The sequence below is a fragment of the Fundulus heteroclitus genome, chromosome 4 (assembly GCF_011125445.2).
Source record: "Fundulus heteroclitus isolate FHET01 chromosome 4, MU-UCD_Fhet_4.1, whole genome shotgun sequence".
Taxonomy (NCBI): domain Eukaryota; kingdom Metazoa; phylum Chordata; class Actinopteri; order Cyprinodontiformes; family Fundulidae; genus Fundulus; species Fundulus heteroclitus.
Window position 1 is genome coordinate 2,397,863 of NC_046364.1, and position 288,358 is coordinate 2,686,220.

Here is a 288,358-nt window from a genome sequence, read left to right on the forward strand (position 1 = left end):
CAACTGAAAGTGTCCCAGCGTGACATGTTTGATTCTCCCACTCCGACACACACACACACACACACACACACACCTCCCACAGTGACGCAACAAGGATTCTCCACACAACCCATGAAATTACCAGGAGAAATGTTCTGGAGACGTTTTATGGATTCCTTCAGAGTTCTGCATCTCTGGAGGTTTCGGAATATTTTAGTTTCCACCATATTTTGGGTTATTTATAGAGTTCCGGGGAAAAAAAAAAAAAAGAGTGGCAGACTTTCATATCCCGCTGTCACCCCCGACCCGAATCCAATCAGGAAAAAAAGAGAGCTACGAAGTGCGCATGCGCGTTATCTAATTAAAGCTACTGCGTCAAGCTGCACTGGAGGCGGAAATCAGTCCAACAGACTTTCACAATGGAACCAAATTTATTAAACAGTCAATTAAAAAAGAACGAGACACACGTGTAACTCGTTTTGGCATGAAATGAACAGAATTAGAACATGACTTGAGGATTTTAAATAAAGTTATGGAGATAATAATTCAGACCATTTCCATTTAAGTATAACTAACTATATTAGTTGCTTATTGTTGCACCAATGTGTCGTTTACAGTTACTTGATTTGTTAAATGAATTCGTTAAAATGTTTTGATCGTTTATTTCAAACATTTTGTGATATTTATAGGAATGACTGTTTTTTTATTGAGTTAGGATAAATTGCTCTAAAAAAGCTTGTGAAATTTATAAGTTATGTTTTACAGAAGAAACTGTGCAGAATTATTTCTACAGCAACTAAATTTTTTTATTTTTTTCCATATTTTTAAATTTAGTGGGAGGGATCATTAATATATTTTTTTAAACAGCCATAAGCAAAATAGTCAGCTATTAGATCTTTTGTTTAGATATTACGTTTCTTAGCTCATACATGCTGTAATCAATTAAACATTGGGGTTAACTAAGAGATAAAACAAGTAGAATATTGAAAGCTGTAGTAATAATAAAAATAATATTAATAGTAAAACAAGAATGTAATCATTATAACTCAACATTATACACTATTGAATAGATTTAATGTTAAACATTAAATTGAAATATTCAATTAAGGTTTAATAATATTCAAATAGTAATAATTGATATTACTAAAATTGGTAGTTGTGATAAAATAAATAGATCAAATATTTGCCACTGATTAATATTAAACAGGATTTCATGTAGACATAATTTATTATTATTTTTATTTACTTTTGATCTTATGTACAAATTGATGTCATTCTTTTCTAGATGTTGGGTTATATCTTGTAACAGAAAAAATATATTAAAAAAATAAAATAAAACTACATTTTGCTTCAGACATCTTTCACCAGTGGCTTTTATCGTCAATAAAGACAGGCGGATCTGTGCGAGGTGGCTTTACTTTGAAAGGCTTCCCGGAAGTGACCGTAATTAGTGACGTGGAGCTGTTGGAGGCAGCTGGACCGGCGGCAGCAGTAGATGCTGTCCCATCATCAGATCACACCCAACCGGGCTGCCGCGCACCGCTCCTCCGGCCGAACACCATGACACCCGGATTCGGGACCGCAGCCTGAGCCGAACCGAGGACCAAACCCGCCCCCCCGCAGGACCGCGAGCACACGCGCACAGTCACGCGTACACGCACGTTCCACGCGCGGGTCACCCGACGCCGAGGATCGCAAGCGACCCAGCGGCAGATCCACGCGCGGACGGACGGACGGGAGGGAAGCGAACTCCGGCCGCGCCGCAGAGACGCGTCCCACCAGAGAACCGAGTCCGTGCGGGTCGTTTCACGCCCACGCAGATTTCACAACATGTCATCCACGGGCAAGGACGCCAACAGCGGGCATTACGCCAACTATGTGGGACCGTACCGGCTGGAGAAGACGCTGGGGAAAGGACAGACAGGTTAGTGAACACCGCCCCATCACCGCACCTGCTCCGCGCACAGTTTGGCGCTGCGCGTCCTGAGTGCGCCGATGGATGCGGGAGATGCGGGAGGCGGAGACATGCCTCCTGAATGCGGGTGCAGACTGCAGAGAACGGAGCTGCGCTCATCATAATGCTGCTGATGGCGATGATGTGCCTTTAATGCTTGTTGTCAGGCAGACGGAGCTGGGCGATAATGGGCCCTGGTGAGGTTCGCCTGCCTTTTAGTGTCATCCATCTGTCACCGGGGCCTCTGCAGAAGAGGCAGAGCAGAGATGCTGCACCCTCCAGACCTGCAGCTCTGGGAAATGCTGCAGCTTTGGCTCCAATGCAGCACAGTTCTGCTTCAGACTGGAACAGCAAGTCAGATGTTCTGATTCTGGTCCAGGCCCACTCAAGTCTGGTGACGGTAGCAGAAGTCAAAGTGTCATTAGTGCTCAGTGACACCATCGTCTCATCAGAGGAAATCCTTTTTTTTTATTTTGTTGCAGTGGTTTAAGTTGTTTAATTAGCAATCTCTGTGTAGCGTCTAGTAAAAAGCTGAGTCAGCACAGGTGAAGGACATCAAACTCAGAAGGTGCAGAGCTTAGAGCCTGGTGGGCCGCTGTCATGCAAACCTCATGTGAGCGTGTGCTTTCACAGCATTTAAACAGGTAATCATAAACCATGTGCAGCAGGAGCACAGGAGTCTTTGGAGACCTGATGGAATGAATCTACACGCCAGATAACGAGTTCCTCTCGGTCCTTTTGAGTCAGTCGGTGAAACATTCTGACCCGTCAACCAGCTGAGAAACTGACTCACTGATATAAATCATACCTAGGGTGGGAGATGTTGTCTGGGGCGACTGCCAGTAGTTATTTTGCGATCCGAAAGTTGTTGGTTCGATTCTAGCTTCCTCCTGTTACACGTTGATGTTCCCCTTGGCAAGACAAGGAACTGAGACGCTAGTTGCTTACTGGTCTGCATGTCGGTGCACGTTTTCCTGTGTGATTCAGGGAATGTGGCTCTGGTGCAAAGTGCTTTGAGAGGTCAGTGTGCGTAGAGAAGCTCCATCATTTCACTGCATTTATCGTTTAAACCGTAAATTAAAGGGGCCCAAGAGTGGAGCCTTGAGGAACCCCACCTGTGATCTTGGCTTGGTGGGATCTTTAGCTGTAGTCCTGGTCTGAATCAGTACCAGACGCCGCCGACCCGTCGTATCAATTAATACCGCCGTAGAAGTTTCAGACGCATCTGAGACGTTAGAACGTCAGTCCGGCTAAAACGTAAACTGCAGAAGCTGGAAACTGATCAGTGACGCTCGTCACTTAGTGCCGTATTCTTTACCCCCTAACAGATGGAAACTGACCATAAAAGCCCAGCTGGGTAATAAACTACAGATTTCCACTGCAGCATTTCACAAGGTACCCTTTTCTTTTCTTAAAAGTTCACTGGAGGATTTAAAAAAACAGAACAAGGCAGATCTTCTTTTTTGGGGATTCTCTGGGAGTCCAACAGCAGCTCGGCCGTTCTGTTTACGGCTCGGTCGGTTGAGTCCAGGTTCCCTGTTTTGGATGCTCGGCCATCTGTGATCGCACACGGCCAAGAATAATCCGGTCCAGCAGGTAAAAGTGATTCGCAGCTCTCTTCCTCTGCGGGGTGAATAATTCATAGCCAGCCAATTAGCCCGTCTGTAGACTCGGAGTTGGATCTTCCAGACGGTGTTGTCTCCATATTAATCACACAGTTTTTCTCTTACTTCTTTGTTCTTCAGCAGAGAGACTGAACACGACTAAAGGTTCATTTATTTTTAAACCATCTCTGTGTAATCTGGCTGAAGTTTCTGATCTGTTTCTTTTTAAAAAAAAAACAGATCCAGTTTTAGCCGTTCAGGCCTGTAGTCGTCCTCGTGTTCTGCTGTGGGAAGGAATGTGCATGTTTCATTTCAGAGAAATACAATAATATGAAGAAAGAAGAACATCTGGAGCTACGTTGCAGATGTTCTTCACCACTGTAGGTTGTTGCAGCTGTGATTTTAACTCTAAAGCTGGTTGTTATGAGGTTGAAGAAATGCAGAAGTGCAGATCATAAAATATAAATTCCTGCACCTCAAACGATGAAAAGGTTAAAGTATGAAACAGGAACTGTTGTGTGACTATTGACATCTTGAAGTGTAATTTCTCCTGCAGTAAAAAGATTATTTGTGGCTTTTCAGGTTGTAGTGAATGCATTCACATCAGTAAAAACTCTTTAATCCACACATCTTCAAATGACTCTGCAGGCTGTTTCTAGAAGCTCATGCCTCAGCAGAAAGTGACGTCAGCCGAGGGTTGCATCAGCTCCATGTTGGAGAGAATAATGAAGAGAAAATAGTTTTCCTGCAGCTCTGTTCTTCTGATCTAAATTAATCTCGCAGTTGTTTCTTTGGCTTTATGTTTCCTGCTCTGAATGAGACGCCGCACTACTACAGACCAAATGAGCACAGCATATTATTTCCTCACTTTAATGCCGCAGTTTCTTTTCCTCCCTCTGGGCGAAGGTGTGATTATGGAGGTATAGAAAGTGCGTTGACCCAGAAGAGCTTAGAGAAGATGCAAACATGTGCTTTAGTGTTGGTGATGAAGCAGCTGCAGTTCATGCTGCAGACTGAGGGAGGACGGTTTGCTGGCTGCTGGTTTTCGGTGTGAACCCGGATCCCTGGTGCTGAGCTGTCAGACTGGGAACTCCGGATATCGCTGAACCTCCTACACGAGTGCAGGCCGAGCTCTCGCTGGCTCTTACTGTGTGTTACTGTTTGTGGCAAACACTGGTCGTCTCTGTTAGCCAGCTTCTTCATCCGGATTTTACATTCCCTGCATTCTTGGGAGATGAGAGGAAAGAAACGCTGCAAACTAACAGCTCTCTCCAACTGATATTATCGTCCTTTTTATATTCTCAGGTGCTTATCCTTAAAATTTTACAATCTCCTAAAAATCTATATTTTTTGTGAATGAACTTGAAATGAATTGCATTGCTTTTGTGATATACATTTTTTAATGTGGACCTTTTTTAGATCTAAAAACATTCATCATTAAGAAAAATTTCTGATTCTCTGAATCTGCTCGTGTTGCTGTTCTGTGCTCCGTATTTGGGGTTTGTAATTCTTTTATAAAACCACAAGAAGCTGTAAAATGATCTTCTTCAAAGACCAATGGCGCTATCCCAGTTTTAAATGAAGACATTATTAAAATTGAAGTTGCTTGTAAAACGTTAAGCATCAGGATATGCCATTATTGTAGGATGATAAGCAGACCCGGGCATTTCGGGTCTTGGGTGTCTGTGTTTGTAATACTTGGATACAGAAAATAATGGCTCAAGGCAATTTTATATAAAATAAGTTATTTTCAGTTCCACCATAAAGACAGATTTAAAGTCAATTAGATCTATTTAATGTGTTTTAAAGGGTATAGGTAGTTCCTTAAGGGTGGTTTGGCCAGGTTTGACAGTGCCTAGAATTGATTTCAGGACAATTTCTAACAGTTTGAATCAGATATGCAGCAGTCATCATGCTTGTCCTGAGCAATACCACATAAAATATTCTCCCCATATAAACATTTATGAATATCTATGAATCAAAGCACAGCACCTGTTTGATTCTGTAAGGGTGGTTTAAGCTGCATTACAAACGGTGAGACATCTTGATTTAGAACTTATATTTTAATTTTTGGACAAAATAAAGATTGTACATTTTGTGTACAAGTATCGAGCATTCTTTGAAATCATCTGCGTCAGATTTGTGTGCTACTTAAAGCAGAAACTGTTGTTTTAAGTCTGAAAACTGCAATAATTAGCTGTAGATGTTAACAATAGCGCTACCATGCTTGGTTATCTCAGGCTGCAATGTATAATAATCTGATTTAGTCTCTGTGAAAGTAAAAATTATTTAAATTGTTGATTAAACTTACTCTAGTACCACTAGTATTTCTGTATCACAATTTTCTTGTGCACTAAAAAAAGGAAAATTACAGTTGGAGATTTTTACCAACCCTAAATCACAATAATTTGCCGTAAAAGCTAATGTTAACAAGCTAATAATATATTAGCACATAAAAACATTAGCTACATCACAGTTACCATCTATAAAATCAATTCACAGTTTTTATTGTGAAGGTAATGTACACTGTAGAGGGCATAAAATAATACAATTAGGCTTTTCTGCTTTTCAGTATCATTAGCATGCTAACATTAGCATTAGCTTGCTGACACAGTATGTTATGCCCTGATCTGTTGCACAAACTGTACGACTTGTATTCTATAATTTTTTTGTTGTTGAACTTCTTGTGTGTGCTACTGATTTTTAGCTTTATTGAATTTAATCAAGGGGAAAATAGCAGATTATTAATAAAGTTTTACAGTTTGCCTGACCGATCATATCTGGCTGATTGACTTCAAGTTCAAAATGCTTTATAAATTTGAATTTTTTTTAGGATTCATACTTTGTGTTAATATTTTTTCACATAGAGTTGTCTGTTGGTCTTGCTAGCCATATAAGGATTAAATGTAGCCTACTGTAATGGAGAAGCTATTTTTCCTCTTTTTTTTTTTTTTGTTTTGTTTTAATGCTATAATCGTTTCTACCAAAGGAGTCTAAAATGATGCAGTAAAGAAATCCCAACAGTAAACTGCTCGTTTCAACTCAGTTGAGTTATAATTAATAGGTAGCTTTTTAAAAAAACTGCCTCCTCTGATGTTATTCTTCCATGTGGAACAATGGCTCCATGTTTGTCCTGCGGAGTGGTGAGAGGCTGTGCTGACTCTAAACAATTAGTTTGTGTTCATGTCTGTAGAGGAGGGGGCGGGGGACTTGTGGTAAAGAAGTCCTTTTTAAAAACAGCGGTTAGTAGACTCCATTCAGCGTTCGTTCTCTAAATGTTGGCCGACAGTGTGGATGGTTTCAGCTCTCCTCCAATCAGAGCCTCTGATCTTTTTCTGGTCTTTACCGTAAGGATGCCGACTGCTAATATTTTTCTCTTTTTGTTGTCGCGTCCCAGGTTTTCTGATCTGCTTTTTGACCGGCTCTGAATGGCCTGTTGACGTACTGAACTGTTGTTTTTCTCTGGTGCAGCTGAACAATATGAGCATTACACGCCTACATGTGGCTATGGATATATAACTGTGTACTTTAACTGCTTCAGCCTTTTAGGCAGACCTATTAGGCATCAAGATGGGAAATTAGGGATAAAAAATATTAACAACCAGCTTTTAGTCTTTTTCTTTCTTTCTTTCTTTCTTTCTTTCTTTCTTTCTTTCTTTCTTTCTTTCTTTCTTTCTTTCTTTCTTTCTTTCTTTCTTTCTTTCTTTCTTTCTTTCTTTCTTTCTTTTTTTTGGCTGTGATTGCATCATTGCCTCTTAAACATAAATACTGCTCTGAAAAAATAACCATTTTTAAAATAGGCTTCTTCAAGACACCAGTTACATAAAGTATTAAAAAAAATTTTAATCGCTTGACTGCACACAATAACTGCATCTAATCATATTTTTTAATTTATTGTTTGTTGATGTTTTACTGGAACAAACGGTGAGGAAAATTGTTATTAAGGTATTCAGACATCTGTAATTGGAATGTACTGTTGTCACAATAGATCCAAATTCTTATTTTTATAGGATTTCTTTTCTTAATAACCAAAAATTATCAACAAATAGTAATAGTAATATCGTCTTTTTTGTAATTGAAACATACATTACAATGAAATTTGCTTTCTCCATCTTAACCCATCCCCTTGGAGAGCAGTGGGCCATGTGCGGTGCCCGGGAGCAATGCCTGCTCAAATGCCCGCTTTATGGGAAGTTATTCACAAGATTCCCCTTTTTTTTGGTAACTGTTGGATGCATCGTCCCCATGATCATTACTTTCTGGTTACTCTCATACTTATTTTATAAGATTTTTTTTTTTATTACCTCTTTGATAATTCCCTGTCGATGCAAATTTGGTTTTGTAGACGGTACACGTTCGCCCCCTGAGTGTAGAAGCTTTTAAATTCCCAGCTGAATGACGGTTCAGAGCAGTGGTTCCCAGCCCTGGTCCTCAGGAGCTGCTGTCCTACATGTTTTAGATGCGTCTCTTTTCAAGCTCGCATGATTCAAATGATTGCATGACCTCCTCTGCAGCCATCAAACGCTGCAGAAGCCTCTTAATCATCCATGCATTTAATTGAGATGACACCTAATGCATGCAGGACAAGGGTCCACTGGTTTAGTCTGTGACTTTACTAAGAAAAGAAAACATTAACAGTAACTATAACATTTGGACTATTCCAAAAGAATAGCATAACGCTGCGGTGCAGCTAAATACCATTAATTTTTTTTAACCCAGACCTTCATCTTTTCCTCTGAAAGTTGCTGTATCTCTGTTGAAATTTCCAGGGTTATTATTAAATGTTGGAGATGAATTTTAGAAGATAATTATCATAATCTCTGTGTTTGACATCTTTAGCCTGTCATTTTAGGAGTGATGGACACTGGATATAACACAAATAAACAGCCGGAGTCCACAAGGAATCTGGAAGACCTCCAGAAAGCCTGGAGACCACTTTAATAGACTCCTATGTATTCTGGCTAAAGGAAAGGAAGATTATAAAACCAAAAAAAAAGCTTGCTGGATGAGGATGTTGGGAAATGTGGTGAGTCATAATAATCGGGTCGCTCTTTGTTTAAAAGGAAAAACCTGAATGTGCTCATCTAGCCGTAAACCTTCGGCTCTGCATCCAGACAACTGCTGAGCCTCCTGCCACTCTGAGGATAATGACGGCGGAGACACGAGAGCGTTTAGTTTTATTTGTCAGTGAGCCGTCATCAGAACAGGTCTGTGTCCCAGCGTGCGTCCTAATGAAAGTGTCACGTTACTGACGGGACCGTCCTAAAGACCGCGCTCCCTCGGCCCTTGTAGCAGGAGTGTTTGTGCGTGATGATGGAGGAGGATGCGAGCTGCAGGGAGGGCCCCAGCGCAGATGGCTGACTGCCTGCCTTCAGGTGGCTGAAACACAGCTTCATTATCAGCAGGTAGCAGGTGGGAAGGCTCCCTGCCCATGTATTCATGTGCGTTAGAGAGATGCTGAGGTGTTGGCTGCTGGCTCGCCGCCGTGTTTTATTAGACTTGCAGGCTTTGCTTCATTATGCTGCATTAAATGTAAAGCAGCTCATATTAAATTTACGCCGCTTCATTTGCATTCGGAGGGCGATAAAACCACGCAAACACATTACCAGCGGGGTTCAGGCCACCTTAAAGGCTCCTTTAAATGACAAACTGAAAAACTGTTTCAAATGTTGATATTAAAAAATCATAAGCAGTTCTGTTTTTTATTGCTTTGCTGTAACAGTATAACAATAAACACACTTTATTAGTCCTCAGGGTGAAATTATTTGCTAAGATTTGACTGAATAGATTTGAGCTGGGAATTAATTTCCAGGTTCCTTATTGGTCTGATGTTTTCAGGATCCGTCCAGTCACACATGTCCAAATATGCTGTTATCACATTAAAGGTGCACAAATTATAGCTCACATATTTCAGATTAAGATAATTCCTTTACTGTCCTGCAGTTGGGACATTTGGGTGTGACGGTGGCAAACACACAGACAATTAAACACAATTATTACTACTTATTATAAAGCTTATTGAAGTTGTAATACGTCAGAATAATGGCACCATGAACAGGTTAGTTCTTTAATAGTTCCTGGAAATCTCATCAGATCCTTACTTCTAGCTAAACATTTCTTCTGCGGTTACATTTTCAAGATAATAAATAAGAGCATGTAAAATCCAAAAGCTGCGTAACATCCTGCACACCTGGATTCTAGGCATAAGCCTTAATTACAGTTTACAACTGATGAAAACTCAGACTTCAGGCTCTCAGAATATATTATTATTTTAAATATAATAAAACCAGCAAGGATTTGTACAGAGAAATGTGGGCCTAATAAAAAGTCCATGTTCTGTACAGTGGCTCCATGTGATACTTGGTCTGGGCTCCTTTTGCATGAATTACTGCATCAATGCGATGTGCCATGGAGGAGATCAGCCTGTAGTTCTGCTGAGATAATCCGGGTGCCCGCCTCGCTTTTAATGCCGTCCTTCAGCCAGTCTGCATTGTTGGTTCTGGTCTCATCTTGTTGACAACTTCTCACAGATTCTTTTTGTGGTTCAGTTTGTTGGACAGTCTCCCAAAAAATCACTCAAAGTTGCTTTGCCTCACAATCCACCTCTCATGCTCCTTATGCACCTTCCATGACTGTGTAGACTATAATATGGTCATAAAGAAGCATTTCTGTACTAAAATCCTGTTGGTCTTAGATAACATCATGGTCTTAGAAACTCAAGTTTGTGATTTTCAGTAGCTGTAAGTAGGGTTTTCATGATGCTTGATACCAATACTAAGAAAAATACTCAATACCATTGTTGATACCAGGGCAGGAACAAAAAATGTGATTCATTACAATGTGACAAGTTTAAATTTAACTTTCTTAATTAGGGCTAAACCGATAAGTAGAGGACATTTCAGCCCTCATTTAGAAAAACATATAGTTTAGGCATCCCTAAAAACAGTAGAACAGATAACACTGATGGTGTTAATAACTTGTATGGAAGTATGTGGCTTTGAATCACTCATGCAATTAATCTATTATAATTGCTTCATCAAAATCAGCTTTATTTCCCAGATATGTGTACACATATGAGGAATTTAACCCTGGATTGTAAAATGCTTACAAGGTGTGTACTTGTATAATAATACAATAACACAGTAATGCACCAATACAAATCAGTGTCCATTATAAAGAACACATTGTAAACAAGCAGACAGGTTAAGACAATAATGCAATGGTTATTTTGCAATAATACACATTATTGTTATTATGTACATGTGGGAGATGGAAGTTATGTACAGGTGCACCTACACATACAAACATACATGTCCAAAGTGTGATGAGTGGAGAGAATGCTGGAATAAATGAGCATTATATGTTATGTACATGAGATAGGTGGATTTGATATATAGTTTATACAATATGAACAGTATGAAATGGAGAATAATGGATTAATAACTGATAAGGGGAGTCGTGGCCTAGTGGTTAGAGCACAGAGCTTCAGTCCCAGAGGTTCTGAGTTCAGCTCCCACAAGCTGCCATTCTGGGTCCCTGAGCAAGACCCTTAACCCCCAATTGCTCCCCAGGCGCCGCACAGTGGCAGCCCACTGCTCCCCAAGGGGATGGGTTAAGATGCAGAAGTGAATTTCTCCATTGTGAGATCAATAAAGTTCTATTATTATTATTATTATTATTATTATTATTATTATTATTATTATTAAGTGGTAGCCAGTAAACAGGTAGAAGTAGAGTTACTGGGTTTATTGCACAGGAGTATTTAGTATTTTCTTTTTTGACACTGTAAAGACTCCCACATACTCGGGCGTACTGTGCGCTTACTGTGCTGGGGGTGTTGCTGGTGTGTTGTTTCAGTATTTCATTATGCGTTCCTGCAGTGGAGTGTTGTGTTGTGCAGCTTGAAGGGGGAGCCCAGACATATCCCCATCATTGGGCTTCTCTTCAAGCTAACGTTAGCATTAGCTTATGTTGTCTGCGAGGTTTACAACTTCGCTGATGCGCGTTCAAGAGCTTTCCTGACATTTCTGTGTTGCTCTCAAATATCTGTGTCATACTGTTACCTTAGCACGTAGCACTATTACGCTAACGGTCTAATTTAATCAATATAATATTGACAACTTTTAATGTAACGGCCAGTTACGCTGAAATGCGCCGGTAAGAACCCTGCTGTGTCTGTGAAGCTAATATTTAAGCAGATAGTGTCAGCTTATGTTGTAGAGGAGGTTTACTACTGCACTGTTGCAGAAAACTGTGCTTTACGGACCTTTTATGTTGTTTTGAGACATCAAGATAGTAGCGTTAGCTTGTAGCATTAGCATAGCAGGCAGCATTTTTTCCTGTCCCTCTGTCTTATAGGGAAATTTCCTTCTAACAACACATTTGTGTTTGTCTTGTTGACAAAGAGTCTTGTGTGTTTTTCTGGCTGAACTCGACATGTTATGTGAGCAGCTGCAGGAAGGTTGTGTGTCAAAAGAAATGCAAATGAGTTTTTCATTGTACTGAAATAAATTAACTTTGCTCTGATATATTAATCTGAGATGGAGGTATCCATCATTACTTCCCAATGTCATTTGCTATGGATAAGGTTCTAAATCGAATGTATGAATTTTAATTTCTGTTTCATTCAAGTTTAACAGATTATAGATGTGCACCAGGGAGCAGGAGGAAGTGAACTTGAGGTGCAGCTATCTACAGGAAGGATGATGGTTATAGTTCTAAGATCTCATTTGGTGCTCCCAAATTGTCGTAAGAGTAATGTGTGCAATATCGCAACATCATAGCCCTGCTATGATTCAATATTTGGTTGACTGTTACATTTCAGGTATAATTACACACTGCATGCCTTAATTATACTTTGGACTTTTGCTGCCATGATGTCTATAGATGCATCAGCAACAGAACGTAGAACAGCAGTGTAGTTATAGAAGTAGTTGTTGTATTGGGATGGTGAACGAGAAATATATATGTATATACAACCACATCATCTGCATACATTTCAACATGTTACATTATTTGGAAAACATCAAGAAAAAACATTACTTTTTGTTTTTAAACTCTTATCAAATGTTTTATTGTTTTTGCTGTGCACCACTTTGGTGCAGCTTGTTTGTTGGAAAATAGACATTGCCAGCTAAATAGCAGAAGACCAAATGTATAACCCTGAGGTACACCAATGTTAAGATTAGCCATTTTGGAAAGTTTGTCTCCCTTTCAATTTTTTTTCTTTCACTTTGCAATCATTTTATCCAAAATACATGTTTAAAACTTTGTGGTTAGAACTTCCTGGTTAACAGTATGCAATGTTTTCTTAAAGTCAGGATAGATGCGAAAACATTATAGATGCTAACCTGTTTCCAATCTTCTCATTAGTTTTATTATTTGAAATAATCTGGCTAAGGGTCTTCAGGCGCGGCGCCCTTGTTCTGGGCCCTCAGTCCTAAACACGGGCGTCCCGGGTTCAAGTCCGGGCTTGTGGATCTTAGCCGCATGTCTTTCCCCTCTTGCTCAATCCCATTTTCTGTCAGTGAACTGTCAATTAAAGGCCAATAGTACCAATAAATAAAGAAATAAAATAAATCTAGCTGTTTAGGCTGTGTACCGTAACGAGTTTTACTCAGTTGATCTGTTTGGTTCTTCGTTTGCTTTCTACTCTGCATCTCTGCGGCTTTCACTCATCTTTTTGGGCATAATAATGATAAAAGCAGAATTTTGAGTGTGCTGCATAATGCAGCGAGGTGGGGGAGGAATGTTGCTGGTGGACAAAAAGCCTGTTGGGCAGGATTTCACTCATTGGTGTGTGGTGGTGGTGGGGGGTATTAAAATTATGGCTGGTGTCAAACAACCTCGTTCTCCTCCTCCTCTGGTGTCTCTTTCCTCTCCTTCTTTATCGGCTTCTTCCCTTTGGTTTGTCTCCCTTTGCCGCCCCCCCCCCCCTCCATGCAGAGGGTCTCTGTTACCACAGTAACCGGCTGGTTGGAGGTATCCTCGCTCTTCATCATCCACCAGTCCCAGAAGGGGGGAGGTGGGTCTTTTGCTCGAGCCATTAAACAACGACTGAGAAAGTACTCCCCCATCGCTTCCTCTCTGTCTCTGCTTCTGCTTCCTCACATCGCTCACATACTCCATATAACCCCCCCCCCCCCCCCCCCTGCCGACATCATCCTCATCCTCCTAGTACGCTTCCCGGGCTCCTTTCTGAGCTCGTCAGGCTGAGGCTCGGCTCAGTTTCTGAATGCCTGCCACTTCAATGAATCAGGACGGGGAGGCAGCGGGATTCTTGTCTTCTAATGGCGCTCCGTCCACCACATTATCCACAGCTTCATCTCACCGGACACATGCGGCAGCCTCATACCTCCCCCAAAACAGACTCAAGTAATTAAGAATGAGAAGCAGAAACAAAGCCGTGGCTGGAGTGGGAAGTTGTTGAAGTTTGTGAAAGGATTCACGCAGTGAATCAGGCAAACGTCTGTCTCCAATCTGCTTCTGTCTCTGTTGGAAGTTAATGTTTGTTTTCATGTCGCCATGCAGGGAGTTAGGAGGATAAAAAAAAATCACGGATCGCTGCTTTCAGAAGTTCTCACTGAATTAATGATGCAAGAAAAGAAAAAGTGAGAAGCAGCTTTCGGATGAGTTGAAACAGAAACGTTGATAGCGTGGGAAACGGGAGGAACAAACGCTGTTTACGGTGTCCGTGTGATTGGATTAGCTGGAGTCATGCTTGTCTCTGGCTCTCAGTCTAACACACATCAGGACGCCATCCTCATTTGTTCCTGAACGTGCAGACACCTTGTGTCAAACTAGTTTAGCTGGCTGTCATCCTGCCTGTTGGCTGTTGCTGAAGCTGAGTTTGCATGGAGGAGGGGGGGCGGGTTGGTGATTTCTGTTTCTGGTGTTATAATTAGATTCTGTGCAATGAAAATGTTGCCACATTTATTGCCGGCACTGCAAATTTATTTTTCGCTGCACAAACATAATCTCACTTTGTACATTTCTGAAAAATCCACCTTTAAATTTGGGAACATTTATTCAGTGGGTATACATTCTCATTAGTAATTCATGGTACCAAGGCCTAGTGGTTAGAGCAGGGAGCTTTTTTTTTTTTATTATTATAATAACTACTATTTATGTTAAATATCTAGTACAAACCGGCTGTACAGTGGCGCAGTGGGTAGCGCTGTTGCCTTGCAGCAAGAAGGTTCTGGGTTCGAGTACACCCCTGGGTCTTTCTGCATGGAGTTTGCATGTTCTCCCTGTGCATGCGTGGGTTCTCTCCGGGTACTCCGGCTTCCTCCCACAGACCAAAAACATGACTGTTAGGTTAATTGGCTCTCCAAATTGTCCTTAGGTGTGAGTGTGTGTGTGAATGGTTGTTTGTCCTGTTTGTCTCTCTGTGTTGCCCTGCGACAGACTGGCGACCTGTCCAGGGTGTACCCCGCCTCTCGCCCAGTGAACGCTGGAGATAGGCACCAGCACCCCCCGCGACCCCATGAGGGAGAAGCGGTTTGGAAAATGGATGGATGGATGGATCTAGTACAAACCTATTGGCTATCTATTGTTGTTTTCTTGAACACCTGCAGAATAGTGCTACTTCAGAGGAAAAGCCGAGTGAAGCATAAATGCTGCAGACATTGTGTCTGAACATCTTATGTGCGTCAAGCATAAACCAGCCTTAAGGTCTCTGTGCAGCTACAATAGAGAGATAAAGATGGACCAAAGCAGAGCTTTATGTCAGCGTGCACATATTTCAGGTACAAAGCAGCCTTGCAATTAATTAAATTACTCTCCTGAAACAGCCTCAGGATAAATGTAAACAGCGCTTCAGCTGAAGTCCAAATCCAGGTGCCTGCAGCATTCTACCAGTCCGACATGCTGCATGGTATAGAAAATGCAACAACATACTGGTACCGTCTGACCAGCGAGGCTCTCCCAGCAGCTGTGCTTTTGTGATGCTTTCAATTACATCTGGTATACTGGATTGCCTAAATATCAAAACAATTCAAAGCAGCACTGTGTAACCTTTAGCCACTAGGGGGCACTAGACCTGTAACTTTCAGACTACACTGTTGCAGTGTTTTGGAATCTGACAGCAGACCACTTTGGACCAGCAGAGTGAGAAGTCATGGATTACTCATACAAGAAAGGTCACATTCACCCATCTAGATTATCCGCAGTTTCCCATTCAAATGGAAGGGGAGAGGAAGAGGCAGAGCCAGGAGGAGAGGGAGAGGGAGGGGGAGCTCCAGCAGCCATGGGCGAGAAGGAGGGAGCAAACAAGCAGGAACATCAACAAAGGAGAAGCGCTTCCATCCAGGTTTTTGAAGTATGTTTACTGTATTTTGTAATAATAACCATGACCATGACAAACTTTGACTAGAGGATGAGAAAAGTATAAGCATGTAAGGTTAGCTTTCGTGTTTAAGGGGATCTCAGACTGCAGTAAAGTGGCGCTCTAGGTCACATGACCCATTTAGAGGCGGATCATAGTTACATAGACCAAGTGCTGTACATTTACCTGAACAATCATTCAATATATCTAACAAAAGCCAAGACTTGGGTCAAAACTTGCACAGAGCTACCAGTTTATTCTCAAATGTCTGAACAATATTATTAAAAAAATCCCTAAACAAAAACATTTATCAAATGGTTTTATTGTTATACCGTCCATCCTTTAAAACATCAAACTAAATCTTCTGTCAGTTTTCTGGCTTCGCTTTTGTACCTTTTTTAATCTTGACCAAAGTGAACAGAAATTAGACCCAACCATGACTTTTTGTTTTTGTGCTGTTACACCTCTACTCGTAACTGATTGCTTGCTTTTATTCATCTGGATAATTTTTTTTTGTTTTTAGTGATCTACTACCGAATTAGGGACTATGTAAAGATAAGAGTCACAATTGTTGCATTTTGTTGGAGGTCAGTAAAAGCTGTAAAAAGGTGCTTGTTGTCACGCAGGTGAGTCTCGAGTGCTGCTTATATTTTAAGTTAAATAAAACGCTCCTGTTTTATTGCACAATGGGTGATAATGTTAGAAAACATCCAGTAAATCGTCTATCAGTGAGAGCAGTTGTCTGAGGCGCCTTCTATCCACTGCTGTTCTACCTTCTGTTGCAGATGCATCTTTTAAACAAGCTGAGGGCGAGTAAAGCACATTTGATTGCTTTGTATGGTGCTATGTGAATAAACTTTCCTGGCTAATTTTGCTAAATTCTTTCCGTCATGTTCTCCCTGTGCTTGGATGTCCTGTTAATGTTACGGCAGGATCAAATGCAGCCTGGAGAAGGAAGGTTTGTTCCCTCTTTACAGACCGAGGAGTGATTGCTGCCGTCTCTGGGGGCTCCTCCACGTCCCTCTCAAAGCTCCATTACCTCTGCTGTATGTACAGACTCGTGTCCTGAATTTGTCTCCAGTCAATTATGTTTATAATGTGGAGTTTTAATGAACTCCTGCAGCCTGTGTGCAGCTTTGCTGTATTAGCTGCAGCTGATTGTTGTAATGCTGGGGAAGTGGTGTGCATGTGTCTGCGTTAGACCATGTGTCCTCCTGCTGGGACTGCTCTGCTGCTGAGGGTGGTTATCGCAGTGTTGAAGCGTCTGTGTGTATCAGCCGCAGGGAAATGGGGTCTGGAGGTCCTGCTGGGCAGCGGCGCAGCCACCAAACTCCATCAGTCCCAATCACAAACACCGTACGATGGCTGCAACACCTGCAGACGCTGGAGACACCTGTGCAGAAAGGAAAGTGGAGCAGCAGAAGTTCTGGAAGACGTCCACTCTGTCAGTAAAAGGTGAAATTAAAATAAAACTTGTATTTAACCCAAAAGCGCTGAACTCGTTCACCAGCGCTGTTCAGAATCTGGAGCTCCGTTATCATTTCTTCTAATCTTCTTAATTGGTCTAAACGAGTTTGTATATGAACTCAGTTATTGGCCAGAGTTTTATTTTATATTTCTGGTAGCTTTACAATCCGCTACGAAGAAATCGAAAATAAGAACCTTCTTTGGGGAGATGATAATTAATGACTGCCCCACCGCAGTTTGCTGGATGATGAAGTCTTTGTGCTGGTTTTCACCAAACGTCATCAGGACGCTGAGCTATGATGTGTTCACTGATGGGGTAAAAAGATCAGATTTTTGTGTGTCCGGTCAGGAATCATCAAGTTTAAAATCAGATTCTGGCAATCAGATGATCTTATTTGGGCATCTCTCTCATAGCCTGCAGATTCTGGTCAGACAATGCAAACACATTTATGGTTTAATATAAAATGTTTCTGTGGACTTTCAGCTGGACTCCTCACTGAGTTATCTGAACCGCTCATCACATCTTTTAGAAGAAATGGATTTGCCTGATCAGCTCTTTAAAATCTATCCAGGCTCCACAGACATACCTGCTCTGCTGTGGTCCGTCCTGCCGTTTTATGGTCACCTTCACATCCTGCCGTCTTAATCAGACACCAGTTTGGAGGCTCAATCAGTGGCTGGTAACTGGACAGGGACGGGTTCTGGTGCCAGATAAGCCCGTCGTGAAGCTGCAGGCTTCCTCCTGCAGCCAAAAACTTAATGAAATTGAGCATAAATCCTCCTCCTTTTGCTCTCTCTCTCTCTGTAAAAGTCACTTTCATCCTTTTGCAAAAGCAATCTGGACTTTTCCCCTGAGTCAGCACTCGGTGCGTCCAGCAGTGAAGCCGGGGGAAATTATCCATTCAAGAAACGCTCTCTGATCCGGACTCTTGCCCACGCTCCAACCTCGCTTCGTTTCGGACCAAAATGAGGTTTGAGGTATCTAATATGAGATAAATAAATTCTCCTCCTTTTGTCCCCTAAAACCCCTGACGGCTGCATGTTGGAAGCGTTCGCAGAGAACTGGACACGGTCACGGATGGGAAGTCCAGTCAAGGGCAGCAACCCCAAGCGGAGTAAACCTTTTCCTGCTCATTAGCACACGGGTAATTCACTGTGTGGACCAAAAGCCGCATGGCTGCAGCCGCAACAGCACAAAGAAAAACTCAGAAAACAGGGCAGAGGATTTCTGAATGTTTGCATTTTCTCTGCCTCTTCCTGACGGAGAGCAGCAGCTGAAACCTGTTGGTCAGATTATATCGAGTCTAGACCCTTTTGTTGGGTTCTGCCCACCTTTGATCCAGCTGCTGGGCAGATGCTGCAGCCTCTACATGATCTCCAACCTGCATCAGAAGAATCCTCTGCTCTAACCAGATGTCCCATCAGCACCGGCGTATGTGTTTGTGTCGCCTCGGGCCACAGCCGCAGTGAAACGTCCAATCATGTGGCATAATCAGATTAAGGGGCGGGGGAGTCAGCGGGGGCCGTGAGAAACACCATTAAACTCATTTTACTGGTATCACTGGCAGGTATCTCTGCTCTCAGGCCTGTGAATGTGTCAGGGTTATAAATGTCTCCAGGCGCCCTGAATGCACGAGTGGAACAAACACATTTCACCACAGGATGCAGAGGCGTGCGTGTCGTTCTGCAGGCTGTCCAAGGTGTGCTCATGTGTCTCTGGAACATTTAGGAAAGCTGTAGTGCTGCAGTACAGCAGCGACCGGCCGCAGCCTCTGCAGTAAACACACCTGTGCAGTCACAGGTAGCTGAAGGGCTTTAAATCTGACGTTCCTGCTGCAGTACGCTGCGTGAAGGCATCTTCGCATGTGTTGACCTTTTCTCTATTAGCTGAATATTAGTTACAGTTGAGAAAATGAGGGATGGTTGTCTTAGTGAAGTAAAGGTCAGGATCCATCCGTCCAAATCAGGAGAGATTTTCCTTAACACATTATGTTGGACTTTATAGAACAATAGGCATGTCCAAAATCAAACACACATCTAATTTTCCCACTTCCCAAGATGTAAACATTCAACTTTATGAGCAGACTTGTGGAGGGAGTTTGTTCCATAATTATGAAAAAAAAAACTGGCCTTTCCATCTCAAACAGCTGGTTGGAAGTGGGAGAAGCAGATGGTGATCTGACCTCAGGCCTCCTGGGGGACTGTAAGGACGGATAAAAGGTCAGTAATAACATGGTCTTAGAGGAAAACAGTATAAAAGCTGGACTAATGTGAGAGGATTCTGACCCAGCTGTAGAAGAGGCAGTGCAGTCCGCCTAACCCAAAAAGTGTGCTATAGCAGACAAAGGTGCCATAAAAGTCTTAGTAAAATATTATGTTTGGCCTTACTTAGGATGCTGTTTTTACATTTTTTTAAATCTAATAAAAAGTCTCTTGTTTTCAGTTTGCCAGTTGCCCAAAAACTGTGATCTTCTGAAATTGCAGCATCAGGTATGAGTGGTTCTGTTTTGCTCCCATTTAAGAGGTTTGTTACCATGCGCTTTCAGGTTAATTCCCACAGACAGGCCAGTGCTGCAGTGGACCTATAAAACCAGATTTTAACTGGAGGTAGAGCTGTGTGTCATCTGCATAGCGGTGGTAGGTAACCCTGTGAGCTGGACTTGGTTCTTTGTTTCAGGATATCAGTGATCTGGTTTTGGTACCAGACCTTTCTGAGGTCTGAGCAACCGCACGTCAGACTTGTCTTAAATGTTGGGATATCGTAGTTTTATCCAAAGTTACTCAGCGTTACTTTCCAACTCAGTTAAAATTATCCGGTTTAATTAAAGACACATTTTGGGAATCAGCTAAGCGAAGCAAAACTCAGACTAAAACTGGCTGCAACTATGAGGAAAACACCCGCCTCAAAGTATATAGTTATGAAAATATAACCCATTGTGTGAACTTCTGAAATTTGCTTATTTGTTTCAATATGTTCGTCATAATATGACATGTTTTGAGTTACAGTATAACCACACATTAACAAGCATTGATTGCTTTCTAAAATGCCATGATTTTAACAGATTCCCATGATCTACAGGTCTAAAGTCTGGCCCTGCTTGGTGTACCCCAGGGTTATGTCTGGGGGCCACTATTATATTTTTGTACCCAAGTTTTACTTTGGATAATCATATCAAGTCTCTGATTTGATCCTGTCTTTATCTTCTGACAAATACTGGCAAACCATGCTCTATTTTCTCACATCCTGACCTGGGAATGATTATTTAAGCATCTCTGGATTAGTGTAATGTGTTTTTCACCTGCAACTTAGACCGGTTGTTCTGGGCTTCTGACAAAATTATTGAAATTCTCACGTGTGGCTCTGCTGCTAATACAGCTAAAGTAGTTCCTGGTGTATTATTTCTTTATTGGCGTTGGGTTATATCAGATCAGAGGACTATTGGGTCCATACTTCCCCAGCAGGTCCCTGCGGTCCTGTTATCAGGGCCTGCTGATACTACTTCATGCTAAGTGAACCTTCTTCCTTGGGAGATGAGATCAGCAGATTTGGCGTCATCCTTTATAAAGCCGGTAAAAATAGTTTTCTGTTTTTTGTTAACACATTTTAGTTTAACGTTAATTGTGAAGCACTCAAATGTACTATAAAAATCAAGAAGAGAAATTATTATACCTTCTCTAATCTACTTACTGTAGGTTATTTTTATAAAATATACCTGGTCTGTTTTATTGGCAGCAAAACATGAAGAAATAAGAACAAGTGGTAACAAATTTCTCCTTTAAGTGCCAGATTTTCCCTGCTAGTTGTGCAGCTTTTCATCATTACAGTTACTAAAAATCGGTTAAGTTGTTTTAATTGGTTTCTCTGTTGAAGGTTCAGGTGGTCGGTTGCTGGTTGAGATTCTGCAGAAACATCTCTATGGGATTAAATCGGCCGGTAATCTGACCGTCCAGATCTGTATAAAGATCTTGCCTGTTAATGAGGTTTTATTGTGTAAAGGGGGAAAAAAAAACAGAAAAATGGAAGTCTTGTTAAATAATGCTGATAAATAATAAAACTTTTCAGCAAATCCTGTTGATAATGTACCGCCCTGCTTCCGCATAGAGCCCCTCTTGTTTTTGTTCTCTGACAGAACAAAGCTCCAATCGCTGCTCTTGTTAAAATGTCAGCTACGTAACGAGAAGGAGGGGGTGACAGGAGGTCACGACCCTCATTATACCCCCTGACAGATGGCGTAAGACCACGCTGTGTGTGTGTGTGTGTGTGTGTGTGTGTGTGTGTGTTGTTGGCATGGATGAGCTTTCACATGAACACAGATGAGGTGATGACACAGTAGAAACCCTCCAACAATGAGGAAAAGCACACAAAGGCGTTATCTAGAGGGGTTTCAATTCAGCAGCTAGTTAGTGATTGGTTTTACTGGTTTGTCTTGATAAGAGGCAAAAGTTTCGGGTGAGTGAATTTGATATTTGATCATAATAAAACTCTGATTTACTGGATTTAGTTTGTCACACGGTTGTTTGATGGCGAGTGGTGAAAAAAAAGTCAGTGTTTTAGCAGCAGGAGCTGTTTCTCAGCTTTCAGTTTTATACTTATTAAATAAAACAGAAACACATATTGTCTTCCTGCCCCACAGCCCACTCTATGTCCTCTCTGTCCTCTGGTCCTTAGGGACAGAAACATGAGCACTGGGGCGGGTAATGGGGGTGGGACAGAGGTGGACTCATAAAGCAGAGTCAAGTTGCCACAGTTGACCCTGATGACGGGGGCTTAGAACACGAGTTCTGGGTGAGCTGCATCATGAAAGGGATACATCTCTGTCAACACCCAGAGAGCACAACTGGCGTCCTGCAGAGAATGTCTGGTTACCTCAAGTCCTGGTGCCTCAGAGCAGAAAGAACTCGCTGGTCTAACGTGTATTTATGTTCATTTCTCTGGTTTTTACCAGTCAGGCAGCAGTGAAGGCGAAGCAAACCTTCTGCCGTTGGTTTCCGCTGGAGCAGAACAACCGCTTTGTCTAAACACTAAATGTTTGTGTAGAAAAAGATCAGGCTTGTTAGTGACAACTTGGTGCATTACTGCCACCTTGTGGTAGGCTTGTTAGAAAAGTGCTGGTCGCAAAATAATCACGTGCAATCTTTAACATTTCAAACTAGTCCTGGGCAATAAACTGAAATAACAATAACTGACGTCATTTTGCCCATGTCGGTATTTTCAGTTTATAGAAAAATCGTTTTATCTTTTTTTGGCTGTGTATAGGTTGGCTATGGTCATGTCCCTTTAAGGCGCTATGCGTACGGTCTGTAGTCACGTGACTCCACCCCAACCAATCTGTAACAAGAAGGGAAAGAGGCGGTGAAGCTGAGAAAATGGATGAAATTTCAAATGTTGAAGTGGTGGCGGTACAGCTGGTGGAAGAGGAAGATGAGCAGATGTTAAGTTCTTTGCGGCCACATCTGGTCTCTGGTCCAGTCACACGATGGACCCGTTCAAACGTCTGACTGTAGATTACATCCATGACGAATGGACACTGTGCACCAGAGTGGCCGAGATGGCACGATACCGGTGAGACGGTTGGACAAGATTGAAGCGTCATGCTGTCTGCATGGGGAATCAACAATAATAATAATTTTTATAGTCATTGCAACATGCATTTCAATAAAATTTGTTCTCTGCATTTAACCCATTCCCTTGGGGAGCAGTGGGCTTCCACTAGGCGGCGCCCGGGGAGCAATCAGTTATGTTGTGCCAGTTCAGACGTGACAGAAAGCGGTAACGGACTACGTTACCCATGATGCAATGTGGTCAAAATGGCCACCAACTCATGTGGTCAAAATGGCCACCAACTCCCATCACGCAACACAGCAAAATGGCCGCCGATCAAGGAAACAGCATCAATTCGGGACGTAACGGACTGCGTTACCCATGATGCAATGTGGTCAAAATGGCCACCAACTCCCATCACGCAACACGGCAAAATGGCCGCCGATCAAGATAAGGTTGCTATAGTGATGGCTATAAAAGCCGATCACACACGATGAGCTTCCTTCTTCCCTGGCTTTTAGCCAACCCGAGAAGACACGCACAGCTGATTCCCACGCCACGTGTTCGATTGCTCGCTGGACCGAGATTTTTCGACGCAACGGTTATTCCCTGCTTTATAACAGGAGGTCGACTTAAATAAGTACTTTTTAAATTCCCTCTGATCAAAAGACTGAGAGACGCCGCATCTCCCACTGATCGAAGAGGACCCCGCTTTTGTCTGGCCAACAAAGCGACTGTTGAACCCGGAGGAAGAAACGAAGCAGCTTCTCCCCCGTGCCGCTGCAGCCTGTGGACAACTGCGCTCGTCGAAGCGCGTCCAGAAAGCCACACTCGGAGCGTTCCGGACCAGCCCCGAGGCAACTCAAAGTAACGGGGTTTTTCCCCCTTTCATTTCTGTCTCACCAACAGGGTGTTTAGAAGTGCCTGGGCAGGCGGTAGAACTTTGTAGGTGTTGGTTAATGCTTTTATTCCACGACGAAGTTGGAATTATTTTGCTGAACATTTTCTTTATATGTGCATGCATTTTACAATTGATTTGCTGTGTTGATTTGTGATCCATCAAGAACCCCGCCGTGGGTTACCGATTTATCTCTTTTCATCTTCTTCCCTGCTTCCCCCCCCTCTCTCTCTTTTCGCTCCTTATCAGTTTAATTTCTTTGTCCGAGCTCAAGTCGCGGGCTTTGCTTTAAACTCCTAGTTAGCCCCCCCTCTCGAAACGAGGCATTGTCCCATCAGCGTAAGCGTGGTTACGTTATTAGGACCTCCCCTCATACGTCATCGTAGCAGCCATCTTGGGAGGGTCACGTGTATCTGGACTGTAGGTAGCTTAGCTGAACTAGCTTTGTGTAAGACATCAAAGCGTCCAGTGAGATTCCCGAAGCTGTTCTGTCTATCAATGCTGATACGTGAAATGCCGGTGTTTCGCGGGCGGTGTTAAACAACTTTGAGTTAAGTTAAGATCTGCTAACCGCTCATTTTAATCCATTGTTTATTTTGTTTTATTCTTTATTTCCACATATATATTTTGCATGTTTTAGTTTAGTAATGAGTAAGAATTCCAAAGTTGTTTGAATCAGAGAATTACTGTAACAGGGAATTGCTTTTGGTTCAATAAAACCAACCACTGCGGAATAGACATTGTTTTGTGTTCAGTCCAATTCACAGTTGCCTGGGTATTCAGAAATCAGAGCTAACCTCCTTTGGAGTTAACATCTGACATTAATACAGAGACAATATCATTGGATGGTGATAAGGAATAAGGATTTAAACTCTAATTGCAGTTACATTGGGGTTCTCACAGCCTGCTGGATAAACCTGGTCGGTTAACAGTCCGACCTGATCATTTATTCCAGCATAAATTGAGTTCATAACAGCAAATTAACTAATGCATTAGTGGTATAAATACTTACAAGCTTATAGCTAACATCACCACCATTTGAACTATATTTGTTATAGCGGAAATTTGAGTTGAATGATTCATTATTTAAATTATAATACCAAATTATAATTAATAATAATAATAAGCATATTCAACCAGCTTATGGCATAGCATAAATTGGCTTTTCCCGGTGTGGGCTGGAGTCTACTTATTGGCGTTCCTTTAGACTAAATCGAATAACCAGCAACTTATGAATTGAATGAACACAATCCATATTCCAGCATTTTGACTGCTCACCTTGCCAAAAGGGCTATTCAGTCATAATTGATTAAGGAGGTATCATTACTAAATATATACGTGTTTGTGGTGGTTTGAGGTTGTTAACCTGAGGTTTGAATATTGATTTCTGGACTGGAAGTCAGCTAGATTGAAATACACAGCAGCCAGCGTCTGCTACTTGTCAATCAGAGTCTGTGTCGTGTTCTGCTTTGAAAAGAGAGACCCTGCCTCCATCTGGTGGCCGGGATAGGTAATTGCAGTCACGGTCTTAAAGACAGCTTAGATCGCTCAGTGTCCCGGAGGGACAGTTTTGAAAGTCAGTTTCTTTAAACTTACCTTACGGTTACGCCCTTTTGTCTTTTTTTTTTAATTTTATTTTATTCATTTTTTTTCCTCCTTTATCCCCTTCTGCTCATCATAAGTGGTCAAAATTGAGCTGTGATTTTGAAACTAAGGTTGCAATTTAGCGGTTTTTAACTGTCATTCTTTGCCACCTCTGAAGCTCCAAAACACTTTGCTATTTTCCACACATGTGTAGAGCACCTGTTCTGAAATAACTTACGTCACAAACAAAGCCACAGCTTTATCACTTAATTACTGGCCGGAAGGTTAGTGGTCCATGTCACTCAAAGTTAATATTCTCAAAGTTAAACAAGCATATTAACCGTTCCTAAAACAAAGGAGTTGTAAGTCGCAGGGTTGATTTTCCCCTGCGCAGCCTAATTAAACGCACGTATTTGAACCCACTTACTGCAGTAAAGTGAGTCATAGTGCGTGTTTGCTGTTAACAGTTAAAGTGAAGCCACTTAACAGTTGTGTTAGCAGTTGTTGTTTAGCGCTGAGCTAAACTAAAGTGTATGCGTTGTTGCTTAGTGCTAAGCTAGAATACAGCGTTGTTATTTGTTGTCTGTCATTTAGCGCTCTGCTAAACTACAGTGTTACTTGTTGTGTTGTTATCCATAGCTGACAAAGAATGGATAGTAGCGGTTCTTCAGTCAAAGGAGCTGAAGGTCCAAACCATTCCATTGGAATGGAGGCCCAGGATGTCATTAGCTCACTGCTTAAAATGACACCGGACGAACAAACTCGTCTGAATCAGTTTAGCATACAAGACTGTGAGAGGAGAATTCAGGAATTGGTGGAGGAGGTCCAGAGCAAACCTAAACATAGATTGATAGCAGATGTTTTGGGTGAATTAACTGCGTTATACCACCGAAGGTTAACGCTAGAGACCAATCTGCGTAACAGAGAGGTTGAGAGGCGTGCTTTAGCTGAGGAAAGAATTAGGGAGCTAGAACAGACAAGTGTTCAGGGCAGCTGTCATCTCACAGAGGAGCGAGAGGAGGATCGCATTAGCTTGCAGACAGAAGGATCTGAGTGTGAGAACTCCAAAGGAAAACATGGAGATCACACCTGGAGGACATTGGATGAACTGGGCCCTCAGACACCTTCTGAGCGAAAGGTAAGCAAAGGTCAGGACAGATATAGCAGTGTGATACGGAAAGAAATGCCTAAACAACTTAGGGTGGCAATCAGGACTGATCCACATGATGTAAATCATGGGAAAACACCTGCTTCCCACCTGACCCCTGACACGGTCCGCTGTGATCTTTTCCCCCCGCCAGGGCGACGGGAGCACCGTTCCTGGGACACAGGTGAACCCCACTCCTCTGAACTGCGTCCACAGACAAGAGTTCATGACAGGGGGGGTCCCCCTGCGTCCCACGAACGGCCGCCGATGCCAGGTGGGTGGTCAGAACTGGAGCCTCCCTCCGATCGTGGTTACCACAGACAGGAGTCGTCAGGAGAGGACTCAGATGGACCAGCTCCGATCCCTGAACAGGGACTGCGGATGCGTCAACTTGAGTCCCTGGCCCGAGACATAGAGCGTTTTGATCCTAGCAATACAGAATCCACCATTGATGACTATCTCAGAGAGGTAGAGCGCTGTCTGCTAGACTTATATAGCCCCTCAGCTCGAGAAAAGTTGAAGCTTATCTGGAAAACCACGTCCAGAAGTGTCCATGTTTTCATAGAAAGCCTCCCCCCAGCTACACGTGACCGTTACTCAGCTCTTTGTCAGGCTTTAAGAGAAGAATATTCTGTGTTTACAGACCCAGCTTCTGCAACTCTTGGAGCTTTTGCAATTCAGCAAAAGAGAACTGAAGCACCAAAAGAGTACTACCGTCGCTTGCGGGCTGCTTACTTTCAGGGACGAAATGCTCCCGGCTTGGAGGAAGACCACACTTTCAAATCTTTGTTCCTCCATAATCTTCATGAAAGCGTGCGTTATGAGGTTACCATGCATTGTAGAACCAAGAAACTTACCATGCAGGAAATCAGGAAATATGCGCAGGTGGCATGGGAAACACGTGTCCGGCCCAACAAAGGAGCCGATAGTGATAAAAAGGTTCTGCAGATTCAAGCCGAACCAGAAAAGAGTTTAGGTCTGGAGGGACATGAGATGCCTCCCTTCAAACCTAAAACTAGATTTGGTCCTAAGAAGCAACATGGTTTTGAGCCGCAGCAGAAGAAAGCTTCCCAGGATAGGAGAGGTCAGCATGGCAGCATGGAAGGTGAGAGGTTTCAAAAATGGCACAGGCCGGATCCAGCCCGAGACGGTAAGCAAACTGACTGGCCAGAAAGGTCGAAAAGCACACATGACAACAAAGGCTGGAACCTGCGCATGGAGGAGTCAATGAGAAAGGAGATAGAGGAGACTTTTCGCAGGTTGCTAGCCGAAACAGTGCGTCAGATCGCGCCGCAGCCGTCCCAGCCATCATCCAATCCTGTCGACCCTCCAGGTAAGCCAGGCCCAAAACCCCAGCCAGCATGACTAGGCGTGGAACAGGCTTCCCCTTCTAACAGAGTTTATCTGATTAAGGGGGGGGACCAACCGAAAAATCACCAACAACCTTCTAAGATCCCATCAGCAGGTGATCAGAAAGCCCCTTTTCTAAGGTTTCTAGGTGAGCTAAACCATCATGAAAATGCACACCGCTTATACTGCTCGACAGTTATCGGAGGATGTGTAACTGCAAATGCTCTTTTAGACACGGGTTCCGAGATCAGTCTAATGTGCTCAGATTTGTTTGATGAGGTGACCAGAGCTATGGTGTCTCTTGGGAAACCGTTCCAGGTGGAGACCTGTAACGTGGGCATCACCAGCTACACTCAGGATCAGTCATGCATCACCAAACGGGCGTGGTTAGACATCACTTTCCGTGACATGACCCTGGTGCACCCCATCTACATATGTACTTTGGACACAGAACCTTTTCTTGTGGGTCAGGACCTGTTGAACAGGTTAGCCCCACTCATTGACTGCTATCATGGTCATCTTTGGGCCCAAGTGGGGACTCCCAAGCCCCTCACTTCTGGAAGTGGACTGCCCGTCCCCATCAACCAGGTGACATGCTCCGAGGAGCCCAAAGAACTCCTAGCACCATTTCTGCCTTCAACAGAGCCGATTTCCGATCAGAGAACTTCTCTCTGCAGCCACACACCTTTCCTCTGCTCACTTAAACACTCTGGAGTTGAACCCTATAACCCCAGAGTGGCTGAAGGTGTGCACCTGGAAAACACACTCATGCCAGATGTGCTGCTGGCTCTTTGGTCAGAGAATTCTGCGATCAGCAGAGATCTGTACAGCTCTCTGTGCCGTGAAAAGCCCCATCTGGCTGAAACAAAACACAGCCACTACCTGCTCTCAGCAGACTGGCCTCGCCGGCTTCTGAAAGCAACGGGGGTGTGCATACTTTATGCACAGATTGGCACAAGACAGGACTCTCCAGACACCGTGTTTACTTTTCCTTCCAGCATGATCCAAATCAGGCGACATGAAGCTCGGCCTGCTGGATCTATTTGTGGTGCAACGCTTGAAGCTGAAGGAAATCTGTTGGTGTATGCGACAGCAACCGACCCAACAGAACCAGCACCAAATCAACCAGGAGACCGGGACTCACCCACTGAGCCCTACCCTGGTTTCGAAACAGAAATTATGCAACAGCTGGAAAAAGCTGATGCACTGACCACTGAAACAGAGGAAATGGCACTTAAGGAGCTGTTTTATGAGTTTCAGCCCATTCAGCCCAAAGATTCAAACGAACTTGGGATCACACTGACACACGTCCATGACTCACCAGTAGGAGAACACAGAAGCTGCAAAGCTAATCTGACAACTCTCCCACAGGTGACGTCCCGGCCTTCAACGGTCCAGGACACCCAGGAGTATGTACAAGGCTGCTTAACCTGCAGCCAGTTACAACCCACACGACCACTAGACCAAGCCCTGCTTCAGCGAAGGGGGGTTATATTTCCATGGTCACATTTGCAGACTGACTGGATCGGTCCAGTCCCCAAATCGTCAAGAAATAACCAATATCTTTTGACAATAACAGGCAGTTTCACAGAATGGGTCGAATGTTTGCCGGCACCGAATGACACCGCTGTCACCACAGCAGCCCTGCTGCTAAATCACGTTTTCAGCCGGTGGGGCCTTCCCCTGTCCATCGACTCGGACAGAGGAACGTCAAACATTATGACCGTGCTTTTCAACATGTTGGGCGTGGAAGTTAAATTCCACATCACCTACCGCCCACAGTCATCCGGACAGGTGGAGCGAATGAACTGCACCGTGGTCAGCATGTCAAAGGAACATGCCAGCAGCCATGACAGGGACCGGGATACAAAGCTTCCCCTGGTCCTAATGCTAGTCCGCTCTACCTCACCATGCTCCACAGGGGTGACACTTTTCCAGATGATGACAGGAAGGCAAAGGACACTTCCCCTGAATCTCATCTACCAGCCCGAAGACGTCAGTGTGACAACCGTCTACACGGCACACCAGTGCGTCACTGACTTAAAAGACCGTCTCCGAACGACTTTCGCGTGGCCTCGAAAGAACCTAGAAGCCAGCGTGCAAAGTCCAGAGTACAAATGGGTTCATGCGAACCAAATTAAATCGTCCACCAAACTCTCCTCGCAGGGAAGGGAGCCTAACTCCGCCCCCGCCGAAGAGAACAATGCATAGCATTAAATAGGACAAGTGCATGTTCAATTAGGACACTTTAAACATGCACTAATAAAGCAAATGTCCATACATAACTTCACGTCCATAATTTCACACTCAGCCATAACACCATGCATTGCTTTGGAAACGCTCACAGAAGTGGTAAAGAATGACATGATGTATACTCAGGTTGTTAGAGATTTAATGCAGGACCTCACTCGAGAGGTTAGTTCATCCATAAATAGCCTTGCTGAAGGACGGATTCCTCCGTACCTGGTACCAGTAGATTTGGTTGAAAAGGTTCTCAAATCTGCCTCTAGTGAAACACTACAACCACCACAAATACACCTGGCGTACAGCCTAGGTAGTGCAATTCCAATATTTGTAAATCCTGACAACTTGGAGATAGGATTTATGCTAAACCTTCCCATCATTGAAAGGGCTAATGTGTATAGGCTTAAATCAGTATTGAATGTCGGTTTTTGGCAAGGTGAGACCCACGTACACCTACAAACTCCCTCAATATTGGCCTATCATGATGCTGACCCCAAGCTTTATTTAGTCCCTAATTTGGATTTGTGTACCAAAACCAAAGACATCCACTGGGTATGCCCAAGCAACCCATTTATCAGAGATTGAAATAATAGATGTCTTTAAGGGATACAATTTCAGCATTGATGTCGGCATTGAAAGACAGCTTTTACTCGCAGGCACGCAGCTGATTAAATTCAGTCTCACTCCATCAGAGTTGAGCTCGGTCCCTCTGCTTCGCTTCCCCAGAGCTACAGAGTCGACCGACACTCACATTATGACCATTATTGTGGTTCTCCTTGTATTTGGATGGGCCATCACTACTGCGATGGCGTATGCAGCATACAAGCAGATCAAACAGTTGCAAACCAGGGTTGACGCCCTCACCTTTGTCGCTCCCAGGTTCGTAGCACCAGCTCCTTGAAGGCCATAAGCTGATTAGACTACGAACCGCTGTCTCTTTCCTTTCCCCTTTTCCCTCTCTCCCTTTTTTTGGTTCAAAGTTCAAACCTGATGACCAATGAATGTATTGACGATGGTGATTGTGAAGTTTGCATTTCTTTTTTTTTTTATTACTTTATTGTTGCCTTATTAGCCAATAGAAATGACTAGCTATAGCTTAGTCCTGCCCAGGCTAGGTCACTGACCCAGGCACAATGAATGCTTCGTTTTTCCTCCTCTTGGATGATGAACTGAACTGCATGAATCCCAATGGACTACTAGAAAGACTATTAGGTTGTTCCACTCATGCACAACGGATTTTCGTCACGCCAGAATGGACTTGGTTGTAGCTTTAAAGACTGTGACCAGCATCCCACTCTTCAAAGCTAAAGGGGGGTATGTTGTGCCAGTTCAGACGTGACAGAAAGCGGTAACGGACTACGTTACCCATGATGCAATGTGGTCAAAATGGCCACCAACTCATGTGGTCAAAATGGCCACCAACTCCCATCACGCAACACAGCAAAATGGCCGCCGATCAAGGAAACAGCATCAATTCGGGACGTAACGGACTGCGTTACCCATGATGCAATGTGGTCAAAATGGCCACCAACTCCCATCACGCAACACGGCAAAATGGCCGCCGATCAAGATAAGGTTGCTATAGTGATGGCTATAAAAGCCGATCACACACGATGAGCTTCCTTCTTCCCTGGCTTTTAGCCAACCCGAGAAGACACGCACAGCTGATTCCCACGCCACGTGTTCGATTGCTCGCTGGACCGAGATTTTTCGACGCAACGGTTATTCCCTGCTTTATAACAGGAGGTCGACTTAAATAAGTACTTTTTAAATTCCCTCTGATCAAAAGACTGAGAGACGCCGCATCTCCCACTGATCGAAGAGGACCCCGCTTTTGTCTGGCCAACAAAGCGACTGTTGAACCCGGAGGAAGAAACGAAGCAGCTTCTCCCCCGTGCCGCTGCAGCCTGTGGACAACTGCGCTCGTCGAAGCGCGTCCAGAAAGCCACACTCGGAGCGTTCCGGACCAGCCCCGAGGCAACTCAAAGTAACGGGGTTTTTCCCCCTTTCATTTCTGTCTCACCAACAGGGTGTTTAGAAGTGCCTGGGCAGGCGGTAGAACTTTGTAGGTGTTGGTTAATGCTTTTATTCCACGACGAAGTTGGAATTATTTTGCTGAACATTTTCTTTATATGTGCATGCATTTTACAATTGATTTGCTGTGTTGATTTGTGATCCATCAAGAACCCCGCCGTGGGTTACCGATTTATCTCTTTTCATCTTCTTCCCTGCTTCCCCCCCCTCTCTCTCTTTTCGCTCCTTATCAGTTTAATTTCTTTGTCCGAGCTCAAGTCGCGGGCTTTGCTTTAAACTCCTAGTTAGCCCCCCCTCTCGAAACGAGGCATTGTCCCATCAGCGTAAGCGTGGTTACGTTATTAGGACCTCCCCTCATACGTCATCGTAGCAGCCATCTTGGGAGGGTCACGTGTATCTGGACTGTAGGTAGCTTAGCTGAACTAGCTTTGTGTAAGACATCAAAGCGTCCAGTGAGATTCCCGAAGCTGTTCTGTCTATCAATGCTGATACGTGAAATGCCGGTGTTTCGCGGGCGGTGTTAAACAACTTTGAGTTAAGTTAAGATCTGCTAACCGCTCATTTTAATCCATTGTTTATTTTGTTTTATTCTTTATTTCCACATATATATTTTGCATGTTTTAGTTTAGTAATGAGTAAGAATTCCAAAGTTGTTTGAATCAGAGAATTACTGTAACAGGGAATTGCTTTTGGTTCAATAAAACCAACCACTGCGGAATAGACATTGTTTTGTGTTCAGTCCAATTCACAGTTGCCTGGGTATTCAGAAATCAGAGCTAACCTCCTTTGGAGTTAACATCTGACATTAATACAGAGACAATATCATTGGATGGTGATAAGGAATAAGGATTTAAACTCTAATTGCAGTTACATTGGGGTTCTCACAGCCTGCTGGATAAACCTGGTCGGTTAACAGTCCGACCTGATCATTTATTCCAGCATAAATTGAGTTCATAACAGCAAATTAACTAATGCATTAGTGGTATAAATACTTACAAGCTTATAGCTAACATCACCACCATTTGAACTATATTTGTTATAGCGGAAATTTGAGTTGAATGATTCATTATTTAAATTATAATACCAAATTATAATTAATAATAATAATAAGCATATTCAACCAGCTTATGGCATAGCAGTTATGAAGGGTCTTGTTCAGGGACCTAGAGTGAGAGTCTGTGGGAGTTGAACCCAGAACCTCCGGGACAAAAGAGCAATGCTCTAACCACTAGGCCACTGCTCCCCACTTAAGGTACAAACATAGTTAAAGCTGCTCAGCTCAATAGATGGGTGTGAGAGCAGTGTTTTGGGTACAGGCTGCACATCCTACTGTAGTTGTCTTTGAATAATGTTGATCAGGCGCATCCGCTCCATAGGGGTCATTGTTATCATTTTATTTTTAATCTATATGTCCTGTAAGGGAAATTTGGGTGGTGCATCTATTGAAATAATTTAGCTTTGATTGTCCAGAGGAATCATACTATCAGTATAATTGGGGGCGTTAGTTATTTGATGCATTTATCACTATCGAGGTGAACTGCTCAATATATCGTCATATTAATTGTAGGCCATATCGCCCAGCCCTACTTCAAATAATGTTTGACTATTAAAGAATCAAGCCCATACCGACAGCTACACCCCAAATTATTCATACAGCTGACAGATTCATGCTTGCAATTATTTTCCCTCTGATGGGAAATGAGACGGCCATCAATCGGATAATATCAATAATCAATGGAAAAAGCCCTTGTTATATTTACTGACCAGCCTTTTTAAATGTCTCCTCTGGTATTTTGATTACTTCACCCAAATTCCCTATTTCAATGAGCCGCTTCAAAATTTTTCATTACTTCCAGACCAACTAAGTATGTTGGTATAAATAAACAATCACTTTAAATTGAGATTTGCCAGAAGTGTAAATACTTTTGGGATTAACTGTAGTTGTAAGCTAATACGTTTTAGCATAGCATGTTGTAGCATAGCATGTTGTAGCATAGCATTGCCTTTTAGCATAGCATTATTGTAGCATAGCGATTTTGTAGCCATATATACTATACTATATATGCTATATAGACACCATATATACTGCAAATATGCAGCCGAGTACTCCAGATATGTTGCTACAATAATATATTGATACTGTCGGGCCGGGTCATTTCATGATAAGATCTGTGAACACTCCATCTGTACTGAAAATTTACTGACCTCTGGATGAGGATTGCTTGGAGTGGCGGACCTGATGCAGCATTTGGCCTCATTTTATAATTAATTTAGCTCATTATTTGATGTTTTGGGGGAGCTGAAAGACAAAGACTCAGTGTACAGAGCAATTTTCAGCCCAATATTGTTAGATGTTTATTTATTATGGAATAGGAAAGAAATAAACTACACAACAATACAACTGTGAGTAATTTAGTTGTAACACAGCAGCACACTGTGCTGTTTACATGTCTAACCCAAATAAATATGCAATATAGCCGAATATTACAGAAATATTCTTCTGACTTTATATGACTTTCCAAACAAAGTGTCACAGTTTTCCAGCTTTCTTAGAGACTCTGGAGATGGCCTTCTGTTCTAGCTTCTAGAAATGTACTCCAAACCCAGTGCAGATGGCACCAGATCTGAAAAGCTCAGGCTCTGAATCCTCGCCGTAAAGCTGCCTCAGAGCTAATGGTGTTTAAAGTCACGCCTTCAGATGCAGATGGGTGTTCAGCAACCACGGCTTCTAGTTTTTACATATAAGGTCTGCAAAAGGCTCTTAATGTGGAACGGGTGATGTTGGGGAGTAATTTAGAGAACAAGTTGCAATAAGAGAGTATTTGTTGTAAGGAAAGCTGAGCTAATAGGTCTGAAATCTGTAATCCATTAGATCAGGGGTCTGAAAAAGCTGCACGGCGCTCTGACTAACTTTGGCCAACAATTAGGTTATTTTTTCTAAAAGTTGGACGTTCCAGTGAAGAAAATTACGGTTTATAGTAAAAACGGTTTGTTAGATCCTAAAAACAAAAATTAAATTATTTAACCTAAAAGCAAAAAAAATTACCCTGAGTACATATTGTAAAATATTTGTTCTCATGAAGCTTTCATGGCTCTAAAGAAATTTCATCTGATTGTATCGACGGAAAAACTTCAAGGGTCGTAAAGGTGGCCGATCCCTGCATCAGGTAGTACAATTAATGTATCAATGATGCAAAAAGATGTAAATGGCTCCACAGTTATTTAGAAATATCATAGAGAGTAAAATCAAATTTAAAATTTAAACTAAGACAGTTTTTATTTCCGTTTGGATCAGTGTGATTGAATCAATGCGCACAGCAGCTGAGCTCATTGATTCACAGGTACTGAACCTGTGTCAGTGGATAAATTGGACCGACTGAACATTTCCCAGTGGTGCTTGTTTTCTCACCAGTGGCTGTGCTGGTGGTGTTGGGGGGGGGGGGGGGTGCCTGTGCTGTGGGGGAGGTTTGCAGGAGCAGGTCAGTCCTCTGGACCCACCGAGGAGGAAGCCGGAGAGCCCGGCTAAAAATACCAAGCAAGCATTTTTGAGAGAGACGTTAAAGGCTTCTTCAGCTCTGGCCTCCTGCCAGCCGAGCTCCTCACGCACGCACAAGCACAGACACACGGGACGCAGACAAAGACAGCGCTGCGAGCGAATCTGGAAGTAGAGAGGCAGGTGGGCGGAGCGCAGGAGTGGATGGAGTGAAAGCGAGGGAGAGGGGGAGAAGCAAATGTGCCGGAGGATGAATAAAAGCCTGCTGGGGGGGAGGAGATAGAGAGGAAAGAAGGGATGGAGGAGGGGAATAAAACATGCAGCTTTCAGGGAAAAAAAGCAACAAAAAAAACAAGCAGGAGCAAATCTGAGGAGGTGGATAATAAAAGCAGGGTTTGTTTAAATGACGGATGAAATGGAAGAGGAGACGCAGGAACGGCGAGTTTGGGATGAACTGTGTGAATCCTGGCTGCCATCCAACTCTCAAACATCATCCAGCCCATGATGTCATCATTTCTAATTGGTCACAATTGCTCATTACAGCTTGATTGGCGCTGTGGCGCAGCCAATTAGACAGCAGGACGTGACAAAGGCGCTGCGCTGCACGTCGTAGCCGTCCTGTCAGGGACCGCTGGAGAAAAAGGCCGGCGTACGTCAGCCGGTTAAACAGCGTCCGCTCCTGTAGCCTCACAAATGCAGCTGCACTGGAAAAAGGTCGCCGTATGCAACAAGAAGGGTCATGTTTGCCTCAAGGAATACCAAGTGTCTACGGCTAAAATCTACAATATTTGCACTACTTTAGAATCAGAACATTTAGGACATGTGTCCATGTAAGTTTTTCTTATGGTCTGAGAATTAAACAGAAACAAGCCGTCAAAACTAATAGTCTGAAAATGCTTATGTCGGCAGAAGCTCTTCAGCGACCCAAATCCACATTCAGCACATTGAACAATTTCTGCTCTGCTGAACATTTAAATGAGTCCTATTGACTTATTTTTCTTCATTTTTCCTAATAAAATGTCTGTTGGGCTGATAAGTCGCTTTAGAAAGATGTCCAGGTGTCCAGACAGGACGGGATAGGGTGGTCCTCATGTTAAAAATCTTAAATATGTTGTTTTGTTCTGGATATTTTTAGTAAAAGAGACCAAACTTAATTCCCAGAAAAGCCGCCTGAATGTCCCCCGGGCTGCAGGGCCCCCTGACGTCTGAACGCCCTGCTCCTGGTGATGAAGGGCAGATGCATGTGTTAACTAATGCCTGTTGGTTTTGTTAACTGTAATTGAGTAAACGTAATGGTGCCTGATGACGGGGTGGCAGCGATCATTTAAAGAGACCCTTGAATGTTCACTGGTGTGTTTGCTGCCCATCTGTCATCAGACTCAGTGTCTCTGCCGGCTGCCGCGTCCGTTCATTTCACCGCTGATGCTCTCCGCCTGAAGAGAGGCTTCTTGGTGGTTCTTGTTGCTCCTCAGCATCAGGGCAGCTCTAATTGGCCTGGATCCCTCAGAACAGGAAACCTGGGATTATAAACTGTGGTTTTTATTGATAACCCTCTTCAAATGCTCCAAGTAGCTCTAATTGAGACCGTCTCTGTGTCCTTGTTTTGTGTCGTGTTGGTCAGTCTCTACAGCAGCCCGTTTTACTTATGAGTGTAAATGCACTGCTGAAAAATATTAAGGAAAGCTTTAAAAAACAAACCGGATATCAATTGGACACAAAATGCTGCTGGACAGGTGTGTGCGTTAGGTTTAGGGTTCAGCTTCACTGACCCACCACCAAACCGAGCTTCCTGAATGTTGCAGGTGGTAAAACGATCGCCACAGCCTCTCCAGAATTTTTCACGTCCGTCACATGAGCTCAGAGGGAACCTGCTCTCATCTGTGAGCAGAACCAGGTGCTGCCACCAAACCTGCCGGTTCCCCTGTTCTCTTGTTAAGGCGGCGGTTCCCAAACAGCGTCAGACACTGGTGACCCCTCCTAATATTACGACTTTAATATCGAAATGTTATTTATTCTTGTACACCTAATAATATGACTTTATTCTTGTCATTTCCCTTCCTAAAAATTATATTAGGGCCTTTTGTAGAATAACGAAAATGAATTAGTGGCCACGGAGGTATACATTTCCTCAACTAACCTAGACATTTAGAAATGTATTTCACAAATGGGCGAGAAAGAGACGTGGATGTTGTCTGAAGTCAAAACGTCGTACATTTTCAAGAAAAAATATTTTCCACAATTAAAGGTATAAACTTCCCATATTAAAACATGTATATCTCTGACATTGTGAAGTCAGAAATGTTAATCATCATTTGGATCGTCTCCTGACCTTAGTGTCACCGCTGGTACCATGAAGCGATACCTGGACCCTGCAGAGAAAGTCCAACTCCTCCAGGATCGCTACGTCCCAGAAGTTTCCAGAAAGTCTGCTGTCTCCCAGTACAGGCAGTTACTCTGAGTCTGGTTACACATAAAATGATGTTTGTGGTCTCCAGCTGCAGAACCGGTCCTGTTTTATCAGGTCGTCTCATTGTTGCTCCTTTAGTTGTTGTTAATGTGATGAACACCGGAAAAGACCCCCGAAAGTTTAACGAAGGGCCTTTTTGTTAATTTAGTTCAGGTGAACTGGAGCGTTACTTCATGGTCTGATTTTGATTTTATTGTTTCCTGTCTGGATAATTCTGAGGAAATCTAAATTTAGCATAGAAAATAAACGTTTTAATTACCAGACTTCCTTAATGAAGTGTCTAAAATATTAAAATCAGAATTTCTAGAATACATCAATTTCTACATTGATCTATTTGTAGATATCATCCTTTATCTTTAATTTCTTAGACCACAACTTCAATTTTAGTCAAACTCATTGATTTTGGCTCCTGTTGCCTTTTAATTAAAAAACAAAATAAAAAAACAGCCAATTTTTACACTCTTTGGGGCCACAGGCGCTCTCAGATCCAGGATATGTAGTTCTAAGACCAGGTCTCAATCTGATGGTAGATTTGTGGAATATTTTCAAAGTAAAGTTGCCAAAGACTCCAATCTGAAGATTAAGGAATGTATTTTTAATTTGGGATTAACCTGTCCAGATGTAAAAATCTAACTTTTATACATTTTAAACCAGGCACCAGAAAAGCAATGCGTGTTGAAACGGACAAACATAAATTCCAACTTGATAATAGTGACAGAATATGAATAAAAACTGTTGTATGTTTGAATCTGGATAGATTCGGGATAGAAACGTTGGAGAACCCAAAAGGTTTTAACAGCGGTGCAGACGTCTGCCTCTTCACGGCTTCTTCCTCTCTGAGCTGACTGTCACTTTAAGAGCAGAAGCAGGATATTTATGGGGGAAAAATATAAAATATATGAATATGTTGCATCATTAAAATTAACAAATTGACCTCAGGCTGAGACTGTTATGATGGACCGGGATGATGCCGGGCAGACTTCTAGGGGTGGTCCTGCTGCAGCCCCTCCGCTCACACTTTCTCACCGATACTTTGTGCTGAACAAAGATGTTGGGTTAGAGAGCGACGTGATGGAGAGAGACAGCGAGTTAAAAATGGAGGCATTTCTCCAGACTCGCTGATTTGTCAGAGCGGCATCGGGACAAGAGGGCGATGGATGGGACGAGGAGACGGCGGCGAGATCTGAGGGATGAGGGCCGCCAGCCTCGCCGTCGCTGTCCCTCCGTCGCTTCTGTCATTCTGATGAAGGACTCAGCCTGCAGGAGATGGAAAAGGACCGCCTCGGAAACGGACCACAGATTTGTCACCGAGCTCCAGATATGAAACGCAGAGAGCGACTTGGGAGGTAACTAACCTGCAGGTGGACATGTGAGTGACCGCCGGCTCTGAAGAACCGCATTAGATGAGGAAAGCTGCTCGTCTCAGTTGCTTTTGTCACTTTTATGGTTTGTTGCAACTTGTTGCTCTGATATTTTGGGAACCTTTGTGGTTTGCGGGCATCGTACCAGCAAAGATCTGCATCAAGAGTTCAGAGTGTTCTGCATTTTACCCTCACATCTTTGTTAGAAAATAATAAAAGTCTCTTCTATTATAAATAAAATTATATAAAAATGAAAAACTCATGCAGGAAACAGGACATCCTATCACCGGCTGTGTTTTCTGACGTATTTGGCCATAAGGGATTAAAACGGAAGAAAAAGACCCTTTAGAAATTTTTGTAAATTAGAATTTTAACCTAAAATCTATCATTTCACCGTATGGATAATATTCAGCAAAGTGAGAATGTAACAAAACATCTGCCAACATGCCCAGGTGTGGCTGTTTACCCTGAAAGCAGACCGCAAGATGCTAAACGGAGCTTCCAAAACTCCTGAAATGCCATCATGGCGCTTAGAGCAGGTTCTTCCTGCTTCTGCTGATGGGAGGGTTCATGTCCGGCCTGAGCAATGTTCTCTGGACTGATTGGTGTGAATCGTTAGGACTCCATGCTGTTTCACAGGCTGGTTTTAGATAAACGTCTAAACAAAAATATGGAAGTAGAACTAGACCCTGCAACATAACATTAGCTATGTTTGCATGCACAAAATTTCACGATCGGATTAAAATGTGTTCGGACTAAATAATCGGATTGTACCGTTTACATGGGCACGCAATCAATTAGGGCTGTACGATAATTCAATAAAAATATTTATCGATTGACAGACTTATATCGATGATACAAAAAAACGTAAATAAGTTCAATGAAATACATTTTTCTTCCTTTTGCATTCTAGCCCATCATGTACGTTAATATTTACAGTCATTATATCCTCCCAACCAATCACAACGCAGACCCAGGAATCAAGCTCCGCCTCCTTCAAAGAGTTCGGCACATTTTCTTTTTTAAAAACTTACAGTTTTGGTGAAAAGTTGGTTGAATAAAGGGCTGAGTTTGAATTCAGTGTTTTTGTCTGTATCTAAACATATATTTTAAGTGCGGGGCTGCACTTAAAATATATGTTTAGAATTTGTTGATAATTATTGATATCGATCAATATGATTTCTATTTTATCGATATGCTTTTTTTCTATATTGTCCAGCCCTACAATTAATTAATCCGATCATAATGGGCGTGTTTATGTATGATCGGATATCTATTCTTTATTCAGAATAGAAACACTCTGACATGTGCAGTTATCAAATTCCCCTAAAAAAAAACACAGAAGAACTTCCGTCAATGCTAAACTAAAAATAGCAAACAAAGCGGTATTATACGTGTTTGTTTGTCTTCTGGGGCGCCCAGGCTGGACTTGTACGATGTTCTAATTACGGTTGAAACGTCACTGAGTAAGCCAGAGTTTTTAGCTCTTTTATTTTTTCGAGTGCCTCTCACCAATGTGGAAACATGTCACATTTACGTCGGGCGCACATGTGTACTGTGGTCAGTTTGCCACATAAGGGATAACTTAATTCTGATTGATCTTAATCCGATCACTATATTCCAATTGGCTCGTTTATATGATGCATTTTTATTCTGATTGGCTGTTTATTCTGATTACTGTTGTCCATGTAGAAGTAGCTGTCGTACCTCCCCCGCTGGACGTGCCTTCGTGTTGTTAGTCAGTCTGCAGTCGCAGAGAAACACGAGCCGGGAACCAGGAAGTTTTGGCGTGTGTACCGACAGAAAGCGTCTGCAGAGCGTCAGCAGAAAGCGGCGCTCCCTCCCCCCCACACACGCCCGTCTAATAGGATTTCTCCGTCTCATTCAGGCTTACCGCGCTCTGCCACTCACTCTCTGTCCCAGTAAGAGGATCTGGATTTGGCAGCGCGGCAGAACCGGCGAGGCCGAGGCACAAATATGTGTCGTTGTTTACAGTTCCAGGTTGATAATCGTGCTCTGAATGCCGAGCGGCCTGCAGCTGTCTCATCAGGCAGATACCCGGAGATTTCTGGACCTCCAGCTGCTGTAAGCCGTGTTTACCCTCAATCACTGACAGGCCCGACTTTTACTCTGCGTCTGTTCATCCGCGGCTTATTTTCCAGCTACATGAACGCAACATGAAACCGGTTCTATGTATCAGGATAAATCAGAAGAAGCAGAGGTGGCGCGTGGAAAAGTGAAGTTTCTCTGGGGAGTTTTTAGGAGTTTGCACAATGGGACCCAGATGGGTTTATGGATTTATCCCAGTTAGATGATGCTGATATTTAAAAATGTAACATCTCTGCCTAACAGCTTCTTTCTCCTGCTGCTCATCTGGAGATCTGGTGGTTAAAATGTTTCTGTGGACTCACCTGCACCGTGTTTACAGATCTGCTCAGCCTCACGTAAAGCAGCGGAGATGTATGTAACACCAGAGAAACGCAATATGTTTAACATGAACATTCCAGATATAATTATTAGGTGTGAAGGAGAGAAAGTTCCTGTCTCTCCTCCACACCCTAGGAAGAAGTTAGAGACATTTTACAGGAAATGCTAACAGCCACATTAGAGTTGGAACCTAAGTTTCTTTTTATAATGGACTTATATCCTGAAAAAATTTATGTCCCCCACTTTAACATTTTTTTTTTTATAAATCACCAACAGGGTGATTGCTGTCATGGAAGGAAATAAGTAAACCAAGTATTACATTGTGGCTAAAAGAGTTATCTACATGTTGACCACTGGAAAAAATAACATATACACTAAAAGATAAACTGGACATCTTCGAAAGGATTTGGGAGCATTTAATTAATTATATTAAGAACAAGGACATGACAATGTTTTACTTGATGCAGTTCCACAACCTTCTGCTGCGTTTATTTAATTTTACCAAACATCTGAGAGAACTCCCATAAACCCAAAACCTGCTTTGTAATGTACCTTGTTTTATGTTAGTTAAAGTGTTTGTGCTTGTGTATATATTCAAACATTTTTTAATAAACATAGTTTGGAAAAAGAGGAAAAAAGCAACAGAGAGTGGTTCTCCAGCACAGATGATTGGGGAACTTTGGAGCTCCTTGCTCTGAGTCCTGCACAAACACCCAGTAACATCTGTGCAGTAACAGCTGTGCAGTAACATCTGTGCAGCACGGCGGTGCAGGGCTGATGCTCTGGGCTTGTTTAGCGAGCGTCTGCATCACGAGTTTCCTGCATCAACGTTGGACTTCAACCTGAGCGAACCGCTGGGAATCCCTCCACAGGGTCCCCACTGACAACTATTGTAGCTGCATGTTCTGCCTCAGACACATCTCCATGTGCATGAGGTGGTGCTCCGGTGTTCAGGACCCGATCGTCCCCTGTGGTTCAGCTCTGTCTGATGGCAGTGATTTAGGAGCAGCCATTAGGGGCAAAGTGGCGTTAATCCATCCACCAGAGCAGACTGCTAAGAGTCTCATTAAACCATCAATCAGTCGCTTCAGTGGCTGGATGAGGGGGCCGGTGGTGGCGGAGGAGGGACGCCTGGCTAGTTTACACACCACAGACATGGTGGGAGTATCGGTTTTATCCTCAGCAACAACTTTTCACCCGTTGTTTCTGGATCTATGAAAATCTGATGAATTTTGTTGTTAACTGACTGATTTGGAGATGTTGATCATTTCCTGGATCTTTTGAGGGTTTTGGGTCGAACATTTTTGGTCTTAGTGGCTGAAATTGAAGTTCATTTTTTTGTCAGTTATCTGATACTTCATACCACAGTTAATAATCATTAACCACAGCATAAAGGTGCGGTCAAACTGTTTAGTACGTACATTTGTTTGTTGGTAGCATTATATGTTCAACAAGGATTGATGACCAACTCAATCAAAAGCTGTTCTCTTGAATAATAATATTCTAATTAATAAAAAGGGTTAAATTTCATGTTTTAAATAGTCCTGGTTTACAAACATCTTAATCTACAGGCCATTTTTGTTGCATGTGGTTAATGCAGAGAAAAGTTAAAATCAAATTGCAAATCTGGTTTAAATATATCGCAATTTTAATATATATATCTATATATATAGATATATATAGATAGATATATCTGTTTTCAGCTGTTGCTCAGATTGTGACAAGTTGCACCTTTTGATGATTTCTCAATAAAACCAAGTCAGTTAATCAAGGAAATGAGCTTTAAATTATTCAGCATTGAAGAATAATAATTGTCTGCCCTCAAGTGCCAATAAATCATCATCATTTATTTATTCTCCACATTTCTCCATGTTTTCAATCCTCCTCCATGTTGCTTTTGTCACAAACACCTGATGGTTCCTGGATCTGTGCTCTGCTGAAGCCGTAAACTGAGCAGCTCGGTAGATTTACGGCCGCCGGCGTTCGTCTGTGAAGGTCAGCGAAGCCGTTGCGGCCGGCAGCAAAGTGCTGACGGAGCGCGTCCATGTTGGAGCGTCCTAATAGGCGTTTATCCGCCTGCAGGCTGCCGGGTGGACGAGGCGGCCTCCCCGTCGACTTTCTTCATCTCCTCACAGCTGGATGCTCTCAAAGCAAATATCTCAGCACCTCGTGGAAGGCCCGGTGCTGGTTCTGCTCACATGAGTAGAGATCATAACAGATGCTTTATCAGCCAATCAGAGGAGAGGCAGAGCTGAATTCAGTGAATTTAGCAAACATGATCTAAGCTCTTTAGAAGTTTGACATGAAATAATGGATTTATTGGTGTTTTTTGGGTCTTTTTCTCAGAAAAGGTAAAGTTATTTAAAGTCTTTTAAAGACATAAGAAACACTAGTGTAGGTGTTGGTGGATGTTTATTTAACGATATGATTTGTGATCCATTAAGAGCAGAGGTGGGTAGTAACTACTTAAATTTACTCAGTTACATTTTGAACAAAACATGCTTTTAGGAGTAATTTTACTGCACTGTACTACTTTTACTTGAGTAATATTATTAAAAAGTATCACTATTGAGTAAATTGTCTTTCTACTGAGAGCAGCAGATATTTGAGCTGATTTTCCTCTTGGAAACATTATTTATTTTAATTACATAAAGTATGTATTTCACTTATTTAGAAAATCACTAAAGTACTTTTTTCATTAAACACAAAAGTGAAACTTTAAATATAATATTTAGCACATGCAGTCATGTTTTCTACACGTTTGTCTGCAGAGGTGGTTAGTAGCTAGTTCCATTTAACGCAGTAACTCTTCAAACAAAATGTACTTTTAGGAGTATTTTACTGCACTGTATTTTTTTATTTGAGTAAAAATATGAAGTATCGCTACTCCTGAGTAAAGTTTCTGGCTGCTCTACCCACCATCAGTAACTTCATGAATAAAGAACAAACTTGTTTTAACCAAAGATGCACCAGAGCGACACAATTTATGTTAAAGTGAGACTTCTTGTTTATACACCAGCTTTGTTTTGATGTTATTTCAAGTGAACACACAGTAAACAGTAGATATTATCTGAAACACTTTATTGCTTTCATATGTTTTATGTTGAAACACATATCAATGTTTCTTCTGCCTGAATTTGTCATTTTTTTATTATTTTTGTGTATTTTACTCTTTTAAATACAGTAATTTGTATATGACTTTGGTTTTCTCTGCCTGATTACATTTAATTTAATATGAATATTGAAGGTATACTATGCAACCGGGGTTGATTTTCCAGTGAGGCTCCCCCCAGAGGGTGAAAGTAAAAGTGCACTGTCATAAAGATGCTCAGCTGTTCTGGTTTCTCCATCAAGCCAGGCGCGGTTGTTTTGAGCTTAGCAGACAGGCGAACACAACGAAAAGTGGAAAAAATGGCAGTACAAACAATGACTAACACAGTGAAGGTATGAAGATCAAGCTTCCCGCAGAACTATCTTGGTGAGGCGGCCTCGCCAGGCCGCCGCCTTGGCCACCTTGCCAAGCCGCCGCCGCTGCGGTAGCGTCTCGCCAACATAAAAAAATAAAAAAATAAAACTCTATATGCTTGCATGTTTATTTGACGTTAACACGCGGTTCTTTGTTGTTGCTTTTGCGCGTGCATATAGTGAATGGCAGGGAAAAAACACATGGAGTTCTCGCCGTAAAGCAAGACCGACTCTCGCGGTTTTGCACCAGACTTCTGAGCCTGTGGGTGCGGGCCGAGGGCTCCTGCAATTGCAAATGCGGTATTTCCCCCACAGACCACCAGGGCGGCCGAGAAAACCTTCGTTCGACCTGAAATGACTCATTTAATCATCCAAAACCGTATGGAACACATTAATTAACTGAAAAATGTTGCATAGTATGCCTTTAAATCAGATAGTATGATTTGTTATTCACTTCTTGAGCACCTTTCTGTTTTTACTCTACATGTAATTTCTATACTGGCTCCTTTTCACTTTTATTTGAGTAAAACATGTTCAGGTAGTACTACTTTTGGCCACTCTACTCTACCCACCACTGCCTTTAACCAAACAGTGTCCTTCTGCTTTGGGTTCATTGCAAACATAATAAATGAACAAAATAAGTGAAAGTTATTGTTTTCATTCATGTATGAAACAACTTTTAGCAACAATATGAATAAAGTTTCTCTTAAAGATTGTATCAGAACAACTTAGTGCAGCACCACTGAGTTTGTTACTGGTTGTAGAGCATTAATATCATTTTAAAGTAGCTGATATTTAGTCCAGTCAGGCAGCTCTTTGGGATATAAATGTTTGATGCAATGATCCAGGTTCTGTGCAAAGGTTCTGAGACGCGGCTTTCTTTTGGTTTCAGCCGGACGTGGGGCTGCAGTCTGACGGGTGAAACTCTGAGGTTTGCTTTCTTTGCTGACCTACATTCAGGATACGGTTAATCAAAGGTTTAAAGTCTGATTCTGGTCACTAATTAAACCCAGTAAAACGGGTTAGTTTGAGTTTTAGTCTCGAGGCGCTTGACGAGGCTGGGTGTTGCTGCTCTCGTGGCTGACTGGATGCAGACCGGCGGTGAAATAAAAGTCTGAATCACCGTGACGTGCGGCAGCGTCAGAACCGCTTTCTGCTCCTGATCCGAGCTGAACTGCAGTGAGATTGAGTTTTATGCCGTTTTCTCTGATCTAAATTTACTTCTAACTTTGAACGGTCTCGTTTCACGAAGTTTAGCAATCCTTCTTCCTTTGTCATTTATCAGATCGCACTGCAGTGTTATTAAAATCCTCCGGCCCTCGTCATTATCATAGACGCCCTGCGGGCCCAGCAGCCGCCCTGCAGTCACACGTCTCTGATGAATAAATAATATCTTATTCTCAGTTGGAGCGTCTCCCCCGGAGCTGCTGCTGCCTCCTGCATGTGCTCCACATCCAGGTTCCCGGCTGCTGCTGCTGCACATAAAGCCACTTTATATCGCTGTCCTGTTTACTGATGCTTTAATCTCTAATCCGCTCAAAACACGGGAAAAACGAGCCAACTGGACCAAATCAGGGCAGATTCTCGTCTCACCAGCGAGACCCGAGCGCTTCAGGCAGCAATAAAGACAATTTCCACCTGAGATGCTGAATAAAATGAGATTAGGACTCGGGTTAAAATGAGAGCAAAAAATGACCGTTTCATTATGAGGCCGGGTTAACCTGGGCGGCAGCCAGTCGGGGATCTGAAAGTCATTTGAATGTTTATGAAATAAATGCATTAGTGGTTTTCTTTTCATCAAGAGATCTGTTTCCAGCCGAGACCAATTCAGAAATATCTTCCCAGGTGTAAAAGATATAAAAAAAAGTCAGTTTATTAGAGTAAAAACAAGTTTTACACATGACATTTTAAATAAACAGGTATCTTGGACAATAATTTAGCAAAAATTAAAACGACACCATTGACCAATGCTGGCGCAAAACAGATCCAGATCCTCACGTTTGCCCCTGCCTTAGAAATCTTGCCTTATGGTTAGGATGGGCTGATTGAGGGAAGGAGAAAGCCTTATCTCTCTAAGAACATGACGTCTGAAGCCGGCGGTGGAGGGCTGATGATTGGGGCTTGCTTTGGAAAAACTTCCCAAACACATCAGCAGCTCACAACAGAATGTGTGAAAAAGAGAAGAACCAAGGTGCTGCAACGGCCTAGTCAAAGCCCAGCCCTCACCCTGACATATAAATGCTGTTGGGTGGCTCCTGTGTGAATGACGTCTTTCAGAAGACAGAAATCCTCCCGCTGGAGTCCAAAGCTGCATCCTAACATCCTCCGTGTCGTAACGCAGCCCCGGCTGATGAACGCTGGGACGTCGGCGCTGCGTGATGGAGCGAGCCGGTCGGACTTGTGAAGCAGCAGCTGTGTTTTTAGCCGGCGGAGCGTGTTAGCATGAAGTGTGGCTGCGGGCTGTTGGCTCGCGCAGCAGGAGGGGGACCGCAGCGGTCTGCAGCTGGGTGTGCGGAGGAGGCCGCGTAGCCTCCAGCCTGCGCTCACCCCTCCATCACACCCCGCAGAGTTAAAACGGCTGCCAGAGAGGAACACCGATGCTGCTGTGCTTCTCGTTTTTTATTATTAAATGTGCTTTCCTTCAAGCTGTTGCTGTTCCACTCTGGGATGTTGTTTTGACGTCAGCATCGCGTCTAATGCAGTCTGAGATGAGGGAGCTGGAAGCTCGGGATCTGTCATTTCATGTCGGCTGAAAAAGCCGCGTGCAGACTCGTTAATGTCCGTATGACTGGCACTGCAGTCATCAGACAAACCACAGAGGAGGTTTGCCTTTTTCCACCACAGCTTCAGTCACACAGACCTAAAAAGATCCCCTGAAATAGACACAAAGCCCGGCTCACTAACATCTGAACATTACAGACCCAGTTGAACTCCTCTGAGGCCGCTCGTTTTGGCTCGAGTTTTACTTTTTGAAGTCCATCTTGATTTAATCTGGTAATTTAGTCGATCACGGGGCGACACAGATGGACCTGAGGGCAGCTTGGAGAGACCAGTGACCCTAACAGTGGGAGGACCCATGCATCAGAAAGACCCCTGGCCTGGGTTCAAACCCGGGACCTTCTTCCCTCAGTGCTACCAGCGTTGCCAGCGTGTAGCATAAATTATGCATTTATTTTAGTCCATATATATATATATATATATATATATATATATATATATATATATATATATATATATATATATATATATATATATATATATCCTGTCTAATTTTAGGCTTTTCTTTTAATATTTTATGATCTTTTTAATATGTATGGCCCTTTGGTCTTGTATGGTGTTTTATAAATAAAGCTGGATCGGATTAACAAAATAAAAAAAAAACATTTTAAAGAAAGAAAATAAAGAAGAGCAACTGTTTTAACCGAGCTGATTTATTTTGAAGGCGTTGTCAGTTATAAAACCGTATATTCTGGTCATGTACAGAAACGTTATATAGTCGATTGTGATGGGAATTGAATTCTCAGACCTCAGTTACAATAAAAACCCAATTTGATCCTAGTAGAACTGAGTTTTCCATCTTCTCCATTTGTATTAAGTTTGGGTTTTCGTTGCAGAAGCAGTAGAAATAAACAGAGACAGCCCTACAGAGTGAGAGGAATCATTATCTCACACCCAGGTTGGGAAAAAGGAAATTTCCTTGCTGTGATATCGGACATTTCCCCGCAGACATCTCAGACGGCTCAACCCCAGAATCGTCTTCTCCGCGTTCTGCTCGGCTTTTCAGGGATTACCCAGAGCAGGATCCCACTTTGAGGAGGGAAGGGGGGCGGGGGGGGGGGGGGGCGGGTCTGTTTGTGGAAAACTGCAGTCGTGTGCGGGGGGTGGGGGTTATAAATAAAGAGGCCAGTGTGGAGGACCTTTGTTTTTATAGGGATTTGTTTTCAACCTTTACACAAAGAGGGATTGTATCTGGATCAAGCCCCCTCTATAACCTTCGTCCTGCTCCTCTTTGCCATCCACCCGTTTGTTCCAGGACTTTTGGGATGTGGAGCAATGACAGCTTAACCCCCACCCCCCACCCACTCAGCGGCCACCGCGTGCACAGACGCATCTGCAGCGTTTGCAGCAGCTCGGAAAAGCTCCCTAAACCCCCTTTCTCATAAACCCGCTCATCACGCTGTGAATGAACTCGTGCTCCACTTTTCCATCAGTTCCTGCTCAGGCTTTAGGGAATCTCTTTGTCTCCTCTGGAAGTGGATTTTATTGAATTATGGAGAAACAAGTCGACAGATCTGCATCTTGTCAGACATAAAGCAAACTGCACTTTCGGAAGCTTGGAGGGGAAAGAGAAGACTGTTAGCTCTTCATGTATTAAACCGGTGATAATAAAGTGTTATGGAACAGTAACGTCGTGCAGATTAGCAGCGCTTGGTGTCCCAGTTTTTATTCCAGCTGAATATCACACTCGTCAGTAGAAACCCAGTTATGTCAGCAGAGGAACTGACGATCGGTGTGACTGGCTGCTGAAATTCCTTCAGTGCTGCCCAACCTGCATCCATCCAGTCGTCAGACAGGTTTGCGGCGGTGCGTCTTTTGGAGAGCTTGTGTTGGCGAGCTTCTCGCCGTCAGTCAGCCGCTGCGTGTCGAGTCCTTTGATTGCAACTCGGCGCCGTGCCGCAGTCCAAGGTCTTTCCACAGAGAAGCACGCCCTGGCTCCTCTGCTCATATATCGACTCACACAGAGATGGGTTGGATGGATAAATCTCTCCTTCTGTTGCTTTTAAATACTAATAAAGGTGCAGAAAACAGCACGAGCCCTTCTGTATGTTACACTATATAAATGGAACACTAAATACCAGAGTAGGGGTAATGCTGGTGACAGATTTACTCACGTTTCTATTGATAATTCAATAAAATTAGTTGCCCGAATGATCTTTAAAATTTTTATTTTAGAATTGGCAATAGTGGAGGCTAATGATAAAAAAATGTTTTGTGGGGGGCACCCTAGAGGTCAGGGATTACGCAACGATAAACTGTGCTTAACATTAATCTGTCTACCCTCTTTTGCCTGAGGCTGGAAGTCTGATCGGTTCTGTCCAAATTCCTTTATAGGTTGTTTTTCCTCCAGTGAAAACCTTGTTAAATTATTTAGTAAATAGTGTTATATACTAAATATTATTTAGTGTTTCCGCTGCACCGCTCTCTGCTGTCTTTTTGTTGTTGTTGTCGTCACTCTTCCAGTTGCACCATGTTTGAGGCACATTGTACCTGAGCATCTGAGCTGAAAGTGGTGAGACTGTAAATGGATAAAAAAAAATAAAAAAAATAAAAAAAACGCTAATTGACCTGAGGGCTGCGTCCTGAAGAGACTCTTTTAGGAGAATCCAATTAGAGATCAGCATGAAGCCAAAAGTTTCAAAACATACATACACACTCGTCTGTCCAGCACCCTTCGCCACTTTAACATCTAAACTAGGCCTACACACACGGCAACATTAAAATAACTAAATAAATGCAAAATGGAACGGGAATGCTGAATGATCCAAAGTCCAATACATGTTATGGGTAAACAGATTTAATCAAATTTAGTTTCATAATTTATGTGTACTTTGTGGACGCTTTTCTCTCCTCTAACTGATTTAGGCCACTGATCAACACTTCGGCTGCAGTAGTAAAAGCTTTAAATGTAAACTTGCATCTAAAACTTCACAGGAAATTAAAGGGTAAAATTTACTCAAATTGAAGAAAATGCTATCATTTGGCCCCTCTCTAATATTCATCTTCAGTTTGAGTAAATTTTACTCAAACACTTCCTGTGTTCTCCCTCGCCATTATTGACACAGTTGTTCATAACACAACTGACTGATAAAAGTGGGTGATATTGCTTAGTAACGCCCCAGATTTGGTTATCTCCTACTTGGCAAACTGGGACTACTGCCATGTAGGAATTATAAATCTAGGCCTACAAAAAAATTAAATGTGGGATTCCTCAAAGTTTCATTCTCGGGTTACTACAAATGGAACAATAGAAAGTTGCCTTATTAGAGAAATTTTACAAAAAAAGTATGTCAATAGGCTGGAACTGTGTCTGAGCCTCGTCAGTTGGACTGGAAGAGATAAACGGTTCAGATTCAACACCTGATGTAGGATCAGCAGCAGACGTAGCTGTTAATACTGTATAAACTATCATTGGAAACATTAAAGTGATGCAGAGTGTAGCCGTGTGTCGAGTTGGAGCCTTCCTCCAGATCAGCACCATGGACAGCCGGAGCTGTCCCTGGTGCTGAAGGAGCACCATCTGCAGGAACTGCTGCGTATTCCCACTCCTTATCCAACCTGCAGCTTTCACTGAGACAACAGCAGCTCCTAAAATAAATGGCTGGACAGATATGAGTTGAAATAAGGACGAATCATCCGCATCATGCCCAGCCGCGCCGGCGGGATTTCTTTGATCCCTGAATGCAAATGGTTGCGCCTGGAAACGTCACACAGACATTCATGTGGTCCGCCTCAGCCTTGGGGATGTAATTTGTCTTCTGCCGATCCTGTCCTTGGAGATTGTGGAGTATTTATGTAGATTATTGCTGTAAAGTAGGTTAAGATGAATGTGGTGGAGCTCCATTAGCTGCCTCTGAGTTGAATGAGCGCCTTGAAAACCAATCAGTGCAGGGAGGCTGGATACAAACAGGACCCTGCAGAGTGTGTGTGTGTGTGTGTGTGTGTGTGGTTTAACTGGTGTTTATCTGGGGGGATGGGATGTTTCCTGGTTCCCATCTGTCCTTCATTCACTGCTCTGCCTCTCCTCCTGGATTCGTTGAGCTTTTGTTTGTTTTTTCCCTTCTGATGAGAGCAAAAAGAAACAAAAACTTCATCTCCCAGAATCCCTTTGCTCTCCCATCCTTTGTTTTTGGAGCCAGTGTTAACACTCATCAGTTGGCTTTTCCTTGTGTTCGTTCTGTGTATTTGCTGATTTCTGTCCAATAAAGCTCCTCTGAAGCTCACCAAGCTGCTTGGCTTTAAATGTCAGCGTCGGCAGCGTCTTGAGATTCTGTTTGATTGAGACATTTAATAGAAAAGAAAAATAGCTCAGTGACCTTTGGATAACTTCTCTCCCAAATCAATTGAAGTGTTACAAGAGGACAAACACATAAAATCCAATATGGGTTACCGGCTTTTATTTCTCTAAATGTCATTTTGTTGGTAAACTAAAACCTCTGCTCCTTTTAGGCTCTAAGTTTATTACAGTTTAACACAAGTTTTTGGTTACTAGATTAAATAACCACGGCTGCAGCTCAGCTGTACGGCAGATCCTTCTAAACGCTTTGTCCCCTTTCTGCACAAAGCGTTTCTTTAACCCTTCCCTGATATTTACCAAAGTAGAGCATCAGTGTGGATGATGTGTGTCGGTCCTTTTATAGACACAAAGAAGTGAGTTTTCAGTATTGATGCATTGAAAGAACAGGAAACAAAATCAGCCTTTTTTTGTATCTGAACTGCAGATCAGTGATTAGGGGCCAGTTTCCCAGCTTTCATGGTAGACATTTCTCCAATCTAAAAGACATAATGAACAGATTTTAATCAATATATAATATTTTGGATAATCCTGTTTTTCTGCCTTTATGAAAACAAAGCAGCAAATTTATTCAGGTTACTTTCAGTTTTGCAAAAGCATCTTGAGTTTGTGGTTTTGCAAATGATCGTGCCGAGGACTCCTGAATTATCCGTGACAAACAGCCTCTGGAAGAGGATAGTGCATCCAGCAGCCGGATCACAATGTGATCATTTGTTCCTGTTCTAAGCGGCGAGCCTCCTGTCGGGCTGAAAGGCAGCGCACCGTGTCCTAAACGCTGTTAATGGCCGTATTTGTTGAGTAGAGGCGGTGGGGGGTTTCTTTTTTTAGGCCCGGATGATAAAGGTGGAAGCAGGAGGAGGAGGGATGAGCTCATCGCTGCTGAAGTCGTCAGGCTTTGTTTCTCAGCTGGAGGCAGAGTTGACACTTTAAAGAGAGCCGCTGCGGTCACATTGCTTCTGTCTGCCGCAGGTTTCTGTTTCAGGTTCTGACTTTTTGTTTAATCAGAAGTCTCTGGTGTCAAATCTGTTGTTTTGACTGAAAAAGAGACAACAGACCTCTGGGTATGATAATGTGCTCCAAGTCGAGGACAGACGAAGACGGGAATGTGCCGCCGCAGCCCGTCGCCCGGCTGTGAGGACACTTTGATGTCTGGCCTTAGAGTCGGCATTTCAGCGCGCCCAGACATGAAAGCAGCCTCAGCGTATTTAATGTTTGCTGTCGACAACAAATGATGAAAATGTTTCTCCATCTTCAAGTACTGTAGGTTCCTGCTGAGAGCAACGCTTTGTTAGCTTTTCTAAAACCAGGACGTATTTGTATGAAGAGAAAGCTGCATTTTGTTTTAGTTGTGGAGAAATCCACATTTAGGGATTTATCAGAGTCTGGTCTGCGATAAATCCCACAAACTGATGCATTTCTGTGTTTCAACAAAACATATTTTCACCAGGCTTATGGTGTCATTTTGTAGGGAATTCACTTTAAAGAAGCAGCAAATTTTCTCTGTGAATCAGTTGGAAGAACTTAAATAACCTGAAGTTTATTGAACATAAAATACAGGAGAAGTTAATGAATTAGTAAAAGTGAGACATTAGTTATTTTACAGTTTTATCAAACTTACTGGATCAGTTTGGCATAAAGAAAGAATCACAGCAAACAAAAACAACAAGAATGAAGATTATGAACCAAATTCACACATTTACTCAAATTTGTGTTACTAATTGAATTTAATGACTTTTTGCAGACTTTCATTTTATAAATTTAACGTTTGTTGTTTAAATCCACTTATGTTGCATGAATGTCATTAATTTTTGGCCTTAAATTTAAACAGCTCTTCTTTCCAGGGTGGATGATTCTGCAGGGATTTTGTTTTTACCCACTGAGAGGGTAACTTTAATCCACACAGGCCGAAATATGAACATCTAACCTCACTGATCTGTGCTAAATGTCTGTTCATACGCTGCACTTCAGCGTCGGGCTTCTCATGCCATCAGAGCATAATCCATACACATCAACACAATTTCCATCCTTAATAATGATCAAGCATATCAACAGGTATGTTTAAGAAATGACAATAAACCGTAATACGTTATAAAGGCCAGTTAAGAGCTTTAGCTGCACTTTGTACAGAATAATATTGGTACCGATTGCACCTTGTAGTTGGAACCCTGGACCTTGGTCCGGAGGGGGGGGGGGGGTTGTCTGACATCCCGTATGACCCTTCATGGCAGAGTTGGTAAAGTTTATCATTGATGGTTGTTTTCCCAGGACACACCTGGTTTGTGAGCTTAGAGATCAGAGCTTTGGTATGGCTATTCCAGGTGTGGACGTGTGTTTGGATCATTGTGCTGTTGGACACACCCAGCTGCACTTTTATCCATGGCGCTGCTGGTTTGAGCAGAGGTTAAAGGATGTGGAGGTACAGTTTGATCAGTACAGCATGATGCTGCCGCCACCGTGCGTGGTCAGCACCCTCTCCGGCTGAGGCGGCGTGAAACTGGCTTCACTCTGGACAGCCACACTGGTGCTCCTGCAGCTTCTAAACTCTCGCCATGATCTGCAGGTTAGAAAAGGCTCCAGAAAACGTGAGTTCTCTAAATACTCATGCAGTTCTTCTACTCAGATCTTGGTTGAGTTCTGTAGATGTTCTCCAACAGTTCTTCGCTGCAGGGAAACTTCCCACTGCACTTATTCCTCCTCGTCTTCTGTTCTCCTTCCAGCTCCCCTGAGACGGGCTGATCCCTGAGACTCATCAGGCTTTATTCCTATCATCACTTGTATGGATTAAATAAAATAAAAAGATGTTCCTTTCCTTCCGTCTTTATCCTCTTCTCCTTGTTTCTATCACTGTAATCTTCCTCTGCTTCCCCTCCTGGGGGAGCAGATAGGAAATTGGGCGATGAGGTAATTAATCTGCGTTCAGCGGTCAAGGAGGGAGTTTGGAGGCGGTAGGTGGCGACAGGAAAGCTGCTTTTCCTTCATGTTTTCTGTTTGGAGGAGATTCTGCTGGTTCAGGGTTTTTTTTTTTTTTTTTTACACATACTGAATTATTATTATTCTCAATCATCAGCTGCTGAATCATTTAACACAAGTCATGTTTTATTTCCTAAACCTGCAACAAAACAAATCTTTAATTATAAGAATGAAAACAGAAAAATTCAACAACTCCTTTTTTTTTTAAAAAAAGAAATAAAATGAGAGACGCTGAAAAAAGTATTTAGCAGACATTGCACCAGTGCATAAAAACATTAAAGGACCTATTTTGTTTGACTTTTGTGGATGAATTTGCTGATTTTCTTCATCAGTTTAGCAGTTTGTATTTTTATCAGGTATATAAATTCAGTCTATCAGAGATGGAGAAGAAGCTGGGTGCAGGCAGCTGGCGGACTTCTTTGTCATGTTGTGGAAACGTTCATCTCATCCTGAATGTGAATCAAAGAAGGAGGACGACTGTAGATCTCAGGGGTCAAACATTATTACCACCATGGCAGACGAAGTGGATTAATGGCTGTTTAATAAAATGTGTGACCGGCTGGACCTTCAGCTAAATGTGACGCGGCCCATTTAAAACACATTTGTTTCACTTTTCATTTAGGTGAAGCATGTCTGCCATGAACTGGAGATGATTATTAGCTACCAGCACTTAAACTCCAACCATAACCTCAAACGTCTTTAAATTCTGGTTACGGTCATAACCTGAAGAACGTAGACATGTTTCCTTTGCACAAGCAGTAAGACGAAGAATCAGAAGCTGCTTTAGTGCAACTTGTGCTCCGTTGTTTTTGTGGTGTGAAAGTGGGCTGGTTCTGATGGGTTCTATCAACGTAAAGTGACGGCGCCTGGCCCAACGAGCTCACAGGGTTCCAACAGCTTTTCTCTCAGATAATCTCATCTCTCAAATAATGATGAGATGGGATTTAATGAGGATGGAGAGCAGGAAGCAGGAGGAGAAGTTGGAGAAGATGTCTATTTGGTTAATTTTAATGCCTCTGATGTGGATCATCATTCATCACCAGCCCTCCGTGTCATTATCTGATTTTCTCTCTCTAGCTTCTTCTGATTCTCCCTCATTTCTTTCTTATCCTCTGTTGTTTTTCTCCATCCTTCCTCTCCTCGTTTGTGTTCGGACTCGTTGTGTCGGATCTTGCGGTGGGAAAACTCGACCCAGTGTGAGTCATAGCTCTGTAGCCCCGCCCCCTCGGGAACCTCCCGTCCACCAATCAGGCGCAGAGACCAGCTCCCTCACATGTTGCAGCAGCGCAGCCTCCCGTTCAAAGCGATGGAGTCGGAGCTGCATGTGAGACACCATCATCATCATCATCATCATCATTACTGGCCCGCCGCCTCCTTCTGCACCTCCCTGCTCCATCCGTCTCTGTTATGTGTGGTTATTGAGTTAAAGTGACAGCGCCTCGCTCCTTTCCTCATTCACCGCTGCGGAGAAGGCTCCACCAATCAGATAACCATTGATCGGACATTCCCAGAGATGAGGAAGTGAGAAAAGGTCCTCATCTGGACTGTCCCCCCTCTCTGTTCTGAACATTTGTCTCTCCCTCCTCCTCCTCCTCCTCCTCCAGCCCCCCGGATGCTCGCTGAGTGGAATTGAAATCAAGCCAGTACATTTTTAGCTCTCTGTGGTTTGCGTTAAAGGCGAACATCAGCCGTCCGCTGGCCATGGAGCAACTGGAAGAAGCTCAGATAGCAGATCATCTGCTGGACTCACAGTTAAAATCAGTCTGACGCACCCTGCGGTCCACAGGTTCTCCCTTTTTAATTCTTTATGTGCTTTAATTATCATTTTCTCCTGATGATGGAGTTGCATTCCTTTAATATTTAATGTGTAAAACTGTTGAAAACAGAAGGGAAAAAAATTACTATTTCTAATTCATCTCTTGGAGAGAATAGAAACTTAATTTCTTTTTTCCCTTTAGTTTGTTTTGATAATTTCCAATGCATTAAAAGTTAATTGTATTTAATAAATATTTCTGAAGAGTTTCATTTAGCACATAAAAGTCGCAGGTTATATTTTCCAGGCTTATTTTAAACCAGTTTTTAGACTTGGACAACTTTATTTTCATGTTGTATGTACAGAGAGCATACAGCTAACAGGAGTACAGTGAGATTCCAGGTGGAATAAGGCAACATTACAATATAAAGTGCAGCAGTGTTCAAACAATGTAAACAATGCAGGAGAAAAACAGTGTGCTATCGTAGTATGCAGGAGAATGTTCAAAACGTTTTTATGTGCAAAAATAATGGTGCAAAAAAAGGCATTTACGTTGAGTTGTGAATAATTAAAAAGTAATTTAGAAAAATATATGTCAGGTTCAAACACCTAAAACATTCATTAACAACACAAGAAGGAGAGACAACAATGAGGTTAGTTTTCAAATAATCTTGCAAGGAGATCGAACGAAGATGCTTAATACAGCTCTCCAAATCCGATCTGAAGTAAATCCGTCGCCTCCTCTCTATTTATTAGGAAAAGGAATCCCTGGTTCCATTGTGAATCTAAGGGGTAGGGATAAGCAAAACAACTGTGAGCTTCCAGATAAAACCAAGCAGTTCACACAGTGCAGCACTCCAGATGGCTGAATACAGTTCATAAAAACACAACACAACATATTTCTCTGCTTTCTGCAGGCCTTCTGCAACAATAAGAGAGATCTAAAACCTTAAAACTTCTTAGTAGTGAAGTGTAAATATATATGATAAATGAAATGAAAATAGTAAATAACATAAAATATGTAGACATAGTAATAATAATTCTATCAATATATTATTAAAAAATAATTGTAAACCATGGAGACCAGCTGCTCTCATGTCTCCACCTCATGGCGGCACGCTCTCGCTTCTTCTTCGTCACAAATCCGCTGACCTTTGCAGCAGCTCGTTGCTCTCCGCTCAGCGTCTGCCGTTGGTGACCCGCCGGTGAGTCCGGGCGACAGACGCAGGCCTCGCCTTCAAGTTTTCATCCCGCAGCAAACAGTTTCCAGCCGCGATGCTGAGAATGTGTTTGTTATTAAACGGAACGCCGATGAACAAAGCAGGCTGTCTGAGTGGCAGTTTATGGTCTGTGTTGCTTTATTCTCAGGCTATAATAACAGAGACACGTCTGCTGGTTTCTGCTGACTCTGAAGAAGACGAGAAAAAATGTTGATGCTTCTTTTATAGCAGGGGCTTGAAACTCAAATCCTCCAGGGCCGGTTCCTGCAGGATTTTGACATGTCCCTCATCCTACATAACTGAACCAAACCAGCACACAGCCCAGCTCTGCTGATGAGCTCATATGGGAGTCAGGTGTGTTGAAGCAGAGCTGCGTCTAAAAGTAGCAGGACTGGAGTGTCCACTGTTTTAAAGCAAAACCTACATTTGATATAGTCACTTCCACACAAAAATACATGCAAAAGCAGAAAGGCTGAATAAGAGTTGATTTATTTATCTCATTTATTTATATAGCACCAATTCATACATGTCATCTCAAGGCTCTTTCTAAAGTCAGACTCCATCAGATCCTCCAGGTTGGTGAGAAAGTTTCCTCTCTAAGGAAACCCAGCAGGTTGCATCAAGTCTCTCCAAGCAGCATTCACTCCTCCTGAAAGAGCGTAGAGCCACAGTGGACAGTCGTCTGCATTGTTGATGGCTTTGCAGCAATCCCTCATACTGAGCATGCATGAAGCGACAGTGGAGAGGAAAACTCCCCTTTAACAGGGAGGAGAACCTCCAGCAGAACCAGAACCAGGCTCGGTGTGAACGCTCATCTGCCTCCACCCACTGGGGCTTAGAGAAGACAGAGCAGAGACACAGAAAGCTCAGAAGCTCACATTGACCCAGGGGTACTTTCTATGTTAGATGGTAATAGTGGATGATCTGCCTCCCCTGATGATGTCACAGCTAACAGAACGCCAGACCAGGTGTACCTTCTATGAAGAGAAAAATAACAGAACAAAAAGCTGAAATAACAACGAACAATTCAGATTGGAGAGCAGTAGGAGAACTCAGCAGAGAGAGAGAAATAGACCCTGATGCCCTCCAGCAGCCTAAGCCTATAGCAGCATAACTATAGAGGTAGCTCAGGGTAACATGAGCCACTCTGACTATAAGCTTTGTCACAAAGGAAAGTTTTAAGATTAGTCTTAAAAGTAGACGGGGTGTCTGCCTCACGGACCAAAACTGGGAGTTGGTTCCACAGGAGAGGAGCCTGATAGCTAAAGGATCTGCCTCCCATTCTACTTTTAGAGACTCTAGGAACCACCAGCAGACCTGCAGTCTGAGAGCGAAGTGCTCTGTTAGGAACATACGGGGTAATCAGAGCTCTGATATATGATGGAGCTTGATTACTTTATTGTTGATTTATGATCAACAATAAAGGGAGGAAATAATTTTTTTTGTAGATTGATGTAGATTATATTTGTGTTTTGAGCTTATGAGCATGAACAGAAATTTTCTGTCTTTTCATTACATATTTCCTGCCCGAGCAACAGTTGTGATTAAGGTTCACAGGTTAGCATTTAGCAGATGGTTTAAGGTATCATGTCTGTTTCTGTTGTTAAATCTGTTTAGAGTCTAATTTTTTTTAATTTATCTCAAGTTTTATCATCATTTGAACATTCAGCAACTTTATGGTCTCCTCATATTTTGGAGCTCTATGAGATGTGAAACCAGCCAAGCCCGGAGCCCTGATGGATCCCTCAGGGCGACCGTAACCCTAAACCTCTCCGCACGGAGCCGGGGCCTGAAGACGTCACAATTTTAGGGTTTCTGTGAACAATGCTGAGCTTGTGTAGCAGCTGCCTGCGTTTCTGACCTTTGTTATTCTTACTGCTAATTTGTATCTGGAATATTTGCAAAATGCATAAATTGAGTTAAAAAAACATTGCCTCTCCCAAACTATATTTAAGTGTCAGTAACCTGGACTTCTGCAGAAAATGCATTCAATCAGGAGAAGCAAAACATGACTAAATCGGGGTTTCTTGGTGAAATTGTCCGCTGGAGAAGAACAGCAGAGGAAAGATGCTTAAAGGAATGTGACGAAGGAGAAGAGCGTGCCTTCAGCCGAGCTTTGGGCAGGCATCTGAAAGGGAGATCCGTCAGGAGGGCGGAGAGTGTGCATGAAAGAGGGAGCTAAAAATAGTGGAGGGTCTCTGAAGACGTGGTGGGAGAAGAGGAATCACCTCTGCAGCCTGCGGCACAGAGACTAATGGAGGAACAGGAAGTCACGTTTGCTGCTGAATGGGAAGTGCTCTGCTGTCAGGCGTTGTGTATCATCTGCTCCTACATGCAGCCTGATGTGTGTGTGTGCATGTTCCTGGTTTCCGCTGGTGCTCCCTTAATGCACTCACAGTCTAATGTTAGAAAAAGCAGAGATGTCTTTAGTTATTAAGTGGAATGCAGGGTTGCATTTCTGTACTGAATCCAGAATAAAAAACTGTTTTATATGATGAGAATTGCTTAAAACCTAAAACTTAGACAGAACATCCAGCTTTAGGTGCATCTCAGGTTTTAGGAGTATTGTCTGTCCCGCTGTGCGTGAGCGTCGTCAGCGAGGCCATCGATATAAAGAAGAAAGCTTCGACTCGGGTTATATAAAACTGCTGCGGCTGCTGTCCCTGTTCCCTGAAAGGTCAGAGCTGTCGGCTCAGTTTGCACCAGATAAATGGCATCTGTTGATAATTTACACAACGCGTGTCTGCTCCACTCAGAACCGATGCAGAGAAACCAATCTGGAAAGTTATTACGTAACAAGCGTAGCCAAACGTGTTGAGAAAACCCTCCAGTTAGAGTACAAAACATTAACTCTAGAGTCTGTGCTCTGTTTCACCTCCTAAATAACAAAGATGTTGGTTCTGTTAACAGTGGAGACGATGCAAAGTTTCAAGTTTCTAAGGATAGCAAAGAAGTTTAAGACGTGCGGTGGATCATTAGAAAAGAAAAGCAGCTCTTCTCTGCCCGTCTCACCATCTGCATGATAAATATCTATCGTTATAAACTATAAGCAATTATATCCCAGTGACGTCCATCCATCCAGTTTCAGCAGTTACTACCTTGGAGTCTGTGGTAATCAGTGGCTTTGACGTAGGAGAGCTACTTTAGAGGCCAATCAGGTGTCTTCTTGCTTTTGTCCCGCCCCTGGCTCTGCGTTCTGGGGGTGGATGTGATTATTAACTGACTTGTGTTTCATATTGATTGAGCTGTGTGTGCTGCTTGTTTGGGTTTCGACCCAACACGCCGTCAGTGTGTGAGTGTGTGTTGTTTGAAGAGCTGCAGCGGTGTCGGCTGTCGTTGCACCGTGGCGTGCAGAGAAGTGCACACAAACAGGGACGTGTTCGCTGGCTGGTGTGGTGTGAGCGCCGGACTCTGAACAGATGTTGGACTCAGCGGGTCTGTGGCCTCGGGGAGCTGCTGAGTGTCAACACAAACTCCACGCCTTTAATGGCCGTCTGAGGCGTGTTTGCGTTTCCCTGCTGGCCGGCCTGCTGAAGGCAGGGCTGAGGTGACCGGATAAACGGCAGAGAGGTGGACGCTCTCTGATGCAAATGGAGAAACCAGCAAACCAAACCGTGGCTCTGTAGAGCTAAAAAAAAAAAACATGCCGATCTTTAGTGGGTTCTCAGTCCTGGAGAGCGTTTACTTCTGTCCAAATTCATGTATGAGTTATTGTGGTGGTTCTTAGACTTAGACCTAGACAAGTGTATTGTCATTTTGTATGTACAGAGTGCATACAGAATGAAATTTCGTAAAACAGAGTAATGGGATTTCAGGTGGAATAAGGCAACATTACAATATAAAGTGCAGCAGTGATCAGATGTAACAATACAGGAGAAAAACAGTGTGCAGAGAATGTTCAACCATTATTTATGTGCAAAAATAATGGTGCACAAAGGCATTTGTATGCAAAAATTTACACATTTAAAGGTGTAAATAATCACGTAATATGCTTAGAGAAAAGACCAAAAACGGTTTGATCATGATAAAATAAGGTTATGTATACCAAGCCTCCATCTTGATAATGTTTTGATGGTCCCTTTTGAGACGAAAAAGAATTCATTCTCTGCCACGATTAACAAATATAAATGGATGTGGCGCCATCTAGTGGCAGTATCGCAGAACTACCATAAAGCCAGTTTGCTTAGTTAATAAATCAGTATTAAATAATGCAGACCAAGCCTGACCCTCTGCAATGCCTCTTAGTAAAGCAGCAGCTCAACGTGATGAAGACCATTATTAATTAAATAAAACGATCTAGAGCAACTTTTAGAGCCTCATTGCAGAACATTTACTCACGCCAGTCAACTCTGCGTCACATCTGAGCCTCGGCAGGTTTAGCGTCTGCTTCAGTAAACACCAACATTTAGACTGGATTCCCAGAGATATTCCAGGCTTTTCCCTCTTGGAATCTTATATTTTGCACTTTTTTCACTGGTTCTTGGACCTTTCTAAATTGTTTCACTGGAAGATGCTAATAGCCGTTAGCCGCTTCCTTGTTTTAACCCCTGCTGCGCATGTGTTAAAATGGTCAATAAACACGAAAGGCTTCATTTACTAACAAATTGAACAAAAACAAAGCATAAAATACCAAAATAACAACTAATACACCATCAGGATGTGATAATCTTTCTTAAAAACTTTGTAAGCAACCAGGTTGAGCTACTGACATATACATTTTAAAAAGTCAAATAATGTGGCTATGCATCTTTAAGAGAAATGTTTGCATTCTCTGCTTTCCTGACTTTACTTCATGCAATGTGGCTAGAAAACGAGCCCAAATCATCACTCCTCCACCACCGTGCTTGATAGTTCTGTTTGATTTGATTTAATTTGACTGTTTAGAGAGCCTTGAGATGACATGTATTGAGAATTGGTGCTATATAAATAAAATTGAAATAAATTAAATTCATTCTGTTTGTCTCTGTGCGTAGTTGTTCCACCTCCCCCTATATGTCCTGTAACTGTGTTAACACTAAATGCTTCAGTGCAGGAGCAGTTTCTCTGTTTTTGTAGAGATGCTGGTTTGGCTCCAGTTCTTTGATGGATCTGAGTTCACCCGTCCTGAAATTAAAAACTTGCTTTTTGCCAGAAACTGTTGAGGGTTTTACTAACTTCAGCGAGATTCACTACCAGAGTTAAGAGATTTGCTGAAGACCAGGATAAATGAGTCCCTCTGCTCTTCCACTTTGCCCCAAAAGCTGTTGGATTAGAATATAAATTAACTTCCCGCAGTGTTGCGGTAATTTGGTTAAAGGTAGAAGAGCGTCCCAGCTTCCCATCCCTCTGGTGCAACACGTGAATCTGTAGGATATTCATGAAAGCCGATGAGGGAACAACATTTCAGGTTCCTTAATGATTTACTATTTTAGGTTTAAAGAAATTATAAAATGTTGAAGATAAACTCAGATCCAGTTATGAATGATGTGGCAGTTACTGTATATGGAGCTGATCTTCTCATCATATATGTAATAATGATGATGATTTTCTTTAATAAAGGAGTTAAAGTACCGTTGGCTAATTTATTGACAGATTTCTAAAGATCAGTAGTAAGTTTTCTGGCTCTAGAAGGAGTTTTGATTTTACCAACTTTTGATTTATTGATGAGTTTAAACAGAGATGCACCAAAAAAAATCAACCAGTCTTCATCTTGATCGGCTCAGTGTCGCCAGTCAGAAACTGAAAAATCAAACTATTCTTTCCAATCAGCCAATACAACGTAGCTAGACTAGATTTTATTCACAATTACACTCTTCAGTGGAGAAGTTGTTACTGAGGTGGGAAGATTTAAAGCTAGCTCTTCAGTGAGGTGTTTACATAAAGTCACAGGAAGCGCAGAGATGTAATAAGTTATATAAAAGGAGCGTTTATTTTCTACAACGTCGAGACGTGATGTTCCTTCGTACCCTGAGAGAGTGCAAGACTTTGGTCAGATAACAGGAAGGCTGAGAAGAGGATGGAAGAGTTGTTCTTGTTTATCCTTTTGAACATTCGACCTCCGTCTTTTAGGAAATGTTGACAGCTCTAGAATATAATCTTCATCCTCTGCTGTTTTATTCATTCTAGCTGGGTTGGGCTCACTAATCGGTTGGATAAGATGCTAAAATTTGAGCTCTGGAATCATTTAGTCTGGGTTTTAATCTAGAAAAACCCTGTTTTACAACAACTTTTCTTCTCACTGGTAATTCGAGTTCAGCCACTGAATTCTGATCGGTGCCTTTAGGTTCTGTCAGTTCATTCATTTGAAACCTGTGTTGTTGATTCAGCACCGTTTGAAGACACAAAGTCAGGCGCTGTCAGCAGGATAAGTTCCTCCAACCGTGCAGCTTTGGTTCTGCAAGCGGCCGCTTCTTCTTCTGGACTTTTCTCGTCACAACCGTTGACCAATAAACAAGCAGACCTGATGTCTAGGTCCTCTGAAGCACGGTTCTGAATACGTTGGCACATGTTGTGAAGTTGCTCTTTTCCTCAGGATGAAAGCAGACACCCTCCATCCGTTGCCTCCTTCGCTTTCATGTCGTCCTGCAGCCAATCAGAGAGGCAGGAGGTTTGTATTTGGGTCACAACAGCAGGATGCATGCTGAGCCCAGTCAGCCTCACAGCTGCTTGTGAAGATGCAGACGTCGAGTCTTCTCGCCGAGACCCATCTGCAAAGATCTTGTTCATTTAGGAGAATCTGAAACTCGTTCTCCAGATATTATGGTTCAGTATAAACTGACGGCGCGTCGTGACTTACCTGAAGATGTATTTTAAGAATATAACGTCCTCTCTCACACTCTTCTTTGGGACTATTTTCTACTTTTCTACACAATCAGAATTAGGAAAACGTCCAGTTTGGTGCTTGAACCAGTTTTTGCATCTTTATGTATGAAATCTGGGACCAGCCTTTGTTGCATGTCTGTGTGCAGATGGCTCATAGGGGGTAAAATATATTAAAGCTTGAGGTTTTAGACCAGCCCTTTGATCCAAAGTGTTCAGTCTAAGAATCAGTAGAGCAGACACATGGGTTCCTCCTGGGTGTGGAGAATTTTGGACCACAAACCTTTCACTCTTATAAGCCGTCTACTGGGACGCCTTCTACAGTTAGTCGATAGTTAGTTAATATTTAAGAAGATGACATTAATTCTTATTGGCTGTCAGGAAGATCAAGTCTATACAGGTTGCTCAGCATCTGTCATTAAAGTTGCCACTAGGTCTGCAATTAACGATAATTTTAAAAATCGATTAATCGGTCGATTATTCTTTGCCAATGGTTTTAATTGTTGATTTTTATTGATTTTATCGATTTGTTAATGCAGCCCAACTGGAAACGTCTTCCAGGTATTCAGCAGGTTGACTTTTCAGCAGCCAGCCCAGCGCAGGAAGTTTTCAGGAAAGTTTTGTTCTTCCCTTGTTTTCTCTTGAATTCCTGCTCACTTGGTGCCGTTTTGCTGGGCTGGTGTAAATCCTCTTGAAGTCTAGTCTACCACCCAACCCTCACCTTTGGTAAGGTGGCATGGATCATGACCAAAGAACCAGATCCTGATACAATGAGGGCAAATGAGCTTCTTCCAGTGTCTGAAAAGATCCCTGAGTCGAGCTTCTGCTCTAAACCATCTAATTAGGTTTCCTCCAGGGCGCTTTCCTTTGGAAGTTTTCCACTGGCGTCCCACAGGGAGGATGCCGTGGACCCAGAACATGCTGGAGCAACTATTCTTCCTCATCTTGGAACCTCCATCCTCCAGAATAAGTGTGATTCTTGTACTTAAAGGGGAAGTGAAATGTAGAAATTATTGACAAGTTGTGATCTGCACGCCCCCCTGGTGGAGACCAGTGGTAGTGCAGGACACTCCACCTCTTCTTACAATCTGGGATGTTGATTATTTTCCTGACATGTTTAATGTATTTTGAAGGCTTCAGAAACAAATGAGCCTCATTTACGTATTTCTGCTGCAAACATGCAATGATGGAGGCGTTCTCTGCACAGCCGTTGTAAGGAGCGCCTGACGGGAGGCTGGATGAAGCAGAGCTCCCATCGACCCTGGATGCACAGCTTTCTACATCACTCTTTATGTGTGCTGTTGAAGATTCTCAGTCATAAAGAGTGATTTTTTTTTTTTTGGAATCACTCTTTATGTGGTCTCTTTAACCGGCCATTCATTCAGGCTGGTTGTAGCTGCATTACGTATCCGTGAGCTTTCTGTTCTTAGAGAACGACATCAGGGCTCATTAGCAGCCGGCGTCAGACAGGCAGCATGTCAGGTTGGAGCATTGTTGGAAATTAATTTACTCTGGGAACGTTGACGTATCTCGGAGGGATTCAGGAAGTCAGACATGGAACCGAGGAGGGAGCAGAGCTTTCTGCAGAAGGTGACGGTGCATTCAGGGACTAATTAGGAAGCTCTGGCTGAAACTACCTGCCGGCCAAAGGGTACGGATCACATTTAAGTGCAGATGATCACATTTACTGTTAGCGTTCCCCTATATTCAACTTTCCAGACCCATCAGCGATTTCAATTAGCTTTAGCTGCAGTTTCTCCATGAATTTAAACCTGAAATTAAAACCTGGAATAGGATACAAAGCAGCAAAAGCTGTCATGATGTTTTCAGTGTTAAGAAGTCCTTTGTTTGTGGGGAAGCGAGCGGGTTTGTGTTGTCTGCCAGTGACTGCTGTCTCAGATCGTCAGAGGTGGTCCAAGCTTTTAGAAAGCAGGGAGCTTAATGTTCAGGTAGCAGGAAGATTCTTCACCCTTACAGCCGGATTATTTGTCTGGGTTCACCGCCGTCCTAACCAGATAGGACCTAAAAATCTGTTTTCTGCTTACATTTAGCTTTTGGATCAGTGTAAATGCTAATATTTGGTTTAGTGTGACAGAAATGATGGCCTAATGATGCACTAAATTAAAACACTTTGGTGAAACTGGGCAGCTGGCAGCCCTGAAACTACCGTTAAATTCCTGGATGGGTTTTTATTATCAGGAGAAAACAGCTTGTTTCCTTTTTGCACTCAGACAAAAACACGTCAGGATGGAAATTAGGACGTTCATTTTATTGTTTTTTTTAGCAGGACTGACTATGACGGCAGATAAAAACGTAAATGGCTCCAGGTGTTTGCGCACGTATAGAAAGAGTCTAAATCGCAGCTTTGTGAATGGATGCCGCTCGGGGAGGTCTGGGGAACTTCTAAATGAGAAAACAGCAACTCGTTAGTATCGTGGAGTTCAAAGGGGCTTCACGCTGAGCTCCAGAATTAATTACTCTTTTATTTTAGGTTCTGAACGTGCAGGCGAAGCCAGCTCCTCCTGTCTGAGCAGCAGGTTGAGTGTGAACATGTTGCCTGGCCACACAGGAGCTCCCGTCACAGACGGCTCGGCGAGATTTCTGCAGAGTCTGGTGTCCCAGCAGCTCCAGCAGAGAACCGGCTCAGATGATCAGAGGCAAAGTTCAGATTGTTGAGCAGCTAAGAGGTTTTAAGCTGTTACTTTGATGGGACCGATGATTGGGCTTAAATAAAAGCATCAGGTTGTTGCTTCTTCAGACACAAGGCAAGACAAATTTATTTCTATAGCACATTTCAGTACAGAGACAATGCAAAGTGCTTTACTTGAATAAACTATAGGGGGAAAAAACAGAATAAAAGCAAGTAGGAATAAAATGTAGAAACAGAATAGAACTTGGAAAAATAGAAACTAAAAGCAAACATTAAAAACAGTTGGACTACAAAGTTGAACTAATGTTTCAGTAAAACAGTTTAACTAGAACAGTCGAAGGCAATCCTGAATATATGTGTTTTTAATCTTGATTTAAAGGAACTGATGTTTCCGTAAGCACACCCTGCTGTGGATTTACTGAAACACTGAATCAAAGCAGGCAAACGGTGAAAGGGCTTCCTTGCAGACTGCTGCCCATCATGGGACGGTCACTAAACGGCTCTCTGTGTAGGCTGAGGCTGTAGTAAGGTGCTTAACTCGCTTTATTCTGGGTTTTTATTGGTTTTAACATCCAGGAGATGAAAGAGTTTCACATTTTTACAGGCAAACCCATCATTGTATCAGTAAGACGTGAGTGAACTGGAGTAAAAGCGCGATAGACGAGCCGGTTTTACTCTGAGCAGTTAGGAGGCCGTTGCATCAGAGCACTGGGAGTCAGGTCGGACCTGTCGGCATCAGAACATCTCGGTACTATTCAGAGTGTCTGTCTTCCTCCTCTGCTTTCCTCCACTTTCATCATGTGGCCGCTTCTTCTTCTCATCCCACTCAGATCTGGATCTGTCCCACGTTCAGTCGCTGCTTTTCTCCAGCGGGTTAATTACTGTACGCTGCCGCTTCCCCCTCACTGCCGCGTCTTACGTAAAGCAGAGCTCATTAAAGTGCAGCGCAGGAAGTTTGGTCCGTCTCGACTCCGCCGTGCTGGAGCTGGAAACGTCCTCTGCAGCTTCTCTGCTCTGGAGTTTTACACGCAACTCCGCTAATCTGTTCTTCACCACTAGTCGAGTTTCTAAGAAAGACCACACACCACTTTTTGTGCATCTCTTTGTTTGACGGATAGGAAAAGGAGCTGAACGCTGCAGAAAGCAAAGAGGTGGTCATTGATTTGAGGAGGCAGAGCATGGAGCCCAGGTGGAGAAGGTCCTCACCTGGACTGCTAGCATCTCAGCTCTGCTCAAACAAGCACAGCAGAGACTTCACTTCCTGTGTTTATTACGATGGACGCTCCAGGAGGAGAACCTGCTGGTGTCCACCATGTAGTCCATGCTGATGTGCAGCGTCTCCTCGTGGTTCTCCGCCTGCTCTACCGCTGACAGGACGGCTCTGCAGAGGCTCACCTGATCTGCAGAAAGGACAAAAGGTGTCCCTCTACCCTGGCTGGAGGACCTGGCCAGCTCCCGCTGCCCCAGCAGACCTCCCCCAGGGGTCTGCTGGGGCCTGCAAACCTGCAGCTCCAACCAGCAGGTTTTATCCAGCACATTTCATCTTAACAGACCTTTAGTGCTACGTGCTAAGCTAACAGTACGACACGGATGTTACAGAGCAACATAAAGCTCACCTCCATCAGTGAAGCTGTAACCTGCCCAGACAACAGAGCTGTAAGCTAGCGCTAGCTGCTACTAGCTTCACATACAGCCCAGACAACAGAGCTGTAAGCTAGTGCTAGCTGCTATTAGCTTCACATACAGCCCAGTAACAGGTTCTGTCTCAGTCTGGGTCCTTAGAGCTGCACCACGCAACGCTCCGCTGCGTTAATGCAGACTGAGACAGTGAAACAACAAACATGTCAGTCTTTGTTGTCTATGAGTTCATGTTTCAGTCAATTTTAAGTGATATAGGAGCAGCATGTAGTTGTCACAGGCCTAGAGCGCCTTCTTGTGGCTATGAGATGGTAATGTTTGCTCCTTGGTTCATGTTGGTCAGTATGAATTAGCATTTAAATTTGATAAATAGGTTGCACCAGAATATATATCGCAGGGTCAGCCAACTATGAATAAAAGTGTGACTTATAGTCTAAAAAATAGATATATATTTTTATTATGATTATTTATATATATACATATATATATATATATATATATATATATATATATATATATATATATATATATATATATATATATATATATATATATATATATTCCTGTGTAATGTGAGATGTTTGCTCTTTACAAAATTAAAGCATTTATGTTAATTTGTGCCTGCAGGCTCGGTTCTGTGTGCTGAATGGTCAGAAACTAGCACCAGTTCATCTTTACATACCACACGTGGCATCCTTTATTTAATGTAGTGTTTTAAAGTCTGTGTGAAAAGTATTTCAGTTGTTTCAGGCAAAAGATGAGGGACGGGTTGTCCTTTTTGGATTATAGCTGCAGGCCTGCAGTGGTGTGGAGGTCTGTTTTCAGGCTGACCTTCATCTGTTAATAGTTTTCTCTGCAGGGAAACGGTCGTTAGAGCTTCGCACTCGGCTTCCCCTGTGCAGCGCAGATAAACGGCACAACTGTGGCTCGCTCAGAGCGGCACACTGAGAAGAAACGGTCCAGTTTGGACTTTAATTTGCAGCACATGCAGGACGGTGATGGTCCGCCCTGAATGCCGTGTCATCTCAGGATGTGCTGTTGTCGGCATCTTGTAGAAGCGCATTGGATTGTAATTTATTCTGCGGGTCTTTGGGGGTTTGTCTCTTTCAGTTTTTTATATTTATACCCTGATATTGAGCTGGAGTTCAGTCGGATTGGATGGAGGACCTCTGTGAACATCAGCTTTTAAGTTTTGCCTCAGTTTCTCAGACTGATTTATGTCTGGACTTTGACTAGGCCGTTCTAACTAATGAATCCATTTTGATCTGGACCACTCAGTGTCTCTGGCTGCGTGTTTAGGGTGTTTGTCTGACCACAAGGTGAACCTCCACCTGGTCTTCTGCAGCCTCTAACAAGTTTCCTCCACCCCACAGCATGGTGCTGCCACCACCATGTTTCATGATGCTGTGTTCATGTTGACGTGCCTAGTTGCTCATATCTGAAAATCTGGGGAACAATAAAAATTTTTATTGAGATTTCTGTTGAAATTAAACAACAAAACCAGACAGATTAAGAAAGAAAAGTGAATTATTTGCAGTGAATTCATGCAGATGTTTACCATTTAATCAAGTTGTCAGTCGGTGGAAAGTGTGTCAGCTCATCCTTGTGTTCAAGCCTCCGCGTTCAGTTCTGCTGTTAGTTTTCATCATGGTTGTCTTCCCTCATCACAGCCAGAAAACGCAGCACGAAACCTTTAACTCTGCGCCTCTCCGTCCGCCTCTGGAGGCCTGACCTGCTTTCTTGGCCTTCCCCGTCTTCCTCTCCTCCCCCTCCGTCTACCACCAGAGAAGAGACAGAAAACCATGCAGCTGGTTTATTAATCACCTCATTAATGGAGGAAGGAGAGCTGGTTTTGTCAGAATCTGGAGGAAGAGGGATGGAGGGAAAGATCACAGTCAATAAATTCAATGGGATTCCTATCGTCAGCGGAGGATGGAGGCGGGGGAGGCTAACCTTGACACAGATATCCTCAGAACAACTGGAAGGATGCGTGTGTTTATATGTGGGTCAGGATCAGATTGATTCAGATGTAAAAATAGGCAGAATTTATCATAATTAAAGCAAAAAACAACCTGCAGCTGAGGGTCAGTCATCTATTACCAGGTAGATTTCTCTATCCAAAACTAACCATTGGGTTCCGCTTCTCTGCTCTCTGCTGATTGGACGGCTGCTTTCTGCACACTAAATCCTGATTTGACAGCAGGTATAAAAACAACTGGTCCGAATTCCTTCTTTTTTTGTTTTTTTTATACTTTTAGATAAAATATGAGTTGGAAAACCATGAAATAATTAGGATTTTATTGCTTTGTTGGAACCAGAGACTGAATTATCTGCGTCTGATGGAGCCAGGTCAGTGTGCAGAAAGACCTGAACAGGAGGAGGAAACCTGAAGCTGCTGCACGTCTTAGCTTTGATGACCAAAATGATCTTTAGACCTTTAGAAAAATGCAGCATTCAGAGAATTAATCAAAACAGATGTGGAACATGATCTAATTTTACTGACACCAATTATTACTTACTTATAGAATCATTTATCTAAGACATTTATTTATTGCTCTTTTGACACAGAGGTTGGCAAAAAAATATTGAATAAATAGTTATAGGAAAGAGTTTAAATGTGAAATAAGTAGTGTAATAAATTTATTGTATCTCAAAAAGATTAAAATTTTGTGAAAAAGAAAATATTGTGTCACTCATTTCAGAAAGTGAAACTCACATAAATATAAACATTTCAAACCTTTATTTTATGTAATTTGGTGATTATGAGAATGAAGACACAGAGATCAACTAGAATATTACGTCAGATCAACAAAAAAATGCTATTCTGAACAGAAATGTCTGCCTTTATGTTCCCTGCTATGCGCTCAGAACCGGGTCTGGGCTCGTTTAGCATGAATTACTGCATCAGTGCGGCGTGGCATGGAGGCGACCAGCCTCTGGATCTGCTGAGGTGTTCAGGAAGCCCAGCATGCTCTGATAGCCGCCTTCAGCTCATCTGCATCGTTGGTTCTGGTGTCTCATCTTCCTCTGGACAGTACCCCATAGATTCTGTACGGGGTTCTGGTCAGGCCCGTTTGCTGGCCAATCACAATGAGTATATAGTTACCTAAAAGAGCGCTGGGCCTGTGATGGGGCCTTCAGGTACACTAGATAGCTGGGAAATCTCTGATCCAAAGTGTTTAGGTCAGGTTTCCATCCAAGCAGCACCAGAACCTCAAAACTCCCAGACTCCGCTGTCAGTAGGAGTTCCCCTGCAGAGACTCATTTCTGACCTGGACGGAGCAGCCCACCTATGTCCTGCCCCAGACTTGGAGGAGCTGACTCCATTTTCAAAAAAAAAAAAAACAATATCTGTTGTTAAAAACGCTCTTTTAATCTCAACTTAAAGCCTGTGAGACAACCTAAGCTGCAACCGTCGATGTTTAATAAAGTTTTCAACATATTAAAGCTCGATGCTGGGAGGCACCAGATTGCCTAGAGCCGGCTTTGACTGGTACATGGAGATGTTTAACCCTGGAAAAGGGCAACAGGACCGCAGCGTGTGCAGAAAGCAAAGACACAGCCCAGGTCTGGTGACGCAGGGACCAGCTAGCCCTGGGACTATAAACACAAAGGTTAAGTAAAAACGCTGCAGTGCCATGCTGCGGTGGAAAATATGGCAGGAACCAGCATGTAACTGCCTGAGAGGTTAAATTTAATGTTGAATTTGGTTCATCATTTACATCCTGAAGAAAAGACCAAGAGGCCAAGCAGCCTCTGGCCATTTATGTTCTCCTCCTCATGCACAAATACATTCATCTGCTCAGACTCAATATTTCTTCACTGATGTGGAACACCAACCTGGCCACCTGGACTGGGTTCGATGCTCGATTCTTGGTATGAAATCCATTTTTCTGGCCCGTTTCTGGATGATCTAATTAAGTCTGCTCGGCGGCCTCCGTGTGGGAGCGGGCGACCGCCTTTCAGCCTCGGCGGCAAACCTGCAGCAGCAGATAATCGATGTTCCAGAACATCAGGGTCTCCTGATTCAGATTTTCTTGGGCTGTAACAAATGAACGGATGGCATCAGATGACTGACAGCGAAGTGGTCAATTATGGCACAGAAATGAGGGAGAAAATCAATGTTTCTGCTTGATATGAGGGCAGGAGAACGAACAAGTATTGATTTGTCTGTTTGCTTTCCTGTACAGTGTGTAGACAAAGACGTAATAAGATGTAAATGGGCCAGAGCTCAGTTCTGGTGGTGTGAAGGTCCAACTCATCAGTCTCCTCGGACAGATGCAGATGGTTCCCCGACAGCTCCGTCAAAGTCCCGCTGAGCTGCACGTGTGCAGGTCTGCTGCTGGATCACAGCTCGTAATGATCCGCTTCATGCTGAGACACAGAACCTTTGAGAAAAAGCTGGTTTCCTCATCGGTGTGGGAGGGAGAGACCATATCTGCGGGTTCACCAAAGCATCTATTTATACAAGTCAGTGTTATATTTTACTGACTGCATGAAGAACATCATCAGACAACCTGAAAATGCCCAGAGGACCATTTTGATGACGAAACACAATCAAACATGTCTGGAGCGATGCTGAAAGGGAACGAAAAGTAGGTAAAATCTTCTTGAAATGAGTGTATTTGTCCTTGATATAAGCGGTAAATAAGATTATCTGCCAATGGAATAAGGTTGTTTGACTTAAAATAGGAACAACTCATCTCCATCATCTTATTTCAAATGCAGTGTATCTAATTATCTTATTTAAAGGGTAAAAATATTAATTCCATTGACAGATAATCTTATTTATCTGCTCAAATCAAGGACAAATAACCTCATTTCAAGAAGATTCTACTTACTTTTCGTTCCCTTTTTGCAGTGAGGTGGTATAATAAACACCTGTTTTTAGCTTAAATCAAACTTGTGTGCTAAAAAGTTTAATTCCCTACAATCCAGAAACATGCAAAAAGAGATCTTTACATAAAAGCAGGTCCATGTATGGTTCTGATCAGACATTTGCTCATCTCGGCTGTGACTCTAATCAAGTTTAGGCTTTTTTTTCATTTATTTCTCCTCCTCTATTTCCAGGATGAGATTATTTATACAGTTTACATCTGCAACGAGTTTAAAAACAATAAATGGGTGCGCAGGCTTGACTGTGTTCTCGATTATCTCTAATTATCTGGGCATCAACAATGTTCTAGCATCGTTCTTCTGGCTGATATTGGACCACTCATCCAGGAGGAATTGGTAGGGTTCATTTAAGCGGGAGTTCATCAGGGCTGCACTGCAAAAATGATCTAAAAGGATGTAAAATTTATTGGAAATGAGTGTTTTTGCCTTTGATTTGAGCAGGTAATTCTGCCAATGCAACAGGATTTTTGCACTTAAAATAGGTACATGTCCATCTTATTTCAAGTTATTTCAGTGTATCTAGTTATATTATTTTAAGAGTAAAAAAATACTCAGATGATCTTATATATCTGCTCAAGTCAAGGACAAATACACTCATTTTAAGAAAATGTTCCTTTTCGTTCCCTGTTTGCAGTGTGGGGTGGAAGCTGTGTGATGGTTGGCCTGCTTGATCCATTTCACAAACAGTTGGGTTCTGGGTTTGGGATTGTCGTCCTGTTGGAACAACCAACTGGGTCCATCTGATGCTATCAACCATCCAACACTAGTGTGTTGGATGATTGATAAACGGTTTTATTTGAAAGCCTCACGTTGACGACACCAAACCCATCTTTCACCATCAAGGTTTCCTCCTGATGAGGAATCTGAAGGGTGTGAACTGTGGGTGAGGAGCTTCGTTCCCGGTCTGCACCGTTAGCCCGTGGTGACGTAACGCTGGTTCACCTGCGGCGGTGACGCCGGTGTGTTCCCGTTAATGGATTACAGACGCAGAGAGCAGCGCGTCGTGGGAGTCGGGCAGCCGGGATATTTTTGTCTTCTCCCAGCCGACACACTCACTACGTCTGTGATGAGCTAACGACGGCCGACACGCGATGGGGTCGTCTCACACTTATGAGGCAAACATTGTGACACTTCATGGTGCGGTTCTCACCTCTGCATGATGCACGCATGAAGCTGTGGGTGAATGTGTGGCTGCTGAAGGTCAGCAGACAAACACTGATCACAGCAGACTGTGAAGATGTTGGAATATTTAGATTTCTCACACCACAGGCGGCAGGTGGCGCCTCCTTCTGGTTAGTCCTGAGCTTGTCGTTAAAGTGTAATGTCTTCCTCCGAGATTCATTCATTCATTCATTTATTCATGAAGCTTTACAAACCAAAGAGAACTAAAGTGCTGTACAGGTGAATAACAAGTAGAACAGAAAATAAAAATAACGAATAAAGGCAATAAATGCAATGTTGAAAATATAAATAATACGATCAAGAATAAGATGTGTAGAAGAAACAGGGACTGGCCTCATGGTCATGATCTCTGGAATATAAACCATCTCTCCAAAAGATGATTTTGTAAAAGATTTAAATGATGTAAAGTTCTTGCAGACGTCGCAGAAAGAGGAAGGCAGTACCAGAGCCTAGGAGCTACGGCTGGAAAAGCTCCGTCTCCACGGTAAAGAAGAGGCTGGTCAATCCTACTGCTAGGGTTGGCAGTCGTTAGAAGCAGTTCAGAATCATGTCGTCTTGTCCCCGTTAGCAAACCAGCAGCTGAATGTTGAACCAACAGAAGACGGTAAAGAAGAAGCTGGTCAAACCTACTAAAGGAGGAGTTGCTTTAGTCCAGTTTAGAACAAAAGCATAAATAAACCTTTCAAGGGCGTCATGAGGACGATAATCATTGACTTTACTAGATGATAAAAGCCAGACTGGCCTACTGCACTGAACTGTTATATTTAAAAGTCAAAAACCTTCCCAAGATTCCTGACAGACACACAGCAGGTCAGACTTACCACATAAATTCTATCGTTTTATTATCTAAATAAAGAAAGTTAGGCTGTATCCATGCGCTCACATCCACCAAAAACTGGAGCAGACTCTGAATTTTACTAGAAGATAAACCTGATTGTCATCTGCATAAAAATGCAACGACACATTATAATTTATGGAAAATGGACTCCGAAGGGACCAAGAGAATGAAATAAGACTTAACTTGGATCCTTGTGGTACTCCGTTTCTAAGAGGATCATTAGATGATTAAAAAAAGGGCAAAAAAAAAAACATCTGTTGGATAAGTAGTAATTAAACCTTTTTATATCTGTGGTGTTAATACTAACAGATTTCCCATAATCCACTGTTTTGGTTAAGGACAAAACGCCTTCAATGGTTTACATTCATGGTGTCCTTCTACATACGGCTTCTAGCTACCGGCTAATTTGGTTAAGCTTTTCTGTTCAAAAAGAAAATCTACTAAACTCTTTAAGATGCTAATTTAAAAGACTTAATATCTAAAACAGACAAAAGGGTAAGAAATAAACTTTAAAAATTGTTTACATTCAATTCAGTTGATATAACTTAGGTTCTGAAAATATCTCAAAACACTGTAATAAAAATAAAGAATGCAGATTGCAGAAACTGACGGATTTGAAGTCAGTTGCATTACTTCCCTTTCAGTTCTAGTTATAGAACATTACAGTTAAGTCCAGATGATTATTCCAGTTGGTAAAAAAACTTGTATTTATTAAGAAAAGATCAGAAGTAAAAGTGGTTTCTTTGCAAGAGATTAATGAGGGGGACACGTGCAAATGGTTGAATCTGTCTAAGAACCTCCTTGTTTAACTTAAATTACTTTTATATTGCAGCAACATTTCCACCATTTATTTCACTTAAAGAGTTATTGCTCTGATTTAGAGGCCGCCTTTTACCTAATAACGCAGCCTAGGCTGTTCCTTCCAGCAGGATGGATAAATCCATTCAATCTGCTTAGTGAACTGGGCCGTAATTCAGCCCTTCAACATATTTACCAAATCGTATTAGAAAACAATGTATCTGGGTTAAAAGATAGAAATTTAATGCTAGAAAATGTTTACTGATAAAGAAAGTTTTCACAATAAAAGCGGGAAGAAATAACAGGAATTAGACAGCTGGTACTCCGGCTTCCTCCCACAGACCAAAAACATGACTGTTAGGTTAATTGGCTTCTCCAAATTGTCCTTAGGTGTGTGTGTGAATGGTTGTTTGTCTCTCTGTGTTGCCCTGCGACAGACTGGCGACCTGTCCAGGGTGTACCCCGCCTCTCGCCCAGTGAACGCTGGAGATAGGCACCAGCACCCTCCGCGACCCCATGAGGGAGAAGCGGTTTGGAAAATGGATGGATGGATGGATGGATAGACAGCTGGTATCTGAGATTGATTAAGAGGTCAATCTGTGCTTTATAGATCAACATCAGCAGGTAAAAATCTCTCCTCTTGCAACCAGGGGGCCAGTGCAGAGATTCAAACACTGCGGTGTAATTATCCATTTTGCTCATGTTGGTCTGGACTCTGACAGCAGTTTTTTTGTTTTATCCATTTATTTAGTGCCACCTGTGATGGCTTCATGATAATAACCCACCCTGATGAAAGTTATAGCATCTCCCTGATATCTTGAGAGATTCTAACATTGTTTTTAAGATGCCAGTATGCTGGTTTAAAAAATAGCCTTTACGAGTTTGGTAAGATCTAAGTCTAGGTCCATATTTACCCCTAGATTTATAGCATGCTTTGTAGTTTGTTGAGTGCTGAGCTCTTTTTGGGGAGCCAGAATAAATAGAGAAATATTTAAATACCTTGATAAAGCAGTTACTGTGGCAACAACTGCATGAAAAATACAGTGGTATTCAATAAATTAGAATATGATCAAAAAGTCACATTGTTTCAGTAACCCTATTAATTAAGGTAAACACATTATATATTCTTATTACCCACAGACTGACATTTTAAAGCCCTTGTTTCTCTTGATGATGTTTTTTTTTTTTTTTTTGCTTACATGTAATGGAAAATTCAGCTAGTCATGGCGATAACAGATTAGATATTAGAGGACCGAAAACACAACCTTGGTGAACTCCAGATATGATCTCTAATGCCTTAAATACACAAACCCCTTAAAACACAAAGTAAAAGCGATAAAGGCTTAGTTTTTTTATAGAAAGGTTTCATTTCTTGTAAACTATGGTAAAAATCAAGCACCGCATAAAGTTTAAATGACAATAAAGCTTAACTTTTTTAACATTCTGTGGTGATTACAGACAAAACAATCATACCTTTCATAAATGAACACCTCTAAAGATTTAACATTACCAGAGTCCTTTCCATCTGTTTTTCTTTGTCAGAATTTGCTGCCACATATTGTACAAACCAGGACCATGTCTGTTGCTGAGTCCATAAAATATATTTCTGTTGATTCTGAAAAACTTAAAAGTATATAACCACGTTATATGCTTATAAAAAAAGACTAAAAACTATTTGATCATGATAAAAGAAAGTTATATACACCAAGCCTCCATCCTGATAAGGTTTTGATGGTCCTTTTTGTGGATTAATAGCCCCAGCACCAGGTGTGATGAGCAGATATAAACAGATGTGGTGCCATCTAGTGACAGTATTACAGAACCATCATAATACCGGTTTGCTTAATTAATAATTTAAATAAATTGTAAATAATGGCGGACCAAACCTAACCCTCTGCAATGCCTCTCAGTAAAGCGGCAGCTCGCCGTCATTGAAGACCAACCGTTATTTATTAACTAAACCGATCTACAGCAACTTTAAGAACATTTACTCCCGTCAATCAACTCTGAGCCTTGGCAGGTTTAGCGTCCGCTTCCGTGAACACCAACATTCAGACTGGATTCCCAGAGACACTCCAGGCTTTTCTCTCTTAGAATCATTTTTATTGGTGCTTTGTTGACTGGGTCTTAGACCTTTCGTCATTGTTTTACAGGGAGATGCTAATAGCTGTTAGCCACTTCCTGGTTTTAACCCCTGCTGCACATGAGCAGTACATACTTCCATTGTTATTAAAAATAAGCATGAAAAGCTATAATTACAAACAAACTGAGAAAAAAAATAATCATAAAACACCTGAATAACAACAGGACGTGAGAATCTTTCATAAAAACTTTGTATGCAACCAGAGTGAGCTGCTGATTAATAAATAAAGAGTGAAATAAAGTGGCTATGCACCTTTAAAGGGGTCTAATCACATACTATAACTTTACGGATTTCTACACTAGTATCTCACTCTGATTGCATACAAAGGTTTCTAATTAAATGATCATGCCCTGTTGGCTCATTATATTTTAGTAAACCAGACCAGGATGAACTCTTGGCAAAAATTGTTTTACTTCAAGATGAATATTTGTTTTATTGTGTTTTCTTTTTATTTGTCAAAATAGGCCCCTTTAACCTCCCAGTTACAGATAAAAAGAGCTCCAGAGGATTTAAATTGATTTTAAAAAATCCTGTGGTGTTTTTTCTTGTTCTTGAAAGCCTCGCTCCATCGGATGTGGCGTTGAATTATGTTGCATTACGTCCACAGTGTTTCTGGCCAACTTTTAGTCAACTGTATTCATTAAAGGAGATTAATGGACACTTTAAAAATAATTTATTTTATCTTCAGGCTCAGAGCAGAGAGGAAACACCTGGGAATTGATGAGGAATGACTTCAGTCGGCAGAGTTCAAAGGTGGTAGAGATATTGATCTGATTAGCGGAGAGGATTGATTTGATTTAGGGCAGAAACATCAATAGTTCCCCAGTGTGACTTCAGCTGCAATCATACATGAATTTCTTCTGCTTGCGTTAAATTGCGATGCAGCTCTGATATTTAAGACGTCTAAATCAATATCATCCTCTAATCTAGTTAGTTTTTAAATCATCCTTTCGTATTTGTAATCGTGCTATTATCTCATAATGTGACATCATGTGGTTCGATGTGATGACTTCAAGGTGGAACCAATTACTGCAAAAAAAAAAAAAAAAGGGTTCTGGGGCCCAAATCATCAACCCTCCACCGCCGTGCTTAACAGCTGGTAGGAAATGTTTGAGCTGATCTGCTGCCTTGTTTTCTGGAAACATGGTGCTGGGCATTGTGGGTAAAAATGTCTCTACTTTGGCCTCATATGTCCAAATGACATCATTCTAGAAGACCTTGGGCTGAATTTCCTCTGACGAAAAGTTGTTTTAAATGTTTTCCAGTTGAAAATAATGGACTTCAACTTGTTTGGAAATGGTTTTACAGCCTTTCCCCATATTCATGGCCAACAAGGCACTAACCTGTGGTGATGTGGCTGCACCTTAAAATTCAACTTACTCCTTTTGGGAATTGGGGAAAGTATGCAAATGATCCATGGACTGGGGCATTGCTTATACTGTATATTGCTTAATAGGCATTTTGATTCCACATCTGCATCTGCCAGGTGTTTGTTTGGGTTTTTTCCAGCCACTTTTCATGGTTTACATCCTTTGTTCTTTTGTCTAGCTGAAGCACAATCCACCAAACTAGAGCAAACGACTGAAAAGTTGCTCCAAACAGCAAATGTCAGAGCTGAACAACGATGCAGGGAGACGCTAAGTAGATGTTTCATGATGTGAAAATGTCAGGGAATATTACTTTGGGGCCCAGATTGGAGCTTTGTGTTTGCAATAACTGGGAGGATGGATGGAAAATGTCAAACCACAACTGATTTTTATGGGTCTCGTTCTGCATGGGATCGCAGCCGTATGGGTTGTCTTCAGAGACAAAACCACGCATTTACTTGTCATGGGAGTAATTATGGGAGAAGGAAGAGCTCTGCCGATAAGCATGAGGTCATAAATGTGTTTTAACCAGAGATAAGTCATGCTTACAGCTCTCAGTGGGCCCATGTGACTTCCAACCTAAATACCTTCTTTTGCGTCTGTGTGTAAAAATATACCCACACGTAATCCTCTGTCTATTTATGTCTTAAATTTGAAATTGTATCTCTCTTAATTTAGTCAAATGTGTCTTTCAGTTTTAGTTTGGGCTCTGAATGATAGCAAAGCAGTGTATGGATCAGATAACCTATGTCACCATTGGCCACATTTCCTTTTTCATGTATGCAGTTAATGGAAAATGTAAAATTATACTTTTATAGTGTTTGCAAACGTAGATGGTGATCATGTTAAATGATGATGGTTTCAGTATTAACCAAAATAGTTATAATAATGTCTTTTTATAAGTCTAGCAGACCTATGGGGGTGATCTGATAATATCAGCAGAGGGATTGTGGATTCATTTCATTTTAATCCTTTACTTTCAGCTTTGAGGAGCGAAACTGTCACCAGCCGTAAAGATTAGCCGGATAAAATTCAGTGTTAGTGTCTATTAAGGTCTTTTAAATGAAATTAGCATTAAAGCTACATTCAGTTAGAGCACTGTAAAAGACGTAGTGGAGCTGATGCCTTTCTCCACCGGTCATTGGGCTCTGGACAGACACCAACAACCAGGCACACACTCACACCAGGTGTACTTCACCTAGCAGTCGTGTTTTTTGGACTGTAGGAGAACGCCAGAGCACCTGGAGAGGGGACAACCTGCAAAGTCTGTGTAGAAAGCGCCCAGGCTGGGATTCCAACCCGGGATCTCCCTGCTGCTGTGGAGCCCGTGCTCCTTCTGCTCCTCAGACGCTCCTCGCTGTGGTCTGGACCGGATGAGTCCGGATAGGCAACCTTTACACTCATGACCGATGGCACGCAGATGAAGCCGTCCTCTGTCGTTCTCTGACGCGCAGATCAATGGGACCCGACCATCATCGTTCCAGATGCCATTTCAGATCTAACTGCCGACATAAAAGAGCCCCCAGGCGGCCGTGCTGGTCATTGTTCCCGGCTCTGCTCATTCCCCAGCGAGGCGCCTGCAGGGAAAGCACCTTTCAAACTGATCTCCTGTGAAATCTACACGCGGCGCGAGGTAATGAAGAGATGCATATGCGCAGTGGCATTTCCTCCGCAGACCTTCACTACAAAGTGAGAGGCGCAGCCCCCGGTGTCAGCGCTTTGATAGAGACGGATGGAGCCGCTGTGGCTGCGCTAAGATAAAGGGATTGCTTGTTGACATTTGTGTTACGCTACAGCGGTTGTATCAGGTGAGCTCTCATAGGTGCACAACGAAACGGAGACCTGGGAGTTAAAGGATGCAGATCCATTACATTTTATGTCTGCCTGGTGGCTCCAACAGCCCAACTCATCTATTCTGATCATGAACGGTAACGTCCAGGCGTCTTCGTGGATGCACTTGTCTCATCTTTGTGTTTTATGGTACTGAGTAAAAGAGGCTCCACTCTATATGTCTTTTTAGTCATGCAGACTTTATTTTACTCATAAAATACACTTTTAAGATAATACTTTTTTATATAAAGATCTACAGTCATGGCCAACACACGTGTTGATGCGTTGGGGGAAGAGGAAGCCAGAAAAGTCTGTTGCCACCGGTGCAGAGCTTGCTCAACATCAGCAGCCAGCAGTGCCAGGTGTAAAATAGTCAGAACAGTGGAAAAAAAACTACAAGAATCTATCAAGACCTGAAGGAAAACCAGCTGGAAGTACCAGGAAGTGCTGCAAACTCGCCTTCTGATAAATCCTCATTTTTAGTGTTTGTTGCTGAAGCATAAGATGGAAATATTAAAGCTGCAATCATACATTTTATGAAAGAGTCATATGCAAAAGTGATAGCTGAATGGTCCTTTAGATGTGGGGACATTGGTCCCGTGACTGTTGATTATTTTGGCTCTTAATTTTAGGAATATTTATTGGTTTTATGTGATGGATTTGTGTGTGAAAAGCCCTTAAATAAACTTTATTACACGCTAACTTACTTTACTTATTGGATGGATGGACGGTTGGGTGGATAATTAGTTTGTTGGCCTGGTGGCTGATTGGGTGTTTGGTCTTTTACTGCTAAGAGCTCCTATCTTAGCCTTAAATACCCAGACAGTTTTTAGCTGCTGAGAGCGACTCTGAGGGAAAGACAAACAATTTTTACCTGAGTAAGGAGGCGTGGTCGCTGCTAGGTGTGACGCTGTCTTTTACGAGCTGTGATTGGTTGATAGTACAAGAGAGAAATGGACCCATTGGACTGAATTAAGAAACGTGACATGATGATGAAACCTAGCAAAATTAAATAACTGCCACACATTAAAGTGTTTGAACGCACCTTATTTACATCTTCGTCATTATTTCAAAAGCAAGTGTGCATCAGAATTGACAAAGACTCCTGGATAGGTGTTGAAACGTGCTCAGAAAGATTTAAGCCTGTTTGCTCTCTCAGTAAAATCACGGTAGTAGAGTCTAAGACCTGTTGGGCTGCTGAAACGATGAATTTACCGCTGTTGGGGATGATGAAGTTTTTATTATCTACATATTAATAATTGATTGTTAAATAAGTTTATGTGCTCATCTCCTCCACTGTTCAGGTGGTGGATCAGCCAATCAGATCTCTCTGTTTCCACCATCTTCCTGCTTCAGACTCTGAGGCTCTAAAAGTCCTCCCCACTCCTGACATTTTCCACTTTAGGAGCTCTCTGAAGGCCTGAGATGCTTAGTGAATAACTTTTATCTCATCGAGGTGAACTTCTAAGAAAAATCTTACACTTTATTCCTAGACTGACATCACTAAGAGCTGCTTTCAGTCTGAGGATTCTTGGTGAATACGGATCGTCAGCATAGCTGCAACATCTAATCAGGACTTTTGACTGAATTTTTAAAGAGTTTTTTTCTTTCCAAATCTGTGAATATCAGGAGTCCGTCCTGATTGGCTCTGATGTGGTTTAATGTGTGTGTTTCAGGTCTGGTGAAGCTGGGCATCCACTGTGTGACGGGTCAGAAGGTCGCCATAAAGATCGTCAACAGAGAAAAGCTCAGCGAGTCCGTTCTTATGAAGGTAAGACCGTTTGAGGAAAATGACATTACTCCACTGACGCTGTTACGCTGGTGACTTCTGATGCCTTCATGGTGATAATTTAAGGATTCTCTAAAGTACTTCTACTGTTCTGGTTGGATTAAACTGTCTATGGTTGATTCTGCAGCTTTTCTGAAGCTCTTATCTGATGTTTCTCTCTGGTAGAGTACTTACAGGCTAATCTGATCCACAACACAGTGAGACAAAGTCATTCAGTCAGTTTTCTTTAGCAGGAAATTGTCCTGGGAGTTTTAAGCTTGTTGAACGGCGGTTTTTGCAGAGACGTCCGCGTTTCACTCCCACAGGAGCCAGAAATAGCGCAGAAAGTGATGCAGGTGCGCTTTAAAGCTGTCACCGTGTCACCCACACGTATTGACCCGGCTGCAGTCTGGAAGAGAGCAGGTGTTGGGGCTCACGCAGCGGACAGGCGCCGGCTCTTTGTGTTACCGCCGTCCCTCCTACGCGGTGAACAAACAGGTGGAGGCAGCTAAATGGACGGCGGCGTGAGTCACGTGTGCCATGTGACGGCGGACAGCGTCTCCGGCCGTGTGTGACGCGCTTTTTCCCCTTTCTCCTTGTTTGGTCGTTTCTCAGAGAAAAGTTACGTCTCTATAGGATCAGAAATGCAGAGATGCATCAGTCAGATTATTTCTGCACTGATAAAACTAACTAGTAACAATTTGCACTCACCTTTTTTAACTAAATATATTATATATATTTAAATATACCTCAATTACAATTATCTAGTAAATTATACAAACACAAACATCAAGTGCAAAGCTTGACGTTTGTGAATAGATTAAGTAAATTTTCCTTAACGTTTTCTAGTTAAACTACGTGAATTTAATAGATTTTTTGCACAAACACAAATCATAATTACATGAAGATATTAATATTAAGTAAATATTTCTAACTTTTTCTCAGTTAAAAATACTTTTTTACGTATTGCTCTTTAAAAAATTGGTAAATAATAGTCATTCTTCTTCTGATAAATACAACCAGATGATGCTTGTGAAGATTCTCAGTCATCCAGGACATGGCAAATCCAGATACCAGGTACACTTATGAGAAAAATCACTTTCCAAATATGTTAGAATTAATTTTATTTCATCTTTTTACAAAATGTTACAGTAAATTAGCATGCACATTCAAATAATTCATAACTAAATCCCGATTTTTACTATTTTATCCCAACAAAATACACAAAAAAATGTAATTTTTTTAAATAAAATATTACAATTCCTGTACTACATTATAAATAAGATATAAAACCACATTTTCCTCTCGGTTCTGACTTGTTGGCGTTTATTCAGATTTCTTGCATTTAAAACAACATTTTTACTTTTTTGTTTTAATTAATTAAAAATGACCAGCGTTTAGCTTGAAATAAAAAAAAAATAAAAAAATGCTGCAAGATCCTGAATGCAAGTTGCACATTTAACCAAACAGAAAAAGGAGCAATAACAAGATTTTTCTCACATTTGGATCTAAGCATACGTCTCTGACCTTTTATTTGATATGTTTCTGACCTGAGAAGTTGGGAATAAAACAAAATGCTCCTCATTAATGAATTTAAACCTTGAAAAATAGCATTTATTGATTGATTTAACCATCTTCCGATCAGAGGGTTAATGAATTAGAGTAATTCAGATTAATCCAGCTCCATCTAATACCGACGGCTGCTGATGGCCCTCTCTGCTGCTCGGTGCAGCGCTTTGCTAAAGTATTCAACCTTTTCTCATTTGCTCAAACTTCAATATATTTTGGGGGATTTTATGTGATCAAACCAGAAGATTTACAGAATAAGTGGTGAAAGGATTAATGTTTTTAATTTATTTACTGAATAATATTCTGAAACTCTTTTGACTGATCTTGTTTTTAGCTCAACACTTTGTAGATCCACCTCTCACTGCGCTTGCAGCTTTAAACAACGGTTTACCCATCAGCTGACGTCTGAAGCTAATTGGTTGCTCTGGATAAATGCAAATGACCCAAACAATAAATCCTTGCATCATTTTCTGTCCTCATTAAAACAAAGTTTGTGGTTTTAAAGCAACAAACTGTGAAAAGCTGCTGTAGTTCAGCTTTAAAGATGAGAATCAGGGGATCGTACGTCCGTCTTGCACATTTCGATTTCTTTACCGACATGTTGAAGCTAGATGTAATTTTAAATTAAAAACATTTAATTAAACCTATTCTGCCAAACTTAGCTTTGCTGCAGAGTAAAGTACAGTCAATGCCTGGTCGAGGTTTTTTTTTTTTTCATAACGTCAGAATAGAGTTCTGTGTGCCAATTTGACGGCCTTTTTTCTTTTTTTTACAGCTCTCAGCCTTAATATATTCTCTTAGTCACACTCAGGGATTTTAAAATGTCAGTTTTTGTCAGCATTTACAGAGTTTTAGTCTGCGCTGCTGTCACGTAAAGACAGGCCGGCTGCAGCTGCAGATAGACTGAGTCAGTGTGAGAGTCACACAGAGACTGGATGGTCTGTTAATCATCAGCAGAGGCCAATTTTCTGCTAAAAAAAGACTCTTTTCACCTCTTTCTTCGCCTCTGTTCCAGCATGAAGTGCATCGTTATGAAACTGTGCGGCAGTTTGATGGGAGATGAGCTGGTGGAGGTCATGTGACCTTGCCGCTTTTATCTTAATGGGCGGCGCGGGGAACTCTGCCTCGCTATTCGGTTAATTGGCTGTTAACGCGGACGCTCCTGCGAAGTCTGTCGCTGAGTGAAGGAACATTTAATAAACGTTGCCAGGATGGCTTTAACAGAGAGTTTAGGGTGAAATGAATCGGTGATATGTGGAGGTCAGGGTGGGGAGCTCGCTGCTGAGCGGCTCCTGGCTGCTGGAGGTCGTGGTGTGAATCTCAGTGGAAGGAGGTTCATATTTTCTCTGAACTGAACGCGTCTCTCACATTAAACAGCATCCACTCCTAAAGGGAAACGCTCCTGATTCTTAGGACCAGCCTTACCTGCTTCATGCAGAAGGAGAGGTGCCAGTATTTCCTCTTTAACCATTTAATTTTCATTTTAGATTAGAGTTCCACATTTAAATGTTTTATTCATGACTAGTGAAGAGGAGCAGCAGCCTTAAATGAAACTTTACAGGCATGATATATGGTAAAAATCCCATAAATTGGGACCAATTCATACAAATTCAATTTACACTTAATATAATTATAAATTACAGACAGCGCTGTTGGAAATTTATGAAGCAGTGCATAAGTAAAGCAGCTGTTTTGTTTCCGCACTGGATTCACAAAGCAGATTGCACTAAATGCACGCTGGAGCAGTAACACCCATAACGCCCAGCAGGGGGAGCTAACTGCACAGAAGGCAAGGCAAGGCAAATTTATTTTTATAGCACATTTCAGTACAGAGACAATGCAAAGTGCGTTACATGATTAAAATATAGGAAAATAAGACAGAATAAAAGCAAGTAGGAATAAAATGTAGAAACAAAATAAAACATGGAAAAATAGAAGGCAATCCTGAACAAATGTGTTTTTAATCTTGAATTAAAGGAACTCAGGCTTTCCGCACTTTTACAGTTTTCTGGGAGTTTGTTCCAGATCAGTGGAGCATAGAAACTAAATGCTGCTTCTCCATGTCTGGTTCTGGTTCTGGTTCTGCAGAGCAGGCTGGAGCCAGAAGACCTGAGCCTTTTACATTTTTTTTTAGCAATCTGCACAACACAAACTTTAAGAATAATTAGTTATTTGATCTGGCTGTGTTTGAATCAAATAAATCAATTTGGGCTTTTTCCTTAAATGCATCCATAAAACCTCAATTAACCAATGTCAGTCCAGAGAGGTGGGTTTCCCTCGGTGGGTTTCCCTCGGTGGGTTTCCCTCGGTGGATTTCCCTCGGTGGGTTTCCCTCGGTGGATTTCCCTCGGTGGGTTTCCCTCGGTGGGTCTCCCTCCGTGGGTTTCCCTGTGGATCTGCTCTCAGACTTAGAAGCAAACTCAGGTTTGATCGTATTTGATGCTCAGAGATGTCTCAGTGATCATGTCCCAGACTTTATTCTGTCTAATGAAGGACAGAGTGGAGTTATACGTCTTTTATAGCAAGCCGTCAGTCAGGAATTAAACACTTAATGTAACCACAGTCCACATTTCTTCACCTATTAACCTTTAAGTAAGTAAAACAGCTTAAAATTGAAGGTCTTCTGCGGGGTTAGGGATCGGTTAGCAGTCTCGGTGTGAGAAATGTGGCGCTGCCTGTGTGAACCACGACGGGCCTGAGGAGGACGCTGGCAGTCAGCGACTTCATCTGAGAAGAAGATGAAGATGTTGGAGCTGAAGTTTGTTAATCTTTAGGTCAGTCCCGTTGCATGTAATGCTGAAATATAATTTCAATTATCTGAATTTGTTGAAATATTAAACTCTCATGGGATGAATGAATTCATCCCTAAAGAGAGATGATGATATTTCCTTCATGATTCCCTTTAAAAACCTGAGCTAGGAGGAGGCAGTCAGATGCTTTCGTGCTCGGTAACAGCCCAGCACACATTGTGCACCGTTAGCTTTGCACCTTTGTGTCTGTCAGGTAATCATCCAGCAGCTCGTTCTGCTTCCCTCAGAGATGCATAACTGGGCCGAAGGAAGCAGACGCTGCACTTCTCTGCAGAGTTTGTGCTTTTTCCTGCTCCTCTGAGCTCTGCTGACGTGTTTCTGTTGATGGAATCACAGCCTTAGAGCTCAGAATGAGGCTGAGAACGTGCGTCCATGTTTAAACATCTGCCCGTTTCGCTCCATCTTGTTTGACATTTAAAGATGTTGCTGCGGCTCGGTCGTTGCTTTTTTCCTGCTGCCTTTATGATGAACTTTGTGGAGGTTTGCGTTTTGAGTTTTAGCTTTGTTCACAGTGCAGCACACACTGACATTCCCCAGCAGAACCTCACACACCAGAGGAAGTCCAACTGCTTATTCTCTCTGTTTTCATACATCCCTCAACAATGTGCTTCTTATGTAATCATTAACTCATTTTAATGATGGAGAAATTATTTTGTCTCACTAATAAAAAAAATTATTAAAATACATCCCCATAAGTCCATCCATCCATTTTCCGAACCGCTTTATCCCTCATGGGGTCGCGGGGGGTGCTGGTTCCTATCTCCAGCGTTCACTGGGCGAGAGGCGGGGTACATCCTGGACAGGTCGCCAGTCTGTCGCATAAGTGTTGGAAAAAATGGTACATTTTTAAATGTGGTCCATATTCTTTTATCTGCGGTTAATAGATAACCGTAACGTCTGATTGGTTAGCCTGCAAAGCAGCTTAGCTGCAGACCAACCACCTTGTCTATAGTTAGTCAGAATCAGAATCAAGTTTATTGGCAAGCAGGTTTGCACTTACAAGAAATTTGACTTGGTGTTGATGGCGCAGACAATATATATATATATATTGTCTATATATATATATATAGACAATATATATAATATATTGTCTATATATTATGTCTATATATCTATATACAATATATATATATATATATATATATATATATATATATATATATATATATATATATATATATATATATATATATATATATATATATATATACACAGAATCTAGGGCTATATACACGGTAGACTGTGAGTTAATGTAACGCAGGTGGTCTGGAGATTCTACGTTGGTGTAGCTTGTTTCATTAGTCCTGCTGGGTGAGCTTGGATTATGAGGTTATAAGAGAAAACAATAAATATGGTGTCTGCAGTACATGACCATGAAGCAAAACTATATATGGAATCATAACAATTTGAAGATAATAATGATCCATATATTAATTTTGTCAAAGATAAGGGCAGATTCATTAAACTGTCATAAGGTCAACGTGGAGGAGCGCAGTCTCCAACGTTCACAAGCCTCCTAACGTTACCTATGGATATTTAACTTTCACCAGCAAAGCTGCAAAGCTGCAAAGCATTATGACAGAAACTGCGGCGTTGGCAGGATGAGAGGTCCAGCTGTGGTCTGTTGGAGATGTTGCTTAGAAAGGGAACTAAAGGTAGGTTCTTTCTGCGGTGTGTCTGTCAGAGGGACAGACTGGATATTTTCCTCTCTCTGCCCGTAGAGCAACAAGTTCTTATAGTTTCCTGGAGAGGATTAATGAAGGATTAATAGATTTAAAGGGACGGCACCAAAACGAGTTGTTTTAAGACGCGCCTCAGAACAAGAGTAAAAGACTGTGGGGCCACAAAGACGAGGAATTCAGACCAAAGCGTTGCAGTTTCACTTTATACAGACCACAGCTGGATGAGTTGTGAAACAGAAGGATGTGTAAGCATGATGTGGCCCGTTTATTGTTCCGAGTACAGAAACAAGTGTCCCCTGCCTGCACCCACACAGCTGCGGTGGTTTTTAGAGCTGAAGGTTGTCGCTGCTAACAGGAAATCCAGTTAGAGGAACTACAGATGGAGGAATCGACTGGAAACCAGGAGTCTTTATCAGGAGTGTTTGTGCTGCTTCTCTGTTGTCCGGCTCAAAGTAACCGAAGTTTTCTCTGGTTTTGTTGTTGAACGTCGAGGAACTCCGTGATCCGTCACTGAAGAGAGCATCCGACCTTCTGTGATTCACCGCTGACCCTAATCCGATGCTCTGTGCGTGGATGATTGCTGTAGGTGGATGTTGTCTGATGGTTTTGCACAGAGAAGAGGCGGTGAAGGCTGCTGACTTCATCTCACTCATCAGACGTCTGTGTGAACAAAAAAACAACAAAAAAACAAAACTGGGCTCCCTGCCCAGCGTTTCCCCATCAGGGAGGTTCTCTCTGCTCATGATGACGTCTCCTCTGCTGTTTTCTCTGGACCTTTTCTTCGTTTCCTTTCCTTCCTCTTACTTTACTCTTCTTTTAATTTCACAGTTGATCTTTCTGGAAATAGTTTGTGCAGCAACAAAAAAGACCGGAAGGATCACTGCAATACATTAAAATGTAATCTAAACGTTTGTTTCAGTTCTATTCAAAATAATTATTCTGTTTGACAGTGGATGGATTAAAAACCCCAAATTCTGTTTCATAGAGAGGTTTTTAATCGATAAAAATGGGCCTATTTAAAAGTATGTCCATGTCGTTTAGAGTATCTGCACTCAGAACCGGGTCTGGACTCCTTTTGTATGAATTTCTGCACTAATGCGACATGGCATGAAGGCGATGAGCCACACTTTAAATACATAAATCTTTGAAATTGATGTATTTAAAGCTTCGCATTTTCAATTGAATTACTGAAATAAATGATTTTCTTTGGTGATATTTTATTGAATTTAGATGTACCTGTAGTTTAGTTCAGTTTAATTTATATTTTATACTGTATTTCAAAGTCTTCCTTTTTTAATTTGCTTATCTTTTTTCTGTAATTATTACTCTTGGAGGATGTTCAGTCTGTTGTTTTACTCTGATTGAAGTCACGTGACAGAAACTTGTTTTAACACACAACAAAGCATTCTTACTTTTTAAATAACACGTCAGAAGAATCAAACATAGTTGTTATTATTATAATATATGGAATCACTTAGCATTCAGGAAAACAGTGTTAAAAATGTCAGTTTCTAAAACAAAAACCTGCCCAGATCTAATCAGTTTGCAGTTACTGCAGAGCCTGCAGACCGTAGCGAGCTGCTGCAGCTGACTGAAAAAAAAATCCGTCTGGAGACAAATTCTGGTTGTTCCCAGTCAGCTGGGTCCAAATAAAACCTCCAGGTTGACTAAAGGGGATATCAAAGTTAACGGGCAGAGATCTCACAGCATTTTAGCTGCAAATGGAAAATAAAGAAAAGCAGAACTGGCAGAAACAGTGGAGAATGTTTGTGGTTGAACTCTAAGAAATCAGCTGGAAGCTTAACCCGAACATCAACATACAAGCCAGAGTCTTCATGGTACGTCTGCAAGGTCCACTTTAAGATTAGATTAAGATTACAGAAGTCCTGAAAAAAAGCTTTAGACCTTCCCAGAGAGACAAAAGTATTAATCTTTAGTGTGATATGAAATGTATTCATATGTTTAAATCAAGAGAACATGGTTCTTCCAAGTTGTGAAATAATCAGTTTGTCTCTGAACAGAACCCAACCAAAGGATTATAAATCACAACAAGTATTTGAAGGCGTTAAGAACTACGCAGATCTGGTGAAGCTTTGTACTTCAACATATACCAGTGAATTTGTTAAAAAAATGTAAAGAGTAACGGCTCATAACGCGCATAGTCAGAAGGTTAAGGCCGGCCCGTTGTCTATGATAAAGTCCTAGTCTGACCTTTAATTTACTTTAATACCTTTACCTTTGATTTTAAGTTTTCTTTTTCTTTTTTGGCCAATATTGACTCTGGCTAACCTGTAGCTAACTACACACATATTGAAGTTTAAATAGAAGTACATTTTTGTTTCTAGATTCGATAGTTGTTTTTGGAAAGCAATGTTAATTTAGTTTAATTGAAATTAAAGACCAACTTCAAGCTGTGCAGCGATGCCTTTTGCTGCTGAAAAGTTTGTCATTGGTTTAGAACTGAGTAAAACATAATCTGCATAGAACTGTACTTCAGTCAAAGCCATATTCTTCTCAGTGTTATTTAAAAACATGGAGCCTCAAATAGAGCCTTGGGTTTCTCCTTTTATAATATTACACAAAACTAGACTTGTTTTCACCCAACAAAAAAAACATCTCTTCAGGAAAAAGACAATCAATTTAACAAGCCAACTGTTGGAATTAATATTGGCTCCGTCAGATCGGATCTTTCAGCCAGAACCTGATTGATGGAGAATATTATTTCTACATCAGCAGAGGTGAGGAAAACCAGAGGAGCAGCAACAGAGGGCTCACTGATGTTTTTGGTTCATGATTCTGTAATTTCCTCCTCCACTGGATCTGAAGACCTAAAAAAGAAGAAGAAAATTGCAAATAATTTCAACAATTGCATTGCTTTTTTTTTTTTTTTTTTTTTTTTAGATGTTTTCACAAATCCTGAAGGTTAATCTGTAAATCAGCTGACTGAGCATCTTCAATGATCCCATGTTTGTTTCCTCATGTTTCCACTTTTTATTTTTTACCCCAGTCTCTTCTTTTTAACCGTCTTTAATGTCTTTCCTTCTGCCCTTTTAATTGTTTTTGTCTTCCTGTCCTATTTTCTTGATTTTTCCTCTCCTGGTTTATTAGCGTATCAACGCGCAGACCCGCTGAATGGATTTGTGTCGCCACATAAAGCGCCCAGACGCTCTTCTGTCTGTCGAACCCCTCGTCACGGTGCTGATTGGACCGCAGAGCGAGCCGGGCTCTCCGCTCACTTCCCAGAACGTCTGGACGTCACGGCAACAGATGGCGGTTTGATTACCGAGCGGATGTTCCAATTTATGGCCCCCGGTGCCCCTCGGCCCTGCATCGTGTTTCAATTAAAGAGAGATTTGGAAGAGGCGCGCCGTAGCTGGAGTCAATCCTCATAATTCATTAAGAGGAGCTCTGACGCGAGGAGGCGTTGATCGGAGGAGTTTGCTGGCATTAGACGTGGCTCGGAGGAAAATGCGTGTTGGCAGGTTTTGAACATGAAACCAGGAGAGGGACGATGTTGATAAAATTAGACCGTTAACTTTAGAGATGCTGGAATGTTGAACTTTCTTAATATCCTAAACTTACATTTAGCTGTCTGACGGTTAGGGTAACTTTAGTTCTTTTTTTTCTTCTTGGAGTTCTTTGAGCAGGAATAAGAAGAAAGTGTAAATGTCTGAAATAAATAGAGGTTTTGCGCTTTTGGTTAGAAATTACAGTTTCCTTGCTGTTCTTTTATTCAAATGATAAACTTGCATTAACATATTTTTTTATAACTGATCTTTTTTCTTGAGGTAGACCAAACCATATGTGACAAATTAATAAACTTTTAGCTTGTCTTGAAACGTTCACCACACACATGCTTATTGCATTTGTCCCTATATAAAGACAAATGACGTTACAGTTACTGTTAATATTTTCTATTTTTAACAGTGCAAATTGAGCGGTTGAACATGTGCGTTAACGATTATGTATGCCTTCTAGGAGGTCGGCATAAATGATGACTAGTTGGAGCTAAAACAAACACGTTATTTTGGTTCTGGCAGACTATTTAAAGGAGCAATAAGTAGTACTGACACCTAGTGTTAGAAATCGGAACAACAAATACACAACGCCTTCAGCCATTTCTCAACGGTGTTTTACTTCCACAGGAAATGTCTATGATGATGTATTCTGTTCTGGTTCTGGTCCGCTTCTCTTACTGGCTTCCATGTTTGCAGGCTGCTGCTCTTTTACCAACATAAAATACCAAATGCTGCGCTCTGTTTTGAGAACCCTGGGAACTCTCATATGATTGGCTGAGGAACCAGGAAGTAAATACGGGCTGCACTCTGAACCGAAGTAGTTCCGGACCGTACCTCTAAGTTTGAAAGGAGAAAAACGTGACTAAGACAGGATTGACTAACATCCTGGGTGACAAATGAGATTTAAAGGCATATAAAGTAAATTCCTTAGATAGAATAATAATCTGCTTTATTTGTCATTGCAACATACACTCACCGGCCACTTTATTAGGTATTAGGTGCTTTATAACATGGAGCATTATCCTGACGTAAGTAGTCATCAGAAGATGGCTCACTGGTCATAAAGGGATGGACATGATCAGCAATCCTCAGGTAGGCTGTGGCGTTTGCTCTGTTGGTACTAAGGGGCCCAAAGTGGGCCTAGAAAACCATCACACCTCCACCAGCAGCCTGAACCGTTGATACCAGGCAGGATGGATCCATGCTTTCATGTTGATGCCAGATTCTGACCCTAACATCTGAACGTTGCAGCAGAAATGGAGACTCATCAGATCAGGAAACGTTTTCCAATCTTCTATTCTCCAGTTTTGGTGACCCTGTGTGAATTATAGCCTCAGTTTCCTGTTCTTGGCTGACAGCAGTGGTACCCGGTGTGGTCTTCTGCTGCTGTAGCCCATCAGCCTCAAGGTTCCACCTGCTGTACCTTCAGAGATGTTCTCCTGCAAACCTTGGTTGGAATGAGTGGTTAATTTAGTTACTGCTGCCTTCCTATCCGCTCCAACCAGTCTGGCCGTTCTCCTCTGACCTCTGGCACCAACAACCAAGTCACATTCAGAGTCACTGAAATCAGCTTTCTTCCTCGTTCAGCAGCAGATTGTCTTGACGACTAAATGCATCTAGTTGCTGCCATGTGATTGGCTGATTAGACATTTGCGTCAACGAGCAGTTGGACAGGTGTACCTAATAAAGTGGCCGGTGAGTGTACATTCCAGTGAAACGTGTTCTCTGCTTTTAGCCCATTTTAGCTGCCCAGAGACCCAGAGTGGCAGTCTGTGGGGTTCAAAACTTGGATCCATCGCCCTAATCTGAACACTGAACAGATAATCTCAATAAACTGATTTACTGGATTAGATCAGCAAAGATCCAAACAGGACAAAAGTAAGAAGTGCTGGTACCTCTTCAGTTGGACCTTAGAGGCTGTGACTTGGTTGAAGATGGCAAAAGTTTCATCTGAGGCGCAGCAAAGCATCCTGGGAGGCAGAGAAGGTTCTGCTGAGGAGGAAACGAATAAAAAAGGCAGCAGAGGTTGAACTCTGGATGACCATGACGTCCCCACGCTGACTTCTCGTCTCACGTTCTGAGGAACGCAGAGCGTTGGCACATGTAATGAGGTTTCTCAGTATGGAGAGACTTGGCTGTGAAATGTCACACATATATTTCCATTTCTCCCACAACACATGAATAGAACCAGCGCTAATTGCTTTGTATAAATATCTCAGACATCCTGGAAGTAATTAAATTCAAAGCGGCTCTTTTTTTTTTTTTTTTTTTTTGTCTGCGTCCGGCATAACATGACTTATTAGAGGCTTAAACATAATAATAATCACCTTTTTATTCACTTGGATTGTAATAAGAGACACATTTGTGCCGTCTTTGCTCAACGGTGAACGATGAGTAAGCCTGCGTTTTCACCTGCAACCTTCCACCACCCATCGCAGCACGCGTTATTACGGCACATTAAAAAAACCATATGGGACATAATGGAGTGTAATGAGCATGAGTGTCGCAGCCTCCTCATGGGGGCGCCGGGTTCAGAGCCCGCTTACCTGGTACGTGTCTTTAATTAGCCTCTGCCTGGCTGCACAGTGAGAGCCTGGCAGAGGAGGGATGAGAACAGAGCTGATTACATCTGATGGCGTCTCAGGCTGATGTGTGAAGGTGGAGACGATGGCGATGCGTGCGGACTGTGACGGAAAATACAGAAGAATCACATCCTGGAAGTGAAGCTGGAATATCGGAACGTTTGGGATTGATGAGGCCTGATTTCCAGCTGGATAACGAGGAAAGAGGAAGACCTCGGTGAAGAGTCATGGACATGATGAAGTAGGGCTGGACGATATTTCAATAACGATATATATCAATCGCTAGACGTATATCGATGATAGATTAAAAAGTTCAATAGAATAAGAGTTTTCCTTTTTTTTGCATTCTAGCCTATAATGTATACATATTCAATTCAATTTTATTTATATAGCGCCAATTCATGAAACATGTCATCTCAAGGCACTTTACAAAGTCAAATTCAATCAGATTATATTGATAGGGTCAGATTATACAGATTGGTCAAAAATGTCCTGTATAAGGAAACCAGTTGATTGCATCAAAGTCCCGACAAGCAGCATTCACTCCTGGAGAAGCGTAGAGCTACAGGGAGATATCATATACATTATAGGCTAGAATGCAACATATAATGTATATACAATGTAAGTTAATATTACAGTCATTATCCTCCCAACCAATCACAAATACAGAACCAGGAACCAAGCTCCGCCCCCTTCAAAGAGTTCAGAGAGCACACATTCTTTTTTAAAAACTTGCAGTTTTGGTAAAAAAGTTGGTTGAATAAAGGGTTGAGCTTGAATTCAGTGTTTGTGTCTGTGTCTAAAAATGAGTTGCTAAACAGCAGCATAAATGGTCAGGGCTGCACTTAAAATATGTGTTTTGAATTTGTTGATAATTAATGACTGTCAATATCGATCAATATAGTTTCTATTTTATCAATATGCTTTTGTTTTATGCCGTCCAGCCCTGTGGGGAAGGCAGTCAGGGCTCACCTGTAAACACAACAATTAAGATACTAACAATGATGAGAGAAAATAAACTGGTTTATGAATTAGTTTTCTGTGTGATTTCAACAAAATCTGAAGCCAACCATCAGTTTGTGACCTTAAGCAGGACGATGATCCTAATCAAACCAGCAGGCTCACGTCTAAAAAAGCACTGATGAGGGGTTTGGGATGGCCTAGTTAAAGTCTGGAGTTAGAACAAAAAAATTGTAATGCAGCTGAATTGAAAGGATTCTGCAGAGAAGATCAAGCCAGAAGTTTGCAGGAGGAAAAAGAAAAATCACAAAAACTTTATGCCAGCTGTTGCTCCCAAAGGTGGAGCAACCAGGTATCAGATTTAGGAAGAAATGGCTTTTCTCACATCGGCCCAGGTGGGTTTGGAGAATTGTTTCCCTTCCCAGCGATGTAACGTTGTGTGCTCGTGTTCCCAAATAATCCTAAAGCTAAAAGTAGCTCTTAGTGGCGTCACATTGATATCAAATAGATGAAGGAGTAAAATTACCAGCATGGTGAGTAAACATAAGAAGCAAACCAAAATAAGGATGAGAATGTAAATAAGGTGCGTTCAAACATTTTAATGCTCTGTGACAGTTATTCAATAAATGATGTGGTTATTTAAGTTTCATCATCATGTCACTCGTTAATCTAATTAGTCAAATCGGTTCGTTTATCTCCACTGACTACTAGGAGCTCATTTGTGTTGTTTTTTTGTTGTTGTTTTTGTTTGGTTCTTGAATCAACCAATCACAGCTCTGAGAACACAGCATCACACTCTTCCTCACTTAGATAACAGTGAGGAAGAAATTCACCCTTCAGCACATTCAGCATTAACTCTTCTATTTACCTTCAAACAGCCCCAAAGATTAGAGCAAAGTAGAACCAAGATGATGCATTTAAATAAAAAAACAATTTTTAAAACCACAATAATATTCATGCATCGATCGCCGCGTCGGTTAGTTTTGGCCTGAAGTATCAGGGGTTTGTAGAGTTTCTTCCTCCTCCACTTATTTACTTGCTGCTTCACTGATAAGAAGTTGATGTGTTTAGGTCTGAGTTGGTTGAGGATTTTCAACTCATTCTAACCGGCGCTGCGGGAGCAGATCAGACTAGATGAGGAAGTCTCCTTCATCGGGCCTTTAAATCCTCCTAATCTACTGGAATCTGACAGCCTGAGTCAATATTAATTCATTAAGGTCTCATTTCCAAAAAGGCCGGGGGAGAGCGGCGCTGCTGCTGGGTGGGACCGCAGTCAGAACCCGCCCTGCTGCCAGCCGGAGCCACACAGGGCGACCTGGACATGCTCAGCTGGGATGTTGTGATTATCCCCTCATCCAGCCTACACCTTCCTGCCTCCACTGATTAACATCAGCTTCATTACATTTCCTTCTGCCCTTCTCTTGTCAGCTCATCCTTTCACACGATTGATCTGCATTTTTTTTTTATATCCTCATTGGATCACCCATGATTCCCGTGGTTCTGTTTAAACATAAGTAAAGGAAATTAATTCCCTCTTGAAGCGAAGCAGGAGTGCTTAAAGAGGCACTTCTGCATTTTTCTGGCCCTTTTTACTCCACCTCACTGCTGCGGTTTGGATATGATTCATTCAGCGCTCTGCATCTGCAGACAGGCCCAGAAAAAGCAAAAACGCCTGCAGGGGATTCTGCCTTAATAAAAAATCCCTCCATCGACGGTTTTTATATTCATTTCCATTTCCATGTTGATTCATTTGCTCACCGCGTCCTTCTGTTATCAATGCTTGACAATACGGACGATTTTATAGTGATGAGAAATAGAATATTAACAGAAAATGTGACAGTTTGCAGGTCTTTGAAATGATGATGGTGGTAATAAAGTTGTTGTAGCATTAATTATGTATTCAATCCAAAAAATACTTTATTAATCCCAAAGGGAAATGAAATCTAAATGCTAATAAATATTAGGTTTTATCTAAGTGTTGTCAAAGAGGTGTAGAATCCGCCCTGTCAGCTCGGCCATCGGCCCGCTCAGGTGTGTCTACGGCTGCTCATTTAATCACACTCAGGTGAGGCTCCTGCTAGAGAGAAGGAAAAAATACTCTGAGGCACAATTTACACAAAAATAACCCTTAAAGTTCCCTTTTTGCAGTGCATGGCCCTTTAAAACCATGCAGCTAATTGTTTCTATAAATAACAACTCTACAAATGGGTTAGTTTAATGGTTAAAATAAAGAACTATCATTTTATTTCTATTAGTGGGGTGTTGGTGAAAAAGTGACCTTTTTAAAAAAAAATTAAAAATACATGGAACAGGCACTGCAAAAAGTGAACTAAAAGTACTGTAAGTAACAAGCTTTTTTGTGTTTAAGTACTAAAATACTTGGAAAATTAGTTGTGAGATATCTAAGACCTTTTTGAGGAAGCAAAATCCTTATTAAGGCTCAATAGTAATAGTAAGTAACACTATAGTCATTAACCAAAGAACAGTAAAGAAACATGTCAAGTGAAAGAATGTGTTCATTTCCTTGAATAAAAAAATAAATAGAAATTCTTGAAGAATGTGTTTGAAACCAATTGTTCTCCACCATTACTTGTAAAAGGCGCAGGATGATGGGCGGCAGTGTTTCTAGGGTCATTGCTGTTGTCTTTCCAGCCTGGTGTGGTGCTAACCCACGCCTGCCTGAACCCGAGCAGCAAACTGACAGAACTACAGGCTTTTCTCTGAAGCTGATCTGCATATTTATCCATAAAGCAACACTATATTTATGTTTCTTGCTCTGTTTCAGTCTTGATTTCTCCCTTTTCTCTGTTAATTTGGGGAATTTTAGCTATTTAACCACACAAGCCGGTTCCGTCTTGTCATTCTTTCCCCTCCGGCCTGAAGGAGATGACGTGAGAACAGAAATCATTTCCATTTTCTGTCGCTGCAGCAAGCAGGTTTTCTTGTTTCTGATTATCCAAGCGTGACCGGCCGGTTGCTCTAACACATTGGTGTTAAACTAAAAGTGTCAGACTTTAAACACAACAACGTCGCAGATCATTCAGGGCTACAAGTGAACCGATTAGGTGGAGTTAAAGTGTGAATTTCTGCTTCAGCTGCCTCCAAACAACCCGGGTGTGAAACCCGTCCACAGCCACTTTCTCTGATTGATACGGCGTGACTGAAAGATGCTGCGTGCGTCCGTTTTCATCAGATGTTCTGGCAGCAGGTCCACGATGTTTCCAGTCCCAGTCTGAGTCCGATTAGTGGTTTGTGGCTGATGGTGTTTGTGTTTTTTCCCTGCAGGTGGAGCGGGAGATCGCCATTCTGAAACTCATCGAGCATCCTCACGTTCTGAAGCTGCACGACGTCTATGAAAACAAGAAATACCTGTAAGTTCATTTTCCAAGGGTTTATCTGTCTTTTTTATGTGATTTTTCTTTTCTATGAAGTCTGAGATCGCTGAACAAAAAAATGCAAAAGTCCAAATTTCTGGTCAGGGATGAGCCATTATTACCTGATTGGGCTGATTGAGCAGCACTCAATCATCAGTTAAATTATGTCCTCCACATTGACTCATAAACCACCAAAAATGATAAAGAATAGTGCTTTTTGCTGTGTTTCTTAACATATAAATGTGACAACAGTAACCTACACACTAGCAGTTTTTGTCCTCACACAGCAAAAAGGGAACTAAAAGTAAGTAAAATCTGCTTAAAATTTGTGTATTTTTCTTTGATTTGAGCAGCTAAATAAGACTCTTTGCCAGTGGAATAAGATTGTTATACTTAAAATAAGAGATATTCATCTCCATCATTTCACTTCAAGTGCAGTATATCTAATTATCTTATTTTAGGGATAACAATACTAATTCCATTGGCAAACAGTCTTATTTAGCTGCTCAAATCAAGGAAAATATACTCATTTCAAGAAAATGTTACTTACAGTACTTTTAGTTCCCTTTAGCATGAATTTTTTTTTAAAAAAAGGTAACCTTTTTCCCAAAACCGAAATAATAAAAACAAAATTATAGTTCTTTATTAATTTTGCAATGCATGCTCCATGTATTTATTTTTTTTAAAAAGGTCACTTTTGTCCCAAAACCCCAATAATATCAAATAAAATAGTTCTTTATTTTAACCATTACACTAACCCATCTGTAGAGTTGCTATTTATAGAATCAATTAGCTACATGGTTTTAAAGGGTCATGCACTGCAAAAAGGGAACTAATAGTAAATAACATTTTCTTGAAATGAGTGTATTTGCCCTTGATTTAAGGAGGTAAAAAAGATTATCAGCCATTGGAATAAGATTTTTACACTTAAAATAGCAACAACTCATCTCCATCATCTTATTTCATTTTCGGGGTAAAAATATTCATTCAGTTGGCAAATAATTTTATTTACCTGCTCAAATCAAGGAAAATGCACTCATTTCAGGAAGATTGTACTTATTTTTAGTTCCCTATTTGCAGTGTGCAGCTTCTGGGGGTCTAGATAAATGATTTTAAGCAGACTACTTGTAGCTGAAGCAGCTGTCAGGCAGCGGTAGCATCATGGTGTGGTTCTGTTTCACTGCTAGTTTTACCAGTGAGAAACAAACTCATTCAAACTCCTGCACCTCAAACTTGCTTTTCAGAATCGTTGCAGTTGTGAGCTATAAAAACTTTGCTGTTTGCAAAAAGGAGCGGTTCAGATAAAGATCAGCGTTTACAGGCCGACGATCAGTTAAACGTTAAGCAGCAAAGTAATTGTGCAGATCAAATCTACGTTCTGTGTGCGGAGCGTTGAAGACAAACATGACGAGCTGTTTGTTCTCTTGTATTCTCATTAAAGCGTGAATTGTTGCCCGTTCCCCCATCAGCCCGACCTGCCGCCTGCAGCAGCGGCTTTCCTGCAGGTCCTTCTTTTATTGTGCACATCAATCTGGCGCATGCTGCAGCCGCGCTCCAGCGGCAACGCTTAATGCGCTGCTCAATAATTGATAAAGCCGGCGCCGTCACATGGAAGTGGAGTTTGTTTTCTTAATGTTGCGAGGACAGCGACGGATGGTCATCACGCATGCAAACAGAAATTCTCTCGCTCACAAATCACAGCCGGCCGCGTTTCTAATTTAAAGCGCGCTGACAGGTAAACGCTCGAGCGGGTTCTCTTAATCTGCTAATAAATCAGGCGGCGCGGACGTGGAGGCCGCGGGACGACTGGCTGGAAGCAGGAGGAGGGATCAGAGATGTTCCTGAGATAAATCAGCGCCGGAGATGGATGAAACGTTTCAGACCACAAACACCCACAGCTGCACGAGTCGGGGATTTTCTCAGGGATTTACTTTCTGCATCAATTCCTCGGTAGAGCCAAATTCTCTGGAGTTTTTGAATGAATTATTTGATTAATGACTCCTTCAGATGGATGGAAGGTAAAACAAAAGATTTCTGTTAAATCTGAGCTGAGCCTTTTCTCTTTGTTGCAAGAAAAGTGTTAAAATAAAATTCCTTAGAGTTCAGATAATAATAAAGCTCACATTTTCATGCTTTTTAGCAGATTCTGTCCTAAACTGAATATTTTATTAACATATAAAACCAAAAACATTAAATGTACAAGAGAAATCCAGCTTAGATGAATTATGCACGTCTGTTAATGTCAGTTTATGCAACACTTAATAAACAAAGTTGCCTCAGAGTTTTGCACCATTAACGTCTCACAACAACCAAAGACGACTAGTAATGGCGAAAAGAGCAGTTGATGCAAATAAGAAAAAGAAAAACACACCAAGAAGTGAAAGAATAATAAAAGAGTGAATAAGACCACGTTGTTTTGTCCTGGATTTAGAAAATTATCTAGAAAGTCTCTGCTGCTCGTATTTGTTTCCAGAAAGGTGAATAATTCAGCAGTTTAGGTGCAGAGTGACTCTCTCCGACAGGTGAGGGAAACCTCAGTGTCAGGGTGGAAAGACGTCAGCAATGACCTTCATTAAGCAAATGCTGCTGCTCTTCAGCCTGGAAAGGGTTATACGGCGGTTTATATGAAGTCCTTCATTCTACAGAAAAATATTATAAAACGTGAAAATATTTTAAGGGGTCTGCCAACCTTCTCAGGTGTGGGCGTCCCAGCAGATTCAGCCAAAAAAACAAAACTGTACCAAGAGTCCGTCTGAGACCCTACAGGCCTCCGCAGGACAAAGATTAAGGTTCATGACTCTGAACCAGTCTGGCTCTTCTCTCTAAAGTCCAAATAAAGTCAATCTGCCTTACAGATTGACTTTATTTGCTGTAGAACCATGGTCCTGGGCCGAGGTAGAGATGCAGGGCGGTAATGCTCCATTTGGGGCAGCAGATCAACTCCAACACCAGCTGTGGAGCGCCGCGGCGGAGGAATTATGATTTTACAGCCATAAGACTTAGAAACTTAGACTTAGACAACTTTATTTGTCATTTTGTATGCACAGAGTGCGTACAGAACGAAATTTCGTTTGCATACAGCTTGAAACATTACAGTAAATTGCAGTAAATTACAGGATATGGTGCAGCAGTGATTTATGTAAACAATTGAAATGTAAACAATGTAAACAATGCAGGGGAAATAAGAACTTTTAGTCATGGACTCCTGCGTTTCCCAAAGCATCTTAGAGTCAAATGTGAGTCCATGTGTCCAAAGAAATGATCAAGGTGCTACAACGGCCCAGTCAAAGTCCAGACCTCAGCCTGGGCCAGTGGTCTGGATGCTCTGGTTGTTGCAGCCTTTAGGGTAGATTTAAACACTGTTGGATCATTGTTTTAGTCTCATGATGAATGAAATGCTAGATTTACCTGAATACCCCTGATTCCTGTTCTAATGAGGAGGTTCTATGTCCCTGACCTGGTTCTGCGCAGGTACCTGGTGCTAGAACACGTGTCCGGAGGCGAGCTGTTCGACTACCTGGTGAAGAAAGGCCGGCTCACCCCCAAAGAAGCCAGAAAGTTCTTCAGACAGATCATCTCAGCGCTGGACTTCTGCCACAGCCACTCCATATGGTTGGTAGTCACAGACTCTGACGTTTTACTCCAGTTTTTTTTATCATGTTTCTGTTTTACCTGCTAAATTCAGCACCGACGTCTGATAGACGACATGAAACAAGCCGGCAGAGTCTGCTGGATTGTCCAGAGCCGTACGCTTCCTGCTCGGCTCCAGAGGTGCATGAAAAGACGCTGCTAGGTCTGATTTATCACCGCTGACCGGCCGCTGCAGACCATCTGTTTGAGTCAGACTCCCGGGAGGGTCTACAAACGGCTCTCTCTGTTCCCTGCTGCGTGGCTGGCTGACGCAGATCTCTGGGTTCAGTGGATGGTGCATACATTAACAGAGAATCTGATGGAAATGCACAAACAGTCGGAGAACACTCGGCTGTTGAGATGATCCCGGCGAGCCGTGAAGTGTTTGCTCCGTTTTGCTGGTTTGCTCTCCTCGTCAGCTGATGCCGGGGGCGACTTTACAGGCAGCGGCTCCTCTTGATCTCCTCTCATCTGGCTGAAACCTTTAGTTCCTCCACTCGTGGCTGCAGCTCTCTCTATCTGACTGCAATTGCACATCAAAGTTGCTCCGTGCCCGACTCCCGGCATTAGACGTCAAGTGTTTGGCTTTGAAGGACTCCATTTATTCGCCACTGTGTGTTTTCTATGGATGAACCACAGAGGAGCTCCTCAGCTGCAGGTTTTAATGCCCACACAGTTTCTGAGTAAATGGTGAGTTGTTTGTGATCAAAAGCAGAAGTTTATTGAGACGTTTCTTTGCAAAGAAAGAGTTGCTGCTTTAGGAACGCGGCTCTTTGGGCTGATTTACTGCAAGCAGAGACTGGTTCCCTGCAGCTTTCAGTCTGATCTGATCTTTACTTCGTCTGAAGCTGCAAGACCAGAGATGAGATGTTTGCACACTGCAAAAACGGAACTAAAAATACGTAAAATGTTCTTAAAGTTAGTGTATTTGTCCTTGATTTGAGCAGGTAAATAAGACTATTTGCCAATGGAATGAGATTTTTGCACTTAAAATGAGAACAATTCATCTCCATAATCTTATTTCAAGTGCAGGATATCTAATTATCTTATTTTAGGGGTCAAAATACTCATTCCAATGGCAGATAATCCTGTTTACCTGTCCAAATCAAGGATAAATACACTAACTTCAAGAACATTTTACTTATTTTCAGATCAGTTTTTGCAGTGCACTTTTCAAGAGCTTCACAGTGGATAAGGAACCTGCTACGCTTCAGGATCTACATGTATGTAGAGTGCATACTAAACGAAATTTTGTTGCATACATTTTACGACCGTGCAATAAAAAATTACAATATAGAAAATTACAATATATATATAAAATTACAATATAGAGTGCAGCAGTGATAAGAATGTAACAGTGCAGGAGAAAAAAACTGTTTTTAAAAAAGTGTGCAGAAGAATATTCAACCTTTTTTATAGTGCAAAGATAATGGTGCAAAAATGCATTAATTTGAAAAGTTAAATGTTGGCAGTGCAAAACAATAATGGTGCAAAAATGCAGTAAATGTTCGGTTGTGTACTTTTAAATTTAAACTGATAATAAAAGTTCAGCAACGTTGGCAGTGCAACATGATGATGCAAAATGGCCTTAAAGTTCAGTTCTGTGCATGTGTGATGCAGAGTCCAGTTTACAGTTCATCAGTCTACATGATTTATTAACATTTTTGGCAAATTATAAAATGGTGTAGCAGTTTGAAAGCATCATAATGATGCTCTCAGCAGTCACTGAACTGGGTTTCACCACCAGTCTCTGCATCCTGCAGACATGCTGAACATCAGGACCCAGATTAACACAGAATGCTCAGAATAAAAGCAGCTCTTAGTGAAATTTTAAGAGATTTCTTATAATTTTTCCTCACTAAGATAAAAGTTATTCACAAAGCATCTTAGGCCTTCACAGAGCTCCTAAAGCGACAAATGTTAGGAGTAGAGAGGACTTTTAGAGCCTCAGAGTGTCTGAAGCAGGAAGATGGAGGAAACAGAGAGCTGATTGGCTGATCCACCACCTGAACAGAGGAAGAAATGAGGACATAAACGTCTTTTACAATCATACAATTATTATTATTATGTAGATAAGGTAAAGTTTATCATCACCACAGAGGGAAATTAATTAGTTTCAGATGAGCTGAAGATGCAGCTCTTTTATCGAGGATTAAGAAATAATGGGAAAAATACAAATAATCATGAATGAAAATTGGAGAAATGTATAGAGAATATAGTAGAGAGGAATTATTTATATCATTTGTAGAAATATTCTCAATAATAAACATTTTTGAAGAATTGGAAACATTTGCAGAAACATTTGTTTGTGAATGAACTCCTGCAAGACAAGTTAGGGGAGAACGTATTTTCTGTTTTAAAGGCATACTATGCAACATTTTTCAGTTAATTAATGTGTTCCATACCGTTTTGGATGATTAAATGAGTCATTTCAGGTCGAACAAAGGTTTTCTCAGCCGCCCTGGGGGTCTGTGGGGGAAATACCGCACTTGCAATTGCAGGAGCAGTCGGCCCGCAGTCACAGTCGGTCTCGCTTTACGGCGAGAACTCCATGTGTTTTTGCCCTGCTATTCACTATATGCACGCGCGAAAGCAACAACAAAGAACCGCGTGTTAACGTCAAATAAACATGCAAGCATATCGAGTTTTATTATTATTATTATTATTATTATTTTATTTATTTTTATTTTTTTTATGTTGGCGAGACGCTACTGCGGCGGCGGCGAGGCGGCGGCGGCTGCGGCTTGGCGAGGCGGTGGCGGTAGCGTCTCGCCAACATAAAAAATAAAAAATAAAAAAAAAATACAAATAATAATAATAATAATAATAATAAAACTGGCGAGGCGGCGGCGGCGGCGGCGCCGGCCGCAGCCGCGGCTTGGCGAGGCGGCGCCGGCCGCAGCCGCGGCTTGGCAAGATAGCGCTGCGGGAAGCTTGATGTTCATACCTTCAGTGTTAGTCATTGTTTGTACTGCCGTTTTTTCCACTTTTTGTTGCGTTCGCCTGTCTGCTAAGCTCAAAACAACCGCGCCTGGTTTGACGGAGAAACCAGAACAGCTGAGCATCTTTATGACAGTGCACTTTTACTTTCGCCCTCTGGGGGGAGCCTCGCTGGAAAATCAACCCCGGTTGCATAGTATACCTTTAATGGTGTCATGCGGGGTAAATAATCAAAGAAAAAATAAAAAAGGCATTTCAGAGTATGCATCTTCGCGACGTCACCCAAGGACCAATTTACCTTTCAACACTCCTCTGTTCTCCTCCCACAGCCGAGCGGACACGCCTCCTCTCCTCTGTCCGGTTTGGGTCTCTCCACCTTTTCTCTTTTTTCTGTCGGTCGTTTTGCCAAAGACAAAATGTGGTCATGACGGAGTCGCGGCTCGATCTCAAGGCCGAGACAACCCCGACCCAGTTCTGCTCAAATCACCAAGCCTTGCCCACATAATCGATATGTTGTCCTGCACACGGCGGTGCGGCCAGGACACGCCATCCCACCACCACAATAATACACCATACCCCCCCACCACCCACCCCCGCTGTTATAGCTTCCTGCAGTAATGAAAGCCACCCTGTCTCGTGTTCCTGTCGTCCTGCAGCCACAGAGATTTGAAGCCGGAGAACTTGTTGCTAGACGAGAAGAACAACATCAGAATAGCGGATTTTGGCATGGCGTCTCTGCAGGTCGGGGACAGCCTGCTGGAGACCAGCTGTGGGTGAGTACCATCCCCCCTCCCGCTTTTTTCTGATTCATTTCTGTCTTTTACTGTCAAATGATTTTGTCCGTTGTTGTTTTTAAACCAAACTCTCATGTATTTGTTTTATTTTATGCTTATTCTTTGTTTTTAAAGACGAGGATTAGCTGCATGAGGTTGAATTTATCCTCATGTGTATTTCACCAGCATTGCTGGCAGTGAAGCCTTCCCACAGCATGACGCTGCCAGCGCCGTGCTGTTTTCTTAGGTGTGAAAGCCTGACCTTGACCCACCTGAGCATCGTTCCCGCTCTCCGTCCGTCTATCAAAGTTCTCCAGAACGTCTCTGAAGGATCCAGTTTCCCGTCGATACGCTCCTTGCTGAACTTCCTACCAGGTTTCCTTCCACCTGAGGGAGACAGTTCGGTTCAGATGATTGAAACTTGGACACCATTGGGTGTTTTAACAGAAAATTATGCTAATCACACGTCCACATCGGTGCAGGAATGGATAAATCAGAAACAGACACACCCACTGATGCTCTTTACAGGAAGGGTCAGAAAAAAACAGAATTTTTTTGTTCTGAACATTAAACCTCTGGAGTGACCTTTCTAAAACCACGACCTCGCTTTACTGGATCCTTCTGGACTTTGCTGGAAAGCTGAGTTGATCCCAAGAAAAAACAAACAAACAGATTTATATTTAAGCTCCTAAACTGCCAATATTGGTGGAGAAATATCAGCCGGGATGATGGCTATAAAGTGTTTCTGCTTTAGGCACAACTTTTAATTAAATGTATAGTGGAGGCATATTTAAATAGTTTACCCCTTAAGAGAAGAAGAATTAAATTTAAAATAAAACAAAGTTGTTTTAAATATAATTGCAGTTATATTTATAACCCTGGTTTAAATGAGCAAAAAAAAAATGAACCTGACCTGCATGGCTGCGATGAGTGAATGAAACTGTGTTTGTTGGGGGGTGGGGGGGTTCTGGAAGCCCTGCAGGATGTTGGCAGGTCCAGCCCGTTAAGCTCTGCAGCGTTAGCCGCAGGCAGAGTCAGGCATGCGGAACGGCTAAAGCCCCGGTACTCAGAAACGCCTCACAGAGCACCGCAGATTACGGCGTGGAGGCGGCGAGCAAAAATCCTCATTATCATTCAAACAACAGCGTTGGACACGCGGCTCCAAACAAAGCAGGTCCTTCTTTTATCAGCCGTTTGCATGTGTTTCTTATCTGATTGCATGGGTTCCTGCGACCTGAGGAACACACGGGAACCCCTGACCGGGTTCTAAAGGCTCTTCATGAGGGCCAGAAAGTGACCAGCGTCCATTTTAACAAGTTAAACTTAAAGTTGGCTGAGCAGAGAAGATTTAAACATCCCATAACGAGCATCACGATTACAGTTAGACCTTAATTTCATGCAGCTTTGTTCCTCATAGGAATAAACATCTAAATATGTAATTTTAGCTTTTCAGACTGGACATCTGTCTGTGTTTTTTGTTTTTTGTAAGATTTGCCTGATAAATTGTCAGAGGAGGATTTAAAGCGGCTGAAGCAGTAGCCTGAGAGACCTATCAGACTAGCACTCCACACGGGGATTTAAAAGCTCTCTTTAGTGAGTCCATCCAATCACTGCTTATTACTCTGATTACATATTCGGTAACACTTTATTTGAAGGGTTGTACATAAGACTGACATTACACTGTCATAAACATGACATAACACCTGTTATGAACATAAATGACTCTTTATGAATGTTTAGGACTGTTGTCATTAATTGTCATTCAGTAAATTATGAAACTATTAAAGCAAAGTTGACATTGTTTAAAATGTCTTTGTTATGACAAGCCCTTAACTTAACAAAACCTAAGCCCTTAAATTAACCTAATCCCAAGTCGAGCCCTAAGCTTAACCTTGTCTCTGTTAATGTCAAGTTGTCATAACAAAGACACTCTAATGCTCATCGCTTCTCTGTTCTCCAAACTTCATGCAAAAGAAAGCAGCGGTGAAGGGAAGCAGCTGGAAGTCTCAATTTTCTTTACAAAATGATTCATTTGCAGACAAAAAGCTCTGCATTCAGTCCTGGTAGCGCGGTGTTTGGCCCCTAAACAACATTTTATTGTCAAAATGCAGATGTTCATTCAGACTGCAGCTGCAGCAAAAATGCTCGTTCCATCCTTTTGGCTCCTGCACAGATCGATCTGCGGGGAAAGTAAGAGGGATCGCTCCTTTTACCGGGTTGCAGATAAACGACTACATGCACTGTTTTACAACAAGACTATCAGATTTCTCTAAGTTGTCTAAGAAAACTGATGGGTCCTCTGCTTTTGTTGGTTCCCAGAGGATTGTAACCTGAGTTTGGTTCCCTGGTGTTCTCTGTTAAAAAATGTGAATTTTAGGTCATGTATCTGCTTTGGAACCATGAAAAAAGGCAGGTTGGGTTTTATTTGAGTTCTATTAAGATTCCTTATTTTTTTGCTGCTGAAAAGGAGATGAAAACAGAATAGATCAAGCGTGTCCCCCCCCCCCCCCCCCCCCCCCCCCCCCCATTGGAAAGCTGGTCCTCGGCGCTCAGAAAGGTGGAGCTCATATGAGCTTTGTCGTGTGACGTTAATGAATTTTCCCTAAACAAACAAGTGGAGTCGACTCTGGCAGGAAGGAGGGAAGTTTGCTCGGCTCTAATTAGATTGCAGTTAGTGTATTGTGACGCGTGCGTGTTTGAGCGCTTCCAGTCGACCCGCTCCACATCCATTTGCATAATTAGGAATGTCATCAGCGAAGATGAAGCGCGTGTTTACTCTGAGCGTTTCGACGACTCGTCGTTCTCTGCGCTTCATTCGTCCTGATGAGGACCGGGCCGAGGTTCTGTCATCCTGCAGACGGTCGCTGGAAGGAGGCGAAGTCAAACTCTTCCTAATGCCTGCAGAGCATTAGGAAGTCCCCTTTATTTTCTTAGCAATTTGTGAAATTGAAATAAAAATAAGAATATTGTTGTTTGTTGGGGAATAAATAGTTCTTCAAATACAGGCTGCAGGATCTATTACATGTTATTTGGTAATTTTGGTTTTATTTTAACTTCCCCTGAAAGCTGTTTTCAATCCACAAAATGTTTCTCACTGACTTATTTTCTACCAATAAAATCGTAAGAACAGCCTTCAACACCAGACATAAGCCTGCAGCGGATGGACATGAAGTCTGTGTAGCTATGTTTAAATGTATAAAATAAATAAAAGCCACATGAAGAGACGAATAACATATTAAAGTTAACATGGTAAAATGAAAACGAGGGTAGCTATATGGAGAGTAGTGATATGGTGATAAAGGAAATTATAAAGTAAGTTAGACGTTTTTGGATCTTTGTCTTTTGACACAGTTTAAGGTGTTAATTAAATTTTACTTTCTTCTTCTCTTTGTTGTGTCTTAATATTGCCACTGGAGGTGCACCGATGGCTGTTTTCTGGCCGATCACCGATCTTTAAAAAGCCCGACAATGTTTTTGACCATTACTGTTAATTTGTTTTTTTATAACAGACACCGTTATAAGATCACAAAACTGCTTCAATATTTTAAACTAATCTTGAAAAACATTAATAGGTACCTGTGGAAAATATAAAAACTTCTCAAATATAAGTCAAAGTTTAGATCTTTGATAGTGTGTGATTTTCAGACTATTGCAGAGGTGGAGAAGATCGGTTTCACATCTTAAGAATCCGCCGATCATGATCTCTAAATATTAAGGAAATCGTGGCCAATCGATCAATCGGTGCTATTTTGGTGTTATTTCTACTTTTTATTATTTTAATTGTTTTAAATGTTAATTTTTGCTGCTGTAAATAAAGTTGACTTGTATAAAACTGGATTTAAATAATACATTTTCTGCAGGAGAAAATTGGAGTCCAAGGCTTCAAACTAACTTTAGCCGCCATTAATCTTGTGGAAAACATAAAATTTAGGAGCACATCTTTGTTTAGCATAAACATGGAAAACTGTTTTTCTCCATATTTTCTCCATCTTTATTTAAGTTTTCAAAAAGTGCAAAAATATCAGCCAATTTATGAATTACCCAGAGGTGCTTTTACAACAGATGAGAACCTCGGTCCTCCCCGGCTCTAATGAATGGGTCAGAATAATCTGCTCTGATTGGCTGATGGCCGCGGTGGGCGGCCATGAAGAGCAGCTGAATTATTTGCAGTGAATCGGTGATCAGTTTGTGTTTTAACCAAATAAAATGCAGAAGATTATCTAGAATCAGTTCGTAATGTAGGGATGCACCGATGAGAAAATTTGTGCTGATAAAGTCCGATACCCGATGTTTCCCAACCCCTTGCACTGGAAAAACGGATCTAAAAATAACTATTAAAATTTGTGTTTTTGTCCTTGATCTGAGCAGGTAAATAATATTATCTACCAATGGAATGAGTATTTTGACCCCTAAAATAAGATAATTAGACATCCTGCACTTGAAATAAGATGATGGAGATGAGTTGTTCCTATTTTAAAGGCAAAAATCCATCGGCAGATAATCTTATTTACCTGCTCAAATCAAGGACAGATTCACTCATTTTAAGAAAATATTACTTAGTTTTAGTTCCGTTTTTGCAGTGTCGACACGGTTAAAAGTCAAGATGGTTGTTGATATGGGCCCAGTTTTACTTCGGAGCCGGTACCGATGTTAACGCTGATAAATCACGTTTCCTTGTAGTAAACGCTGGGTTATAGGAGAGGAACTCCCGTTATCTCTCTGACTGTAGACGTTCGGCTGAGGAGCTGCTTTCTTCTCGCCGTTCCCTGACTGATGAAGGTCAACACGCGTCCTTCACTTGAACGCCACGTTTTCTCGCCCGTAGCTTCCTCTGTAGGCTGACCCGGTGCCGGCGTTGGATAGGCACTTCAGATGTTACTGGGCTACAAAACAAAACCTCGACCCACCAAAAAGCTTTATTTCTCTTGTTTTTTTTGTGTTTTAGAGCTTAAGTTGCTCAGTTTTCTTCCTCCACTTGTTGTTTTTGTGCGGAGCATCTCCTGCAGACTGACCTCCTGCTTGCCTCTGCTTTCAGATCTCCACACTACGCCTGCCCGGAGGTGATCAGGGTGAGTGCTTTCTCCATTCACTCAGAGTTGCTCTTCCATTACAGCTCGCTGCATTCACTGCCCTCCTCTTCGTCAGGTCGCCCCCAAACTGAAATGCACTTTGTAACCTCTTTGTGTTTCATCTGTTCCTGAGTACTAAAACATTTTAGAGCTGAGCTTTATGCGTCTGAAGAAAGCTTCATAACCTCTGCAGAACTTCAGGCCTCATTGAGCCGTTTTCAGGTTTCCATGCAGAGCTCTGTCTTAGTGTAACATCAGTTTTTAGTCTTTTAACTGCAAAGACTATTTTAGTCTCAGATTATAACTCTGACGTGTTCTAGTTGGACCGTTCCAGAACATTTAATCTTGATGGATGACAGGAAGCGTCCGCCTCTCACCGTTGTTTTATCCTGGTTTGCTTCTTTCAGGGAGAGAAGTACGACGGGAGGAAAGCGGACGCGTGGAGCTGTGGAGTCATCCTGTTTGCACTGTTAGTGGTGAGTAACTCTGCAGCTGCGTCAGCGTCCGGACCGACAGCAAGCACGCGTTGGCTGACCTGGAAAACAGAATTTAAAAAGCTTTTCTTACTTTATTTTAAAGAATAAAAGAGGATTTCATCAGCAGGAGTCTCGTTTTTGGTTCCAGCGAGAATCCAACAGACACAAACTGGAGATAAAGGGTGAAAGAATAACTTCGGCAAACAAAATGAGACAAAGGAACCTCTCTAGATTTGATGAAAACTAAAGATTTTATCAAAATAAACTTTTTTGAATCAATTTATGCTGTTGGTAAAATGTATGGGACAGTTCACGGATCTACACTAACACACGATTACACTAACACTGAGCGCCTTCGCTGTGCTTTGCCTCTAATCTGCTGCTTTCTGTTTCAGCTGTAGTGTCAAAAAGACCTTAGGTTTATTTTTATTACAATGAAACAAAAGAAGTCTAGTTAATGGTAGTTTTAGAAACGTTGGACAAAACTACTTTACATTAGAAACCCCCAAGGATTTACCTAAATAGAAACAATTAGTGATGAAGCTCGTTCCAGTGAAACTAAGAAGTCTAGTCAAGGATTTAATTAGTTTATTTCTAATTACAATGAAACAAAATAAGTTATTCTAGTTCTAGCTTTAGAAAAGTTGTATAATCTTACTTTAGATCACAAACCCCACAGATTGAAGTGATTAACCCAGTTTATTTCTTATTATCAATAGAAAAAATTAAGCTTTGAATAATAGTGATGAAACTCGTTCCAGTGAAACTAAATAAGTCTAGGATTTACTTAGCTTATTCTTTTATTAATGTAATGTTTTCTTTTCCTATAAATATTTCCCTCTGTAATGTTTTTTCTGTTCATGTAATCAAATTGAATCATCTACTATCATCTGCTGTATAAATAACTACTATATTAATAAACTTGCCTATGTGCTCATTTATAAGCTCCTTTCTGCTGCTTAAAGAGACGCACGTTTAAAACAAAACTTACTTAAATGATAAAGTCAAACAATAAAAAGATTAAAAACTGAAGTGGCTGGATTACATGCCCTAACCCTACCTAAAAATAGATAATAATAATAATAATAATAATAATAATAATAATAATAATAATAATAATAATAATAATAATAATAATAATAATAATAATAATAATATATTTAATATTAATGCTGTAAATTTCCTTTGTTGTAAAAAACAACAACACTGTATTCGTTTAATTTCACAGCAGGTTAGATGAAAAAATTTAACTGTGATTTATCCAGGGCAAACTGACAGTTTTTATTTGTTTTGTTTTTTTAGCTCATTTAGGAGGGAAACAGAAATCAGTCCATTAAATAGTGAAAATGCAAATTGATGAGTCGGACTTTGAGGTGATTCTGATGAGCGGAGCGCTTTAAAGAGGAAGATATTAAAAGTTTAAAAGGAACCATAGAGGCCAAAGTCGCTCTGGTTGGTGCTCCGTGTGTCTCGTTTCCTCTGCACACGCTCAGATCGCTCAGATCAGAGCCAATGAGGCCCTGGCTCCCACCAAACATTAACAAAACAGTCTACAAGCTTTAAATAATAAAACAGTAAAATACAAAGTGTTACAGGATTTATTTTTGTGGTTGTACACAGTTAACCTCATTAACCTCTAAAGGCCGGAGGACTGTAGTCTAAAAACAGACTTTTTGGTACCTAACAGTTATTTGTTTCTCTTTAAACATATGTTTTCTTTCTCCTTACAGGTCTGTAAATGAGCTTAACAATTGATCAAACTTTTATGTTTTAAGAAGAGTTCATTTGTTTCAGCCTTTTTTCAAGTGTTGGACCAAAGTTCTCGGGTCTTCAGAGGTTTACTCCTGCTTATATAATATACAAACATGTAAATATTAAATAAACAAGCTCACTAATGAAATAAATATGTACATTAATACTGGCAAAAATATACTTACCTATTGTGTATTCTGTCAAAATAAAAACATTTATAAAAAATACAAATTTTATTTATGAAACGCTTTCAAGGAAAGTGCTGTACAGGCCGTTAAAAATCAGAAACAACAAAATAAACGTTTAGTACAACTCAACACATGATGGTTGTCCCAAAGCGTAGCCTGAGGTGAAAAACTCGCTCCCCAGCACTTTTTCCCGGACCTTTGGCCGATTCCCTGAGTTTAGTGGCCACAAGAACATGTTGACAAGATCGTTTCAATGAGAAGGCGTAAGTCCATGAAGAGTTTTATGCAATAACAAAAACACCCTGAAGTCGGCTCGAAAACATAATGGAGAAGCTTCTGGAAAGAGCTAAAAAAAAATTCTCCTAACAGTTTATTTATATTTATACGTGTTGCCTCAGGGCACTTTACTAAAAAAAAAAGTCAATGCAGTCGAGCCCTGCAGACAGATTCTAGAAAATGTCGATTTTTTTATAGCGCTAATTTCTTTCCAAAGTCAGACTCCATCAGATCCTCCAGGTTGGTGAGAAAGTTTCCTCTCTAAGGAAACCCAGCAGGTTGCATCAAGTCTCTCCAAGCAGCATTCACTCCTCCTGAAAGAGCGTAGAGCCACAGTGGACAGTCGTCTGCATTGTTGATGGCTTTGCAGCAATCCCTCATACTGAGCATGCATGAAGCGACAGTGGAGAGGAAAACTCCCCTTTAACAGGGAGGAGAACCTCCAGCAGAACCAGAACCAGGCTCAGTGTGAACGCTCATCTGCCTCCACCCACTGGGGCTTAGAGAAGACAGAGCAGAGACACAGAAAGCACAGAAGCTCACATTGACCCAGGAGTACTTTCTATGTTAGAGAAGACAGAGCAGAGACACAGAAAGCACAGAAGCTCACATTGACCCAGGAGTACTTTCTATGTTAGAGAAGACAGAGCAGAGACACAGAAAGCACAGAAGCTCACAATGACCCAGGAGTACTTTCTATGGTAGAGAAGACAGAGCAGAGACACAGAAAGCAAAGAAGCTCACAATGACCCAGGAGTACTTTCTATGTAGAAAAGCAAACTCAGCTCAGCAGATGAGATCTGTGTCAGTTTTCCAACTCAAAGAGAGTAAAAGCAAATTTGATCTTAGCTCCAACTGATCAGAAGAAACGGATGTAATGGTCAAAATCCACATTCTGCCTTACAGGTAAATGCTCTGATTATTTCTAAGCTCTATAAAATGTTCTAGTTTTAACGGCTGTACAGTATTTTTCTGTTGGGTTGTAAATTTGCTGTTTGTTGCTGGTATACCTGGATTTCTCCACTGTGGGACAATAAAAGATCATTCTGCTCTATAAATACAGTTAGTTTCCAGACGTAACGATTTATCATGGAAAATAATCCGCATTTCATCACATTCTTCAGCGTTTAAGACCCGTTAGCATCTTCCTCAAAGCAGACTCTCCTCTGGGCTGCTTTTAGTCCTTTAACTGGAGGTAAAACCAGGACGATTTAAGGCGTAAAAGGTCTACTCCAGCGTGTGCAGCGGTTTAAATGAATCAGGATGAACCTGATGTTTGCTGCAGTAATAATGGAGAAACCAAGCAGGAGGATTTGGTTCAGGTTGAGCAGCGGGAAGTTTTATCTCTGAGCTTCACTCTCCATCCGAACGGGTCTGGAAACGTGTCGATGGAAGCTGTGCAGAGCTGACTGTGGTGAGGCTCTCCAGACATGTGCTGCTTTGAGATCTCCTAACCAGCTTCCTTATCTCGGCTGAAGTTTGAGCCGCTCTGTAACGTGACGGTGATGAGTGAGTCTGGAAGCGGCCGAGTTAATTACGGTTTGTTTGTGTCGCGTGAAGGCATGCGTGGCCTCGCCTCGATTGAGACGGAGCAGGAAGCGGTCGCCGCGTGAAGATAAATGTCCCGTCTCGCATTGTTGTGATGACAAGTTGCCGTGCCGACGGCCATCTGGCCCCGTCCTCCTCGTTTCTGATGGAGAGGAGACGCCATCGGTCTTCACGTCACTGAGCGCGCTCCCCAGCTGGAGAGCCGGCTGGCTGCGAAACGAACGCCGTCATCATCGCCGAGGCTGATGACTGAAAGCCCTCACAAAGCTGCTCCCTGTCTGATGAACGGCCCGCGACGTCAGACCTGGTTTTATGTTTGGTTCTAATCAGACGGAGCTAAGGCACATCTACATATTAGGAGTATAAAACCCTCTGGTGGTGAGAAAACCCTTTTTAGTTCGTTTCAAGGTGATATTGTTTTGGAAGAAGGCTTCAAACTCCTGAAACACAAAAAGAGTTTGTCCTAAAACAACATCCTGAGCTTTGAACCGCTCCCAGAGCTCCGTTCAGTCCATCATCTGGACACGGGGAGAAGATGGACCTCCCACAGACCTACCAGGACATGGAGGTCCACCTAGACTGACAGGAGATTAATCCAAGGAGCAACCAAAAGAAGGTAACTCTGGAGGAGCTGCAGAGATCCACAGGACAACCACTGTTCATGCACAGATTAAAGTTTTTAGCATACATGCAAAACCTTCTCACATCTCCCAGAATGCACCTAACCTGACAACAGCCAGCTGCATGTATCGCTCCGCCTAGCTCCACTCACATCCATCTGGGACCTCTCCATAGGAATTGCCTTTACTGAAGGCTGGGCCTTATCAAAACTCCTTGCATATGATTGGATAAGCCACTTGTCTGTCATCTTTATCGACGTGCTATTTCAACCACTCACACCGAAGCTAACCCGTGACGCTGATGAGACCGACGCCGGAAAGAAAAAAAACCTTTTTTTTTTTTTTTTTATGTGTTTGCGGCTGTAGTGCAGGGTTTCCCGCAGCGCTATCTTGGCGAGGCGGCCGCGGAAAACGTGTCGTCCACACCCACCCACCCCCTCCCCCCCCGCTCCGCGAGCCGGTCCGCCTCGCATAAGCAAATTCCTGCGGGAAACACTGTAGTGGTCACACCGAAGCTAAGAAGAGGGGGGAAGACAGGCGGCAAAGCGCCGCGGGTCGGAGTCGATCCCGGGCCGACCGCGTCAAGGACTAAAGGCCTCCCAATATGGTTAGCGCTAACCGCTAACCGGTCCGGGGCGCGTACGCGGACGCGCCCCGGAAAACAAAACTTGCCAAATCCGGTCGGGAGAAGGGCGAAAACATGGTTTCCACCAACAAAAGCCTTCAGAGGCGTTCTCTGATGTTCTTTTAATGAAACAATATCAGATAGATTGGACAACACATAAGAAATAGCAGCATCAATGCTAACGCTTGCTTCCTCGATGCGAGCCGCCATTGTTGTTGGAATCTCACGGTGGCTTCTCCACTACGTCACATCCATGAAACACCCGCCCTGCGTCCTGATTGGCCAGACCATAAATTTGGTTGGGGAAATCACTTTCAATGAGCGATGTCCCAGATGTATGTGAGTGGAGCTAGGCGGAGCGATACATGCAGCTGGCTGTTGTCAGGTTAGAATGCACCACCCCCACAGTGAAACATGGAGGTGGCAGCGTCATCCTGAAGACCAGAGACTGGGGTGGAGCTCCACCTTCAAGCAGGACGACCACCCGAAACATCCAGCCAGAGATATTATGGGATGGTTTAGATCAGAGCTGATTCATGGATTAAAATGGCCTAGTCAAAGTCCAGACCTGAATAATAGGAAATGTGAGAAATGTTCCCTGAGGGCATGGAGGAATAGATGTGCAGCGCTGCTTAGTGATAAACGTGAAGGACTGTAAGGCAGCTGTAACTGCAGAGAAAGGTGACACTAAAGGCTGAATACAAATGCACACCGCACTTTTCAGATTCTAATTCATTAAAATGTTCAAAACCATGAACAGTTTTCCCTCTGATCCACAGTCATGAGCTACTTTGCACTAAACGTCGTGGTTATCAGGTCAGAAAACGCAAAAAATTGCAAGGTTTGTGAACGCTGCGGAGATGCTTGTACTGGTTCGTGGAGGAGTTTGTGCTCTAAAGCGCTTTTCCAACCAAAAGACTAAAGAAAATAAAATTCCAAATTAAAGGCTCAAAGCGTTGATAATATTTCTATAGATGGTTCAGTTCATCAGAAAATTGTGTGAAGAAAACCAGTGCTGTAACAAACGTATGTTTTATCTTTATGTTGGAGAACAAAAATGGCAAAAGTCTTTACGTGGTCAGATCAATCAATCAATCAATCAACCAATCAATCAATTAACTCGGGTGTTTTAGGGGTGAATATGAGTCGTTTATTCCCCAAAGACAGAGAGTGACTCCTGGGGTTTCTGGTCAAAGTTTGAATCCTGATTCTTTTAGTTTGTATGAAATCAGAAACATATTTAGATATTTGACCCTTCCTACATCATCTTCAACTTAAAATCAGAGCTTTTACTTGATCCGAAGAGGCCCAGTGTGGAAATAATAATAATAATAATAATTCTGTATAAAAATGCGACTAAAACGCGTCTGGAAGAGATCCTCAGACTGGAGCTGCGAGTCGTGACGCGTCTCTTCTTCTCAGGGCGCGCTGCCGTTTGACGACGACAACCTGAGGAACCTTCTGGAGAAGGTGAAGCTGGGAGTTTTCCACATGCCGCACTTCATCCCTCCGGACTGTCAGAACCTTCTGCGAGGAATGATCGAGGTGGACGCCACCAAGCGGATGACGGTAAGCTGCGGGGAATTCAGACGGCTGAAGATCTTCTAGCAGAACTACCTGGTTCAGCTGCAGCATCTGAACACCAGTCTCCTTCATCTCAGCCTAAATAGTTTAGAATAGAAACTTTAAAAGCTTTAATTCTGTGAGATATGTGCAGCATTCTGTATATTTGTTTCTCATTAATATTTCCTCTCCTGTGATTTTCTTTCCTGCAGTTAGAGCAGATCCAGAAGCACACGTGGTATCTGTAAGTACAAAACTCCACATTTGCCTCCATGTTCTCATTATAGGAGCTGATAAAAGGGAGAATAGAGCAGCAGCTGAGGCTGAATGATGATGATACTCTCATCAAAGGTAGTTTTTTTTTTTTCCTTTCAGAAGAAGCAAGTCCATTAGTCAGGAAAGAGAGCTGCTCCCAGGACTCCTCTGATCTCTAATGGATTCACTATTTCTGGGTCTCAAAAAGCAGAATAATGTTGCCGATCAGAGGAAAACATCAGCTCTCTTGACGTTTGTCCTGTTCGCTGCTTCTGCTGCTTCATGTTTCTCAGTTTACGTCTAATTTAATTATTATTAAGATGACGAGATTCCTCAAGATACTGTAATACCACAAAAAAATGAAGATGCAGAATTATCTTGATAAAATTGTTTTGCGCCGGTTATAGTTTTTAATATTTCATGAGACAGAAAACAGGAAATCATTTTTAAAAATCTCCTTTTTACCTCTATTCATGAATGTGTTTCCAGTCTCTCTCTCTCTCTCTAAAGACTGTGGAAAAGTAATTGTTAGCTCTGATTAACTGTGGTTTATCTGAGGAGTACCACAGGGTTCAGTATTTGGTCCTCAATGTTTTATATTTTAAATGAATTACGTGTAACGTAATGGAGTGAAAATAAAAAAAGTAGAAATAAAATCACTCTATGCTGATGACGCTGTGCTATGTTTGGCCAGTATTGTTCTGACAGACATGGCATCAATGCATGAATATCAAACCATAATCAAACAAAATAGGAGGTATGATGTAAAGTCTTTAAAACCAGATTTTAGGAGTGATAATTGACAACAAACTGTGTTAGAAGCTTCATAGAAACAATGTAAAATGTTATTTAGAATGATTGATATGTATCAACATCAGTTTCTTCTGAAAACACAGTAACCCCAGATCATGATGCAGCCACCGCTGTGCTTCACTGTTTAATTGTGACCCAAACGTTCCAGTGTGGTCATCACTGAGGTTTTTGCCACATTTTAGCCAAATCTGGATATTTGTTTGTATTTTTCTTGTTGAAAGAAAAGTCTTCATTGGTGCTCTTTAGTCCAGATATATAGAGGATGCAGAAGCTTGTTGCCACATGTACCTAGATCATGACCAGTTTAAACTGCTGCAACTATAACCCAGACCAGTTTCTATCTGATCTTTGAATGTTTTAAAAATCACCCAGGTGCCCCTTATTATTTTCTAAAATATATAGACAAAGCTGTTGGATTAAGATTACCTGGTCCTGATACCTTTGAACAGTGAGAACCTTTTGATCCTTGGTAACCTCTCTGAAAACGGTGGCGTTTGATAACAGATCATCTGATTCACTATAATTGATGGGAAACTAAAGAACCCTGAAAACTGAAATTCAGATAAAATGAACTTGCATATTTAAACTTTGCCTTTAAGTTTCAGTTCCCACAGAGCTATGCAGCCGTTCAGACCGTCCGTGGACTAAGCTGAGCAGTCTTGGATCTTCTGTCTTGTGGGGGGTGGGGGGGGGGGGGAGTCTAGTTTCAGGTTCCTCCGTGGAAGAGCTGTGAAGTCTTTCTCTGGAGCAGCCCGGTGTGTTTCTCTGTGTTGCAGAGCGGGGAAAAACGAGCCTGAGCCGGAGCAGCCGGTTCCCCGGAAGGTGGCCATCAGGATGCTGGGTTCCCCCGAGGAGATCGACCCAGACGTCCTGGAGAGCATGCACTCCCTGGGCTGCTTCAGAGACAAGGAGAAACTGACCAAAGACCTGCTGACTGAGGAGTGAGTGACGAGGAGGAGGAGGGGGGGGGGCATTAAAACTGCTCAGCCAGCAGAGTGAAGTAGGGGGGATGAGGGAGATGAATGAGGCTTTCCCAGGAACTGTCAGTTTGATGAATTCTTCAGTTTAATTTGTCCGGCCATGATGGAGCGTCCTGCGCTGCGACTCTGAGCCACCAGACGCTCAGCTCTGTCTGCTCGTCTTCTCTCCTCAGTGACAACCAGGAGAAGATGATCTACTTCCTGCTGCTGGATCGGAAGGAGAGATACCCGAGCCACGAGGACCAGAACCTGCCGCCCCGTAATGAGATCGGTACGTCCCTCTGAAAAGCCAACAGCTGCTGGGATTCAGGCGTGTGGAATGACTTCAAACTGCTCCGGTTCCAGCTTCAGTTCTTTGGTTGAAACACGGCAATTAAAAACAACTTGTAGTCACTGATTTAATATATAGGAGGATATTAAAAGCACCTTAAGGAATTTTCCACTATAATTTACTTCAAACCTGTTGACTTAAAGCAAAAACACTTCAACAAACGCATTTAACTTCATCAGCTCCCGGTTTATGGCGAAACCAAGATTCACTTAATACTGAGAAAAAACGCCTGATGGAACCGGTTAACTTACTTTATCGGTGCATTTTTTCTGAGCCCTACAATCTTAGTAAAAACTAAGAAATTAAAACATCCTTTCATTTCTGTTTTATTTTGGAAGAGAACATTAAACAATAATTATTATGGACCAAAGGAAGAGGGCATAAACCAGATGTGTGTTGTGAACAAATGGCAGGATACAGATTTCTCTGTCGGGATTTGCTTTTTTCTGCCTGTGTGTTTTTATTACTGCCACCCACTGGACTGGAAGTGTAGTGTTTTTTTCTTCCCAACCTCCGCATATGCATCTTTATGCTGATTTAAATAAGCTCATTCAAAGGAGTGGACACAGAAAGCTCACAAATTTCCCAGGTAATAAAAATCCCAGACATTAGGTGGATAATGGGCTAATAACATCATCTCAGACTCTACTGGCTGCTTATCATTAATTGTTAGCCGGTTAAAGGTCATGACAGACCAATTAGAAACAAGCCTCGTCTCCTTAAAGGGGCGATGACAACAAGTTTAATTTTCCTGAGGTTTTTGGGGTTTAATATGGTTTGTTGTGCACTGTGACTGAAACTCAAAATGTTGAGTTTAATTTTCTGCTGCCTTTTCAAAACAAACGTCATGTTGAGGATTACTTATAGTTGATCAAATCAAGAAAGTTTATTTATGCCAAACCTGAAAATTTTTAGACCTGAAAACAGTCATCCTGAGTCGTGAATGAAGCTAAAACTAAACTAATTAATATGATGCTTCATGAAATCACATTTATATAGGAAACGTTTCTGTGGAATCAGAGTTCTTGACGTCTCTTTCTCTGTTTCCCTCGACTCGTCCTGACTCAGCAGATCCTCCCAGGAAGCGCGTGGACTCGCCGATGCTGAGCCGCCACGGCAAGCGGCGACCTGAGAGGAAGTCCATGGAGGTGCTGACCGTCACCGAGGGAGGCTCGCCCGTCCCGGTGCGACGAGCCATCGACATGGCGACCCACGGTCAGAGGTGAGGACCGGGCGGCTGCACGACTGCTGCTGTGCATGGTGGAACGCGTCTCTGGGGCAGATGAGATGATTCGCCGTTGCTGGAAGTGTGAAGGATAATTTGGGATTATCAGGAATGTATTCAAGCGCGGTTCAAGAGAAACAGGGAAGCGGCTCGTCGCGTTTTCACGCTGCTGCGACTCTTTCCCTGCTTCCCTGAGCTGCAGTTTAATACATGAGCCGTCCTGTCGTCTGTGTCCAGCGTCATGTGAGGCCTGACGTTAAATCCTGTTTTAAGGGGTGGATTTTAGACCCGGGCAGATGTGTCCGCAGCAGTGAAAGTGCAGGAACAGGACTGTCAGGTCCAGGTGTGCAAAGTGTGCAGCAACCCGCTCCCGAAAAAATATTCTTACTGGACGATTTAAGTTGTTTCTTTCTTTTTGTAATGATCTAATAAATAGATTGTCTCCCTCTGAGATGAAAGAATAACGTTTATATCCACAGTCCTAATGTCAAAAAACACAAATCCTAAATTATTCTAAAGTAACACATGCCTAAACTTGTAACATTCTATATCAAAGTTTCTTTTTCTCATAATTTCTTTGTTTTTACTACTTTCTGCCAATTGCTCACTCTTAGTGAACTTCCCCTCATTAAATAAAGTAATTATGCATTATTTGCTTTAAATATCCCTGTTTTATTGGTTTATACCAGCTGCCAAGCACGGTGGTGGAGGGTTCATGATATCGCCTTCAGACTGCCATTATCTCGCTCCTACAGCCAACCTTTGTTCACATGTTCAACGCCTCCACATGGAGACTTGGAGTAACGATAACAATACCAAGGAAAGCTGTTTTTGAGCTCCATATTTATTGACCTAATTACATAAAGAATGTTAATATTTGACTCTTCCTGTCCTGATTGTCATTTATTGTCTGTAGCTCAGAGAAAAGCCTCCATAATGACTCTTTGCTTTCCATTTCACCCGTTACACAAACAGCTCCTCGGTTATATGAGGAAGATATAACCTAAGCCACTCTAACTAGAAGCTTTGTCACAAAGGAAAGTTTTAAGATTAGTCTTAAAAGTAGACGGGGTGTCTGCCTCACGGACCAAAACTGGGAGTTGGTTCCACAGGAGAGGAGCCTGATAGCTAAAGGATCTGCCTCCCATTCTACTTTTAGAGACTCTAGGAACCACCAGCAGACCTGCAGTCTGAGAGTGAAGTGCTCTGTTAGGAACATACGGGGTAATCAGAGCTCTGATATATGATGGAGCTTGATTATTAAGGGCTTTAAATGTGAGGAAAAGAATATTAAATTCTATTTTTGGTTTAACAGGAAGCCAATGAACACCTGAAATTATCTGAGTGTTATCCTTTCCTCAGCGTAGAGGATACATTCTTCACATTGAGTGCAAAGATGCCGTGCTGTTGGTTATGAGGCAAAGATCTCCACTTTAAATGAACTCCTGCAAGAATAAAGAAAAGGCCTGACGTTCATCAATGGCCTAGTCAAAGCCCAGCCTTCTGTCTGATTGGATACAGCAGCAGGACCCTCAGAGAGTTGTGCAGAAACTAATGTCTCCAAAGCTCAATAAACTGAAGCAATTTCGGAAAAAATAGAGAAAGACGATAAAGTTAGAAAAGAACTCCTGAGAGTTACCGCTGCAGGATCAGCCGGTGTACTTAGTTTTTCACTCAGTGTTTGCATTTCGGTGTTGTTTTTGTTCACTGAATATAAAGCATGTCTCTCTTGAGAATGAGAATCTGTGTCTCGGTGAAACTGCCTGAATAAACAGTTCAAATAACAAGAAATAAATAGACACAACAGTGGAATATGTCAAGAGTTGTTTACCTGAGACTTTATTCTCCAGGGTGTACAAACGTCTGTCTGTCTGCATGTTTTTGCTGCACATGCCTCAGTTTCAGGTGAAATGAACAGAAAGCATGTTGATCTGCTGATTCATCGTCCATCAGTGAGATGAATCAGCAAGAAACGTTTGAAAACAGGTGAATCACCCAGATCCTGTCACAAGTTTCCATCCACTCATCCCAGGCCAGGAGGTCCTTCATTTGCACTGCAAAAACGGATCTAAAAATAAGTAAAATGTTCTTAAAATTTGTGTTTTTGTCCTAGATTTGAGCATGTAAATAATATCATTTGCCAATGGAATAAGTATTTTGACCCCTAAAATAAGATAATTAGACATGCTGCACTTGAAATAAGATGATGGAGATGAATTGTTCCTATTTTAAGTGCAAAACTCTTATTCCATTGGCAGATAATCTTATTTACCTGCTCAAATCGAGGACAGATACACTCATTTTAAGAAAATTTGACTTATCTTTAGTTCAGGTTTTGCAGTGTGGCTGCTTTTTATTTTCAGGACGCAATGACTATAAAACCAGTTTAAGGTCCTGTTCAGATGAAATTAAACTGGAATGGGTGTTGAGGAACCACCAAGGCTCAGGTCAGACACCAACTGGCAACTGCTGGAACGCTGGTGGTCCTGTCCACCATGAAACCCAATTTACCATCAGCGTGGATGCCCGCCCAGAAAGAAGCTACTGCTTTAGATCTGCTGCTTTAAATCTGCTGCTTTAAATCTGACACCTTCAGCCTGGACTGACATCTAGAGGTGTCCACGTGGACAAACCAAATGTCTTCTGGAGAAAAGCAACGAGAGGAACGGTCAAGGTTCGCAACATCATCTACACCTTGAAAAAAGGAGAAGATTTAATTTCTGGCTCCTAGATTACATCAGTGAGGCTTTCAAACCCAAGAAGCATGGCCCTGGCAGCAACCTGGACCCAGTTGGGTGTTTGAACAGAACAGTGGTCCCACAGTGGGCTAGCATTGAGACTATGGAAGGGCCTTCCCAGCGTCTGGACCTCCAACCTGGTGGAAACTGGTGGACTATGCCTCAGAGTTGGACCAGTGGCAGGAAACCTACCAGCTGAAATGAGCTCTACCATTCCTGCCTGGAGGAGCGGCCAAATATCCAGCCAGAACCTTTCTAGTGGCTGTTGGGTTGAGACGTTTGACCGAGCGAGACTGTAGGTGTATGAATACTTCTGACCCTGCCTGTACCATCTTGGAAATTAAACTTATGAACCGCTTCAGGTTCTTAGAAATCTTTGCAGTTGATCCGATAAAACCCCAAACGAACGCGATGACTGGATGGAAACCCGTTAGAGGAGCCCGTCGGGATTTTTAAGCCTTTTTCAGTTTGTTGACCGTCCCTCTGACTCCAGCCTGAGCCCTGAACGCGTTTCCTGCCTGGTTTCCCGACCTCTGCATGCGGATTTTGTTCAATTGTTGCTGTTTTGGTTTGCTGTTGGTTTAGGTTTCAGTTTTCTCTGCAGAGTTCCTTCTTTGTTTCTTGATGCTGCACGCCGTACTTCATTCTTCCCTTTATGTGACCGCCTTTTCTGTCTCTTCGTTTTCTTTCTGCCTCTTTTGTTTTGTAGCAAATCTGTGTTCAGTAAAAGCTTGGATATCACAAACGCTAACTGCAGCAAGGAGGAAAGGTACTGCTCCGCTCCGTCTCTTCTCTGTTGTGTCCGTTTGGGTCTTCTCTGTGCAGCAGCTCGTTTTTTTAGTTAGTGTTTCCCAAACTATCCTCACATTCTTTGGCCTTTTAGTCTGTAGCCTGTAGCTGCATTAGAAGCTGAAGTAGCATTAGCATTATTAATGATCTGTAGCTTTCCTGTAGGAACGTTCAAGTTTTGGCTCTTTGGGGACAGAAAATGTTATAATCTGAAGACAAAGTTTGTCTGAAGCGAAACAAAGCCTCTACGCATGGATATAAAAAAGGAGCCAAAGTGTTTATTAGCAATAATTGTTTAATGTTAAATATTGAATTGACTTTTTTGCTGCATTTTCATCTGTCTCTTGTTACTGAACGGTGTTAAGATTCAAAACACTGTGTTCTTTGCCTTTCAGTTCTACAAGGTTCTGATGGGTTAAATCCCAACACTTAAATTTAAAAAGAGGCAAAGCTGTGGACGGGTTTTAAGGGAAAACCTCAAACTCGATGCTTCCTTCTGGGACATTATAGGAAAATGTAAATAAAAGCACCTGAGATGTCAGGAGGGGAACCGTGGACCTCCACAACTCCGGTTCCTCTTTGGGTCCAATTTCCAGATTCCTGTTCATCTGTGTAAAAACAAAGATTGGCGCATATGACCCGCCTGGGGATGGGCGGCCGTTATACGGTTTAGGGAGGAGTTCTAGCCTTAATTGACAGGTTTAGGTGGGAAATGCTCTGTTAGACCCCAGAATCAAGCAGATGACGAGGGAGAGTCATTATCCAACGAGAAATGAGTCCGGTACCAACATGGGCTGGAGTGCCACTCAGGAAGGATGAAGCCATCGCTTCAAAAGCAACTTTTAAGCACAGATTCCAGTTTGACTTCAGCCTGTGGAGAGTTGTCTGTGTTTGGTACCTGATTCAATTCAATGAAATTTTATTTATATAGCGCCAATTCATGAAACACATCATCTCAAGGTTCTTTCCAGAGTCAGCTTCCATCAGATCCTCCAGGTTGGTGAGAAAGTTTCCTCTCTAAGGAAACCCAGCAGGTTGCATCAAGTCTCTCCAAGCAGCATTCACTCCTCCTGAAAGAGCGTAGAGCCACAGTGGACAGTCGTCTGCATTGTTGATGGCTTTGCAGCAATCCCTCATACTGAGCATGCATGAAGCGACAGTGGAGAGGAAAACTCCCCTTTAACAGGGAGGAGAACCTCCAGCAGAACCAGAACCAGGCTCAGTGTGAACGCTCATCTGCCTCCACCCACTGGGGCTTAGAGAAGACAGAGCAGAGACACAGAAAGCACAGAAGCTCACATTGACCCAGGAGTACTTTCTATGTTAGATGGTAATAGTGGATGATCTGCCTCCCCTGATGATGTCACAGCTAACAGAACGCCAGACCAGGTGTAGCTAGTTTGGTAGATTGACTGGTGGAAGACTAGAATCCGCCCCATGCTGCTTCAGGTGATGAGATTGGACCCAAACTTTGTCTTGATAACATCTTCAGATAGCAACAATGTTCAAACTCTGCCTTCCCCCGAGTCCGTGGTGGAGATCTCACTGCTTTGTTTCTGAGTTTGAACCAGCGCCTCAGCTCCGGGTTGAGGAGGGCGCAGATGAATAAAACCGTCACTATGATGTGGAAGCAGTGATTTGTGGAGGAGCAGAAACGTTGGGCCCGCTTCCTTCCTCCTCGTTGTGTGCAGAGCATGAATGATGCGGAGGAGGCAGCTGGATCTGTTTGTGTTTCTCCCGTCTGTTTCCTCAGAGAGACACCAGGAATGGGGAGACGTCACGTTTGCTGCAGCCTCCGTGTGTGGCCGACCTTGCGGCAGGAAAAAAACCCCGTTAGCGAGTCGATTCTGGTCCTGGATGCATATTATCATAAATTAATTGGCAGGAATGCAGATGGAGCACAAACAGGAGCATGGAAATGAGGCGCTCAGTAGCTCTTTATCTCACTCATCATCTAATTGGGGCGATGCGTAAAAATGAAGCTTGTTGCACCAGCGGGAATTAATTTAGTGGTCTTGGAGAGCTGCCGGCTGCAGCTTCCTGATGTTTGGACTGGATGGGTGTCACCGGTAATGAGTTTTATGTTAATAGCAGCTCCTCGTGTGAAGTGGCTGAAAGTGTCCACCGTGCTGCTGGTGGATCAGCTCAGCAGATCAGAACAGCAGCAGGTTCTGTGTTGGCTCCAGTGAAGAAGTTCTGATGATGAAGGGTTTCATTTCCCTTTCTAAACCAAACAGACGCTCTTAACTTTCAACGTGTTTTTTTTTTTTAATTTGTCGACAGATCTCCAGGCTTTAAGTGCAACTTGCTGCTTTGGAAATTACTAAGAAGTCTGATGGGATTAGATGTTGGTAATTTAGGCGCACACGTACAACATCCCATCCAAACCAGAACCCTGGGCCGTCTACAGAAGCATGAGAACAGAATAAAGATTAAACAAGATAATCGCATCAGAGAGCAGAGACTGACTGAAGATCCAACATAGTCACGTTTTCTTCTGGCGCTTAGCTTCCTCTTTTATTAAAAATATTAACCAATTAGGGGTTTATTTTGAAAAGTAGTCAAAGTTCCTACAGTGTGGAAAGAAATCTGTAAAAATATGAAATTTAATAAATCATTGTGGATCCACATAGAAAACAGAAGTACCAGCACGTTTTAGCGCATCGAACAGAAGCTAACCCTAGCTAGCTGCTGTTAGCTTAACGCATTAGCCTCCTTCAAGCTGCACATCACAACAATCCACACCAGGAACATCCATCCATCCATCCATCCCTCCATCCATCCATCCATCCCTACATCCATCCATCCATCCATCCATCCATCCCTCTATCCATCCCTCCATCCATCCATCCATCTGTTCATCCATCCATCCATCCTTCCATCATCCATCCATCCATCTGTTCATCCATCCATCCATCCATCCTTCCATCATCCATCCATCCATCCTGCATCCATCCATCCATCCAGATGTACATCCTTCCTTCCTTCCTTCCATCCATTGATCCATCCATTCATTCATTCATTCATCCATTCCTTCATCTATCCTTCCTTCTATATATTAATCCTTCCATCATCCATCCTTCCATCCATCAATCTATCCATCCTTTCTTCTATCCTCCCATCCATCCTTCCTTCCATCCATCATTCCACCCATCCATCCATCCATCCATCATCCATCCTTCATCCTTCCATTCATTCCTTCATTCATCCATTCATCCTTCCATCCATCCATACGTACATCCTTCCTTCCTCCCATCCTTCCTTCCTTCCATCCATCCATCCATCCATCCTTCATTCATTCATCCATTCATCCTTCCATCCATCCAGATGTACATCCTTCCTTCCTTCCATCCATTGATCCATCCATCCATTCATTCATTCATTCATTCATTCATTCATTCATTGTTTCATTCATTCATCCATTCCTTCATTTATCCTTCCTTCCATCTATTCATCCTTCCATCATCCATCCTTCCATCCATCCTTCCTTCTATCCTCCCATCCATCCTTCCTTCCATCCATCCTTCCACCCATCCATCCATCGATCCTTCATTCATTCATCCTTCCATTCATTCCTTCATTCATCCATTCATCCATCCATCCTTCGTTCATTCATCCTTCCATTCATTCCTTCATCCATCCATCCATCCATCCATCCATCCATCCATCCATCCATCCATCCATCCATCCAGAAACCTGGTAAACTGAACATTTGCCAGGTCCTGAGCCTCTTCCAGACGGTGCTATAATTATTTTTTCTCTGGAAATGCTCCACTGAACATCTCAGTCAGTTATTAATCCGTTCCTCTCTGAGAAGATATTATTTATGAAGCGATGCTGGACTGATACAAGCAGCTTCAGTCGGTTCAGGACAGCAGAAAGTAACGTCAGAGTAATCTAAGGGGAACTGCTGGGTCCCCGGCTGCTTTGGTGCTCTGTTTTTACGAGCTGCAGGGAAAGGTGGCCCACAGCATCACTGGGTTCATCTAACAGAAAAACAGTCACCTCACATGTACATTTTTATTATTGAAAATCACAACATTAAGATAAAGTTTTAGTTCCAGTTCTGAAGAAGAATGTCTTTTGAAAATACGGGTTACGTTTGAGAGGTTTTGATAGAAAACCATAAATCAGTAAGAGATGTGGGGTGAAACTACAATAAAATATGTCCTGCTGTATGCATCTTTCCATTGGCAGGAAATTAGTTTTAATCCAAAAGTCTCTGAATATTTCATTCTTTAAACTGACTCCTTGCTAAAGCGGAAAATATTACAAAACTTAAATTGTAATTATGTAAAAAGCATAAAAATGCCAGTTCAGTCAGATAAAGTCCAGCTTTCTGAGGCGAGATTAAACCTCTAAGGATGTTTCCTGCAGTGAAATGTGGAATTTTACCTGCATCCCTTTGTTTTCCATGGAGAGCAGTGTCACAGTTTTCACATTTGAGGTCAAGTGTGTTTAATTATGATTGATTCATTTTTTATTCCCTACATAGTCGAGCTCCATCCTAGAGCTCCTCTGGCTCCTTCATCCATCCATCCATCTCTGCATCTTTTCACCAAGTTTTGTTTTTCTGTGACGACAGTAGCGGAGAAATAAAGGGAATAGCAGGAGAAGAAGAAGGGAAATGTGAAAAGTTAATGACACGCGAATGAAAAATGGAAAAGCTCATGAGGAGAAGAAAGAAGCGCTGATGAATAAAGCATTTGATGCGTGTCGGTGTGTTTCTTTAAAATGCTGAACTTTTTATTGGATGTTGATATCTGAGCGTTGGTGAGGAACAATTAACGCTTCTGCTGAGGCCTAACGTCACACCTGAGTCTGACTTTACTTAAATTAATATAAATGATTAAAAATGTAGAAATAATCACCCAGATATTACCTTTTGGTTCATCAACCATTAACATCTTGGATTTATTCTTTTCTTTTTTTGTTATGACTGTCTGGGAACTAGGGAGTTCTCCACAAGATGGGCTTCACTGTTGAACTGGTTCTAGTGCTTCCTTGGAACCGGTTCTGGTTCCAGATTCTGGGTCTAAAACCTGTTTCTGTCTCAGGACTAATACTAGAAGACAGAAACTGCTTTTTGAGGACCCAAGTGGAAACCACAAGAAGGGAAAACTAAGATACAGTTAAAAACCAGGATGATTAAAGTTCGGAATGTTCTCTGTAAGAACAGGTAAATGGGTTCTACTGGTCAGGACGTTCTGTGCTTCACAGGAAACAGTTCGTCCAGAACAAGCTGCAAGAACTCCTGAACCAGAGCTCCGTTACCAACATAACTGCGGTTTGTTCTCGCCGTTCTGGGAAATAGAAGATATTTCTCTGTTCTTGAGGAGAATCTGTTGGCTTTTCTCATTAAAGGTCACGTAATGAACGTACCTGAGTGTTCTCAGAGAAATACCTGAACGACCGTGCAGCTGTGTGAAGACACGGTCTGATTTGAATATAACCAGCTTGTGTTTAATTAATCCTGCTGAAAACTGAGTTTATAATTCCTGATCAGATAAGAAAATAGTGGTTATTGCACCGGAATGCCATCAGTTGTGTAAAACGGCAAATAATGTTGTTTTAAGGTGGTTAAATGTTCTCGCTGTTCTCTGATCCTCTGAGAACGAGGCTGGTGGGTTTTTGGTTGTTGTTGTGGATCCTATGGTGAGCTCCAAGTTGCTGTCCTCTTAACACAAGCACAGACTACAACCTCCGGCGAAGACATGGACACTGAAAGCTCTGGCAATCTTCTTGTCTTCTCAAGACAAAGTAGGTTTGCTAACGATGATCAATCATTTTTTAGGATGCTAATTTAAACATTTCTCCATGAAATGCACACAAACTCAGAGATATGAGCAGCAAACAGCCCGGATCTCCAGCCTGTTACAAACATACGGAAAACTAAGATTAGGGCTGCGTGATATTAGGAAAACGTTGGATATGCAATAATACTGGGGAATTATAACATTATTATAGCATATGAGGTTAGATAAACAGACATATGTGTTAATATCTTTCTACTTTAGGCTCATAGCAAACCTGGACCCCAGAAAATGAGTGTTTAAACATCAAAGTTCTATTTAAAAAGTTACTTTTTACAGCAGCACCTACTGTTTTGGCCTTGGAACAACTGCTGTAGTTGCTTTAAACACTTGACCACCTTGCCACCTCGTTAAGCTTTTAACCTGCAATTAACCCATGTCAGCAGATATATTACAGGCATAAAGAGCTTGAATACATTGTACTTGAACCATTGACACTTATGACAGTCTGGGCGTTTACTTTTTTCTTCTCCGCACAGCAATCACTTATTTTGTATTTTTTCCTACTTGAGCGGAAAAAAAGTTGTCAGTAAACATCTTGTATTGTGTCCAAGATTTTTTTATTTTTTTATTTTTTTTGCTTACAAATCACTGATTCAAACGTCCCTAAAAGTGTTTTTACCCTTTAAATTATTGTTGCATTTTTCCTTTTTGTTGTTCAGACTTTGGTTTGTGTTTTGTTTCGATTAAATGTGAAATGTCCTGTTACTGTTTGATGTCAAAACTGGCCTCAAAATGGAGTTGGAAATCCGAATCTGGAATTTAGGAAAGAAAAACGAGTAGCTGGGCAAGCTATCCTTCAGAACAGGGATGGGCAACTGGCGGCCCGGGGGCCGCACACGGCCCTCGTCATCACTCAGTGCGGCCCGCGAATAGATTAATAATAATTTAATAATGATTAAAAAAAAAATTAAAAAAAACTTTTAATTATACTTTTGACCGATAGGGGGCCGTACCCAAACAATAGTGGGCATGGGCCGCTTTGCAACAGCGAGGAAGAAAGTCAAGAGCCCTGGCCACTAGCAGTGGAATAAAGGGAAAACTTGACGAGAAAGTCACATTTTTCAGACAAAATGGGAAGAAGTATGGACATGGGGAATTTTTTTTTTTTTGGTCTCTTGTCATTCAAACACAACATAAACCGTGAGAGCCGACGTGAGTTTTGAAACTGCAAAGCTTTGTCTTAAGCAGAAGATCAAACGTTCAGCACCGCGTTCACAGACCAGTGTGATGCATTCGGGAGCGTCAGAAAGCTATGGTGCATTCAGGAGCATTGGACATTAGATTTTTCAGAATAAAATGCTAACAGATGTGCATAATCAAAAAGTAACAGAAATACAATTATAGAGCATTCAGTATTGTAAGAAAGCCCACACAGTTTCTGGATAGACACGTTATTGTTTGAGTTAAGTTTTGTGCCGTTTTATGCCTCTTTCCTTGTAATTTGAAATGTCCCATGCTCCTGAATGCATTGATATGGAGTTTAAATTCCTTTTTTGCAATTTTTTTTAAAGCAAACGGTTTGTCTTTTGCTTTAGGACATATTAAAATGCATTTATATGCAGAAAATAGTTATATGTTGGTGCAGTAAACATACAGATATAAATTCATCTAAAATTTGTTCTTATTGAGAATAATTTGTAGCGTCTTTCATATCCAATTATTTGAAGTGCGTGGTCATGTGGCCCTCCAATGGTCGTGCTGAAAAAAATGTGGCCCTCTTTATCATGGAAGTTGCCCATCCCTGCTTTAGAAGATGTAGGAAGAAAAACAAGTTAATTTCTCAACAAATAACTTTTAAAGCAATCAGTTATGGAAGCGTTCAAATAGCTTAAATACAATTTCATCAAAGGGGTTTTCTTTCTTCTTGTTTGTTAATCTAACTTTGTTATTTTAGGTCGCGGTCGATCAGCGGAGCTTCCTCCGGTCTGTCCACCAGCCCCCTCAGCAGTCCCAGGGTAAGCGTCCGTCCCTACATCCCACCTGGCTGGCTGCTCTTCACACACACACACACACACACACACATAAATTACATATATATATATTCATCCACCTCAGACTCTCATCATCAGTCACTCCAGACTTCATCCAAGCCTGTTGGGCGTAGAGCGTTTCCTAAATGTTGGGACTTTTCATGGCAGAGTAAAAGTCCTTCAGCTCTGATAAGAGATGATGAACCAGCTGCACTGACGTCCCACAGAGCTTCAGATGAAGTGAGGCTGGATCCATCAGAGGCCAAACATTTCCTCCAGATGAGATCCTGTGATGTACTTTCATGCGTAGCGTCCCGCTGTTCGCAGCAGCACATAAGAACTGATTCATCAAACTGCTGTTGTGGTCAGTTTGTTCCAGACGTGTTTAGAAGTCAAAGCCCCGCTTAACGCTGCAGCAGCACCTTTAAAAGATAAAACTCAGCTTTACTTTTACTGATGTGTTTCCTCCTCATTAGATTACAAACTGTTATCAAGGAAGACCTTATTCTTAGAAAGGTATTAAATAAAAGTCATGCGTGCGTTCTTTCCTTTTTAAAATTTGTATGGAACGCTGTGAATTATATTATGTTGTTAAAGAAAACAAAGAAAAAAAATTAATTTCATGCTTTTACTCATGATTAGTGAACTTTTTAAATCTTTGTATTTGCTCTTAATTTTTTAGCTCCTTTCTCCCCTTTACTCAGTTAACTTATGTTAATATTGTGATTAAGGTGAGTTAGCATAAGAAAGGCGCTAACTTACTTTTAAATTATCTTAATAATCTAACTGACCCCGTTAGGGTAATTCTTACGCCAATTAGCTTTGTCTATTCACACTATTAGCATAAATTATTTGCTAGCTGACCCATAGGCAGATGAATTGTAAAGCTAATTGGCCTTTATGTCGGTATTTGCATAAGTAATAAGCTAAATGACCCTGATTGCAATATTGGCTTCATTAATGTGCTGTCATGATACATTAGTAAGTAAATAGTAAGAAAGCATACTTTATTTGTAAAGCACCTTTCACGGGATAAAAGCCACAAAATACTTCAAAATATAACAGGCATAAAAACATTTCAGAAAATTTGCATATTAGCTTAAGTATTATGTCGACCTTTATCACATATTAGCATAATCAATGTGCCAATTCATCCGTACTAAGAATATAATGCTAACCCACCCTAACGATAAACAATAATCTAATTGACCTTTTATCACGTTATTACCATACAAGTTAATACACTACCTTTCCCATAGTTAGCATAGTTATTACGCTAACTAACCTTAATGATATATTAGCATAATATCCCAACTGACCTTTAGCATGATACAAGCATAATAATATGCTTAAACACTCATATTCAGGATAAAGTGGCATCCTAACTGACCTCAATCAATATTAGCATAATTAATTCAGTGAATACCTAATAGTCATTTGTAATTTAATACATCGAGTGACCTTAATCAAGATATTAGCATAGTTAAACTGCTAATTCATCCTAATTCAATAACTGCCATAATCAGTGTTAGCATAATAAAATGCTAACTTAGGAATCTAGTGGTGATTAAATATACTGTATTTTTTTACTATAAGGTGCACTTAAAATCCTCAAAATTTCTCAAAAATTAACAGTGTGCCTTATAATCCGTTGTGCCTTTTATATATGATTAAAGTTGTGCTTACTGTGGTACAATGTGCTCATAAAGCTGTTAAAATGTGTAAGTACGACTTTGGTTAGCAACGAAGCCACTCCGCTCAATGGATATTAGGAGCATTACGGTACACTGAGTCACTACCTGATAGGACCCCTGAGCTGTCTACCAGACTGCCTGACTGTAATGTCTAAACTACAAGTGCATTCATGTAAGACAGCCTGGAGTATGTGCTAGCAACAATAAACTTAGTAAGTTAATTCAATATAAAAGTTTATTTTGGCCTTATGGTAGTGTAGTCCAGCTACTCTGTCCTCCCCACAGAGACGGACAGAGAGCTGTGGACGTGAAGGAGTGATATTACACACTTGGGAAGAATATTTAATGTGCCTTATAGTCCGAAAAATACGGTACGGTGTAATTCCGACCTAACTGATTCCAAGTTAGTTTTCATGTTTTAATACATCGTTAGGGGCCCGTTGTGATAATATAATACACTTATCTCTAGTTAGCATTAACCCTTCCTGAAACTGTTAGCATATATGCTAACTGATCCACAACTGATGCATGGTGGGTAAGGAAGTTTACAGTCAAACAAAAATCCTGGTTCTTGTATGAGGTTTTCTTTCCCGATATAGAGCATCAGCGTCTAGAAACTAGTCTCCACACACGTTTATAAACTCAAAGACCAGGCTGCTTGGTCTTCTGTCCCTGATCCACTGAGGGCTGCTCGGCTGTGGGTTCTCGCGGTGCCGATCCACTCAGTCATCCCGCGGCTTGTACGTCAGCACCGAGCATGCTCTCTGGCTGCTCTCCCCGGTGGAGGGGGAAGCTAAATCTGTTAGCTTTCAGGCTGGGTCACCAAGCTGTTTAGGGATGCACCGACATAAACACTAAAACTTTTTAATTAAATTAAATCCACTGCTAACAAAAAACATTGCATTGAAAATGTTCCTGTTATGTTTAAATCTGACATATTTAAAAAAACAAAAAAATAAAACTCGGTGCATCCCTTCATGAATGCTTCACTGCTGCCTCCTGATTGGCTGATCACTCTGCTAATCGCATGTTGTGTTTTTCTTTCTTTCTTTCTTGCACTCACACCACTTCCTGCCTGCTCCACTCCTCCCACCATTTTTGTTCCATTTCCGGCTGTGTTTTAATATTTTTTTTTTTATCAAATGAACCTTTTTTTGGGCTTTGATGTTCCTCTGGCTTTCTCATTGGCTGACCCTGCTGTCATGTGTCACGGTGCATGGCCAACCGCAGCCCCACCGGCGCTTTTTTGTCCCGCCCCAGTCCCCCGATCTGTGTCAGTCGCCCAACTGCAGCCCTACGCACTGCCCTGAGGTCCGCCTCAATGGGGTGGGTTCACGCGCGGCCAACTCCTACCAGCCAAAGATGGGGTCCCCCCTCATGCACCCACGCACCCAGACACTCCCTGCCAAGCCCAAAGTGTCAGAGAAGCCCCTGCAGACCACCAGATCCAACCCACTGCCCCACACGGTTCAGAACCCCAGCACCCCTAAATCTGAGCCGTCCACAGCGAGCCAGCCCCTCGCTCCCTGCATCCCCAACAGCCCCCGGACCAGACGACACCCTCCCCTCACAGTCCCCCCCAAGCTGTCCATCCCCCTCTCCCCAGTGCCCCCCATGTCTCCCCTCCGCCGCCACCACCTCCACCCTGACCACAATGGCAAATCTGTCCCCATCACACAGGTAACCCCTCACCCTTCCCCTAGAGGGAGTCCTCTCCCTACCCCAAAAGGCACGCCTGTGCACACACCCAAGGACAGCCCGGCCGGCACGCCGAGCCCCACGCCGCCGCCAAGTCCCTCCATCGGCGGGATGCCCTGGAGGACGCGTCTCAACTCCATCAAGAACAGCTTCCTGGGCTCGCCGCGCTTCCACCGCAGGAAAATGCAAGGTAGGAGGGGGTAAAACTCTGTAAAACGTTTTGATTTAATCTGATTTTAGCTCATTTTTATTTACCTAAATCAAATTGCTTATTCATCAAACTGCAGGAAAAAATACAAATCCGACATTTTTAGCTCCACCTGCAGCCATCGTGCTGTGCAGCAGTATTCAGGCCATTTGAAGCTTTTCACATTCACTTTCCAACCACAAACTGCAATATATTTATTGGGATATTATCTGATAGACCAAAAAGGAGAAGTATATTACTTTTATTATTTAAAAAAAATCTGAAAAAACACACTTCGATACACCTAAAGAACAGTAGTGCAATAACCACGAGGAGGAGAATCAGGTTTGATCACAAAGTTGAATCATAGAACAAGGAATTTGACTTCAGCTCTGCTTTTCTGTCATTGAAGACATTTAAAACAAAAATACAAAAGGGGAAAATGGAAATATTTTTCTTTTAAATGTGTTAATTTGCAGTGTCTGAATAAAAAAGGAAGACATCTTTGGATTGGTGCAGATAAGCCTGATGGTTAGAATTTAATGTAAATTTAAGGGCAGCTGTTCTGTTTCTGGCCTTAGAGGTCAATTGGAGAACATTAGAGAACAAACAGCACCATGAAGGCCAAGCAGGGTCGGGTGCTAAAACAATATTCTAAGCATTACAAAGTCAAATTCAATCAAATCATCCAGGCAGATTGGTCAAAAAACTCCCTTTCTATGGTAGATGGTAATAGAGGATGATCTGCCTCCCCTGATGATGTCACAGCTAACAGAACGCCAGACCAGGTGTACCTTCCATGAAGAAAAAAATGACAGAGAACAAAAAGTCAAAAGCTGAAATAACAACAAACAATGTAGATTGGAGAGCAGTAGGAGAACTCAGCAGAGTGAGAGAAATAGACCCTGATGTCCTCCAGCAGCCTAAGCCTATAGCAGCATAACTATAGAGATAGCTCAGGGTAACATGAGCCACTCTGACTAGAAGCTTTGTCACAAAGGAAAGTTTTAAGATTAGTCTTAAAAGTAGACGGGGTGTCTGCCTCACGGACCAAATCAGAGGAGCAGCCAAGAGGACCATGGTAGCTCTGGAGGAGCTGTAGAGATCTACAGCTCAGGTAGGAAAATCTGAACTAAGAACCGCTTACTGGATCCAAACAGTCAATTTCTCACAAGTAATGTGGGAGACCAGATTATTTTCCTTCCTCTTCACGAGGCACTACTGTGGTTTGGTCTGTCTCGGAAAATCCCAGTTAGATAAATTACATTTTATGCTTCTTGTGTGGCAAAATGTGAGCAGTTTCAGGGGGGATGAATACTTTTGCAATGCACTGTAATAACATGCTGTATCACAAAAAAGAGGGGATTCTTTTATTTTCTTTCATGCTTTAATTCTTGCAGGTTTTTTCCAATTGTTTCATTAATGCAACTGTCTTTGTTCTGACTGATCATTTATTATAAATCTGGAGGAATTTATAATTTATAGTCCAGATCTGAGCTTTGTTTGTGTCTCCAGTTCCCACCCAGGAGGACATGTCCAGCCTCACCCCCGACTCGTCTCCAGAGTGAGTACAGCTGTTTGCTCTGTTTGAAGCGTTTTCTTGCTGCCTTCTACATAAAAGAACCTCAACTAGAAAATCTGTATTTGCTGCTAAGCCTCCAAAGCAGCTGAAACCGCGGGATGGAGACGGTCGGCTGCTGCACCTCGTCATGCGGTGGTTCAGGAGCCGCGCTGTTAGAAATAACTTTGACGCAGCAATACAGAAGATACGGGTTGACGTCTCCCTGTGAGGAAAATAAATCAGCCTCAGTCTGGGAAGAATATCAAACAAAGACTTTTCTGGTTGTAAACGGGTCACAGAGCAGTCTGCAGCTTTCTGAGAGGCTCTGCAGGTTTCTGTTACTCTTCCCAGAGTCAAATTCAAGCCCTTTCTTGATTAAATCACAAAGAATTTGGGACTTGACCTGGTATTTATCACCAATGAGTCGTGACTTTAATCGAACTTGAGCCATTTGACTTGAAAGTACGTGATATTTTGCACAGAATGTGGTAAAATGGGAGTTTAAGAGTCACCAGTAGGAGATGGACAGATGGATCGGGGCTTCGTTATGCGGGCGCAGATCCGAGCTGAGCTGCAAAGGCCAAGCGTTTGATTGGCCGGTCTGTCTAGGTTCTGACTCTCACCTTTGATCATAGTTTTGGATCAGAACCCAAAGGAGATCCTGGATTAAAGTGGCCGAAATTATCTTCTTCTGGATCTCAGATAAGCAGAAGATGATGCATGGATGGAAAGCGTGTTACAATTGAATGAACTCATGGTCCAGTAGAACCACACATACTCCACAAAGGAGCCGTTGCTGGACGGCAAACCTTTCTGGTTTACGCCTTTGGCCATTTTTCACTATTTATTTCACATTTCGCTGCACTGAAGACGCTGAATAGGCTTTCCTTCAGCATCCTATGATGACAGAACATGCTGTATCCACTCTCTTCAAGCGCTATTAAAGAGATGTGTCTGTGAAAGCAGCATATACATTACGGGATGCCAGTGCTGCCAAAAATAGATGGCCATTGTGCCGGGGGATGGGCCTATACAGCGGTTCTAAGACTGTTATTATTGACTCTATTGCTGAAAAGTATGGGGATTTCTAGAGTTTTTTGGGGGGTATTTGTAATTTTCTGTTGTTTTAATCAGGAAAAATGTTTTTTTACATGCACATTTTCAATTAACTGTTCAAATTAAATGTATATTCAGATGCAGAATAAAATCTGATTTTTATTTTTTTATTTTTTGTTATAAAGCTTCCTCTCAACACAAGACCTTAAAAAGAGGATTTTTATATTTCAAAAAATGTAAAAAGATTTGTTTTGGTAATGAAAAAACATTTATTGGACTAAACACATGAAGAACCGTGAGTTCTGATCGGTTCTGTGTCCCGACCTCTCCGCAGGCTGGCTAAGAAGTCGTGGTTCGGGAACTTCATCAACCTGGAGAAAGAGGAGCAGATCTTCATCGTGATCCGGGACAAACCTCTGAGCTCCATAAAGGCCGACATCGTTCACGCCTTCCTCTCTGTGAGTGGAGGACTTTAAAGCCCAGCTAGAAATCTGCCTGTTGGTGACATTAATTCAATTCAATTCAATTCAATTTTATTTATATAGCGCCAAATCATGAAACATGTCATCTCAAGGCACTTTACAAAGTCAAGTTCAATCATATTATACAGATTGGGTCAGATTATACAGATTGGTCAAAAATGTCCTATATAAGGAAACCAGTTGATTGCATCAAAGTCCCGACAAGCAGCAGTCACTCCTGGGGAACCGTAGAGCCACAGGGAGAGTCGTCTGCATTGTACATGGCTTTGCTGCAATCCCTCATACTGAGCAAGCATGAAGCGACAGTGGGAAGAAAAACCACCCATTAACGGGAAGGAAAAACCTCCGGCAGAACCGGGCTCAGTATGAACGGTCATCTGCCTCGACCGACTGGGGTTACAGAAGACAGAACAGAGACACAACAAGACAGACAAACAAGCACAGAAGCACACATTGATCCAGTAATCTGTTCTACATTAGATGGTAGTAGCAGGTGAGCCGTCTTCTCTGGATGATGTCACAGTTAACAGAACGCCAGACCAGGTGTACCTACTATGAAGATAAGAGAGAGAGCAAAAAGTTAAAAGCTGAAATGACGACAGTCATTTCAATGTAATACAATGCAAAACTGGAGAACAGTAGACTGAAGAACAGTAGAAATCAGTAGAGTGAGAAAATTAGACCCTGATGTCCTCCAGCAGCCTAGGCCTATCACAGCACAACTATAGAGATAGCTCAGGGTATGAGCCACTCTAACTATAAGCTTTGTCAAAAAGGAAAGTTTTAACATTAGTCTTAAAAATAGATAGGGTGTCTGCCTCACGGACCAAAACTGGGAGTTGGTTCCACAGGAGAGGAGCCTGATAGCTAAAGGATCTGCCTCCCATTCTACTTTTAGAGACTCTAGGAACCAGCAGCAGACCTGCAGTCTGAGAGCGAAGTGCTCTGTTAGGAACATACGGGGTAATCAGAGCTCTGATATATGATGGAGCTTGATTATTAAGGGCTTTATACGTTAGAAGGAGAATTTTAAATTCTATTCTTGATTTAACAGGAAGCCAATGAAGGGAAGCTAAAACTGGAGAAATATGATCCCTCTTGTTGATTTTCATCAGAACTCTTGCCGCAGCATTTTGAATCAGCTGAAGACTTCGAACTGCATTTTGTGGACTTCCTGATAGTAAAGAATTACAATAGTCCAGCCTTGAAGTAACAAATGCATGGACTAGTTTTTCAGCATCACCCCTGGACAGAATGTTTCTAATTTTGGCGATATTCCTGAGGTGAAAAAAGGAAACTCTGGAAACCTGTTTAATATGGGATTTAAATGACATGTCTTGGTCGAAAACAACACCAAGATTTTTAACTTTATTACCAGAGGCCAAGTTAATGCCATCCAGATTAAGGGATTGATTAAGAACTTTATTTTTTGAAGACTCTGGCCCAAAGATTACAACTTCTGTCTTGTCAGAATTTAAATGCAGGAAATTTAAAGTCATCCAGCTTTTGATGTCATCAAGACATGACTGCAGTCGAAGTAACTGATTGGATTCATCAGGATTTATGGATAAATATAGCTGAGTGTCATCAGCATAACAGTGGAAATTAATCCCATGCTGTCTGATAATTTTGCCAATCGGAAGCATATATATAGTAAATAGAATTGGTCCAAGGACTGAACCCTGTGGTACTCCACAAGTGACCCTAGAGTTTGAGGAAGATTTATTATTAACATGAACAAACTGGAATCTGTCCGACAGATAAGATTTAAACCAGCCTAATGCTTTCCCCTTAATCCCTACAGTATGCTCAAGTCTTTGTAGGAGAATATTGTGATCAACTGTATCAAATGCAGCACTGAGATCTAACAGGACAAGTATAGACACAAGTCCATTATCTGAGGCCATGAGAATATCATTAGTGACCTTCACCAGAGCTGTTTCAGTGCTATGATGAGCTCTGAAGCCTGACTGAAACTCCTCAAGTAGGTCATTACTTTGTAAATGTTCACATAGTTGATTAGCAACTACTTTCTCAAGAATTTTAGATAAGAAAAGAAGATTAGATATAGGTCTGTAATTTACTAACTCATCTTGATCAAGAGATGGTTTCTTAAGTAAAGGTTTAATAACAGCTACTTTAAAAGCCTGTGGTACATATCCATTTACCAAGGATACATTAATCATGTCTAAAATAGGACCACTGATCAGAGGGAATACCTCCTTAAACAACTTGGTTGGGATTGGGTCTAACATACAGGTAGAAGGTTTAGATGAAGCTAAAATTTTAGATAACTCAGAAAGCTCTACTGCTTTTAAACAGTTCAGACACTGCGCAGGTTCTAAGGATTCCTCCAATGCTGCCTCACTTACTGAGGATGAGGTAATCATGTTTGGGAGGATGCCAATTATTTTATTTTTAATGGAATCAATTTTATTTATGAAGAATCCCATAAAATCATTACTGCTAAGAGCTAAGGGAATGGATGGATCAACAGAGCTGTGGCTCTGTGTAAGTTTGGCAACTGTACTGAAGAGAAATCTAGGATTATTCTTATTCTCCTCAATTAATGATGAAAAATATGCTGCTCTAACTCTGCGAAGGGTCTTGTTATACAACAATAGACTGTCCCTCCAGATTAGGTAGGATTCCTCTGTCGGGGGGGTCTCAGGTTTCCTCTTTAGGGGAGGAAACCTGAGAAAATAAAGTTATCTGTTTTTTTTTAAAAAAAGGGCAGCAGGAATGGTAGGAGCACCGCTTGTTAATCAAACATTTCATCTGCAGCTCATTTAACTGGTTCCATTTTAAATGGCGGTTCCAGATTATCTTCTAGTTCTGTTCAGTCTAAAAAGAACCTTGAAGACTAATGTTTTGTCAGTTTTGTTTAGAAGACTGTCAAAGCTAGATTCTGGTTCAAACTAAACTATTTTAATGTAGGGACACCTGGGGGCGAAGGTGCCGATATTTAATGTGTCAGGCCTGCACCACAGGAGAAACCTTCAGGTTAGACGTTTGGGTGGGATAAACAGAGACCTGAGGGGAAAGTTATTCTAACTGCAGATGGAGCGTCTGTTACATTTATGGTAATTCCTCCTAGCAGAAAAGCAGAGGTTAAATCATCCATCATCACATTAAAACTTCTATCAGAAAGGTAGGACCTAAACTTTATTAGGTCTCTGAAGGTCAATTAGTTTGCAGCCAATAGTTGTAGCAACAATAAGAAGCAATTATACACACAACCGACAAGACAGGAAGGTAGAAGAAAACTTTGTGAAGTAAAAAAGATCAAGTCAAAACACACCTTAAAAAATAAACTATGATTCTAAAACTTGAACTGAAAATGCAGCAATTTGATAGTGACTTTAAATCGGTGACTGACCACCAAGACTTGTTGTGGTTTTAGTTACTGATAAAAGCTACATAATGTCATTCAGTTGTAGTCCTAAAATTTCAGATAAGGTCCTTTTCTGAGGACAACTCTATTCAGGTATTCTTCAAACAAAGATAGGATAAAGAAATGAAAGAATAATTGCTTCAAGCTGCCCCTGTTTGCCCTGAACATTATGATCCTTCTGTTGATCGTCCATCCTGGAGCTGGAAGCTTTCTGTCAGCAGTCTGAGGGGAACCTAATGTGAAGCTGAGACCCAACCTGTAGTCTGTCCGTGTCCAGCCAAGTAGACGCTGACTCTGCGTAATGTCTCAACACGTTAAATACGTGTGTGTGTGTCCGTCTCTGCAGATTCCCAGCCTGAGCCACAGCGTCATCTCTCAGACCAGCTTCCGGGCGGAGTACAAGTCCACGGCCGGGCCCACGGTTTTCCAGAAGCCCGTTAAGTTCCAGGTGGACATCACCTACACGGAGAGCTCCGGCGCTACCAAGGAGAACGGCATCTACTCCGTCACCTTCACCCTGCTCTCAGGTAAACACAGAACACAGCAGGTTAGGACTGGCAACCAGAGGATGGTTGGAACAGCAACAGAAAACTTAAAATAATACAAATATCAGTTTTTTTACTACTAAATGTTTGCAAATAATGTTATTCTTTAATGTTTTATAATTTCATTTTACATTGACAATATAAAAACTACTGAACTCAGTTAAGTGGCCCCATGAGGAGAGTTGGTTCTTAACGTCCATAGAAAGTACTCCTGGGTCAATGTGAGCTTCTGTGCTTTCTGTGTCTCTGCTCTGTCTTCTCTAAGCCCCAGTGGGTGGAGGCAGATGAGCGTTCACACTGAGCCTGGTTCTGGTTCTGCTGGAGGTTCTCCTCCTTGTTAAAGGGGAGTTTTCCTCTCCACTGTCGCTTCATGCATGCTCAGTATGAGGGATTGCTGCAAAGCCATCAACAAAGCCATCAACTGTCCCTGTGGCTCAATAACTGGATGCTACCTGCTGGTTTCCTTGGAGAGAAAGCTTTGGACCAACCTGGCTGCAGGATTCGATAGAACGGACTTTAGAAAAAGCCTTGAAGCTTTACAAATTGGCGCTATATAAATTTACATTTTCTAAAACCAGATTTTTTTGCACTAACAGTATTTTGGGCTCTGTCTACATCAGGTTCCCACATCTAGAATCTATATTTTAAGCCATTTCCTGTTTGAAAAGCTTATCAAACCTAGCCAGATGGATGGGAAACATCTGTTTTCAGGTTTCTTCGCACAGATTATCACCTGGATTCAGGTCTGGACTTTGACTAGGCCATTCTAACACATGAATGTGCTTTGATCTAAACCATCACCTAATATCTCTATCTGCATGTTCTGGGTGGTTCTCCTGCTGGAAGGTGAACCTCCAGCCCACACTCAGTTCTTCTGCAGCTTAGCAGGTTTTGTGCCAGGATTGTCCTGATTTAGCTCCGTCTGTCTTTCCACCAGCTTCACTGTCCCACAGCATGACTCTGCCACCACCATGTTTCACCATGGTAGTTGTGTTTTTGGGGTGAAGTGATAGATAGGTTTAGAGCATCTTCTTTCAGATGTTTGCTGATAAACGGCCAATGGGACTTCTTACAACATTCTTGCAACAACAGCTTGAAATCCAGGTCTTACATAAAAGTCATATTTAGTTGAACTCTCGACACATTCTTCCACCTGAGCTGTAGATCCAAAGTGTGTAATATCACTCCTCCGTGTCCACAGCTTTCCATCGTCTCTCTGAGGAGGACAGAGTAGCTGGACTACACTGCCCTGTTTCTAACATAAGACCAAAATAAACTTAACTTGATATTGAATTAACTTACTAGGTTTATTGTTGCTAGCGTGTACTCCAGGCTGCCTTACATGAATGCACTTCTAGTTTAGACATTACAGTCAGGCAGTCTGGTAGACAGCTCAGGGGTCCTATCAGGTAGTGACACAGTGTACCGTAATACTCCTAATTGCTTCATTGCTAACAAAAGTCGTATTTACACAGAACTATGAGCGCATTGTACCACATAAGATCAGTCAGTAAGCACTACTGTAATCAGATATAAGGTGCGCCATCAATTTATGAAAAAGTTTAAGGACTTTAAGAGCGCCTTACAGTCCAAAAAATACGGTAGATTCAGATTGAATTACACAGTTGGATGCTCATAACCAATTAGGTGACTTTTATAGGCAGTTGGTTGCACTGGATGTAATTTAGAAAAAGACACTTCACATTTTCCAGATTTCTGTCTGTAGAAGCGATAATGAAACCGTTATTTTTTGTATAATTTAAACGTTCCCATCATTGAAAGGTTTATACTGTGGTTTGTTGTCGGGGGGGTCTCGCCTCATCAGGTCCAAGTCGGCGTTTCAAGCGCGTGGTGGAGACCATCCAGGCCCAGCTTCTCGGTTCCAACGACCTGCCGGGCATCCAGCCTCAGATATCCGGTAAGTCCAGTTCCTCGCCACCCACTTCCTCCTAACCCTTCTTCTCCTCCTCCGGACCCCCCCCCCCCCCCCCCCCCCCCCCCCCCCGGCATCCCAGCGCAGCCACAGCCACAGCTCACCTCGGCTCGGACCAGCCCGGCACACCGCTTTTAGCACACAGCATCCCCACGTGCATGCCCCCCCCCCCGCCCCCCACCACACACCATGGCGTGCACGCCAACATGTACGGCACAGCAGTGGTAGCGAGCGTCCGGAGAGGTTTAGGGCACTCAGCAGCCGTAATTCACCCTCCACAGACGGCTGCGGTCTCACTCAGCGCTGGGCTCAGCAGAAACACCCTGATGGATGTCTGCAGACAGAGAGGGGGGGGGGGGGGCGTCAGGGTGCATTCTGGGCTTTAGAGCAGACACTCCAGAACAGCCTCTCAGTTCAGGTTCTGTTTGGAAAGACGGACTGAAGGAAAGAAAGAGTGACTGTGTTCTCCAGGTGTCTCTGTTATCTTCTTGATGTCCTCACTGTGGTTATTCATTTGATAATGGCCCCCTCTGGTGGTAGAAACAGTAACTACACGCTCGTCCACAGAGGGGAGCCGTTATCAGGACTGTAAGCACTCCCTTCCTCCACCGTGTAGATGTGCTAATAACCCACATCGCCGTCCGTCTCACCCTCTGGCTTGCCTTTCCCATGCCGTCCTGCTTCCCATCATGCACAGCTTCACTCTAAAGCCTCTTGGATGGACCGGGTGACCAGCATGCCGAATGAAAACTCAACCCCACGCACAGCTGGTCGAGCTGGCCTCTGTGCCGGCTTGAACCCAGTCTCTGCCGCCGTGCACCGATTTATCAAATCTCTCTGTGTGTGTTCCCCGGTTCTGGATGAGCTGCCATCCTGATCCGTTAAGGAACCTGCATGTTCAGCTAAAACGTGTCTAACAACTCTGTGGATGTCTGACCCTAATGGCCTTCTCTCCGTCTGTCTGTCTGTCAGGGTTGATGTTTAAATATCAGCAGAAAGTTCTGACTGAATGTTCGGCTCATTGCTCAGAATCTCCTCTTGTTTAGTCCGTCTATAAACGTTTTGAAACAGCTGCCTTAAAGTCACCCCCCCCCCCCCCCCGTTTAAAAAGATAAACTGAACTACGATATATAATTTCAGAACCTTTTCCACCTTTTGATGTGAAGTTTATCTGCTACAATTAAGCAGAATACATTGAAAAAGAAAGGCTGTTCCAGTTGCCTAGCTGACACCGATTGTAAATAGATTATACTGCCTGTCACTTAAATACATCACGATTCCTGATTTTTCCATTTATCTTTAGCTGAAGGAACTGAGGAGTAAATCACTGCTATGAGAACGGCTGACTGCTTCTAACGACCCGAATCAAAGCAAAAATTAGAAGTAAATGTCCTCAGCAATGTTAAAATCATAATATATCATTATAGCAGGAGGGAAGCAATAATTATTGCTTTTTACTTTTTAATAAAGTCAATTAGATCATCTTTTAACATGTCTCTGAACGCTTTTTGCTAACAGATGGACGGAAATGATCAGAAATACTTTATTTCAGGTTAAATTAACTGTAGTTGGAGGCGGCTGCTGAAACGAGTGTTTGCACACCTTCAGGTCCCGGATAAACGTCACACTGAAGGAGAAAAACAGTAGTTCACTATAGTTCACTATGGTTCCTTTTTTAACAAGTAAAGAAATCATTGCGCTTTAAACATGCATTTCAAACATCTTGAACGGTACTATTATAAAAAAAAAGACAATTCTTCAGCACAGTAAACCACCAGCTGCTGTTTAAATTGGAGATGGGCAGTAATTGCACTGATCTGCAGAAAAGAGTTTTTACTGTTGTCAACCCTGACCATGACCAAAATGAACAGCACACATTGAACTAGAAAGAGCGTCATTAAATATCTGTATATTGGAAAATATGGTTAAATGCAAGTGTTGAGATCAGGCAGAGCCTGGAGATCCTTCCCAAAAACAATTAGTGTTCGCCTTAAAATCTCAGTCGTCAACGTTTTCAGCCTAAACACGGAGCAACGGATCTGGAGATTGGCACAGACTGTATATTTATCCTAATCTCCACAGCCACTAAGCTAACTGAGCTTTTACCAAATGTTCCACGTCTTACAGCTAAACTTTGAATAGTTGCTAAAAAAAAAACTAAACAATTTTAAAGAAAACTCAGTTTTTTTATTGTAGCTTTTTATTTTTTGTGCCGTAGATTATAGCCATCTGCTGGTAAAACGAGGATATTTCAGCTGTGACGTTCTATCCACCTGTATATTATATTTGGTACATATCCAGCTGTAAATTTATTTCACAATACTAGTTATCTATATATACATATCTGTAAATCTCTATTTATAGTAATATCCACCTGTATATTATATTCGGTACATATCCAGCTGTAAATTTAGTTCACAATACTAGTTATCTATATATTATATTCATAGGACAAATCTATCAGTAAAATTCTGTTTATATTAGTATTCATCTCTATATTTATTCAATAATAACCCATGTCCCGTACTTATGGAACCATTGTTTATCCTGCACTTGCTGCTATTGCACTTCTGGTTAGACCTAAACTGCCTTTTGTTGCCTTGTACCTGTACCTGTGTAATGACAATAAAGTTGAATCTAATCTAATTTTTAAAAAAATCAGGCGTAGATAAGAAGATGGTTTAACTACTCTGGATGAGTTTTATCTGTGATTATCCTGAATTTAGCCCATAGTTAGCAACTTTGATCTAGCTGTAAAGGCATCTGTAAAAAGAGACTTGAGCAAATGAGCCGAACATTCCCGTCTCTGTAGGGAAGGCCTGACGTTTGGCGTCAGCTCGGTGTTCCTGACACTGTCCTCTGCTCTCAGATGGCTCTCAGCGCTCAGCCGCTTTGCCCGGTAAATCCTCCAAGCGTGGTAAGACCCAAACATTCCTGGAGGTCCGCTTAAACCGGACCAACTCTGCCTTTTAACACGTCACGGCAAACTTCCTGGAGGCTTGTCACCAACACCACCAGTCTGAACTCACACGTGTCTGAGGGGAAGATGAACATTCATCTTAACAGCTCATTTTTTTTTAAAGGATTTATTTTTTGTTCAAGAGATAATTTCAGGTCAAACTTTGTTTTGTAAATAATGCAAGAAAACGTTTAAAGCCAAATTAGGAAATAAATAACATTTTTTTTATATTATCCTAGGAATAAATTAAACTTTTTGGTTTAATTTTAAAAACTGTTGCTGCCTGTTCAAAGCAAAAGTCACCAACTGGATTTAATGTAAGAGTCTCCCATTGGATGGTTCCTGCATCATCATCATATTGCAGCAGTTAGCAGATTTTATAAAGGGAAATGACTCATTTGGCACAGTTTCGGCATATTTGGATAAATAATGTGGATATACAAAGTCTGAGGCTTCTCTTGTGCTTTTAAAAGGATTTTCATGTGGCTTTACAGTGTTTATTTTGAAATATATTTAGGTGAGGCTAAAAAAAATAAATGTTTCATTGTTTAATCAGCTATAAATCAGACATAGCAACATTTGTTATAATCTATATTTTATATTTATATTATTTAATGCCTTAGCTTTACAAAATTAGAAAAAATTGCATTTAGACTTTATAACTTGCTTGATTTATATCAGATATTTAATTTCAGGCGGAAATTGCTCCTGAAACCCTTCTGGGTTTAAAGGGTTAAACTGATTCACGTTTCCTGAGCAGCCAAGCTGGACGGCGCCGCCCGTGGTCATGAAAGAGAGCTTCATCTGAAACTATTGAAACTGAGTTAAGAGCTGTCTCAACACTTCGTTTAATGGCATGAAAGATTGTGAATGACGATGATTTAAAGGTTTGCTGAAATCAAGTCGTAAAATAACTTGCGGCTGTGTTCAGCAGCTCCACACTCTGAGATAGGAACTCAGCTATGTGGCTTTAAGAAAACCACTGATCAGAGAAAAAGGCTTCAGTTTGTTGGAGGGTGAAAAGTGGCAGCAAGAAGTTCCTGTGTTCTGATGAGTCCAGATTCAGCCTGTTCCAGAGTGATGGAGGCATCAGGGTGAGAGAAGCGATGCACCCATGAATCCCTGTGCCTGCAGACCCAGCCGGTGGGTGTAGAGCTATGATCTGTAGATCTGGGGTTTCTGCAGTCAGTCGGGTCCAGGTTCAGCAACATTATCGGTTAAGAGGAGATTGGTTGATTACCGTATTTTTCAGTCCATAAGGCGCACCAGATTATAAGGCGCTTTAAATATTCTTCCCAAGTGTGTAATATCACTCCTTCATGTCCACAGCTCTCTATCTCTCTGTGGGAGGACAGAGTAGCTGGACTCACTGCCCTGTTTCTAACATAAGGCCAAAATAAACGTAACTTTTATATTGAATTAACTTACTAGGTTTATTGTTGCTAGCGCGTACTCCACGCTGCCTTACATGAATGCACTTCTAGTTTAGACCTTACAGTCAGGCAGTCTGTAGACAGCTCAGGGGTCCTATCAGGTAGTAACAGTGTACCGTAACGCTCCTAATATCCATTGAGCGGAGCGGCTTCGTTGCTAACCAAAGTCGTATTTACACATTTTAACAGATTTATGAGCACATTGTACTACATAAAATCGGTCAGTAAGCACAACTTTAATCATATATAAAAAGGTGCACCAGATTATAAGGCACACGATCAATTTTTTAGAAAATGTAAGGATTTTGAGTGCGCCTTATAGTCCATAAAATATGGTATTTGAATATAAATGACCTAGTCCATCAGTGAGCACCTTGTCTGAAAGTACGGCCATATTTAGGCATGACAATGCCAGAATTCATCAGGCTCAGATAGTGAGAGAGAAGCACGAGACATCATCTTCACCGATGGACCAGACACTAGAACCTCTTTAACCCTGTTGAGAACAGTTAGGATGTCCTGGAGAGGACGGGCCGACTACAATCTTAGGAGGGAATAAATTCACATCTGGACGTCGATAAATGTTGTAACATTTCAGGATCTGATCACAAAGATGCCACAGCAAAAGAGTGCAGAAAGGGGTTCCAAGAAAAGTAGTAGTGACTATTGTAGGATGGGCAGTTTCTCTTTTCATATTTAAACTTTGATAATGTGAAGGTCGACACTAGACATGTGAATAATTTATCTAAAAAAATATGAGAATGAGCTGCCATTAATTTATACAAACAATAAATTTTGCACTAAGGCATTAAAAGTTGAATCCCCCAAATGGAGCGAATCAAGTCTCAATGCAAGCTTCTTTGAAATATCTCGACTAATTCCTGCCAGATGAATGAATTATGCTTTCAGTTGATGTTTTATCTCAGTATTTTTTATTCTTTCCAATAAAAGCAAAGTAGAAATGATTTGATAAGATGAATGTGATTCCCCGTGTGTGTGTCTTTGTGTGACTCCTAACTGGACCTCCGCATGGCTGTGGGTCCGTCACCCTTTCAACAAAACCTTTCTATAATTTAACAAAGAGACTAAAACTCACCGACTCTAAATACCAAGCACTGATTTAAAAACCTGTTTGTTGGAGAGGGAGAATGGTAAGTTACTATGAAGACGTCACATTTATCACAACCAAAAAGCATCAGATCTCACTACAGGAAACACTGTTCAGCAGTAGGTTTGGCACTAATATGTGATGTTTGTCCTGTTTCTTGTTGCATGTTTTATGGACTGTTTAATAACAATATTTGTCCTGACAAAATGGATGCATTTTCTTGTGAGTGCTGTGATGGATGTTGACGATGATGTTGGGTTCAAACAAGCTTTGGAAGACTCTGGTAAGAAAAACATACAGTCAGGATTAGAAATGCACTGGCTAGTAGCGCTGCTAGCTTGTAGCGTTGATAACAGGTAGCGCTGCTAGCTTGTAGTGTTGTTAGCTTGAAGGGCTACTAGGTTGTAGCACTGTTAGCTTAAAGGGCTGCTAGCTTGTAGCTCTGCTAGCTAGTAGCGCTGCTAGCTAGTAGCTCTGCTAGCTTGTAGCGTTGATAACAGGTAGCGCTGCTAGCTTGAAGGGCTACTAAGTTGTAGCTCTGCTAGCTTGTAGCACTGTTAGCTTCAAGGGCTGCTTGCTTGTAGCTCTGCTAGCTAGTAGCGCTGCTAGCTTGTAGCGTTGATAACAAGTAGTGCTGCTAGCTAGTAGTGCTGTTAGCTTGAAGGGCTGCTAGCTTGTAGCTCTGCTAGCTAGTAGCGCTACTAGCTAGAAGTGCTACTAGCTAGAAGTGCTACTAGCTAGCTACTAGCCATTTGTTCCAAAAACGTTAAAAAAGAAAACACTACTACAACTACTACTAGCTATTTGGACTACTCCTGTGCTGACTGTGGGCTTTGAACATTAATTATGGTGTAAAAGTTTTATCTTTCTTACATTTCTTGTTCAATATGACATTACACATTAGCATCAACTTGCTCAGTCTCGTTTTAGTTTTTGATGAAAATATTAATCACTATTTCCATCACGGTTATTGCCAATGTATTTTTTTTAATTTTTTTGTCAAGTTTCTATTTGTTAAAAAAAAAAAAGAAGCTGTAGACCAGGTGGCATGGTTCAGTCCTGGACAGCTACCATCCTGCAGTGTTTAGATGCATCAACTGAATAACTCGTTACAGAGCTGCTGCAGAGCGAAATGACTGGATGCTGATGAGGGAACTCAGACATTTGATTCTGGTGTGTTGGAGCAGAGATGCATCTAAAAACTTGTAGTACGGCAGCTCTGCAGGACTGGAGTTGGTAGAAATGCTTTCACCCGTTTTTAGTCAATAAAATAACAAATATTAAGACATTTTCACCACAGAATTGGATGTGCAAGCTTTAATAGGAAAGTGTGTTTAAATTATACCCCTGTGTCGAATCTCTGGTTCTGACTAATATTTGACATGTCTTCCAGAGCTCCTTTTGGACCCTTCATCACGCGGCAGAAACGGAGACTGAAGCCAAGTCTTATCAAATAATATCTCAAATAATATTCTCACTGATTAAAACATGTTGGAACCGGAGGAAAAAGGTCCAATTCTGACATCATCATGTGAGGGCCTTGAGTTGCATGGAGCTGACACAACCACAACTGCCATCGTAGGGCATAAAGTATTGGCATCACAAGTGTTGCAGGCAGTTCCTGAAGCATCCAACAATCAGAACAGTGAGGAAATGTCATTACTGTTAGTAGCTTATGATCCAACAATCAGAGATTTGTAGCAGCTTTCCAATAAATATTTAATTATACAATAATGATTTTAGCTGATCGCCCAAATTTCCAGCAGTCAAGCTGAAGTTATTAGCTGAGAAAGGACAAAACAGAAAATATTTACTCTAGTACATTCAGCTGTCCTGTTTTCTACGGAAGTCGGATCTGGGTCAGTTGGCTTCTTGGCCAATTAGCAAAATGCTCTTAATGAGAGAAAAAAATGACAAGTACCTAAAAACATGGGTCCAAGATGACCGAAACTGCAAACGCACAGAATGCCAACACAGCAAAATGACGGGCTCCTGTTCTCGGTGTAGCGACCTGAACGAACAGCCAATACCGCTAGAAAATACAGATTTGTTTTAAACAGTTTCTAGCATCTCTGTGCTAACTCTGACGTAAGTTAATTCAGACTGAAAGTCGGTGACCTTAACGTTTCTTGCTTCCTCAATGAAGACCACTGTACTTAGGGACACAGTGAGGCGTATTTACTGAAAAAATTCAGAGCTTTATGTTTCTGGATGGTAAAGCTGAAAAATTGGCTTTACCACTGACTTTAATGCTTGCTTGACTCCTTCTATTTTTACGCAATAACTCTTGTAAATGTAAACGTGTGAAAATGGTTCCTGTCGCTGAGAGCTGGATGCAACACATTCTAGGCCTTTGCACAATAAGACCACCTGGGCCACAAGCAAACCCAAGAAGCTGACTAATAAACTCCTTTAAGTGGGTGTATGTTGCCTAATGTGCCCATGAGGCCTCCGTTGTGTCTGGTAACCTTCTCTGGCTCTTTGAATGGACTGTAGGATGCTTCAGCAACCGCCTGGCACCAGCTCTGTCCTCTGGTATCCTGCCAGCTCCTTAATCAGATTATTAACACATATGTAACGGGTCCTTCTGGTTGCTTCACTCAACCTAAACATCCCTGACGAATGGGATCTTCAGGGGCCCCCTCTGGCTGAAGTCTCCTTTTCTCCTGCTCCACTCCTCATCTCATCACCTCCTCTTCTCCTCATGTTGACCCCATTGCTCATCTGTTGTTTGTTCTCTCTCTCTTTTTTGTTTTCTTTTTCTTTTCTTCCCGTCTGTGTAGGCAGCCCGTTGAGTAACTTCTTTGACGTAATTAAACAGCTTTTTTCAGACGAGAAGAACATCCAAGGGTCGCACTCCCCAGGCACCCCTACCTCGACTAGCTCCCCCACCAAGCATGCCCCCGCCAGCAGGCCCAGCCAGGCCCCGCCCAATGACTCTAAATGCCCCCCGGGCAAAGAGAAAACAAAGATGGCCGCCAGCAACAGGACACAGGACAACCCTTAAGGAGCAGTAGCTGTGCATGACTAGATGAAAAGCAGTAATCAGGTCATTAAGAAGCGGAGAGCTGCTAATTTTGCCCTTTAGCTCGGATTGAAAGTTAAAAAAAAAAATCTACTTTTTGCCTATACATTTTTGTACTGTATAATGGGAATGGCTCAGTTTAAAAGTCGGATCAGTATTTTAAAAACTAGTAGCAAATGTAGCTTTGCTGTCCCCCCCTCCTTGTGTCCCTCTCTCTGTCCTCCTCACATGTGTGATGGCTTGACTTGTCTCTGCCACCAGGGATCATCCATAATAGCTATTAACCCCGACGGCTCCTCAGCTGCAGCCCGCTCACGGCCCACCGCCACCGAACCGAGCCAAGCGCTGAGGAAAAGGCGGAGGATCCCTTTTTGAGTCCAAACGCAGACCTTCTCAGAAGAGTTGTAAAAAGGAAAAAAAAAGGCCTTAAGACAGTGATGTTTGTCAATCTACACCCCCCATGCCCCCTCCCCTTCATCCTTTTTCTTCCAGCTTTCCCACATGTACATAACAAATGAAAAACTACACAAACTGACTTTCTTTATGGGATTATGAGACTTGAATCGGTGGAGTCGAGCAGAGGCGGACGGCGCGGCAAACACTGGCCGGATTGTAGTTCTTTTTATCGTTGAGTTTCTTTGTGGAAGACTGAACTTCTGAGGACTTTGAGCAAACCGATTTTGGCAATTTAATGGCAACCCGGGATGGTAAAGATGGGAGAGTTTGGTGATGGTGTTATTAAAATGAATGATCTCTTCTGTTGTACAGGCCTGTGTTGTGACATTACGTTTTAAGTTGATTAGTATTTATGTTCAGGCAGGGTCACACCAGAAGGGAAATCTGTCACTTTTGATCAATGGGTTTATCGTTAAATCTACACACAGGTACAATTTTAAAGCAAACTCAGAACGGAGGAAGTTCCTGTGACTTTCTAGCTGCTGGGTTAGCCGTTTAAAGTTTGAGCCGTCTGAACACAATCAGCTTCACACGCCTAGCTGACTGAAATAAATCGTTTCCTGTATAAACGGACGCCAGGCGTTTACAACCTTCAAGAAAGTTCTCAAAGTCTGAGGAAATACGCTCCCTGTGAGGCAGAAACAAACAAGTAGTGTTTACCCGACAGTAAATGACGACGGGTTGTTAGTTATTAGGAGATTGAACCTTCAACATTTGCATGCAAAGCTGCTGCTGTAGTCGTCGTCGGCTAGAGACTGGTGTGGACTCTAGTTGCTAAACATGTTCAGACTAAAGGAACTGATTTGGATTCAACTTCCTGCTTTGGAAGAGTGAACCAGTCCTGGAGGGAAACCCAGACTGTGTTCCCAGCCTAGAAGGAATACTAAATCCTTCTAGTAGGTTCTGGGTCTCCTGTGACCAAACCTTCGATAAGTGGAAGATAGATGAAGGTGAGAACATAAAAGTACTCCTAAATCTAGAGCTTTGCTTTTCAGTCTGGCTCCTTTTTGCTATTTCAGACTTCATCAGAACCCTCACTGATCCCCATGAACTCCTCTGACAACCGACCTGTAGGGGGCAGTGCAGTCCTAGACATCGCTGTCGTCGCTCAATCACACGTTGACCAGAACCACATGTGATGAGTTTGTTTACGACAGATAGAAATAACAGTGTGAACTCGTCTCGAAATGCTTCGTCTTACAAAGCCGTTCTGCTGTGGCGTTTAAACACGACGATTTTGCCGATTCTAAAAGAGGAATTTAAACAAAACAAAAAATATAAGCAAAGATTTCTATAAAATCTACAGCCTAGAAGAGCTTAGGGTTCATTTTAGAGAAAAATGTACTGTCAAAGTAAAAAAGCCTGGGTTAAAGCATTATGCTGGGGCTAGTGTCACTGTCTAGTCCGACTTTATTAAGGTGGAATAGCTGCCTTCTGATTCCTCTTAATTACATTAAAAATACACAATGCAAGGCGGGCACGGCTATAATATCTTTTTAATTCATTTCTCTGGTTAATATGGACTTTGTTGCAGCTACAGCTGGCGCCCCCTGCTGATGGTTTAGTAGAATGCAACTCTTACTGGCATTTAATTTCTTTATATGTCGACAGTTTTTAGAGCCTTAGGCGCCGACAGGTTCTGGTGTGACCACGCCTCGTTAGTAAAAGGTCCTTTTTGTTATTTTGCACTTTCGACAGCACTTCGGTTACATTAAGTGTTTTTTACGTTTTATTGTTCAGGTTTTTTTGTTTGTATTATCTGCAGGTTTCAGACAATACTGAACTGCTGTGAATATTTTTCTAGTTGATTGCATTTTTCATGCGCTATTTATCAGTTATTTATATCAAAGATGTAGAGAATGTTCCTGAAAACGATTATTTAAAGATATTTTTGTCATGTTTTATTTATTTATTATTTTCTCCCCGTTTTATTTTCCCCCCTTTTTTGAAGAAAGAAACTTTGTAATATATGTTTGAAACTGATTTGTTGTGATTTAAGAATGTAGACTTAGCTTCTTCGGGAGGAAAACCCCCCCATCAGCTCCTTCTCCATCCTCCGTCTCTGTGCGTATGAAGACTCGGAGCTCACCAAACAGTCATCATGTAAATAAGCAGAGTTTCCTGACGAGCTTATTTAAAAAACCGAGGGGATTCCTATTAGCTTTGACCTCGGACGGTTGTTTGCATGTTCAGCATTCGTCTTTTCTTTGCATGTCGCTGTTGAAATGTTCACCTGTTCCCTTTTTCTGTCTAGGCTTTTATGCATTTTTCTTATTGGAGCTTTTGCATTAATTTTACCTTCAGATTTCTTTTATTTTTTATATATTATTAATTATTTTGCCAGTCTCTTCCTTCCTTCCCTTTATATTCGATTAGCGTGTGCACACAGTCCTCCTCACTCATCTTTCCCGGAGAAGGACCTCGCCGGCGTTCGAGGCGCTCACCCAGGCCAGCTGGGTGGGTCGCCAGAGAAAACCTAAAGCAATACCCTCCATCGTTCGCTTTTTCTACTGTGGGAATCCAGAGCACACTGAACGGACTCGGAGCGCTACCACTGAGCAGGATAACCACTGGCAATGTATCCCCTTGTGATGTTACTGTGAACAAATTCAGTGCTAAAGGAATAAATCTGTTGACTTTGGCAGGTTTGATACTTCATGTTATTACAGTTCTTCATTTCTGTTCCTTTACAAACGTTAAGTTTAACTGACGGCGCTGAGTAAAAATGGCATTTGGAATCAACTACAAAACTAGTTTAAGGTGAAAGATGCAGGCATTTCTCCTCAAACATCAGAAAGCTGGAGGTTTCCCATCATGGTAAATATATTTAACCATTTATGCCAGTTTAAGCACTTTACATATTAGGTTAATGAAGGTTACAAAACTTCCAGAGATGGGGTTCATCGTTTTACTGCATAATTTATATAATGGGGACATTTTACAAGAGTTATAATTACATTGCCTCCTTTCAGGTTTCTGCTGTTTTAGTTTTTTTGGCGGTTTTTTTGGTTACACTTAAATTTTACAGATCAAATTAATTTTCATTTTGGATATATAACCTCAGTAAATACAAAAAAAAAGAGAGGTTTTCAAATTATGATTTAATTCATATAGAAGCCCTGGAAGGCAGGTGAGAAAAAAGAGATTAAAACATTTCTGTTTTGTTTGTTTGTTTAATTAATTGTTTTTTGAAAGGCTAATTTTGCTTAGTGTTTGTTCTTGTAATACTTTGTTTTAACACTAGAGGCACTGAAGTCAAACCACAGAGCTTCACTGACAGCTGTATTCTTCTAATGGATCATTAGAGGCCCAGTTTCCAAGAAATTAAATCAGCTTTTTGCAAAGTAAAATAAGATACAATGAAGGCACAAAAATTGTATTTGTTGGCCATGGTATGTTTTTACCACATCAAGCTTGTATATTTATGAACAATATAGAATGACTGTAGTAATCAAGGATATTTGTAGGTCAAATGACATCATGTCCGCGCTTTCTTGGGACCATGACTGTATTTTCCATATAACTTTAAAACTTGCTGTCAGTAAATGCTTATCGCAATTTGTCACAATAAATTAGACATTGGTGTAAGAAGTAACATGGCAACAATGTAAATATGAATGCTTTAATGATTATTATATGTATTTACTAGTTTTATTTCTATTTCAGTTATAACAGCTAAATAAAAAGTAATTGGGTAAATTAAACAGTTTTTAACCTCAAACAACAAAGTGGGAAAAAAAAATTAGTTTAGATTTGTAGGTCTATTTTTTTCGCCACCTGCACATCACCAAAAGAAAAAAAAATCTTGCTTTAACAAATGTTCCCAAGTGTGTGTTTCTGTAATACAGAAAATTATATTTTGCTTTAAAGAAAAGATGTTTTGAGATGTATTTGACAATAATTCTGACCTTAAAATGCCACATATGGAGTCAATTCTTTAAATATGAGTCTAAAATGTGGCTAAACCTAAACTCAGAGGTTTTTCTTCTTCACTCTGTTTGAGGTTAAAAACTGCTTAGTTTTCCCTATTACTTTTTATGTAGCTGTAAGTGAAATATAAACTAATACATATAATAAATCATTAAAGCATTCATATTTAAACTGTTGCCACGTTATTTCTTACACCCACGTCTAATTAATTGTGACCATAAGTTATGAGGAGCATTTCCTGGAGGTTTAAACCCGTTTAACCCATCCCCTTGGGGAGCAGTGGGCTTCCACTGTGCGGCGCCCTGTTTAACGGGTTTCTACCGTTTCTTGCTGAATATTTTAAATAGCAGAAACATGAAATCAGGGGCAGAAGGTACCAACCAGCAGAGATGGTCCCGGTCCGTCTGGGCAGAACTTCTACTCTCGGCACGCGGCGTGGAGGCTGTAAAGTCTGTGGATCAGCGTCGTTTCCAGGTTCTTAAGAACCGGCAGGCTGTGGTTCTGGTTCTGGTTCTGGTCCTGTCCCGGTCCGGAAGGTTTCGCCTCCTTAGCCGTCCCGCCCAGCAGCAGGCGATGGACGTCCTCTCTGTCCAGGAGCCGGTCCATATTCTGCAGGAAGAACCCCTCACAGAACCTGCAGAGTTCAGCTGCGCCGTGATGCTGTGGAGACACGCGGGCCCGGGAAAGAAGTGGGTTTGGACTCGTTTTTACGTTTGGAAATCAGCTGGAAGATGAAAGCAGCATCCAAAACGGACAGAAACCAGCAGCACCGTCAGAACATTCTGGCTGGGTTTGTGCAGAAGGATGCTGGTGTGTTCCGTACCTTAGCCGTCAGGTAGACGCTCACGGCGTTCTCCGGGGTCAGGCTCTGGGACAGCGCCGTCTCACAGCACCTCTGCAGGCCGCGCAGTTGGAAGAAAAAGGCGACCGGCAGCAGCTGCACAGCAGAACGGTTAAATCAGCAGCAGAACGGTTAAATCAGCAGCAGAACGGTTAAATCAGCAGCAGAACGGTTAAATCAGCAGCAGAACGGTTAAATCAGCAGCAGCGAGTCACAGAAACGTCTCCCAGCTTCAACTTTCTGCTTCATTCAGAGGTGAAGACGCCGTAGAACAGGAGTCTTCAACGGTGGGAGTGGTAGTCTCTGGTTAAAGCATTGTGCTTGTGTTCTGGAGGTTCTGGGTTCAACTCCCACAGACTGTCACTCTGGGTCCCTGAGCAAGACCCTTAACCCCAGACTGCTCCTCGGGCGCTGCACAGTGGCAGAACACTGCTCCCCAGGGGGATGGGTTAAATGCACAGAACAAATTTCATTGGGATGGATATTGTAATGACAATAAAGATTATTAAAAAAAAAACTCCAGGTCTCCAGGTTTGGTGTCCTGCAGCTCTTAGACGTGTCCCTGGTCCAAAACACCTGAGTCTAACGGCTGATTCAGCTCCCCAGTTCTCCAGAGTCCTGCTGACAAGCCGATTATTAGCGTGTTGAAGCAGAGACAGCAGAACTGGAGGACTGCAGTTGATGATCCCTGATCTAGAGCACAGAGTCCCACCTCTCCTAGCTTCTCTTCAAAATGGGAAAAACAAGAGAACATGTCGTCCAGATTAGGCAGATGTGCGCTGATCTTCAGAAGTCAGGAAAGACCTGCGAGAAATCCGCTCCTGGACTAAACCTGGACCAGGACTGAAGTTCATCGTCCACGGTGGGTAAAATGAGGACAACTGGACTTTTGCTGAACTTGGTTAATATAAACTTGTATTTCATCAACACTGGAGACCCTCCTGATGATATCAAGGGTGATTAATGTTTGGCTATTTCCTGTTTTTCACAGTAGAACTATCATATAAGGTTTCTTTTCAGGAATGAAAGGAAACATCTGGTGTGATAGGCAACTGGAACATTCCCAATACCTACAAATGTTAGGTGGACCTTAGAAAAGGCCGTTGAGACGTGGAAAATACGAGACTTTGTGGAATGGAACCGAAATGCACAAGTGAATAACAGAAGTCCCCGCTGGCCACAAATAGATTCAGCATTGTCTCGTCTTTTTTAATGTTCAATCCTCTTCCACAACCGTTGCAGAGCTGCAGCAGAGAGCGCCATCTTGGGGTGACCGGGTCTCCATGACCGCCACTAAACGCCACCCACAGGCCAGGAAGAGGCCGAATCTGTCCCACCAGCACAAAGATAATTAAACTACCCAGGAAGGGCTGCAGATGGGCGCACCTCTGCCTGGCAGCAACAAGGTCCTGGGTTACAATCCCGTTCTAAGTCTTTCTGCGTGGTCGCAGGACACGGGCAGCAGCCAACCCTGTATGGACGGATGCTGTCCAACTAAAGAAAACATTTCTGAACAAACAGTTGGACAGAGACCAGGTAAGCCGTGCTAATGGCACCAAGTTTCCATCACTTCCTCCTGATAGTCGTCTAGAACATCCTAAGGCCTCGGCTGTGTGAGACGTTGTGATGCTAGGAGTGGCTGAGGTTATCCAGGACTGCTGTTAGCTGGGACACGGTGCCCTTCTCCACCGGTCCAGTTTACCCAGAGGCAGCTCCCCATGTTTCCTCAAACACGTCCCATTAGTTCCTTTGGTCACACTGCAAAAACAGAACTAAAAATAAATAACATTTTCTTGAAATGAGTGTATTTGTCCTTGATTTGAGCAGGTACATAAGAATATCTGCCAATGGAATGAGTATTTTTACCCCTAAAATAAGATAATTAGATATAATGCACTTGAAATTAGGTGATGGAGATGAGTTCTTCCTATTTTAAGTGCAAAAATCTTGTTCCATTGGCAGATTGTCTTATTTACCTGCTCAAATCAAGAACAAATACACCAATTTCAAGAAAAAATTACTTATTTTTAGTTCCATTTTTGCAGTGCAGATCTGACCAAGGTTGACCTTCAGGAAACAGTCCAGGCGGGTCGTCTGGGAAGCAAAGGATGAATATTTGGGGGAAAACGCCTCAAATCCACAGTGGAGGACGGTGGAGGATCTGTGATGCTGTGTTCTGTTCTAACCTCCATGAAGCTCATTGCATCATGAAATCCTTTAAATCAGGACCCAATGGTGGCCACTGGGTCCCCCAGCAAGACAATGATCCAGAACATCTGGCCACAGCAACACAGAAATGGTTCTGCAGACCCAAAATCAACCTCCATGTGGGGAAACTTTACCTTCATGGCTTCTGATGGAGCGATCTTCAGCCCCGCGGTTCCTCCACAGTACAAAGACCTCATCACCATCTGCATGAACAGACCCGGTTTAACACCATCAAAACGATTCAAATCCGCCCAGTTTTCAGAACCCAGGTCCGTTTCCCTACCTGGAAGGTGCTGTAGGTCATGTGACCGACGTGGATGATGTTGTCTGGAGAATCGGCGAGCATCTGCCGAAACCTGCCGGGACAAAAACCCGGACCGAACCGTGAGGTTTTGTGTTTGATTCTGTCGGAGGAATCATCTCATCATGCAGTGATCGTCTGGACCGGGTCAGAATATCTTCCTCTAAAACGGGAACCTTTCAGAGGCGGACATCAGCAGCACCCGGTGAGCGAAGAACGGCCGTCCTTCCACCATTAACGTCACGTCGGACATCTCCTCGCTGTTCAGGAACCGGACATCTGAGAGCAGAGACACAGAGAGGTTCTGGTGTTGGTTTGGTTCCAGGAGACAGAACCCTGCCGGTGGCTGGCGGCGGCGGGCGGCGGCGTACCCAGCTGGGTGGACAGAGCGACGTCCATCGGTGGAACAGCAGGAACAGGCGAGCTGCCGTAACAGTGGGAGAGCAGCGAGGCGAGGCGCGCCGTCACCTCGTAGTCCTGCAGAGGAACGACACGGCGGCTCTTAGCGGGTCAGAACCAACATTCACTCACACTCATTTTAATCAGTGTCGCTTCTTAGAGTCCAAAAGGAGTAAAAATTAGGGCTGAACGATTTTGGAAAATAATCTAATTGCGATTTTTTTTTTCTTAATATTGCGATTTAATGCAATGTTTTTTTCCAGTTTAATTTATCATGTGTTTTAAAATATATACAAACAACAAATCAATTTGTTTCCTCGCCGTGTGGATTAGTTGCTAAAAGACCCGCAGCATCTAAACTCAGAGCAGAAATGATTGCGTTCTACCAACAATATATTTCAACCAAAATTGCAATTTTGACTTTTCTCTGCGTTAACCACAAGCAACAAAAAGGCCTCTAAAAAAAGATGTTTGAAAACAAGCACTATTTTAAATATGAACTTTTAATGTTTCTATTGATCAGAATATTATTCAAGAGAACAGCTTTTAATTTAATTGGACATCAATCCTTGTTGAACATAAAGTGCAACCAACAAGAAAGTCTATGTATTAAACTGATTGACCTGTACTTAATGCTATGTATGATTATATAAACTCTAAAACAAGTAATAAAATTAGATTATCTCACTGCTGCAACTGTCTTCCCTTCCATGTGGAGGCAAACCCACTTTAAACATTTTACCAACACCTAATGGACGTGTCTAATTCACTAATTGTTACAGAGCCAAAAATTGCAGACTCTGCGATTTGGAAATTGCGTTATTTCAAATCACGATTATATTGAAAATGCGATTAATTGTTCAGCCCTAGTAAAAATCATAATTTAATAACAGCTTTTGCAGTGATTTTGGATCTGAGGTTGAACATCTGCTCCGCCTGGAGTGAAACGAAGTAAACTAGTCCAGTTAAATTCAGTTTATTTACGTCATCTGCAGGAACAAACGGCCAGCCGTCATTTTAGCCCAAACGGGTCGCTCTTCTCACCCTGCTGGTCTCCAACATGCCGAACAGGAGCGGGATCCCTGCAGAGAGCAGCTCAGGGCTGTAGTCCTCCGTCCTGATGGAGGGGAAGTCGCTGAGGAGGCAGAGCGTGACTTCGTACCTGCCGAGCTGCTGGGCCCTACGGAGCGACTCCAGCCAGGTGTGCAGCCTCCAGCGGACGCCTGCAGACAGATTAATACGTCACAGCAGCGGAAAACCAGCTTTCCTGTTTCTGAAATAACTAAACAGTCACAGCAGCGGGAACCAGTCAGATTATGGCTGGAGGAAGACACCTAACACTGCCCCCTGCTGGTTACGTTTAGGACACAAATAAATAAATCAAACGGTCAAAAGTGCCAAATTTTTATAATTGTGTCATAATTAAGACAAAAATTGTTAAATGTGTTTAATAAAACTTTGGGTCTGGTTTAAACTCTTCCAAATATATAATTTTTTAAATATTTATTTAATATTTTTATGTGTTTGTTTCGACTTTGAAATACATATCCATACAGATAACAAATTTTTTTTTACTGTAATGTGAACCAAAGTATTTTTGCCTTCATTTATTTCTTGTTCTACAATTTCATCACTTTATGTTCCGTTAAATAGCTGGAAAAAAATGACTACATTAAATTTACTCTTGGAAGTAAAACTGTATTTGGGAATTTTTCCTGCAGAATCCAAAGATTTGATTCCAAACTCAAACTGGGAGAAACGTTCCTGTCTGATTTTATTTCAAAGACTAATTTACTTTATAGGAAATTTAGGTTAGCAGAATATTGTACTCAGGGGAAAAAAAAAAAAAAAAAAAACTTGGCCGGTCTCTTTTTCATTGAATCAAGAAAATTAATAAAATAGTTTTTTTCCTTCAGCAGTAAACAAACTATTTCAGTTAATGAAATTAATCTGATGTTATTACATTCTAAAAACTTGGGAACAAATGGGAAGTATGGAAGTGATTTGGTTTGGTTTCAAACTGAGCCGGCAGACAGCAGATCAATAAGTTAAAGATTTTCAACCAGATGTTACATCCCTGATCAGGAGTATAACGCTGTTTGTTTAGCTTATTGCTCTGGTTTTATCTGGATTGCTGCCACTTCCGGGGGAACGGTGACGACTTTGGACCTTCCTCTCACCCATCTCTCTGAGCTCCATGGTGACGTCCAGGTAGCCGTGCTCTGCGCTGTAATACGACGCCTGCTGCAGAGCTTTCATGGTGGCTTTAGACCGCGGGGGAGCGACGCTCAGAGACTCCGCTGCTGCAGGACGGCTTGGCTCCTCCACTCCTTCAGCCAGGATCTCCTCCAGAGACAGGATGTCCTCCTTCCTGTGTGGCGGCTGCAGCAGCAGCCTCCTCACGACGTTCCTGCACAGGAGAACGTGTCACACCGCTAATCGGTAAACCCAAAGGTTAAGAGGCGAGAGACGCACCTGTGGCCGTGAGCCGCAGCGTAGCTGAAGCAGTTCATGTCCTCAAACAGAGGGGGGGTCAGCGAGGTGCCGTGGTGCAGTCTGAGCAGGGGGTCCGCTCCATGGCTGAGCAGCAAACTCACCATCTCGTAGTTACCTGAGAGCAGGAGAGCCTTCGTTATCAGCGGGACCAGCTTCTGCACACACTGAGCTGGAGGCAAACATCTGGATTAAATATCATCAGTGGCTGAAGAAGCCCTGCGTCTGCAGCAGAGATGAAATAAAACAGAGAAGCAGGAGGAAACAGAAGGGATCTCCAGCAGGAAGAGACCTGCAGCGGCTGCGAGCTGCAGCGGCGTTTCAGCTGAGCTCTCCTGTCCGTCCAGCAGGACTCCACCTTCAACGTCGGCGCCGGCCTCCAGCAGCAGCTGCCAGAGAGAAGAGACGGTTTCAGCTCCAGCTGCCAGCAGGACCAGAGCTGCAGACATGCAGACATGCAGACATGCATCCAGCAACAGATGGAGCCAACCGCTCCCCTTTCTAAAAGATGCTGCTGTTTTCCATTCGTCTGTCTGAAGAGCTCACCTGCGCCACGCAGAGGTGACTGTGCAGCACAGAAAAGCTCAGCGCCACCCAGTGCCGACTGCCGGGATATACAGACGGGTGTCTGGCGGAGCAGCCGGGGATCTGAGGAGGAAGCAGAAACGTTTTTAGACACGGTCCAGTTAATCCAAGGAGAAGTGGACAGGTGTTCTGTTACCTGCAGGTTCAGGTGAGCTCCGGCGTCGATCAGCATCTGCACCATGGCTTCATCTCCTGCTGCAGAGGCGTACATCAGGGGCGTCATTCCCTGCAGGGACAAAATACTTGATTTTTCTGCAGATTTACAATATTTTTAAAGGTAAACGTGACTGTAGGTGAGCTCATAATTTTCATCAGGTAATAATTTAGCTACAGAAAGAAAGAAACAACTCAGGACTGCCCCCTCCTGGCTGCTAACAGTAATTACACCTCTGAACTCATGACGGTTTCCTGCTATGAATCAGGAATCTCCAAGAATAAAACCCCATTTACTGACAGCTTACATCAAAAACATCAAACACAATATAAAAAAAACTAGTTTAAAAGAAATAAAACTACAACTGATTTTGTCAATCCTTGACTGGAAAGATTTAACCTTTCATATTCTGGCCACCGCTGAGACCCTCAGCTGTGACTGATTAACCTACGGATGCTAACCCTGTCATAAATGTTAAACTAAAAACAACAAGAGGCTGAAGCGTTAAAAGCCCTCCTAACCTGGTCGTCCACGGTGTTGACGCCGTCCGGCCCCAGGAGCTGCGCGGCCTGTTGGACCAGATCCGCTCGGCCACACGACAGCATCCGGAAGCCCGAATCCAGCCGGAACTTGGCAGAAGCAGCAGCAGCATCCAGACCTCTGAGGGCCTGGAAACAGCACTTGGACCTGAGGGGAGAAAAGCAAACTGCAGATTATCGTCTAATCTGACGCAGCGGCTCATTTTGCACAGGAACAATAAATGAGGTTTAAGTAAAGTGAGCAGAAACCGGACCAGCTGATTCATGCATTCTTCAGAGATCAGATGTGAGTGGTTCCAGCGACCGGTACCTCAGCTGTCTGGGCTCACAGTCGAGTCCTGGGAGCAGCAAGCGGGCCGTCTGTCTGACGTCGTCACTGTCCACCAATAAGCTGCGGCGGTGTTCGGCGTGCACCACGGCAACCCTGATCCACTCCATGAGAGGCGGGAGGAGCAGGAACGGCCTGAGGGAGCCCAAATGGTGAGGACAGGAGGTAAAATGCAACATTCGTACGGTGGATCAATGCACAGCAGCACAGGCGCACCTCTCTCTGCTCAGCATCACCGCCGCAGGCTCCAGGTTGGGATTCTCCAGCGACTCCATCTGTGGGCTGGACAGGAAGTAGTAGAGAGAGCGGAGGGCGGCGGGGGCCCACGACACCGCGGGCCGATGGGCCGGGCGAGCGCCGCAGACGGAGGGGCTCGAGCTTCGCAGGCGCTGCATGTGGTGCATCGCTCGAGACACGAGGTCGCCTGCAGGAGGAGAGAAACGGGGGTCATCTGGAGCTTCTGCAGGTTCTGCCCTCCAGTCAGCAGCAGCCAGGAAACAGATGAAGTACGCCTTCCTGCAGAGGAGGAAAGGCACCTCTGCTCTGCGTATTAGCACCAGACATGGCAACCAGCACTGATGGTGGTGAATATCAGCCGATGTGAAGACGTCCCGGTATAAAACGGGACGTTTTACATGTGCAGCACAAAGACAATACACCAGCACCTCTTCATCAACCAAGAGAAATTCAACAGATTACTTCTTCCTACAGCCTCTAAACTTTTTATTCAACGAGTTCCACTTAGTCGTTATTTATTAATTATACACATTAAATCAAACATCATTGACTGTTTTATACGAGTCTAAGAGGAACAGGAGGAGCCAGGTGCTGCTGATCAATAAAATGGCTGATTATCATCATGTCTAACTCAAAGAGGATGAAAGAATGAAGTTTAAGTAGTTTGCTCCTCTGGAGTTTAGTGTGTGCTGCAGGGCGATCAGATATGGCCAATAATCAGACATCCCCAAAAACCTGAGAGAGGCACAAGCTGCCCTTCAACCTGCGAAACCAGATTATTAACGGTATTGGAGCCAAATATGTGTATTTTTGGTTTCTGGTCACTAGATGGCGCTGTCGGCTCCAGTATAAGAATCAAGAGGTGACAGGTAGCTGACAGGTGTTGAACCTGGAAGGGCGTTTAAGTCATTGTTAACAAATGTTGCAGTGTAAGACGGAATAAATGGATTTGTTCACAAATGGTTCATCTGACTGGAACAAGTTTGGACAACAAGAAGATCTTTGGGATTAATTTTAAAAAGCGCTCAACAGATACAACGTTAGCCGCTCAGCGCGTCATAACTAAAGCAGCAACGGATCAACGCTTGGTGCAGTATTAAAATGGCTAGTTTAAACGGCTTTGCCAAGAGCAGGTCGTACAGAGGAGCTGAATCACAAACAAAGCCAACATTTAATTTTCTCCATCCTACAAGGAGAGGAAAAAAAAAAAAAAAAAACAGACAACTGTGGCTGAAGAGGTTGCAAATTGAAGCTGTGCTGCTATTCTCTGAGAGATCTCCTTTCCTCCATGGGTTGCATCCAAGTGAAGAACAGGACCTCCGTGTTCAGATGAGGCTAAAGTAGAAATATCCGGTGACAAAAGATCCAAACAGCAGAACAACACAAGCACCTCAGACCAACTATGGAGTACGGTGGTGGAGGGGTGATGCTCTGGGCTTGTTTTCAGACTACAGGACCTGGGTCTCTCCTGTACACCATTCAGAGTTTAATGTGAGTCCATCCGTTAGTCTGCTGAGGTTTGGCCCAAACTGGCTGCAAATCAGCAACATGATGGCTGAAAAAGAAAAAGTGAGGCGCCACACGGCAAACATAGGAAACTGTCTGCAGAGTAACAAACGGAGAAAACTGAAAAACCTTCAACTTCGGATAAATTATCGATGTTTGTTTTATTGCAAAGTATTTAGTTGGAGTTACGAAGAAACCCCTGAATGTTTTAAATGACTGTTTAGAAGGTTTTAAAACGTTAAACCTTGTGTTTAAACTCAGGAAGGGGGAAGCCACGGCTCGTTTGTGTACCGGCTTGGTGTCGGCCAATAAGCTGCGTGATAAAAGGGAGCAGAAGGCTTCTTATGCAGCTAATTAACCTGTTTGAAAGAGAAACTGAGTTTCTGTGACTCGTGAAGATGGACCGAGCCGGACGGATCTCCAGGAGCTGACCTGCGTCTTCCTCGGCGAACAGTCATGGTTCCCAGCCAGAGACGATGAAGAAAGCTTTGGACTAGCGTCAGAGTTCTGTCTCAGGAGAGATCCGTGGAAATAATGGCGTCTGCGGATAGAGAGCTTCTCTAGTTTCCAGCTGATGGTAACTGAAGATGAGGAAGATGAAGAAAGCCTTGGACTGACGGCGCATTACTAACGCGTTTCAATGGCCTACTCAAAGTCCAGATCTCTACCTAACTGAAAACCTGTTGGGTGTTTATCTACGCTTCTTGTTAGATTTAAATTAAACATTAATTATTCTCTGATTGACTTTTTAATCAAGCTTACCGTTAAGAGCGGCCCAATTTATCCTGAGCCATCTCTGTGGTTGTGCTGCTATTGGCTTAGAGCTCAGCAGACTGGTCTGCTTTCTCCTACTACTCTCCAGTTATGTATAATCTGCCGGTTTTAGTTTCATCTGGCAGAGTTTGTTTAGCCCTGAAACCTTCCTGGAGGAGGTCATCACCTCAGCTCAACCTGACTTTCTCTTAACTAACCGCGTCTCGCTCATGGATAAAAACAAATCAAGGAGCCGCTGCTGCCATTACCTCTCCACGCTTTGTTAAACATAGAAAGGACTCCTGAACCACTTCTTAATTAAACCCCAGTCGGTCGCAGCAGATGGTCTCCCACACGGAACCTGCTGAAGTTCTCCACTGTCCCCATAAGACCTAAAGGTTTGTAGAAATCTAATCAAAATATTAGTTTTTAACTCAGAAATGTGAAAATGAAGAGTTTTAAATGTGATGCAGATCACTCTGTTCTATGGTTGCTTTTAATGAATGTCAGGAGAGGTTCTATCAGTCTTAATGAAGTTCGGAGGCCTGCAGCATGTGAAGTGCTTCTGTTTTCTGGACACAAGCCCCCCCATTATTCAACACCAGGCGTGAGGGGTGCAGGCACCGAATAACAAGGCGTCCCAGGAGGCCGACAGCCGTTTAAACACAGACTCACTGAGCTCGCTGATGCTGCCCACACAGGTGGCGAGCAGCGACTGCTCCAATGTTCTCAGCTCCAGCTGGACGTAAGCGTCCTCCCTGCTCTCCATCGGCTCCTCGGGAACCTTGGTGTACGGGCTGACGTGGGCCGGCAGAGTCAGCTCACCTAAACGCACACATTAAATTAGATTAGACTTTTTAGTCCCTGTAGGGGAAATCTGTTTAGGACTGTGCTAAAAAAAAACCATAAAACTGCTCCCATATAAATACAATGAATTAAAGCAGTTAACATTTATCTCTGCAGAGAAACATCAGAATGAATGATTAGAGATGAGAGTAAATCCTCAATCCTTCATATCTTCTTTCCAATCAGCCTGTTTCTCTTGGATGATTTTAAGGCGGCTCCTAATCTGCAGATCTCCAGGCTTTCTGGATGATAATGAAATAAAGTTCCTCTGCCCTACGAGGATTTTCCTGACAAATGCATCATTTAAATCTAGATTCTTCAATAAGTTGTGAAGAACCAAAAAGGGATCTCTGTGTACACATTCAACTAAATTTAATTTATATAGCGCCAATTCATGAAACATGCCATCTCAAGGCACTTTACAAAGTCAAATTCAATCATATTATACAAATTGGTCAAAAATTTCTTATATAAGGGAAACCAGTTGATTGCATCAAAGTCCCGACAAGCAGCATTCACTCCTCCTGAAAGAGTGTAGAGCTACAGGGACAGTCGTCTGCATTGTTGATGGCTTTGCTGCAATCCCTCATACTGAGCAAGCATGGAGCGACAGTGGGAAGAAAAACTCCCCATTAACGGGAAGGAAAAACCTCCGGCAGAACCGGGCTCAGTATGAACGGTCATCTGCCTCGACCCACTGGGGTTACACAAGAAAAATGTAGCAGTCAGGATAGAAGAACAAAAAATAAACCCAGACAGTTTTATATCATTCCATGGCGACAAGAGCCAACAACAGCTTTCTGACAAGTTCTGATCATATTCTCCATCATCTCATGCCTGGCTACTTAAACCTGGAGGGGGGGGGGGGGGGGTTGGTTATGTTCTGCTGGGACTGCAGTAGCTAAACAGCATGAAAAGAAAGAACACACCATCAATGAAGCATGGTGAAGGCAGCATCATGCTGTGGGGTTCACTTGCTTTAATTTATGTCAATGTCGATGATTCTGGGTTAGTTTTGACCCAAAGTCTTCAGCTAGAAAGCTGAAACATTTATTTTTTTCTGGAATGGAGCCTAGAACTAAATCACATAGAAAGATCCGCAGACGCAGATTATTTTATCAGGAAACAAGTTGTTCCTCCTTCGATCGCTGCTCGTGTCTTCACCAGATCTTTGACGCTCTCCGTGCGCCTTGGCAGTCACTGCAGCTGTGCCACAAACCTTTGGGATCTCTGAAAACATTTATGACCCTTAACAGGATCAGACATCCTGAACGTCCAACATGAACGCAGAGAAAAGCCCATGAGCTCCACGCTCTTTGTTCCCTCACTGAATGGAGGATTTGCTGACTCCAGGTGCTTCACACAATGCAAACCACGTCAGTGACGAGGATCTGGACCAGAACTGACCCCCGCCAGGGCAACACACCCACTGCCCATCTGTCCTGAAGCCCAGGTGGGTTTCTTAATGACAGAACATTTGTTTGAGATTCCCAATTTACTAAATAAAAATAAAAATGACCAAGAAGCTGTTTAAGGAAAAAATCATTTAAAGGTTTTCAAGCCCAGGTGTCAACCGTCCTCTAACGCCAGAGTCCTGCAACCTCTAAACGTGTCTCTGCCTGGTGTTGGACCACCATCACCATATGATATATTAAAGAATTATTTTTGTTCTTTGACAACGTATTTTGGAATAAACTGGTTAGTTTTAAACTAAGAAAAACATATATGCTCGTGCCTGTTATGTTGCTCACATAAAACTAAGAACGTGTTATTTTGCTATATCATGGTAAGAGATGGAACATCACATCTGTTTGAAAGCTTGTCAGCTTTGATGCTTGCTACTTTGCGTGTGTGAAGAGCTTGCTGTTTGTGTTGCTGTATTCTGTGGGGAATAATAAATATGGGCGCTATTATCCTAATAGAACCAGTGTTTGTGTTCTTATTTGTGTCTTGCCGATCTCTTCCGAACCTGAATAAAAATTTCATAAAACACCATAAGACTGACAGATTACGCCTCCCAGCATGCATTATGGCTCTGATGTCATGAAGGGGGGGAAGAGCACAGCCAAACAAAGTTCCTTCCTCTTCAGGTTGTGGGGGCAACAGGTCCAGTAGAGGAACCCAGACCTCCGTCTCTCCGGCTCATTCTGAGGGAACCAAGGCGTTCCTAGGCCAGACGGGAAATATAGTTCCTCCATGGAGTCCTGGGTCGTCCCCTGGGTCTCATCCCAGTTGGACACACAGGATAATGCCCCAAAAGGAGGCGTCCAGAGGGCATCCTGACTCTTTCGGTCCTGATCCAGACATCCTGACCACGGCTGAGGGTCAGAACATAGATGGCTGATAAATCTGGAGCTTTGCATTTTGGCTCAGCTCTTTGTTCCCCACAACAGACCGGATCAGCGCCAATCAATTAAATTACCACATAAACATTTAATAATTATTTAATCTTTTATTATTCAACAAAAAATTATCCTTCCTTTTGCATTCTAGCCTATCAGGAAGGTTAATACTGCAGTCGTTACATCCTCCCAACCAATCAGAACACAGAGCAGGGAAAGCTCCGCCCCCATGCTTCAAAGAGCATGCGTTTATTTTGTTTTATTTTATTTAGTTTAAGACTTCCAGTTTTGGTAAAAAGTTGGTCGAATAAAGGGTTGTGTTTGAATTCAGTGTTCTTTATTTTAAAAAAAATAAGTCATTAAGGAGCAGCATAAAATGGCCAGGGCTGCACTTAAAATGTGGTTTTGAAATGATAGATAGATAGATAGATAGATAGATAGATAGATAGATAGATAGATAGATAGATAGAGTCCAGCCCTATTAAAAGGTCATGTTTCAGTGTTTCTACATTTAGTTTAACATAAAAAAATCCAGTCATGGCTCAATTATATTATTTTGAAAATTTATCAGCTGTAATATTTACCTTCTTATAAATATAAATAGATATTTGTACGCCAAGGAAAACAATAGAGCTTAAAACCCGTTAAAGTTGAACTGGTTTTTCTTTGTGATAACCGCATAAAATCCGGGCCTCATGTTGTCCACACCTTCATTTCATGCTGAAGATAAACCTGGAGGGTTTTCTTCTCCTCCCTCTGAGCTGGGGAAGTGTTAATATGTGGAAATAATTTTCTAAATCCACATTTAAAACCTTTGCGGTCAAGTCTAACTAGTAAAGAAGGTATAAAATCGACCTGATTGACAGACCTCATATCAGGAGTTCTGACTCGACTGCAGGTCATTTTTTCACTGCTCTGACCTGAGACCTGAACTCACTTCTAAAATCTACATTTTGTGTTTAGTAAAAAAAAAAAAAAAAAAAGGTAACAAGACTTCAGTGTGTTGGTGGCTGGTGCAGATTTCCCTGCTGTGTTTACAGACGCGAGCTGAACAAGCAACCATTCATGGCTGGACTACAAGCGGGCCGTCTGTACGGGACAAAGCACCAATCAGTGTTTTCTGATCCTTACCTGTGCAATAAAAATAAAAACCTCAACGTGCATCCAAGCCTCAGCTCCCGTGTTCAACACTGACCTCCTTATGCGGCGAGCTACGAGTGATTAAGTCATTTCCTTCACCTCGCTCCTGCAGGGTAGCTGCGGCGCTCGGACCTGCATCCTCAGACACAGGGGGGGGGGTGAACTCTGACTGGAAACAGAGGCTCAGTCACGGCGCCTGGAAACAACAGCTCTATTCTGCCCTCTGCTATAAAGCTGGGAGTGTTTGGCTGCAACAACAGAACAGAACCAAACCGGGTCAAAGATGTGGGTAACAGGATGGCCTCAGAGTCCCAACCGAGCCCAAAGAGGGCCGAAGCGAGGCAGCAACACCACATGATCTTAGATTTCATCTAACTCAGTTCTGCTGTCCCAACAACCAGGACAGCTGAGTGTATTAACAATATATCCTCTTCACAATACAAGGAAGCAATGTTCCTAGCGTCATAAAGGTTGGATGGATTCTCACTGCGGTAGATGTTCATACCTGACACTGATGGGTCGGCTCTAAATTAGTCGTATCCATGGCAGGTTTGCATGTAAAGTCACCTTTTATCTGACCAACTGACTGGAAATGACATTGATGTTTGTGATACGACACTGTGGCATAAAGAAAATTTGTTTTTTTATGTTTGGCGAGCATTTTATCTACAAAATGTTGTTGGGTTATCCAACATTTCTACCTCAGCCATGTTGTTCTAAAGCCGGGATCTGCAGCTCCAGTCCTCGAGTGGCTCTGCCCTGCTGTAACTCACCTGAATCAAATAAATAATTAAATGACCAGGCATAGGGCTGGACAATATGGCCAAAGCTTATAACAATATAATTCTTAGTTTTGGTCGATACAATATAGATACAATATTGACATAAACAAAAGCCTTAGACTCCCAAGAACGCCCACAGCAGATGCCTGTAGAAACTTATGATATAGACTGAAGGCTGAAATTAAATCAAATCATGTTTCAATACAATATTTGAGTCCCTTTTTACATTTTCTCAACAGATTCATTTTTGTTGGATTGCAAATCATGTTTTTAATATCGAAGGTTGAAAAGATCTGTTGATTTTAGAATGGGAGGCAGATCCTTTAGCTATCAGGCTCCTCTCCTGTGGAACCAACTCCCAGTTTTGGTCCGTGAGGCAGACACCCCGTCTATTTTTAAGACTAATCTTAAAACTTTCCTTTTTGAGAAAGCTTATAGTCAGAGTGGCTCATGTTACCCTGAGCTATCTCTATAGTTATGCTGCTATAGGCTTAGTCTGCTGGAGGACATCAGGGTCTATTTCTCTCTCTGCTGAGTTCTCCTACTGCTCTCCAATCTGCATTGTTTGTTGTTATTTAATCTTTTAACTTTTTGTTCTCTGTCATTTCTCTCTCCATAGAAGGTACACCTGGTCTGGCGTTCTGTTAGCTGTGACATCAACAGGGGAGGCAGATCATCCGCTATTACCATCTAACATAGAAAGTACTCCTGGGTCAATGTGAGCTTCTGAGCTTTCTGTGTCTCTGCTCTGTCTTCTCTAAGCCCCAGTGGGTGGAGGCAGATGAGCGTTCACACTGAGCCTGGTTCTGGTTCTGCTGGAGGTTCTCCTCCCTGTTAAAGGGGAGTTTTCCTCTCCACTGTCGCTTCATGCATGCTCAGTATGAGGGATTGCTGCAAAGCCATCAACAATGCAGACGACTGTCCACTGTGGCTCTACGCTCTTTCAGGAGGAGTGAATGCTGCTTGGAGAGACTTGATGCAACCTGCTGGGTTTCCTTAGAGAGGAAACTTTCTCACCAACCTGGAGGATCTGATGGAGTCTGACTTTGGAAAGAGCCTTGAGATTACATGTTTCATGTTGGCACTATATAAATTGAATTGGCGCTATATAAATAAAATTGAATTGATTTTTCTTTTTTTTTCTCTTGACTTTCAATCACAAATACCAGCCATTATAACAAGAATAGGACACTTTTCAGTCTAGAAGCTAGAGCTACAGAAAGCATCTAAAACATATCAGTACCAATATGAGTTCTATTGGATTGCAAAACATGCACATTTGGAGGGCTATAATATGATCTATTCTCACTTTGAATCCCAATACTACATTTAGGCAGTTGGTTGGACTTTCCCTGCTACTCGATATTGGAAGAACTCATAATTTTTGGCCTAGAACTCTAAAAACGTGAAATCAGAAAACATACAATCCTAACTACCAGGAGTTTCCATGAGTTTTATTAGTTTCACTCATCTTAAACCTAGATTTTCAGTAGAGAAATGTGTTTTAGGGTGAGATGCAACCAGCCGAAGCCTTAAAGTCTCTCTGCAGACATGTTTGGTGGTAGAGAGGCGTTTGGAGCCACAGCGCTCCTGTGCTTCCCGTCTGCAGCCACGTCAGATCCAGGCGTCAGCCCGACAACCTCCCGCGAGACTCAACAGGAAGTCAAGGGTGAAAAGAAGGTCATTAGCCTCCGACCCTCACAGACGACACAGGGGACCTCTGTGTGGCTTAAAGGCAGCCGGGCAGGACAGGAGAGGCTGCGGGTTTGATTCTGTAACCACAACATGAATCAGACGGTCACTGCTAAAGCTGCTGCTGTGTCCAAGCACATTTATAGAAGGTTTGGTGGAAGGAAAAGATGCACCAGCAACAGGGACAGCTGGAGCTTTGACAGGATTGTAGCGGGGGTGGATTGAGGCGGGAGTCGGATCCTAGACGTGGGTCTTGTACCTGGACTCACTCAGCGGTCCAAAGTCCGCCTTCCAGGTGAAAGTAAAGAGCCTCGAGGTGACACGTGTTGTGAATTGGCGCCATCTTAAAAAAACTGAATTTAATTGAAAGCAATGTGGATTCTGGGCCTCTTGATTGACGTTCCTGCAGTCAGAGATAATTTGGGGTGCCACGTCGTCTGCTGGTTCTGGGTGTTCTGAAGTCCAGAGTCAACCATCAACCGGGACATTTTAGAGCATTTCATGTTTTTTCCTGCAGACGAGCTTTATGGAGATGCTTTTTCCAGAAGGTAATTGGGTCAAACAGACGCGGCGCCCCTGAATGGATCGGCAGCGGTAAGAAGAGTTTCCAGGACAAATTCAGGGTTCTCACCGGCGCATTTCAGCAGAGCGGGCCGTCATAATGAAGCTGTGAACGGGCCGTTATGCTGCGTTAATGGTGCTCTGAACACGTTTACCTGCTTATTCTATGTGAGGAACATGTCAGTTGGAGGACCGTGAGCCAGCGCTATGAACACGTGTCAATTTGACAGGAGTGGACACTTGTTTAGCTGAGAGTGTCCGAAGTGCGGCCCGGGGGCCATTTGTTGCCCCCAGGCTGATTTTGGGTGAACCTTTAACTGCATTTAAAGAAAAGAATTGGTCCACCAGCAAAGGTGGCTGATGCAAATCGAAACTTTTAATTTTTAATTAGGGCAAAATTCAGGTTAAATTTTTACAGTTGAAAATGTTTGGTGAAACACAAAGTGATCGTTTTTTAATGACCACACCTTTTACGTTCTCTTTAAATTCATAGTCAATCTCAAACTCTGATATGATTTAATTTATTAAAAATTGACACTTCCCTTTCTGGCTGAATTTCTGACTAATTTGTTTAAATAAAATCATCATGTTTTGTAGAGCAAGTAAAAAAAAAATATTTAATAATCTTGTGGCCCTCAAGCACCTCTGACTTGACGATTTCAGCCCATGTGCCAAAAGATTTGGACCTGCCCTGATCTAAAGCTTCATTTGGCTGACGTCTGGACTCCCGGCAGGGTTTCCTCCTCTGTATTAGCCGCCAGGCTAAGCATTGTTTAATATTTTAAATGTTTTTTTATACACCAGTAACAGTGAAACCAAAGGTGGCACATAGGAGGGTCGTCAAAATAATTGATGCCTTTATATAACTGATACAAACAAGCTGGTGTGTATAAGCTTTGTATAATTTTTAGTAAGTGGAGGTTTAGGTAGGAACAATGCATTATTGTAAACTTTTATTTTAAAAAGTGAAAAACTGAAAAAATTGGTAATTTTTGTCAAAGACTATTAATGATTTATTTAAAATTCCTTGAAAAACACCCCAAGTATAATGATCCTACAGTAATTGAGCAATTAAAGAGAGGAAGTAGGCTTTATTTCTACACTGAAAACGCCTCAAATTGAGCGTCTGACTCCAGCAGTTATCAGCGAGGTTCGTCTATTTCACAGTTATTACCCAAATTACCAGTTTCCTGTCTGAGCGGGTTTCCCCCAATCATCCTCTTAGTGTTGGTAGGTTCTCTAATCTTCTGGTGCTTTGGGGTGATTGTGGACCCAGCGGCTGCTGATGAAAGAGACCCGGGTCCTACAGTGGGCTCAGCTTGCAGGAGGAAAGTTCTCATGCTGGCTCAGAATATTGGCACATGGAAGAACGTTTCTGCTGTGAGTTTTAAGAAGCATTCATTCTCTCTGATATTCACTTTTCCCCCACATTACAGCCACAGTTTTGAGCATCCTTCCAGGTGTTTAAGTGACAGACTAACAAGTTAAACGGCGTTAAACAGATTCTCCCACCTGAGCTGCAGATCTGTGCAGCTCCTCCAGAGTTACCATGAACCTGTTGGCGGCTCCTGTGATTAACGCTCTCCTGTCCTGTGCGTTGGGTTTAGGTCTGCCAAAGAGACACCGTCGTCCTCTGTCCAGCTAAACAAAACTGGTTTAGCGTCTGGAATGTTACCGCAGCTTTTGAAAAGGACGACTTTATAGCAATTATAGGAAATTTGTCAGAATTTCTAAAACAACCAGTGCTTTATTTCTATCCTTTGCAAAATGATGATAAAAAAAGAGTTTTCAAGCCAATAGATCTAGAAAATATTACTGGTAACTTTCTGTTGTGGAATTCAAAGCAAATATTACATTAAAAATAACTGAAAAACGGCTAAAACCGACATTTGTTATTGTTTTTAAAATCCATTTTAGCCAACGTTAAAAAAGCACTGTGGAAGGTTCAAAGGGCCAGACACCTGGGTTAGATGGTAGGTCTGCAGGTGCTCCATCATCTCTAAGGTTCAGATGAATTATTTGTCTACCACCATAGATTTTAGTTTTTATTTGTATTCAAAAAGAGCTCTACTTTGCTTTGGTCGGTCAGATAAAACCTTAAAAATGCTTTTACGTTTGTGTTAGGCTGAAATATTTAGAGGTATGAAGACTTTTCCAAAGTTCTGTCGCTGCAGCATGTCCCTAGGTTACCTGTAATGTTTGAGTCTGACTTTATCCACACCTGCATGAACAACAGGAAGCTAAAATAAAATAAAAGGATGTTCTTAATTCTCTTTACAGGAACGCAGAACATCCGGAGCTGCTGGTTGGACTTTCACCGCTTGGGTGTCGCGGACTCACCGCTGGCGTTTTTCCCACAGATGAGATGCTCGTAGGGCTGCAGCAGCCCCCACAGCTCCGAGTCGCTGCTCACCGTTGCCTCCAGCAGCTCCACGGTCACCGGGCAGCAGGTGGCCCCGCCGGCCCGTCCCCGCGCCTCTTCTCCGGGCACGCGCAGCGCGCGTCGCGCCACCTCTTCCGCCAAACTCTCCACGAAAGCCGCGAGGCAGACTGCGGCGTACTCGTGCACGCGCACCGACACGCGTGTCTCCACCATCCACCTGAAGAAGCGGCCCACGGAGAGCACGAGCCCGCAGCGCGCGGACTCGCCCCGCGGGCGCGCGGTGTCCCCGGAGTTCATGCAGAGCAGAGACGCGGACCTGACCGCGGAGGAGACGCAGCGCTCCGCCAGACCCCAGCTCAGCACCAGCCGCACGGCGCTCTGCACCTCCACGCGTGTGCACCGCCTGTGGAGCTCGCTGAGCCGCTGCGCTTCCCGGGACACCCGCACCAGAGCTCTCCGGAGCAGGGCGGACAGTCTGTGGACTGCGTCCGGGGTGAAAGAGTCGGACCGGGAGACTTTGTGCAGCACGTCCTGCAGCTCCCGCTCCGTCCAGGGATGCTCCTCCAGCTCCGGCAGGCAGGGACACCTGGCCAGGGTGTCCGCCGCGTCCTCCGGCAGCGTGCTCACCGTGTCCCAGCTGCCGTTCCTGCTGTACATGGAGCCCGTCTGCTGCCACCACCAACCCCGGCGAGCAGCGCTGACCTGCGGCTGAGACCGCCCCGACCTGCTGGAGGTGGACAGGCTGGCGTCCCCGGCTGCATAACCCGAGTCCAAGCTCAGGTCCTCCAGCGTTTTCAGCAGCGTGGAATTGGACATGCTGCCACGAGAGTCACTGATTTGCACACAGGTGAGTCCCAGGTGTGAGGCGAAAAACTATCCTCACTAGAGGTGGGCGGATCGATCCTAGGATCGATACTATCGATACCAACGCGGGTATTGATATTGAACAATATTCTTTTAACAGGATCGATCCTTTTTATTCTCTCCCGCGCGCGCTGACTGCCGCACATTCACCAGTCTCCCCTTCTGTGTTACGGGCAGGCACTCTGCTGGCTGCTGCTCCCCCTCCCCTCTCGTACATGGCTCAGCGGCGCCAGCCAATCAGCACGCAGGTTCAGCCTGTCCCGCCCACTGTGCTCTCTCAACTCAACATACACAAACAACCGCCGCGCACGGTGCGCTGCTCCAGTTTAGACACGGAGAGAGAGAGAGAGACCGCCAGAGCGGAAAAACATGAAGAGAGAAATATGTTTTGTAAAAAGCCGGTTAAGTGGATTAAGTGGAAACACAACAAATGTATCTAAGCACGTGAAAAACCATGAGGAAGAAAACGTAGAGCGACAGAGGAAACTTCCCTGATTGCCCCGACAGACCCACAGACTGACGTCACTGACTGAGGCGTTTCAGTCCTCCGGAGGACATCCAGGTAGATCAGAGCAGCAGTTCATGTTAATTTTCAAAGTAGATATTATCTATCATATGTTACTGGAGCCCACACAGAAAATGTAATTAAGACCTTGAAATAACCCAGTACATATATCCTATTAAAAAGTGTTATTTAAGATAAGATAACATTAGCTAATCCTTTATTTATCCCACGACGGGGAAAATTATAGGGTTAAAGCAACAAGCAGGTGCACACAATACGGACAAAATTACATGAGGATTGAAAGATATAGGCGGTGGATTAGGAAAAAAACACTGAACATAACTTTATTATTATTATTTAATTGTAATAATAAAATAAAAATCAAATGTTAAAAGTATTGGTATCGGATCGATATCGGCGATACTGCCCCTTGTATTTACTTGGTATCGGATCGATTAAAAATTCCCGGTATCGCCCACCTCTAATCCTCACCCCTGGAGTCAAACCAGCAGCTTTTAAAGGCACAAACTGACCAATCACCGCAGGCTTTAACGTCACACCTGAGATCAGGGCTGATCTCCAGCGCCCCCGTGTGGCGCCGCTGACGCACTTCAACTGCTTCCCGCTAAAAACAAACAAACAGTGTTTTAAAGTAAATTCCCACATAAAACATGTTTTTATTTGTGATTTTTAATGAAAACCTTTTAGAAAATACCCAAAAATATGTTACGTCTATACGGTAAAGATTTATTGCTTTCTTGTGCGCTCTTCCCCAGACTTTTAAACTACTTTTTGGAACCTGCTGTCAGAGCTGATGTCCTCTTACATCCCATAAGCAGGTTTCCAGACCACCCCTTTTCTGATTCATTTCCCCAAAATTAGAAATATCCTTTTCTAGAGTGACACAGACAAAAAGTAGTGGATGCATTTGTATCGATGTAATTTATTTATTCAATAGTATCTCAAAAGTACTTCAGTTTGTCAAAAAGGCTGCAGTGAATTCTGGTGAGAATTAAAATGATAGATGTAGATATAAAGCCATTATTAATGAGGTTTTATCATATAATAATTATGTGAACGTTCTTCATATTTCCATCAGAGCCCTTCACTCTCAGACTGCAGATCTGGAGTCAGATCTAGTTACCAGACTCTTGTCCTGTGGAACCGACACCATGTCTATTTTCAGTGCTTAAAACATTATTTTGTGATAAACTACAGGGATTAGGGTTGGAGTAAAGCTTGACGCTCTCCACCTTGACGTGTCTATAGAAAAATGGATTTTCTTCACTGCACATTTGGGCTACTTTTCAAAAATGTTTGGAAGCATTTTAAATGTATTTAGTAGGGCTATGCATGAAGATCGATACAAAGATTAATATCAATGTTTTTTTAAAACGATTTAAAACAACAAAGCTTGTGCACAAATAAAAAGTCTCACTCTAACACAAAGTTTTGTCTCTGGTGCATTTTTGGTTAAACCAAGTATGTTCTTTATTCATAAAGTTACTCACAGCAGGTAGAGTAGGCAGAAATTATACTCAAGAGTAGTGATACTTGAGTAATAATGACTCAAGTAAAACGTACAGTGCAGTAAAACTACTAAAAGTACATTTTGTAAATAAAGTTACTCAAGTGAATGAGTAAATGTAACTAGTTACTGCCTACCTCTGGTATTTGTACAGTGGGAGTTGACCAGTATCTTGTTTTAAGGGACCTTACCAGTCAGGTTAATTTGGTTGACAACAAATATTTGCCGTAGTTGTCGATGATCCTTTCCCCCTAGAAAAAACAAGTTTAAAAACTGACTGGTCTTATAATGGTCAAATCTAAACCACACCTAAGTATTAGAAGAATCTAATTCAGTTTTGAAAGAGTTGGGGGGGACGGGGACCACCTCTACAGAAGCAGCCATTTTGTTAGTTTGCAGGTCTGGAGCATACAGGTGTGTCAGATCTCAGCGGGGGGGGGAACGTAGCAAAGCAACTGTTGCTGCCTTCTCCAGACTATTTTAAGTCCGTCGTTGTAATGTTCTGTTTTTTGGTTTTGGTTTAGTGTTTGATTGTGTTGCTTCTCTCATGCTTTTGGGTTTATTTCCTTTGTAGATTCTGTCTTGTTTTAGGGTTTTGTTTAGTCTGTGTATTGTTTTAAGTAGTCCGGTCTTTGTGTTAGTTCTTATTCTGTGCTTAGAGTTTATTCTCGGTCTTAGTTTTATCCTTCTGTCAGTCTCGTTATTGTTTCCACCTGCCTGTGGTTAATTAGTGCCCTCCGCTCACCTGTTTCTCTGCTTATTTAAGTCTCACTCCCTCCTCAGTTATCTGTCGGTACGTCATACTCTAATGCACCTGTTCCTCCATCTTTGCAGTCTGTGTTTTTGGTAAGAGCTCCCAGCACCTTGTTTCTATTTTTGGATAACTTGTTCTGTTTGTTTTTGCCCAGTCAGTTCGCCTGTTCCGTCAAGTGTGTCTGGATGTTTGCCTTACCCTTGTTTTTGGATCCTGCTTTTGTTCATTGGCCCGTCAATAAACCCAGTTAAAGAAATCAGTGTTTTTGGCTAAAGATCGGGTTCTGTTTCACACCATTCATCACAGTCGTTCTGCACAGAGATTATCCACAGGGGAGAAAACCTTTCTAGATTCCCAGGCCGTGATGCGGAGAGAACACTGTCAACCACAGCGGTGGAGGTGTGATGGTGTGGGCTCGCTGTGACGCCTCCACCTGCATTGATGGAGTTGAACTTGTTTATAGACCAAAGTATCTGGAGTCGGATGTGAGGCTGTAGCTTGGCCCAGACTGGGTCAGTGGTTCCAAACATGGCAGCAGATCTGCTACAGCTCATTGATTAAGACTGAAGGTGCTCAGCTAGCTAACCGCACACGTAACCATCCGTTCCGTCGCTTCGTCCCACCGGCTGAAATACTGGGAATTGTAGGAATTTGCCACAAGAAATGTAGACAACAGCACGCTCGACTATGACGGGTAAGAACTTGCTTCTGGTTGTACAGGTACAAGCCGTTTAAATTCAAGTATTTCATCTGGGAGTGGACCTGAATTCAAAGTGCGTCTAAAGCCGAGCTGTGAAACATGCTGGTAAAACAAGATGGCGGCCTTGCCGTTGTAAACGATGAAAGAATAACAAAATGTTGTCTGCTAGCGGTATCACACGATGAGCTAAGAACGGGCTTCATTTGTGTAGCTTCAAACCAACTTTAAAAGGTAAATTAAATTAAATTAGTAAAACGAAGATTTTCCTAAACATATATTCAGGATTGCCGCTATTCTCTTCGTGGAAGCCCAAAGAGTGCTTTGGAAAATAAAATCTCAATCTTATTTATTTATTTTCTTCAAAAATGTGATCTTAATAAATTGTAAGTTCAAGTCAATCGATTAAATTGATTTATTAATGCAGGGTTCTCACCAACGCATTTCAGCACGATGGACCGTTACGCTGAAATTAAACCATTACGCTCATTTTTTATGAGCCTAACGGTCAGTACGACACGAGAGAGCAACATAGGCTACGTTCACACTGCAGCCTGAAGTGACCCAATTCCGATTTTTTTTTGCCCATATGCGACCTGTAGCTGATCTTTTTATGACAGTCTGAACGACACAGATCGGATTTTTTCAAATGCGACCCAGGTCACTTGGATATGTGGTCCTGAATCCGATACGTATCAGATGTTTTCAAATGCGACCTGTGTCTGTACGGCCGGTTCGCATTTATCCGACCTACACGTCATTAATACTTGACAAACATCACTAATGGTGGACCTGGCTATGCCAAAGAGGTTGGCTATTGTAAGGTAGCAAGCACCTGTTGCAAGTCCATACAGCCTCATGGCAACGCGTTTACTCACCGCTTTGGCCGAAGATGTGTGTTTTTACGTGAGAGCGCTAAAGAGATCTGTTCAGACGCACATAAAGGTTTCCTTTGTCATTTGAAAATTATGAATGAAGTCCGTTTCAGTAAAGCCGCTCACGTCGCTAAAATTTGGCTCTCTTCCTCTCCTCTTCTTAAAAAGATTGCGTTGGTAAAGTGCTGGCTCCGGTTGGAGAATAACGTAAAGAGCTCAAGATATGCTGCAGCATTACAATCCATGTTTACTTCCGCAAACAATGAGCACGCTTGCTACATATGACGTCATCGCGTCCTCTACTGTGCATGCGGGACACTTAGGTGTATGACTGCAGTTCACACAGGAGATCACATACAAGTCGCATTTATTTGGAAATGTGAACGGACACGCAAAAAAATCCGATTTCACAAAAAAATCGGAATTGAGCATCAAGGCCTGCAGTGTGAACGTAGCCTTAGAGAAGTCGGTAAAGTGCTTGAACGTGCATCAGCGCAGCTATAAACCTACCAAACATCGGCTAATGTTAGCTGGGGGGGTTGCGGGGGGGGGATCCTGGTGAGGACCCTGTTGTGTTGCAGTCAGCATCGTGTGAGATGTGGATTTTTAGCCTGTGGTCGTTCACCTTCTAATCACCACGCAGCATGGAGATGGGTGCGTTTATTTTTGACCTGATTCATAGCCTTTTGTAAAGTGTGACGTATTTGGTACTGATTGACGCACTAAGTCAGTCTTCCTCAATCTGATTTCAGGTACGAAAGCTCGTCCTCGATAGATGTCGCTCGGTTGAAGGGAAAATCGAAGGCCTCACAGCCGAGTTCGTCAACCTCCAGTTCCTCAGTTTGATAAACGTCGGCCTAATCTCAGTGTCCAACCTACCTAAACTAGCAAAACTGAAGAAGGTAAGGCCCGTCTCGCCCTGGCGCCGCCCCACAATGAGGTCGGGCGCCGGCTGCAGCTGACCGCGCCCTCTGCTTGCCTTCCAGCTGGAGTTGAGCGACAACAGAATCGGCGGCGGCCTCGACATCTTAGCTAGGGCTGGGCGATATGGATTAAAAAATAAATCTCCGATTTTATCATACCAAATGCGATTAATCGATTTTTTCCCCTCCTTTTTGTTTCATAAAAAGAAATTAAAGAAATTATTTTAAAACCTTGCTTTTTATGTCAAGTATTTCGTCAGGGAGTTGACCTGAATTCAAATTGCAACTAAAAACAAGCTGTGAAACATGCTTGTAAAATAAGATGGCAGCCGTGCCATTATAAACAATGAAAATATAACAAAACATTTGCTGCTATTGGTATTACACATTGAGCTAAGAACAGGCTTCACTGCACTTGTGAACTTCAAACTAAGTAAAAAAAAAAAAGTAAATAAGTAAATTAAATACCTCGTATTATGGTAAAAAAATAGTTTCCACTTAACAATATTTTGACAATACATTTGTCTAAACATATATTCAGCATCACATGCTGTTCTCTTCATGGAAACCCAATGAGTGTATTGGCAAAATAAAATCCGAAACCAAAAATGAAATCTTAAAGAATTGTAAATTCGAATTAATCGATTAAATCGATTTATCGCCCAGCTCTAGTCTTAGCAGAGAAACTCCCCAACCTCACACATCTAAACCTGAGCGGAAACAAATTGAAAGACATCGGCACGTTGGAGCCGTTGGTACGTTTTTCCGTCTGCAGTCTTCTGTGCGCGCTTCCGGGTTTTAATTTCCATCCCACCTGTGCAGAAAAAGCTGGAACACCTGAAGAGTCTGGACCTGTTCAACTGTGAAGTAACGAACCTGAACGACTACAGAGAGAGCGTCTTCAATCTGCTGCCTCAGCTCACATACCTGGACGGCTACGACATGGAGGACATGGAAGCCTCCGACTCTGACGGAGAGGTGGACGGAGACGGCGTGGATGATGACGAGGACGAAGGTACGAGGCCCTAAGAGGAAACGACGAAGGTTGCTGGAAGGCTTCTCTGTTTTCCCGTTAAATAGACTCAAATTATCCCAGAGAAATCATGGATAGTTTCTGGTCCAAGTTGATGGTGCACAGTGAGAAAAGGCTTTTTTTTCATGTTCTGATGGTTCTAACGGAGCACTGAAGAAGTCCTGAGAACAAAGTCTGTGGCTGGAATGTCTGAGTGACATCTAGGAGGACGAATGAGGGGAGAACAGCCTAAAGAGTGTAACTTTTGCCTTATCAGCATCTAGTCTTAGACTTAGAAATATGGTCAAAAATGAACTGCAGACACCTCAGCACAGCAGTAATAGTTTTTCATGGCACCAGACCACAGTGCCAAGATAAAAAAAAAAAAGGTTTACGAGCATCAGTAACATTTTCACCGACACTTTAAAGAAATTGGAAACAGAGTTGGACCTAAAATGGATTAGATGTCAAACGAAGAACTGGGTCGTCCAGATTTTTCAGTGAAAAAGAAAACATTTAACATACAATGATGGCACATGGGGACGCGCTGATATGAAACGACAACAAGCAGGGCAGGAAGATCAGCTGTTAATATCAGCCCAGTTTTATTTATGGGACCGATGTCCACGTGTTAAAACTGACTAATGTCGACGGCCGATCTTGAGTTAACGTCGATTTATCGTGTATCCCAAGTGTTACGTTGTATTACAAGCCTAATCACGACGATAAATTGTGTAAATTCAAAATGTATCTGTGAAGTCAGAGGTGGAAGTATGGTCTGTTCACTTAAAAATATCTAATGGAAAGTGTCAAAAGTGTTTTTAAAAATCTCCAATCTTGGTCCCAGAAAGACCAAAGGTGGAGAAAATCTTTAGTGTGTGGTGGCATTTCCCCAGGCCTCCACTAGGGGGCCACAGGGGGCCTCCACACCACAGACATAATAAAAGAGTAGACGCGTCATAGACCCTTTTCACAGTGACGTCATGCAACTTCCGTTCTGCGGTGAAGCAGGGTATCTTTACTTCCGCTTTCTCCGCCAGCAGTGTTTTTATATAGGGAATTCACACAGTCCCTTAGCCTCGTGAGACCATCCTGATCTCGCGAGCTTTCAAGGTTTCACTCGCAGATCAGTCTGGCTACCCTCCGTTAAAGAAAATTTGGAGCCGTTCACCAAACGAACGTCCAATCAGCGTTGGCTTTGAGGCGGGTTGAGGTGTGACGCAACAAGGAGCGCGACAGTTCAGTCTAAAGAACATGGCGGCTTCAGCCGATGAAACTAGCGTTAGCGTGGCTATCGAGCAAGTTTTATCGGAATTACAGAGTATTTCTTTGCTGAGCTAACGAGCCTTTACCTGCAGCAGCAAGAGTAGCTTGGCTTGTGGTTGTGTTTTTGTCCTCGCTCGTAACAGAGTGACGACGAATCTGATTGGTTCATTTGGCCCGTCTATCACCAACATAGGCCAATCAGCTAACCAGTATTTTCGCCCCTTCCCAAAGTTACTTCAACGGAAGGTTTCCAGATGGATATGCGGAGCAAATCTATCTGGCGTTGTCAGGTAAACAGTCCCTCACCAATCTACCCAAATTTCGTTTGGGAGACGTGCACAGACTGGCACAAAAGCTTTCGGCCACACCAGCCTCCAAACTTGACAAAGATTACAAGTTCTTTGTGGAACAATACCTTTTCGATTATGAAGGTAAGAGCTTTGTCTTCTTAGCTCTGTTGTTAGCATAGATGCTAGGATAATAGTAGCTATGCTACCAACAGGACTTTTGTCATTTATTAGTTTTCTATTTCTCCATTATATTGCTACGCTAGCTTTATTGCTATATCAGCTATTCTGTTTCACAGCTTTTAGCCAATGAGTCACACCAGGGATATAGTTGATGTATAATGTTGAGCCTTTTCATACTTTGTTTTGGACCAGTGTCAATGCTGTTGGCCACTTGGTCACAGCTCTATGAATAAAAATGAGGAGCCTCATTCCCTCCCGTTTTTTTTTTTTTTGTGTAGTATTTTACTGAGGTTGCAGACTTTTGCAGTATCCCTCAAAATTCCTCTGTGGGTTCAGTGTGTTTCTCAGTCTCGTCAGTAGATCTGGAGCCTCAATTAATAAAATAATTCTGCCCATTCCTGTTAAAACTGTGATAGTTTAGGACATCATAGACTGAGAAAGACGCTGTCAATAATGTTGAATGCACACTGCATGCACACTAATAATCAGTTCATTATAGTATTTATGGATTATGCTGCTGTCGGGGCAAACCCCTTGTGTCCTATACTGTTATTTTTCAGGAACTGACCAAAAAAACATGGATTTAAAAAAACTTCATACATCACACTTCATATATTTAAGTTATTTATTACATAGATACTTCATAGCAGCTCTGTCCATTTTACCTTTTACCTGTCCTGTTTATCCTGCTGCCTTGCTTCGGTTCCCCTCTGCCTTACAGAAGAGCCTGCTGCCGAGCTCTGGTGGGTTCTCCCCTGAACTGTCAATTCTCTGCCGAGCTGTGGACCCTGCTGCCTGTTCCTGGTTTCAAGAAGTCTCTCTCGGGGCTGTCAGCTCCTGCCAACACCATCACCCTGTTCCCGTGCAGTTCTACCTCGCTGGTTACATCACCCTCCATCCCATCAAACCTTCAATAAAGACTTTCATTTTAAGTCCCTTGTGTGTGGTTCTGGGTTAATCCATAGACAAATTAGATTTAGACAACTTTATTTGTCATTATGTATGCACAGAGTGCGTACAGAACGAAATTCCGTTTGCATACAGCTTGAGAATTACAGTAAATTACAAGATAAAGTGCAGCAGTGATTTAACAGTAAACAATTGAAATGTAAACAATGCAGGAGAAAGAGACAGTGTGTGATCACAGTGTACAGGTGAGTATTTTTAAAAACCATTTGTATGTGCAGAAATTAATTAATTTCTCAGATTAATTTCCTTTCATTAACAAATTGATTTTGACAGCTCTAATAAAATTTTACGTGGTGAGCCACTGAAATTATCTTGGGAATAGCTAAATTAACTTATAACTCAATTATCTTTAAGAAAGAAAGATGGAGTTTAATTTGTTAAAGACCACTTGCAGAAACATAGGTCTCCTCGGAAGAGAAGTGCTGACTGCAGGCGTAAGTGCTGCCGCGAAGGATTTTAAAATTTGGCCCCTCGTCTCTTCTTATTGCCGTCACCCAACGGGCTCCAGTCTCAGCATCAGCCGGGAAGTCATGAACACTGAGATATGGAAAGTTTTTTTTTTTGTTGTTCGAACACTGTGGGACACTGCAGTAGCGGTTTCTCTGTGATTGTGCCATGCTTGGTGGATATGATGCTGCTGAGAGATGGACACAAGGGGAGAAAAAATAGAGTAATTATAATACTTTTTAAAACCTTTATTTAACCAGATAAACTCCCATTGAGATTAAGATCTCTTTTTTAAAGGTTGATCTGACTAAGAGGTCAGCAGCACATGTCATTACTAATACAGTATAATAAAAACAATTTCAGGCTTCTACTTAAAATATACAGTATTTTGCACAAAAACTAAAAAAAAGTGCATTAATATAAGTGCAAATAATATTATGAAGAAAATTCATTATAATACACAGAAAATTCAGAAACAGAAGTACTGTCCAATAGACCCACGGTAATTTTTTTAGGAATGAACAAAAAGATTCAAATGGAATAAGATCTTTTTAATTCAGTGACTGCAATTATATATATAACACGTCACCATAATCAAGTAAAGGGAACAATGTAGCAGATAAATGTCTCTTTTTTCACTCAGTGAACAAGATTTATTTCTATAATAGCAAAGCTACAGTAATCATTTTATAACATCTACATCAGATTAATGACAGGTAAAGTAAGCTAACAAGCTGCTCCATGTTAGCTTTGATCTTCATATTACTGTCCCAATCAAAGCATCTATATAACAGCAATGATTGCTACCAATACTAAGGAAAATAAAGATAGTCAATGCGACACATTGTGGTCTCAGTCTTACCTTATGAAATCGCGCTGATTATCAGTGAAACACCTCTTCACCTCCCGAATTTTCTATGTAAAAGCATGTAGCCGGAAGTAAAGATACCCTGCTCCGCTTCAAAACGGAAGTTGAGTGAAATAATGAAGACCACAATGTTTAGATTTAACAAATTGATCCTTATATTCATAACACATACACACACACACACACATATATATATATATATATATATATACATATATATATATATATATATATATATATATATATATATATATATATATATATATATATATATATATATATATATATATATATTATATATATATTATATATATCTATATATATATATATATATATATATATATATATCCTGTGTTGCCACTCTGCAGCTTTAGTGTGTCCAGTTTTGCAACATGGTGCAGCCTTAGTTTATAGAAGGCAGATGCAAGTAGTGAAATCAGCCAGAATACATTTCCATGCAGCACAGGAATGAGGCATCTTCTCTGATTCACGTTCACAATAACAGAACTCAACTTTTTTCTGCCACATACAATATGGCGGTGACGTTGACGTGCGAACCTGCGCCCTATGACGCGTCTACGTATATATGTCTGTGGCCTCCACACCCCCGACTAGCTTCAGCTTTTACCCTCATCTTGCATTTTGCAGCCATGGTTAGAGGTGGGAGTGCAGCAGTGCACTCCAGAGTTACTGCATGTTGAAGGTCCATGAGAACGAGACGGGCTTTCAAATGCCTTCGATTTGTCATATTAGTGAAAAGGTGATGCACGTTTTTCTTTTAGATGGATGTTTCTGCCCCAAATGCTGAGGGGAAATCTTTGAGTTTTGAATATTGAAGGAAAAATGGTGAATGTGCAACTTTATTCCTGTTACCAACTTGTATACGGCTGTGGATCAATTTAACACTTTGTAGAAATAACTGGTAGGTAACTGCTGATGGGAAAAGCTGCGTGGTGCGTTCACTGACAAAAAAAAACCAAAACAAAAACGGACAACTGTTTAAATCTTTAACTCGTCTCTAACTTGTAAATGCTGTTTTATGAAGGACGAAGCGTTCGGTCAAGATGGAGAAGTGGAGGATGAGGATGAAGACGAGGATGAAGATGAAGAAGGTGAGTGTCAGGAACTGTTCTGATGAACCCGAATTCAGCCACACACCAAGCTTAGTTTTTAAGAGTTTATTGAAGAGAGGATGAGTTGTTGAGAGAGAACGAGAGTCTTGACCGAGCAGAAGGTTGTAGATGGAGGAGCTGGAGGACGGCGGGTTCTGAGCTGTAAGTCCAGGAAGACGCATTCAGGGCAGGCATGAGAGCACAGAGGTCCAGGAGGAGTCTTAATACCTGAACTTAATGCTCGTTTTACATATGGGCTCTCGGGAGCCACAAATCAAATGTGAATGCATCTGATTTTATTTCAAATATATCCAAACTACAGCAGATTACTTCTATAACGTTATAAAAACTTTACTGTCCTGCTGTCTCACTGTTCGACTACAACTTTGTGCCTGAATGTGGCACAAATACACAAACATCTTGTCATAAGTGCTCTGTGATATGACCATAGGGCTTGCCGTATCTCCCTTCTCCGACTCCGCTGCTCTTTCCCCAAAATAAACCACGTTTGCTCCAGATTTGAAGAGAGGCAGACGGGGTTTCTGCGTCACCGTTAATACTGGCTTCTCACGCATTAGTTTGGTGTGGAGTGCTCCGGATGGCTAGCCTCGTGAGACCATCCTGATCTCGCGAGCTTTCAAGGTTTCACTCGCAGATCAGTCTGGATACTCTCCGTTGAAGAAAATTTGGAGCCGTTCACCAAACGAACGTCCAATCAGCGTTGGCTTTGAGGCGGGTTGAGGTGTGACGCAACGGGAAGCGCGTCAGTTCAGTCTTAACAGCATGGCGGCTTCAGCCGATGAAACTAGCGTTAGCGTGGCTATCGAGCAGGTTTTATCGGAATTACAGAGTATTTCTCTGCTGAGCTAACGAGCCTTTACCTGCAGCAGCAAGAGTAGCTTGGCTTGTGGTTGTGTTTTCGTCGTCGCTCTGTTACGAGCGACGAGGAATCTGATTGGTTCATTTGGCCCGTCTATCACCAACATAGGCCAATCAGCTAACCAGTATTTTCGCCCCTTCCCAAAATTACTTCAACGGAAGGTTTCCAGATGGATATGCGGAGCAAATCTATCTGGCGGAGTCAGGTAACCGGATGGCAGCCCCAGAAAAAATAACCGCCAAAGTTTTCATTTGCTTGTGGATGAAATATTATTCTGCAGAGCTTTCTGACTGCCTGTGATTTAGTTTATTTATGAGTGTCCCCTCTGTGTCGCCAGAAGCAGAAACCGGGAAAGGCGAGAAGAGAAAGCGAGATCAAGAGGATGAAGACGAGGATCAGGACGACAAAGATGACGATTAAAAGCAAAAAAAAAAAAAAAACAGAAGACGAGAGCCTGCCGAGTTTCCCCTCCTCCCTCTTTTGACCCTGTCACAAAACCCGAACATCCAACAACTCACACCGCCTTTTTAATCCGCCTCAACCTGCTCCCCCTTTCCAGCACTGGGCTCTTTTTACGAGCAAGACTGTACCGACGGGTGGGCCAAGTGGAGCTGCTCCTCCCACAACCCCCCCCCCCCCCCCCCTTTTTTTTCTTCTTCTTCTTCCTCCCACTCCAATGGACTGAGAGCCACCCACTGAGCTATATAATACACTGGAGTGCTAATCGCTCGATGTTAGAACAAGTCGCTTTGAAGCCACCAGCCGCCATATTGGTACTCCCTATTTTCCCCCAGTAACTAGGGAATATGTGCGCTACAGCATCGAATAACGAGGATTTTTTCATGTTCAGGGAGGGCTTAAGACTTTTAAAATGTCAATATACTTTTATTTTATGTTCTAAAACTATCAAGTACTGAGAAAGTCATGTGCTGAAATATTTTGCATTTTATTCACTTAAATATACATATGTAACATTTCTAAATATATAAATAACAATATACAAAACATATATATATATATATATATATATATACACATGTACAAATATTTCAGCACCTAATTTCCTAGTAGTTGATAGTGTTAGTACATCCACTGACTTGTTGTTGCAACTAAATCCTGTGAGATTCTGTGAGAGTAGGGAGTAGCAAGATGGCGGCCAGTGACTTCAGTTTTTCGGCAAAATCAGCACTCCAGTGTATAATAGAGATCAGTGGAGCCACCTAACACCCAGTTCGCTCCCACCCGTAACCCCAGAGGTTCTCAGGCAGCCTACCACTCAGCATTCCACATTTCCACTGTCCACCCCTCTTTATGTATTCCCGCGTGAGGACTTTGGGACTGGTATCTAGTTTTTGGTCTGTGTTTTTAATATTTTTTTGGATTCAATTTTTTTTTTTTTTTTTGTTGTTGGATTTATTATTTCCCTATTTTTTTCCTGTTTTATTTTGTTTCCCCCAATAAAATTATTGCTATAGCAACCAGCAGGCCATGGTTATTAGTCTGGCAGCCTGTTGCACAAATCAAGGTTGTAGCTACATTTTTACTTTCTGTATGACAAAAAAAAAAAAAACAATAACTTTGTAAATAAAATGTTAACATTTTTGGCTTTTCTCTCTCCCTGCTTTGCTTTTCTGCTGTCCTGAAATGAATTAGATCAGTTTTCAGTTAAATTGGGGGAAAAGGCAGAAGATGTCTTTAGATTCATATTTAAATTCTTCAGCAGACGTTGGAAGCGTGAGAATGGAGTCGATTCATTAGTAGTGCTGATATTTTTGCTCACTGAACTTCTAAAAACCAGAAAGATCTGATTTGCACACTTGAGCTGTGCCTTTTAATCTGATTCTCCTGAATAAAATCCAACCTAGATGTCTGCCTGAATGTAAATAATCAGCAGCTTTGTGCTTTGCTAGATTATTAGTGAACCCCGCAGACAGAAACCTTTGAAACATCTCCTAGGGCTCTGTTCAGGAGCTCAGGGAGGACCATGGTCACTCTGGAGGAGCTGCAGAGTCCCACAGCTCAGCTGGGAGAATCTGTAGACAGTATAACTGATTGTATTCCCCACAAATCTGGCATTTAACACTAGAATTACCAGAGAAGGGTCATTTAACATTTCTACCTTTGGAGCCCAGAGACGGGTCGACTGACCTGAAGGATTTTAATTAGCATCCTATAAGCAGTTGTGAACCGGCGCTTTTGTTCTGTAAATAAGGCCATTACTGGTGCACCAAAGGAAGGGGGAAGCTTAACTCCCTACTAACTGCCAGGTACAGCTGTGAGCAATGACCAGAAGTATTTGTGTCTAAGTCAAGAGGACTGAAATTCCAGCATGAGAAATATACAAACGTATAAGAGGCAATGGCAATTTGGACAATTTGGTATTCGTACTACTTGAACTGTTTTGCATTTTGTTAAATTATGATTACAAACATCAGTGTATTTCATTGGTATTTTATGACATTTACTCGTACAAATTAGTGCATAATCGTAATGTGAATAGAAAAGGATCTGTGGTTTAAAAAGTGGTTTTCAAAGGCAAATCTGAAAAAGTGTGGACTGCATTTGTATTCAGGGCCTGATATTCCTAGATTTAAAAAAATGCTTAATTACTAAATTATAGTCAACACAAAACTTACTGTTCGATTGAAACAATAAGCTTGTTATTGTTCGATTGAAATCGGAACGAGAGGGGCCTAATTAGACATGACCAGGACATGGTCATCAGCCTAAACTGACAGGGTATCACTCAGACAAACATCTCCTTCTTTAAAATAATTTTCAGAACTACCTTGTTTGTGATGGAAGCACAGAGTAGGCTTATTTTTCTACCCTGACTCCAAAGCAGCTAGTTGATTTATAATATAACATACATACATAATAAACCATACACGATGGTTTTAGAGATTTTGTATCCCAAAAATGCTGCACTTTGCTAATAACAAACAATTGTTTATTATTATAGTATTTAGTTTTAGCCACACTGCAGGGTAATAGTTGTAAAGTGATAGTGTTGGTTGTTTTTATTCTTTGGGGGATGCTATATTCACTAGATACAGGGAAACTGGTCAGAGTAAAAAAAGGGGACCTTGTTAAATGCAGTGCAATTATAATCTAATGAAATAAAAGTTGTTTTCTTGGGTGTTCTGATGTATGAAATCAGCAAACAGCTCCTTAATTTTCAAGAAAAACTTGTAAGGAAAACACGGGTTGCCTACAGTAAAATGTGTCTTTTTTTATTATTATTATTTAACCCCATCCAATGATAGCCCTGCAGTAACTTTGAACGCCAACCCGTGTTGCTAATTTGGTTAGTTTTCTACTGTAGAGCTGCCTCCATCATAGATCTCACCCACCCCCAACATGGACTATTCACACGTACCTTCTGGCCTGACAGTACAGAAGTGTGGAATGCTTTTGTGAGTTCGGCTCTCCTCCCCCCTTGCTGATTCCTCAGGCAATGGCCCTATTTACAATTGAACAAGGGATGCTAATTTGAGCCACCAGAGTCGTCAGTTTGGACTCAGGGTCTTTTGACCCTCTTTCGGGACTTCAGGGGAGAGGTCGAAAACCCTGGTAGTGCTAGTGTTAAGAAGCCTTGTTTGCTAACCTGGAAGGAGTTTATCTCCCCTGTTGGGACCAAAAGTGAACTTTTCACAATACATGCAGAACTGGAAACAAACACTGCATATTCCCTGGGGAGGGATGTCCAAACTTTTCATCATGTGAGCCAAAACTAACCCCCCTAAGCACTTGAGGGGCAAAGGATATATTAGAAAAATGGTGTTGAGAAGTTCCCCGTCCTCCAAGGTGAGCTCCAAGTCAGATGCAAATCAGTGGACCCACCCGTCACTCCTGCATCGTTAGGGTGAATTGTTTCGTGTGCTAACCTCTAACGACCCAGGAGAGTGATGGCAGGGTTGTTGATTTGCATCTGACCAGGTCCTGAATCAGGTCTCCTGCTCCTGTGTTGCTCTTTTATTTCAACGACTCACCCCTTTGTCCATTCTTTGGGTCTGAACTGCACTTAGGTTTTGTCTCACTATGCTTCTTCCTTTCATTTTCTAGTATAAGACTTAAAAGAGCCCTTTTTATGCCCTTAAACAGTTTTAAACCCTGATTACATAGCTGTCCAACATCTCCATTCAGGACAATCACTCTTTTGTAGAAGCTGTGTTTCTACTTGTAGAGCAATAGAAAATCAACAGACTAGTCATGATGTGCATGATTCTTTGTAATTTAATCATTAATTAAAAGGGGAGGTGCCAAAATAGTAAGAGTGGTGTTTTACTCTGAAAGTTTCAAACAGGGGGCTTTCATTTCAGGACGAAGACAGAAACATTTTGAACAGTAAAGGGGTCGTTTTAGACTTTTTTTTTTTTTTTTTTTTTGCAGATGAACGGCGCGCTTTGATGGAAAAAAAATTGATTTCGATGAGAGAAAAGAAGTGAATTTAGATTGCTCAGCTCAAAGGCAAGGCAGGTTTATAAAGCACTTTTCAGTAATAAGAAAAATCAAAGTGCTGTACATGAACAGAACACAAAACAGGAAATCATCGCAGTGGAACAGTAACAACAGGTAAGATATGTAAAAGACAAGTTAACAAAGTTATGGTGGGAGGAGAGGAGAAAATGGATATTTCAGCTGCCTGAAAGACCGCGGTTATTTATTTTTATTTTACAATTATGTAAACAACAGCTGCCGATTAAACTGAATGTTACAACCTTGACATGATTATGGGAGTTGTTTTACCGAAAAATCAATTTTCACAGGGGAACTGTGAAGCGCACAACACCGGCGCTCGCGATTTCCAGCGCAAAGCCGATTTTGGGCTGGAAATGGGTTTCCAGCTCAAAACCGGTTTGGGGCGGGGTAAATGTAAATGTTGTGGGTGTGGGTGTGAAGTGTAGCTCTCAGAATAAATAGGCCCAATAGATCGACTCAGAGTTATTGAGATTTCAGGCTAGATCAGCATGGCTTGGCGCACCAGAAGGAGACTGAGCGCTTTGGAGGCTCTGGCTTTGCTACAAGACATGCCAGACTGTGATTCTGACGGCGACAACGTTGACTTCACATTTGAAGAGGAAGACTCCACAGATGCAGAATCTTCATCTGATGAGGACGTGACCGCTCCTCCTGCAACAGATAATCCTCCACCTCCAAGAAAAAGCAGGAGAGCTCGTGTTGTTATTGAGGAGGACAGCGCAGACGAGGAGGCTACATCAGATGAGGACCACATCTCTCCTGGTGGCAAGAAACGCAAAGTTTCCGGTATGGACCCAACACCAGAGCACACAGAGGCGTTAAAGGATGGCAGTGCGTGGGTCCGGCGGAAAGTGGAGGACTTCACCTCTCAGCAAACCACGCAGATGAAATTCAGCGGGACTGGAGGGCCGACGGAGTTTGCAAGACGGAAAATTACGAGTCGCCTCCAAAGCTTCCTGTGTTTGGTGGATGTTGGTATGCTGGAGACCATCAGAGACTGCACAGTCCAGCAGGGCCGCAGAGCAGAGCAGGGCTGGAAGATGAGTGTGGATGAGCTGATGGCTTTCATTGCAGTGCTGTTTATAAGGGCGGCACAGGGGAGTGTTGGCCCCATGCGGGATCTGTGGTCCAAAGACTTTGGCAATGAACGCGTCAAAGCCACAATGCCTCGAAACAGGTTTCAAGATATAATGAAATATCTGCGCTTCGACAACAAAGACACTCGTTCGGAACGCGTGAAAACGGACAAATTTGCTGCAATTTCAAACATCTGGCAACAGTTTGTGCAGAACTGTGTGTTGTCCTACAGTCCAGGGCAACACGTTACTGTTGATGAGCAGCTATTTCCATCAAAGGTGCGTTGTCCCTTTCTGCAATACACTGCATCCAAACCTGGTAAATTTGGAATCAAGTTTTGGATTGCAGCGGATCTGGACACAAAATACATGTGTAATGCTGTGCCCTGTTTGGGAGAAGATCCCTCCCGCCCCACAGGAGAAAGGCTGTCTGAGAAGGTTGTTGTGGAACTGATGGAGCCATTTGTGGACCAGGGCAGAACTGTGACTGTGGACAATTTGGTCACGTCTCTGTCTCTGGCCAACAGGCTCCTTCAGCGGAACACAACTCTGCTTGGCACCATGAGCAGAATTCAGCAGGACCTACCAGCAAAAGAAACCTCAGGACGCCAGCTGTACTCTACACAGCTGTTCACATCTGGAAGTGCCTTACTGACAGTGTATGCAGCAAAAAAGAAGAAATCTGTTTGTCTGCTGAGCACCATGCATCAGAAAGTGGAGATTGGGGAGACTCAAAAACAAAAACCAAACACTGTGGTTGATTACAACCAGCTCAGATGTGGTGATATTATGGAGCAGAAACTGCGCAGCTACTCTGTGCGTGCAGGAACACGGAGGTGGCCCGTGGCTGCGTTTTATAACCTGCTTGACATGGCCGCCACAAATGCACATGTTCTGTACACGGCGTGTACAGGATCCAAAGAAAGTCGTCGACTGTTCATGCTGGAGCTTTCAGAGGAACTCAAAAACAGGCTCCTGCAGGAAAAGACACAAGAGGAAGAGCAGAAACAGCTACGTCGTGAGATGAGAGTTTCCCAGCAGAAAAAGACTCAATGCCAGGTGCGCATACGCTGCAATAACAACAGAAGCACTGAACGTTGTGTCCACTGCCGCAAATTTACCTGTGGCAAATGTAGGAAAGGCTCACCATGGCAATGTGGAAACTGCTAGATGGGACAATTGTATGTTACATTTTTCCACTTTATATTTAGTGCTTTATCTATATGTAGACTGCTTTTCTTTATCTGAAATAAAAAAAACAAACTTTCTGAAGTTATACCTTCTGTCTGTTGTTTTTCAAAATTGAGCTGTTTGGGGTGGTATTTGGCTCCAGTCCCCCCAACAGTACTTCACAACTCTCAGAACCATTCCACCCCCTTCAGTTTTGGTTTTAGTTCAAGCCTCTCTGTTGAGGAGTGTTTTACCTGAAAGCGGGGGTGGGGGGGACTACGGCTGTTCCTTGTGTGACATAAATGTTACTCCAATACTAAAGGCATACTGTTTGTCACGCTCTAAGATTAAATTTTGAATGACATAAAAAGGTGAGACAAGACAAAATACAATTATTCTTTCTTTCATATAGTGAGCTTTGCAATATTCATGAGTCTGTGAATGGACAATAGAAACAGGCTCTGCCTTCAGTGCCTTGCCTTGTTGGAAAAGCATGGTTATGACCTTTTCTCAGCTCAGGAACTAGGACCCGTATGATATCTGGTTGTTCAATAGGTTTGCCTAAATAAAAGATTTAGATATGACTTATCAATATATTCCTGCAAAAAAAGGTCTATGTTGCAGGGCCAGGTAATGAAAAGTGCTTGGAACATGCTCCTGTTCTGATCCCAGTTTGTTTCAGCCTTTCTCCAGTCTCTTGTAGAAGGGCTGGTCTTATCACAGGTTATTTGCATTACAAGAGTAACAGTTAGCAAGAGTGAATACACAAACCTGAAGAGGGTAGGGGGGCTTAATATCGATATACCTCCCAACCCCTAGGGGGCGTTATTACAGCGCACCATTACTGTTCACAGCGAGGAAGTGCAAGTGAGACGAGTTTGCAGAATGGTCCCTAAAATGAGACGTTTGCAACATTTTTGGTTTCTGTGAAACGTTAAATGCATTGAACCAAATGCACCTTATTTCCCTGTTATTATATCAGAGTTCAATGAATTGAACAGAAGTATAACAGTTGGCTGGTTTTGTTTGAATGACTTTGAGCATTAATTTGAAAGTAATAAATATCGATATTGGAGTCAAATCAAGCTGAGCTACGTATTGAGAATCGTATCATATCGGCTCCTCCTAGATGAAACCCAGCCCTAGTATTTAGTGTGAACTGCGCTACTGTTCTGCATTAAAACAGTTTGAGTTTTTTTGTGCAGACTTTCAGGGGGCACATCTTAAAATCGTCTAAAATTCTGTGCTGCTGTTTTTTCATTTTATAAAATGCCATAATTTAGTGTTTCAGTGAGTCAGAAACGTTTAAAGCATAATTTAAGTTATTGATAATGACACTGTAGCATATTAAATGGCAAATGCCAGGCCTTACAGACAATACTCTTCCTTTTAATGCAAAACTCTGCTTGATTAAATACAAATAGCCTTAAATGCATTAAAAGCCTAATTTAAATGTACATATAGGACTATAAAGTAGTTTTTTTTTTTTTATAAAATGTTCACAACAACATCAACCTCCATCGGGAGAGAGGGCACCCATGCAGACTTTCCGTGATTGTACTTGAAAATGCGGCTTTATGATATAAAGAATTATGTGAAAAATAATAGGAAAATGTTATTTAGCCGTCATCTGATTTTATCGTTATAATACTCACCTAATTGTTAACCTCAACTACCCAACATAAGTTTCTGATTTGAAATGAAAGGTTTTAAGTTGAGTTAAATCTGGATAATCTGGTGAGGTTTATTAATATTAGTAATTAGGTTCATTATTAGGTCTGTTATCCGTAAAAAGCATTGCCTCCGTCTAAATGGCTGGATTTAAAGAGTATGTTGGATGCTTTAGTTTTATTAATTTAGTTTAGATAAGTTTTAAGCTACAATATGTTTTGATTATTGATGCATAATATGGCCTGTCTGTTTTTCGCCTGATATTCATTTAGTTATTACGTCTGATAAATCCTATTAGACATATATTGATTCTATTAAAGGTGAAAATTTGCCCCAAGTCCCAGCAGCACTTATGCCAGAGTGGGGAACTGCAAGCAAAGTAAGACGCCTTGTGAATTAGTGACGGAGAAGCAAATGTGGGCGCCTGTGAAGAAAGCAGGAAGCAGCGTTTGCATCGCGTAAATTGTTTAAATTCACTCATGAACACGGCTCCTGGTCAAAACACAGGGCTGTCTGACATCCAGACTGTGGGAAGACGATGGGCTGTATTTTAGGAGCACTGCAGAGGTTGGTTCTTTATTTGGTTTCAACATCCCCCTGAGAAAAGTGGACCGTCCCCTGTGTGTCTGGTTCAGCAGAGATGGATGTTGCGACCGATGGACCCAGAACTTGCTGCAGGGACCATATATCGGGTCTGGCTGTATCCCCCACAATGAGGTGGGGGATGTTGCTGGAGAGAAGGTCGTCTGGGGTTCCCTCCTGGACCTGTTGCCCCTGCGACCTGATCTCGGATCAGTGGATGTAAATGATGCTGTTTGCATTAAGTTGCTGCTGCATGCATGTTGGAACGGCCCGTACCTGCAAACGTCTCTGTGAGCCCAGAGAAGCTGGAGGAGCAGCCAGTGACATTAGTCCTCACTCACCAAGAGTTCACCGTGGACTAAGATTGGACATTTGGCTTTGTTGGTGTAACCACTTACTTCTGATCTTTAATCCATTCTGGCATAAAAAGGCTCCTGAACTGAATAATAAGAAGGGACATTTACAGAAGGTAGATTAAGGACTAAAAATATTGGATATCCTGTTTAAATAATTAGGAAACAGCTTCATGGTGGAGTTTTATCCCACACTAAATGGAGCTTTGCCAAACAAGACAGCCCAGATCTGTGTTCCTGACGGCATTTATAAAGTTATTATATATATATATATATATATATATATATATAATATAATATGTTATATATATCTAGTATGATATCATATATAGATATAAGTATATATATATGTATAGAATATCTATATATCGTAGTATATATATTCTTACTACTTCATCTATATATAATCTTATCTATCTCTAGCTCCTGAGAGAGATCTCTCTCTCTCTCTCTCTCTAGATGATCTCTAGTCTCTCTCTCTCTCTCAGATCTCCTTCTCTCTCTCTCTCTCTCTACCTCTCTCTATCTCTCTTCCTCTCTCAGAGATCTCTCTCTCTAGACTCTCCAGACCTACAGACTCCCTCTCTAGAGATCTCTCTCTCTTCTCTCTCTCTCTCTCTCTCTCTCTTCTCTCTCTCTCTCTCTCTCTCTCTCTCTCGAGAGATCTCTCTCCTCTCTCCCTCCAGACTATCTCTCTCTACTCTCTCTCTCTCTAGAGAAGAGATCTAGACATCAGACCTCCTCTCAGAGAGAGAGAGAGAGAGAGAGACTCTCTAGAGAGAGAGTCTCTAGAGACTCTCCCCTAGAGATAGAGATCTATCCAGAGAGATAGGATAGAGATAGACATAGAGAGAGATATAGAGAGAGAGAGAGATGATAGAGATATATATCTAGATAGATATAGATATATCCATATATATTATATTATATCATATATATCCATATATATATATATATATAGATAGATACACATATATAGATATATATATACATACGAATAACACTATATATAGGATATATATCATATATACCTATATAATAGATAGTATACATATAGACATTAGTATATATATATATAATATATAGAATATACATAATGATTATATATAGCATATATATATATATATATACTCATATATACATATTATATATAGATATACATATATACAGATTATATATATACTATATAATGATACATATATATAGTATACATATTATATACATATATATATATATATTATATATATATATATATATATATATATATATATATCCATCCTGGGCATGAAAAGGATAACCTCCAGTTACTTACAGGTTCTAGTAAAGCAGGGGTGGCCACACTTTTTGGCATGTGGGCCAAAATCGTCAAGTCAGAGGTACTCAAGGGCCACAAAATGAATAAATAAATAAATAATGAATAAATAACCAAACAAATTATGTGATACAAAACATTGTATCACATAAAATTCATACAGAAATGGATATGTAAATCATTGTAGATCCGAATTAAAAGGGCTTTGCTCATTTGCCTCATCAAAAGATGGTCATTCAGTTCACAAATTAGAACAGGATTTGGTCACTATTTCTCTTCTGATAAATTAATTCAAATCAGAATTAAATGCACCAAAGTCTGCATTTGAGAAAACGTCCTTGGATAGATGTGGCCCTAGTTACTCTGAATTTAAAGAGAATGTAAAAGGTTTGGTCATTAAAAAGACGATCACTTTGTGTTTCAACTAACATTTTCAATTGTAAAAATTTTACAATTTAAGACCGCTGCATTCAAGGAGTTTCCATCTATCTAGATGAATCCTGTGCTGCTGTGTCCCCTCCCCCTGGTGGGACTCCTCTATTCCTGGGATCCAAAACCCAGAAGTCCCTGAAAGGACCATGGATCCTTATGACAGAGATGCCCAGTTCAGTCCTGCAAATTTTAGATGCATTCCTGCTCCAACACACCTGAATAAAATGAAAAACTTGTTACCAGGCCTCTGCAGAGCTGAATGCTGATGAGGGAGTCCATCTTTGCCATTCAGGGGTGTTGGAGAAGGGTTGCAGCTAGCAAGCGGCTCTGCAGGCCTGGAGGTGGACACCTCTGCCTTCTGACCAGGGAGCATCTTGGGAAGCAGCAGAATAAGCGGGACTGTGCTGCCATCCACTGGAGAGAGACGTTTGGGTTTCCCTGCTGGCACCGTTACCCCCGCTAACCCAATCTGGGAGGCTCCAGGTGCTCCATGATGAGAAAGACACCACGACACAGAAAATAAAGGACACACAAGCTGTATTGTTGCAGAGCCACTTTTTTTTGTTTTTGTTTTACTGTTCCTATTTACGTTCTACCACCAGAACTTTATTAAAGAGAATAAAGACCAGAACATGTAGCCTGTGCAAATTCTCAGTTATCCGGATCATCGCAACAGCAGACAGGTTCAAATCAGAGGCAACCGGACAAGAACATGTTCTACTGAAGCCACCTGGACGTTTTAGCACCTAAACAGTCAAATATCAGAAACATATTCATGTGTTAGAAAGCAATGGCGTCAGAATCTGAACCATAACATATAAAGTTAAACCCCATTTTAGAATATTTCTACTGGTTTTATCTGATCTACGAGGATAGACGCTGTTAACTCAAATCAACCACTAGGTGTCAGCGTTTCCTCATTTCTAATCACAACTTTTAACCCGGTTCTGTTTACCTGCTGGACCCAACACAACAGAACTCATCATCATTTGCTTTCATGGTGCAGCAGATAAAACAAGGAGCAGAAGAGTTGCTGTTGGAGCCATAAATAACTGAGCCACTCACAGTTAGCTCCATGTGTACAATCAGAGGAGTGAGCCCGCTCACTGAGAGACCGAGGTTCTGGGTCCAGTCCAACACCTGAAAGCTGCCGCCGTCCACAGAAGAACCGAAGCCGATCCAAAATAAGGCATCCAGACGTTATTTTACACAAAAACAGGATCAAATCAGAGCAGAACGGTGCAGACTGAGCAGGTCTACCAAACCCAAAACGTTAGAAAGCTAGAAAAGGGTCGTAAAGGGTGACGTCTAGAAGATTTAAGTCCAAACAGGAGCCGGAACAAGACCAGAGCAGCAGTGGGAACCGGATCCTGAGCCGGATCCTTTTATCAGACGTTTTTAAAGGGCGTTCAAACCGTGGAAGCATCTGCCATCGTTCCGTATATTTCACAATAAAAGTTTTTTTCTGGCCCTGATCCAGATTTTATTTTATCCGTAAACGACGTAACGGGGCTGAGGTCTGGGTACAGCATTCACGTCAGCCTGTTTTATCCAGAACCATCATGGATCATGGTTCTGTGGGAGAACCCAGCTGTGCTTCAGTCACCTCGCTGCTGGTTCCCCCCGTGTGGCTGCAGCCCCTCAGCATGATGCTGCCACCACTGTGCCACCACAGCCCAGCATCGACTCCTACGAACACATCCGGTCACGACACCTGCAGGCTTCAGTCCGGTTGGTTCACAGCTCCTCTCAGGAGTCCTTGGAGTTCTCTGAAGGTCCGAATCATTTTTCCTTCATCGGAGGGAGACGGTTTGGGTCAGACGCCTGAAATCACCCGTTTCCACGTGGGCGCCGGTCACAAACGGATCCAAACTGGTTTTGGGATGGATGAATCAGGACACGATAAGGATCAGAGGAACCAGAAGGAGGTCTGACTGCTTGGAGGGGAACTATATCTGAGACTTTAGTCTAAGTTGGGTTTGTTGAGGCACGGCTGGGTTCTGGTTCCTGTGGCTAACATGACTCTGATATTATCTTCAGCGCTTACGGACCAAACCCGCCCATCTGGACTTTGACGTTCATGAGCGTCTGGACTGTTACCTGCCGCAGGTGGAGAAGCCCAACCAGAAAACCTGCTCCGGCCTAAAAAACAGAAAACTTCTTATTGCTGAACCCTGAAACTGCGAGTCAACAGCGACTAAAACATTCAACCCAAACCTTTAAACCGACAATCTGCAGATCATGAACCGTTCGGCCGTTCTTCCGCTTCTCCGTCCTGGTCCCGCTCGGTGCTCCTGCTGGAGGACAGGGTCGAGTCCTGGTCCAGCAGCCGGGACAGGTCCAGGTCCTCAGTACTCTCTGATGCCGACAGGCACTCAGACTGAGCCAGACCCAAAGGCGGAGACGCCGCCTGGGGCACAGGCTCCGGTAGAGTCCCCGGGACTCTGCAGGAGGACAGGGCGGGGGGGCCGGCTGCAGCCGTGTCCCAGGCCCGGTCCCCTGGCAGCGGTGGAGGACGCGGGCTCCCCGGCGGCTGGTAAGGCGGCGGCCCCGTCAGCGGGGAGCCGTCAGGTGTGACAGGCACCTGGCTGTGGATGATGACAGGGTCCGGGGAGGGCAGCGGGGCCTCCAGGTCCCTGGGGTCCTTGGAGGGGCTCTGGTCTGGGGATATGGAGTCCGGCTGGTGGGAGATGATGCGGAGACTCAGGTCGGCTCTGGCTGAGGAGGGCTGGACCGGACCGAGCAGGACCGGCAGCTCCTGGCCCAGCGGCTGCAGAGGCAGCTCCTCGGGCTTACCTGAAAACGGGAAAGGAGCAGAGAGGCTCACCTGGAGCTCCAGAAGGTCCAGCTCTGAGGCGTTAGGGTGTGACGTCCTACCTGGGGGAGGAAGGTCCAGCTTCATCTTCCTCAGCTCCGTCATGGAGACCTGCAGCTGCTCGATGATCAGGTCGTCGCTGTGGAGGAAGGTGTGAGCGATTCGCTCCTGCAGAAACTCTCGCAGCTCCTCCAGAGGCATTTTTAACAGACGCTCTGCACAGGAGCAAAGAAACATTTAGGGCGGGAGGCGGAGTCAGCTGTCTGGGGGTGGAGTCAGCAGACTGGGGAGGCGGAGTCAGCTGTCTGGGGGTGGAGTCAGCAGACTGGGGAGGCGGAGTCAGGACGAAACAGTTCAGACAGTAAAGAGAATGACGTGTTTTAGCTGCTCAACATGGTTTTAAAGAGAGAATCTGAATTAGATCAACTTTTAACATAATATTAAAAAAAGATGAACTTTCAACGTCTAAAGATTCTCTTCAAAGGTTTGAAATTTAAATATTTGTTTATCATCCATCCACCAATCCATCCATCCATCCATCCATCCATCCATCCATCCACCATCCACCCATCATCCTTCCATCCATCCACCATCCATCCATCCATCCATCCATCCATCCATCCATCCATCCATCTATCCATCCATCCTCCAATCTGAATCCTGCTGAATAATCACCCTTACAGACATAATAAACTAACAAACTGGTAGAATATGGAGCGTTGACATGAATAATCGAGGAGGAACTGAGCTGTTAAAACACTTTTGAGGCATCAGCTACATTTAGTTTCCGCTAAAGAAGCAGAGCAGCGTGTCGGTGCGGTGCAGGAATCATTGCATTGAGTGGAAAAATGAAGCGTTACTCTTGTGTATCTTCAGGACGGAGTAGGACATGGCGGTGAGGAGCCGCTCTCCCTCCAGGATGAAGATGTCCCACAGCCGAAGGGTCAGGGTGAACGGCGTCTGCAGGATTACAAACACAACAGGTCACTTTCCCGTCTCATCCACAGGTCTGCTGCGCTACTACCGCCAGTCCGAGTCAGGAAGTCTATCTGGCTCCCTCCCAAACCTCAGAGGGTTCTCTGAGCGACTCAGCAGGATGGAGAAACGCTGACGGAGGCTGAAAGCTGCCAGATCACCACCGCAGGATTGTGGGCACGCAGACTAATAACAGTGCAGCCTGACAGCTCCTAATGCTCCCATCTAATGCAGAGCCGCAGGCTTCAGATTTCACCGGGATTTCTGCTGCTCAAATCAACCCAATTCACGAGCAGGAATGCTTTCTGGTTGGTGACTGAGGTGCTGGGTTTGAGGTCATTACTGCAAGAGATGACCTGGGATCCAGAATACGTTTCTATAGGTGGCGCTCTTCTTTTCTAATGTTCACTGAGGCTGATAATGTTTCTGCACAAAACGACACTACGCCCGCTCCTAATCCTTGAGTTTTAACGTCCAAATAATCACAAAGAATCCTCAGATTTAGAGCTGCTCTTTGCGACGTAATTATAGGAAAAATCTTAGAATTTACTCAATTCTAACATTTTTCTTAGTGAATAACTTTAATCTTACCGAGGTAAAATACTAAGTATCTCAGACTTTCACAGAGCTCCAAAAGTGACAAAATGTTAGGAGTAGAGAGGAGGACTTTTACAGTGTCTGACGCAGGAAGATGGAGGAAACGGAGAGAGCTGATTGGCTGATCCACCACCTGAACAGAGGAGGAATGAGCACATAAACTACTTTTATAATCATACAATTATTAATATGTAGGTGAGAAACTTTATCATTTCCATAGAGGAAAGTTAATTAGTTTCAGCGCCCCTGTGGGTTAAAGGCACAGCTCTAGTAATGTAATTTTAATTAAATTAAAATTTATTTATAAAGCACCAGTTCACGACATGTCATCTCAAGGCTCTTTCCAGAGTCAGACTCCATCAGATCCTCCAGGTTGGTGAGAAAGTTTCCTCTCTAAGGAAACCCAGCAGGTTGCATCAAGTCTCTCCAAGCAGCATTCACTCCTCCTGAAAGAGTGTAGAGCCACAGTGGACAGTCGTCTGCATTGTTGATGGCTTTGCAGCAATCCCTCATACTGAGCATGCATGAAGCGACAGTGGAGAGGAAAACTCCCCTTTAACAGGGAGGAGAACCTCCAGCAGAACCAGAACCAGGCTCAGTGAGAACGCTCATCTGCCTCCACCCACTGGGGGTGTCACTGATGTAAAGCATCTTCTGTACAGACCTGTCTAAGGTTTCAACAGTCAGCACCTAAATGGTTCAGAGAAGGTTCAGGAGGTTTAAGTCCTTTGCTCAGATGAGACCAACATCAAGATCACTGCCGCGCACGGAGGAGGAAACATTACGGTTTGGGATTGTTTTTTCCCGCTACGGTTTTACCGTGACGTCACTGCACCCATCAACAGGATCAGTTAATGTGACGAGAAGATTGAGGATGGGTGAGTCTCCAGACCTCCATCCTACAGAGTATCTGTGGAGGAGCTGAAGCTTCGAGTTGCCAAGCTGCAACCAAGAAAACTAAAGGATTCAGAGGCTTTCTGTAGAGGCGGAAAAAGTTGAAGGTCACTATCTGAGATGCATGAAAAGCTGGTGAAAAGCTGTTAGTGCATGATCTGAGCCATGCTTTGATAGAGGAACAAACGGCTGTTTCACACAGTCACATAAAACAACAAATGTTTGCACAGAAAAAGTTGAAAGAGCCACTGAAGTCACAGGAAACCTTTCAAGCTTCGTCTAATTAAGATCCAAGTCTGCTTATCAAGGAGCAGCAAGCTGCTCAAACATTGTGATTTCAAGCTCTTTTATGTAAACATCACAAAGGCAGACTGGTCCTAACAGCCTGTCTCTAAAATATTAAATGAATCGGCTTCCTCACCCTGTCAATGAAACACTGCATGAACCACTTGGTGCTGTAGATCCCCGCAGACATCTGCTCCCTGTCCTGCAGAGGGAGAAACATGTGCAGCAAGGCAGATGAATCGATCCATTCAGCATCACGGCGCCGCCTCGTCTCTTACGCAACACCGTGACCTCACCATATGTTTCTTCAGCTTGGGGAGGAGTTTGGAAAGGATCTGGTCATGATGAGCCTGGAATCTGTGAAGTTTGGGGAACCCAGGAACAAAAAAGCCTGAAATAAAGGGAAAACAGAGAGTGGAGATTTATTCGCAGCACAGCTCATAATGCTAACAGAAGTACCGTATTTTTCGGACTCTAAATCACACTTTTTTTTTTCATAGTTTGGCCGATCCTGCGACTTATAGTCAGGTGCGACTTGTATATCCATTTTAAAAGGTAAATCATACTGACTAAGATGAACCAAGGAGTAAACATTACCGTCTATAGCCGCAAGAGGGCGCTCTAGGCTTGTGAAAACTATATGCTGCTCTTGCACCACATAAAAATTATTTAAAACATTAACTTATAAACAACAAAGACTGAAGGCATGTACATATGTTGTTTCACTGTCTCAGTCTGCATTAACGCAGCAGAGCGTTGTGTGGTTCAGCTCAAAGGACCCAGACTGAGACAGAACCTGTTACTGGGCCGTCCGTGAAGCTAATAGCAGCTAGTGCTAGCTTACAGCTCTGTTGTCTGGGCGGGTTACAACTTCGCTGATGCATGCAGTTTTATGTTGCTCTGTAACATCTGGGTCGTACTGTTAGCTTAGCACGTAGCACCGCTACACTCACGGTCTAATTTCAGCTAATTAGACTGAAATGCTCTGACAAGAACTTTCCCGGCTGGAGTTGGTGGCTTCTTGTGCTAATTTACTCCATTCGACCTCCCAGGTATGTTCCACGTTATTCAGCCGGCTATAGACTCAGCTGTGGAGTTAAATAAGTTGCCTTAGCAGGTTAAATGTCAGCTTTTAGTCTTGGATTGTGTGAAATAAATAAAATAAATAAATGCATATAGTCTGGTGCGACTTATTTGTGTTTATTTCCTCTTTATGACACATTTTTTGATTGATGCGATTTATATTCCGGAGCGATTTATAGTCCGAAAATACACAACTGGTCTTTTTGATCATTGCTTTTCTTTTTAAATAGCAGATAAATTATTTTAAAACCCTTTTTTTCACACTGAGAGCCTTCTGAGGCAGCCTGTTGTAAAATGGGACATGACCAGATACTGAGCAATGGTTTAGCGAATGACACATCACCCATCCATCCATCCATCCATCCATCCATCCATCCATCCATCCATCCATCCATCCATCCATCCATCGTCGTCTACTTATACAAGATCAAATCGCAGGGACAGCAGCTCCACCAGGGAATGCTCCCTCACCCCACCATCATCCTCTGTCTCACTCTGGCACCACCAAGGCATTCCCAGGCCAGACGGGGAATAGATGTGATCAGATGTCTGACCATCCTCATCGCTTTCGATGCGGAGAAGCCACGGCTCTACTTTAGCATTAAATTCCTCCAGTCATTGTCCGTTTCCAATGAATGAATGTTGGAATGCAGACGGATTGGCCGTTGCTCAGCACTTTCTTTACCACACCAGTCCATAGCGGCACCTACAGACCAACCAAACCCCAATCCATCTGTCCATCTCCTGCTCCATCCAAACATCACAGCTGAAAAAGACACCAGGATGCTTAAACTCCTCCACTGGAGGCAGAGACTGACCCCAGATCCAGAGGAGGTAATCCATCTTTTTCCTGTAGAGAATCGTGCCCTCGGACTTAGTAGGGTGACCCTTATCCAGGCCGCTTCAAACTGAAGCACTGAACTGCTCTAGGGGGATCTGATAAGGGCAAAGGAACCAAACCAGACACCCTTTTCTCCATGACTACGCTTCTAGATCCTGTCCATGAACACCACAATCAGGATTGGTGATTGGTAGCCCTGGAGGAGTCCAACCAGTAACATGCGGACACAGCCATTGCTTTGGGTAATCAAGGACTGTACAGCCACCGAAAGCCGACGAGATACACCATACTCCCACAGCACCCCCGTCAAAATACCTCGAGAAATAAAGTTGTAAGCCTTCTCCAGATCCACAAAACAATGTAGACCTGAGAAGCAAACTCCCATGATCCCCTCAGCAACTCCACGAGTGTAACGATCTGGTCCACCTTTCCACGGGCCTCCTGGATTCAAGGTTCAGCGATCAGTCGGCGCCTCCTCTCCAGCACCCCAGAGTTAGGCTTCCCAGGGAGGCAAAGACGTTTGACCCCTCAATCATTAGAACACCGCCACGCTGAGTGTGTTCTCCCGCTCCTCAATAAGACATTAAAGAGGCGCGTCAACCACGACAGCCCAACAACGTCCAGCGCCTTCAGCCTCTCAGGCCAAATCTCCTCCGCGCCTGTTGACCCGTCGCTGGGGAGCTTTTTAACTACCTTGGTGAGCTCTGCCTCAGTAACAGAATCCTGTTCTCCTGAGTCTTCAAGGTGCTCCTTTCACCGTTTGGCTCCACAAGCATGCACATCTTGGTATGATCCCTGTTTCCCCTTTCTGAGTCGCCAAACGGGTTTAGAGAACTTCCTTGACACCAATCAGATATCTTCCTCCATACCTTCTCCAAACTCCTCCCATGCCAGATTCTTTGCTTCTGCCACTACAGGAGCCAGAGACCTTCAGACCGCCTGGTACCTGTCAGCTGCTTCAGCCCTAAAGGCCTCCTTCTTCAGCTTGATGACTTCTATCCCCCCTGCTGTTCACCAGCGGGTCCTCTGGCTGCCAACGCGACGGGGACCTTTAAAGCCAGAGCTTCTGGAAGCTGCACCTGTGGTGAAGGTCTTGAATGCGTCCGTTCAGATCCCGCATCCCCAACCTCACAGCAACTGGCTTATATTAAACATCAGCCAAACGTTTTAAACAGAAAACCGAAGCATTGAGCTTCCCAGGTAAGAAAATGTGCCTGCTTTACTGCGACTCTTAACTTTTCTTGTCTTCTGTCTGTATTAACATTTGCTGAGCAGTTTATTAAACTCATACCAGCAACAGTTTCCTCCAAGAAGAGGTTCTCAATCTACAAAGGTCTAGAAATCTAAAATCTAATTTCCAGATAAGTTCAAAGGTCCAGAACAACTAGTGACTAACAAAATCTGTTTAATTAAATTAGCTAAAAAGTTACAATGAACAGATGCATCACTTTGTATCTAATTTCTTTTGTTTGTGATCATAATCTGCTCTATTTTTTGACAATTAAGCATAATAAGCACTGACTTTATAGAACATTTTAAAAATCTTTATTAACTTAATTACTTTTCATCCCTTCACACATTAAGTTACTTAGACTATATAGCAAGGGTGAAAACTATAACTACTTCAATTAGCTCACATACACCCAAGGTGTAATGAAAATACAATTATTTTCCACAAAAATTTTATCTATTTCTATTTTTAGGCTTAATATTTTCAGGTTTTACAAAATGAGCACATGCTTTAACCATAAAATGCATCAAACTATGTGGGTAATGTATAGAATTTCTAACGTTCAATAGAAAATAATGATTTGATGTTTGTGAAGTATTTTTGTGTTTCCTGTGAGGGACAAGAAACTAATTACAAAAGTCCTGTAGTTTTATTCTTCATGTCTAAAGGTCTGTCTGGCTCTGCACGTACGGCTTTAAGAAGACTTTAGTCAACATGCATCTCATTCTTAGCCGAGGTGCTAGGCTAACGTTAGCATGTTGCCTTGTCTGCTCAATCTGATTAAAAACCATTTTGGCAACGCAATTATTTAGACAAAAGGGAATATTCCCACCTGTGCAAATCAAAACAACAATGCAGGTCAGAACAGGAGCACAAAGCCATCTGACAGGATGCATCATCGCTTAGTTTGGGCTTCGTTTTCGGCTCATTTTCTTTTACATTTCTACACATACTACTAGCAGCTAACAAGCCTGCACTGCAAAACCCGAACTAAAAATAAGTATATTTTTCTTGAAATTAGTGTATTTGTCCTTTTTTGAGCAGGTAAATCAGATTATCTGCCAATGGAATGAGTATTTTAACCCCTAAATAAGATAAATAGATATCCTGCACTTCAAATAAGGTGATGAAGATGAGTTGTTCCTATTTTAAGTGCAAAAATCTTTGTCCACTGGCAGTTCATCTTATTTTTTAAAATCAAGGACAAATACACTAACTTCAAGACAATTTTACTTATTTTTAGTTCCGTGTTTGCAATGTGAACACAACTGCAAATGTGTAAAAATCGTGACCTTTCAACACAAGCCAAAAACATGCCCAACAAGCAGAGCAGACCGAAGAACCCACAGGAGACGGAGGCCTTATGGCGAAAACACGCAGAGCCATTCGCCCTGTGGGGTTCCACTTCTCACCGTGCATGCCGTGCCTTTTGCTGGTCAGCAGCTGCGACAGGGCCCAGAAGGCGTCTTCCTCGTTCATGTACATCAGCAGCAAGGCAGCGATCTGACTCATGCCCTGGCAGTAGCTCACCTCCTGCAGGCGACAGAAAACACAGAGGGACCCAAATAACATCATGACATCACGTCTTCTCCACTCCTGCGGGGCTTGTAACTGTCGCTGCTTCTGGTTCAGGTTCAGCTTCAGGTCATCTCGCAGAAAATAAAATCCACAGAAGGATTTCGCTATAGAATCTGGAGACACCTTCCCTGATTTTTCCGGGCTTCTATTCGCCGAGCGAAGCGCTGACACATGAATAGCAGATAAACACAGTTTTGAGTGATGAGCCTGTCGGCAGCCGCTAATTAGCAGAGCAAAACATGAGCTGTTTGTCGCAGAAAATATGTTTATCTCTGAAATTATATTTCCTCAAGGCAGCAACGCCATGAAAGCAGATAAGAGATGCAGAGTGTCACGTCAGCAGGCTGGTGCTGTTAAAAAGGCAAACGCGGCACACATTTCAGATCCGAGATAGATTATTATCAGCTAGTTAAGCTGGAGGGAAAGCAGCTACTTACAGTGTTATAAACTGAATATGCAGAGAGGACATGGAAGAGAGACTGCTGCCTGAGGAGGAGAGCACAGAGAAAAAACATCACAGTTTGGCCTGATTAAACAAAAAATACATCACTGATAGTTATTAATAAATCTCACATAAAAACAGAAATTCTATCCTAAAGTTTCCATATGATTTTGAGTTTATCTGCAGTAGTAAAGCAAAAATAGGCCAGTTTTCAGATCTTTAGTTGCAGCTTTAAACCACGCATGATTTTCCTTCTGCTTCACAGTTATACACCACTTTATACTGGTTTGACTCATTAAATACCAATATTACTGATCGTATCATGAAGAAATGTTTACATGGCAATGAATACTTCTGCAAAGTACTTTAATTCTGTTAAAAAAAAAAAAACGTGATATTTTTCTCCCACTGCAGAAAGTCTTCACTCTACAGCCATTAATAGATGAGAAGCTGCAGCACATTAAATAAGTCTTAATTTAATATAAAGACTTCAAAATGTCACGTTAAGAAATGACGCCGGGTTTGAAAATGCATTGTTAAAGTTGGAGGGTCAAAAACCTTAATGTGAGTTTCATTGAACCACAGGATGGATAGTAGATGGTTACTTACTGGTTATTTACTTCAGCAACTTTCTTTAAAAAAAAAATTTTACTTACTGCTCCGTACGTTCCACTTTTATGTTAATATTATTACGACATTTCACTATCTCGACTAGAACATTTGGTTGGTATATCTTTGTGATAAAACCTTTGCTCCAAAAATGTGGAATAAGCTTCCTCTGAATTGCTCTGCTCACTTTTAGTGGATTCTTCTTTGTTTATTTTTAAACTCTTAAGTGTGTGATTTGATGTTTTTAGTGTTTGTTTTTAATAAATTCTATGTACAAGCACTTTGAGTTGCTACACAAATAAAGTTGCTTTGCCTTCTGAAGTAAAGCTGCTGTTATTGCTGCTGTACTCACCTCTGCACGTCTCCAATAATTATTACCTATGCCTCTAAGTTTCTAACTGTAATCTAAATATTTATGTTGCTTTTGCAGCATTGGCTTCTTCCTCGCCGAGTGGCCATTCAGCCAATGTTGGCTGAGCCGTTTCTTGGTATATACAGACTACACAGATGAATAGAGCTCCACCAGCCACAAAGGCTTTAGCTGTTGTGTTTAAATATAAAATATAGGATTTATGAAGCTGCACCGATAAGCCGAGGCCAACGTTTTAGAGGTATAATCAAGTAAAAATCGTTAGACTTCACTGTGAGTGACGGCTGCCATTATTCCTGTAACCATTTGGAGGGAAAACATCTTTATTGTGTTAAAAGGAAGCGACCCCAGTGGGACCAGCCTGCCATGAGCCAAACTGAGCCCGGTGAAAACCTACTTGACCCCGAAGCGGTCCATGAACATAATGTGGTTTCGAAAAGTCCTGTTAATGTCCAGGTCGATCTGTTTGATCTCTGCAGAACACAGCCGGGCCTGCTCCTTCATCGTCTAAGAGAGAAAACAGCAAAACAATCTGAGTCAAACGGAGAAAATAAAAAACCTGGAGAAAAGATGAACAGTTCCTACATCATATTTGCCCTCATTTTCCCTCTTGGTGCGCTCCACGTCCAGCATCAGCGTCCAGGCCCGGCCTCTGAGCTGCAGCGGGATGCCTTTGTAGACCCGCTTCACCATCTGACAGCAGAGAGCAGAGGAGGGGGGGGGGGGGGGGGGGGGTGAGCGCGGGGCGAATGGCGCTGCGAACAGTGAGTCACCACCAGGCGCTCCACTTTCACAGGAACAAAGCTGAAGTTGTCACATCAGAAACATATTCAGAGAGCGCTCACTGTTAGGATGTAGAATTCCGTCGTATTTGTGTTTCTAAGAAGGTTCTAAAAAATTTGGGCTCATTTGTTCCCCCTCTGGAGCCGGCGTGTGTTTTAGATCACTTATAGGTCTGTTTCTGACAGCATTGTGATCATTAACACTTCCTGCATCAGTTCCCTTCAGGGAGACGGCAGAAAATGTTGGCTGTAAAACCAACCGGCCATTTTTTAAAAGGTGCATAGCCACGTTGTTTGACTTTTTTAAAAATGTATATATCAGTAGCTCACTCTGGTTGCATACATAGTTTTTATGACCGATCATCAAGTCCTGCAGACGTATTAGTTGTTTTATGCTTTGCCTTTCATGTTTATCTATAATAACAGAGGAAGTACGTACTGCTCATGCCCAGCAGGGGTTAAAACAAGGAAGCGGCTAACGGCTATTAGCATCTCCAGGTGAAACAATGAAGAAAGGTCGAAGATGCAGTGAAAACATAAATATATGATTCCCCGAGGGAAAAGCCTGGAATGTCTCTGGGAATCCAGTCTTAACGTTGGTGTTCTCTGAAGCGGACGCTAAACCTGCCGAGGCTCAGATGTGACGCAGAGTTGACTGACGTGAGTAAATGTTCTAATATGAGGCTCTTAAAGTTGCTGTAGATTAATAACGTTGGTCTTCATCACGCTGAGCTGATGCTTTTCTGAGAGACATTGCAGAGAGTCAGGCTTGGTCTGGCATTATTTAATTTTGATTTATTTATTAAGTAAACCGCCTTTATGAAAGTTCTGCAATACTGTCACTAGATGGCGCCATGTCTGTTTATGTCTGGTCATCGTAACCGGTCCTGGAATCTTTCTGGCCTCAAAAAGGACCATCAACACACTATCAAGATGGACACTTGGTGTATGTAGCCTTATTTTATCATGATAACATGGTTTTGGGAATTTTTTATAACCATATTACGTGGCTATATACCTTTAAGGTATTAGTCAACAACGGAACATTTTGACGATTACGATTATTTGTCTTAATATGTTAGTGTGAAGTTGTCCTCTATTTTCAGGTTTTATTCTCCTTGCACTGTAGCACTTTTCCACCCATCAAAGTTTTCCCCACTGAGACAATAAATTCTATTTGACTTGAAACTATTTAAGACTGGCATGTTTGTAGAGGCTTTGGAGTAAATATTATTGACATGAATATTTGCAGATATCGGTGAATGTTTTGCAGACCAACTATGGTTTCTGTGAGGCTTTATGATAAGGGTTGTATATACCCTCATATCAAGACAGGTTTTTAAAATGTACAAAAACTGCAGCAAGGTCTTATTGGCTTGTTGGGATGGCAGCCAATCAGGGTGCTGGGATCAGTGACAATGTATCCACCAAGGAGTTCCCCCCCCCCCCCCCTCCTTCTGTGGGGAAGTTAAAACTAATTTAACTCAGAGGCAAGAGGCATTTTTGGTGCAGTGCAGCATTCTCTACAGAAAACACCGTTCACCTGCAAACCCTCATTCTGGTGATAGCTGAACAAGATACTGACGTGTCCGGCTGAAACTGATGGTGGAGTTGCAGAAACCTCCCATATATATGAAGAGATTCAGCAAATTATGACAGGCTCATGGAAACAGCCATGCAGATGTGATAAAGTTGGCTACTAGCCAGGTTTGAAGAGCTCATTAAGTGTTTCACAAATTTTTTAAAACTGATTTGAAGAAGTCCCGATCCGTCACTTTCCTTTATTTCCGATAAATGAAACATTAAGACTGGCACTCTAGTCGTCTTCTTATTTGAATCGTGTTCAGATCCCGAGGATTTCAGATCAAAACTCACCGTTTAATCGTATTTTGCATATTTTCAGACTGCGTGGTACCCAAGCAGTGCCTCACCTTGTCACTGTTCTTGTATTTGTCCCATTTATTCACCATCTTTAACCATTTCTCCGCTCTCTCGATCTCCAGCTGCTTCCTCTGTGAATGTGACAGAAGAAGGTGACCAAAAAACACCAATGATGTTTGATTCCTGAGCTTGACAAGCTTTCCGTCTTTACCTTCTCCTCTTGAACTGTGGGGGGAGGCAACTCATTCTCACTGGAGAGCAAAGACAAACTATCAGGCAAAAACCAATAGAGACCCTCTTGCAGCGCCACCATGTGGCCGTATAATGCTGTGACTTACTGCATGAAGCCGAAGCGGTCGATGGCCTTGTAGATGCTGTAGTCAGCATCTTCCCAGGGATCGATCTCCACACCGCCCTGCCTGCCCTGGAAGCACAGAAACACACAGATTTGCTAACGCGAAGAAGAGGAAACAAACGGCGGACATGTTGCATCTTTCTGCCGCCAACAGAAACCAGCGGAGGAAGCAATGAGTTCTAAAACCGTCAAAGCTTTATAATCAACAGTGTATCAGTTATCTGACTAAAGCAATAAGGCAGATAAAGAAACAATTGTACTCGGTAACATAAGCTAACAATAAAATCTACAAAGAATTACCAGACGGGTCAACATTAGCAGAACAAATGAGACGATGAAATTAAATATATAATCTAATGTTGAAAACTAATGTAATTTTGATCTTTTTAGACCTATATGATTATATTTAATTTGTCCTGACTTTTTAAGATCCTGCCAAAACCTTGGACCATCACCTGGAGATGTTAGCATCAGCATGCTAATGCTAACAAGTTAGCATCAGCTAGCCATTTAATTAGCATGCTACATCAGCTCAGACCACGGTGCATCGTGGTAGTTTTTTACTCTAATCACATAAATCTCTGCAGTACATGTGAAATCACATTTTTAATTTACTGTATAAAAGACTCAAACTTGTAATTACTCAGACATGTAATTATTCTAAACCTTTTTTTGTTTTGGATCAGTTTTGATCACAAAGTTATTTTTATATGCTAAATCGCAGAATAATGATCATTATTTTGTTATTTATTCAAACTGCAAGCTTTAAACACATTCTCTCAGTTTTATGAACCCCAAAATATCTGACCTTTGGGATTCCTTCACCCAGCTCAGTGACAAATGAAACACTGAAATAAACCAAACGTAGATAATCTGACTGAAGCATATCTGTGTTTAACTTTCACTCAGGGGTGAAAGCTGCGGAAGCGAGCCTCGGCCACCAGATCAGCCAGCCAGGCAAGCCGGACAGCTCCGAAAATGTTGGAGCAGTTTTGCAATTAAGCGATGTCTATGAGATGGAGAAAAGGAGTGTCTAGTTTTATGTATTGATTGAAAGATATTTGGACTCCTAAAAAGGTACAGCACACGGGTTTTCCACATTAATATATTTGTAGTTCAGAAAATAAACTGGTTTTACTTGTTTATAGGTAACTTAGAATTTCCCATAATGCTTAATTTGTTCTTTCAGTTTATACTAATACAGATGCTATGTTAGAAACTTAATTTTAATACAGTCCATTTCACCCAGCTCTAATGGTACTGTTACTATATCTCATGTTTAGAAAAACATTACACATTTATTTGAAAATTGTTTTAAAAAATGGGTTCCTTCTTCTAAAAAACATAAAAAAATTAGATTTTGGAATATTTTTGGTTTGAATAAAGCTCAAGTACTCAAGAACAGAAAGAAAATGTGTCTAAAATGGACAATAAAGGAGCCTTTTAAAAATAAAACAGGAAGAAATCAGGAATCAGAAAAGCAAAGGACAAGAGAACTAAAGAACATCAGATGGTTTAAACAGCAATATTAGGAACTAAAGCCAAAATGACGTCAGAGTCGGTTTCTAGTTCAAGTGTTGAGATAACAGAGCGAGAAGCAATCCTCAGGCAGCCTGCAGGAGAGGCTTCACACTCTGCTCTGCATTACAACACTGCTGCGTGGCTGGACCGCAGCCAATCAGCCTCCTGCTCTCACTGACGAAGAGGAGGAGGAGGAGGAGGACTCTGAACCCAGGAGGCCTCAGAAGTGATGTCAGATTTGAGATGCAACTAAAAATATTCCAACTCTGAAGGTATCTGGAGCAGCAGAGAGGCGACCCCACTGATTCATATCTGCTGAGCTGATTAACACGACCACGGTTAAAATCCAACAAAGCTTTCAGAATTTCAACAGAACTCAGGAGTTTACAAATAGATTTTTTAACATGTCCTGACTGGTAATGTAGCAATAAGAATCGTTGTCTTAATGCCAAAAAGAGCCCAACAGTGCAGCCTTACTGCTTTCACCATAGTGCTCCACTTGATTCATATATGCAAGAAGCTTTTTTAGATTTTATGACTTAGACAACTTTATTTGTCATTTTGTATGCACAGAGTGCGTACAGAACGAAATTTCATTGCATACAGCTTGTAAATTGCAGTAAAATTAAATTACAGTATAAGGTGCAGCAGAGATTTGAAAGTAAACAACTTAAATGTAGACAATGCAGGAGCAGTCACAGTGTACAGGTGCATTTGTATGTGCAGAATTTGATTGTGCAAAGGGCATTTGTGCAAGAATGCATTTAAAAAATAAGAGTTCGGCAGCATTTGTAATGCTGGATGGAGATGCAATGATGCAAAATGTGCAGATATGCGAATGTTGTGCAGAGTTTATGGGTTATAGTTCAGCAGCAGTTCAACAGTCTGATGGCAGCAGGGAAAAAGCTTTTGCAGAACCTGGTGGACCTACAGCGGATGCTGCGGAACCTCTTCCCAGAAGGCAGCAGGGAGAACAGTCCATGGTGGGGGTGTGAGGGGTCCCTGATGATGTTATGGGCTTATGCTGGGACTAGGGGCTTTCTGTATAGAAGTGACTCCGTAAGGACCTGGATTCAAGCACCTGTAGGTGTTTGTGAGAGTGTGCTTGAGTATGTCAGGTTTATCAGTGAGAAAACGTTCAATAGTGGTTGTGAGGAGCCAAAGACCCCCAGAGCACCGAGGCAGACCCCAGGGGAACCAAAACCCCAGATGCTCGAAGGTCCCCCAGAGCAAGTGTGCCCAAGAGGGACCAAAACAGGGAAAGCTGCCTTCCTCCCCCACCTGAGGGAAGAGCAGAGAGGAGCCCCAGGAAACCCCCAACAGCCACGATGCTGAAGCCCCCGGGAGCCGGAGAGACCCATGGCCTCCACTGGCAGCCCGCTACGCTGGAGCAGATCCAGCCATGGGCCAGAGACCCGAGGCCCAGGGGCGACCCCGGACCACCATAACCCACACTGCAGAAAGGGAACTAAAAGTAGGTAAAGTTTTCTTGAAATTAGTGTATTTTTCCTTGATTTGAGCAGGTAAATAAGACTAGTTGCCAATGGATTAAGCTTTCTGCACTTAAAATAAGAACAACTCATCCCCACCATCTTATTTCAAGTGCAGTATACCTAATTATCTTATTTTAGGCATAACAATACTCATTCCATTGGCAAATAGCTGGTCAAATCAAGGAAGAATATACTAATTTCAAGAAAATCTCATTTACTTTTAGTTCCATTTTTGCAGTGCAACCTACCCGGTCCATACTCCGGTCCTAACCCCCCCCCCCCCCCACCCCGGCCCACGGCCCATCCACCCAAACATGGGGCCAAACCCTGAGGCGCTACCTCCACCCACCCCCTGCCCTCCATACCTAAGCCCTACCCTCATATTACAGAAGGATAGATGATGGATGGACAAACTAACAGATTTTTGATGGATGGACCGAATTGTGTTAAAGGATGTGGTGAAAATGTCTCTGGCCTGAAGGAACTTTTAGTTAAATCAGAGCAAACGAGGAGATGATTCTTAAAGAGACATCAGCAAACGAACACTGTATTCAGGCAGAGGAATCCAAAATGGAGGCACAGAACTGGAGATTGGCGACATGCCTCTTTAACTAATTTAAAGGCTGGTCCTTACTAAACATGCTTCAAGGCACAGATCATGTTTTTTGGAGAGAAATGTAAGGGGACCAAGAGGACACATTTAAGAGTTTTAACCAGAGTATTGGGATATTTTTCATATAAAGATCCATCTAAATCCTGTGTTGTCATCTCTAATAGTCCTCATATCAGACACAAACCCTCTGTTACATAATAAAAGCACTTTGGCGGCAGAACCAGCATCTTCCCACACATTTGTTGTCCTCCACAGAAGCAGAAACCACAGCTCCCAAACACACATCTTTAATGCCGCTTTCATCCTTTTCTGTGTCTCCACTGGCTTTTACACAACCAACCACGTCTCTCTGCACCAAGGAGAAGATTTAACGGGAGGATCTGCAGAAAGCTCGCCGTGGCTCAGAGGACGGTGACGTCGGAGGCAGCGACTTACCGTGGCATATTTTAAGATGATGTCGGCCCGTTCCTCTGCTATTAGAGTCTCAATGTCTTTCTTCATGTCAATATCTGCAGAGGGAGGAGAGCAGAGTGTGTTTGAGACGGAGAGCAGCAACTGATGATGACTCAGGAAAAACTAAGTGGGCGACTGTTGGCGTCCAAAGCAGCAGGATGAGCTGGAATCACGTTAGCACGCTTCGTTTGTAATGGCTTCACAGGAGATCAGCACAGCGATGTAAATTTATACTAGCATAGCAATATCATACATTCATAGTAAAAGAGAAAGAGCCTCGGGTTGAAGAAGGAATGTCTCTGCGCAATATAGCAGAAATGTTTGCCGATGATGCAAAGGAACCACGTTTGGAGCCTCGTAGTAACTGTTAAGCACGGAAGTGGAAGGGTGGTGATTTGGGACCTGAGCTCCCTAAAAGTTAGAGAGGTCATGGCTTAGGTTACCCTGAGCTATCTCTGTAGATATGCTGCTATAGGCTTAGGCTGACCACTTTCCCTCACTCTGCTACGTTCTCCTACTACTCTCCAATTTTGCATCATCTGCTGTTATTTGAACGTTTAACTTTATCTCTCGGGCTTTTCTCTTCATAGTAGCTCCGTCTGGCCTGCCGTCCTGTTAGCTGTGACATCATCCTGAAGGGGAGCATCGGCTGCGGCCAAACAACTTCATGTTGTCCTGTAGATGATCCAGTTGGGCCTGTCTTTCAGAGTCCAAGCCTGTTTCTCTCCTGGACATAGCTGTTGGCTGAACATTTACTGAAACTAACGATCGGTGCTCTCCTTCCTTCTCTTGCTCAGAGTTTATCTACTTAGCTGTGTTTCTTTCCTAGATAAAGCCACCTATGGAGCTAGTCTGCTCAGATGGTCGTTCACACTGGTTCTGGTTCTGCTGGAGGTTCTCCTCCCTGTTAAAGGGGAGTTTTCCTCTCCACTGTCGCTGCATGCATGCTCTGTATGAAGGATTGCTGCAAAATCAGCCACACAATGCCACAGAATCAGAATTAACTTTAATCGCTAAGTAGGTTTGCAAGTAGACTGACCACTGTGGCTCCACGCTCATCCACGAGGAGTGAATGCTGCACTGCAAAAACAGAACTAGAAATAAGTAAAATGTTCTTAAAATGAGTATATTTGTCCTTGATTTGAGCAGGTAAATAAGACTATTTGCCAATGAAATAAGATTTTTGCACTTAAAATAGGAAAAATTCATCTCCATCATCTTATTTCAAGTGCAGGATGTCTAATTATCTTATTCTAGGGGTCAAATTACTGATTCCATTGGCAGATAATTCATTTTACCTACTCAAATCAAGGATAAATACACTAACTTTAAGAACATTTTACTTATTTTTAGATCCATTTTTGCAGTGTGCAAGTCAATGATTGGACACAACTTGCTGGGTTTCTTTAGAGAGAAAACATTGAACCAACCTGGAGGATCTGATAAGATCAAATTTGTAAAGAGTCTTGTTGTGAATTCACGCGATATAAACAATTTAATTGTACATGTTCACACCAAGGGGTTTGGTCGTTTTCTAATGTATTTTTTTCTGGCCCTATAAACAAATTAGAATAAATTATTTTAAAAAGTTGCATACGTGCTGTTGCTTACAGAGTATACTGGAACCCCAGGTAACCAGTTTGCATGTATCTAAAATAAATCAGCAAGAAATGATGGCATGCCAGCTTCTTAAGAAGGTGTCCCAATTTTAGTAGAATATTAAAATTTCTATCCATTGGGATTTCAAATAAAAGGCCATGAGGCAACTTGAAATTTGGGGTAAATGTAACACTTGGAAAGGGGGTCCAGCCTGAGTCGATGAAGCTTTGTCCAAACTGGGTCATAAACGGGACAATCATCTCAACCAGCTCCAAAGCTAAAACAGAATAGAGGAGAAAAGGAAACAAGCAAGGTGCTCCAATGGTCCAAACAATCTGGACCTCACCCTGATTGAAATGATGTCACTGGACCTCATGGGGCTGTGTAGACACCATAAACTGAAGCAAAATTGGAAAGAAGAGTGGACAGAAACCAAATCGATGTATGTGATAGACCGATGAAGCCAGATAGAAAACGACCGGCGAGTATATCTGCTAACAAAATATTTGGAGAGGTCAAAGAGAAGCTTTCAAACCGAAGAGCACTTTCCCCAGCTGTCCAGGCACGGTGGTGGCAGCATCATGCAGAGGGTTTGTTCTAGTGCCGGTGGTCAGAAGCTTGTTGATGACGAGTCCTTGCTGTTAACGGTGGTTCTACAAGATTTCGGATTATAAAATTTCCTTTTTTATACCATATTTCTACTGGTTTTCAGGGCTGATTCCCAGCCAGGAGGACTTCTCATAGTTAGAAAACACCTGGTGAACCATCTTTGGATTTTACCAGCAGTCAGACTGCAGATGGAACCAAGACGCTGCTGTTCTGCAGGTTCTAGACACCAGAACGCCACCGAGTTGAGTCAGAATAAACTTTGGTCGTCACATTGTTCAGCAGCAGAACAATCAACCAATGGCTTCAGCATCATACTGAGCTTGTTCTTATAATTTCCTCATTTAAGAGTCCCTTTAAATCAATAAAACCAATCCAGACCGGAGCTGAAGCCCTGCTGCCATATCATCCCCAAACAAAGACGCAAGATTATTAATCCTGCTTAATCTAGATCCGCAGTACGGACCAACACAACGGCAGGGCATGCTGGGGTAATCTGGATTTTCTGCACAACACAAAGCATTTGGATTAGGGATCTCTCCAAAACGGGATTACGCAGCAAAATGCTGCATTTTCCACAGCAGGAGCAAAAACGAACAAAGAGCTGAGACGGTCGGCAGACAGTGGTCCCAGTATGATGTAGATGGTTCCTGTACCGCATTAATGTGTCAACAAAACTAAATCTGCAACCATGACGTGTTCTTCCTGTTTTGGCTCTGTAGGCTACCTCTGGTGAAAAAAGAACATTTGATATGAAGATGTTTGTCCTTCAGGTTACCAAACTTGTCAAAAACATGTTGAAGTAAATAGAACTCAGTAAAGAAGTGCAGATTATTGATCAGAGCAAACACCTGGACACAGGTACAAGGTAGTCACATGTTTCACCACATCCATGGTCTGAAAGAAAACCCAAACCGTCACCAGAAACTGCTCAGTTTGTGCAGAAGAACCCAGGAACCACAAGTTCTACGTCACTTTGGAGCACCCAAACGGAAGACCCTACCAGAACATCTACACCTTCAAGCTGGACTAAGTTCTGAGCCGTCCGCATGGACCAGGTAAATGTCCTGGAGAGGAAAGTGTTCTGGTCAGATAGGACCAAAGGTTGGGCTCTTCAACCAAACTGTAAATGAGAATGTTTGGTGGATCTAAGGAGAGGTTTTCGATCCAAACAACACGTCAGCCGTCAAGCATACCTGAAATACTTTGGCTAGACGTTTTCTAAACCAGACCAAAAACAAAAAGAAGCACCTTTCCTCTAGTCAGCAATGATTTCATACGTTATAAATCTCCAGATGAGGGTTTAAAAGTGCAGGCAGGCAGCAGCTCTGTTGCTACTGAGGGCCGACTGTTGATAGCTTCCAGAAGCTTTAAACATGAGTTGTCATCTGAAGCACATGTTGGCGGCTGCTTGTGGTTGGAGTAAATCACACACGAGCTCTGGCGGCAGTCCCAGTCTGAAGGGTGGAGGCCCAAACTGGGAGAGACTGGACGGCACTCCTTCATCTGACCGACCGACAGTTTTATCCACAAACCAAAGCAGGCCTGGAGCTCACAGACGTTTTCAGGGGGGTTACGATCAAATGCTGGGATGTTAAAAGCAGAAAACTGGCTTTTATAGCCTGCGTCTGTACTTATAAAACATTTCCTTTGATGAACTCATAAGAACCCTCAAGTTTCTGATAGCAACCCAGCGGGAGGCTGTGGTTCCTTTGGGCTCGCCCTCCCTGGAAACCAATTTTAGTCTTTATTTTTTAATTTTCCACTGATACCAAAGTCAATAAAACGACGGCATCAGAGATCAAACGTTATCGTCCGGCTCCTGAGAATGGTACTTTCTCCCGTTGGGTTCTTGAGAATGGTACTTTCTCCCGGTTGGGCTCCTGGGAGTGGTACTTTCTCCCGTTGGGTTCCTGGGAGTGGTACTTTCTCCTGGTTGGGCTCCTGGGAGTGGTACTTTCTCCCGTTTGGTTCCTGAGAATGGTACTTTCTCCCGGTTGGGCTCCTGGGAGTGGTACTTTCTCCCGGTTGGGCTCCTGGGAGTGGTACTTTCTCCCGGTTGGGCTCATGGGAGCGGTACTTTCTCCGGGTTGGGCTCCTGAGAATGGTACTTTCTCCCGTTGGGGCTCCTGGGAGTGGTACTTTCTCCCGTTGGGTTCCTGAGAATGGTACTTTCTCCCGGTTGGGCTCCTGGGAGTGGTACTTTCTCCCGGTTGGGCTCATGGGAGCGGTACTTTCTCCCGGTTGGGCTCATGGGAGCGGTACTTTCTCCGGGTTGGGCTCCTGAGAATGGTACTTTCTCCCGTTGGGGCTCCTGGGAGTGGTACTTTCTCCCGTTGGGTTCCTGAGAATGGTACTTTCTCCCGGTTGGGCTCCTGGGAGCGGTACTTTCTCCCGGTTGGGCTCCTGAGAACGGTACTTTCTTCCAGTTGGGCTCCTGAGAGCGGTACTCTCTCCTAGTTGGGTTCCTGAGAGGGGTACTTTCTGCCGGTTGAGTACCTGAGACTGGTTCTTTCTCTCGGTTGGACTCCTGTGAGCAGTACTCTCTCCTGGTTGGGCTGGAGAGAGTGCCGTAAATATTTTATTGACAGCGAATGTGTTGGAGTCGTTCTGTTTGGACTGCTTACAGTAAAAACTCTGGACTGATGTGTTTTTCACCTGGAGAGATTTGGGCATAAGAACTTTATTTGAATTTGCTTTAAAATATTATCCTTACACTGAAGTAGTTGAACTGAGTGGACTAAAGGATGAAATCCCCAAATGAGCTGAAATCCAGGTGAAAACAAATATTTTTATACATATCCTATTTTTTCCTCCCTGTCCGACATAAAATCAGGCTAAGCTTTCCTTGTTTACCATAGTTAATTACTTTTGCTAAATACCGGAATAATAAAATTATCTTTTTTATTGCTTCTTTAAATTAGGTTTACACACATTCCCTCAGTATTTGGTAGAGTCAACTTTAAACTCCATGATTTAGGTAAAATGTTTTGGTTTTGCATCCACAGAGAGGAAATAATGCAGTTTTCTGCAGTTCTGGCCCATTCCTCCTGACAGAACCGGTGAAACTGGGCCTGGCTTGCAGGCTGGTTTCCTCACACACACCTTTTCCGCTCTGCACACAACATTCCTGCAGGACTGAGATCCGGACTTTGATTTGGCCAAAACGTTGACTTTTTTGTCCTTAAAGCACTTAGTAACTAATCTGGGGGTGCGTTTAGGGACATCGTACATTTGGACAAAACTTCCTGGCTGATGTCTCCAGATGCTGCTTCTAGATTTCCACAGAAAGTCTTTTCTGCATTATATCACCCCCACAGCATGATGCTGCCACCACTGTACATCTTCCTCCCTCTTTTCCCAAATGTAAAGATTCACATCATCTTTTAATGCTTTTTAAACTTCATCAGACCACAGATCACCTCTCTGGTTGTTATTGTCTTTGTCCCAGAGCAAATCTGCAAACAAATCTGGCCTTTTAAGCTGCTTTTGGATCTACGGCTTCTAAACAAGGTATTTTGCTTTGTTTTGGTGTTGATTCACACATTGGACACCCGTCTCCTTCCTGAGCGGTATGACGGCGGGACATCCCCTGCTGTTTATACTATTTTATAATTTTTCTAAGGAAGCCGAGGTTTGAGGTGTTGCCTTAATATACATCCCCCTCCCCGCCTCAATTAAACTCAGATTTAACCAATAAGAAGCTTTCTAAGCCATGGCATCACAATTCTGGCTTTCCCAGAAGGCAAACTTTTCATAAATAGATATCTTAGTGTAGAAATCTATATTTTAGCTAAATAAATATCTTGGCTTGTAGCTAATGAATATTTTTGGCTATCCTGACAAGCCCAAAACATGAGAAGCTTAGTCATTTAATGTCAGACACTGGCAATAAATAGGGTTTGTGCCTTATTTATAACAAATATGTAAATATATGGCTTCAGCTGTACTTCCTGCTGTGAGATGCTGTTTATCCACGAAGGTGAGATATAAAAAACACACACAGGCCACTCCTAAAATCCATAACAACCTCCTCAGCTTAGGAATTATGGTCCATGTCAGCATCACAGTGCAGGATTGTAATTATTATTATTATATGCGCGTTAAATCTGCGTCTGTTTTGGCCTCAGATGTGTGATGATCCTCGGCCTGAGAGCTGCTGCCTCCACCTGAAAACATGAACCAGGCGCTGATGGCTGAACCCGTCCGGACCGCTTTTTCAGAAATCCTGACCCGCCTTGCAGCGATCCGGACCTCCAGAACCGGAACAAAGTGTTATTCTCCGAAGGTAAACAAACGCGCAGCCTCAGTCGGGAGGAGCTGAGGTTTGCCTGACGGGGGGGCAACGCGCACAAGCTTTGCGCCTGATTATTATTTTTATTTAATAAAATGAATAAAAAGCCCGGAGGACTAAACCCACTCACCGTGTTTCTGTGGGGGGGTTCTGCGCTATCCGTGCAGGAGCGCCGCCGCAGCTCGTCCTGGCATCCTCCGGGGAAAGTGCAGCCTGCAGAGGGGATGCAAACAAAAGCCTCCCCCACATAGGTCACTGGGAGACGGTCCGAGCGCACACAGAGAGCCGGGCTCCGGGACCGGGTTCCGGGAACTGAACAGGCGGGCAACCCGGCAGCCGAATCACAGCCGAACTGATCCGGGCCTTAAAGGAACAGAACCTGGAAGAGTTCCGACTCAAACCAGCAGCCCGACGGGGGCGACAGGACCGGCGCTCTGCTGACATCTGCTGGACGGACGCTGAAGTGCAGGCGCGCCTGTTTCTGACGACCGGTGACGGAAATAAGTGGAAAATATTAGAATAAAAAATCCACAAAAAAAATTAAAAAAACACAATATTTGTTAGAGTAGCAAAGAGCACCAGCACAAAATACACATTTCTCATGTATCCACTTGATCTAACAGTGGATGTGAGTTACTGCCACTTAGTTACAGTAAATTGGACAGTATTCATTGTAATAAATCAGACAGAACAGCGTCAGTCACATACCAATAGATTTAAAATAAATGGACTGAACTGTACGAAGAATAAACTGTTTGACTCAAATTGAATGTATCTGAATACTTTTAATAAAATTAATGCAGCACACTGGAAACATCTTTGGAAATATTTGGTGAACTGAGCTAGAACAAACCCAGCTCCCCAGAATAAAACCACACTGTGCTGTAGCCAGTTTTGATGAATTGTGCTGTATTTATGAAGATAAAAAGGATAAACATGATGTGGAAGGTCCAGAGGAAGACCGAAAAGGTCATTTATATATGGAGTTAAAAGTAGTGAAGCAACTCGCTGAGGTGACTCCTGAAAAGGAAAAGCCAAAACAAGAAATAGGATAAATATGTACTTGACATAAACTGCAATCTGAAAAAATTGCCTAGAAAATAAAATTACTTTGTGGTAATGAAACAAGTTTATATGTTAATTAGCAATGTGCACTGAATTAATTTGTACGGGTCCCACAGATGAACATGACTACATTAAATTACAATTACAGGCAAAGAAAATTAGTTTAAACATATCAGATTTTACTAATGTTGTTTTGTGTAAATGAACAACGTGCATATATGCAGCAACTAATCAGCTTCTCAAAATCTGAGACCAGAGCCGGCCCAAGGCAGAATCAAATATGGCGAATGCTTACATTTTAACAGGCTATAGCATTCTATCTTTTTTTTTTAAACATTAGTTTTAAAAAACATCACTAAGAAGGAAAATATTTTTCAATTTGATTTGTTTCCCATACATAAATAAAAGCAGTCAGCCAGTTGATTAAGCTCAGCCATTTAAACTCGGAACCGTTCTGATCTGGAAAAAGGTGGATGAGCCCATGATGACCCGATGTTACTCTAGAACCCCAAACGTATCATTTTTTATTCAAATATTTTTGAGACCTCTACCTCTTCAACAAAGTCACTATTTTTCTGATACAAGATACAAATGAATATATTTTACACACCCTACATAAAAATACAGAAAACATGAGGAAAATAGATTGTTTTGGTCTAATGTATCAGTTACGATACAAACAAAATGTGAAAGCGTACGTTTTTTTATTTTTTTTGGCTACTAAAAGAGGGTTTTGTTTTTTTTTTATGTGAAGTTGGCTCACAATCACCTGTATGAAGCTTTGTTTAAGCCAATCTTCAGCTGTTCACCAGGAGTTTCTCAGAGAACATTGGGAACTCTTTCGTCTTCATCCTCCCTTACTTGTGGAGTTCCTCAGGGATCTATTCTTGGTCCTATTAATATGTTGCCTTTAGGTTTAATTTTCAGAAAATATAATGCCCATATGCTGACGACACTCTGTTCTACTTCTCAGTTGAAGAGTGACTGTCCTGCTTCATTACTTGATTATTGTAACTCTTCATATGCTGATGTCAGACACGCCTGACTCCAGAACGTCCAGGATGCTCCAGATTGTCCTCTGCCTGAACTAAAAGGTGAGGTGTGAACAACAACTTGCTTTTCTTCCATGGCTCTCTGTTCATTTAAGCGTTGATTTTGATGGCTTTTAAGGTGGTGAACTGACAGCCTCTTAAGTTTCTGCTTGACCTCCTGCAGCCATATGCGCCCACCTCACAAAGAATAATTACAAAATATCTAATTTAGGCAGAAGAAACACTTTTCTAAACCATGTTCTTTCAACATCAACCTTGAAAGCAACTTAATGTAAATACAGTATGTTAGAACAGCATAAAGCACGTTCACTTCAGAACAAAGTTTGTGTCCAAACACGAAGTTTCATTTTAACATAAATTGTATGTGTGTCTCTGGTGCATATTTGGTGAAAACAAGTGTTTTCTTTGTTCCATTAAGTTACTGAGGTTGGGTAGAGCAGCCAGAAATTTGGCTCAAGAGTAGCAATACTTCTTAATATTTTTACTCAAGTAAAAGTAATAATACTCCTAAAAACACATTTTGTCCAAAAAGTTACTTGAGTAAATGTAACTAGCTACTAATCACCTCTGCAGACAAACACGTAGGTCAAAACACTCTGCATGTACTACATATTAAATTTCACTTTTTGTGTTGATATCTGAAATATTATTATTGTTATTAAACATGTTATTAAAATGAATAATGTTTCCAAAAGGAAAATCAGCTTGAATCTCTGCTTATGCTGTTGCATCTGTGCGGTGAGATCCACACAGGAACCGAAGCCGCTACTGCTCTCAGTACACAATTTACTGAAGTATTAGTGGCAATACTTTTTAAAAAAAATTACGCACGTAATAGTAGTACAGTGCAGTAAAACTACTCCTAAAAGTAGGTTTAAACTTGAACTCTGACTCTAAAATACTAAACAGAGGAAGTCATAGTCCTGTTGCTGCAGAACAAGCCCACATCATCACCCCTCCACCTCCGTGCTTAACACGGAGCATGTGCATTATGGCCAAACATGGTGCAGAGCTGTACAAAAAGACATTATTTACCTCCATCAGTTAATTTCTGTTGCACAGTCAGACAGCCTCTCATTAATGTGAAGGAAATCAAGTTAATCTACAGAAGTACAGGTTTTCACATTATGTCCATTTATTGATCGCATAAAATGTTACATTCCCATCAACGCACAGTAAGATTTACCTGCCTGAGTTGTGACTGCAAGCTGTTAAGGAACGTTAAAGCAACGGACTCCAGAAACGTGTGAAATCAGGTCAGACTCAAACAGGAAATGCTCATTACCAATAAAAAAGTGAAGCAAATTTAACTAAAACATTAAGTGATTTGTTCTCTGAAAAGTGCAAAGGCATCTGGTGGACGAGCAACAAGTTTAGAAATCTGTGCAAATCGCAGAATAAGAAAGAAAAACATGAACAAAAGCATTGGGATTTCCACGATTTCAAAAAATAAATCTACTTTAGGCAGAATGACTGGAAAAAACAAAAACATAAAACCTCCTAAAAGTTGTAATGCTTCGTAGAAATATTTATTCCTATTTCATTAGTAAAGTGAAATTTTCCTTCTTTTTTATGGTGTCCAATTCAGACACAGACCAAATGCTGCTTTCACATTCAAACATTTTTACTAAAAATAAAAAAAAAATACCAATAATCTGTCCAATCACAGACGAGACACACCGGCTAACCGTCCACTTCCTCTGTGGTGTTGCTATTTTGTTCTATTACAATCTTCAACTTGCATTTAATAACCAATAAACACAAAATAAATGCAGTAATACTGAAACACAAACAGTTGCAAACAAAAAAGATCTGAACAAGGTCCCCAGACGGCTCAGGAACAAAGTTCTGCTGAGGTGCCAGGTAGGTTTTGGTCATATATCAGAACCAGCACCTCTGAATGTCCATTAGAGCTCTAATAAATCCATTTTTAGAAAATAAGACGATATAACACAGCAAAAAGGCCAACGAGCCTCCTGGACCAGGAGTGGAGGGCATTAATCTGAGAAGGAACGTGACCCTGGAGGAGATTAAAGAGTCCGCCACGGCGCCGCTAGACGCAGGAACGGCCATAAAACACCTTTTAAAACAAGGAACAGACGATAAATTCACCGTTTAAAGAAGAAAGTAAAAGATTTTAACCTGTTAATGAGGTCCAAACGCAACACTCCTCGGCAGCAACTCAACCCTAACACTGAAGCACGGTGGTGGCAGCGTCATCATTTTGGACTTTATTTGGGGGGATTAAAAAAAAAAAAAAAAAAAGAGAAATTTGTCACAGCTTCACAAATAATGCGTTAAGTTATAATAAGGAAACATTTGGCAGAAGCCTTAAACCAACTCCCAGTTTTGGTCCGTGCGGCAGACACCCCGTCTACTTTTAAGACTAATCTTAAAACTTTTCTTTTTTACAAAGCTTATAGTTAGAGTGGCTCATACCCTGAGCTATCTCTATAGTTGTGCTGTGATAGGCCTAGGCTGCTGGAGGACATCAGGGTCCAATTTTCTCACTCTACTGATTTCTACTGTTCTTCAGTCTACTGTTCTCCAGTTTTGCATTGTATTACATTGAAATGACTGTTATTTCAGCTTTTAACTTTTTGCTCTCTCTCTTTTTTCTTCATAGTAGGTACACCTGGTCTGGCGTTCTGTTAACTGTAACATCATCCAGAGAAGACGGCTCACCCGCTACTACCATCTAATGTAGAACAGATTACTGGATCAATGTGTGCTTCTGTGCTTGTTTGTCTCTCTTGTTGTGTCTCTGTTCTGTCTTCTGTAACCCCAGTCGGTCGAGGCAGATGACCGTTCATACTGAGCCCGGTTCTGCCGGAGGTTTTTCCTTCCCATTAATGTGTGGTTTTGCAAAAAGGGAATAAAAAAGTAAGTAATATTTGCTTAAAGTTAGTATATTTTTCCTTGATTTGAACAGCTAAATAAGACTATATGCCAATGGAATGAGAATTTCTTCTCCTAAAATAAGATAATTAGACATCCTGCACTTGAAATAAGATGATGGAGATGAATTGTTCTTATTTTAAGTGAAAAAAATCTTATTCCGTTGGCAAATAGTCTGATTTACCAACTCAAATCAATGAAAAATACACTAACTTGAAGAGGATTTTACCTACTTTGACTTCCCTTTTTGCAGTGTGCAGATGACTCTTCCTGTAGCTCTACGCTTCCCCAGGAGTGAATGCTGCTTGTCGGGACTTTGAAACAATCAACTGGTTCCATTATATAGGACATTTTTGACCAATCTGTATAATATGATTGATTTGCCTTTGTAAAGAATTGGCGCTATATAAATAAAATTTAATTGAATTGAATTAAAAGGTTCTCCACAGAGTCCAGAGAGGAGGATCACATCTCATCATGTTTAGAACTGGAACAAGTTTGTCAAAACGGACCAAATATGTATATACACACCGAAAAAAAAAAACACGGAAAAAGAAACTTCAGGTTATGTCTGCAGAGACGCAAAGATAGTAAACAGAAGATGTACCACTCTGGGGGAAAATAGCACTCCAGTTTCTGGACTTATAGGAACGTGTTTAAGTGAAATTTATATTTTTCTCCAATTCCAGATAAAATGATACGAATTTCAAGCATTTATTTGCAGAAAAATGACCAATATTGAAATGATTAAAAAATGTTTTCAGACCTCAAACACTTAGAAAACGAGTAGAGTGGGGTCTACTTCTGATTTCTGGAAGAGCTGTAAGTTTTTAAAAATCAGCATCGCTGTAGATGTTGGGAAACTGTGAAATGGGCTCAGAACTCAGGCTCAGCGGTCCAAAAGTTCTTCAGCTCATGTCAGACCCTGCAGATGAGAAGATCCTGGAGCTGAAACCTGGCTAAAGCAGCTGGGAGGACGGCGGTGACCCTGCAGCTTTTCTGGCTTCAGTGGTTAAATTATCTGCAGATAATATTCATCCAACAGAACCTGTTTGTCCTTCCTTCGCTCTTTATTTTGTTTTTACACATTAAAACCATGTTTGAGCTGCTTGCATTTGGCTCAGCAAGACCTTTCCCCCCCTTTTTTTAAACTTGTTATAAGTAAATGTTAAATTCTATCAACAGCAGCAGTTTTTAGAGTTTAAAATCTGTTTTATGACCATTTACCTGCTGTTTGTTTAGTAATTGTAATAATTCACCCATATTTTTCTTTAGAGTTCAGTTTTCTGGGAGGTTGAGGCGAGCGCCTCTCACCAAATGACCATTGTTTTGATTTTTTGTTCCCTTTAAGGATCTAGAAAGGAATCATTTCAGATTTTTTCCCTATAAACGGACACCTTCTCACATATCTGGATCTCTTTTTCTTCCACCTTTCCAAAAACCTGAATCCTTTTATTTCTGGTGGACATTTTCTTTGGTCTCCCAGCGTGTCAGAGCGACGCCTGCTGAGCAGTAAATTCTCCCAACATGCGTCCCAGAAACATCTGCTGAGGTTCTCCCATGGAAAAACATTGTTAAAACTACCATCGACTTCATATTCAGCGCGGAAACACAACAAACGTGGCATTTTAAGTGGAAAAAAGGCAGAGAAACCAACTCCAAACCAACATGGCGCTGGTTTCCCACTGAGGTTTAAAGCTCCACGACCCGCTGAAGGGAACCAGACGCTCAGTTCATCCAGGCGTAGGCGTACAGACCGTTCTTCCTCCACAGCTCGCAGCGCGTGGACGAGTAGTCCTTCTTCACGTCCAGGCTGTCTGACAGCAGAGCAGTGGCTGCTGGGTACTCAGGCCAGGCTGCCTCCATCTTTCCTGGAAGAGAAACAGCAATATGTCAGAGTCCAGGCAGCACAAAGAGCCGTCTGAGGTTCCGGGTTTCTGGAAATGTGTCCAAAGCAGGAAGTCCCTCTACCCGTTTTGGCAAAGTCGACCAGGTTTTGCGTGACGAGATCCTGGAAGCGCCGGTCCTTCTCTGACGGAGGTTCGGACAGGAAGAGGTCCAGTCCTCTGAAGAAAGCCAGAGCGTCCAGAGAGTGGAAGGAGAAGCGGCTGGGGAACGGCAGCAGGCCGTTGGTTGTGCTGACCGGTCCGGACGGCGTGTGCGTCACCACGTAGCGATAAACCGGACTGCTGAGCGCCGCTGGCAGGAAGACGGACGGAGAAGCTTAACTGAGGAGCAGCTCAAAGAACGAGAACATGTAAAAGTTATGGAGTCAGCTGATTAACTCCCTGCAGAGGTTTCCCTCAGTCTGGGTCATCAATAAAGAATCCGGCTCTTCAAAGGGTGTGGTCTCCACTATGAGCGTCATAAACGATTATTTTAGTAATCAATTATTCTGACGATTAATCAAGTAACCGATAAAACTGCAGATTTTTCACATAATTACTTAAGCATAATCATTTTATGAGCAATAGAAATAGATGGAAAAAGCTAGTTAGCAGATAATTCAGTGCGTAAAGGGACCTAAATGCAAGTAAAATTTTCTTGAAATGAATGTATTTGCACTTAATATGATCAGGTAAATAAGTTTGTCTGCCAATGGAATTAGTATTTTGACCCCTAAAATAGGATAATTAGATATACTGCCCTTGAAATAAGATGGAAATCAGTTGTTTCTATTTTAACAACTCAAAAAGGGAACCAAAAGTTTTTTAGTTTCCTTTTTGCAGTGTATGTCCGTTTCATTAAATATTTAAATAGATGAAAAAAGCTAAATAGCAAACAATTCAATAATTTTTTGAATAATAAAGATAAATCTGCACTAAAAAGGTTTTAGGATCAAAATGTTAAAAGCTCACAGTGCTTGTGCCTCTGTAGTGAAAATGCTCACAAACAAAGAAATGCATAAAGTTTCATTTGCATTCTAGATGTTTTTTTTAGATTAAAAAGCATAATTCTATTAATATAAAACAGAACATAGTGTGCTAAGTTAAACTCTTTTAGTTTTTTAGTCCACCAATAGACAAAATTAATTACACATTCATCAATACCTGTACGGTCCCACAGTGGGGAAAAACAGGTGGGCCTAGACACCAGACTTACACACATGATTAATTAATATCAAACAAAGATGAGATGTAGAGAAGAGAGTCTATGCATGTGCAAACAAGGGAATTCTTCTTCTTCTCCTCAGAGGAAAACACAGGAGAGAAACATGGCGGCGGTACGTGTGACATGGAGTCAAACTACGGAGGAGCAACTGGTAGAATTGCCACAGAAGCACGTTTAGCCTCATATTTAACAGAGAGCATCGACACGGCCGTCTTTTCTTCTTCTACTCTTTACGTTTAGCTTCCGGATAGACGAGTCCAAAAAACGCTTGAATAAAACGTACGGTGCATGCCCGGCATCAACAAGCCCCAGAGGTTCAAAGCCTCCATGAAAAACAAAACTGCAGCCGCGACAGACTGCCGTGTGCGGCGAGGCTAAACCCAGAAGCTAACCTGGTAACATGGAACTAAACCTGCAGCCTGAGCTTCCAGGCTGCTAGGACTGAGGAAACAAGAGGATGCTGGTTGTTTTTAACTTTTGTAAACCAGCCACACGGCAGCAAACGCACAGAAACAAAGGGAAGAGAAAAGCAGCGGCTTTGATCGCATCTTCACAGGTGTTCCAGAGACAGGTGAGCTTACCTGCAGCCCTCCAGGCCAGGTCGTTGTTGGGACAGGTGACTCTGATGTCAGACACCATGGTGGTGTAGGCCCTCTCCGGACAGCGGTCTCTGGTGGGACAGGGGGCCGAGGACGGGTACAGGTCCAGAGCGTCGCTGGAGAGGTTCTGACTGAAGGTCCGAAGCTTTTCTGAGGAAAGCAGGAGGACCAGAAACATCAGGCAGAACAGATCACATCCACTTTTAACCATTACCGTTAGAGCAGATGGCATATATATATATATATATATATATATATATATATATATATATATATATATATATATATATATATATATATATATATATATATATATACACTATTTAAAATGTAGTTCTGCTGAACAAGTAAAATACAACATAAAACACCTTTAAACATGATAAGATTAGTTGTCTGCTCCTTAAACTGATGAGATCAGATGTAAAACAAATAGGAGACGATATGTTCAGCTCCCATTACTACGGAAGAGGATTAGGGCCATTAAAAAAAATAAAATAAAATAGAAAAAGACATAATTTATTTATACAGCACAATTCAGTACAGAGACAATGCAAAGTGCTTTACATGATTAAAATATAGGAAAATAAAACAATAAAAGCAAGTAGGGATAGAATGTAGAAACAAAAATGAACATTAAAAACTGTAGAACAGTTTAACTAGAACAGTCAAAGGCAATTTTAAACAAATGTGTTTTTAATCTTGATTTAAAAGAACTCAGGCTTTTCGCACTTAACATAAAAAAATGTTAAGTGCAGAACATGTAAAAAGTCTATTCAATTCTGACTTTATTCTTAGAATTCTGAGAAAAAAGTCAGAATTGAATATGCTTTTAATGCCTTTTTTCTATTTTTTTTAATGGCCCTAATCCTCTTCTGTACTTTGCTGCCAGTGATACACAAAACTGAATTTATTAAATATTAACAGCAACTGACTGAAAGGGTCCAGGCCCCTCGATTATAAAACATCTGCAAAAATTTTGTGTTTTTTTTAATTTATATTAGTTTTCATCACTCCAGCTTATTTAACTTAAATTTTTTAGCTGGTTTAGAAATTATGCATACAAACGTTCACTGTTGTTTTATGGTAGATATTTCTACGGAGCTCAGGATTTAAAACAGCCGGCTGGACGGACGGATGGTTTGACTGACAAATGAATTAAAGATGTTTAGTCGGGAACATTTACAGTGCATAAAAGGAACTAAATGTCAGTAAAATCTTGAAATCACTTAATATGAGCAGGTAAATAAGATCATCTGACAGTCGAATTAGTATTTTGACCCATAAAATAAGATAATTAAATATACTGCACTTGAAATTAGATGATGGAGATGAGTCGTTTCTATTTTAACAACTCAAAAGGGGAACTAAAAGTCTTTTAGTGTAGATCTGTTTCATTAAATGAGACTAAATAAGAGAATTTAAGAACAACGCATCCGTTACCTGTTACAAACCAGCTGTAGTCCCCCCAGGTCCAGTCTGAGATGTTTGCAGCTGGAGGACTGAAGGAAAGAACAAAAAGAGGACAAACTAGAGTCCGACCTCAGAACCAGCGGACCCTGAAGAACCAGAACCAGGTAAGCTCCCACCTGAAGTCGGCCTCCTGCTCTGTCGACCCCACCACAAACGGCACGTCGCTGAAGTTTCCCTTTTTCTCCCAAACATCAAAAGGCGGAGCTTCCAGGACATATCCGTCCACCACAGCGACTGGCCCGCAGAAACGGCCCCTGGTGGGGAGGTCGGTTAAATCGCTCGCTGCCCAGGACGGGTATTCCTCCCAGGGGATGGCCTGGGACACAGACACAAATCCCACCAGAATAAAGCATGCCACACCGTCCCATACGCTGCTTTCACTACGAAATCTGCTGCAAAGAGACCCCGCCCACTTTCAGTTCTGGGACTTTATCCATCAGCACAGAATAACGTGGACCTGGGATGTGAAACAATCCCAAATGTTTAGGTTGGGCTTTTAACGACTAATGATACTAACGCGTCCTTAACACCGGACCAAGACTGAAAAACAGCATCAACACTCTTCTGTGGAGCTTCTGCAGGGTGCCGGTGCATTGAGGACACAGTTCATCCTCCATGTGGCACGATGGAGCCCAAATGATGGTTTCTTGTGACTGCAGCCACCAAGACAGGCCTGCAGGGGGCAGCGTCAGCTTAAACCATCAAGACAGACGGTGCCCATGGGTGGATGCATGTGTACAAAAAACTGAAACTGCTGGTGGAGGTGCAGAAACCTCCCATTTACAGTCATATTCAATTAATTAGAACGTTATTGATAAGTTTGTTTATTTCAGTAACTTAATTCAGTAATGGAACCAAACAGATGATGGTTTAAAGCCGTTTGTTTCCTGATAATTATGATTCCCCCCACCCCCAAACCTACAGCTAATCAAAACGCAGCATTTAAGATTAGAATATTGAATTAGACCAATAAAAAAAGCTAAATGTTTCATGCAGAAATGTGGGCTTCAAAAGTATGTTTAATATAAGCTTTTTTTAAGTTTTTTTTTCCTTTTATTAAAAGGTGCTTTTAATTACTTAAAAATGCATTTCTAATTTACTGAATATGACTGTATAGAAGAAAAAGTACATTCATTATAAAAGGAAAGATAGTGAATGTACCAGTTATGTGTTAGGATGGTCAATAAAGCAGCAGGAAAAAAAACAACAAGCCAAATCCTAACAGCACATTTTTTATGCAATCTTCTTGCTGAAATGAGATTTTCCAAGTTTGCTAAGTTCTAGGTGGGTTCCAACGCTCTCCAAGGTCCTACAGACCACTTTTGGTCGTATTTTCTGCAGCATTAATAATTTTAGGCTTAAAGTTTTCCTTATTTCAAATTATCAGAGAGCATGGGATTAATTTCCGCTGTTATGCTGATGACACTCAGCCATATTTAATCAATAAATCCTGATGAATCCAACCAAGTACTTCCACTACAGGCATGTCTTGATGACATCAAACCTGGATCATGTTCACTTCAACAGAAAATCTATAGAAAACTTCCACATTCAAATTATCACGAACCAATTCATAAAGTCGAAAATTGAAAATATTTGGGAGTAGTTTTGGATTCAAACCCAGAATTTGATGCCCAGATAAATAAAATAAATCCCATCAGGACTAGTTTAAATTGTTTTTCGCCTACTGTTCTGCAATTTACTTTGTTATTTCAACTTTTTGTTCTTTCTTCTCTTCATAGAAGGTACACCTGGTCTGGCGTTCTGCTAGCTGTGACATCATCCAGGGGAGGCAGATCATCCTCTATTACCATCTAGCATAGAAAGTACTCCTGGGTCAATGTGAGCTTCTGAGCTTTCTGTGTCTCTGCTCTGTCTTCTCTACCATAGAAAGTACTCCTGGGTCAATGTGAGCTTCTGTGCTTTCTGGGTCTCTGCTCTGTCTTCTCTAACATAGAAAGTACTCCTGGGTCAATGTGAGCTTCTGTGCTTTCTGTGTCTCTGCTCTGTCTTCTCTAACATAGAAAGTACTCCTGGGTCAATGTGAGCTTCTGTGCTTTCTGTGTCTCTGCTCTGTCTTCTCTAAGCCCCAGTGGGTGGAGGCAGATGTTCACACTGAGCCTGGTTCTGGTTCTGCTGGAGGTTCTCCTCCCTGTTAAAGGGGAGTTTTCCTCTCCACTGTCGCTTCATGCATGCTCAGTATGAGGGATTGCTGCAAAGCCATCAACAATGCAGACGACTGTCCACTGTGGCTCTACGCTCTTTCAGGAGGAGTGAATGCTGCTTGGAGAGACTTGATGCAACCTGCTGGGTTTCCTTAGAGAGGAAACTTTCTCACCAACCTGGAGGATCTGATGGAAGCTGACTTTGGAAAGAGCCTTGAGATGACACTATATAAATAAATTGAAAGTTTTCTTCGTTTTAAATATATGCATATTGTGGTAAATTCCTGTTTAACAACCATATATATTGGGAATATTTTGTACAAATCCAATTCCCCTTTGATCATCAATCAGTTGCTATAATGAATTAAAAAAGAACAAACCTGCCCTTTAACACATTAAACCTGAGTAAAAATAATAATAAAATGGAAAGTGTGCCCCCCCCCCAGAGTGGCAGCATTAAACATTTTAAAAACTTAATAAGAGAAAGATGCAGCACTTCTCAATAATGAATGCAATGAAATGATGATGAGAGATGAACTTTCTCAAGTCATCCAGAGGTCGTAGGAAAATAAGCTGAGGCTCTTCAGAAATGCTCACTTCCCATCACAGGATATTCCATTTAGGAAACCTTAATGGACTTTCAGAGTGACAGAACATGTGTGTTTAAGCGCGGCTGTAAATTTCACTTTGCATTTATTAAGCGGCGCTCAGGTCCGCGCAGACCTGGATCTGACATTTATAATCCATAAAAATGAAAAAGCATTTTTACATTTCGGCAAATGTCTTCAGCGGAGTGGAAAGAGAAGCTCTTTATTCAAACCCTTGAATATTACAAATGAAATTAAAGAGAATATTTTTTTTTTTAATTACTGTAACACCTTCTGTTCTTTGACAGGAAATGAATCGTGGACTCAGACTTGTCTCGATGATCCGTGTCCTACCTGCAGGACGCGTCTCATGGAGAGGCCTCGCAGGCAGGCCGCGTCTCTGCAGCCCGTCTTGTTCAGGAACACCAGGTTGTCTGATTCGGCCTCTTCCAGCGTCGTGTTGAATACGTACGAGCCACTCATGTCCACGGCGGCGTGAAACAGACCTTTGGCCAGCGGGGACGTCATTAAGGTCCACACCGAAGTCCCACCTTCATCAGTCAGAGAAAACACAGGAGGCGCCGGTTTATCGCCCTGAAACACACATTCTGCACCCCGTAAACGCTTTACATTTTATATCTGATGAGGAAAAGCAGATTTAAGCCTTTTAAACTAGTCTAGTAGGCTGCAAAAAGGGAACTGTCCTTGATTCAAGCAGGTAAATAAGATTATCGGCCAATGGAAGGAGTATTTTCACCCCTAAAATAAGATAAATACATATGCTGCACATGAAATAAGATGATGAGTTGTTCCTATTTTAGGTGCTAAATTCTTATTCAACTGGCAGATAATATTGTTTACCTGCTCAAATCAAGGGAAATTAAACTAATTTTTAATAACATTTTACTCACTTTTAGTTCCGGTTTTGCAGTAATCCAAATTATGGTTGGTAAACTAAAGAGCTGCCAAAGAAAATCCCCACAGAAAGGTTCTGTGGATCATTTATTGCACGTCTCAATCAGCACCTCTACAAAATCAGGGTTTTGTGGCAGTTTTCTGCTCTGGAACATACATGTGAACGGCAGCACAATGTATCAGCTGTGTAGAAAGGTAATAAAAGTTTGTTATTTAGTCGATTTGTGCATTATGAGGCAGATGCATCACTGCAAAAAGGGAACTAAAAGTAAGTAAAGCTTTCTTAAAATTAGCATATTTTCACTTGATTTGAGCAGCTAAATAAGACTATTTGCCAATGGAATGAGTAATTTTACCCCTAAGATAAGATAATTAGACATCCTGGACTTAAAATAAGATGATGGAGATGAAATTTTCTTATTTTAAGTGTAAAACTCTTATTCCATTGGCAAATAGTCTTATTTAGCTGCTCAAATCAGGGAAAAAGACACTAATTTCAAAACATTTTTACTTACTTTTAGTTCCATTTTTGCAGTGTGGTAGTTCATGAGGGAAATAAACCGTTTAAGTGACAAAGCTGCTATAAAAAGTAAAAGATTCCATTTAAATCTGGTTCTTTACGTTAGCAGCTCTGCAGAATGGATCACGTGTAGCTTTTAGGAGCCTTTTTGGTCTCGTATCGGCCACAGACTCTAAATAAAAACTCTAATCAACCCAGGAGAACCTTTGATCCGATCCACTTTAAACAAGCAGAGGCCGTCTGGCTGACGGGGAGAAAAATATAAAGAAATGTGGACAAAACCAGGTGGAGAACACATTTAAAATTCAGTATGTTCTTTTATTTAACAACATAACTTCCAATCTGATTACCCTTAAGCTAAATAGGAACCATTATCCCATTTCTTGTGCGCCAAACCACAGACATCATACACGTAGACGCGTCGTTGGGCGCAGGTTCGCACGTCAACGCCATATTGTATGTGGCAGAAAATTATATGTGGCAGAAAATTATATATATATCAATTTGTTAAATCTAAACATTGTGGTCTTCATTATTTCATAAAACCGTGTCACATGTGAACCTTTAGGAACAGACTTTTTGGGTGAGTAGTAAAGAGGTAAAATTAATAATATGAGAAAAAGTCCTAGGTCAGTAAAGTAAAAAAAAAAAAAAAAACATAAAAGTGATAATGTTATAAGAAAAACGTCATATTATGAGAATTAAGAGGGAACATTTCCAGAATAGTCACAGTTTGCAGAATTATTTCACTCCTGGAGTAATAGGGCCAGGTTAGATTATTTTAAATATTTTTATTCTTTAGGAGAATAAATTCAGGAGAATGAAGCTAAAGGGATACGAAAATAAACTTGTAATATTACAAAAACAAAAATACTACGAATACAAAGTATATTCAGAGATTAAAGTCACACTGATTCTGTTTAAGTGACTGAGTAACTGCAGATTTGCCACATTAAAGATGGCGGACGCTCTGACGCATCGCAGCATAGGCAGAACCCGTCCAATGACGCGTCTACGTATATAATGTCTTATGCCCCAAACCTTCTATTCTTAATTTTTATTTGGGTCAGGAAGCTTTTAATAATAATAATAATAATAATAATAATAATAATAATAATAATAATAAGGGTTGCACTTCATCTGAATTCACTGCGTTCCACCTCACAGTGACGCGTTTTATGTCCCGTTCATCGTCAGCGCCTTCATACCTGAACTCTGTCCGAATATCGTGACTTTTCCAGGATCTCCTCCAAACCGGCGGATGTTCCTCTGGACCCACTTCAGCGCTGCGACCTGGTCCAGGAAACCGTAGTTCCCTGTGGGGTGGGGGGGGGGAGGGGAGAGGCATGGATTACTCTGAGGACCCGTCTGGATGTGAATTTGTTTCCAGTGGCCTCGTTTCCAGCGTCAGGAAGAGAAGCAGACCGCCGGGCGAGCTAGATTCAGCCGGGGGAGAGGAGAAATGGGCCGGGGAGTCAGAATTAGAAAGGAGCGCGTGGGAGAGGGAGCTGATGGAGGAGGAGAGCGACTGGAGTGGCACGCATCATCAGCATCATTATGGCGTCATTTACCAGGTCACTTCCCATCAAGGTCACGGCGTGCGAGCTCGGCTTATGTAACAGAAGTTTCCCCGCCGACATTAGCCGGGAAATGAGCTCCATTTATCCACATCGCATTAACCTTCATTAGGCATTCAGATGTTAATGGAGGTGTGTTTTCAGGCTGCAGGAACACAATGTAAACAACATAAATATTAAAAAGGTCTCCTCCAGAGGTAAAGAGCTGGTGACAAAAAGGCCACCGCAGCCATTAGAAGTTCTTTAATACAGCCGCAGTCTAAAACAGCTAAACACCAGTAAACTGCTTTACTTCTTGGACTTCACTGAGAACAAATGTTTATTCTCATTCTGTGGCCTTTATTTGCAACACTGGCGCCATAAGACAGCAAAACGAACCAGAAAACTACATTTAACCAACATGTGAGCTAAAACATGTCCACTCGGTCCTGGAGCGCCAAATCTATGGACCACAGGGAACGATGAGCTGATGAGACCAACGTACATAATTAAATTAATATACTGTAATATTCAATAAATTAGAATATTATCAACTTGCTTCAGTAACACAATTAGATCAATTACTCACAGACTGATGTTTTAAAGCCCGTATTTCTCTTAATAATGATGCTTTTTTGCTTACGCATAATAAAAACCTGACATTTAAGATTAGAATATCACATCAAACTGATGAAAAAAACATTTTAATACAGAAATGTGGGCTTAATTAAATGTTTAATACACGCTTACTTGCATTTAAAAACAAAATTAGTTTTAAACATGGGAATCCATATTCTGATTTAACTTTACATGTAGAAAAAACAACAATCAAAATAGTTTTCATTACCTTCACTGCAAAAAAGGAACTAGAAATAAGTAAATGTTCTTAAAATGAGTGTATTTGTCCTTGATTTGAGCAGGTAAATAAGATGATTTGCCAATAGAATAAGATTTTTGCACCTAAAATAGGAACAATTTATCTCTATCATCTTATTTCAAGTGCAGGATGTCTAATTATCTTATTTTAGGGATCAAAATACTCACTCCATTGGCAGATAATCTTATTTACCTGCTCAAATCAAGGATAAATACACTAACTTTAAGAACATTTTATTTATTTTTAGATCCGTTTTTGCAGTGTTCCTGCCTTGAGCGATTATTATTTATTCTACAAACACAGAGGTTAAATTTACTGGAGACAAAGTGATAACAGAGTCGAGCTTTAAAACTGTCATCACCACAAGCTTCCATTCAGGGAAAATGTAAATGAGATTTAAATGTTAATCCTATTTAAAATGTATACAATTAGGTTTAACAAGGTTGTAAATGTGAGGGTAAAGTAAAATCTTTGTTCACTTCAACCTTCCTGTTATCTGCTCAAGGTCTCGCTCTCACCCTCTGGCTGCCTGGATAAACTGCTGATGCGTCGCTACACAGTATCAACATCTCTCTGCTTCTCTCAGTCAAAGCTTCCACACTGAACAGCGCCACCTTGTGGAGCTTTTCCTGACCAGTCTGCCAGCGGTTAAGCTGAAAACTCGTTTCGTTTATTTATTATCTCTGTGCATCTCTAGCAATGATGTGTGTTGTGTTTGAAGAAAAACCAAAGCTTAGCAGCACAAACACCTCAGAGCAGCTGTGAAGCACGGCGGAGGAAGGCTGGTGGTCTGGGCTCATCCTGCAGAAAAGGAGTTATTGGGTGTGTGCTGAGTTGTGCTGTGATCTAACCCAGGATACAGATCCATGAACGAGACCAGCAGATGCACATTTCAACCAGTTATATACAGTAGCCACATTATGTGCTTATAAAATGGACCAAAAACCGTTTGATCATGATAAAATAAGGTTATATACACCAAGCCTCCATCCCAACAGTGTTTTATGGTCCTTCTTTAAGCTAAATAGACACCCAGCACCAGGCATGATGACCAGATATAAACAGACATGGCGCCATCTAGTGGCAGTATCGCAGAACTATCATAATGCCAGTTTTCTTAATTAATAAATCATTATTAAATAATGTCAGACTGAACCCGACCCACTGCAATGTCTCACAGTAAAGCAGCAGCTCGCCGTGATTGACGACCAATGTTATTAATTAAATAAACCGATCTACAGCAACTTTAAGAGCCTCATATCAGAACATTTACTCACTTTAATCAACTCTGGGTCACATCTGAGCCTCGGCAGGTTTAGTGTCCACTTCAGTGAACACCAACGTTCAGACTGTATTCCCAGAGACATTCCAGTCTCTTCCTCTTGGAATCTTATATTTATGGGGGTTTTTTTTCCACTGGATCTTGGACTTTCCTTCATTGTTTTGCTGGGAGATGCTAATAGCCGTTAGCCGCTTCCTTGTTTTATCCCCTGCTGTGCATGCGCAGTACGTACCTCGGTTAATATCGTAAATAAACACGACAGGCTTTATTTACTAACAAACTGAGCGTGATAATCTTTCATAAAAACTTTGTATGCAACCAGTGTGAGCTGCTGAAATATAAATTAAAAAAAGTTATATAACGTGGCTATGGACCTTTAAGATTAAAGAGTTGTTTGTTTGCCAAGACTTTGGAAAACATTTATTTTAAATGAAACTGTGGAAAAGCCGACGAACCTGACGTGTTTCTCGGAGAACCTTTTCTCAGCGCCTTCAGAGCCAGGAAGCCGAAAGCGTTGAGTCTGTAGTTGAAGCTGACGTAAACCACCCGGGTGTCGGCGGCCAGCTCCTCTGTGGGCGAGTACCCCGGCTCCCCCCCACTGAGCATGTGCAGGTAGCCTCCGTGGATCCAGACCATGACGGGCAGCTTGGCGTCGGGCTGCAGCGTGGGCGTCCACACGTTGACGAAGAGGCAGTCCTCCTGGCCCATCACCTTCCCCGCGCTCGACAGCGGCCGCACCTGCGGGCACACGCTGCCGAAGCGGGTGGCGTCCGACACGCCCCGCCCACACACCGGGTCGGACGGAGGCGCCCAGCGCAGGTTACCGACGGGCGGAGCGGCGTAGGGAATGCCCTTAAAGGAGTAGGCTCCGTTTTTCTGCAAAATGAAAGCAGAGGTTCTTTAATCCAGCAGAATAAAATAATATTATCAAACGTTAATTTTTTATATTACAGGATTCCCTTCCTGTTTTTAGAAAGTGTCTGCACTAAGTTTTCCTCGCATTCAGTGCTCTACGGCGTTTTAGAGAGGAGTGCTGTGAACGCACGGTGCTAAGGGGTGGATGAATCCTTAATTATTCTAACTTTTATACTTTTTAAAATATTTGTACTTTTTGTGCTTTTTTTTTGCTCCCATTGAAATGAATGCAAATTCCTTCAAATTCTTAAAATTTTTCGTATTCCTTCAAATGTTTCACGTTTGCTACAACAAACTTTATCTATGGAGTCGGATCTTTAACATCTACCCAGCAGACAGCAGAGCGCTGGGAATTTTATGAGCTTCTCTTATTTGATCTTCTGTTCACTCCCCCCCCAGGTTCTCTATGTCCGGGAACTGAGGCAATCCTGGAAGAAGTTTTTTTTTTTTTTTTTTTTTTGCCTGCTGCACTGGTTTTTCCACAGATTTTGGATTTTATGCTGCTAGAGACCCAATGACAACCAGTGTTTGGTTCTTTTAGCAGATATCAAGGTTTTTAATCTAAATATCCTGTTTTTTTCTTAGTTATTGATGCCATGCACGCCAACAAGGACAAACAGGCCCGCAGCACCACACATCCTCCACTGTACCTAAAGAAACGGGAATGAGGGGCTGCCCCAGGTCTTCCTCTTTTCTTCCACTTTGTTGAGTGTTTGATGCTGAAAAGCTCAATCTAAGGTTAAAGACCCAGAAAGGTTTAACCAAACTCCACATGGGACAGAAAAAGGTTGGTAAGTAGACGTGTCTGATGGTCGTTGTGAAGACCTGCCGACCTCAGACTGTCCCTCTTTGCTGCTTCAGACGCGTTCTCCTGTCCATCCTCCGCCCCGCGTCAGCTGGAGGTTAAACCTGGGCTCCAGTCTCACTCGTCACGGCTCCAGTTTTATCCAAACCGTTTAATTAGTACTCCAACTGCACAAGTTTTAAGACGTTTTCTCCTGACTTATGAAGAGCAAAGAACTGCTGCCTTACTTTCATGCTATGTTTTGTTGTCTTTCCCATTTTGAACAGCGTAATACTGCAAGTCATGGATTTTTTTTGTCACACTTTTTATTTCCTGTCAGTATTTTCACTACAGATTTATCAAAGCTCACTTCTAAAAAAAAAAAAAGAAAACCGTTTAAAAAGTCCAATTTGATTACAGATTTTTTCAACAGCTGCTGTGGAGAAAAGGACCCTCGTCAGGTTAATATTCAATGTTATTTATATAGTGCCAATTCATGAAACACGTCATCTCAAGGCACTTTCCAAAGTCAAATTCAATCAGATTATACAGATTGGTAAAAAAAAGTCCTATCTAAGGAAACCCAGTAGATTGCATCGAGTAATAATTAGACCCAAACGTAAAGCTGCAGTGACTAACTGAGGCAAACACTAGGAGAACAAGTGCAGATCTTTATTATTCACTGCTAAGGAGCAAGAAGCTCCGCTGGAAAGTCCTAAAAGAGAAGTGAAACTGGGCTTTGAGACGAAAAATGAGAAACTCAGAAATTTGTGCCGACGTCAGCAGCCAACGTTTGCTGCTATTTTCTCCTGGTAGATGAGATCTGCACTTTGGACGTTTTAATATAACGTGCGTTTCATTAGCCGGCTCACAGCAGGGATCTTTCTGGATGGAGTTTTCCCAAATAACAAACAAAAAGCTTCCTTCCACACGTTGTTCATTTAAATGATCCGTCGGCCTGTTGAGTCCAAACTCACGTGTTTTCCTCTGAACTCGCCGCAGTCCGTCGCCACCTGGGGGCGTCCGGGCGGCAGCGTCTGGGCCATGTAGCCCAGGTAGACGGCGAGAGCGAGCAGGGCGAGCACGCCGAGGCAGATGAGGAAGATGCAGCGTTTGGAGAGCACCAGGAAGGGGCTGATGTAGTGCCGGTGCCGGGCGTACTGCACCTCCACCTCACCGTCCTCCTGCACCAGGTAGCGGTACTCGGTCCTCTCTGGAACCTCAAATGCATCCTCCTCCATCTTTGCTCTGCAGGAAGAGATGGAAACGCTACGGATGAGGCAACCATGCACATGTGAGAGCAGGTTGATGCAGAGACCCAAGAGACAAAAATGTCCGGCTAATGTTATCAAGGCTCTGAGAAATTTAGAGTTTTCCTGACTATTATATTTCCCCATCATGCCATAACAACAGCTTAAAACTTCTTTTTAATCCTAGGAAGCCAATTTTATTTATAAAGCACTTTAAAAAACAGGGAGCAGTGAACAAAGTGATGAACATGTTTAAAAAAAAAACAACACTAAAAAAAAAGTATTATCAAAACTATAAAAAAGGAAAAACTTTTTCAGAATATAACATCAAAATACTGAGAACCATTCATTCAGCGCAATCTAAATAAGTAGATACTGGCAATGTTTCATCTGCAAAAATGTTTTTGTTTTTTTTTGTTTTGCTAAATTTAACATTCGAAATAAACGGTGAACAGAAAAATAAATTACGTCGGGAGAAAATGACAAAGTAGAGCCTATAATTCAGAACACATTTCCTGCCTCCTGGACTGGACTTAATGCTCCACCTGGGGTCAAAATTAGGACTCCTCCACTGACAGAGCTCAGCTTTCTAAATTAATGTAACAACGTGAAATGTAGAATAAAATATCAATATAAAATATTAGAGATGAAAACCTGACACTTAACAGATTTAGGGCCTTTTGACCTTTTGGCCCCATAGTGACCAAGACTATAAAGCAGGAGGTCGGTGGATAAAACACTGAGGACTACAGGAACTGTTGCTCCATCCCAGGGTTCTGCAGCCTCTGGCTCTTTGGACCTTCCACAGTGGCTCTTAATAACTTTGGCTACAAATTATATATTTTTATTATGGTATAGGGCTGGGCGATAAATCGATTTAATCGATTAATTCAAATTTACAAGATTTCATTTTTGGAAGATCAGGATTTTATTTTGCCAATACACTCATTGGGTTTCCATGAAGAGAACAGCATGTGATGCTGAATATATGTTTAGGCAAAATTATTGTCAAAATATTGTTAAGTAGAAACTTTTTTTTAACCATAATACGAGGTACTTAATTTACTTATTTACTTTTTTTTTTTACTTAGTTTGATGTTCACAAGTGCAGTGAAGCCTGTTCTTAGCTCAATGTGTAATACCACTAGCAGCAAATGATTTGTTATATTTTCATTGTTTATAATGGCACGGCTGCCATCTTGTTTTACAAGCATGTTTTTAGTTGCACTTTTAATTCAGGTCAACTCCCTGACGAAAAGCTTGACATACAAGCAAGGTTTTAAAATAATTTCTTTAATTTCTTTTTATGAACCAAAAAAAAAAAAATCGATTAATCGGATTTGGTATGATAAAATCGGAGATTTGTTTTTTAATCCATAATCGCCCAGCCCTATTATGGTATATAAATGTAATAAAGATAATAAATGCAGTTTTTGGGTGTTTTTTTTTTTTCTTGGAATAATTGCTTTTAATTTTCACAACGGAGTGATGCTAAAAGTGCCAGTAATATTTAATGTTAAATCAACATTTTTTCATTATGTTGGAAACTATGATTTTTTTTTTTTTTTACATCATTATCCACAAATATCAACATCCCATCCATCCTCTTTTTTAACCTCAAAATAGACATAAAGGGCGTTTCTTTAACGTTGACAACATATTTCCTACAGTACATCTTTATCAAAAATTATAACTTGTCTTTTTTCAAAAGGCCAGGCAACATTTGGGGCTCTGAACGAGTTTAATTAAAGTGGACTGAAGGTAAAATGGCTCTTTAGACTGTAAACATTGCAGGCCCCTGGTCCAGCCCCATTAAAAGACTACAACAATGTCTGCCTGCTTGGAAGGAGAGCAAATAGGAATAAGGGCTGATTTAAAACTTCTCCACAGGGCTGTACTATCCTAGATTTTGGTTTCACTTTGATTTTTGCAGCTGATGTTTAAATTTGCCAGGAAATGATTAGTACCAAGCAAAAACTTTTAGATAAATTAGTCAAAGTTTAACCTCAAGTGTTTGCATTAAGTCACTGAATAAATACCTGCATAAATAAGCGTTCAGGAAACACACACACACACACACACACACACACACACACACACACACACACACACACACACACACACACACACACAAACACACAATGCGTGGAAACAATCAGCGGACATGCATGGAGGAGGAGAAAACATGTCCAGCCAGTAAACCAGTAAGATAAAGCCAGTATAATACACACTAATGCGCGTTTTTACTCTAACAAACGCAGCAAATTATGTGCATTAAACGTTATTCCGGACTTTATTTTAAAAAAATGTGATTAATTTCAGCGGATCCGAACTTTAAGCAACGCTAAACAACAACCAAACAGAAGATTTAAGGGGAGAAAAACTGACAGGAGAGCAGAGAACCGCCCCGTAAACACTTTTGACAGTTAACATAAACATATTTATCGAGTATTAATCGGTTTCCTGCCGCTCCCACAAGCTCACATTCCTACAGAATCCCACTTTAACACCTTAGTAAATGCGAGAAAACATAAAAAGTTACGTTTATTAACTTACCATGTCCTAAAATCTCCCAAAGCTTTAAAAAGTTTCGCTCTCAAAACCTGAAGTTGACGCATATAGTATAGTTTCGAACTGTCTTGAGTGCGCATGCTCGTTACGCTTCCCTTATAAGGGCCCTTAAAGGGACAGTACCGCAAAGATGGCCGTCGGAATGAGAGGGACAGCCATAGACATAGACAGCTATTATAAGAGTAGACGCGTCATTGGGCGGGTTCTGCCTATGCTGCGATGCGTCAGAGCGTCCGCAATCTTAAATGTGGCAAATCTGCAGTTACTCAGTCACTTAAACAGTATCAGAGGGATTTTAATCTCTGAATATACTTTGTATTCGTAGTATTTTTTTTTAATATTACAAGTTTATTTTTGTATCCCTTTAGCTCCATTCTCCTGAATGTATTCTCCTAAAGAATAAAAATATTTAAAATAATCTAACCTGGTCCTATTACTCCAGGAGTGAAATAATTCTGCAAACTGTGATTATTCTGGAAATGTTCCCCCTTAATTCTCATAATATGATGTTTTTATCATAACATTATCACTTTTGTCTTTGTTTGTTTATTTTCACTTTATTGACCCAGGACTTTTTTTCCTCATATTATTAATTTTACCTCTTTAATACTCACCCAAAAAGTCTGTTCCTAAAGGTTCACATGTGACACGGTTTTATGAAATAATGAAGACCACAATGTTTACATTTAACAAATTGATCCTTATATTCATAACACATACACACACAAATATATATATATATATATATATATATATATATATATATATATATATATATATATATATATATATATATATATATATATGTATGTGTGTGTGTGTGTGTGTGTGTGTGTGTGTGTGTGTGCAGCACAGGAATGAGGCATCTTCTCTGATCCACATTCACAATAACAGAACTCAACTTTTTTCTGCCACATACAATATGGCGGTGACGTTGACGTGCGAACCTGCGCACTATGACGCGTCTACGTATATATGTCTGTGGGGACAGCTATCAGACAGCTGAGAGTTTTTTAAAACAAACATATTTCAATGGAAAATTTATAGTAAATTACTACTTTATGATATTAAAAATAATTACCTCTTATTAGAAAATGTTACAAGAAAATATAAGATATCTGAAGGCACTGTTAATTACTTTTAAAGTGAGGTTTTTTTGAAAGGTTACAAGCAGTTAGTATCTTACATACAACAGAGAACACCTTTACCGTCTTTATTTTAATATGAATATGTTTTAGTTGTTCCTGGGCTGTAATGTCAAAGTGGTTTATACAAAAGTTACTTGTTTAACTTTTAAACCTTAGCCAGAGTGACGTGGAATGACAACGGAACACGTAAAATTAAAATTGCTTTACTTTTTATCCATCTATCTATCTTTACATTGTCTGTACCCGGTTATCTGTGCGGGGTCGCGCCTGGTGCATATCTCCAGCAGTGACTGGGTGAGAGGCAGGGTCCTCCCTGTCCCTGCTCAGGTCTCCAGTCAATGACAGGGCAACATAGAGACACACAGGACAAACAACCATGCACATAAGGACAGTTTAGAGATGCTAATTAACCCAATAGTCACGTCTTTATACTGTGGGAAGATGCCGGCGTGCACTTGCACAGGGAGAATATTAAATTCAATTCAATTTTATTTATATAGCGCCAATTCATGACACATATCATCTCAAGGCTCTTTAAAAAGTCAAATTCGATGAAACCCTCCACACAGATTGGTCAAAAAGTTTCCTGTCTAAGGAAAACCAGCAGAACCTGTCCAGCAGTGGAACTGCAGTAGATTTACTGGTCAAACTGTGAATTTTCATGCACTAACTACGGATTCTCTGAAACATGGATCTGGTTTGTGAAACTTTTTAATGGTGAAAATCAACAAGCGAACAAAATAAACGGCTGCCGTGTGGGGAAGGAGGAGGTCACCCTCTGCTACCGCTACTGATGATGAGCGATGAAGCTGACTTCTCAGGTTCTGAATGTTGTCTTCCTCACATCATGAGGATCAGCTGCTTCCCTGATGCGTTTCCAGATCTGCTTTAATCCCTGCGAGGAACAGCCTCACGTCGGCGCTCTGTCAGTGATTTAACAGCCAGGAAGCAGCATCTTCACTCCGCCGATGGATGGATGGATGGAGGCAGGCATGTAACCGCACAGTTAACACAAAACACATTATGGTAAAATCCATTCGGATCGACGCTGCGGACTGGCTGCGTCGTCCTGTTTGAACGTCCTTTGACTGGAGGAATTGATGAGAGTCCTGGAGCGTACGGCTGCTTTTTGCCCCCTCAGCTGCTCCCAGCATTGATTCCCAGCGAGCCCAAATCAAACCGTCATCCCAGGGAGAATAGCTGAAAGCAGGGGTAACGAGGTCCAGTCCTGCAGCTTTTAGAGGCCTCCCTGCTCCAAAACACCTGGATGAAATGATTAAATTCCCTCATTAGCATCCAGTTATTAAGCACTTTCTGTTGGTTGAGGTGTTTTGGAGCAGGGATGCATCTAAAAGCTGCAGGTTGGTCGCTCTGCAGGGCCGGACCTTCAGCACCGCTGGTTTAAACCCATCTATCAGTGTCAGGTAAAACAGAGGCCACAGCTGGAAATCAGCCATTTCTCTCTGTTTCTTACTCCGCTGGAACCACTGGGGAGGAAATCAAGTGTTAATCAGGCAGAATGATCCTTTCTTCGTTAACAGAGACAGAATTCTGCATCCAAGCGCTTTGTTGTTATCCCTGATAAGCGCCACTTCCTCCACGTCTTCATTGAGAGATTCCTGCCATCCCTCACACACAACCTGTTTAGCAGCCCTGATGTTCCTCCACACACTGGGACGGCTCTGAAGGAGAAAGTGGACCAATTGGTTCCAGTTTCCCTCGCTGATGGTTTGAGAATCTCGTTAAGTCTCCGGGTGGAAAACATTCATCTCGTTCAGGCAAGCCGGGAGGCCACAATTACTCTCTGACTGATGAACACCTCTGAAGCATTTCTGCGGGTGTGTGCTGAAGACTGCTGCAGGATTAAATTAAGCTCAGCGTTTCTTTTTTTTTCTTTCTCTAAAAATATTTCTAGATTTTCTTCACTCCTGATGTCAGAAATTAGACTTTTAAAGGAGAAAAAGCTTTTAGTTTTAACTTCCTGCAGACCTGCTCTGACCCTTACTTTGGGTCCCATTACAACTACAACAGTTGAGTCTTTTTTTATTGGGATTTTATAGGAGAGACTGACATGAAGAAGGAAAGAGATGAAGCTGAAGGAGAAATGACTTTTAAACATTTTACAGGAAACTTGAATATTTGTGCATTCTTCAAGTTCAGTCAGATTGGATGAAGAGCATCTCTGGACTCCGGTTGCCACAGATTCTCAATTAGACTTGGGTCTGAACTTTGACTAGGCCATTCTAACATGTGATCTAAACCATCCAGATGTATCCAGCTGCATGTTAAGGGTGGTTGTCCTGCTGGAAGGAGAACCTCCACCCCAGTTCCACGTCTCTTGCAGCCGCTAACAGATTTTCTTCCAGGAATTTCCTGATTTAGCTCCATCCATCTTTCCATCACCTCTGAGTTGATTCTGAAAGGATTTTGAAGCAGGAACATGGTCAGGTGGGCTGACCAGGAAGGTCCCAGCACAGCACTGTTTTTATTTATTACTCTCCAATTTTAGCTTCCCTTCATTGGCTTCCTGTTAAATCAAGAATATAATTTAAAATTCTCCTTCTAACGTATAAAGCCCTTAATAATCAAGCTCCATCATATATCAGAGCTTTGATTACCCCGTATGTTCCTAACAGAGCACTTTGCTCTCAGACTGCAGGTCTGCTGGTGGTTCCTAGAGTCTCTAATAGTAGAATGGGAGGCAGATCCTTTAGCTATCAGGCTCCTCTCCTGTGGAACCAACTCCCAGTTTTGGTCCGTGAGGCAGACACCCCGTCTACTTTTAACACTAATCTTTAAACTTTCCTTTTTGACAAAACTTATAACTAGAGTGGCTCATGTTTCCCTGAGCTACCTCTATAGTTATGCTGCTATAGGCTTAGGCTGCTGGAGGACATCAGGATCTAATTGTCTCACTCTATAGAGTTCTACTGTTCTTTAATTATGCATTGTGTGTTGTCATTTCTGCTTTAACTTTCTGTTCTCTCTCTTTTATCTTCATAGTAGGTACACCTGGTCTGGCGTTCTGTTAACTGTGACATCATCCAGAGAAGACGGCTCACCCGCTACTACCATCTAATGTAGAACAGATTACTAGATCAATGTGTGCTTCTGTGCTTTTTTGTCTCTCTTGTTGTGTCTCTGTTCTGTCTTCTGTAACCCCAGTCGGTCGAGGCAGATGACCGTTCATACTGAGCCCGGTTCTGCCGGAGGTTTTCCTTCCCCTTAATGGGGAGTTTTTCTTCCCACTGTCGCTTCATGCTTGCTCAGTATGAGGGATTGCAGCTTATATAGGACATTTTTGACCAATCTGTATAATATGATTGAACTTGACTTTGTAAAGTGCCTTGAGATGACATGTTTCATGATTTGGCGCTATATAAATAAAATTGAATTGAATTTTTAGTTTGCATCCCCTTCCATAAAGGCTAGATCTGCTGAAAACATAACTAGTTAACAAAAGTCCTCACCTGAGCTCTGGACCTCTGCAGCTCCTCCAGAGTTACCATGGGCCTATTGGCTGCTTCTCTGGTGAATGCTTCCCTTTCAATTTTGGTGGACGGCCATGTCTTGGTAGGTCTGCAGTTGTGGCAGACCCTCCAGGGTCAGGATGGTTTCTGATGAGGGACAAATAAACTCAGAAGCTCAGCAACCAGGGAGGAAACAGGGATGCTGGGTAAATTATGGTTAAACACAACAGACAAGAAGAAAGAGAGCAGTTCTCTACAGACGAAAACCAAGAGAAAAAAGTTTGAAGCCTGATCTTAATTGGAGAGAGAGTTTTGCCCCCTGAACGACAAATTAAGTGATGCATCTTTTGGTGAAACCCAACATTTCGCAGCGCAGACTTCGCCGTCTGTGCCCAGCGTACAGCAGTGAGTCTGTAAAGGCTTAGCAGATCTGCTGCTGAGCCCAGATTCAAACGGAGCGACGCCTCTGAGGGCGCATAAATCTGTGATAGGGAGGGTCCGTGTGGGGATTACAAGAGGAGCCCAGCTGCCTCCCTCTTTGAGTGCAGCGGCTGATTGCTAAAAGATACAAAGCTGGAAAAGTGCGTCGTTGTTGGCCCCCGAGGAGCCCAGCAGCGCCTCATTGTGCAGCAGCATCAGGACAGCGGGGGGGAGCGAACATTATCTCCCCACTTCAAAGACAATCTGTCAGACATTTTGTTCAATGGGATGTTGTTCAAGATCAAAAATGTTTCATCTTTCAACATATTTACAGCTTTTTCCTGCGTAAAAGCCTGTGTCAGCAGAGTTCTCAGTCAACATATTAAACCCTAATGTGTTTCTTTGGTTCCAGAAAGCTAAAATTATTGAGACCTAATCAGGTGTGGTTTTGCGGGGTCGGGAACCATCCATGTATGACCAAAGGAATTTTGTAGATAATTACAGAAACAGGATTGTTTTGTTGTCACAGAATGTGCGGATGCTTCTTGTCCGGCATGAAAAAGTTCGGAGTGAGCACTCTTACTTTCCCAGAGGATCTCCAGCCTGCTCTCAGGTCTCCTGTAGCCTTTAACAGGTTTTCCTCAAAGATTGTCCTAGATTTAGCTCCGTTCACCTCTCTATTTTATATCTGATCCTTTTTAAAAAAAAGCATCACCACAGCATGATGCTGTTCCACCGAGGAGTCAGAGTGTGTAAGGTTAGTTTGCTGTCTTCATGATATACAATGAAATATCTTAAGATTTACACCAGTAACAGTTAACAGACCCTTCCACCTGAGCCATGGAGGTCTGCAGCTCCTCCAGAGAACTCGTTGGACACTATTGGTTGCACAGAATTTTATTTATCAATATCCGAATAAGGAGGGGTGAATAAAAATGCCTGCCACACATCTTTATTCTTTAAAAAGAATTGAAAACCATTTATAACTTTTTCACACTGCAACAAAGCAAAGTTGACAATGTTTAAAATGTCTTTGTTATGACAAGCCCTTAGCCCTTAATTTAACCTAATCCCAAATCAAGCCTAAATTTAACCTAATCCCAAATCAAGCCCTAAACTTGTCTAAACCTTGTCTCTGTTAATGTCAAGTTGTCATAACAAAGACATTTTAAACAATGTCAACTTATCTATGATAGTGTCATAATTTACCGAATGACAATTAATGACAACAGTCCTAAACATTCATAAAGAGTCATTTATGTTCATAACAGGTGTTATGTCATGTTTATGACAGTGTAATGTCAGTCTTATGTAGACCCCTTCAAATAAAGTGTAACCTAAAATGGTGATATTTAGATTGAAAAGTGCAGTTGAAGAAAGTTAAAGGGCATGAAAGCCATCAAATTACAATTTACTTCAAAATTAAAAATGATCACAGCTGTTCTTTTTTTAAGTTGGAGCTTTGAAATTAAGTTTTATTGTTTCGTTAAAGCTGAATGTCACAAAGAGGAAACAGTGATTAAAGTGACATGCAGACTTGCTTCCCGTGCTGATCTACTTGTGCAGAAGCTTACATCCACATCCAGCGTCTTCTTCTTGGTGTTAAACTATCCGAACAGTCGAAGGAACAAAATCTGACAGACAATACTTTAAAAAAAAAAGAAGCATTGATTTCAAGATACTCTGAATTTGAGGCCAACACGGCAGCTGGGTTGCAGTTTTCTGGACATGTTCACAGCTCTTTTTATGCGTTTGGCGGCATTATTTTTGAAAATATGTTTCCTATAGATACGTTTTTCTTGTTTGGTGCCTTTCTGTGTCCTTCGTGGAGCTTCTCTGACTTAATTACTGCAGATAAAGAAGACATAAGAGGTTCTGATGTGGCTTAAGCCTGGAGTAGGAGACGGATTTATCTCTCATAAGAAAACAATAAAGGCCTATCTCTCAGCAGCAGCAGACTGCTTCTGGCAGATTTAGGCAATTACAGAGAAAGAGGAAGGCTGCCACTGCTCCTCAACTCTAAACCATAAATATATGTTTCTGCACTCTGTATTTCAGTCCCATGCTCACACGGAGGAGGAAGAAAAGGGGGAGTCAAGCACAGCGCAGACAGGAGGTCCCCAGAGAGCCTCCCTTGGCTTGTTTCTGGGTTTCCAGGCTCAACTCAAGTGGAAGGACGTAGTTCAGGTGAACGGTGCATCTTTTCAGCTTCGATAAACTGACTGCGACCGTGACGGATCCAAAGACTTCGCCTCAAATCCTCCAACAAGCAGGCGGGCCGGGCCGATGGAGCAACGCCTCACTGCTGTTTTCTCTTTTAGGCCATTAGGCGTGAGCGGGACGCCACCCGGGACGGAAACTCTCCAAGCTCCCCCGTCCAAGGAGGTCAGGGATTTTCACAGTAAGAGGGTCTATTATATGTCTGTTAAGGTGTGAAAAGAAACTAAGTCATGAACTAAAATAAACACTGGAGACTTTCCAGCATGATAAACTGACAACTGCAGAAAACGCAGCCTCAGACTGAGACGTCCCGACCTGCGTTAGTTATCCCAGCTGTGACCCAGGAGTCTCCGAATCTCAAGGAGGATTTATTTTAAAAGTTATTTACCACCATTACAGACGGTAATAACTTTTAACCTTTTTAAACCTAAACGGATTGACTGCATGGAGGCGTTTTCTTAAGTTATGGTCCTAGTGAGAAGTCTGGCTTCAGTATTCTGGAACCTGGTCAAGATAAAAGTGGTCAAAGAGAAAATAAGTGCTGTACACAAATCCAGGCAAAAGGTGTGCTTAACATTTCCTTTGATCATAACTTTATAATTAAACATTATAATTAAAGTTATGGCATGTTCTCTTGGTTTATTTCTTGAAGCCTGCATACAGCAAAGAACCAGGTAGTAAAGGGTTAATAATTAAAACTGTAAAAAAGAGATCTAGGCGAAGTATAAATGAAGATTTATTTCAGTTCTTTTATTTTACAGAATTAAGTGGCATGATGCTGCCAACTTGTGGCACAGCTGTTTTATATTAAAAAACTTTATTTTCTGATCAGTTTTCTGTCCTTCCTGAAATCAATTAACAATGAAATAATTTTTTTGTTTGTTTCGAAATGTTCCAGCGAGAGACATTTCTACAGCAATAAAATCAGAATATATTTCCAGGAACAAAACCCAAAAATATCCTTATAGTTAGTGTTTTATTCTGATTAAAACTACACAAGACAACGACACTGACTGTGGTGTCACCTTTAATTACGAGGGTAAAAGTAAAGTTGTTTCCTTAGTTCATGAAAAATAAAGACCTGATGAGAGCAATAAAAAGCAGCTATAAAAAAAACAAAAAAACAAAATGATTGCATCCTGTGAGCGTCTCACCAATCAGTGCCTCAAATAAAATAGGTTGTTTATCCGTGATGCTGTTCTGGCAAAACTCATTTCATTTCCCACTTCCAGTCAGCCCATCAGTAACTTAAAGTAAATTAGGTTTTTCCAGTAAAAAAAAAAGACGAATTTAACGAGCGGTGTATTAATAATCAGTGTGTGTAACACTGGAAGCCGCGCATGAATTTATTATTAACAGCAGGCTTGTTTTGCTTAATTTTTCCCCACACAAAGAGCTGTTTTTGTTCCAGTGACCGCAGGTTATGATTAAGTCAAACACAGTTATCACACTCAGTCGATTTATTGTTATTTGGAAAACAGCACGACTTTCTTCTTCTCTTCTCTCTCCTATGGCGTCTGCTGCTGCTTCTGGTTCTTCTCCAATTAAAGCCTCTGACACTGCATTATGCAGCGCTTCCAGAGGCATCCACGGGGGGGAAGAGGCGGAGACTTCAGTAGAGAAAACATAAAAATGCTACAAATTCTCCCTTTTTGTCCATTGTGGTTTTATTTCAATGTTTTGCAATCTATTCAGCTAATTAAAAGGATATATAAAATGCAGTTTTCTGCCCTATAAAGGCGTGAACTAATTAGTAGCATTAGTAGGTATCTCTTTTAGCATTTCAACTTCTACTTGATAGCAGCAGTCCTTTATAATTATTTACTGGGTATTACAGGGTTACAACGTGTTGCATGAATAAATCTATCATGATGCACCAGAATGCCATCCTGATATAAGATATCTCGTCCTGAAGTTGAATTTAAAGCCTAGGTCCCAGCAGCCAGTCCAACTGTCGCTCTTTTTGCCTCTTTTCTGATCCACGGTGGGCGCTTCTGACTCGCTTTGTCAGGCAACAGTTTATTTACATGTGATTTTCTATTTTCTCTTTAAAGAATGAGTCAAGGAAATGCAGCTCTATGACAGCTGCAAGGTAGAGCAGGGGTTGGCACTTTTACCTTGAGGCAAGAAGGTTCTGGCCTGAGGTAACGGCCATTTAAAAAAAAAAGACTTTACTCTCAGAATTCTCACAATATTAAAGTCAAAATTTTGAGAAAAAAGTCAGACTTCTGAGAATAAAATCAAACATTTACTCTGTATAAATAAATGATATTGACACTGTTATATTATAATCATGTGGCATGCTTGGTTGTTGTGGTCTATAGCAGTGTGAGTCTTTTTTTTGCCTGTATATGCGAGTTTTTAACATGACAATGGCAACTCAGTTTCCCCCTTGGTGATTAATAAAGTAAACTTTAACCTTATTCTGAGAATAAATGTCTGATTTCTGAGAACAAAGTCTCAACTAAATAGATTTTTTTGTTCAGCAGGCAGTGTGTGGGAGCGGTGGTTTGTCCCGTGTGTCTCTGGTGGTACAGCATCCTCCCCGCGGTCTAACCTCTAATGACTGCTACACATAAGCATCTCCTGCCGGCTCCTGTTGGTTATGGATTGATCCATCGTCTACCGGGGAGTCTTCTGGATCCCGTCTTCTCCTGCCTGGTACGTTCTGATCTTGCAGTAATTCCACGCTCCGCTGTTTTCCCCGTTTGAGGAGTCTTAGAAGAAACTTTCAGAAAATGAGGCTGACGGTCTCCTGGCCTCCAACCAGGCTGCAGTTCCTACAGGGAAGGCTCTGATGAACCCACGCTGCTTTATAAACAGAACCTTTTTTGTAGATGACGCTTTCTCTTCCAGTGGATCGCATTTCCTCTCTGTCGCAGCGACGTGGATCAGCTGTGGGTAGTGCAGGGTTTATTCCAAGGTCCTTCCATCTATAACTGTCCATTTCTGAATGCACCGAGGTCTTCTGGTGGAGGAGGGATATCAACTCTCAGACAACTCAGAGAGCTGATAAGCCGCTCGTGTTCAGAGTGGGTCGTTTCCAGGTGGCGCTGTGTGATCTACAGAACACCAAAACACAACAAGCACTTATTAAGCCACCTCTCTGAGTTCTTGGCTGACGTAATGCTAACAGGATTTAATTAGGGGAGATTTAAACACGTCTGCTGCCGTGATAATCTGCTGGCTCAGGAGTTTTTTTTTTTTTATCTCATTCAGTGTTTTAACTTTGTGCAGAGTGTGGCAGATCCCACTCACCAGCAGGGACACACTCTGGACTGGGTTTTATCACATCGTTTACCCATTTTGGACTGGAAAGCATGGGTGGAGTATTTGACATCTCTCTAGTCTGAGTTTAAAACGCGCGCTCCAGCCTAACGCTGCCAGACTGTTAACTCTTTCACTGCTGCTCTCTTCTCCTCTGTGTTTATTAATGACTCTGTCCGTGACTATCTCTAATGGTCATGATCCACGTGTTCTGTTCAAAACCATCAATTCAATTTAAAATGTTCCTCAATCTACAAACCTAACAGACTCTGCTGACAATTTCCTTTACTTTTATGTTGATGAGGTCCAGACTACCAGGTCATTGATCCAATCTTCTGAACACGATCCCTGTCTCTTTGTTCTCTGCTCTATTCAGCCAGATTGAGCCTGTTTCCTTTTTAAACAAATTTAACCAAATTAAACCTTTAAATTCTTCCTCTGACTCGATCCCTGCACGTCTTCCTAACAGATATTCCCTTCAATTGGGCCCTCAGTTGTAATAATCGACTTCTGTCTTCTCCCTTTAGGAACAATTTACAAAAATTGCAACATCTCTTTATCTGTTATGCAGATGACTGTCAGATTTATCTCCTTGTAAAGCAAAAGTGTCCATGCTCCATCCAACCTCTTATAAAGGTGTTTGACAACATCAAAGCAACGATAGCCATACATTTTCTGCCCTTTAATGAAAACAGGTGATTTTTTTTCAGTCCTGATGGTAAATCACACCCATCTTATGAACAGACAAACGTGTTTGTCCAAAGGCTGTTAGATCAGCTAGATAGGCTGAAGCTCAAGGGAGATCGGTGCCTTTTAGACGTGGCTCCAATATGATGGAAGAAATTGCAATTAAATATTAGAGAGGTTTCTTTTCTTGCTGTTTTTACTGTAAAGGTACATAGCCACGATATTTGACCTTTATTTAATTTATACGTCAGCAGCTCACTCTGGTTAAATACAAATCTTTTCCTGAAAGATTATCACGTCCTGCTGGCCTATTAGTTGTTATTTTGGTGTTTTATGCTTTGTTTGTGCTCAGTTTGTTAGTAACTAAAGCCTTTTGTGTTTATTTATAATAAGTACAATGGAGGTACGACACTGAGCATGTGAAGCAGGGGATAAACAAGGAAGCGGCTAACAGCTATTAGCATCTCCCGAAGTGTGGAAACAATGAAGAAAGGTTCAAGATCCAGCGTAAAAAATCCCAAAACATATGAATCCAAGAGGGAAAGAACTGGAATGCCGCTGGGAATATGAACGTTGGTGTTCATTGAAGCGGAAGCTGAAGCTGCCGAAGCTCAGATATGACCGCAGAGTTGATTGACGTGAGTAAACGTCCTTATTAATACGGTGATAACAGTAAAATCAATGATCTTCTTAGCTTCTACAGTCTGAAGTACAAACATTATAAATAGATCGATGGATTGATTGGTTCTTGCCCTGATGCTGTGTCCCTGTTTCCGTTTATGAACGTGAAACTTCTTTCTAAAGTTGCTGTAGATCGGTTTATTTAATTAATGACGATTCTTTGATCACGTTGAGCTGCTGCTTTACTGCGAAGCATTGCAAAGGGTCATGCTCACATTATTTACAAGTGATTTATTAGTTATCTGGCGTTCTTGTAGTTCTGCAGTACTGCCTGTAGATGGCGCCACATCTGTTTATAGCTGCTCACTGTGGCTGTTGCTGGGTTCTATTTAGGCTTTAAAAGGAAAATAAAAACATTATCTGGATGGACACTTGATGTATATAGGTTTATTTTATCATGATCAAACAGTTCTTGTTCTTTGTTCTTTTTTAATAAGCATATAATGTGGCTATATACATTTAAGACTTACCATTTTATTTTCATTGGCTTTTTGACACAGAGTGAGTTAGTTTGCTGTTGTTTCTCTTTTTATTTTACTAAAGTCTTTTTATTCTGCGTCTGTTGTTAATTGTTCTATTTCATTGCCATTATTTTGTGTTTTGGTTTGATCTTTTTTAATACTGTAGCACAATTGGGTTAAACAACTGTTTAATGTGGGCTTTATAAACAAAATGGATTAAATGGATTTAAGAAAACAGATTGCCAGTAACACAGAGACTAATAATGAATGGATGGAACAAACTGTCCTTTCCACACATTACCATCCTCTTTGATTCCTTGTTTTGTTGTCCCCTCATGTTTTGTATTTGTATTTACAGTGAAATAAGTCTGAAAACCGACTTCTCTGGCTCGGCCCACTTGTAAATTTATGCAAACGAATCTGTCGGCGTACAAGAATGTACATTAAACCACATGGTTTAGTACGTATAGATTTATGCTGATGGTTTTCTGTAGTAAGGTTTATTGCACCAAAAAGAAGTTTACTTTAATTAATGAAAACCAATTTTAGAAATGCCACATGTTTAATAAAAAATATTATATGCATATGGCTAGTAGCATGATTTTAAATACTTTAATAAAGACTGTTCCAATAGTTTTCTTCTCGTCGCTGCAGATTTTCATGTTCAAACTGGCTTGTAGCCAGAATAATGCTGTCAGATATAGCGTCCTGCTGACAGATGTTTTCAGTATGTCTGAAACCGCCACCCTGTGGGAGGCTAGAGGACGTTGTTCCTGCTGCTGCTTTGCTCTGCTTCCATATGCTTCCTGCTAGCAGACATCATATCTCTTAACAAGAACCACCAGAAGAGTTAATGCCTTCTGTCCACATGGATTTTCTCTCCACAGCCTGCCAGCGGATTTGGGGTGAAGCCCCCGGTCTGTCGTTGCGCTGCTGATTGGCAGGGTCCTTAATTGCGACCACCTCTTTCTGAATAATAGATGCTCGTCTGGCTAAGTGGTGTGATGAAATATTAAAAAGCCAAGGGCATGCCACCCAAGACTGTTTTAAAAGAGGATTCCAGGAAAGGAGCTGAGAAAAAGGGCAAATGAAGAAGCTCTTATTTGAAGCCGGGGCCACACTGTCGGATTAATGTCCACATTGTGCAAAGGTAAACTCCGCGGGGACGTCAATGTCATTACTGGACCAAAGTATAAAACCCTCCTTACCCATTTGTCTTCTGTGGCAGATAAATTAAAAAAACTGAAGTTTCTTTTGCATCACTGCAGCTTTTCAAAGCCTGTCTTTGTTCCTGAAATCATCAGAAAATGAGAAATCAGGATTAGTTTCAGACTGGTGAACTACAACCATAGTTACCTGATCCAAGTTTGACTTTGGCCTAAAAGAGGATTCCTGGTGGAAAGTTAAACAGCTGGACCAGCTGGATTATTCCTCAAAGACAAAAAGACAAACATGACTGAAATTGGATCAGTAAATCTGTTTGGATGCTTTGCTTTCCAGTCTAGTGACTCAGATGTTCTTCATAGATCTGATGGATTTAGAAGAATTATTCGCTCCTAAGCTGCTCAGCATAGATGAAAAGATGCAGCTTCATCTGAATTCTCTTAACTATTTATCTTATTTGATTGTTTATTTGCAAGGTTGAGGTATTAGTAACACTGAACGCTAACATTATTAGCCTTTGGTAATTTGCCATGCACGTCCCCAGATGTGCCTTAACAACATAAAACAAACTCTTGGCTTGGGCGTCTGATCAGGACACCAGTTCCCACTGAGAGGAGACCCGACATGACTCAAAACTCTCTGCAGGGACTAAATATCCCTTCTCGCCTAGGAATGATCTTCCAGAGGGAGCCGGAGAAAGAGATATCCTAGATTTCTTACTCTTTTATTTATTCAAACCTTAATTTAAGCAGGAAGAGCCCCATGAAGCTTAAATCCTCTTCTTCCAGGGAATACTTTCCAAGACAGACAGCAAAAGTTACGTGGTTACACAAAAGAACTTTAAGAATCATTACGGTCATTAGAATATAAAACACATTTTAAAGACAAAATAATGAACAACCTGTACATATTAGGGAATTAAGCTCAAATATCTTCAGTATTAATTTAAAAAAATATATCAAATGTCTTCATTTCCAGTCGTTCTGAAACATATTTCACACAAAAGGTGGAGAATATGCAAAAACCTTTTTACCCTTTTCAGTCCAGCTAATTAAACCTGAATGCAACAGAAAGTCACAAGAATTCAAAGAGTAATGTAGCAAGTATGAAGTTAACCAAAGTATAAAGGCTGGATAATCTAAAAAGTGTTTTACAGAAACAGAACCCAAAGAGTCAAACAAAGAACCTGAAGATGTAAAATTATTATTAAATCAGTTTAATACCTCCAATCTGCCAGAAACATGGAAGAGCAGAACCTGAGAGCTTTTACTGACCAACAGAGACTTAATAACTCTCCAAAGCCTGTGTGAGTACTTAGGATTTTAACAGATGATAATAATCTGATTTGGCTGTCTTGATAAGAGAAGAACAATTATTTCTGAGTTGTCTGAAAACAAGCCAGTTATTGGTAAAACATTTTTCTCTTCCCTTGGCCCAAACTAAATTAATTATATCTGCCAACTCCAGGGAGAACCATGTTTTTTCAGCCATTTATCTCACACCTCTTTAGTGGAGCATATCTATTTATAATTTGCATTTACCCATCCCTAAAACAACCCCAAGATAACTCAACATCTAAAGAATCTTTATTATCATTTAACCATAATGACATTTTGCTGAGACAACGGCTCAGAGTTCACGTATAACACACAGAAACAAATCAAGACATAATGTTCCAGTTAAATCTACGTCTGAAAAGCTAAAAGTGAGCAAATAGTCCTCAGCATCAGATACGATTTATATGTTATATGTTTATATGTCACAGCAGACATATAGCAGCTATTTTACGGAACGATGTGAATCACTCTGCAGTTTCATGAAACATTCCTGGAGAAGTCTGGGATTACTTCTAATCCCAGTAATAATCTAACCAATCATGATGAAACGCACGTTCATTAAAATGCCTGGAGTTCCTCTAATGAACAATATGACGCTTTGATTTGGGGATTTAATATCTCTCTCTGCTGAAATAACATGGCCACCAAAGCTATTGCAAAACACACCCAGAAGTGTAAACTTATGAGGAACGTTAGTGAAAATGAAATCAATCAAAGTGGACCTCTCAGGGTTTTTAATGCTAGGCTGAATGGATGAGTTGATCAGATTAATAGAATCACAGTAAGACTTCAGATCATCAGAAACTGGTTGGAGCCGATCCCAATTAAACTCACCAACCGAGATAAACGACACTTTGAAGATGGGAATGGCTCCTTGGTGGCTGATGGAGGCCTGCAGCACCCAACCACAGTTATCCTCCAGCTTTCACAAATCTCCACAGCTAAAGCTAAAAAGTCCAACTGCTTACCGATGGATTCAGACAAAACTGTCCGGGAGGGAAACTTTAAATTTAACAGAAAGTGCAACTCCACCACATTTTTTAGGTGTGTCAGCACGATGAACATTATAACCAATTCTAAGACCAGATAAGGACTGGATTAGGCTAAACCTTACCAGACAAAATGAACAATAAAACATTTTTTGTTTAGCAGCTTCACAATGTAACTCTGGGATGTGGTATAATGACGGCAAGCAGAATCTCTCTTTAAATGTGATGAAACCGCGCAGGGCTAACGGGTTCTGAAGTTTAGGCAGGCCTCTGGGTCTGCTGGGTGATAGGTGGACGTTGTGTGCGTGGTGACATGGTGGCTGCACGGATTGTTCAGTAGCTAAGGTAGAAGTTCCTCCATGAAGGATGTGCTGTAGGTTCAGCACTTTGTCCCAAACAGTCAGAAACATCGTTAAAATCATGAAAGCAGCCTTTATCCTCAACTCTCAGACCTCAACAAATGCAGAACATGTCATCCAGTGGTCCAAACCGCTGGATGTTCTGGCACAGAGAACGTCATTCTCTCATGTTTGGGGGTGAATGCAGTAAGCAGACAGAATCATTAAGGCACGGGCGTTTGAGCAGAGCGATGTTCTCCTCTGCTGGACTTTTTAGCATGTCTGGATCTTTGGTAGGACCCAAAAGCCAGACAACAGAATCCCAGTGAGGATGAAGCAGCGACAGCATGAGGAGGAACGAGGAGGAGTAAACCGGTAAGATGAGGAGGAAGGTGAAGGCAGGAGCATGAATCCACAGGCAGGGAGCGATCACTGCCACAGGGAGAAACTGGTCGATAGAGACAAAGAGAAACACGGGGATCAAGGCAAGGCAAGGCAAGGCAAGGCAAGGCAAGGCAAATTTATTTATATAGCACAATTCAGTACAGAGACAATGCAAAGTGCTTTACATGATTAAAATATAGGAATAAAAGCAAGTAGGGATAGAATGTAGAAACAAAAAAGAACATTTGAAAACAGTAAAATAGTTTAACATGAACATTCAAAGGCAATTTTAAACAAATGTGTTTTTAATCTCGATTTAAAGGAACTCAGGCTTTCAGCATTTTTACAGTTTTCTGGGAGTTTGTTCCAGATAAGTGGAGCATAGGAACTAAATGCTGCTTCTCCATGTCTGGTTCTGGTTCTGGTTCTGCAGAGCAGGCTGGAGCCAGAAGACCTGAGTGGTCTGGAGGGTTGATGCCCTGATAACAAGTCTGTGATGTATTTAGGTGCTAATTCAGGGATTTATAGACTAACAGAAGGATTTTAAAGTCTATTCTCTGAGATCCAGGGAACCATGGAAGGACTTTAGAACTGGTGTGATGTGCTCTACTTTCTTAGTCTTAGTGAGGACGCGGGCAGCAGCGTTCTGGATCAGCAGCAGCTGTCTGATCCAGTGTGAGGGGGGGGGGGCACATCATGGAGCAACAGAGACAACATCAAGGCAAACACACCTAACGGTCATCAGGTCTTTAGACTGTGGGAGGAAGCTGGAGTACCCAGAGAGAGCCCATGCAGGCACAGGGAGAACATTTACAGTTAGACTCAGGGCTGGTTTTTGAACCTAGAACCTGAAATTCAGGAGACATTACTGACAATTCTGGCTGCAAAGACGACTGGAAGAATATTTTAGGATTTCTGAAAATGTCTTTATGTTTAGTGAGTTTAGATCTTTCTGTTGAGGGTGGTGGAAATCAGGCTGAGGTGCTGCAGTGTCCCGTCGCTTTGGTTTCTGCGGCTGGTTCCACTCGAGGGCTGAGTAGCATCAAGCTGCAGGTACTTCCTGTCAGGTTTTTCCTCTTCTGCTTGTGATGCTTTCCATCACGCTTGTTTTTAGGTGTCAGCTCCTCGCCGCTTTGCATTTCCACAATTTTAGAAATGGCTCACCGGCAAAGTGACTTGTGCAATCAGGCGTGAGCAAACAGTTTTGGTTTTCACATCCGACTGACGGGCAGCAGCAAAAAGGCGAAAACAAAGCTCGGCCTCGGAGATCAGGGAAGAGGAGCTAATTAAGATGCAATAACTGATTAGCAGAAGAAAAATGAGGGTTCTGGAGTTTATTTTGGAGAAAACGAGAGAATATTTTCTGAAGCCGTGTGGGATCATGTGCGTGTACGGATGCGTGTGTGTGTGAATAATCCTTTTTGGGAGTAATGATAGGAAGGAGATTGTTCTCAGCGCTCCCACACCTGGTCCTGGACAGAAATAGCTGCCACAGCGACAGCTACACTGACTGCATATGACAGTCATATACAAACCGGCTTCAGCATGTTTCCTCACCGCCTTTCTGACCGTATTTAGGATCTGGGTGGACTGGGGACTACAGCCGAAGCTCTGGGAGAGAGTCTGACGGCTTTACTCCAACTTCTCAGCCAGGTTGAGGTAAAGAAAGTAGGAGTGAATTATTCCTGTTTCTTGTAGTTTTATGCACACATTACGGCCCGGTTCTGTTGTGTGGCAGGTGGTCCCACTTATATTTTATGTTAATTGAAGATTGCAGAAAAAGGCTTTAAATTGGAGCTGCTGCAGGGGCTGTGTCGCTGTGTTTTGCATCCGAGAATAATTGGAACTAATTTACAGTTAAAGCAGAGAGAGGAACATCCTCGCTCTCTGCAGAGAAAAGATTTTACAACGGCAAAAAAAAAAAAAAAAAAAGAGAAATCGATGAGGTGAAATTGAGGCATTAGTATGCTGCCGCCGTCGACTGAGACTTTCCTGAAATTTGTACCGACGTCCCATTATGGAGATGCAGCTCTCATCAGTCCAGCAGCGATTTGAAGCTTCAGTGTTTTATTGGAGGAGATTAAAGGAAAGTCAGATTAACACTTTATAAGTGAAGAGACAAACAAAGGAGAAACTTCTGCTTTAAAGTTAAAATTAGTTGGGGCACCACAAAGTGAAATTAAAAATGGGATGTGTGATAACTGGTCTACAGTAAAAATAAAGGTAATAATAGAGAAAATTGCTCAGCGGGGGGGGGGCAGATGTACCATGAAACACTGCTTAGAGGACCGAACCGGGTCAGAACAGTGGTTTCCAATCGGCCCGCCCCAATTATCTTTAACAAAAGAAGGTATGCAGCTAAACTAGTGACAGCTTGCAATGATATTGAAAAGTGAAACATTGAAAAGCCAAACAATGTTAGAAAGTAAAAACTTATCATGATATACGCATTTTATGCTGCAGCTTTTTTTCACTACTAGCTGGCACTGCTTTGCTATCGGGGTCGAGCCAACATTCAAGGCTCCTTCATGGGCCTTCAAGTTTTCCGGTACTCCTCGTCATCTACCTGCAGCGAACTTATGGAAAGCTCCGATTCAAGTACCACTGCTCATCCACATGAAGGTGTGTTTGTTTGGCTATTAGTGAGATTTGTTAGGTAATTAATCTTGTTCTCCAATCTGCATTGTTTGTTGTTATTTCTGCTTTTAACTTTTTGTTCTCTGTCATCTCTCTCTTCATAGAAGGTACACCTGGTCTGGCGTTCTGTTAGCTGTGACATCATCAGGGGAGGCAGATCATCCTCTATTACCATCTAACATAGAAAGTACTCCTGGGTCAATGTGAGCTTCTGTGCTTTCTGTGTCTCTGCTCTGTCTTCTCTAAGCCCCAGTGGGTGGAGGCAGATGAGCGTTCACACTGAGCCTGGTTCTGGTTCTGCTGGAGGTTCTCCTCCCTGTTAAAGGGGAGTTTTCCTCTCCACTGTCGCTTCATGCATGCTCAGTATGAGGGATTGCTGCAAAGCCATCAACAATGCAGACGACTGTCCACTGTGGCTCTACGCTCTTTCAGGAGGAGTGAATGCTGCTTGGAGAGACTTGATGCAACCTGCTGGGTTTCCTTAGAGAGGAAACTTTCTCACCAACCTGGAGGATCTGATGGAATCTGACTTTGGAAAGAGACTTGATAATGATATGGTGAGAATTGGTGCTATATAAATAAAATTAAATTTGAATTAGACCATTAAAACACCCTTAAATTTTTTTTTTCAGACTTTCCAGTAGCTTTAAAGGGACATATCATGCTTTTCTGCTCATCCTTTTCACATTTAAATCATTCAGTTGTGTTCTATATAAAGTAGAACTGCAATGCTCTGGTCTGAATTCCTTTTTAATTCACACCCTAACGCTCCAGGTTGCAGAACTTTTGACTCCACCCCACTTGGCCATTTTTTTACTCTGCTGTGGGACGCTGTAATAACCAACCAATGACTGATTTATTTGTAACATCGAGATCCTTCAGCTTCAACAACAAAAGTGCTTCAAGAAATAAAAATGACGGATGCACAAGACTGGTAAGCTGGAAGTCCATAGCTTTGTTTAGCTGCTTTGTGGCAAATACTGTGGCGTAATTGTTTAAAAAATTTAATAGAAAACCGAGAAAACTGAACAGCTTGAAAAGTATGACACAATAAGAATATAAAGATATCTACAAAACACCTGGACAAACTATATTAAACTTTTCAGCACTTCTAGAGACTCCAAGCACACAACACAATGTATCTAAGGGCAAAAAGGTGGATTTTGCATATGTGTCCTTTAAGCCCTTACAGACTATTGTTTGAGAATTGAATTTGAAGCTTTTTGTTGCCACCTAGAGGCACAATGGACCTAAATGAATTATAAAGAAACCTTTGTTGTATTTTAGTTTCAAAACTCTGTTAAGAAACACTAGCTCAAGTAAAATAACCTATGTACCTCTGAATGGAGTATTGGGTTAATAACTATATTTTCAGGTATGCCTGATGTTGCTAATATGCATCATACCTATTTTTTTGTTATCAGTGAGCTTTATTCAAATAACAAATATCCACTTAATTTAGCATCTGTTTAACAGGAAAACTGTAGATTTGTTTAATATAATTGTAAATAAATTCAGGTTAACATTGAACATGTTGAGACCTGCAGAATCTGAGATGAAGCTCATTCCTCTAAGCTTTGCGCGCCCTGCTTCAGGTTGAATCTGCTGTGACGTCTATTCCTGAGAAAATTGGTGGCTAACCAACATGTTTTCCCTTTGGGGATAATCTTCCTCTCTGCAGACTGATGGACTTCTGATAGTTTGCAGATAAACCTTCCCAGATGCATGAGCAGTGACATTTGCATCCCCAAAGTCATTGCTGTTTTCTTTCCAGCTTGGTGTCGGGTTATCATTTATAGTGCAGAAACTTCACGTTTAAAACAGTTAATCAATGCATTTGATAAGGAGCACCTGGCTGCTACTTTACCTGCTGCGGAATCAGTGAGGTGTACTTAGTTTTTACACACACACCAACAAAAAGCTGAAGAAATGGTGGACAATGGGTGTTAACTGTCATATCTTGGACTTCCTGGACTTCTTCCTGTTGCAAGGTGAGTGTTTCATACGAGCAGCTTCTGTTATCAGATGTTGTGCTGAAACAACTCCAATCTGCAGTAAGTTCACGTTGTGAGGCTGGGAGCTCTGGTAAACGGTGACAAATGAACACCGCAGAGTGTGTGAACAGGAGGCCTGTCGACACGTCCTCGGGGTCCGCGCTCTCTCCATCAACATGGCACGATTTTAATCAGCTGCAGCTGTAAAGGTTGTGGGCTCCACGCTGAATGAATCTGGAATAAGTGTGTCCCTCAGACTGGTGCGGCTGGGGGAATAATTGGCTGATAAATCAGGAACCAGCAAGTTGCTGCCTGACACGTGGGGGGGGGGGGGGGGGGGGGGGGGGGGGGGATATTTTGGTTCGGGTCTGTCTGCTCAGCTCTGACAACAGAATCTAACCAGAACATGGCCCGCCGTGGTGATGAGCGCAGTGACAGAGACACTGTGGTCCAGAATATAATGTCTGGACAACTTGTTTGACGGAGGAAGCTGAAGCTTTTCTGAGAAGTGAAGGATTCTCTGCTTTCTGTGTGAAACCCTCCACTCCTCTCAGCTGGAGCTGGATTTAATAGAAGTGTCAAATACAATAATGAGACTAAACATTATGACCACGTGAAGATCTGCGGTTTTATGTTTTGTTCTTTTGGGTTTAGATTTATTTTATTCAATAATTGCTCTCAGATTTCTTAAATATTTGCTTTTTATTACTAAGTATTTAGTTGCTCTAGTTTGTTCAGTAAGCTCTACCTTCTCCCGGTATATTCTGGTCTTTGTTGGACTGTATGTGGTTCTGATTTGCCTCCATGGTGTTGACTCCAGTGTCACTTTGGGTTCGTTTAGCATAGCAGCAGATTATTCTGTTCAGTGAATGTCTCTCAGCCCCGCGTTCTCCTGTGCTCACCTTGTTTGGGTTATTTCTTCTGTGTACGAAGTCTCTGTGTCATTTTCTCCATAATTCACGCCTCACCTGCAGCTGCAGCTCGTTCAGTTAATTAGACTCACCTGTCCACCACTAGCCTCTCCTCTCCCATTGGTTTACTCCGTACCTGGACTCCGTATTGTTCCTCTTCCTCAAGTAACGGTTTCCCTCAACCACCAGGAGTCTCCCTGCTTCAGTTGGCTGATTTATCCATATATACAGTGGCTTGCAAAAGTATTCACACCCATTGAACGTTTCCACGTTTTCTCACATTACGACCACAAACATAAATATATTTTCATTAGAATCTTATGTGAAAGACCAACACAGAGTGGTATACAATTGTACAGTAGAAAGGAAATTCTACTGTGGCTTGATGGGTTGAGTAGTCGTCTTGCAACCAGAAGGCTGTGGGTTCTGTTCCAGCTTTCCCTTGCCACATGTCAATGTGCCCCTGGGCAAGGCATTTAACCCCAATTTGCCTACCGAGCTGCGTCTCGGTGTATAAATGTGTGTGTGTTAGTGAGAGCGACTGGGTGAATGTGGCTCTAGTGTACAGCGCTTTGGGTGGTCAGTATGACTGGAAAAGCGCTATATAAGTTCAGTCCATTTACCATTTACATGATTTAAAACATTTTCTGCAAATAAGAAACTGAAAAGTGTGGTGTGCAAAAGTATTCAGCCCCCTGTTCTCTGAGTGCAACTAATGGCCTTCAGAAGTTGCCTGATGATTGATAATGACTGAATAGAGTCCACCTTTTTTTCTTCTTCTCGGTTTTTCTACATTTTATTCCAACTTGCTTTTATTCTGTTTTTCTTTTCTATGTTTTAATTATGTAAAGTACTTTGTACTGAAATGTGCTACACTAACAGATTTGCCTTGTCTTACCTGTGCATAATTGGCCATAATCTAATCTCAGTACAACTACAGCTGCTATGTGATGCCTCAGAGGTTGAGAGAATATTGGGGAGCAAACAGCATCATGAAGTCCAGGGAACACATCAGACAGGTCAGGGATAAAGTTGTGGACAAGTTTAAAGCAGGTTTAGGCTATTAAAAGATTTCCCAAGGTTTGAACATTTCACGGCGCACCGTTCAAATGGAGAGAGTACGGCACAGCTGTAAACCTACCGAGACGAGGCCGTCCACCTAAACATACAGGCTGAACAAGGAGAACACTGGTCAGAGATGCAGCCAAGAGGCCCATGGTGACTCTGGAGGAGCTGCAGAGATCAACAGCTCAGGTCCACAGGACAACTGTTAGCCATGCACAAATGGTTTTCATGGAAGAGTGGCAAGAAGAAAGCCGTTGTTAAAAGAAAGCCATCAAAAGTCCCATTTGCAGTTCACCAGAAACCATGTTGGGGACACAGCAAACGTGCTCTGGTCAGACGATACCAAAGCTGACCTTTCAGGCCAAAATACAAAAACGGTGGAAAACTAACATCACTCTGATCAGACCGTCCGACTGTCAGATATGGTGGTAGCAGCATCGTGCTCTGCTTCTCTTCAGCAGGGACAGAGATGATGGGAAGATGGATACAGGGTGATCTTGGACCTGTTGGGGTCTGCAGAAGACTTGAGACTAGGGTGGAGGTTCACCTTCCAGCAGGACAACGGCATAAAGCCAGGGCTACAATGGAATGGTTTAAAACTAAACGTATTCATGTGTTAGAATGACCTAGTCAAAGTCCAGACCTAAACTTAATCGATAATCTGTTGCAAGACCTGAAAGCTGCATTTCACAAACGCTCTCCATCTAATCTGACTGAGTTTGAGCTGTTGTGCAAAGAAGAACGGGCAGAAATTTCAGTCACCAGATGTGCAAAGAGGGTAAAGACAAACCCTGAAGACTTGCAGCTGGAATGGCAGCAAAAGGTGTTTCCACAAAGCATTGAATCAGGGGGGCTGAATACTTTTGCACAAAGCCTGTTTAAGTTTGTTATTTGTAATAAAATAAAATAAATCATGTATCATTTTCTGACTACTTCACAACTGTATACCACTTTGTGTTGGTCTTTCACATAAAATACAATAAAACTAGGTGGCGCTTCAACCAATCAGCTTGGAGAGTTCTGCTCCTCCTTTCTCCAAACTGATTTAAATGTGGCAGTCCCAGAAAGAAAATCTGCAAAACTACATTATCCGCCTGGCTGGCCAGGTTAACTTTACGTTGCATCAGTCAGAGAAAAGCCACTGGTACACCTGCTTTCAATACAAAGACTGAGCTTCAGAGAGCAGACTCCCTGTTGCTATTTTATGACTGAAAGCCTTAAGTTTTACCAAATTAAAAGTTCTAATGTGTGGAAAATACCCTGTAGTCACCTATAACTGAATACAAAGGCACTAAAAGATCAGAGTCTCTCACAGTTAAACAGGCTGATCTTCCTCAAATACATCTGGAAGCAAAGAGAATCAGAAAGACAAATTTGACCAATCTGCAATCATGCGTGATTTATTGGTTTTGTTAATAAATAATGAATCTGAGGAAGTTTAGCGGTTTCTGAATACAACTGCCCCGCTAATGACCTCCGCAGAAACATTTCAAAGCATCTTTTGTATCAACTCTCGCTTCTCTGCCCGACTTTCAATTCAGTAACAGCGTAGCGAGATCACAGAGCTTCATTATCAGGTCTCTGTGACGACTTTAAAGGTGGATAATGACTGCAGATATGAAGTTTCTTCCTGCCCACGGATGTGAACAGGATTAAATAGGGACAGAATATGGGAGCGAGGCAGAGACAGAGCAGCATGGCCAAGAGGAGACACATTTAGGCGCCCTAATGATTCCTGTTGACGTGGGAAATCCAGGGGAAATGTTTCAGCTGAGCCTGGCTGGACCTGCAGTGTTCAGCACTAAATATCTGTAAATATCTGTAAATAAACTGTGGAACATGAGTGGGGAAAGTAATTAAAATGACACAATGTCTTCAAATTTCTACAAATAAATGTGTGCAAATGTGGTGAGAACTTGTATTCAGCCTCCTGAGCGGGAACCACCTTCTGCTGCAGTTTCAGCTGCAGGTCTGCAAGCGTTTCACACCTAGATGTTGATATTTTTACAAAACGGATCAAACACAGTCAGTCTGTGGACGTTCATTTTCATTTTTCATTAAAAATACTCACCTGTACACTGTGATCGCACACTGTCTCTTTCTCCTGCATCGTTTACATTTCAATTGTTTTACTGTTAAATCACTGCTGCACTTTATCCTGTTATTTTATCCTGTAATATACTGTAATTTACTGTAATTTTCAAGCTGTATGCAAACGAAATTTCGTTCTGTACGCACTCTGTGTATACAAAATGACAAATAAAGTCATGTCTTGCCACCGATTCTCAGTTTTAGGTCAGTCTCCAGTCTTTCGCTGCCTCTAAAAGGTGCATTTAGCTGCAAAAATGTAGCTGACAAAACTATTTTGCTATCTGATGACTCAGAAAGAATATTTTAGTTTCATAAAAGTCTTCAAAGAAAGGTTTTACAATACAAAGGAGAAAAATATACTCAATACTCTTCGATTCAAAACATAAGTGGTGAAATTTGATATAAACTGTACAGAATTCAATAAAATAAGAGCTTTTCTTCTACCTAAAACTACCCAGACATGTCATTGCTCTCCATCATTAGAAACAATCCATTATTGTCCCACAGTGGGGAAATATCAGTTGAATATCTGAGATTAGTTTTAATAAAATATTTAAAATGTTTCTTAAGGTACTCTAACAGCTCATTTAAATAAGGGGAAATTACCATTAATTTGTCTTGTGCCAAAAAGCAGGAATCCTGCTGCGTCTTAGTGCAATTTCATTAGAAACCGAGTTACAATGATCCCTCCACACCACAGGACTACCTCCGTCTCTGCTGCGCGGGATCAGTTATTAAAAAACTCGCTGTAATTTCAACATTTCATGCTAATTCAGAGATGCAAAACAAAAACAGCAGCAGCTGTCTGATCTGTGAGCTTCTTCACTGTTTGGAAAGTCAGCCTGAGATAGAGAGAACAGATGAGTAGGAGGGAATATAAAATATACAGGCTAACATAACCAGAAGTCAACATTTAAGTTTGGAGGAATAATTTAACATAATGCATGAGATGTGGTCTAACTTCTGACCTGAAACACGGGTCAGAAGATCAGGTTCTGCTGCTGAAGGCATCCTGGAGTCAGATTCTCGTTGTCCGCCTGATGGCTTTGGACCTTCAGCAACGTCAGGAATGTGTTGTAGGAAAATTAACTTTCCAGCTCCTTTCCAGTCACCAACACAAGAGCTGTGAGCCGAGCAGAAAGATCCTTATCCTGGATCCCAGCTTCCTCTGTTGGATTAAAAAGAGATCCAGCATCCAGAGGAGCTCCGAGTAGAGCTGCTGCTCCTTTCAGGATCACAAGTTGCTTCACGGCGGAACATCATAATCAGAAAACCATTAGAAACAAAAGAAGCAATGTTACCTCACAGTCTGTCCAAAACAGGGGTGTCCAAAATGCGTCCCCGGGGCCAACATGAGTTACCTGACGCCGCCAGATAGATTTGCTCCGCATATCCATCTGGAAACCTTCCGTTGAAGTAATTTTGGGAAGGGGCGAAAATACTGGTTAGCTGATTGGCCTATGTTGGTGATAGACGGGCCAAATAAACCAATCAGATTCGTCGTCGCTCTGTTACGAGCGACGACGAAAACACAACCACAAGCCAAGCTACTCTTGCTGTTGCAGGTAAAGGCTCGTTAGCTCAGCAAAGAAATACTCTGTAATTCTGATAAAACTTGCTCGATAGCCGCGCTAACGCTAGTTTCATCGGCTGAAGCCGCCATGTTCTTTAGACTGAACTGACGCGCTTCCCGTTGCGTCACACCGCAACCCGCCTCAAAGCCAACGCTGATTGGACGTTCATTTGGTGAACGGCTCCAAATTTTCTTCAACGGAGAGTAGCCAGACTGATCTGCGAGTGAAACCTTGAAACCTCGCGAGATCAGGATGGTCTCACGAGGCTACAACATGAGCCCCAGGCCTGATTTTACAATGCGGTACCGCGCGCGAGCTATTTTTAGAAACACAATGTCACGATGACGTCACATCACGTGGTACGCAGTGGGGCAAACTCCGGAAAAGCCGCCGTTGTTTCGCTGTAAGAGACGTGCGTTAGCCTAGGTTTTACTCGTTAAAACGACTGCTTTTTCCAAATCTAAGACCATGGTTTTTAAACATTGTTGCTATGGAACGTGCAACAGCGACTCGAGTTACGCTGATCGGCCGTATATGAAGGATGTTTTCTTCAAGACTGCCAAGGAGAAATGTGTACGCTTCGGGGCGGTCGGCCTACACAACAGTTCAACCCGGAAAAAGTTACCAAATTCAAGTACATATGTAGCAAGCATTTTGTCGGAGGAAAGGGCCCAACCAAAGAACATCCTGACCCAATTCCAGCGACATCAAGTCAAGGTAAGAGTATTTTGGTGGCCGACATGTTAATAAAGTAGCGCCTGCTACCATGACAGCATATAGGCTATCATGGTAGCAGGCGCTAACATGATAGCCTGCTACCAGGCTTACTCAAAAACATTTCAAATGAGACAAACATTAAACATATACCCATTCCTGGACGGTGATTGCAAACAACAACAAAAAAAAAACGGCCGACGCTGCCATGATCGCCGCGCAGGAAAAAAAAAAACAAAGCTTACCGTTCATCAACTCGGCCAGTTTTCCAGTCTTTTTAAGCCCTCGAACCTCAAGCCATCGTTTGATCTGAAGGTTGGTGTGTTCTTCGACAGTGCGACCAGTAAACCGTGTGCCTGGGACATCGTCTTGGGAAAGTTTAACGGCTGTAAAGTCGGTCATATCTGTTATCCGTGCGTTCTCTCCTGTATGCCCTACCTAAGCGGCAAAAGGGGCGTTGCTCTTGAGATGGTGACGTCACGTGCGCGGTACCGCATTCAGAAATGGTATCTGCTGTATTTGGCCCACCAGCACAGACTGTTGATGCAGATAGAGAGTTTTTATTTTGAATGAATTAACGTAAAACAAATGAGATGTTTACTGCTTCTGGAGTCCACAGAACGTAGAGAAAAGGCCCGGCAGGCAGCTGAGAAGTGTAGGGCCCCATTTCTAAAATGCTCGGTCTCCTTCTGGAAGGTTCCCAGAACTGTCATGGAACTGGGAAGTTCCTGGTAAATTTCCAGGAAGGTTTCAAAAGATCCCTGAAAGTACCTGAAAGCTTATTTTAACTCACCTTCAAGTTCTGCTGCGTTATGTAATGCTGCCCAGATCTTTAAAACAAGATAGCCTAAGGAAATTACCATTTTCATTCTCATTTTCACTTCCACCAGAGCCTTTTGGCATTTTGGACCAGCATTTCAGATTATTTGATTGTTGCTTCATAGTAAAAAGTTGCTGCATGACCTAGTTTCTCGTCTGCAGGGAGGATGGGTGGGAACCTATTAGTGGGGCATGTTGTGAAGCCACTGGGAGCCTGCGAGTGTGTGAGGGGAACCGACCCGATCCGACCACAGCTGCAGTCAAACACGATTTTTTTTGGGTAATTCTGGACCCAGCTGGGTAGATGGGAACTGATCACCAACCCAACTGCAAACGTTTGCTGCCAACAGCCAATGAAATCAGCCTGGATCACGACATCAGCTGCTTTAACACTCTAAACAGGAATAACACAAACCATTACCCTAATATTTACAATTTAGTAGTGATAAAAACAAAGAAGAAAACAACACTGGCATTTAAGACTAAAACACTGTGAGTAATTAAGGTCATATAGTAATAAACCAAACAAGAGTCAGGAAAAAAGGGCAGCTAACTTCTCTGCAGATCCCACACATCCTGCGCACAAACTACTTTCACCTCCAGGTGGCGCTACAGAGCGCTGTTTGCTGAAACCAGACTCCACAGAGACAGTTTCTACCCCCGAGTGTGTCTCTGAAGAACACAATGAAACTAAATGAGCATATTTAAGCTGTCACAAGCTCCCCTTTATTCCTTTACATGTTAAAAACACACGTGTACTTACTGCGGTTTATATGGTTTACCTCATGTATGCCGCGACAGCTGGGATTTCATTTAACAAACTTTTCACACATAATAAGCCTGTTTATCATAAATCCTTCATGTTTATTTGTCTGATCCATCCCAAACATTATATTTTTATTGTCTGTCGTGACAGAAATAAATTTTTTTTAGATTAAAGGCAACATTTAAAGTCTGCAATCAGCCTCAGAAGCAGAAATAAATGAACAACACAAAGAATAGTCAATAACAACCAGATCAGATTCAGCTTTGGCTTAAAGTTAAAACATCTTTATTGCATCTCTTTTATTTTATGGTGGATTGGAGCAGAAATAACAGCCGTCCTAATTCTGAGAATATTTCCAATCCAGCGCCACCTGCTGGTGGGTTTGTTCCTTCCTCGCTGAGTTTTCACCAGAGCTTTTATCACTCAGTTGGTTCTGGTGGGTCAGGATAAATCCTGATTGGTCCTCAGACCTTCATCAGTCGGGGTGTGCAGACCTCGTCTCTCAAAAAACTGTGAAGACTGTAAAAGTCACGCGTCCTCTTTACATTTAACCTGCCCCTTGCCAGATAGATGTCGCTCCGCCTAGCTTCACTCACATCCAAGGCCCAAGGCGGGGCCTTATCAAAAATCCTTGCATATGATTGGATAAGCCACTTGTCTGTCATCTTTATCGACGTGCTATTTCAATCACTCACACCAAACCTAACCCGTGACGCTGATGAGAGCGACGCAGGAAAAAACTTTTTATTTTAATGTGTTTGCGGCTCTAGTTGCACGCGTTTTATTGACAGTGAGCTGACAGGAAGAGGGGGGGAGACAGGCGGCAAAGCGCCGCGGGTCGGAGTTTAACCGCGTTGAGGACTAAAGGTCTCCTAACATGATTCCCGCTAACTGCTAACCGTAGACGCGCCCCGGAAAACAAAACTTGCCAAATCCGGTCGGGAGAAGGGTGAAAACATGGTTTCCACCAACAAAAGCCTTCAGAGCCGTTCTCTGATGTTCTTTTAATGAAACAATATTAGGTAGATTGGACAACACGGAAGAAATAGCAGCATCAATGTTAACGCTTGCTTCCTCAACGAGCCGCCATTGCTATCAAAACAGTCTCACGTCACGGTCGCGTCTTCACTACGTCACATCTATGAAACTCCAGCCCTGCGTCCTGATTGGCTGGACAATAAAATTGGTTGGAGAAATCACTCTCTATGAGAGAGGTCCCAGATGGATGTGAGTGAAGCTAGGCGGAGCGACATACAGCTGGCGGAGTCAGGTTACTTTACATTAGCATCAGAGGACAAACTGATGCCGCCCTAAAGTTTGGATGTGATTTTTGTTTTTGGTAGACAGACCCGCGGATGGTTCTGAGCCAGCTGGTCAGTTTGGTTGCAGACGAACAGGAAATCAGCAGCAGCTGAAGTCGGGCTTCAGATCCCTCCTCTCTGTGCTGTTCTGCCATCACTTTGCTCCGTTAAACCTACAGCAGGATGTTCTTCATTTGTTCTACACGTGCAGAACCATCGGGACACGACGGGCCGTCTGCGCTCAGGTCAGCACGGCGATCTGAGCTCCCCGGCAGGTATTCACAGCAGCTTCCGCTTCACATCCAACGTGTCTGCTTCCAGGCTCTCTCTCTCTCTCTCTGGAGTCGGCCTTGCTTCATCCTCGGCGCTGTTTGTTGGGTTTGAGGCCATGTGGACCGCTGTCACCCCAGACAGGACATGTGTGAGTTGGATGCCAGCGTGCAGATGGCCCAGATGGCTCATTAGAGCGCAGCGGAGAGCCACTGGCGACGCTGAAAACAAACCCGCACCTGACGTGCAGCTCTGCCAGTTCAGAGATGATAAAGCTGACACGAGGCCAGTGAAATTGGGAAGCTGTCAGAGGAAATAAAAATTCTCCATCTCTGCCTCGCAGACAGATTGTTGCTTATCTCCTGAAAGAGACGGGAGGAGGAGGTAAACTTCACCCTTTGGGACTCCCAGCAAACTGACAACGCTGTCTCAGAGTGAATGTGAGAAAGACGGAGCGATGACAGGAGTGTCAAGTGCTCATGAAATAATTAGCTGCTCCTTGTTACCTTCATGTCAGGCCAGGTAGCGAAGCTGTCACTCAGGCCGGCTGCCGAGGCCTCAACTGGAAAACTCACCGCGATAATGATCCCTCAGCCTGGACGGGACCAGGAGCGACACTTTGGATGTCAGGACGAATCAAAGCGAAAGGAGACCTCTGCTCCACCGTGGTTAGCACCGGGTCACGGCCAGTTACAGCGCAGTGAGAAGGCATTAACACCCGTAGACATCCTCCACGTTTCATCACATTAAAACCACAAGCTGCACTGTGTTTTATTGGGATTTTATGTGACATACCATCACAAAGTGCTGCAAAACTGCAAAGTGGAAGGAAAAGGATACCTGTGGTGTGTATTCAGGCTCCTATACTCTGGTATCTAATTTAAATTTAGTGCAACCTTTTTGCTCTCTGCCTCCTCCGCTTTTTCCTCTGCTGCCTGCTTGGTTGGATTTTCCTGCCTTTAACTTTTTATCTACTTTTCATCTCTTGGCCAAAACTACAGAAAGTTGGATTTATTTATTTTTGTCCCAGTGTGGACTGTTTTAGTTTTCAGCTAATCCACACAAGATGCCTCTTTACACCCCAGAGGAGTTAGAAAGACTTCTCAGGAAAAACGCTGTTATAGAGAGACCTCAACATGAAGTTGATGTGGAGAAGAACCACCTGATTCCAGCTAATCAGCACGAGATGCCTGCCTTCAGAGGACTTTGACAAGCTCTGTTCAGTCTATTATCCAGCACAAGGTTATCCAGCAGGAGGACCATGGTGGCTCTGGAGGAGTTGCAGAGATCTACAGCTCAGAGTACTCTACAAATTGTATCTATAGTGGCAAAATTGTTAAAGAGCTGAAGAAAGCAAAGCAAGCAAATCCAAGCATTTGTCGTGGTGTGGTTGAAGAAAGAAGATGGTTGCGGTGAAAATCGAGTCTTAATAATAAAATAAGTGAAGTTACAAAACTAATCACAGGAGAAACAAGTCACAGAGGAAGTGTGGAGCAGCTTTGGTTGAAGCAGAGAAGCTGAGGGGGAGTGACTAATTAACAGAAAGAGAGCTGAGCTGACACAGAGGAACTATCAACCAACAGGTCTTTGCATTTTAGTTTATTCCTTGTGTTTAGTTTCTTAGTTCATCCTTGCTTTTGGATTTATTTCTCTTAGCTTAGTTTAACTATTCCCTTAGACGTCTCTGTGTATCACAGTTCAGCTCTATTAGTCCTAATTAATCTCTCTTCCTTAGTCTCCCTGTGCTCATTCAGTCCCAGCTGCTTCACATTTTCTCCTGAAGTACTCGCCTGCGTTCATGTCACTCTCCACTTTTACCTGACTCCGCCAGATAGATTTGCTCCGCATATCCATCTGGAAACCTTCCGTTGAAGTAACTTTGGGAAGGGGCGAAAATACTGGTCAGCTGATTGGCCTATGTTGGTGATAGACGGGCCAAATAAACCAATCAGATTCCTCGTCGCTCTGTTACGAGCGACGACGAAAACACAACCACAAGCCAAGCTACTCTTGCTGCTGCAGGTAAAGGCTCGTTAGCTCAGCAGAGAAATACTCTGTAATTCCGATAAAACTTGCTCGATAGCCACGCTAACGCTAGTTTCATGGGCTGAAGCCGCCATGTTCTTTAGACTGAACTGACGCGCTTCCCGTTGCGTCACACCTCAATCCGCCTCAAAGCCAACGCTGATTGGACGTTCGTTTGGTGAACGGCTCCAAATTTTCTTTAACGGAGAGTAGCCAGACTGATCTGCGAGTGAAACCTTGAAAGCTCGCGAGATCAGGATGGTCTCACGAGGCTATCTCCACTTGCCCCTCAGTATGAATGCTCATCGCTTCCCGTTATACAGCCTCGTTCTGCGTTCCACCGTTTTTCTCCTTGTGATTTATGAGCCGTAATGTTCCCTATCTTTATTGTTAAATAACTCTGTTAGCAGTTTATCTGCTCTTGAATCCTTCGCTTACCACCAAACATGACAGATACATCATTTACCCTTTAATCACAATCTTCCATCTCCTGCTTCTCATCCTTAAACTTAGATCTCACCGTGCAAATTCAGTATTTTTTTCCCCCCGTGGTAATATATACGGCAGCATTCCAGCGTTTCATCACTAATTCCATGTTTCTGTCTGTTTTTATTTGTTCCCCAGAAAGCCTCGTGGAAGCTGAAATGGTAGCACTCTAATGGTTTCCCTCGGAGGCATAAATCTGTGCCGTGTTTTGGAGCAGGCAGCAGCATAATACTCATCAGCTCGCAGTAAACACATAGACACCGTCAGCTCATTTACATTTTTCTCCTGCAGTGTTTTTACCTCTCCATTCATGGGCTCGCATCGCTCTCTCTTTATGTGTTTATTTAATAAAGATATGCCTGTTCAATCATGAAAACACGGCGTCGCTGCAGTGTGTAACCCAGTAATTTACATGGTAATTTCAATGGGAGTTGTTCTGAGGTGATATGTGGCGGGTGGGCGGCTGAGCGGACACATTCATGACCGAAATGAAATTTTTCTATAACATAATGAGGATATTTATCCAGGGCTTTGACTTTGTATGTGTTTGAATGTTGTTGTTGCTGCTGGTTACCGAGCTCTGACCCGGTCTCAGTTTCCATTCACTATCAATAAGGTTGGCTCCAAACACGGGGTAAAAAGAAAGTACACCCTATTTCATTCTAGGGTTTTTACTACTCAATTCCCACAACAGCAACCACTGCATCACTTTGATTCTGTTTTTTGATGATACGGTTAAGGGCAAGTTTTGGAAGTTGGACAGATGGCCTCACATTTGACTCTGGAATATTTCAATATATACAGCAGAACATGTTCAGTTCCTGTGGCTGCAAAATAAGCCCAATTCACGATCCATCCAACACTGTGCTTGACAGATGTTATTTGTTGCTTGCGTTGATATACAGTGTTTGGTTTTCTCCAAATGCGTATTATGTCCAAACATTTCTACTTTGGTCTCATTGGTCAAAAGGGCATCGTTGTTCGAAGTCTCAGGGGTTCATTCAAACGCATTTTTGCAAAACTAAGCCATGCTGCTGTGTTCTTTCTGGAGACATGAGGCTTTTCCCTTCAACTCTTCCATGTCAACTCGGAACAGGCTCTGAACAGAGTGATGTTGGGGCATGTTTGCCAGGAGATGCCCTCCCGGGAAGTTTGTCAGCTGTTTTGAACATTTTCCATTTGTGAAAGATTTTTTTCTCTCTGTAGAACGATCAACTTCAGTTTGGAAATTGCCTTCCCAGATTAATGGGCAGCAACAGTGGCTACT

General features: G+C 42.2%; 5 protein-coding genes across 17 annotated transcripts; 2 read left to right on the forward strand and 3 right to left on the reverse strand.

Annotated features, from left to right (window-relative positions):
* Positions 1 to 1,439: 1,439 nt before the first annotated feature.
* LOC105937707 (serine/threonine-protein kinase BRSK2) lies at positions 1,440 to 157,703 on the forward strand. Of its 12 annotated transcripts, XM_012879179.3 has the most exons (22): positions 1,440 to 1,903; positions 84,176 to 84,270; positions 100,674 to 100,759; positions 104,234 to 104,374; positions 107,989 to 108,105; positions 113,141 to 113,174; positions 113,582 to 113,650; positions 120,082 to 120,228; positions 120,435 to 120,466; positions 122,067 to 122,231; positions 122,444 to 122,541; positions 123,670 to 123,823; positions 127,274 to 127,333; positions 135,064 to 135,124; positions 138,064 to 138,721; positions 140,234 to 140,282; positions 141,670 to 141,793; positions 145,558 to 145,738; positions 147,582 to 147,674; positions 150,559 to 150,606; positions 155,973 to 156,238; positions 156,476 to 157,703. In XM_012879179.3, the coding sequence occupies exons 1-21, from the start codon at positions 1,810 to 1,812 to the stop codon at positions 156,194 to 156,196; spliced, it is 2,730 nt and encodes a 909-aa protein (XP_012734633.2). In that variant the 5' UTR covers positions 1,440 to 1,809; the 3' UTR covers positions 156,197 to 156,238; positions 156,476 to 157,703. The 12 variants fall into 12 exon arrangements, with proteins under 12 accessions (XP_012734633.2, XP_021180508.2, XP_012734639.2 ...); XM_021324833.2 differs by having other exon boundaries at positions 155,973 to 157,703; XM_012879185.3 differs by having other exon boundaries at positions 138,514 to 138,721; positions 155,973 to 157,703.
* Positions 144,956 to 181,562, reverse strand: LOC105937706 (ankyrin repeat and BTB/POZ domain-containing protein 2). The gene is made up of 18 exons (XM_012879178.3): positions 180,648 to 181,562; positions 171,620 to 171,769; positions 168,665 to 168,872; positions 168,431 to 168,583; positions 168,103 to 168,268; positions 167,564 to 167,653; positions 167,389 to 167,490; positions 167,135 to 167,231; positions 166,825 to 166,960; positions 166,530 to 166,759; positions 165,394 to 165,572; positions 164,322 to 164,427; positions 164,127 to 164,229; positions 163,933 to 164,005; positions 163,784 to 163,852; positions 161,424 to 161,537; positions 160,982 to 161,260; positions 144,956 to 145,728 (listed from the first exon to the last, which is right to left on the reverse strand). Exons 1-17 carry the CDS (start codon positions 181,504 to 181,506, stop codon positions 161,018 to 161,020), a joined length of 3,078 nt encoding a protein of 1,025 aa, XP_012734632.2. The 5' UTR covers positions 181,507 to 181,562; the 3' UTR covers positions 144,956 to 145,728; positions 160,982 to 161,017.
* A 3,466-nt stretch (positions 181,563 to 185,028) lies between these two features.
* Positions 185,029 to 188,059, forward strand: LOC118562824 (acidic leucine-rich nuclear phosphoprotein 32 family member B-like). The gene is made up of 5 exons (XM_036135693.1): positions 185,029 to 185,061; positions 186,666 to 186,815; positions 186,900 to 186,950; positions 187,520 to 187,591; positions 187,659 to 188,059. The coding sequence occupies exons 1-5, from the start codon at positions 185,029 to 185,031 to the stop codon at positions 187,863 to 187,865; spliced, it is 513 nt and encodes a 170-aa protein (XP_035991586.1). The 3' UTR covers positions 187,866 to 188,059.
* An 18,961-nt stretch (positions 188,060 to 207,020) lies between these two features.
* Positions 207,021 to 230,651, reverse strand: LOC105937695 (USP6 N-terminal-like protein). Of its 2 annotated transcripts, none has more exons than XM_012879149.3 (14): positions 230,386 to 230,651; positions 223,739 to 223,812; positions 219,660 to 219,745; positions 219,533 to 219,572; positions 219,372 to 219,452; positions 217,244 to 217,351; positions 217,056 to 217,165; positions 215,675 to 215,723; positions 215,072 to 215,192; positions 210,801 to 210,895; positions 210,641 to 210,706; positions 208,614 to 208,713; positions 207,816 to 207,968; positions 207,021 to 207,734 (listed from the first exon to the last, which is right to left on the reverse strand). In XM_012879149.3, the coding sequence occupies exons 2-14, from the start codon at positions 223,802 to 223,804 to the stop codon at positions 207,178 to 207,180; spliced, it is 1,632 nt and encodes a 543-aa protein (XP_012734603.2). In that variant the 5' UTR covers positions 223,805 to 223,812; positions 230,386 to 230,651; the 3' UTR covers positions 207,021 to 207,177. The 2 variants fall into 2 exon arrangements, with proteins under 2 accessions (XP_012734603.2, XP_021180513.2); XM_021324838.2 differs by having other exon boundaries at positions 219,533 to 219,590.
* Positions 230,652 to 235,637: 4,986 nt separating this feature from the next.
* si:ch211-71n6.4 (para-nitrobenzyl esterase) lies at positions 235,638 to 253,948 on the reverse strand. The gene is made up of 10 exons (XM_036135859.1): positions 253,858 to 253,948; positions 251,029 to 251,299; positions 248,808 to 249,228; positions 245,846 to 245,953; positions 243,557 to 243,753; positions 240,567 to 240,766; positions 240,421 to 240,479; positions 238,963 to 239,130; positions 237,242 to 237,469; positions 235,638 to 237,141 (listed from the first exon to the last, which is right to left on the reverse strand). Exons 2-10 carry the CDS (start codon positions 251,290 to 251,292, stop codon positions 236,999 to 237,001), a joined length of 1,788 nt encoding a protein of 595 aa, XP_035991752.1. The 5' UTR covers positions 251,293 to 251,299; positions 253,858 to 253,948; the 3' UTR covers positions 235,638 to 236,998.
* Between the last annotated feature and the right edge of the window lie 34,410 nt (positions 253,949 to 288,358).

Bases quoted from the DNA above. Each gene is read 5' to 3' on its own strand.
- LOC105937707 (XM_021324833.2), top strand. From the start codon at position 1,810: ATGTCATCCACGGGCAAGGACGCCAACAGCGGGCATTACGCCAACTAT. The intron at 100,760-104,233 runs GTAAGTTCATTT...GGTTCTGCGCAG, and splicing joins TATGAAAACAAGAAATACCT to GTACCTGGTGCTAGAACACG. The intron at 127,334-135,063 runs GTACTGCTCCGC...TTGTTATTTTAG, and splicing joins AACTGCAGCAAGGAGGAAAG to GTCGCGGTCGATCAGCGGAG.
- LOC105937706 (XM_012879178.3), bottom strand. From the start codon at position 181,506: ATGTCCAATTCCACGCTGCTGAAAACGCTGGAGGACCTGAGCTTGGAC. The intron at 168,269-168,430 runs GTACCGGTCGCT...TTCTCCCCTCAG, and splicing joins TGTGAGCCCAGACAGCTGAG to GTCCAAGTGCTGTTTCCAGG. The intron at 166,760-166,824 runs GTGCGTCTCTCG...TCTCCTGTGCAG, and splicing joins GCTGCGGCTCACGGCCACAG to GAACGTCGTGAGGAGGCTGC.
- LOC118562824 (XM_036135693.1), top strand. From the start codon at position 185,029: ATGACGGGTAAGAACTTGCTTCTGGTTGTACAG. The intron at 186,951-187,519 runs GCTGGGCGATAT...GTCTTAGCAGAG, and splicing joins GCCTCGACATCTTAGCTAGG to AAACTCCCCAACCTCACACA. The intron at 187,592-187,658 runs GTACGTTTTTCC...CCACCTGTGCAG, and splicing joins TCGGCACGTTGGAGCCGTTG to AAAAAGCTGGAACACCTGAA.
- LOC105937695 (XM_021324838.2), bottom strand. From the start codon at position 223,804: ATGAAGAAAGACATTGAGACTCTAATAGCAGAGGAACGGGCCGACATC. The intron at 217,352-219,371 runs GTGAGGCACTGC...CTCTGCTGTCAG, and splicing joins AATACAAGAACAGTGACAAG to ATGGTGAAGCGGGTCTACAA. The intron at 215,724-217,055 runs GTAGGTTTTCAC...TCTCCTCCTCAG, and splicing joins ATGGACCGCTTCGGGGTCAA to GCAGCAGTCTCTCTTCCATG.
- si:ch211-71n6.4 (XM_036135859.1), bottom strand. From the start codon at position 251,292: ATGGAGGAGGATGCATTTGAGGTTCCAGAGAGGACCGAGTACCGCTAC. The intron at 249,229-251,028 runs GTGAGTTTGGAC...TTCATTTTGCAG, and splicing joins GCGAGTTCAGAGGAAAACAC to AAAAACGGAGCCTACTCCTT. The intron at 240,480-240,566 runs GTGGGAGCTTAC...TCTTTCCTTCAG, and splicing joins GAGCAGGAGGCCGACTTCAG to TCCTCCAGCTGCAAACATCT.